At 44.4% G+C, this 288,358-nt stretch overlaps 2 protein-coding genes and 1 long non-coding RNA gene across 6 annotated transcripts; 2 read left to right on the forward strand and 1 right to left on the reverse strand.

The window, feature by feature from the left end:
• The first annotated feature begins 221 nt into the window (after positions 1-221).
• Positions 222-47,851, forward strand: LOC132392151 (uncharacterized). Of its 3 annotated transcripts, XR_009511445.1 has the most exons (5): positions 10,213-10,338; positions 12,325-12,401; positions 13,977-14,208; positions 43,202-43,447; positions 47,060-47,851. It is a non-coding gene; the product is annotated as an uncharacterized LOC132392151 (long non-coding RNA). The 3 variants fall into 3 exon arrangements; XR_009511453.1 differs by lacking the exons at positions 10,213-10,338; positions 12,325-12,401 and adding an exon at positions 222-520; XR_009511443.1 differs by lacking the exon at positions 10,213-10,338 and having other exon boundaries at positions 12,076-12,401.
• Positions 47,852-69,928: 22,077 nt separating this feature from the next.
• On the reverse strand, positions 69,929-212,618 carry LOC132377429 (matrix metalloproteinase-21-like). Its single transcript, XM_059943953.1, has 7 exons — positions 212,475-212,618; positions 210,894-211,566; positions 204,436-204,575; positions 199,897-200,038; positions 197,898-198,155; positions 195,800-195,972; positions 69,929-70,225 (listed from the first exon to the last, which is right to left on the reverse strand). Exons 1-7 carry the CDS (start codon positions 212,616-212,618, stop codon positions 69,929-69,931), a joined length of 1,827 nt encoding a protein of 608 aa, XP_059799936.1.
• Positions 212,619-233,310: 20,692 nt separating this feature from the next.
• Positions 233,311-279,190, forward strand: LOC132391969 (phospholipase DDHD2-like). 2 transcript variants are annotated; one of them, XM_059965808.1, is made up of 18 exons: positions 233,311-233,819; positions 234,182-234,362; positions 244,687-245,062; positions 246,641-246,851; positions 248,493-248,683; positions 252,681-252,770; positions 253,842-254,052; positions 256,449-256,590; positions 257,315-257,523; positions 259,126-259,232; positions 261,008-261,100; positions 265,236-265,331; positions 265,633-265,797; positions 269,213-269,368; positions 271,111-271,213; positions 275,656-275,820; positions 276,530-276,695; positions 278,168-279,190. In XM_059965808.1, exons 3-18 carry the CDS (start codon positions 244,715-244,717, stop codon positions 278,247-278,249), a joined length of 2,535 nt encoding a protein of 844 aa, XP_059821791.1. In that variant the 5' UTR covers positions 233,311-233,819; positions 234,182-234,362; positions 244,687-244,714; the 3' UTR covers positions 278,250-279,190. The 2 variants fall into 2 exon arrangements, with proteins under 2 accessions (XP_059821791.1, XP_059821802.1); XM_059965819.1 differs by lacking the exon at positions 234,182-234,362.
• Positions 279,191-288,358: the final 9,168 nt, after the last annotated feature.

Raw genomic sequence — 288,358 nt, forward strand, 5'->3', positions numbered from 1 at the left:
AGAACAAAATCTTATCCATGAAATTTAATGGTTAACTAACTGCGCTAAGCGAACACGGCCAGATTACGTGTGTTTCGTTGTAAAGTGCAGTCAGATGCCACATATAGTGTGGAAATTAAAGCAACTGATTAACTTCTCATAACACACAAAAAAATTGCAAATGTTTGGAATTCGAAATACAATCAGAAAATGTCGGAGGGGTTCAGTGGGTTGGGCGGCACCTATAGAGAGAGGTAATGCTCGAGGTCTACGAGCTTCAATGCCCAGCATTTTCTGTCTGTAGTTGTACCGGCCACACACTCAAGCAATCGAAAGGCCAGCACATTGAAATCGGAGCCATTCAGGAAGTCCGCTCGAAAACTAATCAGAAAATTGACTGAACACGTGGGGGTCTTTAAGCGTACTGTTATTAACTCTAGGGAGGGGATGTCCCGCCTGTTTATGCATGGCCCACAGAGGGAAACGAGAGATTTCTGGCTGCAGCGAGGATTATACACAAACTCCAGACAGAGGCCTCCAGGTAACCGTCTGGTTTATTTCTGTGTTTAGAAACGGAGCACGGACTTGGGCACTTCGGCCCATCGACCATCAAGCACCTATTTACAGGAATCCCTAACTAATTGCGTTTTATTCTCATGTCTGTCGTATGTGGGAAGGAACCGAGAGTACCAGGCGTAAGCCCCCACAATCGTAGAGAGAATGTGCAGACTCCATACATACAGCGTCCAAAGACAGGACCGAACCCTAACCTCTGAGGTGCCCGCTCTAATAACTGTGATGTTGAGCTATCCGAGAGATTGCACGGGATACAAGAGCGAACAGTGATCGACGAGCTACGTCCCATTAAAAATAATTTACGTCTCCTTTTAAAAAGTCAGTGGATTGTGGATCATTTGTCGCTCTTAGCACAGACCATATGACAATAAGGCATGGGGGCAGAATTAGGCCATTCAGCTCATCGAGTCTGCTGCGCCATTTCAATTTGGCTGATTTATTATCCCGCTCAACCCCATTCTGCGGCCTTCTCGTAACCTTTGACGTCCGTACCAATCCAGAACCTATCCGCGTTAAGTATATGCAGTGACTTGGCCTACACAGCTGTCTGTAGCAATGAATTCGACAGATTCACCACCCGCAGGCCAAAGAAATTCCCTCCTTATCTCTGTTCTAAAGGAACGTACAGTACTATTTTGAGGCTAGTTGTGATAGCTGGAAATTTAGACACTAAGGAAATTGAGCGATGTGGGGATCGAGAAGTGAAGCCGGTTGGAGACATGGGATTAACCGTGATCTTTCCCAGGGGGAAATGGACAGAATGACCTCTCCCTATTCCTTCCATTTGTTTTATTTGTGATGCAATTAAGATGTTGTAAATACGTACCAAAATCTGGAGCAAACTAACGCACTTGACGGAAAGCAAATTCAGGAGAGTTGTGAAAATCAAACTAAAATACTGCAGATGGTGCAAATCTGAAATAGATACGCAAAATCTAGTACACAAAGGGCGGGACATACGCGACGGGCCAAATAACCAGGTTCTGCTCCAATCTGTTATGGTCTTAAAATGCTAGAGACGCACACAGCAGGTCAGGCTGTACCCGTGGAGAAAGAAACGGAGTTAATGTTTCAGCGTGAGACACATGATCAGATCTGGGAAAGAGGGAGAATAAGTGAGAATTTAATGTGAGTTATGTGAGGGGGGAGTTTTCTGATAGGATGAGATTAAATGAATTAATGTGGCAGCTAGGACTGAACGGCGTTCACTGTGCACAGTGGAAATAACCGGTCACTTAAGGTGGTTACACCCAGCACACAAGAGGATGAGGCCACTGACAGGATGCTCTGAAGCAGAGATTAAAGGATGGAGAAGGCCGGTCTTTGTCCAGATCCATGTCCTGGCAATGTAAATGTCTCGCTCAGCAGATTGTGACGGGAGAGCTGATTGAATTTCACTTAATAGTAATGCTACCCTCTGGTACTTGCAGCTGGTTACTGACAGTGCAGCTGTATTGCCTGAATGGGAGAATAATCCGCCTACAATAAGGATTATAGCCCACAGCCTATACAGTTGCTAAGATCCCAGAAGAAAATTCCACAAGGGAAGGCAGTTACTGTTGCTTTGTCCATTCTTCTCTTATTGCAACTATGTTATCTCCTGACACTCCTTTCACTCCCCTCCCTGGACTCAGTCGAGGTTCAAGCCAGGTTTCTCTAGTCCATATTGCCATCCGGTGCTGCTGGCAAATCATCAACTCAGGCCAAGACGCTCTTTGGTCGGCCCAAAACTTGATGGTCTACCAGCACATGGAGATGTCCGTGGGGGAATGCTGCCGACTGGCACATTCTCGGCTACAGGAGTACGTGCTGAGGGACGCACCGAAACTTGGTGCTGCCACTGCAAGGGCCCGGTGGGGAAGGACCACAGTTTAGGGTTCTTCCCCCGTGGGAATTGAGGGGTAGGGGGCGGGGTGTATACCCCTCAACAAGAGTATGTAAATATGAAATAAGAGTGCCACCTGCGTGGCTAAAAGTGTGGAAATATAAAGACCGTAATGGAAACACTTGTAAAGGATTGAGAGTCATTGAATGTTTTATTTACATACTTTTACTTTTCATTAAAGTATATTTTGTTTACAAAATATTGCCAACCGTAATACCTTGCACATATACAGCACCTTCGATGTACAAATAATTGATTTTGACACCTTGCCTTTTAATTGAAACATTGTGAGTGGTGAACAACATGGAGAAAAGGAATTCCAGGGACTTCCAGGCACTTAAAACCCCACCTGTTAGTGACCTAAATGCTTATGAAGTGTGGGAGCGCCTCACAGGCACTTCCTGAAATATCTCAGTCCCAATTGGTATTGAAAGAAAGGGACAGCTTGCGTCAACAGGTACTCTTCCTTGACCTCAGGATCAGGTGCTTTTCAGCCAATCAAACTAGTTTTCAAGTGAATGCAAATTGTCTGGAAATCTTTCAGTGGTGAAGACATAGGAGACTGCAGTGGCTGGTATCTGAAGCAACACAAAGAAATATGCTGCAGGAATTCAGTAGGCCAGGCAGCACTTATATCGGCAAATGGGCATCCAATGCATTTTATAGTAATTCTCTCAACGGCATATTTACACAAAGAAAAAATGTCAGGAAATGCAGTACCCAGGTCTGGTAAACTGGATTTTACCTAGATTGGAGGACTTTAAATACAGGGAGAGAGTAGTTTTTTCCCCCCTGTAGTGAAGGAGGCTCAGATGAGGGGCAAATATTTCTCATACAGGTAGATGAAATCATGAGAGGAACAGATAGGATAGATTGGCAGGATCTTTTACCTGTGGTAAAGGTTTCAAAAAGAAGAGCAAACAGATTTAAGGTGAGAAAAGGAATTTAAATAGGAATCTGGGGGATTTTTTTTTCATAAGGAGACTGGTGGATATCTGAAATGTGCAGATAGATAAGTTGTGAATTTGCACTCAGCGGCCAGTACATTAGTACGCCTGTCCACCTGCTCGATACTGCAAATATCTAATCAACCAAATACGTGGCATCAACTCAATGCATAAAAGCATGCAGACATGGTCAAGAGATTCAGCTGTTGTTCAGACCAAATGTCAGCATGAGGAAGAAATGGGATCTAAGTGACTTTGACTGTGGATTGTTTACAGGATGGTGTGTGTATCTCAGAATCTGCTGACCTCTCGGTTTTTCACACACAACAGTCTCTAGAGTTTATAGAGAATGATGCAAAAAAATAAAAATAAAAAACATCCAATGAGCACCAGTTCTCTGGGCAAAAATACTTTGTTAATGAGAGAGGTCGGAGGAAAAGAGCTAGACTGGTTCAAGCTGATAGGAAGATGACAGTAACTCAGTTAACCATGTGTTACAACAGTGGTGTGCAGAAGAGCATCTCTGGTGGGCTACAGCAGCAGAAAATCATGAACATACTTAATAAATTGGCTGAATGAAGCACATAATAAAATGGTCACTTATTGTATATTCAAGAGACATTTCGACTTGCACCTAAATAGGTAAGGTTTAGAAGGTTTCAGACCTAATGTGGACAAATGGGATTAACATTTGGCAAAAAGGTCATTTTGGATATGGTGGATGGTCCCATGTCTGTTCAACTCTATTGCTCTATACCAGCCTTCAATACAAGTGCATGGAAGTAATTGAAAGTAAAGGCACAATTAGTTAGGAATGGTTCCATCTTCATCATTACAGAGAAAAAAGGGAATAAATTATGTCTCACAAGAATTGCCAAGGAGCTGTTTCGTTTTCAATCCATTTCAACAAGATATTTGCTCAGTTTATCGGTTCACAGTGATGAAGAATTAATGAATGACTGTCTTTAATTTTATCACTTTGGTCTTGCCTGGAGTGCTGATTATTTATTAATAACTTTCAATATGAATTCAGCCATCAATCAGTTATATTTAGACTTGGTTCAGAAGCTTGATCTTTAAAGTCAAGGTCATTTCCTACTATCTATGTACTTAAATTGTACTTTGAAAAGGAGAAGGAAACACATAAAGAGATCTTGTTCACCATGACAAGACTACCATACCACTAATGGAATCAGAATGCTGGTCCATAGTATAACTTCTGATCATTCAAGGCAACAGCTGATATGTATAATTAACTGACCTTGAAATGAAGCCAGTTTAAATCCAATCACTTTGGTTTGTTCACCATACCAGGTAAGGGATATGAGCTTTGATTTTTTTTTTGCATCAATATGGTTATCTCAGCATCATCACCAATAAGTTTGATCTATTTGAACTAAATACTAATGTATTTAGTTCAAATCCCTCAGCTACAATGTTAGGTGTGAAATTTTAAACCATTTGCTCACTCTGCTGGAGTTTTAGAACAGAAAAATGGAAAATACATTGTTTAGTCTCCAAAGTAAATATATATTATTATATGTACACATTTACAAAATGAGAGCTGTGGACAGAAGAGTGTTTTGGAAAGCTGGCCCTAATTCTGAGTGGTCCCAAGATACAATTTGTAGCAGGATTCTTTTTGAAGACAGCTTCCTACTAATTATCATGTCAGTTGAGGCTTAGTGGTAGCACTCTTGGCTGTGAGTCAGGAAGATGAGTACTGCCAAGGGAATGCTGTGTTGTTAGAGATGTTGACAGGCATTTTTGTATGGGGAGAAGGTACAAATTATGCTCAGAACTGAGCAAATGTTATGAAGAATATTTCCCCATTCACCCTGTTACATGTTTGCATATCATCTATAGAAAGACATGCGTGGAACATAGGGGAATTGGGATAACATCATGGTCCACATGGAGTGGTTGGGCCGAATGGCCCGCATCCATGCTGTACTGCTCTAAGGTTCTGTGATTCTATCATAAAATCTTCCACAAGACAGTACAATAGGTTTGGAGTTATAGAGTTGGAGTGGGGATCTGAGGCTTTGGCTCAAGAGGCTTCAGTGGGAAGAGGCTGAGGACTAGGTCCTGGAGGCCATTTTGGAGCAGCTATTATGAGTAGGCCAGTGTGGTAGTATGAGTTCTGAGACCTTGCCAAGGAAATACAGGACTGTACCAGATAATAACAGGCAAGGAAGGCTTCCTTTCAAGTGCTGATGAAGGGTCTCAGCCAAAAAACTTTAATTGTTTATTCACCTGCACAGATGCTGTCTGACTTGCTGAGTTCCTCCAGCATCTTGTGTGTGTTGCTCACAAATTCCAGTATCTGAAATATTTCTTGGCTTTAAGAACAGGTAAGACTTTTTTACACAATAATAATCTAAAAGGATTTCAAATTGCAACTAATTAAATAAAGTAGGAATGCAGGATCAGGGAATGTGGTGTAGCTACATGATGAGGGAGCTGGTGTTCCCTGTTTGCACAATTTTCCATGTGTTTTCTGTTGGTTAGCGAGGGTGTCAAAGGTTATGGGGAGTAGGCATTTGAATGGAGTTGAGAGGGATAATAAATCAGACATGATTAGTAGCAGACAGACCAAATACAAATGCAGAGTTAGGCTATTTTGACCAGTGAGTCTGTTCCCATGTCATTATAGTCTTCTAAAGGAGAGAAGAGGGGGCCTGTGAATGGTGAAGGGAGGGAGTAGTGGGGTGCCACTAGTGGGGGAACGAGAGGAAAAGGAGGGTGTAGGGTGGGAGGGGGTGTGGAGGAAGGGATGATAAAGGAGGAGATGAGAGTAAGTGGGGGAGGAGGGGAGGGGAGAAGGAGGAGTTTATTGAGTAAATATGGGCCTTTCCCCAGGGTACAAATTCACCTGAGTGTCTAAAGATTGATGTGAGAAGTGGGTTTGAGTTCTTAAAACATTGGCACAGTACTTGGGAACAAGGAAGTTGTTCTGCTGAGTCAGGCTGTACCTGAATCATGCTGGGATAACAATCCCAGTGAACTACATTACTAGGGATAAAGCTTTAAACTGAATAGTAGGGAGACGGGTTCAACAGCTTAGGAAAATATGGATAAAGTCAAAGGGAAAGCTAATATGTGAGAATTTACTGAAATCTGATTTTTTTAAAAAGGGACTAAATATTTAGAAAGAGGTAACAATTTAACTTCAAGCAACATGGAGACAAATTGGAAAGAAGGGTGGTGAATATAGGACTGAAGGTGATATATTTGAATGTACACTGCTACAAAAATAAGTAGAGGATCTCAGTGCAGTTAAAAATTGGCAGGTCTAAAGTTGTGAGCATCACGGAGTTGTGATTGAAAAAAGATCACAATTGGGAGCATAACATACAAGGATACATTTTTTTTCAAAAGCACAGGCAAGTGAACAGAGGGCTTAGGGTGGATTTGTTGGTAAAAAATGAAATCAAATCCTTAGAAAGAAGTGACATAGGATCAGAAGATGTAGAATCCTTGTAGATAGAGTTAAGAAACTGCAAGGGTAAAAAAGTCCCGATGGGTGTTATATACAGGCCTCTGAACAGTAGCCAGGATGTGGCATACAAATTAAAATAGGACTTAGAAAAGGCACGTAAAAAGGGCAATGTTACGATGCTCCTGGGGAATTCAATATGAAGGTAGATTGGGAAAATCTGGTCAGTGCTGAGTTCCACGAGAAGGAATATACATACCATAATGGATATAAAAGACTCTTTAAAGAAGCTTGTTGTGGAGCCCACTGGGGAATAGCAATTCTAGATTGACTTGTGAAATGTACAAGATTTGAGTATGAGGCTTCAGATAAAGGAACCCTCAGGATGCAGTGATCATAATATGAAAGAATTTGTCTTGCAGTTTGAGAAGGAGAAGCTAAGATCAGATGTTCAAGTGTTACATTTGAGTAAAGACAACTTCAGAGGCATGAGAGAAGAGCTGGCCAAAGTTGATTGGAAGGGACACGAGCAGGGATGATAGAACAGCAATGGCTGGTATCTCTGTGAGTAATTCAAAAGACATAGGATCAGTTCATCCCACAGTGTGGAGGCGAATATGATTAACAAGCTCAGTCAAGGACAGCAAAATTACAAAAAGGGAGGGCAATGTAAAAAGAAAAATTAGCAAGAAACTAGAAGATTGGGAAGCTTTTAAAAACAGAAAACAATTAAAGTAGCAATACAGAGACAAAAGATACATATGAAGGTAAGCCAGCCAATTGTATAAAGGAGGATACCAAAAGGATTTTCAGATATATAAGGAGTAAAAGAGCTGTGAAAGTGGATGTCAGACAACTGGAAAATCATAGACTGTAAAATCATAAAACTTTGGAGCAGCATTAGGCCATTTGGGCCATCAAGTCTTTCTTGCCATCCTATCATGGCTGCTTTATTATTCCCCTCAACCCATTGCCTTCGCCCATTAACCCTTAACGTGCTGACTAATTCATTCATTGCTTTATGGCTAAAGAAATTCCTCCTTATCTCTGTTCTAAATAGAGATCTTTGTATTTTGAGGCTGTGCCCTCTGGTCCGAGACTCCCCCACTATAGGAAATATTTTCCACAACTATTCTGTCTAGGCTTTTCAATATTTGATAGGTTTCAATGAGATCTCCCCTCATTTTTCTATACTCCAGCAATTACAGTCCCGGAGCCATCAAACACTCCTCATGCATTAATGCCTTCATTTCTGGAATTATTCTTGTGAACCCCCTCTGATCCTTCTCCAATGCTAGTACGTCCTTTCTTAGGGGCCAAATCTTCCCACAGTAATTCAAATGTGGTTTGACCAATGACTTATAAAGCCTCAGTATTGCATCCTTGTTTTTATATTCTAGTCCCTCTTGAAATTAATGCTACCGTTGCATTTGCCTTCCTTACCACTAATGTAACCTGCAACTTCACCTTTAGGGAATCCTGCATGAAGATTCCCAAGTTCCTTCGCACCTCTGGTTTCTGAATTTTCTCCCTGATTAGAAAATAGTCTATGACTTTATCCCTTCTTCTCCAACAGGACCACAGCCTTGTCATAGGGTTTGGAGGCTTTTGTGCCTCAGTGACCCAGAGAGCTATGTTAGCTGGACTCAAGGCCTTGTGCTTTGGCTCTTGGTAGGGTCACCAGTGCCGAACAGGTCAAAGGATAGAGGCCAGGTTTAGGGCTTCTGCTCAGGGTGAACAACCATGTTTGGTTAAAAAATAATTATTATGGAAACAACAATGAAGAATCCTACTGACAGTATTGACAGTCAGAGATGGAGAACCTTCACTGCTGCCCTCGACGCCAGATGTGTAATGAGCAGTAAGTTATTTCTTCTACCAAAGTGCAATACACTGTATTCCATCTGCCACTTCATTGCCCATTCCCGTAATCTAAAACCTTCTTGAGACACTCTGCTTCCTCAGCAATACCTGGCCCTCCACCTATCTTTATATCATCTGAAAACTTGGCCATAAAGCCATCAATTGGAGTAGTAGAAATGTGGAATAAAGAAATAATCGACTAACTTACTAAGTTAGCCAAAATAATTAAATAATTATTTGGGTGAACAGTACTGTGTTATGAGGAAAATGTAAATCCAATAAGGTGTCCACACAAGCCCTTGCACTTTATAAAAGAGAGCGAATGCATTTAAGTAGCTTTATTTTATATTAATAGCATGTTTAATGGGGAGTTTGCAGGCATGATCTGTATGAGCTGGTGAAGCCACGCCTAGTTTCGAGTTCTTTTTAACTCCCATAGGTTTGCGGAAGAAAGTTCCCTTGGCAACCTGGTTGTTCCCCCCCCCGCCCCCCATCGCCGGCCTTTCCCCAACTTCCTGGCCAATATGTATCCATTAGTGGGCAATATGCAACTGATTATCTGGCCACTGTTTGCGGAATTTTTCTTCGCAACAAAGCATTGTAAAGATTTCATGATTGTAAGGCACCATGGAGCATCGTGTAGAAAGGTTTTGTTTGATTATTTCTTTTTCAATTTATTTTGATTGGTTGTGAAGAATTCTGCCCTGACCAAGAAATCTAATTCATGAAAGAAGATTCGCAAGAACTAGTGAACACAATACTTGCGCCCACCGCCTCCTCTGCCGGCAAACAATTGCCGTATATTCTAAACGCGTTGATGAGAGTTGGGCATTTAGAGACGGTCTCTTAAATCACCGACGCTCTTCATTGGTACAAGCGGCAAGTGTCTTGGAGATGCAGATGCAGATGCTGATGCAGATTCTATCTATGTGTACCTGAAAGTGCATAAAAGAGAAATACACTGCATGCCAAGCAGAGCTTGTGGGAGTGCTGGCAGACCGTAGTTCCACAGTCTAAGTAAAGCTGGCTGAGGCCGCCCTGGGAATGCCTGATGGGCGTGTCAGTATGTTCCACTGCAGCACAGGACGGCAGTTATTGGAATGATTGAGCAGTTAAAGGCGGCGGCTATTCGGCCCGTTGAGGCAGTACTGGTAGTATTTAGAGGAACAATCCGATTGGCAATAGGTCTATTTATTGTCGCATGTACCAAGTCACTGAAAAAAAAGTTATGCATGTCATTCACATAGATTATGTATGTGGCGAACCCCCTTCACTTTATAAATCTATTTCTCATTTAAGAATTCAATTTATTTTTTAATGCAAAGCATCTCCCTCCACCCGCTGGAAAAAGTTACAAGCAATTGAGTGCATATCAAGATTTTATCCATTTCCCACCACAGATGCTGCACGACCCCGCTCCCTTTCTGCAACATCTTGCTCGTTGCTCCTCATTCCAGCCTCTGTTGTCTCCAAGCAATCTGCTTGTTCCTGCACTTTGATGTGTCAGTTGATACTGTGAGTCTCAGCTTCCGCGGTTGTGTTCAGTGTAATTGGAGGATGGCCCGTCTGCTCGTGAGTAAAACGTCAGAGTGGTGTGAGAGGGGATTGCGCTCCTCGCCCGTCCTTCAAGGCATCTTTACGCTCCGAAGGTATATTCAAAAAAAACTAGAAAATACTAGCGGAACTCAGCAGGCCAGGCAGCATCTATGGATCCATTTTGAATGTGCTGCTGTGGTTTTCCATCAACTGCGGATTTTCTTGTATTTTTGATCCATAGATGGCGCCTGGTCTGGTGAGTTCCTCCAGGTGTGTGTGTGTGTGTGTGTGTGTGTGTGTGTGTGTGTGTGTGTGTGTGTGTGTGTGTGTGTGTGTGTGTGTGTGTGTGTGTGTGTGTGTGTGTGTGTGTGTGTGTGTGTGTGTGTGTGTGTGTGTGTGTGTGTGTGTGTGTTCAAATTCAAGTACAAATATGTAGGTCGCTAATCCCTCTCCGGTTCTGGTTGTCTGCTGGTCGTCAAGCACGTGATCAGTAGCGCTTGCAATCGGGGAAGAAGCCATTCGTCCCACGTGCCCGTGATGGTCGAAGAAGGAACTACCCAGCCCATTCCAACTTTCCAGCTTTTGGTCCCCAGCTCTCCACTGCTCAGCGAAGTCCAAGCATTGTTTACAGGCGGCACATTGGCGTAGCTGGTAGAACCGCGGCCCCGCACCTCATGCTCTCAATTATGACCACCAGCGTGTAGTTTGCGGGTTCTCCCAGTGATCCGCAGGTTTCCTCCGGGCCATCCCGTTTCCTCCCACATCCCAAAGACATGCAGGTTAATGGGTTAATCGGCTGTAAATTGTCCCTAGTGCGCAGGAGAGTGGTGGGACCTGGGAGTTGATGAGAAGGTGTCTAATGTGAGATTATTGTAAATGGATGGGTGGCAGTCGGCATGGCTCTGGGCTTCTGCCTCTATCACGCTTTCGGACGGTGAGATCCAGACCCTTATCATCCTAATTTTCCCTCCAACCTCGACCGAGTACTTGAATTTTATGTCAGTTGGGTTTAACACTTTTGCCAAAGACAACTCCCATATTCACCTTACTTACTCCCCTTCCAATTCCATACACATAACCAAACCTCTCTGTTCCAAAGAGATATTAAGCCAAAGCTTCTTATTCTCCAAGGGGGTGTGATGGATCACACAAGGCTGATTGTAGTAAAGGGACTGACCATAGAACCATAGAACAGCACAGAAACAGGCCCTTCATGGCTGTGCTGAACCATTTTTCTGCCTAGTCCCACTGACCTGCACCTGGCCCATATCCCTCCATACACCTCTCATCCATGTACCTGTCCAAGTTTTTCTTAAAAGTGAGCCCGCATTTACCACTTCATCTGGCAGCTCATTCCACACTCCCACCACTCACGTTACCTTTAACCTTTTCCCCCTTCACCCTTAACCCATATAATCTGGGGTTTTTTCCTCCCCTAACCTCAGTGGAAAAAGCCTGCTTGCATTCACTCTATCTATACCCATCATAATTTTATTTACCTCTATCAAATCTCCCCTCATTCTTCTACGCTCCATGGAATAAAGTCCTAACCTATTTAACCTTGCTCTGTAACTCAGTTTCTCAAGACCCTGGTGTCATATTTACCAAAACATAGTTTCTTTTCTTAGTCTTAATTACAACAGTTTTGGCGGTCCACTTTTTACCCTGATTGGCCGTTGTATTTTTAACGTGATTATAATTCATATTGTATTTGACTCGAATGTACTTTGGAGTTTCTATTAGTTGGTCAAATGATTAACGTGACAGTTGGGCCAAAATATCGCCTGGTCGATGATCCGTATGTAGATCTGGTCAAGTGCGTCCTCTGCTACCAGTCATATGCGGAGGTTTGGGGGAGTGAAAAGATGGGGAGGGGGATGACAAACATCATTGGGTGCCACCGTGGTTCCGCCAGTAGAACTAACTGTCTCACGGCTCCACCGACGCGAGTTTGATCCTGATCTACGCTGCTGTCTAAGTGGAGTTTGTACTCACCATGTACTCGCTCCCACTCACCTGGTTTCACCTATCGCCTGCTAGTCTTCTCTCCTCCCCTTCCCACAACTTCTAATTCTGCTTTCTGCCCCCTTCCTTTCCAGGGTCTTGACTCGAAACGTGAACGGTTCATTTCCCTCCATTGATGCGTCTACAGTATCAGTGCGTACACATCCTAGAGGTTTGTACGTTGCCCCTAGTGAGTAGGTACATGATGGAACTTGGGGTGGGAGGAGTGGTATGTTAGAGAGGGAATAAAACATTGGATTAATGTCAGTGGCTGGCACGGACTCGATGGGCCGAGCGGCTTCTTGCAGCACGCGGAATATATAGCTGTGCAGTTCACATAAATGTGGGTGAATATGGGCTGAACTTGAAACGAGCAGCTTCAACCTAATTCACCGAGTGGGATCCCATGGGACTGAGCTAGGGTGAAATATTCTCTTTTACATATTCCCCAGATATCTCTCTAATGGCGAATAAAAAGCGACAGCCTGTAAACCAGCGCTGCTGCCAGTTCTTCGGAGACGTGTTAAGTAACACTATTTTCCCGGCCCGAAAACTCTTAATTGCCTCGCCGGGTCAGTGCGGATGGGAGGTCAGGGGTCATTTTCTCGGCAGGCCACACTCCCCCTAAGAGTTCTTATTCGAACAGCCTGCAAGGTAAGCGGCAGACTAGCTGTTTCGAATCGTGTCGTGGCACAAGTTACTTACTAATGAAGTGGTCAGAGAGCGAGTGGGGGGTGGGGGGTGGGAGAGATACTGTGCTGCTTCCTGGCCAGGCGCCTAGTAATATATTTGCAGAGTCTCTGCTTGAAGGGCATTCGGAGCATCTGCAGTGCGGTTTATTCTGCAGTCACCTTTGGAGCAGATCCGGCGGTAGAGTAGAATAAAGACAGATTGCAAACCCAGCCAGTGTCAAGTGTCAAACGCTATCATCCCATGAAATAATTAACACAGTTTTCTAACGCCTACTTCTCTTCCCCCATTCCAGCCAACCCTCCCCATAATATCTCTGCGGTGCTGAGGCCGTATTGCGGGGAGGGGGGGGGAGGAGTAGTATTATCCTGAGTAATTATGCAGACAAAGATTAGACAGATAATGAGTAATGAGATAATGACTAGATTTAGACAAACCCCTCGGGTTAAATTGCAAGATTTATCCTAACTCTAGTAATCTTGGGATTGAACTGGAACCTGGAAAGAGAGAAGGAAAAAAATTCACGAGAATGCTTGACTTCTAAAGAGAAACTGGATGGGCTGAGTAACACACTATAACAAAGGAACTCGGCAGGTCAGGCATTATCTATGGAAGGTCGATGTTTCAGGCCGAGAGCCTTCATCAGGGCTATGGCTGAATAGCTGGTGCTGAAAAAGCTGGGGTGTTTTTCGTGGAGATTGGGAGACTGAGGGTTAACCTTACAGAGGTTTATAAAGTCATAAGGGTCACAGTTTTTTTTTGCCTGGGTAGAGAGATTGAAAGTGAATTGGGAAAGGGGTCAACTTTGTCAGCCAGAGGCTGCTAAACATACCGAACCAGCTGTCAAATGAAGTGGTGGAGGCTGGGCCAATTACTACTTTTATAAGACGCATGGGCAGGAAAGACTTAGAGGGATACAGGCCAAACAAACAAATTGAACGAGCTCAGATCGCCATGGATGAGTTGGGCCGAGGGGTCTGTTCCTGTCCTGCATAACTTGATGACTATAACTGATACCACGTAGTATTAATGATGCGACATATCCCACTTTTGGCAGATTATACCTTGTGTATAGGAGGTGGTCGCAGTACAGGTGCCCAGAAGCAATCCACCTTGATTCCCGGTTGCCTCCCGTACTGTCATGGTGAGGCCAAACATAAACTGGAGGATCAATACCCGAGAGTCTACGGGCAGCATAGCGGGCAGAGCAACACTTTGCAGCGGCTACGATCGGTATTCAGCTCCCGGCGCTGTCCGTAAGGAGTTGGTATGTTCTTCCCCCGAGTCAGGTGAGTTTTCCTTGGGTGCTTCAGTTTCTTCCCGCATTCCAAAGACGTACCAGTTAGTAAGTTGTGGGCATGCTGTGTTGGTGCTGGAAGCATGGCAACACTTGTGAGCTGTCCTCAGCACATTCTCGGACTGTGGTGATCGTTGATGTATACAAAAACAGTTACGATTTCATGTAACCTGCTCCCCTTCTGATCTACCCAATTCCTCCTACACCCACCTGCCCAGCCGCCCGTTGCCCTGTTTCTTTCCCTTTCTCCAACAGCCAATCACCTACGCACTCCTCCCACCCTGTTCCCACCCACTATTGTTCCCACCTGCTCAACCACCTCCCTTACTTGGTTCCGTGCTCCACTTCCTGTCCTATCAGATTCCATCATTTGTAGCCTTTTGTTGTCTCCACTCAGCACCTCGCAGCCTCTGTCAATATTGTCGCTCTCCCCTCCTCCATCTGCCTATCGGTCCTCCTCACCTGGATCCACCAATCACTTGCCATCTCATTCTGAACACCTTCCCCTTACCGTTCAATACTGCTTCTCTCTGCTTTTCCTTTCATCTTACGGTGCAGATGAAGGTTCGCGATCTGAAGTGCGGACTGCCCAATTCCCTCCACACACACTGCTCAAGCTGCAGAGTTCCTCCAGCATTCTGTTTCTTGCCCCAGCTTCCAACAGCCTCCTCTGCCTCCCCCTCTCCTTGCTTGGACAGAGAGGGTCGTGGATGAAGTTCTCCCCTTCTGATTCCCTCCGTTCTGAGATGTCTGATGGGCCACATGGGGAGGTGCAGATTTTGTCACAGGTGGGGCTGGGGGTGCGTGAGGCAGTGAGTGAGGAAGGGGGAACGGTTTGTGAGGTGGTGAAATCTTTCCACTGGACTTCCCTGCACTCTTGACCTGTGGAGTGATATTGGAAAATGGTGAATTGTCTCATGTAGCAAAGCACAAAAACACCTTGCTTTCCATTCCTTCCATACAGATAATTTCATCACGCCAGGGCATTGAGGTAGCATAAGGGAAGAACAATAACAGAATGCAGAATGAAGTACCAGATCATGGCAAGGTAGATTGTGAGGTCAAGAATCCATCTCATCATACAAGGTTCAATAGTCTCATAACAGTAAGGTATTGATATTGGAATTGGTTCATTATTGTCACATGTACCAAGATAGAGTGAAAAGCTTGTCTTGCATACTGTTCATGCAGATCAACCTATTACACAGTGCATTGAGGCAGAACAAGGTAAAACAATAACAATCAAGAATAACTACAGGGAAAATGTAGTTCAGGTAAATAATAAAGTGGAAGATTATAACAAGGTAGTTTGTGAGGTCAAGCGCCTATCTTATTGTACAAAGTTGAGACCTATTCAAGGCCTTAAGTGGTCCTTCAAGATTAAAAAGGAGGGGACACTTCACCTGTGAGTCTGTCAGGGTCATCTACTGTGCCCAGTGCCTCTGCTGCACCTCCTCTATGTCGTTGTAACCTGATGTAGATTGGTGGACAGTTTCATCAAGCACATTTACTCCTTCCGCCACAAAAGGCAGGATTTCTTGGTGGCCACCCATTTCAATCCCGTTCCCATATGTCAGTCCATGGCCTCCACTATGCCACAATGAGGTCAAGCTCAGGCTGCAGGAGCAACCCCTCATACCCAGCCCCTGGGTAACCTCCAACCTGAATGCATGAACATCGATTGTTCTAGCTTACGGTCATTTTTAACCCCTTCCTTTCTCTCTTTTTCCATAGTCCATTCTTTTTCTTCTCCTCCCCTCTGCATCACCGCCTTCTGGTGCCCCTCTTCCTTCCCTTTCTCCCACGGTCCAATGTCCTCTCCTATGAGAGTCCTTCTTTCTCAGTCCTTTACCTTGTCTACCTTACACCTTCCAGCTTCTTAGTTCATCCCCATCCCTCACACACCCACCTTCCCCCCTCATCAGGTTTCATCTATTTCCTGCAGGCTTCTACTCCTTCCACCCCCACCCCCTCCCCCTCCCACCTTCTTGTTCTGACTTCTTCCCCCTTCCTTTCCAGTCCTGATGAAGGATTTTGATGCAAGGTATCAACTGTGAATTCTTCTCCATAGGTACTGACTGAAATGCTGCGTTTCTTCAGTATTTTGTATGTGTTGTTATACAAGACATCCATTCAAGAGTCTAATAATAGTGGGATGGAAGTTATCCTTGATCTTGGTGTTATGTGCTTTCAAGCTGTTGTGTCTTCTGCCCCATTGGAGGAGTCTTTGATGATGCGGACTGCTTTTGCTAAGGCAGCGAGAAGTTTAGACGGAGTCTATGTGAGGCAAGGCTGCTTTCCATGGAGTGCTGAGCTGTGTCCACAACCCTCTGTCATTTTTGAAGTCAAGTGCAGAGCAAGCCACAATGTAGCCAAATAGGGTGTGCCATGTCCACCAGTAAAAATTGGTGAGGGTCAAAGTGGACATGCCAAATTTCTTTAGCTTCCTGAGAAAGTAGACATGCCGGTGAGCTTTTTTTTTTACTGTGGCATCCAGGACACGCTATTGGTGATGTTCACTGTTAGGAACTTGAAGCATTCAACCATCTCAACAGCACCCGCTGCTGTAAACAGGAGCATGTGCATCACCCCCACTTCTTAATGTCAATTCAAGGTCTTTTGTTTTGCTGACAGTGAGGGTGAGATTATTATCAGTGCCATCCCCAATGCTCCTTCTCCATTTACAGCAGTCATGCGCCAGGAATTCCCAGGAATTAGTTCGGATGTTGCATTCTTTCCAAGCAGGCACTGATCACAATTTCCCTCTGTCAATATAGAACTCTTTCTACATCAGAGCTGGGAATACTAAACACCATAAGACCACAGGCACAGGAGCAGAATTAGGCCATTCAGCCCATCGTGTTTTCTCCATCATTCAAGCACCACTGATTTTTTAACCCCATTCTCTTCCCTTCTCTCCGAAACCTTAACCCCTTACCTATCAAGAACCTATTAATCACCATCTTCGATACACTCAATCCCAGTGACTTGACCTCCACTGCCTGCTGTTGCAAAGATTTACCACTCTCTGGCTGAACGATTTCCACTTAAAAGGGTGTTGTTTTAATTTGAGGTGGTGTCCTCAGATCCTAGACTCTCCTACAAATGTAAACATCCTCTCCATGTCCCCTCAAATCAAGGCCTCTCAATATCCAGTCAACTCCCCTGAGTAGATCCCCCTTCATCCTTCTGATCTCCTTCAAGTACTGACACAAAGGCATCAAATGTGCATGATATGTTCTTTTCTGGAAAACAGTCTGTAATGTCCTATTTTTCGTCAGTGACAGGGACTCTCTAAACCATTCTGGGCCTGTATGGCACCTGTCAAAATGCCAACCTACTGATCCTCTGAGTCAAAGGTCTGGCATCAGTTTCTGTGACCAGCACCTAATGGCAGTTCAGCCAAAATCAGAATCAAGCTTAGTATCACTGTCATATGTCATGGAATATGTTGTTTTGTGGCAGCAGTAAATTGCAATACATAATAATTTTAAAAATCCAACATTACAATATGAAATTGCGACAAAAAATTACCATGTATAAAAATTTAATCAACTAAGTAGGTCAAAAAGAGAGCAAAAGTGACCAGAAAGAGGAAAAAACCAGTGAGGCAGTGTATATGTGTTATTGTCCATTCAGAAATCTGTTGGCAGAGGGGGGAAATCTGTTGTTGAAACATCAAGTTTGTATCTTCAGGCTCCTGTAGCTCCTCCTGAATTGTAGCAAAGATAAAAGGCTTATACTGGGTGATGTTGGTCCTTAATGATGGATACATGTCTAACCGTCTGTAGTCTGACTACAACGTCTGTCTGTCTCCCAATGGCCTGATGATGATATCCGTCTGTTGTGATGGAAAATAACTGGTTCTTTGAGTCTCAACAATAGAGGCCTGGACACACACAGTTTTAATAATAAGGAATTTATTTACAAGGGGAAGTCGGGTCAACACAAGCAACTACAATATTCTAACAAAAAACATTGAAGGTTAACACATGGGGAAGGTCGGGTTGGCTGTACAATACACAGAAAGAGGTGTGGGGACATGGTACAGTTACACAAACAAAGAACATGGAAAAGCACTACAACAGCTATCCCCCTTGACCTTGGATAGCTGCTGCTCCCTTACCAGGACCAACGATAAACCTTCCCAAATTGCACTTACCTTCAATGAGGTGGTCTGTAAGAGAGACCGAGCCAGGCACATGTCTCACTTTTTATAGCATGGGGCTGGGCGAGATAATCCAATTAAGGTGACCAATAATTTAGGTGTGAATTGAATGGGAAATGTGACTCTAAGACACAGGAGCAGAATTAGGCCATTTGGTCCATTAAGTGTGGGCATGCGCAGTGCTGAGCCTACGGCATTAAAGCAGTTCTGATGGGCCATTTAGTCATTACCTGCAAGTTAGAGTTCCAGCATTCTAGTGCCTTGTGCTCTCTCTAATCCTCTCCAGAATTTAAACTCCCTTGCAAATAGGACCCACTATACATCCGTTTTCTTCGCCTGTTGCAGTGCATTCCTACGCGAGAGCGAAGACAATACTGACACCCCACCCCCCCCCCACCCCCCGCTGAGACATCCATGCCTCTGTTTTGCTGATGCCGTCTTCCCACAAACTGTTAGACAACCGGGAGCTATAAATCTGCCCGAAATCTACACAAGCACCTTTCACGTTAGCATTGTATTTCTCTTTAATGAATCCCAAGTTTCTGCAGAACCATGATTTATGTTGTTGAGTGTGAAGTAATTTGGGGAGGTGTGTGTGGGGGGGGGGGGGGGGGGGGGATGCCATTTTTTCTTTCACCTACATCTATTCCCAGAAAAATAACACGATTAGAAAAAAAAGAAAATGCTGGCTGGGCTCAGTATCATTTCTGGCCTGTCGTTTCTGTGCTCACTACAGATTACCCCTTTATTTTTCTCTTGTCTCCCTGTTAAAAGATTCTGTTTTATTTCAAAGGCCAATCCCTGCCTGCTGTTTTCACAATTAACTTCTAATCTTACACCTGCTCCCTCTGTCTATCTGCACCCTTTGCCACCTTATCGCCCCTTCTCCATCTCTGCACATACCACCTCGCAGCTGTTCTCGGAAGTGACTTCTGTTCCTGGGCAACAGCAGGTGTCCGGACTCGAAGCGACTAGGACTAGGCCCACCATCAGGTTTCGGAACGGACAACCGGTGTACACCGCCTCACTACTTGCACTCTTTTTGTGCTACTTATTTAATTTAATTCATACTTCTTATTACAAATTATAGTTTTAAAATTGTGTATTGCCGCTAAACTGCAAATTTCGCGACATATGCCAGTGATAATAAAACTATTTCTGATTCTGAAACGCAAAGGGCAAACAACGTCCGTGCTGTTAAATCCGACTCTCACTGGTCTATTTCACTTCACGATCTCGCAATATTCTCACTTGCATTTTTTTAATTTCCTCGTGGCCTCAACCCTCCTCTCTCCGTGACCACATCCCCGTGTGAACCTGGCCATGAAGCCCACGCCTCTTCGTTTCCCTCCCTTGTTCACCCCGAATTTGAATTGCAATGTTACAGGGGTTCAGAACTCCGAGATTCTCTCTAAGTCTGTCCACCCCTCTTTCCTCTGCAGACCGGATTTAGAGTCTAATTTTTACGGTGTTTTTCACTTGCCCCGATGCCCCAAGTGAGTTGCGATTCCATTTATTTAGTGTATGGTAGTGCTGTTTACGATGCGTCATTCTGTTCAATACGGCCACTCAGCAGATGGTGCTCGGGCAGAGACACTAGCATCACTAGCAGGGACGCGGGTTCGAACCCAACCTGGGGCGCTGTCAGTTGCCACTTTGATGGCGTGGGTTTCCCGCGGGGCTTTTATTGGTCACTACCCCCCACCCCACCACCACCACCACCACCGCCCAAAAACGTGCTGGTCCGTCATTGATTACCCTTGGTTTAGGTAGGAGGGTAATTAATGGGCGGTTCGCGAAAGAATGGGAAATGGGCTGGTGGGACTAACAGGATTGCTCTGAGAGCCGGCATGCATTCACAGGGCAGAGTGGAGTGGTTTCCTCCTGTGTCAAAGAATATTGAACAGCACCCACGATGTTGTGCCGAATAAATCAACGCATGACGAAACTAATCTCCTCCACTCTGCCTACATGATGTCCACGTCCCTCTGATTTCCTGCACATTCATGTCATGAGATAATAGTGAATGAGATTTGACCATTCATTTCAAAAACGTTCATTTTCATTGTCTGTGACGGTAGTAAATGCTTTGTTTTTGGTGGTACATTCACGCCTAGCTTGCTTAGGGAGGTAGAGACTGATTTGTCTTCAGGCAGAAGCACTCTTGATGGGCCGATTAGCTTTAATCCTGCTCGTATGTCTTATGATCTTACTTATCGATTGAGATACAGTGACCTTTCGGCACTTCGAGGCAGCCACCCAGAAACCCCCGATTTAATCCGCCAGTGAAACGGAGCACCCGGAGCCACATCGTCACGGGGAGCCCGTACAAACCTATTACAGGCAGCGTCGGGAACTGAACCCGGATCGATTGTACTGTGTTGTGCTAATCACTACCCTACCATACCGCAACAGCTTCTTTCCCCCAGGCTGACCCCAACATACCCTGCCGCCCCTACCCAACTCACTGACGCACTCTCGCCCTGCACTTATCTTCTGTTGCTGTTCTTTCACATATTTATACGGCTGCTTGCTTTATCGTGCTAGTGTCAGTACGTTATACTGCCTAGCGTAAACATGCTCCTCGCACTCTATGTCAGCCTGTCAATCTTCAGGCCACAAACACAAAGAGATTCTGTAGATGCTGGAAATCCAGAGCAACACACACAAAATGCTGGAGGAACTCAGCAGGTCGGGCAGCATCTATGGAAATGGATAAACAGTCGACGTTCTGGGCCGAGAACCTTTGTTAGGACGTGGCACTCAGGGGCTTGTGTTGGTGTTATGTTGTGACTTTGTAAGCTGGAACATAACTTTGTGCTGAGCGTGACTATATGTAGCGTGTTTTGCGCCTTGGCCCTCGAGCAACGGCGTTTCGTTTAGCTGTATACATCTGTATGTTTGAATGAAAATAAACCTGAACTTTAAGATCTGCAATGCAACTGGATTGTCAGACGTGCAAAGATACAGCAGGGTCTTGCGTTCTGTGGGAGACCGCTAGGTAATGCGAGCCCTCACGGGTTGTCACCGGCTCAGGCCGAGGTCTTTTATCTGATCGCACTTAGTTTCACAATGTCTAGCCAGTCTTGAGACGTCATCCACCGGGTGAAACCACTCGTGGCCACGGTTGCGAAATCTCTCGCAGCATATCTGAAATGAATAGTGACGTGGCTTTCAATTTGATTTATTTCTGGATCCGAACCGACTGAAGGGGATGCTTGTCCAATGGGTAAATTAGAAAAGAGCTGCAGTGTTTGACGAAGCGCGTTTCTACGATTCATCCTTCCCTGTTATAGACGGGGCCTTTTTTCTGCCGCTGTGAATTATGGGAGATGCAGCCCTCCATGGCCAGTTTAGCTACTTTGTGTGAGTGGAAATTAAAGTTCCTTCCGGCTGCCGAAACAATGCTGAGTTGTACTTTCGTCTGGATCTTCTTAAATCGGATCCAGCGGCTTAGCTCTCTAAATATTATCTCAAACAAATCCTGTCTCTGGATCATATTGGTGCAGTCTCGTGAGACTTCTCACTCAAGTACCTTTGGGCCTTTGCCAATATCTATACACCACCACCAGATTGTCTTCTCAGTGCCATATGAAGTTATTATCTCCGGCCTTTTGAACAGATATGAACACGCTTAAATAAAAAGTCCTAAGGAATAGCCCACTGGTAGTGCGTTTTCACCTCACTCCACGTTCTCCTTGTGACTGTGTGCTGCTCACTGCTCACTACCCCCTCCCCACCCATCCCTGAGACGTGTGGTTGGGTTGCTTAATTCGGCACTGTCTATTGCGCCGTGTGTGTGACGAGTGGTATTATCGGGGAGGGAGGGGGTTGGGAGTTGATGACGTTGTGATGAGCATAAAAAGAGGGATTGATTGGACTCTATGGGCCAAATAGCCTGCCGTATGCTGCAGAGTCTATGTATGCTCATCTCTGTTTGTTAGTAAAACCTAAATCTTACTGCGGAGTTTGACCCCCTCCCCCCTCCTTTCAGTTCATTTAACGGACGGGAGAATGATTTCCAAAAATGAGTGGATGGCCTCTCCGTTGGCTGGGGGAGGGGGGAACTGGACTGACGCCGCTGCCGCAGGGGTTCCTCTGAGAATTCAAAGTGCTTTCTGCGTAGCTTTTGATCATTTTTTAATATAAAAATCAGTCTTTGGATTGGTGGTGCTCGGCTCGGATCAGCCTTGTGTAGCCCCGCCTACTCCTCTGCAGCAAACAGTCGGGGGGGGGGGGGCGGTCATCTGAAAATTAAACTGATTAACTTTTGTAATAAAATATACTTTAATCTTTATCTTTATATTTCTACCTCCTCCCTCGTTCTAAGCGCGGCGTCCTGACAGTTCCAGTGACCCGAGTTGGATACTAACCTACGGCCGGCTCCGGTTTAGAACATTGAAGATAGATCTTTACAGCTCAGTACACACCCTTCAGCCCACCATGTCTTGCCGACCATTTAACCTACTCCAAGGTCAATCTAACCCTTCCCTCTTTCTGGCCCTCCCTTTTTCTGTCATCCATGCGCCTAAGGGTTTCTTAAATGCCCCAAATGTATTTTCATCTTCCACAACCATGGCAGGGCCCCCATTTTCTGTGTAAAAAAAAACATACCTCTGACATCCCTGCAGTACTTTCCTCCAATCACTTTAAAATGATGACCCCCCCCCCCCCCCATCCCACTAGCCACTTTCTCTCAACTCGCTGGAAGCTTGAGAAGAGTTTATTCGTCCAATACACAGGGAAAGCACTAGATCCTTTTTTAAGATTAATTGCTACTGCGCAGCTAGATGGTAGGTGAGTTGGAGGGAGTTCATGGGACCTCTGAGAGATGGTGCAGCATACAGGGAATAGGACCGATGGGATTGCCCATATAGATTCGATGGGCCGAATGGCCTCCTTTATAGCCTGAGAAATTAAGATGATAACTTGAAATAAAAGGATGAGAATTAAACTGTTCTGAATGTTCATACTTAAGCGAGAATGTATTTGTAACTGGGTTGACAGGCTAACATTCAGCTGCAAAGTATGTGTGCATGTGTGTGGAACAAGTGTCCTCTGGATTAGCTGCTTTAACCTCAGCTGTTGGTCCAACAGATCTGTCTCTCAATTCCAGTCCCTGTGGAGACACAACCCCCAAGGTGGTGTGGGTCACAGTGATGGAGGTGTTTTGGACCAGATGGTATTTTAAGGCAAGGTCACACCTACCCTCTCCGGCAGATTCCTATGGCACTAAGTCAGAGCAAAGCCCCAAGTTCTCTCCTCTGAGCTAACATTTGTTACCACAGTTGACAAAGAGCATCAGGCCTTTGTCTCATTGTTGTTCATGGGCACTTCCTGGATGCACGTTCACCTCTATGGTTCCTACTTAATAGCAGTGGGAACTAGAAAGCACTTCACTATCTGTACAGTATTTTAGATACTTTGAAGTATCTAGAAACCCAGGTCTTTCTCCTGCTACTTTGAGAATGTCCTTTGGTTCAGATACTTTAGAGATGGCATCATTATGGCTCCAATAAAATAGAGAAGTAGACTGGAAATGATTTGTAGATTTTCTCTCTAGCTTTTTTCCGGAAGTTTACGATGGTGATTGATCTATGTTCATTCTTGAGGAGATGTATGAATAATCCATCTCCACTTCCATTCAGTGCTGGCCCATCGTGGGAGGGTTGATCTATATCACTTGGAGTCACAGAGTCACAGATCAGGGAAGCAGACCTTTCATTCCCCCCAAGGGTGCACTGACAGTCAATCAGCCTCTCACTCACCTCCTATGAGGATAGGCTGAGTGAGCTAGGACTTTACTCCTTGGAACGAAGGAGGAGAGGTGACCTGAGAGAGTTCAATTCTAGTGCCATCTTGTACGTCCTGCCCGTGGAATGTGTGGATTTCCTCTGGGTCCTCCAGTTTCCTCCCACAGTCCAAAGACATACCAAGTAGGTTATTTGCCCGTTGTAAATTGTCCCATGTTTAGGCTAGGTTTAATTGTGTTTGTCGGGTGTTGCTAGGGTGACGTGGCTCAAAAGTCCGGAAGGGCTACTTCGCGCTGTATCGTGAAATAAAATAAAATGCAAAGATCGAGTGGACAGCCAGAGACTTTTCTCCCAGGGTGGATATGAGTGGGCATAATTTTATCAAGTCGGAAACTATAGGGGGTAGGTCAGAGGTCAGAGGAGAGACTAAAGATCAGCCAATTACGTTTGTTCTCCGCGATGGTCATCTCCAGGGCATTGGCGCTATGAAGGCTGCCCCAGCTGCTGTGCTCCATGCTCATCAATATGATAAACTGAGAAGTGAGTCTTTGGGCCTACTCCAGGCTGCCCGCCATTTGGATCTGAGGACTCCATTTTGGTTCGGAATTCTGTTGTTGTTTGCTTCAATCGTTTGCAGGATTTTTGTTACCTTTTTTTCCTTCCTCATGCGTGTTGAGTATTGGTCTTTTATTCTTTAATTGGGTTCTTTTGGGATTTTTGCTACTGGATTCCTGTAAGCAAACATCTCAAGGCTGTATAATTTATACATTCTTTGATAATAAATGAATCTTGAATCTCGAATCTTTAATTTTTTACTCAGAGAGTGGTGAGTGTGTGGAACACCCTGCCGGGGGTGGTGGTAGAGGCAGATACATTTGGAACATTTAAGAAAATTTTACATAGGCACATGGATGATAGGAAAAAATGGAGAGCTATGTAGGAGGGAAGGGTTATAGTGATCTCTGTTTGGTCCTTATGTGTCATGTTGTATGACCTAAGCGATCCTGGCTTTTCTGTGACCATGATTGCTCTTGGCAAATTTTTCTACAGAAGTTGTTTCCTATTGCCTTCTTCTGGACAGTGTCTTCACACAGCTGACCACAGCCATTGAAAAAATACTCTTCAGAGATTATCTACCTGGAGGCAGTGGTCACATAACAAGGACTTGTGATACGTGCCAGCTGTCCATATGACTATCCACCAACTCCCCTCATGGCTTCACGGGATCCGAGTCGGGTCTACACCCTGTCGAGGGTGACCGGCTGGCTAGCAAAGGGAAGGAGTGCCTTACACCCACTTTGGTAGAGGCATATCTCCACCCCGCCACCTTAAATTGATCTTAGAGAAGGATGAAAGATCACTGTGGCCAGAAAGGTCATTGCTATAACGTTCTGTGTTCACATTATTCTTGAACCAATCCCTCTTCATTCTCTCCTTATTTCCATTAAATTCCCTCAGAACCTGCCACTTCCTCTACTGTAGGAGCCACTTACTGAGGCCGGTGAACCCACCACAGCTCTGAGATGTGGGAGGAACCACGAGGGTTCACCAGGAGAACGTGCGAACTCCACACAGTCGACATCCTCAGCCCGGCCTTTCTGGCTGGCTGACCACACGAGGAGGCTGTGTCGCTTCGCCGCCCTCAACTGTTCACGGGGTGGGTGGGGGAGCATTTTGAAGAGCTTCTGGACAGCGGTGTGCTGGGCCACCTTAAAGAACAGTTAATCAGACCGAGTCTGAAGTCACGTGTAATCTGGATACTGGAGAACAGGTTCACACCCAGAGGGAAGTCAGCGGTTACATAATCACCATGACTGGAACTAGCTTCTTGTTGCAAGTTTGTTTAACTGACTGAAATTAGATTATCCAGATGCTGAGGGATTGGAACTCTTGTCTTTGGTCTTTTCTCCCCCTCTGTTTGTCACCCCCTCCCCCATTTCACTCCTGACCCTTCTTCTTTAATTTCCCTTTCCTATCTCTTCGACTAACTGAATCTCTCGCTCCTTTTGCAACATCGGACACACGTAGCTACCCCACCCCGGCGGTGGAATCTGTAGATCTCGGCCCGCCTCACCAGCACCGAGGCTTTGCTGCCCTCCCTGCCCTTGGCAATCGCAACATCTCTCTCCACTAGATATTTCAGCCTACGCCCACGCCATTTAATACAGGCAGGAGCTGTTTAATTACCTCGTCCACTAACGTTAAAACTAATTCCGCCCCCCCCCACCCCCCACCACTCCTTTTAATTGACAGGTTGTGTACCCAGGACCGGTTCCTTGTAGTTGTAATAGAATATCAGGGCCAATTATTTAACCTCGCAGAGTCCCATTCACATCCGGCAAGCTGGCAGGAGAGCGGGGCTTCCTGGCAGGTCTTCAAGAGAGAGATTGCCCTTCCATCCCGGGTATTAAAGGTGTCAACTGCGAAATGAGGGCACGGCCCTGAGTGATGCTGAGACACCGCAGCCCCAGCTGCAGCGGGGCAGCAGATGCACGTTGCGGCATTCCCAACGGGGTGGGGCGGAGGGCTGCAGAGTCCGCAGTACGCGGCTGTCTCCGGCAAAGCAGGCGATCTGATTTTTTTTTTTGTCGCCACCCCCCCCCCCCCCCCCCGACTGCCCCCGCACAGAGTTCAGTCGCGCAGCAGGGTCTGAGCTCAGACCAGCAAGAGGCTCAGCGGGACAGACTCAGGATCAGGAGCAGGATTGTTACCTCCGCCGTGAAATCAGTTGTTCTGTGGCAGACGAACAGAGCAAGACATAAAAATTACTTGGGTACAATTAAATATAAATAGATAGACTAATAAATAAATTGACAACACACACAAAATGCTGGTGCAACACAGGCAGCTTCTATAGGAAGTAGTGCAGTCGATGTCGGGTCGAGACCGTTCGTCAGGTAGATTGATAAACAGACATCTCAGGCAGCGCCGTCCAGACCCACAACCACTACCATCTAGGAGGGCGAGAACAGCAGATACCTGGGAGCACCACCACTGGGAACTCCCCCTCCAAGTCACTCACCATCCTGACTTGGAAACATATCGCCGTTCCTTCATTGCCGCTGGGTCAGAATCATGGAATTCCCTCCCTAACAGCACCGTGGGTGTCCCCACACCTCGGGGGCTGCAGCGGTTCAAGAAGGCAGCGCCTCACCACCTTCTCAAGGGCAACTAAGGATGGGCAATAAATGTTGGCTTCGCTGGCAACGCCTACATCCGGGAAATGTATAAATAATAAAAAAAGATAGAGAGATTATAGAAAGATAGACGAATGGTGCGAAAGATGAATAACAAAGTTGTGTTCGTGGATTCGTGGACTAATTAAAAATCTGCTGACAGATGGAAAGAAGCCATTCCTAAAACATTCAGTGTGGGTTCATCTTCTGGTACCTCCTTCCCGATGGTAGTAATAAGACGAGGGCATATATAACATAGCAAAGATGAGTGGGAAACCGGAGGACTGGGAAGCTTTTAAAGAGCAACAGAAGATAACAAAAAAGGCAATAAGCCAAAAAAAAATGAGGTACGAAGGTAAACTAGCCAAGAATATAAAGGAGGATAGTAAAAGCTTCTTTAGCTATGTGAATAGCAAAAAAAATAGTTAAGACCAAAATTGGACCATTGCAGACAGAAACTGGTGAATTTATTTTGGGGAACAAGGAAATGGCAAATGATTTGAACAGGTACTTTGGATCTGTCTTCACTAGGGAAGACACAAACAATCTCCCAGATGTAATAGTGGCCAAAGGAACTAGGGTAAAGGATGAACTGAAGGAAATTTATATTGGGCAAGAAACGGTGTTGGATAGACTGTTGAGTCTGAAGGCTGATGTCCCCGGGACCTGATGGTCTGCATCCCAGGGTACTTAAAGAGGTGGCTCTAGAAACCGTGGATGCATTGGTAATCATTTTCCAATGTTCTATAGATTCAGGAACAGTTCCTGCTGATTGTAGGGTGGCTAATGTTGTCCCACTTTTCAAGAAAGGAGGGAGAGAGAAAACAGGGAATTAGCCTGACGTCAGTGGTGGGAAAGATGCTGGAGTCGATTATAAAAGAGGAAATAACAACATATTTGGATAGCAATAGAATGATCAGTCCAAGTCAGCATGGATTTATGAAGGGAAAATCATGCTTGACTAACCTTCTGGAGTTTTTTGAGGATGTAACTATGAAAATGGACAAGGGAGATCCAGTGGATGCAATGTACCTGGACTTCCAGAAAGCTTTTGATAAAGTCCCACATAGGAGATTAGTGGGCAAAATTAGGGCACATGGTATTGGGGGCAGAGTACTGACATGGATTGAAAATTGGCTGGCTGACAGGAAACAAAGAGTAGTGATTAATGGGTCCCTTTCGGAATGGCAGGCTGTGACCAGTGGGGTACTGCAAGGATCAGTCTGGGACCGCAGCTGTTTACAATATATATTAATGATTTAGATGAAGGGACTAAAAGTAACATTAGCAAATTTGCTGATGACACAAAGCTGGGTGGCAGTGTGAAATGTCAGGAGGATATATGAGAATGCAGGGTGACTTGTACAGATTGGGTGAGTGGGCAAATGTATGGCAGATGCAGTTTAATGTGGATAAATGTGAGGTCATCCACTTTGGTGGCAAGAACAGGAAGGCAGATTAATCTAAATGGAGTCAAGTTAGGAAAAGGGGAAGTACAACAAGATCTAGGTGTTCTTGTACCTCAGTCAATGAAAGCAATAGACAATAGACAATAGGTGCAGAAGTAGACCATTCGGCCCCTCGAGTCTGCATGCAGGTACAGCAGGCAGTGAAAAAAGCTAATGGCATACTGGCTTTTATAAGAAGAGGAATTGAGTATAGGAATAAAGAGGTCCTTCTGCAGCTGTACAGGGCCCTGGTGAGACCCCACCTGGAGTATTGTGTGCAGTTTTGGTCTCCAAACTTGAGGAAGGACATTCTTGCTATTGAGGGAGTGCAGCGTAGGTTCACAAGGTTAATTCCCAGAATGGCGGGACTGTCATATGTTGACAGTCCTGCACCTACTGTCTATTGTCCAGTGTCCCGGATGGTGAGGGTGCTTGAAGATGCCTGCCTCCTTTCTGAGGTACCACATTTTAAAGATGTCCTCAATGGTCAGAAGCTTTGTGCCTGTGATGGAGCTAGGCAGCTCCAAAAGCGGGAAGTGGACTGTTGACATTTGGGGTCAAGGCCCTTCATCTGGAGGATCCAGCCCAAAAGTCCTTTGGTGGTTCTATAAAAGCACATGTCTCCCCCTGCATCTTTTCAATCAAAGCTATTAATGTCCACTGTGCCTGGGATTTGATTTAAGCCAGAAGGTTATACAACCAAGCCACACACTTAAAGAATAAGTTGTCATTTGGGCTGCTGTTGGTTTAAGAATCAAACACTGAGAGAGTACTGCACCGTGGGGAGGCAGTGATGAGTGAGAACTGAATAGTGAGTGGGGCAATAGTGATGGCACACTGCACCGGGGACAGGGAGTACCAAAGGAGCTCTACATTGTGGAAAAGGCAGTACTCTGGGAGCACTGCAGTCTGGGAGTGGCCATAGTGAGAGAGAACTGCAAGGTAAGAGGGACAATACTGAGGTGGGTGTGCAATCTAATACTGGCAGCACTAAGGGAGCACTTTAGGACGGGCAGTGCTGGAGGAGCTCTGCATTATGGGAAAGGCAGTGCTGAGGGAGCTCTGCATTATGGGAAAGGCAGTGCTGAGGGAGCTGCATTATGGGAAAGGCAGTGCTGAAGGAGCTCTGCATTATGGGAAAGGCAGTGCTGAGGGAGCTCTGCATTATGGGAAAGGCAGTGCTGAGGGAGCTCTGCATTATGGGAAGGGCAGTGCTGAGGGAGTTCTGCATTATGGGAAAGGCAGTGCTGAGGGAGCTCTGCATTATGGGAAGGGCAGTGCTGAGGGAGCTCTGCATTATGGGAAAGGCAGTGCTGAAGTAGCTCTGCATTATGGGAAAGGCAGTGCTGAGGGAGCTCTGCATTATGGGAAGGGCAGTGCTGAGGGAGTTCTGCATTATGGGAAGGGCAGTGCTGAGGGAGCTCTGCATTATGGGAAAGGCAGTGCTGAAGTAGCTCTGCATTATGGGAAAGGCAGTGCTGAGGGAGCTCTGCATTATGGGAAGGGCAGTGCTGAGGGAGTTCTGCATTATGGGAAGGGCAGTGCTGAGGGAGCTCTGCATTATGGGAAGGGCAGTGCTGAGGGAGTTCTGCACTGCTGGACAGGCAGTAATGTGGGAGCTTTACAGTGTATGAGAGGCAGTGAGAAAGGCAATAGTGAAGGTGCACTGTAGTCTCTGAGGGGCATTAGTGAGGGAGCACTGCATTGAGGGAGAGGCTGTAGTGGGGGAGCACTGCACTGTGTGACAGGCAGTCATGAGGGAGACTGCACTGTAGAAGGGGCTTTACTGAAGGAGAACTGCACTGAGGGAGGAGCAGTACTGAGGTCCGAGACGTCACATCTGTAGCCCCATTGCACAGTCAAATGTGAAACCCAAAGAAGCATCAGCATTATTAAAAGTACTACTAGCTGCAAATCAATCAGATTGTTAGACACCTCCAGAATCACTCTTCTACTCCATGAATAACACTCACTCCCTGTTTAAAAAAAAAGCTTATCCATATCGTCAATGGTTTCACCCCTCTCTCCATCTCTGTAAACTGTAATCCTGCAAGTTCTCCATTGAAATTCTGGTCAGTGGTTCATTCCCACATTTACTCCTCCACTCTTGGTGAGCATCCTTTTTAACTTCCTGGATGCTGAGCTCTGCAACTCTCTCTCTTTCTCTATCTATCTATTTCTCTATCTCTATCCCAATCCCTCTCTCTATCTCTATATCTATTTCTCTATTCTCTCTATCAATCCGAGTCTCTCTGCATTTTTCTTTCTTTCACCCCTCCCCCTCTCATTCGCTTTCCCTCTTTATCACCCTTTCTTTCGCTCCTACCCTCGCTCTTTCTTTCTCTCTATCTCTCTCTATGTCCTTCCCTCTCCCTCTCTCTTGAAATCTGCAACTGACCAAGTCCTTTGTCAAAGTTATTGGTCTGTTCGTGTCTAGACAAGATAGGATTTTAGGCATAAGTAGGCGTTTTTGAGTACAGTTGACAATCCCATCTTAATCACTACAATAAAATTTGTTGCTAGTCGCTATGCTCTGTACAGGGCTAGCAAGCACATACTTGGTAAAGAATGCTAAGGAATGTGGAATAAGGACTCCAAATCTCGTGTTCTCGATATGCATTGCTTATTTTTTCTCTTTCTTTAATATTTGCACAGTTTGTTGTCTTTTGCACACTGGTTGTTTGTCCGCCCTGTTGGGTGTGGTCTTTCATTGATTATGTTATGGTTTTTGGATTTATTAAGTATGCCCACCAGAAAATGAATCTCAGGGCTAGGTATGGCAACATATATACTCTATAATAAATTTACTTTGAACTTTGAACTTTCTGAACTTCCTGATTTAAATGAGTTATTTAGCTTGTCAAAACACGGGCTGAAGGTTGGCTGTTAAGATGGTTTTATAGAGAATTCTAACAAGGCCTTGCCAATAAAAAAAAACTCTTTTACCCAGAGAGCAAAGAAGACAGAGAACTCATGCCTATAAGGAAAGGGTAAGATGAATAGCTCAGATGCATTTAAGAGGAAATTGAATAAACAGAGGAAGATGCTAAAGGAACGTGGATCTAAGTTCAAGCTCAAAGTTCAAAGTACATTTATTTTTAAAGTGCATATGCAGTATACAACCTTGAGATTCAACTTCACCAAAGAGAGCCATGAAACAACGAAAACCATGGAACCAGTTCAAAGACAAACATCAACCCTCCCTCCCTCCAGTGCAAAAAAAAACAAATTGCATTAACAGCAACAAGAACATCAAACCCCCCCCATCTAGTGCAAAAAAAAGAATTGTGTAAACAGCAACAAGAACACCAACCCCTCACACAAAAAAATCAAATCATGTAAACAGCATCAAGAAAGATCGAGCAAAAATACAGAACATAAAAACACAAAATTGAAAGTGTCCAATCCACAATCTGCAGACCCAGAACTTCAATACCATCCTCCGACAGCTCAAAGTAAGTTCAAAGTAAATTTATTATCTAAGTATCTATACCAGGGGTGTCAAACTCATTTTAGGTCACAGGCCGGATTGAGCGAAATGCAGCTTCATGCGGGCCGGATCAGTTGGACACGTGCGAACGCAGCTTTCGCTGCCTCCGTTTTTTCAGCCTGTTCTCATGTGTCTCAGTCTCTGCTATAAGTACAAAGTGTTTCACTTTACAAATTCCGTTTCTTATGAAGAAGACTGCCGAATAAACACTAAAAACCCTGAAAACCTGGTACCTGAATAAACTCAGCATTAGCCATATCATACGCCATAGGCGCTTCGATTACTGGGGCCAGCTTTAATAGTAATTAGATATTATCTCACGGGCCAAAGGTAATTCCACCGCGGGCCGGATTTGGCCCGCGGGCCTTGAGTTTGACATATATGATCTATACCATATACAACCATGAGATTCTATTTCTTGCTGGTTCCCACTGGAAAATAAGGAAATCCAATAGAATCTATGAAATATCATACATAACAAACACTGACACATTCCCAATGTGCAAAGGAGAACAAATCATGCAAATAATTTTTTTAAGTCATACTGAGAACATGAGCTGCAGAGTTGCAGAAAGTGAGTTCAGAACCAAGGCGAGTGAAGTCATCCACTCTGGTCCAGGAGTCCAATGGTTGTAGGGCAACAACTTTTCCTGAACCTGGTGGTGTGGAACCCTAGGTTCCTGCACTTCCCACTCAACAGCAGTAGCAAGAAGAGATGGGACAGGCTCAGGTGCACGATCTTGGCTGGCGCAGAGTAATGAGGCTGAACTCCAGTTTGTTGTCTGCTCTCAGGCCTTGATGCTTTAATCTGGAATGAAGTCCACCCCAGTGCCCTTTCTTACGGCGTTGGCCAACTTTTCTCCACTTCAACATGCCGTACCTGCATTCCTGAGGGACAGGTTCACCAAATCTTTCTGGAGATCGTAACGTCACTACTTTGTTCAGATAGTTTGAAAGTTCATTTATCAAAGAGAGATTACAGGAATCATAGTTCGGACAAAGTATATCTGGAAGTTTTGTGAGCTGCCTGCATAACGTCACCCTATATCACCATCTTGAAATAGAATGGTGTACAGGCAGTCTTGTGGGGAGAATGAATACTAACATGGATCAGTAGGTCTGAATGGCCTTCTTCACAGTAGATTTCTGTTGCCTCTCAAGATTGCGGGGAGTTATTAAGTGAGCTTCCCCTTTCTTTACTGCATCCCGCTTAGTTCCGCTGGAATTCTCCCTGACTTGGGAGGTCTGCTATTTGTTCAGTTTTCTGAAGAGGAGAGGAATTGCTCATTTGAAGTTTTTGGTTTATTTAGATTATGCAAATCAAAGATTGGAATCAGATCCCTTTTCCTCTCCGATCGTGCTGCCCCACCTCTTCCCTGGTTCTGACCCAGATTTGGAATCTCCGCCTTCTCTCTCCCTCTGTCTTTGCTAATATTCGCAGGCACCATTTCCCATCCTCAAATGCTCTGAGGAATGGGCTCTTTCCCTTTAAATGGAGTAGCTAGTTGATCGGGGAGATGTCTGAACAGGCATCCATAACGTAAAGTAATTGATATTGTTTGCTTTCTTGTCAGCAGTTTATTGAGTGGATCGTTAGTAACAGGATTATGGGTTCTGAAAGATGGTCAGTACCTCCAAGCTCCTCAGTTTCTATCTGGATAATGACACTGCACATACATTTGGGTGAAAAAGCACCTCATTTTCTCTCCAGCCGCTTTTAAATCTTCAGGTCTTCGTATTTAATGTAATTATTTAAAGTTACCTCTCCATTTTCTACTTAGAGATGGCTGTATCCTTCAGCTGCATTTGCCCTTCCCTTCATTTCTGCCTGCAAATTGTCAAATTTTAAGGTAACTGTTATCTGGACCACTGCGTTCTATACCTATACAGGCATATCCTTTGTTTACTCAACCCCTCTTATTTTCCTTCCTTCGCAAAGTGGCCTTTGACTTGAACCCACTGGCGCTGCCTGACCCATAGAGCACTTCCAATGTTCTCTACCTCTTTCTTGGGTTTCCAGCATTTTTGTTCCAAATACGTGGAGAGAGGTGGATTCAAATGTGGCCCTGAAAGGAAACGCCCTTCAGGCTGATGTATTGGCACATGAACTGTGGTCATTTTCTTGCCTCTGAACCGAAAGCAGGTCACACTCCTGCGATGCAGTTGCAAAATCTTTCACTACCTGCTGTCATTTCAGAGAAGCGGATTTTCACCGCAACTTCCTTTATGACTCCAATGTGATAGGCGTGGTGGAGAGCGGAGAGTTGACCTCAAACGCCACCTGCTGGCCAGTAATCATACTGCACCACTGTCCCGCTGAAACGTTGACTGTCTATTCGTTTCCATAGATGCTGCCTGACCTGCTGAGTTCCTCCAGCATTTTGTGTGTGTTGCTCTGGATTTCCAGCATTGATAGTCTTTTCTTATGTTTATAAGAAAGAGTTGCATTTCTCTAACGTTGTTTCACGGCCTCAGTTTACAGCCCACAAAGTAATTTGAAGTGCAAGTCATAGAGAGATAGACAAAACAAAATCAGGCCATTCGGCCCACTGAGTCCATGCTGACCATTAAGCCCCCATTTAGACTCAGCAATTTTATTCTTCCCACATTCTAACTAAACCCTCCTCAGATTCTATTATTCACCTACATAATTTACAGTGGCCATTTAACCTGTCAACACACATGCAGGGAGAAGATTGAGGAACCCCTTGCAGTCACAGGAAAAATGTGAAAACTCGATACAGAAGTCAGGATTGAACCCAGGTCGCTTGGGCCATGAGGCAGAGGCTCTCCCAGCTGTGCCACCTTGATTATTCTTCAGGCTCCAGTCGGGAAAACAGCTGCCAATTTGCATGCAGCCAAAAAGATAAAGCAACGTGATAGAGAGCAGACAATTTGTTTTGGTGATGTCTACTGAGATAAACTTTAAGTCAAAGTCGTACTGAGATAAAATTTAAGTCAGAGTCGAGTTTACTGTCATATGCACGAGGGCATGTGTGCCCAGGCGGCAACGAAAAATTTACTTGCCGCAGCATCACAGGCGCACAGCATCAGGTAATCAACAGTCAACAGGATCGCGGGGAGAACACGCTGACTATTCTCTTCTCACTCCTGCCTTCTGGGAGGAGATACAGGAGCTTTAGGTCCCACACCACCAGGGTCAGTAAGAGGGGGATCTAAACCATTAAACTCCTGAACCACTATGAATAACCTCACTCACCTCAAATCTGAACTGATTCCACAACCTACGGACTCACTCTCAAGGACTCTACGCTCATGTTCTCAATGTTATTTATGTCCTTTTTCTTGTATTTGGATTCTGTTTGGGTAGCAAAGGTCCACAGGTTCATTTTATCATCGGAAGTGTGGATGCAGAATACAACTCTGAGATTCGCCTTCTCCGGATAGCCATGAAATAGAGAAAAACCGTGAGGGTCCCTGAGAGACATCAACACGCAATCCTCTGCGTGCAAAAGGGAAAGGGAAAAAAACTCACAAACCCAAAACTCCTCCAACCCCTCCCTCGCACAAAACCTAACGGAGCACCCACCCAGACACGGCAGCTTAAACATCAAACCCCCAACACCCAAGCCCATCCCATGCAAAATAAAACACAGCGACAAGAACATCAAACCCCTCCTTCATCAATACCATTGTCCAGTGTAGTGTGTAAATCTCTCCCAGAAACCAGAATACCAACTACATTTACCTGGGAATTCAATCTCACAGAGTTCCCTTGATGAGAAATGGTCGCTCCCGAGATAACCATGCCTAAATATTGTTGTATTTGTACATTTGGGTCTTTGACCTCCACTCTTAACCTATCCATCTTCCCTCTGACCCCCATCAATGAACCTCTGGTTGTCCCAACGCTATTCACCCCAAATCAAGTCTACAGCCACCGGTCCTTTGTGATTTCACCCCTTGCCCCCAACCGACCCAAATAACCTCCCCTGAAATCAGCCTTGATTGTGGATTAGCAGTCGAGATGCCAGTTCAGCTGCGGTTTGTGTTCTTGGGCCCTGGCCATCTCAGTCCATTGCTTAATCTAGTCGTAAATTCAATTACTGCAGCAGCAGGTTCACAGCAGCCAAGTAATGTAAATTCTGCAGCCCACAGCTCCAATGCCTCTATAATATGATCACATCTGCTGATCTAAAAATATTTCCTGACGAAAACTTACTGCAATGTTGTGCCAGAGGTGCAGGCATTGACTCTCATGACAGCCACGTCGAATCATGAAGAAGGAACACCAGCAGCTGTACCTCATCAAGAGTTTGAGGAGATCTGATACGTCACCCCTCCAAGAGGACCACGTCCTCGTCGTAGGGTTGGGAGGCTTGTGTGCCTCAGTGACCCAGAGAGCTATGTTGGCTGGAGTCAGGGCTGCACGCTTTGGCTCTTGGTGGGGTCACCCATGCCAAACAGGTCAGGGGATAGAGGACAGACAAAGAGTGGTCCACCGGTTGTCTGAGTTCGGGGGTTCAGCTCCGGGCTAACAACACTGACTGGTGAAACAAATGAAGAATCCTTCCACGTCCGAGTGTGACGGTATTCCTGAGCCTCCACCCGGGACTTGCATGACTGACAGGGGTGAATAATGAGGGGAAGCTACTGACATGATGAAGGAAGCCCTGAGCAGCAGCAAAGATGGAGGACCTTCATTGCTGCCCTAAATGCCAGCGGTGAAATGGACAATAAGCTGATACGTAGGACACCCAAGACCCAACCAGATTTCTACAGGTGGAGATCATTCTGTCGGTTTCATCAGTCATGGTACAGAGGCTCCAATGCCTCGGATTAAAAGAGCCTGTGGAGAGTTGCCAACTCAGCCAGCTCCATCACACGCACAACCTTTCCCGTCAAAAGGCAGCACCCATTGTTAAGGACCCTCACCACCCAGGACATGTCCTCCTCTCATTACTACCATCAGGGAGGAGATGCAAGAGCCTGAAGACCTTCAGTGAGTGTTTGAGGAGCACTTCTCCTCCTCCGCCATCAGACATATGAACAGTCCATGAACTCATGGTCATTTATCTCGTCATTAGCCTTTTGCACTACCTTGTATTTGCACTACCTTTTGCATTAGCCTTATGACTTGTAGTAATTTTTTTAATGGTTTTTAATGAACGCCACAGACCCACTGTCCAAAGACGTGTAGGTTAGTTGGTCATTGTAAGTTGTCCCATGATTAGGGTAGGATTAAATTGGGGGGGGGGGGGGGGGCGGCATTGCTGGGCGGTGTAGCATCGACGGGCCGGAAAGGCCTATTCGATACTAGTAGTAGGCCTCTGTTAGTCTCGATAGACCATGGATTTGCAACTTGGAAAGTTTCCAGGGCACAAGCCCGGGCAAGGTTTTTTTAATGGAAGACCGGCAGTTGCCCTAGCTGCAAGTCTCCCCTCTCCACGTCACTGATGTTGTCCAAGGGAAGGGCACTAGGACCCGTACAGCTTGGCACCGGTGTCATCGCAGAGCAATGTGTGGTTAAGTGCCTTGCTCAAGGACACACACGCAGCGTCAGCCAAGGCTCGAACTAGTGACCTTCAGATAACTAGACGAACGCCTTAACCACTTGGCCACATGCCAACACTTCCATACCATATGTCAATAAATCAATAAATAAATCAAAAACAACAAACTTCACGGCATATGTCAGTGACGATAAACCGGATTCTGATTCCAATCTTGGTTTTGTTTTGAGGGGGCAGGCATGGGGCATTTCCATTTTCATGTGGCCCTCTCCCACGGGATCGAAACCTAGGGAGCAGTGGAGGATTCGGGAGAATCTCTCAGTCCCGGGGAGCACCTGGAATGCGGGACTTGTTACCATGGAGAGCGGTGCAAACGGCAGATGCACTTACAGGGAGGCTGGGTGAGGGAGGGGAGAGGAAGGGGTCGAATAGAGAATGAACAGTGATGCTGAATGACCTGATTCATATGTCATGTGTTTCCTCGGCTTCTGTTCAGCACCACAGCCCCTTCAGCAAAGGTCCTGTCCCACTGCAGATCACCGCCGGCAGCCCCTGCCTCTCACCCACCCAACAATCTGCTGCCTCTTTCATTTATTGGATTGATTTCAGTCCCCGTACATTTTTCCATTTATCAGACAAATGCACTTGAGGGAGCATTAAAAGACAGCACAGGCATACTGCATTGCTAATGTAATTTGTGAAATGGCATTAGTCTGCTCTCAGTAATAAATGCTTGCCTCTTATTAATGAATGATGGTACTGGGTCACAGGCTGTCTCTTGGATTCTACAGTGTTTTACGATGCAGGTCTGCAGGGGGACGGTGACTCAACGGTTTATCCAGGCCGGCAAATGATGAAATCTTAAAGGCGCCGTGCCTCGCAAACTTCCAGCTAAGCGTGCAGCTCTCCCAGTCAGCAGCCTGCGGGCCCACGCCACTAATGGGCCCATCTCTGCTCCCTCTGGGGAGACTAACTTAATCTGATCGACTGCACTCCCCTTCCGCTGTAAGGGAGACAGCCGCCCATTAGCAGGGCGGACCGCAGCCACTGTTCAGATGCTGAGGGAGGGGCTTTGCTCACGATCGATGAAGATGGAGAAAGGAAATACCGTTCAGTCAAGGCTTTGATGACCCGACATGTCATTCACAGCACAATTTGGGAGGAAGCTTTTCTTTTATCGTCATCCCAAAGGATCCCTAAGCCTCCAACCCCCCACCACCACCAAACCTCGTGCAGTTTTATCTTGATTAACGAGGAGAGACAGAGACTTCAGCTTTGCCCATCTCCAACTTCCATTCTCCTGCAGTTGTGAAGTTGTGGGGGGGGGAGGCGGGGGCTAGGATGGGTTGCCATACAGTGACCAGAATTTGAATGAGTTAGCCATGGTGTCTTCAGTTCATCCTGTAGACACAAGACACCATGGATCCCGGAGTCCGGAGCAAAGAAATAAATTGCAGGAGGAACTCAGGAGGTCAGGCAGCATCTGTGGTGGGAGATGAACAGCCGACATTTCGGGTCAAGACCCTTCATTTGGACTTTACACTTTTCAGATCTATTGGAATTGGTTTATCGTTGTCACATATACCAAGACACAGTATAAAGCTAGTCTTGCATACTGATCAAATCATTACACAGTGCATTGAGATACAGTAGAACAAGATAAAACAATAACAATGCAAAATAAAGTGTAAAATCCAACAAGATAAGTGCAGTTCAGGTAAATATAAGCAAAAGTGCAAGAGGAAGATTGTGTGGTCAACTGTCCATCTTATCGTACAGGAAGTCCATTTAAGAGTCTATTAACAGTGGGACAGAAGCTGTCATTGACCTCGGTGGTACATTCTTACAGACTTTTGTACCTTCTGTCCAATGGGAGAGGAAAAAGGAGGGAATATCTGGGATGGTGGGGTCTTAGATTGTGCTGACTGCTTTACTGAGGCAGTGGAAGCTGTAGACAGAATCCACAAAGAGGAGGCTGGTCTCCATGAAGCATGGTTTCCAGGAGGCTGGTTTCGTGAGAGTAAGCGTTCGGCACGGACTAGGAGGGCCGAGATGGCCTGTTTCCGTGCTGTAATTGTTATATGGTTATATGGAAGTGTGTCCGAAACTCTCTGCAGTTTCTTGCGGTCACGTACAGAGTAGATGCCATACCTCGCCATCAAGCATCCAGACAAAAAGCTTCTATTTCAATAAAGGACTCCATTTTGTGTTTGAACACCAACCGTTCCTCCCAACTTGTAGGCGTTGCAAGTAATGGAGCCCAGATGATGGATCTCGATCTGAAGTGTCACTTGAACACTTCCCTCCACAGATGCTGCCCGACCTGCTGAGTTCCTCTGGCGGTCAGTTTATCCTGTCCGTGTTCTGTCCGTGCATATCTCCCTTGCCTCTCGGTGAAGCTCTTCACCCGATTGCAAGCTGCCACATTGCCAGTCCGACGTTTCTCATTTCAACACAATGCGGATCACCACGTTCACGGAGAAAACATTTTATAATCTGTGGCCTCCACATTCCCATCAACCGCAGTGGTGTAGCGGTTAGTGTGGCACTGTTAAAGCTCAGGACGTTTGGGCTCGGAGTTCAATTCCAGTGCCGTCCGTTAGGGATTCTCAAGTTTTCCCAATGGCTGCATGAGTTTCCCCTGGCTGCTCCGGTTTTCTCCCACGATGCAAAGGTGTATCGGTTAGTGGGTTATTGGTCATTATAAACTGCCTTGGGTTAAATAGGTGGGTTGTTAGGGTTGTGAAGGAAGGGCCTGTTGCACACTGTATCCCTAAATAAGTTAAAATAAAATAAATCCTCACCCCCCCCCCCTCGATTCCATACTCTTTTACTCTCAATAAACCTTTTGACTGTCTTGTCTTTGGAATATTGGGGGGAACCTGTGGTCACAGGGAGAACGTGCAGACTCCGCACAGACAGCTCCTGAGCTCAGGATTGAACCAAACCCTACTCAGCCGCTGTGCAGCCCTGTGTCAGGCCCGGCCTCGGGCCGTCACTCCCATGGAGCAGAAATCCCGTGTTCTGCGCCCACTGAGTAACCGAGAGGCTTCTGCCTCAGCTCTGATGGGCTGCTGTGGCTTCCGGCCACACCCAGAGCCTTTAGCACTGAGGTCTAGAAATCTCTCAGTGCAGTGCTGAGGGAGTGATGCGTTCTCAGCCGAGGTCGGTTCAAACAAATGCTCTCCTTCCTACGCACCTCCTCGACCTATCGCCCCTCAGCTTCTTCCATCACCCTCCCCTCCCCACCCACTCACTTTCCCCTCACCTGTCCCCTGCCAACCTGTGCTTCTCACCTTCTTATTCTGGACGTGGGGTCAGCGCAGGTAACTGGGGCTGAGGGGGGAAAGCTGCCATAATCTTAGCAGAGCAGACTTGGAGGCCTAAGCTTTAGGTTCCTCTTACAGATTTCCAGACTATAAGGATGTCCCTTTAGAACAGAGCTGAGGAGGAAATCCTTTCGCCAGAGGGTGGTGGGTAAGTCTATAGAACTTGTTGACTCGGATGGCTGTGGAGGCCAAGTCATTGAGTATATTCAGACATCCCACCTCTCCCGGAAGTTCCAGGTGTCTTCCGCATATTGATAGCGGCTCCCTGACGCCCGCAAATTATATACAATATCCCGGAAATCGATTTTTTTGAGAGGGAGAGCGAGAGCGAGAGGGAGCACCCTGATTGGTCTCTCTTCGTGCTAAGTAGACCTATCAGTTTTCTCTGTGGGCGGGCTTTACAGTTGACCTCAAAAATAATGACAGTGTTGCTCGCTGCACTGTTTGCAACGGTGACTTTTCTATTGCCCATGGTGGGTTAAATGACTGTAAAAGACATGTTGAGGTGAGTTTAACTGGTGCCATTCGTTCATTAGCACAGCTAACGTTATTTAAACTAACTGGCTAGCTGCTAAGAAGCTACTCTATTGATGCCCTACTTGATGAGGCCAAACTCCCTGTAGACTTGCTTAAAGACAGACAGACAGACATACTTTATTGATCCCGAGGGAAATTGGGTTTCGTTACAGCCGCGCCAACCAAGAATAGTGTAGAAATATAGCAATATAAAACCATAAATAATTAAATAATAATAAGTTAATCATGCCAAGTGGAAATAAGTCCAGGACCAGCCTATTGGCTCAGGGTGTCTGACACTCCGAGGGAGGAGTTATAAAGTTTGATGGCCACAGGCAGGAATGACTTCCTATGACACTCAGTGTTGCATCTCGGTGGAATCTCTGGCTCAATCTCTGTGCCTAACCAGTACATTATGGAGTGGATGGGAGTCATTGTCCAAGATGGCATGCAACTTGGACAGCATCCTCCTTTCAGACACCACCGTCAGAGAGTCCAGTTCCACCCCAACGTCATCACTGGCTTTACGAATGAGTTTGTTGATTCTATTGGTGTCTGCTACCCTCAGCCTGCTGCCCTAGCACACAACAGCAAACATGATAGCACTGGCCACCACAGACTCGTAGAACATCCTCAGCATCGTCCGGCAGATGTTAAAGGACCTCAATCTCCTCAGGAAGTAGAGACGGCTCTGACCCTTCTTGTAGACAGCCTCAGTGTTCTTTGACCAGTCCAGTTTAGTGTCAATTCGTATCCCCAGCTATTTGTAATCCTCCACTATGTCCACACTGACCCCTTGGATGGAAACAGGGGTCACCGGTGCCTTAGTCCTCCTCAGGTCCACCACCAGCTCCTTAATGTTTTTCACATTAAGCTGCAGATGATTCTGCTCGCACCATGTGACAAAGTTGTAATAGAATAAAAAATGACTCCATGATAATATAAGTACATATTTTAATGTCACATTTTCTGCATCTACCCAACCTGGTTTACAGATTAGACAAAATCACTAAACAAAGTATTACATACACCCTTAGAGGTCAACCGGTAGAGGGGGGTGGATATGGGATTGCGGGAGGCAGGGGTCCTCCCTCCCTGAAAGAGTTTTTGCAGGGTGGGATGTCTGTATTTTTAAAGTGGATGTTGATAGATTTGTCATCAGTAAGGGTGTCAAAGGTTACAGGAAGAAGACCGGAGAATGGGTTTGAGAGGGACAATAAATCAGCCATGATGGAATGGTGGAGCAGGCTCGATGAACCGAATGGCCAAATTCTGCTCCAATGTTTTATGGTATTATGATCTTATTTGTACTGTCTTCTCTGCCCCCAAGCACCTGCCTGCAGAAATGCACAAAGAACGTGTTGTGGCCTAGAGCAGGTCAGCCATGATGCTATCGTATCGCGAGGCAGGCCTGAAGGCTCAAGTGGGCCGCTCCTGCATCTGTTCTGATGTCCCCTTGTGACTCCAGTCTGCAAAGTCGTTCACCAAGAGCATCATCAGCCGAAATTGAACCGAAGCCCTGGAGAGAATGATGCTGCTGAGTGCAGGCTTGAAAGAGTTCTCCTTCTATAGGTGCGGAGTGTCAAAGTTCAAAGTAAATTCATTCCCACCATTTTCTGCTCCCGTTTCAGATTTCCGGCTTCTGGTGTTCTTTGAATTTCACTTACTGGAGGATTAAGATCTTGAAGGGAGACTGAGGCTGTGTCTTTTGTGATCGAGAAGGCTGAGGTGAGATTGGAATGAGGCACTGCACATGATGGGAGGCCAAGAGAAGCAGTAAAGCCAAAGTCAAATCACAAAAAAGATGCTGGACATCCAAGCAACACACAGAAAATGCCGGAAGAACTCAGTGGACCAGGCAGCTTCTATGGAAAAAGGTACAGAGGATATTGCAGCTATATATGACCCTGGTCACACCCTACTTGGAGTACTGTGCTCAGTTCTGGTCACCTCACTATAGGAAAGATGTGGAAACCATAGGAAGGGTGCAGAGATTTACAAGGATGATGCTTGGATTGGGGAGCATGCCTTAGGAGAATAGGTTGAGTGAACTCAGCCTTTTCTCCTTGGGGCGACGGAGGATGAGGGGTGACCTGATAGAGGTGTATGATGATGAGAGGCATTGATGGTGTGGACAGTTAGAGGCTTTTCCCCAGGGCTAAAATGGCTAACAGAAGATGACACAAGTTTAAGGTGCTTGGAAGTAGGTACAGAGGAGATGTCAGGGGTAAGTTTTTTACTCAGAGAGTGGTGAGTGTGTGAAATGGGCTGCCAGCGACGGTGGTGGAGGCGGATACGATAGGGTCTTTTAAGAGACTCCTGGATAGGTACATGGAGCTTAGTAAAATAGAGGGCTGTGGGTAACCCTAAGTAATTTCTAAAGTAAGTACATGTTCGGCATGGCATCATGGGCCAAAAGGCCTGTATTGTGCTGTAGGTTTTCTATGTTTTGGGCCAAGACCAGTCTGGGTAGTCTCCAAACTAATGGCAGGAACATTGATTTCTTGAACTACCAGTAATGCTCCCCCACCCTTCACCATTCTCCATCACCTTTTCCCTCTCTCACCTTATCTCCTTGCACCTCCCTCTGGAGTTCCTCCCCCCTTTTCTTTCTTCTATGGTCTTCTGTCTTCTCCTATTAGATTCCCCCTTCTCCAGCCCTGTATCTCTTTCACCAATTAACCTCCCAGCTCTTTACTTCACCCCTCCCCCTCCGGCTTCACCCACCACTTTGTGTTTCTCCCCCCCCCCACCCACCTTTTAATTCTACTCCTCATCCTCCAGTCCTGCCGAAGGAGTCCAGACCGAAACTCTTTTCCATAGATGCTGCCTGGCCTGCTGAGCGCCTCCAGCATTTTGTGTGTGAAGCCAAAGTCAAAGTTGAGCTTATTGTTACATGCACAAGTAAATGCGTGCTCGGGTGCGAGGAGGAACTTTCTTGTGCTCAGTGAATGGAGCCCTTTGGTTTAAGGTGGTTGGTCCAGTTTTCCAGATGGTGCCAGGAGATTGCAACTTTCCATCTGAAAGCATGCTGGTAGATAAACGGACAGGAACTGGCCTGTCAGAAAATGGGATCAGCCTTAATTTCTGTTTTTGGGCAGCATGGACAAATCTAAAGCCTGGTATCTGGAGCCACACATGCAGAATGCTGGAGGAACTCAACAAATCAGGCTGCATTTATGGAGAGGAACAATTCAAACACTATCTCTTGTGCCTTGAATCTGGAGCTTGCTTCTATCCGTCAAAGAACAGAGTTCAAGAGTCAGGAAGCTATGAGACTCCATTTAGGCTGCATTATTACGTTCAATTCTGGCCGTCCTTTGGGAAGGGCGTGGCAGCTTTAGAAATGGTGCAGAAGAGGCTTATCAGAAGTCCGGCCTGGATTGGAAGACAAGGAAAGTTTGGACAAACTTGGGTTGTTTTCTCTGGAGTGGCAGAGGCTGAGGGGAGAGCAGATAGAAGCTCATGAGTACCGTAGATAGGGTAGACAGCCAGCATCTTCCTCCCAGGGTTGAAATGATTAACACGAGACAGACTGCATTAAGGGGAGAAGGGAAAAGTTCAGAAGAGATACGTTGGGGTAGTTTTTTACACAAACAGCTGTGGGGGCCTGCAATGGTGCTGGAGGCAGATACAATATAGGGGCTTTTGGCCAGACACATGAGTTTAGAGATTGCGGAGAGATATGGACCATGTGCAGGCAGAATGAATTAATGCAATTAGGCATCATTAGCTTAATTATTTTGTCACAACATCTTAGACTGAAAGGCCTGTTCCTATTCTACATTCTACGTTGTTGTCATGGTCCTGACTGAACAGCAGCAGGCATCCAGGTTACGGCGCTCCAGTTCCCCGGAGTAAGATTAGCGGCCACTGTTCCTTTAAGACTCAGACTGCCGATTATTGCCCGCCACCTTGCTTCATGGAAAGTCTCTACTTAAAAAGGCCTCGTGCGGAGTAGTCGGTGCTCGAGCGTAGGAGTTTCATTTCTAGTACTACTATTGGAGATTTTGCCTTTGGAGTGTGCCTGTGTTGTCTTCTTGTGTCTGAGTCTACATTTGATTCACCAACATCCATAGCTCTCTTGTTGTAGTTCCATGTTCTGGAGTGAAGCCCAGGAATCATTTCATCCAGAAATTTGACACAGTGTCCCTTGCAAATCTTGAGTCTAAATTGGTCCATAATATTAACAGGTACCGTAGGTAGATGGAGCTGGCACGATTTCATTGAATGATAGAATTGGTACGAAGGGCCGAAAAGCCTCTTCTAATTTTAAAACGATTTTGTGGATTAATTTTTTCCATTTTTGTGTGGTGACAATTTGTTCTTGATATTAGAGAAAGCTAACAGTTTTATTTATATAGCTGTTTATTACAAAAGAGAAACACTTTGATTAAGGGTGTTTGTTCCTTCTGTGAGTAATTTGAATATAAATCTGTATAAAAATTACCTTTAAAGAAAAATGTATCTGTTCCATTGACTGGACTCACTGGGACACAGGATAAATGAATTAGTTGGACCACAGTATTGTATGTGCACTTACAAACTTCAAGGGCGGCAAGAAAAAAAAAGTTCACTAGCTTCATTGCTTTAATTTATAGTTTTTTTCCCAAATTAATACTTAAACTGACAACAAAAGTTGCTGGAAATTTAACTTTAGTGAAATAAAATGGGGCAATGCTGGAAACACACAGCAGGTCAGGCAGCATCTACAGAGACAGGAGCTGGTTCCGTGTTTTGAATTCATGACCTTTCATTAATGTCTTCAAAAAATGAACTGATCTTGTAATATTAGCTCCATTTCCCTCTCCATAGACGCTGACTGTCCATTTGTATTTCCATGGATACCATTTATTTCCTGTCACCAACCACTAGACCCCAGAGGAACAGAGATTATAATGGGAAAATTCTCCATATTTCATTACTTCATTGAAGGAGGCCATTGGGCCCATTGGGTTTATACAAGCACTTGGCAATTCACCAGAATTTTTTGTAGATGCTGGAAATCTTCTCTATCACACACGCACACACACACACACATGCACGCACACACACACGCACGCACACATGCACACACCACCACCACCACCACCCCACCCAGAGCACTGGAGGAACTCATCAAATCAGGCAGCATCTATGAAGTGAACTCAACAGTTGACATTGAGGGCTAAGACCCTTCGTTAGGACTGGGATGAAATCCAGAAGAAGTCTCTCAGTCTAAAATATCGATGTTCATTTGCCCCCACGAGTGCTGCCTGATCTGCCGTGTCCCTCCAGGATTTAGAGTGTGTTGCTCAACCACCCTCGAGTCAGCTATGCTCCTACAGACTGGGGCCAATTAACGCACGAACACATACGGATTGGGGAGGTGGCAGGGAACTGGAATGCCCAGGGGAAACTCACGCAGTCACGGGGAGAATGTTCAATCTCCACATAGTGCCCAAGGTCAAGATCAAACAAAAACCAAAAACTCTTTCAAATTTCTACAGGTTGTGCAGAGCAGAGCGTGCGGACCGATCACATCACCATTCGGTACGGAGGTACCAAAGCACAGGATCGGAAAAAATCTGCAGAGGGTTGTAGACTTAGCCAGCTCCTTCGTGGGAGCTAGCCTCACTGCCTTCAAGAACATCTTCAAAAAGAAATACCAAGGAAGGCAGGATCCATCATGAAGGACCCTCACTCATCCAGAACATGTCATCTTTTTATTACTGACAGCATCTTCCCCTCTACCATCAGATTTCTGAACGGTCTGTGAACACTGCCTCACTATTTTGCTCTCTTTTTACACAGTAAGTGGAGGCTGGTCCTGAAATCTCTACCATAATAAGTCCATGTTCTCCCACCCAGTTGAGCTGGCCCTCCATAGCCACACACTTTCTGGTACTTCCTGGGAGCATCCTGCCTTTGATCCAGAGTCCATATTGTTTTCTGTAAACTATCGGGGCTTCTGGGAGACACGCCACTCATCTCCTCTCCTCTATTTAAACAGGCACTTCCCTAGCCACCACTTACTGAGGACCCCGAATGCACAGAGTAACTTCTGAGTTCTTCTGTAAAGAAAGCGTTCGGTTTAAGAATTTTTGTTTAATGCTTCACGTATTTTCCTTATGCTTTACTTACAGTAATTATTCTTATGTAAAATATAATTCAGTCAAATCTTATTCCTAATGGATGAATCTAGCCTAATATTGTGAAACATTTGCAATGAAAAATGCATTGGAATTGATTTATGGAAGTGAATGGAAGCACAATGTAAAATTTTTGCATGTTTAGTTAAAAACCACAAGCATATTTAACAGTACCTCTTGTCTGTTGTAAATTCCTGCAATACGTGAAAGTGAGTGATAAAATCTCGGGAGGTTTAATGAGAATGTAAGGATAATTAGGTAGATTTTGTGTAAATAGATGGTTGACGATTAGCATATTCTAGATGGGCTGAAGGGCCTGGTTGTACACTGTATTCCCATTACAGCTCTCTCTTTTTAGAGTCATAGAGGACTACAGCACAGAAACAGGCCCTTCAGCCTATCTTGTCTGTGCTAGACTATTGTTACGACTAGTCCCACCGACCGGCATGGTCCTCCATATCCCTCCCATCTTGAAATCGGACCACATCCACTACTTCAAATTCCAGCTTGTTCCCTCTCACCACCCTCTGAGTGAAGAAACTGTCCCTCAGGTTCCACTTAGGTATTTCACCTTAACCTATGACCTCTATCTCTGGCTTCACTCTACCTCAGCGGGAAAAACCTGCTTGCATTTACCCTATCTTTATGATCTCTTTATTGATCGTTCCTCTCCTTTACCCCCAACTTCCTTCTTTCTCGTTTTCTTGACCGCTCTCCTCCTCTTCCTCTGCGGCTCCCTCCACTCTGTCTCTGCCCCACTCTCTGTTCGGAAATGCTCACCCCTCCCTGGGTTGCACACCAGCGCCCTCCCGTGGCCACTGGTTTAATCAATGCCGCTGGATTCCGCTGACATGGAGCCGTAAAAACCGGGACTGCCGGAAAGATTCTGCAGGTCCACAGAGAGTGGAAATGTGCTAATGCTTCAGCCTGATGATCTTTCATCAGACCTGGCTCCACGGACCAGAACTGACCTGGTTAGAAAGTCAGTTTCTTTCCGCCTCATTTTGACTCGTGGAGACGCTGGAGACTGCAGATACTGGAGGGACTCGGCAGGTCGATTGTCGGGTGTCGGTGGTGGCGGAGGAAGGAATTGTCAATATTTCAGGTTTAGACCTTGCCTCAGGACTGGATACAGAGTTTCGACCCAAACCTTCAGCAGTTCCTTTCCCCGGAAGGATGCACACGGAATCTGTGTCAGGAGCATACATTGTGAAATTTGTGCTTTTCTGGCAGCAGATCAGTGCAAGACGCGAAAAAAAGACTAAGTTACAAACATGCGAACAAACAGACAGATAAATGGACAAAATAAAAACACGAAACACTGGCAGAACTCAGCAGGCCAGACAGCATCTATGGGAGGAGGTAGTGACGACGTTTCGGGCCGAAACCCTTCATCAGGATAAATGGACAGATGAATGACCGAATAGACTAATAATTAATTAAATAGATAGATACATGGGTAATGAATAAATAAACCGACATATAAATGAATTGGGTGATGGGCTGGAGAAGCGTCTCTCCCAGAGGTGAAAAGGCAATCCTTCCCTCCACTAGCCTGCAGGTCACCCTTGGGCAAGGTGCAGCATCTGCTTAGTCCCCCCATCTGGGTCACGTGGACCCCTTGGGGGCAGGTGGGGGGTGGTCCTACGAGCAGCTGCTGCGTGTCCTGGTTATGCGACCTCTGACACCGGGCAGACGATCTCTGAAGAAGGTTGATAATTGCTGGGGAGGGGTCACCCGTCTCGTAACGACACCGTCCAGAAGGAGGCGACGGAAAAACCCCTTCTGTAGGAGTAGTTTGCCAAGAACAATCATGGTCAAAGACCGTGATCGCCCACATCATACGACACGACACACACTGAGGATGATAGGTCGATAAACAGATGAATAGACCGCGCGAGCGAGGAATAGCAAGGTGGTTTTCATGGACATTTTGGAAATCTGGTGACGGATGGGAAGAAGCTGAGTGTGGGTCTTCAGGCTCCTGTATCCCGTCCCCAGTCGTAGTAATGAGAGGCGGGCATACCGCATACGGTGATGTCGTCTTCTTGAGGCACTGCCTTCTAGAGACTTCCATTCTGGTGGGGAGGGTTACGTCTGCGATGGAGCTGGCTGAGTCTTCAAACCTCCACAGCATCTTGTGATCCAGTGGCTTTGGGTCCTCCATACCAGGCCGTGGTCAGCCAGTCAAGGTGCTCTCCATTGCCATAAATCTGCAGAAATGTGCTGGGATCTTTGTTAACACACCGAAGCTCCGTATTGTATACTATGACATCAACTCGACTTTTGACTTTGATCTTTGAGTTCCATTATACCCTCCTGTGGAACACAGCGCCCCAGCCAGTGGTTTATACCTGACCTCACTGTCTCACAGTTACTAACCACCCTTCCCTTCAGGGAACAGAGGTCGTGCGCCCTCCTTTCACCCCGTTCGACACTGATCAACGTTCTCCCATATCTATCCCACTGTCACATTTGACCTCCCCAGACACATCATAGAGTGAAGGGTGGCATCCTTCAATTATTAGGTGGCCTGTTATCTGTAATGAAACACAGACAACCTACAGCACAATACAGGCCCTTCGGCCCACAAAGTTGTGCCGAACATGTCCCTACCTTAGAAATTACTAGGCTTCCCCATAGTCCTCTATTTTCCTAAGCTCCAATGCACCTATCCAAAAGTTTCTTAAAAGACCCTCTCGTATCTGCCTCCACCACTGTTGCCGGCAGCCCATTCCACACACTCACCACTCTCTGAGTAAAAAACTTGCCCCTGACATCTCCTCTGTACCTGCTCCCCAACACCTGAAACCTGTGCCCTCTTATGGCAGCCATTTTGGCCATTAATGGGAAATACTCATCTCAAGTCTTGTGGAGGATGACAGTAACACTGGTGCTTATGGGATGGGTCCATTAATACAAGGACCAGAGACTCTGTTGAGATTTTCTTTTATGCTCCCACTCAGTTCAGCTCATCAGTCCGATGACATTCGTATTCCACCCCGCACTGAAATTCTGCCTTGGCCTGGTTGGTTAGTCTTTGAGTGTTTGTCAGCTGCAGCGAAGAGGGCCGAGCCCTCCCTCCTCTGTGGCAGGAGTTTGTGGTTCAGGGACTTGAAGATCCAGGCTGGTGCTACTGGCTCAGGACTGAAGAAGCACTGCCTTCAGAGCGCAGTATCTACAAGGGAGGTTTGGGGTTCAATTCCTGCCCGTGTCTGTAAGGAGTTTATGTGTCCTCCCCATGACTGCGTGGGTCTCCTCTGGGTGCTCCAGTTTCCTCCCACATTCCCAAGATGTACAGTCATGGTTAGAGTTAGTGAGTGGCCGCCAGACACTCGCGGGCTGCCCGGCACAACCCTTGCGGATTTGATTTTACACAAACTACGCTCTTCGCTGTATGTTTCCATGTACGTGTGACAGGTAAAGCTGATCTTTAACCAGAGGGGCTAACTTGCACACGAAACAAAACGGAACCTGCATCTCACTCACTGGAGTGTTCAAGATTCCACAGCATGGTTCAGGCAGGGTACCTCCCTGGTATTTTCACCAAAGCTGGACCCGCTCTCAATATCACTTTAAATAGGTGAGATGCTGGGCGGTTTCACGTCCATGATTGAATGGCGGAGCAGACTTGAAGGGCCGAATGGCCTCCATCTGCTCCTATATCTTGTAGTCTAAAGAAAAGAATCTTACAGTTCTTGAGATCTTGCTGTGTGCAAATTTGTCTGCTGTCTTCCCTTTCCACTTCAGAAGTGCCTTTCCGCCTGTAAATCTCGGACTCGTCATGAAACAGATGAGAGCGGTGCTTCAGGAATCCAATCATTCCTTATTCACAGGCAAAGCAAATCATTCAGCAATGATAACTGTTGGCAATGAAGTGCTTTAAATCATTCATAAACATTATTACTTCAGGTCGAAGAGTAAGCCTTTTTGCACACTGTTTTCTAAATCCGGCTGCATCATTTATTTAATTGTTGTGCATGTTTTGTTCCTATCTGAAGTTGGGAGACACGTTTCATGCATGAATTTAAAATAGGTACTTCTATTTGCAACTTCCCCTTCTCCCCGTGTATAATTTGCAAAAACAACCCAGCCTGGCTCTCAGTGTTAAAGGTCTGCCTGGCTAAAGGGCTGTTTTAAACCTTCATGCGAAATAATGCTTCCCGGGACTGAGTGATTTGGAAGATCAGACACAGGGAATTGTGAGATCACGCTTTCTTATTGCTCATTTTTGCGATCTTGACTCGCCGGCAAGGCAGCATTTATTGCAAATCCCTAATTAGACCATATCCAGTATATATAGGAGCAGAATCAGGCATTTAACACATCGAGTCTGCTCCACCAATCAATCACGATTGATTTTTTTCCTCTAACTTGTTCTCTCACCTCTCACAGTAAGCCTTAACCACTTTACCAACATAATTACTGTTTATTTAGTGATACCGCACGCAATCAGCCCTACGCCCAGCAGCTCACATATTCAGCACCAGCATAATCACAAGACCATTTACAAGGACCAATTAACCTACTAATTGGTACGTCTTCGGACTGTGGGGGGAAACTGGAGCTTCTGGAGGGGTTACACATGGTCACGGGGAGAAGGTACGAACTCCTCACAGTGGAACTGCAAACTCCGATACCCCGAGCTATAACAGTGTCACACTAAACACTACACTGCCATGACGCCCAATCTAGAGCCTCGCCTGGAACGTGCCCTCTGGGGCGGTGGTGGAGGCAAATACAGGAGGGGTGTTTAAGAGGCGCTTAGATTGGCACATTGATGTGCAGGTAATGGAAATGGAAAGATATGGACATTGTGTAGGCAGGAGGGATCAGTTTAGATCCCGAAGATTGTGGGGGGGGGGGGGGTTGCTGTAGTAGTCTGGAGGACTGGCCTCTACCTTGCTGAGGCCAGGTGACGACTCTCAGACACCTCCTCTTACTTACCCCTCAAACAGGACCCCACTAAGGAGTACCAGGCCATTGTCACCCACACCATCACAGGCCTTATCAACACTGGGTATCTCCCACCACTGACACCAACCTCATAGTTCCCTTACCCCACACCTCCCATTTCTACCTCCTATCCAAGATCCATAAACCTGCCTGTCCAGGTGGACCCATTTTTTCTGCTTGTTCCTGCCCCGCCAGGTGTATACCTGCATACCTAGACTCTGTTTTCTCCCACCCCCTCCCGGTTCCGTCCCTTCCTACCTACATCCGTGACACTTCACACACTTTGGATCTTTTCAATGTTCCCTGGCCCCACATGTCTCATTTTCACCATACATGTCCTGTCCCTATACATCTCCATCCCCCTGCTCCACTGCTCTCTAGACAACAGACCTAATCTGTTCCCTTCCACCACCACTCTCCTTCATATGGCAAACTTGTCCTCACTCTTAGTAATTTCTTTGGCTCCTCCACTCCCTTCAAACCAAAGGAGTAGCCATGGGCTCTTGTGTGGATCCCAGCGATGCCTGCCTTTTTGTTGGCTACATGAAACAGTCTATGTTCCAAGCCTACACCGATATCACATCCCAACTTTTCCTGCACTACATCGATAATTGCATTGGTGTTGTTTCCAGCACCCATGCTGAACTTGTCAACTTCATCAACTTTGCCTCCAACTTTCACCCTGCCTTCAAATTTACCTGGTCCATTTCTGACACCTCCCTCCCCTTTCTCGATCTCTCTGTCTCTATCTCTGGAGAAAGCTTATCTACTGATGTCTATTATAAACCCATGGACTCTCACAGCTACCTGGACAATACCTTTCCCCACCCTGTCACTTGTAAGATCACCTTTCCCTTCTCTCAGTTCCTCCGTCACTGCCGCATCAGCTCTCAGGATGAGGCTTTTCATTCTAGAACTGATGAGATGTCCCCCGTCTTCAAAGAAAGGGGTTTCCCTTCCTCCACTATCAACGCTGCCCTTACCTGCGTCTCTTCCATTTTGTGCATGTTTGCCCTCACCCCCAAGCTCCAACTACCCCAGCAGGGATAGGAGTTCCTCTCTCCTCACTAACCATCTTGTCTTGTCCATACTGCGCCAACTGCCGCCAGTGTCAGGAGCATTTAATTCTCCATAACTTCCGCCAACTCCAATGGGATCCCAGCACTAAGCACATCTTTTCCTACTACCCCACCCCCCTCCCCACCACCACTTTCCACTTTCAAGAGACAAAACGCAAAAGCCCGTACTCTTACCAACATAGCTCTCTGGGTCATTGAGACAGGCCTCCAAACCCAACAACAAGGTTGTGGTCCTCTTGGAGGGTTTTTGCATGTACTTCACCATTAACCTGCTGATTCACACGTCCTTGGAATGTGCGAGGAAACCGATGCTCCGGGAGAGAGTCACAGGGAGAATATTTAACCTTAACATAGTCTATGACAGTGGTCAGAATTGAAGGGTCCTACTGAAGGGCATCAGCCCAAAACGTTGCCTAGACTTTTTGCCATAAATGCTGCCCGGCCTGTGTGTGTTAGTCAGGATTGAACCCAAGTCTCTTGTGCTGCGAGGCAGTGGCTCTCCCCACTGCATAGGCTCCCATGTAAGTTCTCAGCTTAAAGTCCTTGTATCATCACCAAATCTGGGGGCAATATGCCTGGTCGCTTCTTTAATGCACCTGATAAGTAGCTAGTGTTTGTCCCTGTGGCACTGACCGGACCAGTTACAAATTGCAAAACCAAATCTGAACCGTGCCCTGTGTAGCTGTGGCAGGGGCCTGGTGTGCAGTCCTGGGACAGATAGTGACAATAGGACAAGCCCTATTATTCAGGATAGCTCGGTCATAGTTGTTCCAGAGGTACAGGCTGAGGTTTAGTACAAAGACAATGATCTTATCAACCTAGGACAGAAGTAGGAACACAGGCTTTAAGAAGTCAGCAACACACACAAAATGCTGGAGGAACTCAGCAGGCCAGGCAGCATCTATGGAGAAAAGTACAGTTGACATTTCATAAAGGTCTCGGCCCAAAATATCGACTGTGCTCTTTTCCATAGATGCTGCCTGACCTACTGAGTCCCTCCAGCATTTTGTGTGTGTTGTTTAGATTTCCAGCATCTGCAGATATTCTCTTGTTTGAGAAGTCAGTGTTAATTTTGTGTTTATTATTCTCCAACGAATGGAAATGAGAATGTTTCATTTTTCTGCTTCACTTAATTCCACCTTTCAGCTCAGTGAGGGGGCAGAGTGAGACAGATCGAATTACTTGAAAGGCGCATTCAGGAGCTGGATGAATCGACCCTTTCTTCAAAGCTAATGTCGCCAATTTGTAGGAGATCAATTAAGGGAGGCTGAATAAAAGAGAGAGGCTGCCTTACAAATGGCTCCAGTCACCTGAGGAAGCCCGGCTGGTTACAATCCATATAGTGCAGCAGCTGATAACTGGGAAAGAGGACACCATTTGAAGGAGCACTTCCCCACATGCCGAGCAACGAGGGCATTGGTGCACGTCCCGCCCAGGACCAAGGTCTGTTCAAAGCTTGGTTTGAGGTCTGTACAGAGTGAGGGGGCAAGAGGGCATTAATGTAATTAGGTTACACTGCACCAGCTGATTAAGTCAACCCAAGACAATCTGCTTTGTCAGAAGCAGCACAGTAGTTTAGTGGTTTAGGCAATGCTGGTGACCCGGGTTCAGTTCCTGCCCTGTCTGTAACGAGGTTGTACGTTTGTCATGTGACCATGTGGGTTTCTATGGGCGCTGTAGCTTTTTTCAACATTCCAAAGGCACATACGGGTTAGTAGGTTAATTAGTCACATGGGTTCGTCGGGCCAGAAAGACTGTTACCGTGCTGTGTCTCTAAAATAAAAACAGAAGCTAAAGAAATCCAAGTCCCTGAACCTGGCTTTCATCTTATTTTTTTTCTTTCTTTCTGTATCAATTTACTGCATCAGCATTGACCAGAACCATGGAAAGCAGAGAGTTGGAATTAGTAGGTCCTTCACGGATTGGAAGAATTACAATCGGGACAAGCCATCGATGTGCAGTGATTTACCGTTTATAGTCAGATCTGCGGGCAAAAGGCAAGGTGGCACAGGCAGAGGAGGAAGGGAAGGTGTGACGAAGAGATTGTGACTCCGCGGTGGTATCGGGACAGATCAAGTTAAAACTTGCCAGTTTAATGTGGGAAAGTGGTAGGCCAGGCATTTCGGTGGAAGAAACCAAAAAGCAAATTACTGTCAAAGTGGGAAAAAAAACTGCCAAGAAGGGGAGAGCAGAGGAACCTCTGGGTGTTCTCCGGCAGGAATTGCAAAACGTTAGCAGGCAAGTAAAGTAAGTAGAAAAGAGGGAAAATGGTATGTTGGCCTTTATTGTGAAGGAGTTCAGGAGTTTAGAAGCAGGAAATATAATTGTATAAGGCATTGCCAAGGCCACACCTCTGGCCCCTTTATCCCCTGGGGATACAATGGCATTTGAGACAGTCCTAAAGTGATTCATGGGTCTATTCCTTAGATGAGGGAACTAAGCAGTTTGGAGTTAGAATAAGCTGTGTTTTTTTGAAATTACTAAACGCAGGTTGGATGTCTGGGTACAGCACAAAGATTGACCCTTCAGCCCACAGTATTCACGCAGACCTACTTGCTCAACTAACTAATCCCATTTGCCTGCATTGCGTGCTGTCCTTCAGTGCCTTGCCTATTTAAATGCTGCAATCTATCTCTTAAACTTAGTGACTGTAATGGATCCTATAGCAGTGGGGTGCAGGTCCCTACCGCTCTCCCCGTTAAATACCTTCTCCTTGGATCACCTTTATAACCCCTTCCCCACCAAGCCGCACTGCTTCCTGTGTTTTCCAACCCCTGCCAGGTTAGTTTAAACCCTCTCCGGAAGAATATTGGGCCCCCTCCGTTTTAGGTGTGACCTGTCCATTTTGGTACAATCCTTCCCGTTCCAGAGGTGAGCCCGATGATTGTATCAAACAATGGGCCGGGTGGCCTACCCACGCTCCGATTCATTTGTATTCCCCCGCGCGGTAACGAACCCCACGGAGACACAGCACCCCTGGATCATTTCCCCGTGGGCTTCCTGGCCTCAGCTCAGCTACAGAGAAGAGTTCAGGGATGGGCAGGGTAGCAAAGGGCAACTCCAGTGTTCTGGGGGAGGGTGTAAAGTGAGAGGTGACGGGGACAGTAACCAATGTGGAGCTACGGGAAGTTGCAATAATGGAAGTGGTTGGCATGGTAACATTGTGCTTAGCTTTAGGCTATTGCAGCATTAGCTGTAAGCCCAGGGTGCAATTCCCTCCACTGTATGTAAGGAACTTGTACGTTCTCCCCGTGACCACGCGGGTTTCCTCTGGGCGCTCCAGATTCCAAAATCAAAGGTGTACGGCTAGGGTTAGTAAGTAGGGAGCGTGCTACATTGACACCCGAAGTGGGGTGACACTTGTGGGCTGCCCAGCACAATCCTCGCTGATTTGATCTGACACGAACAACACATTTCACTGTATGTTTCGATGCCCATGTGACAAATAAAGCTAATCTTTCATCCTTAATAAGCTACTTGATGTTTGCCCAACAAGAGGTGATCAACACGGCAGCTGAATGCACCAGTCTCACATTCCAGGCCGACTGGCGAAATGCAAATCTCTCCTGTCAGTTCACCATCTCAGTATTCCCGGGAGTGTCTAACTCTGTCCATCTTACCCTTTCTCTTCAGGGATTACAGGCTAAAGATGATTCTTCCTGGGCATTTGCATTTTAGAGGGAGTGATTGCCTGTGTCAGCTGTGGAGTATTGAAAAAAAATCTGAACCGGTGCTTCTGCGTTTAAAATTGACCTTTAAAAGCATGCTACTCAACACAGCTGCAAATCGACAGTAATCTAGGGTAGAATTTTAAGACCATAAGACATAGAAGCAGAATTAGGCCATTCAGCCCATCAAGGCTACACGCCCCCTCATAATTTTCAACCCCATTTTCTCACCTTCTTCACGTAACCCTTAAACACTTTTCTAATCCAGAACCTATCAATCACTGTCTTAAAAACATCCAAAAATTTAACTTTAACAGCCCAATGTGGCAGTGTACTCAACAGATTCTCCATCTTCTTCCTCAAGAAATTCCTCCTCATCTCTGGGATGTCCCTTTGTTCCGAAGATACTAGACTCTCCAACTAATGGAAGCATCCTCTCCACATCTATCCAGGCCTCAAGAGTCTGCTAAGTTTCAATGAGATGTCTCCGTATATCCATCTCCCATTCCTTGGGAGCAGGAGGATTGTCCTCTCCACTGAACCACATGCCCCGTCCAAACAGCCCAGCACATCAGCACGACCAGCCTAACCAGCATCCAGGACATGTACACAGAAAGGGGACAGTGACATCGTGAAGAAACCCACACACCCTGCTCATGAACTGTTTGTCCCAATCCTCTCGGGGAGGAGGCTATGTAGCATCCAAGCCAGGACCACCAGCCTCAAAAACTGTTTCTTCCCACGAGCAGTAAGGCCAATTGACTCCTCTACCACTAACCCATCTCTCCATAGACCCCCAACCACTATTTCCTGTCAGTCACCTTATGTACAGACACTCCTGTTCCTGGTGTCGTTTTATGGACTTACAGTCAATCTATCTATATAAGCTATCTTATGTATTTATATTTATTGTGTTTTATTAATGTGTTCTTTATCTTATTGCGTTTTTTGGTGCTGCATCGGATCGGGAGTAACAATTATTTCGTTCTCCTTTACACTTGTGTACTGAAAATGACATTAAACAACCTTGAATCTTGACCTTGCTATTGAACTCAACAGCAGATATAGCAAAACCATCCCAATCCAAACGTACAGGATTCCCATCCAGCGAATGGAGGAGGTCCAACACATGGTGGGCTGTGGACAAACCCTGGATAGCTGGTGTGTTTCCCCTTTTTGATGTGTCATTGAAGCTGGAAATAGCCCAGAGGACATTTACAAAGATGTTGCCAGGACTGAGTTAGGGAGAGGTTGAGCAGGCTAGGACTTCATTCCTTGGAGCACTGCAGAGTGACCAGTTATCTTTTAGAAGTGTATGAAATCATGAGGATAAGTGCACACAGTTCTTTGTCCAAGGTTGGGGGATCAAGAACTGGAGGGCATACATTTAAAGTGAGTGGGGAGAGATTTAGAGGAATCTTGGCGGGGCAACTTTTTCACTGAGCAGGCTGTCCCTATGCGGAATGGGCTGCGGAGGAAGTGGTTGAAGCAAGTACATGAAGACAGCCAATCAGGAGTCAGTGAGGTCCACTGGCGGTCGGGCTGGAGCTGGTGCTGCCCCCTAGTGCTCGCTCGGCAGAAGACAAGCTGTATTGCGTTTGACTGCAGACTCCTGCACCATTCATGGATTCGGGAGCTTGGACTATATTTTGTTTTGTGTGACAGTATTTTACTGATATCTTATCTGTGTTTGCTATCTTCTTATGTGCTGTGTGCGACTTCCAGGACCTGAACCAGTGACAGAGGTATTTACTTCCAGGTCTATTGGTATAAGTGTAGTGTACAGCCTGGTGGTATTGCCATGTGCTGGCTGTCCTGTGTAAGGGCGTAACTAAGATGCATTGTGTAGGCAATGTGCACTTCAGCCTTTGTGCAGTGATGCTGGAAAGAAGAAATGTTTAAGCTGCTACACATTGAGCTCGTTAGGCATTGTTGGAGTTCCACTCATCCTGGCAAGTGAGGGAACATAGACCTTAGACATAGCACCTAGAACATACAACATTACAGCACAGTACAGGCCCTCCAGCCCACAATGCTGTGCTGGCTTTTTAACCTACTCCAAGATCAATCTAACCCTTCCTTCCATTTTCTTTTTATCCAGATGCCTGTCTAAGAGTCTCTTAAATCTCCCTAATGTATCCGCCTTTATCATTGCCACTGGCAAAGCACCTACCACCCTCTGTGTAAAAAACATACCTCTGACATCCACTCCCCCGTCCTGTACTTTCCTCCAATCACCTTAAAATTATGCCCCCAGTGTTAGCCGTTTCCACCATGGCTATCCACTTGATCTAAGCCTCTTATCGTTAGTAGAGAGATTCCTTAATCCTCCTGACTTGTGCCGTATAAATGGTGGAAAGGCTTTGGGGAGTCAGGAAGTGAGTCACTCACCACGGGATCCATCGTATTCATGAGGTGGGCTGATAACGGTGGGGGTTCAGGTCAAATCCTCCAAAACCTCAACTCAGCAGCACAGCACGCCAAACATGACTCAGTTTGATGTACAATCTGATTCTCAGTCAGGGCAAATCTGAAACCTCCTGCAGTTATCCTAATATCTCGTTGTGTGGCTAGGTGCCAGATTTGATAGAAACTCCTGTCTGGAGCCTTGTTGAGTTTCGGTAGCTATATTATTGTTGTACTCTAATGATAATGACCCTAAAATATTTCTCTACAACACTTTCCAAAGACATGGTTGGGCAATGTGTTACCTGGTGTAATACTCAAGCAAAGGGACCAAGAATAAATGGGGGACTATGGCATTACCCAGTGGCAGAAATCGTCCCTCGAGGAGACACAAGAGGGAGGAAGATGAGATGAAGCACCAAATTAATTCTGGATGGATTTCTCATCTGGGAACAATAGATGACTGCCTAAGACATCTCTTCACTTCACTTCACTGAGCTGGCTGTTACGGAGAATCACTCAACTCTATCACTGCTAAAAAGCGTGGGGACATCAGGCACAGTATGTGGTAGACTCCATGCACTGTGTTTCCGTTCACTTTGAGAGTTAATGTTGCCGTGCCTCTAGCTTGTAGCTATGAGGAGAGAGCTGAAGGTGATACAGCACATAGAGGGATAGCCAGATGTGCTGCCTCTCCTCTTTCTCTCTCCCTCTCTCTCTTTCTCCACTTTCTCTCTTTCTCTCCATCTCTTTCTTCTCTCTCTCTCTCTCACACTCTCTCTCCTCTTTCTCTCGCTTCTCTTTCTATCTACTTTTCGCTGCCTCTCTTATTCTCTGTCCCTCTCTCACTGTCTCTCCTTTTCTCTTTATTCCTGATTCTCTCTCCTTCTCTTTTTGCATTTCTCTCTTATTCACTCTGTTCCTCTCTCCCTCTCCCTCTCCCTCTCTCCCTCTCCCTCTCCTTCCTCTCACCCTAATAGAGTGGTTCTGTCTTTTATTATGGGTGGTTGGATTTCATATCTCCGGCCTTATTTCAGAACGTTGGGATAGGGTTACATAGGCTTTCAGTTTCACTTGATGAATTTCATAATTAATAATCTTTCCTTGAAGAAAAAATCCATATTGCCTTAGCAAAGCTGCCTGACCTTGCCTGCCCTCACTATATCTACAGCCTTAAGCTAGGTTCCGCTCTTCAGAATGGGTATCAAACCTGACCTACTGACAGGAGTCTGAAACTATAAAAAAATGCGACTCAACTTACTCAAGGAATTGAAATAGCCAAGTGAAACCTTAATCCCTGGGTTCATAGATATATATCTGTGATTCCAGTAATTGCTGTTTCTCAGTTTTGCATTTCCTGTTGTGGTTGAGCAGAAGGAGAATTGATCTGGAAATTGAGGGGGTTCGATCTCTCAGAGTTCCAAGTGCAGGTCAAAGGAAGTGTCTGAGTTTGGGAAAAGTCAGAAAGATGCTATTCCGTTGTAAAGTATGCAATATTCCCCCAAGAAGCTGGCTGTAACTCAACAGACAGGATTATCTCAACAGTCGTAGATGTCAGCCTGACATCGGTTGTGGGGAAGATGCTAGAGTCCAATATTAAAGATGAAATAGTAGTATCTCTAGATAGCAGTATTAGAATTGGGCCGAGCCAGCATGGATTTACCAAGGGTAAATCACACTTGACTAATCTGTTGCAGTTTTTCGAGGATGTAACCAGGAAGTTAGATGGGGGAGATCCAATGGATGTAGTGTACCTCGATTTTCAGAAGGCATTTGATAAGGTCCCACATAGAAGATTGGTGGGTAAAATCAGAGCTCAGGGCATCGGGGGGAAGACATTGGCATGGATAGAAAACTGGTTGGCAGATAGAAAGCAAGGGGTAGCGGTGAATAGGTGTTTCTCGGAATGGCAGGCACCCTGGGGTGCCGCAGGGCTCAGTATTGGGACCACAGCTGTTTACGATTTACATCAACGATTTGGATGAAGGCATTGAGAATAACATCAGCAAATTTGCTGATGATACTAAGCTGGGTGGCAGGGTGACATGTGATGAGGATGTTAGGAGAATTCAGGGTGACTTGGATGTGAATAAGTGAATAAGTTTAATATGAATAAGTGTGAGGTTATCCACTTTGGGAGTAAGAACAGGAAGGCAGATTATTATCTGAACGGTGTAGAGTTAGGTAAGGGAGAAATACAAAGAGATTTAGGAGTCCTTGTTCATCAGTCACTGAAGGTGAATGAGCAAGTGCAGCAGGCAGTGAAGAAGGCTAATGCAATGTTGGCCTTTATTACAAAGGGAATTGAGTAAAAGAGAAAGGAAAACCTCTTGCATTTGTACAGAGCCCTGGTGAGACCACACCTGGAGTATTGTGTACAGTTTTGGTCTCCAGGGTTAAGGAAGGGCATCCTGGCTGTAGAGGAAGTGCAGCGTAGATTCACGAGGTTAATTCCTGGGATGTCTGGACTGTCTTACGCAGAGAGGTTAGAGGGACTGGGCTTGTACATGCTGGAATTAAGGAGATTGAGAGGGGATCTGATTGAAACATATAAGATTATTAAAGGATTGGACAAGATAGAGGCAGGAAATATGTTCCAGATGCTGGAAGAGTCCAGTACCAGAGGGCATGGTTTGAGAATAAGGGGTAGCTCATTTAGGACAGAGTTAAGGAAAAACTTCTTCTCCCAGAGAATTGTGGGGGTCTGGAATGAACTGCCTCGGGAGGCAGTGGAGGCAAATTCTCTGGATGCTTTCAAGAAGGAGCTAGATTGGTATCTTATGGATAGGGGAATCAAGGGATATGGAGGCAAGGCAGGAACCAGGTATTGATAGTAGTTGATCAGCCATGATCTCAAAATGGCGGTGCAGGCTCGAAGGGCCGAATGGTCTACTTCTGCACCTATTGTCTATTGTCTATACAACACCAAAACAGGCCACTCAGTCCATGCCAACCACTGCATCCTCTCTTGCTAATCCCACACTGATCCAGAACCCAGCGGAACCACACTCCTTCCATCAGTCTATGATGCTTTGCTGAAGGGAAAAGGGAAAGTGAGTCCCTCCTACAGCAACTGGGCAAACTGGCGTGGCAACCATGGGAAAGGAACGATGCGGGGAGGAGAGAATGAGAGAGAGAGGGAGAGACAGAGAGAGGGAGGGGGAGAGAGAGAGGGGTAGAGAGCTGGCATCCTCATCAGTGAAGTAAATGCTGAATGGGGTGGCGGTTGTATTAACTGGGGAAAGAGTGCAGGTCTGATTGGGACAAGAGGTGTGAAATTCAGAAGGGCCACCCACTATTAGTAGTTGTTTGAGTCAGAGAGTTATAGAGAAAACTATCATGGAAGGAGGCTATTCAGCCCATTAGCCCCATGCCGACAACTTAAACCAAGCCCGTTTTATCTATTTCTATTTAAGGGTAGAGCATGGTAGCAAGCCCTTTGGCCCAGTGAACCTGCAGTATCCAGTTACACCCATGTGGCCAATTAACCTAGCAACGGAAACATCTTGATTATCTGAGGAAACGGTCTAGTCACAGGGAGAGGCAGTGGTGATACAGAACCAGACTCACTGTCACCGCAGTGGCAATACGCTAACCACTTCCTTACCAAGCCATGCACTCACTATGCGTTCATGCCACTCACGTCCCCATCAGCTCCCATGGATTCCACCACTCACCTGCACACACGCTGCGTTTTTACCACAGCCCGTTACCCTACCGACCGGCACATCCTTAGGGTTTTCGAAGGAAACTGGATCCGTCATCGGGAGCCCAAGTGTTCAAGGGAGAATGTGCAAACTCCACACAGTCAGTCCCGAGGTCAGGACCGATCCTGGATCCGTGAGGCAGTGGCTCCACTGGTAGTGTTGCTGTTCTTCCCTCCTCTCTTCCCTCCTCCACGTGTGAGGTTTCCTCATCCACTTCCTCTCAGCATAAATAAATGTGACCTGCTCACAGTAGACGCGGGGAAAGATGGAAAGTGATTGTCGCGTCCAAAGTTCAAAGTAAGTTTATTGTCAGAGTACACATACGTCACCATACACTAGCTTGAGATTCATCTTTCTTGCAGGTGTTCACAGCAGAACAAAGAAATAGGATAGAACCAATGAAAAACTACACACAAAGACTGGCGACCAAATTGCAGAAGAAGGTCAACTGTCCGAGAACAAAAACAAGCAAACTATCCAATAACACCGAGAACATGAGCCGTGGAGCCCTTGAAAATGGAATCAGTTCGATGTTGAACGTTCAGAGTAACTCAGTGACATGCCTTCCTGTCGAGGGTGAAGAATCACTGGGATCCCCTCCTCTGCTGAGTTATTGAGTCTGGTGCATGGGGGGGACGGGGACATTGAACCAAGAAGTATGTTTAGAAACTCATTCAAGTTGATGTGGGCTTCACAGACTGGGCCAACGTTTAAATGACAGCCCCGATTTCCCTTGAGAAGGTGGTGGTGAACTGCTGCCTTCCTGAACCACTGCAGTCCTTTAAGTGCGGGCACATCCAGAATGCTGTTAGGGAGAGAGGATTCTGACCAAGGAGATAAACGGTTAAAGATCAGGCAACTGATGGCGTTGAGGAACTGGGTGAGAAAGACTGAAGCAGCCTTCATCTCTTCCGCAGCTTCCAGTCGGGTCTCTCATCATCAGACCAGAGTACCTCCAGCTAGTGAGAAAGCCCAGACCATTGAGACCACACCACAATGCTGTAGGTTGCAGTTTTGAGCCATGAGGGGAAGAATTGGAGGCTGAGTAAACAGTAGAACCCAGTAGAGGTCTGATACACTCCAGAGAGCCACACTTAGGTCTCCTGATCCAATTTCCCAGTGTGTACCATACCACTCGGAACTGTTCACTGGGTGAAGCAATTGGTGCCTAAAACACATTTTCAATCCATTCTCTCAGCAAATATCTCATCCAAAATACAGCAGCACCAACAGGGCAGCCTAGACCTCTGGAATTCAGTCAGGACCTGACAACAGTCTCAGCCCGAAATGTTGACTGTTTATCCTTCACCATAGATGCTGCCTGAAATTATGGAGTTCAATCCGGACAAGGGTGAGGTGGTGCATTTTGGAAGGACAAACCAGAAGACTGAGTACAGGATTAATGGTCAGTAACTTAAGAGTGTGGATGAACAAAGGGGCCTTGGGGTTCAAATCCATACATCCCTCAAGATCACTGCACAGGTTGATAGGGTAGTTAAGAAGGCCTATGGGATGCTAGGCTTCATTAACAGGGGGATTGAGTTCAAGAGTAGAGAGGTCATATTGCAACTCTACAAATCTCTGGTGAGACTGCACTTAGAGTATTGTGTTCAATTCTGGACACCTCATTATACTTTGTAGGAAGATGTGGAAGCTATGGAGACGGTGCAGAGGAGATTTACCAGGATGTTGTCTGGTTTGGAGAACAAGTCATATGAAGCAAGGTTAGCAGAGCTGGGACTTTTCTCTTTGGAGCGTAGAAGAATGAGAGGGGACTTGATAGAGGTCTACAAGATTATGAGAGGCATAGATAGGGTGGACAGTCAGTACCCTGTTTCCCAGGGCACCAACAGCAAACTCCAGAGGGCATATGTACAAAATTAAGGGAGGGAAGTTTAGGGGAGACATCAGGGGTAAGTTTTTTACACAGAGGGTTGTGAGTCCCTGGAATGACTTGCCAGGGATGGTGGTGGAGGCTAAAACGTTAGGGGTATTTAAGAGCCTCTTGGACAGGCACGTGGATGAAAGAAAAATGGAGGGTTATGGGGTAGTGTGGGTTTAGTACATTTTTTAAGGATTATATGGGTCAGCACAATATGGAGGGCTGAAGGGCCTGTACTGTGCTGTAGTGTTCTATGGTTCCATGTTTCTGACCTGCTGAGTTCCTCCAGCGTTTTGTGCCTGTTCCTCTACACATCCAGCATCTGCAGAACCTCTTGTGTCTCGAGCGTTCAACCTGCATCTTGTGTGGAATCTGGAGTATTGTGTTGCCTCAATAGGAGGGATGTGGAAACTTTAGAGAGGGTGCAGAGAATGTTTACCAGGATGAGGCCTGGATTAGAAAGCACATCTTATCTGGAGAAATTGAGCAAGATAGGGCTTTTCTCTTTAGAACGAAGGAGGACGAGTAGTGACTTGACAAAGGTGTGCAAGATGATAAGAGGCACAAATTGAATGGACGATCAGCATCTTTAACCCAGGGTAGAAATGGTTAATACAAGGGGGCATAATTTTATGGTGATTGGAGGAAAGAGTAGGGGGGATGTTAGAGGTAAGTTCTTTACAGAGACTGTGATAAGTTTGTGGAACACACTGGGGGGGGTAGAGGTAGAGCTGGATACATTAAGGAAGTTAGCCAGGCAATGATGATAGAAAAATGGAGGACTACGTAAGGGGGGGTTAAATTGATCTTGGAGTAGGTTGTCATAGCATTGTGGGCTGAATAGTCGGAACTGTGCTGTACTGTTCTATATTCAGGTGACAAGGAAGTGACCTTCTTAGGTCTTTGTAAGGAGTTTAGCTGAGGCACGTTTCTTGCAGTGTTGTGCATCACAGACCCAACTCATCTACGCCAACTGAAGTGTCTTCCTGGGCTAGCCCCATCTGGCCTGTATTCCCCCCAATAAGTGTTTCCTATCCACGTGACTCTTGTAAACACCAAGTCAAAATCAAGGAAGCAGTTAGTTGCTAACACTGACGGAGAACAAAATCATTTTACCCCCCCACCCAAAGCAAAGAGGGCCCCCCCAAATTGTCAAAGAGGGAGGTTAAAAGAATAACTCATTGATTCGATCAATCCTTAAGTGTACGACCCCGCTGAACACATCGCCACCCAGCGTGCTGTTCTAGCAAAAATGCAGCAGTCTCAAACACGCGGCAAGATGCAGATTGTGCTAATGGGGCATTTAAAATTAGCAGGCGTCAGCAGGCTGGGGAAACCTGTTGTCTTGACGCAGCAAGAGTACAAAATGTACAAAAAACATCAACAGTCGCACTCTTCTGACCGTGGTCGGGTACCGAGAGTATGAGCTGGAAGAGCTTCAAAGCAGCCTGCTCAGATTTCAGCTCTCGCCCCGTGGGATGCTTTATTTTCTGTTTGGGAACCAGATGAGAGAAACTGAGATTGCTCTGTTTCAAACAGGAAAGGTGAGGAGGAATTTTAATGCTGATGTTCTGAATTCCGTTGGACCAAGTGTATAAACGCTCTTCCCCCTTTACCAGTTGGCGGGGGGGTGAGGGGGACCAGTCAGAAGCAACAGATCTAACACACGCAGAGAGGACGTGCCCCACACAGTGGGTTAATGCAGCCTCGCTCAAGGGGGAGCAGAAAAGAAATTGAACGTCACTGCCCTCTGATTACAGACCCTCTTGTTACAACACATTTCCTTCACTGTTCCCACAGAAGCCCTTCCTACTTAGAGAATTTCCATAAATTTTTCCTTATCATTTTCTGCTTCAGCTAGAACAATCCTAGATTTTCGCATCTCCCCACTATCCAAACTCCCTCAATCCCAGTAATTTCCTGCTGAAACTGTCCCTCTGGGCTATGTTGTTCTGGACAGTAAAAGTCAAACAGACTCACTTACCCAGACACTGTACGTTATTCATGATGTATAAAGTGAGATTATACGTAACCACCTGTCTAAACTGGAGATTTGTACCAGTTCAAACATTGAATTCTACAAGTTTAGGTAAACGGCACCCGCTCTGACTCTCTTCTCTCTGTCCTTATCTTATCCGGTATCTCTGACTCCCACCCCAGCAGCCCATTGTTCAGTTTTGTTCCATTCCATCAGCCCATCACTCACACCTTCCACCAGACGTGCTTCCCCATTGTTTCTATCAGACCGCCCCATCTTCATAATTTGATTCCATGCCCTGCCTTCTTTTCCTGTCATTTTCCATCATCTTCTCCCCCTTGCCGTCTCCACCTATCACCTCCCAACCCGTCGTGATTCCCACTGTCCCCTCCTCCACTGCTTTTTGCCCCTTCACACCTGAATCTATCCGCCCGTTTCCTCCTAGCCCCTGTCCTGATTCCCACTCGTCCCTCCTCCATCTATCACCCCTTCTCACCTTGCCAGCTATCGCTCCACTCCTCCCTGTCCCCTTCACTACCACCCCTCCTTCTCTCAGTCCAGATGAAGGGTCTTGACCTGTAACATCATTTCCCTCCATAGACGCTGCCTGACCTGCTGAGCAACCCCCCCCCCCCAACATATTGTGTGTTGTCTTTCTTCAATGCATTCTGTGCACAACTGTAACAAAACAACACAATGTCACAATACAAACAGCCATCATGGGTTGAAAGTTCTACGATTAAGAAGGAATCACGAGCACTTTAGTTTCTTTTTCAAACCAGCATGGAGTTAGTGTGAGTCTCGGATGTAAGGTAGCACTTTCCCAACCAATGGGCTCACTTTCTTCGTCTCAGGTTCTCGGTATTTATTGCTGCCTTAATATTATTATTTTGTTTGTTTTTGTTTCCTTTTTGTATTGTTGTCTCTTGTATATTGGTCGTTTGTCTGCCTTGTTGTGTGGGGCCTTCTGTTGTGTTTCTTTGTATTTACTGTGAATGCCCGCAAGAAAATGGACCTCAGGGTTGTACTGTATGTGGTGGCATATATGTACTTTGATAATAGTTTGACCTTGACTGTACTTTTCTGAATGCATACTGTCTCTTCAAGCAAGCTGCAACCTTGGGATAGTATGCCATCAACATTGCTACCGGGAGTCACATTATTCTCTGTTCTCAATCCTCATTTGCAGCTTAATTTGGAAAGTGGTTGCCACAACAAGGAGTTGTGTTTTACTGAACGTTTTGGGTGTGAATGAATAAATGCGAGTGAGACCAGGAGACCAGTGCAGAGAAACCCGCAATACACAACAGATCTGATAAGTGTAAATGTTTACCAGGAAATTGCAATCAACAGGAAGCTGATTTGACAATCCTAGAGCATGATCTTCTGTTACTGAGCAAAATGCATCCCACTAGGTTTGTAAGATGTGTTGAGCTACACAAAACTGTAATAGTTTTACTAATACATATGTAGCATCTGTGCCACCAACTTACCCCCGTTCGCCTAGGGTGAACAGCCGTCGCCCCGCCAATAGTGCGATACTTCGGTGTAAATACGGTGGAATGCCCCCCCCCCCAGTACACGCTTGCAACACAAATATCAGACAACACACTAAAGGCGAGTAAATAATTGCAACTTTATAGTTATTTCTTAGTGATGGGTTAGTAGAAGCAGATAACCTAAAGGCGCCAAATCAGTAAGCTTATCAGTTTGTGCACATGATATTTTAATACGCTCACACCTCCGGTTCCATCCACAACGACCGTCCGAGTCTTCGGCCACCGTCCGAACCGCCGACGTCCAGTATCCGCTGCCCTGGAACCGCTGTCCGTTCCTCACACATCCGTCCTCCTCGCCCACCTCCCAATAAAGACCGCGAACTCCCGGTCAGCTCACACATACAAGATAGCATAACCATTCTCCATTGGTTAGTTCACCCCCCTTATCCGCAGTCATAACCCAAACATTCCAGACACAGAAACCCATTACAGCATGAAATAACATTACAGAGAAGCCATTTCATTATAACAATAGAGAGAAGCCATTTTGTTAGCCTGAACAGTTAATACCACAGCTACTGGTACTGAGAGCCCTACACGTAGAAGAAGAGTATATGACGATGTGTGAGGGTCACAAGGATTCCAGCAAGGTAGCCTGCCTACTAGTACAATAAAATGGCCCTTCTAACTCATAGCAAGGAAGAGTCAGTGAATTCCAGCACTGTGCAAACTCAAGTTACAATTGGGACATTAGTAGGGTAGTAAGAGTCATTCAATTGCGAGAAACTCAAAAATTATATATGAATTTTGTTGTAATATTCTACTAAAGGCATCTCCAAGAATAACAGACTTCAGACCAAAGCCTTGGAAGTTCAGTGCAGCAGAATGTTCCCTTCACTCCATGAAGTTCAAAAGTACAAAGAGCTTAGGGAGGTGTCCTCCTGGTGCCGTTTTTCAAGAGTGGAAATGTAAGAATTACAGTTCATCATTCCCTCTGTGTCTCTTTGCACCATCCTTCTCCAACACTGTCCTGGCGGAGTGGGTCTCCGGCTTCATGTCAGGGTAGACGTGTGCACGTTGCAGATATCCAGCCACTGCTCACTGACCTTGCGCTTGGGCCAGAGGCCGTTGTAGGGCAGGCTGGGGTTGGTCAGCCGGTCGCGCCTGTTTATCACCCTCCAGAAGTAAATGCCCTTGAGGAAGAAGATGGCCCGGTGGGTGTAGGAATAATACACAGCGTCCAGGTTGCCTAACGGATGATCTCCCGGGTCCACAGGTGGGAAGACATCAATGATCCTTTTAGGGAAGCCAGGGACCCTCAGGTTAGCGTTGACATTAAATGTGGTGACCTGTTGGAACCAGAGCATGGTGGAAATCTGAGAAGATTTCTATTGGCAAAGACAGAGAAAAAACACAGAAAATGCAGGAAATACACCCCAGGTCAGGTCACCTCTGTGGGAAGAGAAACACAGCTGATATTTCAGGTCAAAAACCCTTGGTCAGAATCACCCAGACAAAAGAAGATTTTTAGCTGCAGGGAGCTTGGGCGTAGGGGGATGTGTCTGATGGGGTAAAACCGGGGCAAGCAGGAGGATAGTGGTAAACAAAAATATCAGGATAGTAAGTGAATGGAAGCAGTTACAGGGTGAGAACATAACAAAAAAAAGACAATAGATTATAAAGTGTCTCAGCCCAAAATGCCAACTGTCCATTTCCCTCCACAGATGCTGCCTGACCCGCTGAGTTCCTCCAGCTTCCTGTATGTTGTTTCAGTTTCCAGTATCTGCAGACTCTTGTGTCTCCAATGAAAGGACAGTATGAGTTGTAACCTGCAGAGGAGGAGGACATACCCAGCAGGGAACAGGCAGGTATTAACCAGCCCTTTGCTGAGTTGTTGTTTAATTGTGTTTTGAATAAATTTGAAACTTCGTATTTTCCTTCAGAAGAAACATAATTCATCTCCGTGATTTCTGGCTTTGCGAACCAGCGATGCTGTTTAAGTTCCATCATTGACTTGAACTCATCAGGTACCAGCGACCATACTGAATGGTCACCAGCCAGGAGTCAATGGAAGCCCCACTGTAGAACAGTTCCTCTTGTGCTCATAAGGTACTTTGACCAAATTACTCTTTCCAGGAATTGTTTAGATTGCCATTGGATGTTGAAAGGAGAGTTGCATTTATGTGCATTGATCATATTTTCATTCCTATCAGAATGTCCCAAAGCATTTTGAACTGAAGTGTGGTTAGTTGTGAACAGGTTATCTAAGAAAAGATAGATAGATAGATAGATATAGAACTAGACAGATACTTTATTGATCTCAGAGGTGTGCTGGCATAGGAGAAGGTCCAGAGGAGGTTCTCGAGAATGATCCTGGGAATGAATGGGTTAACGTACGGGGAATGTTTAATGGCTCTGGACCTGCTGGAGTTTGCTGGAGTTTCGAAGAATGAGGGGAGGGCTTCATTGAAAGGCTGAGATAGAGTGGACATTGAGAGGATGTTTCCAGTAGTTGGGGAGTCTAGGACAGAGGGAATATCCTCAAAGTACAAGGAAGTCCCTTTAGAACAGAGATAAGGAGGAATTTCTTTAGCCAGAGAGTGGTGAATCTGTGGAATTCATTGCCACAGGCAGCTGTGGAGGCCGTCATTGTTTAAAGCAGAAGTTGATAGCTTTTGATAAGTAAGGGCATCGAAGGTTACATGGAGAAGTCAGGAGACTGAGGTTGTGAGGTCAAATAAATCAGCCATGATGGAAATGCAGCGCATACTCAATGGAATGAATAGCCTGATTCTGCCCCTATGTCTTATGGTCAGTGTTGTAGTATGGGAAACAAGGCAGCCACTTTGCCTACAACAATGTAATGCGGTAATGTCCAGGCAGTCTGTTCAGTGATCGAAAAACAGAAAAACAAATGCAGATGCTGGAAATCTGAAGTTAAAACAGAAAATGCTGGGAACACTCAACAGGTCAGGCAACATCTGTAGAAAAAGAACCAGTTAATGCTTTAGAACAGAGACCCTTCTTCAGGATTGAGAAAGAGGAAAAACAGTTAGTTTTGAGAAGTGGAGAAGGTTCAAGATTAATTGTAATTCTACCAGATAGGAATGCCCATGAATACAGTCAAATGAAACAACGTTACTCTGGGGCCAGGGTACAAAACAAGATACCAACAGTCATACAAGGCACAAGGGACATAATGTATAAGACAGCAGTAAAATACAGTCACACAAAAAAAATAGTCCAAGTCCCTGAATCCATGAATGGTGCAGCAGTCTGCAGTCAAACACAATTCACTTTCCCTTCTGCTGAGCAAGCACTGGGGCAGCTCCCACTCTACCATGGACATGCCACTCCACCTCTGGCTGTCCGGTAGAGCACCTGACACCGACACCTCTCCCTCGGTGGCTGCAAACACATGACATTGCAGCTTGAGACCCAGTTCTCACTATGACTGAGGTTATCCAGCTCCCTTGCCATCCACACCCAACCATTCGCCAACAGACCAATGGATTGCACTTGCAGTATTCCACATCGCTATCGTCCAACAGAGTTCTGCGATCGCAAGGAAAGTGACAAAGTGGATCAGTCCCCTTCGACTGCTTCATGCACTGAAGCCTCTCTGTCGCAGGCTGCATCACAGTCCGCAGCAAGTCCAGCTCTGTCAGTTTCCCCACTAACAAGCAATTCGCTGATGGAGTAGACCTGCAGTATTTCAAGTTCTTAACGTCCATCAGGGACTTGCATTCGTAAAACATTCACTTACAAAAAACACCAGCATCTCTGGTTGACCCTGTATCAAAGCACACAGCCATCTTACCAGAGATGGTAAGGTCAAACAGTGGGAATATCTCTGATAGTGAGGTCAAACAGTGGGAATATCTCTGATAGTGAGGTCAAACAGAGGAATATCTCTGATAGTAAGGTCAAACAGTGGGAATATCTCTGATAGTGAGGTCAAACAGCGGGAATATCTCTGATAGTGAGGTCAAACAGCGGGAATATCACTGATAGTGAGGTGAAACAGAGGGAATTTCACTGATAGTGAGGTGAGAGGGGATATCTCTAATAGTGAGGTCAAACAGAGAGAATATCTCTGATAGTGAGATCAGAGGGGATATCTCTGATAGTGAGGTAGAACAGAGGGAATATCTCTGATAGTGAGGTCAGAGGGAATATCTCTGATAGTGAGGTCAGAGGGAATATCTCTGATAGTGAGGTCAAACAGAGAGAATATCTCTGATAGTGAGGTCAAACAGAGGGAATATCTCTGATAGTGAGGTCAGAGGGAATATCTCTGATAGTGAGGTCAGAGGGAATATCTCTGATAGTGAGGTCAAACAGTGGGAATATCTCTGATAGTGAGGTCAAACAGAGGGAATATCTCTGATAGTGAGGTCAAACAGTGGGAATATCTCTGATACTGAGGTCAAACAGAGGGAATATCTCTGACAGTGAGGTCAAACAGTGGGAATGTCTCTGATAGTCAGGTCAGAGGGAATGTCTCTGATAGTGAGGTCAAACAGAGGGAATATCTCTGACAGTGAGGTCTAACAGCTGGAATATCTCTGATAGTGAGGTCAAACAGAGGGAATGTCTCTGATAGTGAGGTCAAACAGAGGGAATATCTCTGATAGTGATGTCAAACAGAGGAATATCTCTGACAGTGAGGTCAAACAGAGGGAATATCTCTGACAGTGAGGTCAAACAGTGGGAATGCCTCTGATAGTCAGGTCAGAGGGAATATCTCTGATAGTGAGGTCTAACAGCTGGAATATCTCTGATAGTGAGGTCAAACAGAGGGAATGTCTCTGATAGTGAGGTCAGAGGGAATATCTCTGAAAGTGAGGTCAAACAGAGGGAATGTCTCTGATAGTGAGGTCAGAGGGAATATCTCTGATAGTGAGGTCAAACAGAGGGAATGTCTCTGATAGTGAGGTCAGAGGGAATATCTCTGAAAGTGAGGTCAAACAGAGGGAATGTCTCTGATAGTGAGGTCGGAGGGAATATCTCTGATAGTGAGGTCAAACAGAGGGAATATCTCTGATAGTGACGTCAAACAGTGGGAATATCTCTGATAGTGAGGTCAAACAGTGGGAATATCTCTAATAGTGAGGTCAAACAGTACGAATATCTCTGATAGTGAGGTCAAAAACTGGGAATATCTCTGATAGTGAGGTCAAACAGAGGGAATATCTCTGATAGTCAGGTCAAACAGAGGGAATATCTCTGATAGTGAGGTCAAACAGTGGGAATACCTCTGATAGTGAGGTCAAACAGAGGGAATATCTCTGATAGTCAGGTCAAACAGTGGGAATGTCTCTGATAGTCAGGTCAGAGGGAATGTCTCTGATAGTGAGGTCTAACAGCTGGAATATCTCTGATAGTGAGGTCAAACAGAGGGAATGTCTCTGATAGTGAGGTCAGAGGGAATATCTCTGAAAGTGAGGTCAAACAGAGGGAATGTCTCTGATAGTGAGGTCAGAGGGAATATCTCTGATAGTGAGGTCAAACAGAGGGAATGTCTCTGATAGTGAGGTCAGAGGGAATATCTCTGAAAGTGAGGTCAAACAGAGGGAATGTCTCTGATAGTGAGGTCAGAGGGAATATCTCTGATAGTGAGGTCAAACAGAGGGAATATCTCTGATAGTGACGTCAAACAGTGGGAATATCTCTGATAGTGAGGTCAAACAGTACGAATATCTCTGATAGTGAGGTCAAACAGTGGGAATATCTCTGATAGTGAGGTCAAACAGAGGGAATATCTCTGATAGTCAGGTCAAACAGAGGGAATATCTCTGATAGTCAGGTCAAACAGAGGGAATATCTCTGATAGTGAGGTCAGAGGGAATATCTCAGATAGTGAGGTCAGAGGGAATATCTCTGATAGTGAGTTCAGAGGGAATATCTCTGATAGTGAGGTCAAACAGTGGGAATATCTCTGATAGTGAGGTCACAGGGAATATCTCTGATAGTGAGGTCACAGGGAATATCTCTGACAGTGAGGTCAAACAGCGGGAATATCTCTGATAGTGAGGTCAGAGGGAATATCACTGATAGTGAGGTCAAACAGTGGGAATATCTCTGATAGTGAGGTCAAACAGAGGAATATCTCTGATAGTGAGGTCAGAGGGAATATCTCTGATAGTGAGGTCAGAGGGAATATCTCTGATAGTGAGGTCAAACAGCAGGAATATCTCTGATAGTGAAGTCAGAAGGAATATCTCTGATAGTGAGGTCAGTGGGAATATCTCTGATAGTGAGGTCAAACAGTACGAATATCTCTGATAGTGAGGTCAAACAGTGGGAATATCTCTGATAGTGAGGTCAAACAGAGGGAATATCTCTGATAGTCAGGTCAAACAGAGGGAATATCTCTGATAGTCAGGTCAAACAGAGGGAATATCTCTGATAGTGAGGTCAGAGGGAATATCTCAGATAGTGAGGTCAGAGGGAATATCTCTGATAGTGAGTTCAGAGGGAATATCTCTGATAGTGAGGTCAAACAGTGGGAATATCTCTGATAGTGAGGTCACAGGGAATATCTCTGATAGTGAGGTCACAGGGAATATCTCTGACAGTGAGGTCAAACAGCGGGAATATCTCTGATAGTGAGGTCAGAGGGAATATCACTGATAGTGAGGTCAAACAGTGGGAATATCTCTGATAGTGAGGTCAAACAGAGGGAATATCTCTGATAGTGAGGTGAGAGGGAATATCTCTGATAGTGAGGTCAAACAGCGGGAATATCTCTGATAGCGAGGTCAGAGGGAATATCTCTGATAGCGAGGTCAGAGGGAATATCTCTGATAGTGAGGTCAAACAGAGGAATATCTCTGATAGTGAGGTCAAACAGAGGGAATATCTCTGATAGTGAAGTCAGAAGGAATATCTCTGATAGTGAGGTCAAACAGAGGGAATATCTCTGATAGTGAAGTCAGAAGGAATATCTCTGATAGTGAGGTCAAACAGAGGAATATCTCTGATAGTGAGGTCAAACAGAGGGAATATCTCTGATAGTGAAGTCAGAAGGAATATCTCTGATAGCGAGGTCAAACAGAGAGAATATCTCTGATAGTGAGGTCAAACAGTGGAAATATCTCTGATAGTGAGGTCAGTGGGAATATCTCTGATAGTGAGGTCAAACAGTGGGAATATCTCTGATAGTGAGGTCAGAGGGAATATCTCTGATAGTGAGGTCCAACAGTGGGAATAACTCTGATAGTGAGGTCAAACAGAGGGAATATCTCTGATAGTGAGGTCATACAGTGGGAATATCTCTGATAGTGAGGTCAAACAGAGGGAATATCTCTGATAGTGAGGTCAGAGGGAATATCTCATCAGTGAGGTCAAACAGTGGGAATATCTCTGATAGTGAGGTCAGAGGGAATATTTCTGATAGTGAGGTCAAACAGTGGGAATATCTCTGATAGTGAGGTCAAACAAAGGGAATATCTGATAGTGAGGTCAAACACTGGGAATATCTCTGATAGTGAGGTCAAACAGTGGGAAAATCTCTGATAGTGAGGTCAGAGGGAATATCTCTGATAGTGAGGTCAAAGAGTGGGAATGTCTCTGATAGTGAGGTCAAACAGTGGAAATATCTCTGATAGTGAGGTCAAACAGAGGGAATATCTCTGATATTGAGGTCAAACAGAGGGAATATCTCTGATAGTGAGGTCAGAGGGAATATCTCTGATAGTGAGGTCAGAGGGAATATCTCTGATAGTGAGGTCAAACAGCGGGAATATCTCTGACAGTGAGGTCAGAGGGAATATCTCTGACAGTGAGGTCAGAGGGAATATCTCTGATAGTGAGGTCAGAGGGAATATCTCTGATAGTGAGGTCAAACAGCGGGAATGTCTCTAATAGTGAGGTCAGAGGGAATATCTCTGATAGTGAGGTCAAACAGAGGAATATCTCTGATAGTGAGGTCAAACAGAGGGAATATCTCTGATAGTGAAGTCAGAAGGAATATCTCTGATAGTGAGGTCAGTGGGAATATCTCTGACAGTGAGGTCAAACAGTGGGAATGTCTCTGATAGTCAGGTCAGAGGGAATGTCTCTGACAGTGAGGTCAAACAGAGGGAATATCTCTGACAGTGAGGTCTAACAGCTGGAATATCTCTGATAGTGAGGTCAAACAGAGGGAATGTCTCTGATAGTGAGGTCAGTGGGAATATCTCTGATAGTGAGGTCAAACAGTGGGAATATCTCTGATAGTGAGGTCAGAGGGAATATCTCTGATAGTGAGGTCCAACAGTGGGAATAACTCTGATAGTGAGGTCAAACAGAGGGAATATCTCTGATAGTGAGGTCAGAGGGAATATCTCATCAGTGAGGTCAAACAGTGGGAATATCTCTGATAGTGAGGTCAGAGGGAATATTTCTGATAGTGAGGTCAAACAGTGGGAATATCTCTGATAGTGAGGTCAAACAAAGGGAATATCTGATAGTGAGGTCAAACACTGGGAATATCTCTGATAGTGAGGTCAAACAGTGGGAAAATCTCTGATAGTGAGGTCAGAGGGAATATCTCTGATAGTGAGGTCAAAGAGTGGGAATGTCTCTGATAGTGAGGTCAAACAGTGGAAATATCTCTGATAGTGAGGTCAAACAGAGGGAATATCTCTGATATTGAGGTCAAACAGAGGGAATATCTCTGATAGTGAGGTCAGAGGGAATATCTCTGATAGTGAGGTCAGAGGGAATATCTCTGATAGTGAGGTCAAACAGCGGGAATATCTCTGACAGTGAGGTCAGAGGGAATATCTCTGACAGTGAGGTCAGAGGGAATATCTCTGATAGTGAGGTCAGAGGGAATATCTCTGATAGTGAGGTCAAACAGCGGGAATGTCTCTAATAGTGAGGTCAGAGGGAATATCTCTGATAGTGAGGTCAAACAGAGGAATATCTCTGATAGTGAGGTCAAACAGAGGGAATATCTCTGATAGTGAAGTCAGAAGGAATATCTCTGATAGTGAGGTCAGTGGGAATATCTCTGACAGTGAGGTCAAACAGTGGGAATGTCTCTGATAGTCAGGTCAGAGGGAATGTCTCTGACAGTGAGGTCAAACAGAGGGAATATCTCTGACAGTGAGGTCTAACAGCTGGAATATCTCTGATAGTGAGGTCAAACAGAGGGAATGTCTCTGATAGTGATGTCAAACAGAGGGAATGTCTCTGATAGTGATGTCAAACAGAGGAATATCTCTGACAGTGAGGTCAAACAGAGGGAATATCTCTGACAGTGAGGTCAAACAGTGGGAATGCCTCTGATAGTCAGGTCAGAGGGAATATCTCTGAAAGTGAGGTCAAACAGAGGGAATGTCTCTGATAGTGAGGTCAGAGGGAATATCTCTGATAGTGAGGGCAAACAGAGGGAATGTCTCTGATAGTGAGGTCAGAGGGAATATCTCTGAAAGTGAGGTCAAACAGTGGGAATGTCTCTGATAGTGAGGTCGGAGGGAATATCTCTGATAGTGAGGTCAAACAGAGGGAATATCTCTGATAGTGACGTCAAACAGTGGGAATATCTCTGATAGTGAGGTCAAATGGTGGGAATATCTCTGATAGTGAGGTCAAACAGTACGAATATCTCTGATAGTGAGGTCAAACAGTGGGAATATCTCTGATAGTGAGGTCAAACAGAGGGAATATCTCTGATAGTCAGGTCAAACAGAGGGAATATCTCTGATAGTGAGGTCAAACAGTGGGAATATCTCTGATAGTGAGGTCAAACAGAGGTAATATCTCTGATAGTCAGGTCAAACAGTGGGAATGTCTCTGATAGTCAGGTCAGAGGGAATGTCTCTGATAGTGAGGTCTAACAGCTGGAATATCTCTGATAGTGAGGTCAAACAGAGGGAATGTCTCTGATAGTGAGGTCAGAGGGAATATCTCTGAAAGTGAGGTCAAACAGAGGGAATGTCTCTGATAGTGAGGTCAGAGGGAATATCTCTGATAGTGAGGTCAAACAGAGGGAATGTCTCTGATAGTGAGGTCAGAGGGAATATCTCTGATAGTGAGGTCAAACAGAGGGAATATCTCTGATAGTGAGGTCAAACAGTGGGAATATCTCTGATAGTGAGGTCAAACAGTGGGAATATCTCTGATAGTGAGGTCAAACAGAACGAATATCTCTGATAGTGAGGTCAAACAGTGGGAATATCTCTGATAGTGAGGTCAAACAGAGGGAATATCTCTGATAGTCAGGTCAAACAGAGGGAATATCTCTGATAGTCAGGTCAAACAGAGGGAATATCTCTGATAGTGAGGTCAAAAAGTGGGAATATCTCTGATAGTGAGGTCAAACAGTGGGAATATCTCTGATAGTGAGGTCAAACAGAGGGAATATCTCAGATAGTCAGGTCAAACAGAGGGAATATCTCGGATAGTCAGGTCAAACAGAGGGAATATCTCGGATAGTGAGGTCAGTGGGAATATCTCGGATAGTGAGGTCAGAGGGAATATCTCGGATAGTGAGGTCAGAGGGAATATCTCTGATAGTGAGGTCAGAGGGAATATCTCTGATAGTGAGGTCACAGGGAATATCTCTGATAGTGAGTTCACAGGGAATATCTCTGATAGTGAGGTCACAGGGAATATCTCTGATAGTGAGGTCAAACAGAGGGAATATCTCTGATAGTGAGGTCAAACAGAGGGAATATCTCTGATAGTCAGGTCAAACAGTGGGAATGTCTCTGATAGTCAGGTCAGAGGGAATGTCTCTGATAGTGAGGTCTAACAGCTGGAATATCTCTGATAGTGAGGTCAAACAGAGGGAATGTCTCTGATATTGAGGTCAGAGGGAATATCTCTGAAAGTGAGGTCAAACAGAGGGAATGTCTCTGATAGTGAGGTCAGAGGGAATATCTCTGATATTGAGGTCAAACAGAGGGAATGTCTCTGATAGTGAGGTCAGAGGGAATATCTCTGAAAGTGAGGTCAAACAGAGGGAATGTCTCTGATAGTGAGGTCAGAGGGAATATCTCTGATAGTGAGGTCAAACAGAGGGAATATCTCTGATAGTGAGGTCAAACAGTGGGAATATCTCTGATAGTGAGGTCAAACAGTGGGAATATCTCTGATAGTGAGGTCAAACAGTACGAATATCTCTGATAGTGAGGTCAAACAGTGGGAATATCTCTGATAGTGAGGTCAAACAGAGGGAATATCTCTGATAGTCAGGTCAAACAGAGGGAATATCTCTGATAGTGAGGTCAGAGGGAATATCTCTGATAGTGAGGTCAAACAGTGGGAATATCTCTGATAGTGAGGACAAACAGTGGGAATATCTCTGATAGTGAGGTCACAGGGAATATCTCTGATAGTGAGGTCACAGGGAATATCTCTGATAGTGAGGTCAAACAGCGGGAATATCTCTGATAGTGAGGTCAGAGGGAATATCACTGATAGTGAGGTCAAACAGTGGGAATATCTCTGATAGTGAGGTCAAACAGAGGAATATCTCTAATAGTGAGGTCAGAGGGAATATCTCTGATAGTGAAGTCAGAAGGAATATCTCTGATAGTGAGGTCAGTGGGAATATCTCTGATAGTGAGGTCAAAGAGTGGGAATATCTCTGGTAGTGAGGTCAAACAGAGGGAATATCTGTGATAGTGAGGTGAGAGGGAATATCTCTGATAGTGAGGTCAAACAGAGGAATATCTCTGATAGTGAGGTCAGAGGGAATATCTCTGATAGTGAAGTCAGAAGGAATATCTCTGATAGTGAAGTCAGAAGGAATATCTCTGATAGTGAGGTCAAACAGAGGAATATCTCTGGTAGTGAGGTCAAACAGAGGGAATATCTCTGATAGCGAGGTCAGAGGGAATATCTCTGATAGTGAGGTCAAACAGAGGAATATCTCTGATAGTGAGGTCAGAGGGAATATCTCTGATAGTGAAGTCAGAAGGAATATCTCTGATAGTGAGGTCAGTGGGAATATCTCTGATAGTGAGGTCAAAGAGTGGGAATATCTCTGGTAGTGAGGTCAAACAGAGGGAATATCTGTGATAGTGAGGTGAGAGGGAATATCTCTGATAGTGAGGTCAAACAGCGGGAATATCTCTGATAGTGAGGTCAGAGGGAATATCTCTGATAGCGAGGTCAGAGGGAATATCTCTGATAGTGAGGTCAAACAGAGGAATATCTCTGATAGTGAGGTCAAACAGAGGGAATATCTCTGATAGTGAAGTCAGAAGGAATATCTCTGATAGTGAGGTCAAACAGAGGGAATATCTCTGATAGTGAAGTCAGAAGGAATATTTCTGATAGTGAGGTCAAACAGAGGGAATATCTCTGATAGTGAAGTCAGAAGGAATATCTCTGATAGTGAGGTCAAACAGAGAGAATATCTCTGATAGTGAGGTCAAAGAGTGGAAATATCTCTGATAGTGAGGTCAGTGGGAATATCTCTGATAGTGAGGTCAAACAGTGGGAATATCTCTGATAGTGAGGTCAGAGGGAATATCTCTGATAGTGAGGTCCAACAGTGGGAATAACTCTGATAGTGAGGTCAAACAGAGGGAATATCTCTGATAGTGAGGTCATACAGTGGGAATATCTCTGATAGTGAGGTCAAACAGAGGGAATATCTCTGATAGTTAGGTCAGAGGGAATATCTCATCAGTGAGGTCAAACAGTGGGAATATCTCTGATAGTGAGGTCAGAGGGAATATCTCTGATAGTGAGGTCAAACAGTGGGAATATCTCTGATAGTGAGGTCAAACAGAGGAATATCTCTGATAGTGAGGTCAAACAGAGGGAATATCTCTGATAGTGAAGTCAGAAGGAATATCTCTGATAGTGAGGTCAGTGGGAATATCTCTGACAGTGAGGTCAAACAGTGGGAATGTCTCTGATAGTCAGGTCAGAGGGAATGTCTCTGACAGTGAGGTCAAACAGAGGGAATATCTCTGACAGTGAGGTCTAACAGCTGGAATATCTCTGATAGTGAGGTCAAACAGAGGGAATGTCTCTGATAGTGATGTCAAACAGAGGGAATGTCTCTGATAGTGATGTCAAACAGAGGAATATCTCTGACAGTGAGGTCAAACAGAGGGAATATCTCTGACAGTGAGGTCAAACAGTGGGAATGCCTCTGATAGTCAGGTCAGAGGGAATATCTCTGAAAGTGAGGTCAAACAGAGGGAATGTCTCTGATAGTGAGGTCAGAGGGAATATCTCTGATAGTGAGGGCAAACAGAGGGAATGTCTCTGATAGTGAGGTCAGAGGGAATATCTCTGAAAGTGAGGTCAAACAGTGGGAATGTCTCTGATAGTGAGGTCGGAGGGAATATCTCTGATAGTGAGGTCAAACAGAGGGAATATCTCTGATAGTGACGTCAAACAGTGGGAATATCTCTGATAGTGAGGTCAAATGGTGGGAATATCTCTGATAGTGAGGTCAAACAGTACGAATATCTCTGATAGTGAGGTCAAACAGTGGGAATATCTCTGATAGTGAGGTCAAACAGAGGGAATATCTCTGATAGTCAGGTCAAACAGTGGGAATGTCTCTGATAGTCAGGTCAGAGGGAATGTCTCTGATAGTGAGGTCTAACAGCTGGAATATCTCTGATAGTGAGGTCAAACAGAGGGAATGTCTCTGATAGTGAGGTCAGAGGGAATATCTCTGAAAGTGAGGTCAAACAGAGGGAATGTCTCTGATAGTGAGGTCAGAGGGAATATCTCTGATAGTGAGGTCAAACAGAGGGAATATCTCTGATAGTGAGGTCAGAGGGAATATCTCTGAAAGTGAGGTCAAACAGAGGGAATGTCTCTGATAGTGAGGTCAGAGGGAATATCTCTGATAGTGAGGTCAAACAGAGGGAATATCTCTGATAGTGAGGTCAAACAGTGGGAATATCTCTGATAGTGAGGTCAAACAGTGGGAATATCTCTGATAGTGAGGTCAAACAGTACGAATATCTCTGATAGTGAGGTCAAACAGTGGGAATATCTCTGATAGTGAGGTCAAACAGAGGGAATATCTCTGATAGTCAGGTCAAACAGAGGGAATATCTCTGATAGTCAGGTCAAACAGAGGGAATATCTCTGATAGTGAGGTCAAAAAGTGGGAATATCTCTGATAGTGAGGTCAAACAGTGGGAATATCTCTGATAGTGAGGTCAAACAGAGGGAATATCTCAGATAGTCAGGTCAAACAGAGGGAATATCTCGGATAGTCAGGTCAAACAGAGGGAATATCTCGGATAGTGAGGTCAGAGGGAATATCTCGGATAGTGAGGTCAGAGGGAATATCTCGGATAGTGAGGTCAGAGGGAATATCTCTGATAGTGAGGTCAGAGGGAATATCTCTGATAGTGAGGTCACAGGGAATATCTCTGATAGTGAGTTCACAGGGAATATCTCTGATAGTGAGGTCACAGGGAATATCTCTGATAGTGAGGTCAAACAGAGGGAATATCTCTGATAGTGAGGTCAAACAGAGGGAATATCTCTGATAGTCAGGTCAAACAGTGGGAATGTCTCTGATAGTCAGGTCAGAGGGAATGTCTCTGATAGTGAGGTCTAACAGCTGGAATATCTCTGATAGTGAGGTCAAACAGAGGGAATGTCTCTGATATTGAGGTCAGAGGGAATATCTCTGAAAGTGAGGTCAAACAGAGGGAATGTCTCTGATAGTGAGGTCAGAGGGAATATCTCTGATATTGAGGTCAAACAGAGGGAATGTCTCTGATAGTGAGGTCAGAGGGAATATCTCTGAAAGTGAGGTCAAACAGAGGGAATGTCTCTGATAGTGAGGTCAGAGGGAATATCTCTGATAGTGAGGTCAAACTGAGGGAATATCTCTGATAGTGAGGTCAAACAGTGGGAATATCTCTGATAGTGAGGTCAAACAGTGGGAATATCTCTGATAGTGAGGTCAAACAGTACGAATATCTCTGATAGTGAGGTCAAACAGTGGGAATATCTCTGATAGTGAGGTCAAACAGAGGGAATATCTCTGATAGTCAGGTCAAACAGAGGGAATATCTCTGATAGTGAGGTCAGAGGGAATATCTCTGATAGTGAGGTCAAACAGTGGGAATATCTCTGATAGTGAGGACAAACAGTGGGAATATCTCTGATAGTGAGGTCACAGGGAATATCTCTGATAGTGAGGTCACAGGGAATATCTCTGATAGTGAGGTCAAACAGCGGGAATATCTCTGATAGTGAGGTCAGAGGGAATATCACTGATAGTGAGGTCAAACAGTGGGAATATCTCTGATAGTGAGGTCAAACAGAGGAATATCTCTAATAGTGAGGTCAGAGGGAATATCTCTGATAGTGAGGTCAAACAGAGGAATATCTCTGATAGTGAGGTCAGAGGGAATATCTCTGATAGTGAAGTCAGAAGGAATATCTCTGATAGTGAGGTCAGTGGGAATATCTCTGATAGTGAGGTCAAAGAGTGGGAATATCTCTGGTAGTGAGGTCAAACAGAGGGAATATCTGTGATAGTGAGGTGAGAGGGAATATCTCTGATAGTGAGGTCAAACAGCGGGAATATCTCTGATAGTGAGGTCAGAGGGAATATCTCTGATAGCGAGGTCAGAGGGAATATCTCTGATAGTGAGGTCAAACAGAGGAATATCTCTGATAGTGAGGTCAAACAGAGGGAATATCTCTGATAGTGAAGTCAGAAGGAATATCTCTGATAGTGAGGTCAAACAGAGGGAATATCTCTGATAGTGAAGTCAGAAGGAATATTTCTGATAGTGAGGTCAAACAGAGGGAATATCTCTGATAGTGAAGTCAGAAGGAATATCTCTGATAGTGAGGTCAAACAGAGAGAATATCTCTGATAGTGAGGTCAAAAGTGGAAATATCTCTGATAGTGAGGTCAGTGGGAATATCTCTGACAGTGAGGTCAAACAGTGGGAATATCTCTGATAGTGAGGTCAGAGGGAATATCTCTGATAGTGAGGTCCAACAGTGGGAATAACTCTGATAGTGAGGTCAAACAGAGGGAATATCTCTGATAGTGAGGTCATACAGTGGGAATATCTCTGATAGTGAGGTCAAACAGAGGGAATATCTCTGATAGTTAGGTCAGAGGGAATATCTCATCAGTGAGGTCAAACAGTGGGAATATCTCTGATAGTGAGGTCAGAGGGAATATCTCTGATAGTGAGGTCAAACAGTGGGAATATCTCTGATAGTGAGGTCAAACAGAGGGAATATCTCTGATATTGAGGTCAAACAGAGGGAATATATCTCTGATAGTGAGGTCAGAGGGAATATCTCTGACAGTGAGGTCAGAGGGAATATCTCTGACAGTGAGGTCAAACAGCGGGAATATCTCTGACAGTGAGGTCAGAGGGAATATCTCTGACAGTGAGGTCAGTGGGAATATCTCTGATAGTGAGGTCAAACAGTGGGAATATCTCTGATAGTGAGGTCAAACAGTGGGAATATCTCTGATAGTGAGGTCAAACGGAGGGAATATCTCTGATAGTGAGGTCAAACGGAGGGAATATCTCTGATAGTGAGGTCAAACGGAGGGAATATCTCTGATAGTGAGGTCAAACGGTGGAAATATCTCTGATAGTGAGGTCAGTGGGAATATCTCTGATAGTGAGGTCAGAGGGAATATCTCTGATAGTGAAGTCAGAAGGAATATCTCTGATAGTGAGGTCAGTGGGAATATCTCTGATAGTGAGGTCAAAGAGTGGGAATATCTCTGGTAGTGAGGTCAAACAGAGGGAATATCTGTGATAGTGAGGTGAGAGGGAATATCTCTGATAGTGAGGTCAAACAGCGGGAATATCTCTGATAGTGAGGTCAGAGGGAATATCTCTGATAGCGAGGTCAGAGGGAATATCTCTGATAGTGAGGTCAAACAGAGGAATATCTCTGATAGTGAGGTCAAACAGAGGGAATATCTCTGATAGTGAAGTCAGAAGGAATATCTCTGATAGTGAGGTCAAACAGAGGGAATATCTCTGATAGTGAAGTCAGAAGGAATATTTCTGATAGTGAGGTCAAACAGAGGGAATATCTCTGATAGTGAAGTCAGAAGGAATATCTCTGATAGTGAGGTCAAACAGAGAGAATATCTCTGATAGTGAGGTCAAAAGTGGAAATATCTCTGATAGTGAGGTCAGTGGGAATATCTCTGATAGTGAGGTCAAACAGTGGGAATATCTCTGATAGTGAGGTCAGAGGGAATATCTCTGATAGTGAGGTCCAACAGTGGGAATAACTCTGATAGTGAGGTCAAACAGAGGGAATATCTCTGATAGTGAGGTCATACAGTGGGAATATCTCTGATAGTGAGGTCAAACAGAGGGAATATCTCTGATAGTTAGGTCAGAGGGAATATCTCATCAGTGAGGTCAAACAGTGGGAATATCTCTGATAGTGAGGTCAGAGGGAATATCTCTGATAGTGAGGTCAAACAGTGGGAATATCTCTGATAGTGAGGTCAAACAGAGGGAATATCTCTGATATTGAGGTCAAACAGAGGGAATATATCTCTGATAGTGAGGTCAGAGGGAATATCTCTGACAGTGAGGTCAGAGGGAATATCTCTGACAGTGAGGTCAAACAGCGGGAATATCTCTGACAGTGAGGTCAGAGGGAATATCTCTGACAGTGAGGTCAGTGGGAATATCTCTGATAGTGAGGTCAAACAGTGGGAATATCTCTGATAGTGAGGTCAAACAGTGGGAATATCTCTGATAGTGAGGTCAAACGGAGGGAATATCTCTGATAGTGAGGTCAAACGGAGGGAATATCTCTGATAGTGAGGTCAAACGGAGGGAATATCTCTGATAGTGAGGTCAAACGGTGGAAATATCTCTGATAGTGAGGTCAGTGGGAATATCTCTGATAGTGAGGTCAAACAGTGGGAATATCTCTGATAGTGAGGTCAGAGGGAATATCTCTGATAGTGAGGTCCAACAGTGGGAATAACTCTGATAGTGGGGTCAAACAGAGGGAATATCTCTGATAGTGAGGTCATACAGTGGGAATATCTCTGATAGTGAGGTCAAACAGAGGGAATATCTCTGATAGTGAGGTCAGAGGGAATATCTCATCAGTGAGGTCAAACAGTGGGAATATCTCTGATAGTGAGGTCAAACAGTGGGAATATCTCTGATAGTGAGGTCAAACAGTACGAATATCTCTGATAGTGAGGTCAAACAGTGGGAATATCTCTGATAGTGAGGTCAAACAGAGGGAATATCTCTGATAGTCAGGTCAAACAGTACGAATATCTCTGATAGTGAGGTCAGAGGGAATATCTCAGATAGTGAGGTCAGAGGGAATATGTCTGATAGTGAGGTCAGAGGGAATATCTCTGATAGTGAGGTCAAACAGTGGGAATATCTCTGATAGTGAGGTCAAACAGTGGGAATATCTCTGATAGTGAGGTCACAGGGAATATCTCTGATAGTGAGGTCACAGGGAATATCTCTGATAGTGAGGTCAAACAGCGGGAATATCTCTGATACTGAGGTCAGAGGGAATATCACTGATAGTGAGGTCAAACAGTGGGAATATCTCTGATAGTGAGGTCAAACAGAGGAATATCTCTGATAGTGAGGTCAGAGGGAATATCTCTGATAGTGAGGTCAAACAGAGGAATATCTCTGATAGTGAGGTCAGAGGGAATATCTCTGATAGTGAGGTCAAACAGCAGGAATATCTCTGATAGTGAAGTCAGAAGGAATATCTCTGATAGTGAGGTCAGTGGGAATATCTCTGATAGTGAGGTCAAACAGTGGGAATATCTCTGATAGTGAGGTCAAACAGAGGGAATATCTCTGATAGTGAGGTGAGAGGGAATATCTCTGATAGTGAGGTCAAACAGCGGGAATATCTCTGATAGTGAGGTCAGAGGGAATATCTCTGATAGCGAGGTCAGAGGGAATATCTCTGATAGTGAGGTCAAACAGAGGAATATCTCTGATAGTGAGGTCAAACAGAGGGAATATCTCTGATAGTGAAGTCAGAAGGAATATCTCTGATAGTGAGGTCAAACAGAGGGAATATCTCTGATAGTGAAGTCAGAAGGAATATCTCTGATAGTGAGGTCAAACAGAGGGAATATCTCTGATAGTGAAGTCAGAAGGAATATCTCTGATAGTGAGGTCAAACAGAGAGAATATCTCTGATAGTGAGGTCAAACAGTGGGAATATCTCTGATAGTGAGGTCAAACAGAGGGAATATCTCTGATAGTGAGGTCAGAGGGAATATCTCATCAGTGAGGTCAAACAGTGGGAATATCTCTGATAGTGAGGTCAAACAGTGGGAATATCTCTGATAGTGAGGTCAAACAGTACGAATATCTCTGATAGTGAGGTCAAACAGTGGGAATATCTCTGATAGTGAGGTCAAACAGAGGGAATATCTCTGATAGTCAGGTCAAACAGAGGGAATATCTCTGATAGTGAGGTCAGAGGGAATATCTCAGATAGTGAGGTCAGAGGGAATATCTCTGATAGTGAGGTCAGAGGGAATATCTCTGATAGTGAGGTCAAACAGTGGGAATATCTCTGATAGTGAGGTCAAACAGTGGGAATATCTCTGATATTGAGGTCAAACAGAGGAATATCTCTGATAGTGAGGTCAGAGGGAATATCTCATCAGTGAGGTCAAACAGTGGGAATATCTCTGATAGTGAGGTCAGAGGGAATATCTCTGATAGTGAGGTCAAACAGTGGGAATATCTCTGATAGTGAGGTCAAACAGAGGGAATATCTCTGATAGTGAGGTCAAACAGAGGGAATATCTCTGACAGTGAGGTCAGAGGGAATATCTCTGACAGTGAGTTCAGAGGGAATATCTCTGACAGTGTGGTCAAACAGCGGGAATATCTCTGACAGTGAGGTCAGAGGGAATATCTCTGACAGTGAGGTCAGTGGGAATATCTCTGATAGTGAGGTCAAACAGTGGGAATATCTCTGATAGTGAGGTCAAACGGAGGGAATATCTCTGATAGTGAGGTCAAACGGAGGGAATATCTCTGATAGTGAGGTCAAACGGAGGGAATATCTCTGATAGTGAGGTCAAACGGAGGGAATATCTCTGATAGTGAGGTCAAACAGTGGAAATATCTCTGATAGTGAGGTCAGTGGGAATATCTCTGATAGTGAGGTCAAACAGTGGGAATATCTCTGATAGTGAGGTCAGAGGGAATATCTCTGATAGTGTGTTCCAACAGTGGGAATAACTCTGATAGTGAGGTCAAACAGAGGGAATATCTCTGATAGTGAGGTCATACAGTGGGAATATCTCTGATAGTGAGGTCAAACAGAGGGAATATCTCTGATAGTGAGGTCAGAGGAAATATCTCATCAGTGAGGTCAAACAGTGGGAATATCTCTGATAGTGAGGTCAAAAAGTGGGAATATCTCTGATAGTGAGGTCAAACAGTACGAATATCTCTGATAGTGAGGTCAAACAGTGGGAATATCTCTGATAGTGAGGTCAAACAGAGGGAATATCTCTGATAGTCAGGTCAAACAGAGGGAATATCTCTGATATTCAGGTCAAACAGAGGGAATATCTCTGATAGTGAGGTCAGAGGGAATATCTCAGATAGTGAGGTCAGAGGGAATATCTCTGATAGTGAGGTCAGAGGGAATATCTCTGATAGTGAGGTCAAACAGTGGGAATATCTCTGATAGTGAGGTCAAACAGTGGGAATATCTCTGATAGTGAGGTCACAGGGAATATCTCTGATAGTGAGGTCACAGGGAATATCTCTGATAGTGAGGTCAAACAGCGGAAATATCTCTGATAGTGAGGTCAGAGGGAATATCACTGATAGTGAGGTCAAACAGTGGGAATATCTCTGATAGTGAGGACAAACAGAGGAATATCTCTGATAGTGAGGTCAGAGGGAATATCTCTGATAGTGAGGTCAAGCAGAGGAATATCTCTGATAGTGAGGTCAGAGGGAATATCTCTGATAGTGAGGTAAAACAGCAGGAATATCTCTGATAGTGAAGTCAGAAGGAATATCTCTGATAGTGAGGTCAGTGGGAATATCTCTGATAGTGAGGTCAAACAGTGGGAATATCTCTGATAGTGAGTTCAAACAGAGGGAATATCTCTGATAGTGAGGTGAGAGGGAATATCTCTGATAGTGAGGTCAAACAGCGGGAATATCTCTGATAGTGAGGTCAGAGGGAATATCTCTGATAGCGAGGTCAGAGGGAATATCTCTGATAGTGAGGTCAAACAGAGGAATATCTCTGATAGGTCAAACAGAGGGAATATCTCTGATAGTGAAGTCAGAAGGAATATCTCTGATAGTGAGGTCAAACAGAGGGAATATCTCTGATAGTGAAGTCAGAAGGAATATCTCTGATAGTGAGGTCAAACAGAGGGAATATCTCTGATAGTGAAGTCAGAAGGAATATCTCTGATAGCGAGGTCAAACAGAGAGAATATCTCTGATAGTGAGGTCAAACAGTGGAAATATCTCTGATAGTGAGGTCAGTGGGAATATCTCTGATAGTGAGGTCAAACAGTGGGAATATCTCTGATAGTGAGGTCAGAGGGAATATCTCTGATAGTGAGGTCCAACAGTGGGAATGTCTCTGATAGTGAGGTCCAACAGTGGGAATGTCTCTGATAGTGAGGTCAAACAGAGGGAATGTCTCCGATATTGAGGTCAGAGAGAATATCTCTGATAGTGAGGTCAGAGGGAATATCTCTGATAGTGAGGTCAGAGGGAATATCTCTGACAGTGAGGTCAGAGGGAATATCTCTGACAGTGAGGTCAGAGGGAATATCTCTGATAGTGAGGTCAGAGGGAATATCTCTGATAGTGAGGTCAAACAGCGGGAATATCTCTGACAGTGTGGTCAAACAGCGGGAATATCTCTGACAGTGAGGTCAGAGGGAATATCTCTGACAGTGAGGTCAGTGGGAATATCTCTGATATTGAGGTCAAACAGTGGGAATATCTCTGATAGTGAGGTCAAACAGTGGGAATATCTCTGATAGTGAGGTCAAACGGAGGGAATATCTCTGATAGTGAGGTCAAACGGAGGGAATATCTCTGATAGTGAGGTCAAACGGAGGGAATATCTCTGATAGTGAGGTCAAACGGAGGGAATATCTCTGATAGTGAGGTCAAACGGAGGGAATATCTCTGATAGTGAGGTCAGTGGGAATATCTCTGATAGTGAGGTCAAACAGTGGGAATATCTCTGATAGTGAGGTCAAACGGAGGGAATATCTCTGATAGTGTGGTCCAACAGTGGGAATAACTCTGATAGTGAGGTCAAACAGAGGGAATATCTCTGATAGTGAGGTCATACAGTGGGAATATCTCTGATAGTGAGGTCAAACAGAGGGAATATCTCTGATAGTGAGGTCAGAGGAAATATCTCATCAGTGAGGTCAAACAGTGGGAATATCTCTGATAGTGAGGTCAAAAAGTGGGAATATCTCTGATAGTGAGGTCAAACAGTACGAATATCTCTGATAGTGAGGTCAAACAGTGGGAATATCTCTGATAGTGAGGTCAAACAGAGGGAATATCTCTGATAGTCAGGTCAAACAGAGGGAATATCTCTGATAGTCAGGTCAAACAGAGGGAATATCTCTGATAGTGAGGTCAGAGGGAATATCTCAGATAGTGAGGTCAGAGGGAATATCTCTGATAGTGAGGTCAGAGGGAATATCTCTGATAGTGAGGTCAAACAGTGGGAATATCTCTGATAGTGAGGTCAAACAGTGGGAATATCTCTGATAGTGAGGTCACAGGGAATATCTCTGATAGTGAGGTCACAGGGAATATCTCTGATAGTGAGGTCAAACAGCGGGAATATCTCTGATAGTGAGGTCAGAGGGAATATCACTGATAGTGAGGTCAAACAGTGGGAATATCTCTGATAGTGAGGACAAACAGAGGAATATCTCTGACAGTGAGGTCAGAGGGAATATCTCTGATAGTGAGGTCAAACAGAGGAATATCTCTGATAGTGAGGTCAGAGGGAATATCTCTGATAGTGAGGTCAAACAGCAGGAATATCTCTGATAGTGAAGTCAGAAGGAATATCTCTGATAGTGAGGTCAGTGGGAATATCTCTGATAGTGAGGTCAAACAGTGGGAATATCTCTGATAGTGAGGTCAAACAGAGGGAATATCTCTGATAGTGAGGTGAGAGGGAATATCTCTGATAGTGAGGTCAAACAGCGGGAATATCTCTGATAGCGAGGTCAGAGGGAATATCTCTGATAGCGAGGTCAGAGGGAATATCTCTGATAGTGAGGTCAAACAGAGGAATATCTCTGATAGTGAGGTCAAACAGAGGGAATATCTCTGATAGTGAAGTCAGAAGGAATATCTCTGATAGTGAGGTCAAACAGAGGGAATATCTCTGATAGTGAAGTCAGAAGGAATATCTCTGATAGTGAGGTCAAACAGAGGGAATATCTCTGATAGTGAAGTCAGAAGGAATATCTGTGATAGTGAGGTCAAACAGTGGGAATATCTCTGATAGTGAGGTCATACAGTGGGAATATCTCTGATAGTGAGGTCAAACAGAGGGAATATCTCTGATAGTGAGGTCAAAAAGTGGGAATATCTCTGATAGTGAGGTCAAACAGTACGAATATCTCTGATAGTGAGGTCAAACAGTGGGAATATCTCTGATAGTGAGGTCAAACAGAGGGAATATCTCTGATAGTCAGGTCAAACAGAGGGAATATCTCTGATAGTCAGGTCAAACAGAGGGAATATCTCTGATAGTGAGGTCAGAGGGAATATCTCAGATAGTGAGGTCAGAGGGAATATCTCTGATAGTGAGGTCAGAGGGAATATCTCTGATAGTGAGGTCAAACAGTGGGAATATCTCTGATAGTGAGGTCAAACAGTGGGAATATCTCTGATAGTGAGGTCACAGGGAATATCTCTGATAGTGAGGTCACAGGGAATATCTCTGATAGTGAGGTCAAACAGCGGGAATATCTCTGATAGTGAGGTCAGAGGGAATATCACTGATAGTGAGGTCAAACAGTGGGAATATCTCTGATAGTGAGGACAAACAGAGGAATATCTCTGATAGTGAGGTCAGAGGGAATATCTCTGATAGTGAGGTCAAACAGAGGAATATCTCTGATAGTGAGGTCAGAGGGAATATCTCTGATAGTGAGGTCAAACAGCAGGAATATCTCTGATAGTGAAGTCAGAAGGAATATCTCTGATAGTGAGGTCAGTGGGAATATCTCTGATAGTGAGGTCAAACAGTGGGAATATCTCTGATAGTGAGGTCAAACAGAGGGAATATCTCTGATAGTGAGGTGAGAGGGAATATCTCTGATAGTGAGGTCAAACAGCGGGAATATCTCTGATAGTGAGGTCAGAGGGAATATCTCTGATAGCGAGGTCAGAGGGAATATCTCTGATAGTGAGGTCAAACAGAGGAATATCTCTGATAGTGAGGTCAAACAGAGGGAATATCTCTGATAGTGAAGTCAGAAGGAATATCTCTGATAGTGAGGTCAAACAGAGGGAATATCTCTGATAGTGAAGTCAGAAGGAATATCTCTGATAGTGAGGTCAAACAGAGGGAATATCTCTGATAGTGAAGTAAGAAGGAATATCTCTGATAGTGAGGTCAGTGGGAATATCTCTGATAGTGAGGTCAAACAGTGGGAATATCTCTGATAGTGAGGTCAGAGGGAATATCTCTGATAGTGAGGTCCAACAGTGGGAATGTCTCTGATAGTGAGGTCCAACAGTGGGAATGTCTCTCATAGTGAGGTCAAACAGAGGGAATGTCTCTGATATTGAGGTCAGAGAGAATATCTCTGATAGTGAGGTCAGAGGGAATATCTCTGATAGTGAGGTCAGAGGGAATATCTCTGATAGTGAGGTCAGAGGGAATATCTCTGACAGTGAGGTCAAACAGCGGGAATGTCTCCGATAGTGAGGTCAGAGGGAATATCTCCGATAGTGAGGTCAAACAGAGGAATATCTCCGATAGTGAGGTCAAACAGTGGGAATATCTCTGATAGTGAGGTCAAACAGTGGGAAAATCTCTGATAGTGAGGTCAAACAGAGGGAATATCTCTGATAGTGAGGTCAGAGGGAATATCTCTGATAGTGAGGTCAGAGGGAATATCTCTGATAGTGAGGTCAAACAGCGGGAATATCTCTGACAGTGAGGTCAGAGGGAATATCTCTGACAGTGAGGTCAGAGGGAATATCTCTGATAGTGAGGTCAAACAGTGGGAAAATCTCTGATAGTGAGGTCAGAGGGAATATCTCTGATAGTGAGGTCAAAGAGCGGGAATGTCTCTGATAGTGAGGTCAAACAGCGGGAATGTCTCTGATAGTGAGGTCAAACAGCGGGAATATCTCTGACAGTGAGGTCAGAGGGAATATCTCTGACAGTGAGGTCAGAGGGAATATCTCTGATAGTGAGGTCAAACAGCGGGAATGTCTCTGATAGTGAGGTCAGAGGGAATATCTCTGATAGTGATGTCAAACAGAGGAATATCTCTGATAGTGAGGTCAAACAGAGGGAATATCTCTGATAGTGAAGTCAGAAGGAATATCTCTGATAGTGAGGTCAGAGTGAATATCTCTGATAGTGAGGTCAAACAGTGGGAAAATCTCTGATATTGAGGTCAGAGGGAATATCTCTGATAGTGAGGTCAAAGAGTGGGAATGTCTCTGATAGTGAGGTCAAACAGTGGAAATATCTCTGATAGTGAGGTCAAACAGAGGGAATATCTCTGATAGTGAGGTCAAACAGAGGGAATATCTCTGATAGTGAGGTCAGAGGGAATATCTCTGATAGTGAGGTCAGAGGGAATATCTCTGATAGTGAAGTCAAACAGCGGGAATGTCTCTGATAGTGAGGTCAAACAGCGGGAATGTCTCTGATAGTGAGGTCAAACAGAGGAATGTCTCTGATAGTGAGGTCAAACAGAGAAATATCTCTGATTGTGAGGTCAAACAGAGGGAATATCTCTGAAAGTGATGTCAGAAGGAATATCTCTGATAGTGAGGTCAAACGCTGGGAATATCTCTGATAGTGAGGTCAAACGGTGGGAATATCTCTGATAGTGAGGTCAAACGGAGGGAATATCTCTGATAGTGAGGTCAAACGGAGGGAATATCTCTGATCGTGAGGTCAAAAGGAGGGAATATCTCTGATAGTGAGGTCAAACAGTGGGAATATCTCTGATAGTGAGGTCAAACAGAGGGAATGTCTCTGATAGTGAGGTCAAACAGTGGGAATGTCTCTGATAGTGAGGTCAAACAGAGGGAATGTCTCTGATAGTGAGGTCAAACAGTGGGAATATCTCTGATAGACAGGTCAAACAGAGGGAATATCTCTGATAGTGCGGACAAACAGTGGGAATTTCTCTGATAGTGAAGTCAGAAGGAATATCTCTGATAGTGAGGTCACACAGCGGGAATATCTCTGATAGTGAGGTCACACAGCGGGAATATCTCTGATAGTGAGGACAAACAGAGGGAATATCTCTGATAGTGAGGTCAAACAGAGGGAATATCTCTGATAGTGAGGTCAAACAGAGGGAATATCTCTGATAGTGAGGTCAGAGGGAATATCTCTGATAGTGAGGTCAGAGGGAATATCTCAGTGAGGTCAAACAGTGGGAATATCTCTGATAGTTAGATCAAACAGAGGGAATATCTCTGATAGTGAGGTCCAACAGTGGGAATGTCTCTGATAGTGAGGTCCAACAGTGGGAATGTCTCTGATAGTGAGGTCAAACAGAGGGAATATCTCTGATAGTGAAGTCAGAAGGAATATCTCTGATAGTGAGGTCAAACAGAGGGAATATCTCTGATAGCGAGGTCAGAGGGAATATCTCTGATAGTGAGGTCAAACAGAGGAATATCTCTGATAGTGAGGTCAAACAGAGGGAATATCTCTGATAGTGAAGTCAGAAGGAATATCTCTGATAGTGAGGTCAAACAGAGGGAATATCTCTGATAGTGAAGTCAGAAGGAATATCTCTGATAGTGAGGTCAAACAGAGGGAATATCTCTGATAGTGAAGTCAGAAGGAATATCTCTGATAGTGAGGTCAAACAGAGAGAATATCTCTGATAGTGAGGTCAAAGAGTGGAAATATCTCTGATAGTGAGGTCAGTGGGAATATCTCTGATAGTGAGGTCAAACAGTGGGAATATCTCTGATAGTGAGGTCAGAGGGAATATCTCTGATAGTGAGGTCCAACAGTGGGAATGTCTCTGATAGTGAGGTCCAACAGTGGGAATGTCTCTCATAGTGAGGTCAAACAGAGGGAATGTCTCTGATATTGAGGTCAGAGAGAATATCTCTGATAGTGAGGTCAGAGGGAATATCTCTGATAGTGAGGTCAGAGGGAATATCTCTGATAGTGAGGTCAGAGGGAGGGAATATCTCTGATCGTGAGGTCAAAAGGAGGGAATATCTCTGATAGTGAGGTCAAACAGTGGGAATATCTCTGATAGTGAGGTCAAACAGAGGGAATGTCTCTGATAGTGAGGTCAAACAGTGGGAATGTCTCTGATAGTGAGGTCAAACAGAGGGAATGTCTCTGATAGTGAGGTCAAACAGTGGGAATATCTCTGATAGACAGGTCAAACAGAGGGAATATCTCTGATAGTGCGGACAAACAGTGGGAATTTCTCTGATAGTGAAGTCAGAAGGAATATCTCTGATAGTGAGGTCACACAGCGGAAATATCTCTGATAGTGATGTCACACAGCGGGAATATCTCTGATAGTGAGGACAAACAGAGGGAATATCTCTGATAGTGAGGTCAAACAGAGGGAATATCTCTGATAGTGAGGTCAAACAGAGGGAATATCTCTGATAGTGAGGTCAGAGGGAATATCTCTGATAGTGAGGTCAGAGGGAATATCTCAGTGAGGTCCAACAGTGGGAATGTCTCTGATAGTGAGTTCCAACAGTGGGAATGTCTCTGATAGTGAGGTCAAACAGAGGGAATATCTCTGATAGTGAAGTCAGAAGGAATATCTCTGATAGTGAGGTCAAACAGAGGGAATATCTCTGATAGCGAGGTCAGAGGGAATATCTCTGATAGTGAGGTCAAACAGAGGAATATCTCTGATAGTGAGGTCAAACAGAGGGAATATCTCTGATAGTGAAGTCAGAAGGAATATCTCTGATAGTGAGGTCAAACAGAGGGAATATCTCTGATAGTGAAGTCAGAAGGAATATCTCTGATAGTGAGGTCAAACAGAGGGAATATCTCTGATAGTGAAGTCAGAAGGAATATCTCTGATAGTGAGGTCAAACAGAGAGAATATCTCTGATAGTGAGGTCAAACAGTGGAAATATCTCTGATAGTGAGGTCAGTGGGAATATCTCTGATAGTGAGGTCAAACAGTGGGAATATCTCTGATAGTGAGGTCAGAGGGAATATCTCTGATAGTGAGGTCCAACAGTGGGAATGTCTCTGATAGTGAGGTCCAACAGTGGGAATGTCTCTCATAGTGAGGTCAAACAGAGGGAATGTCTCTGATATTGAGGTCAGAGAGAATATCTCTGATAGTGAGGTCAGAGGGAATATCTCTGATAGTGAGGTCAGAGGGAATATCTCTGATAGTGAGGTCAGAGGGAATATCTCTGACAGTGAGGACAAACAGCGGGAATGTCTCTGATAGTGAGGTCAGAGGGAATATCTCTGATAGTGAGGTCAAACAGAGGAATATCTCCGATAGTGAGGTCAAACAGTGGGAATATCTCTGATAGTGAGGTCAAACAGTGGGAAAATCTCTGATAGTGAGGTCAAACAGAGGGAATATCTCTGATAGTGAGGTCAGAGGGAATATCTCTGATAGTGAGGTCAGAGGGAATATCTCTGATAGTGAGGTCAAACAGCGGGAATATCTCTGACAGTGAGGTCAGAGGGAATATCTCTGACAGTGAGGTCAGAGGGAATATCTCTGATAGTGAGGTCAAACAGTGGGAAAATCTCTGATAGTGAGGTCAGAGGGAATATCTCTGATAGTGAGGTCAAAGAGCGGGAATGTCTCTGATAGTGAGGTCAAACAGCGGGAATGTCTCTGACAGTGAGGTCAAACAGCGGGAATATCTCTGACAGTGAGGTCAGAGGGAATATCTCTGACAGTGAGGTCAGAGGGAATATCTCTGATAGTGAGGTCAAACAGCGGGAATGTCTCTGATAGTGAGGTCAGAGGGAATATCTCTGATAGTGATGTCAAACAGAGGAATATCTCTGATAGTGAGGTCAAACAGAGGGAATATCTCTGATAGTGAAGTCAGAAGGAATATCTCTGATAGTGAGGTCAGAGTGAATATCTCTGATAGTGAGGTCAAACAGTGGGAAAATCTCTGATAGTGAGGTCAGAGGGAATATCTCTGATAGTGAGGTCAAAGAGTGGGAATGTCTCTGATAGTGAGGTCAAACAGTGGAAATATCTCTGATAGTGAGGTCAAACAGAGGGAATATCTCTGATAGTGAGGTCAAACAGAGGGAATATCTCTGATAGTGAGGTCAGAGGGAATATCTCTGATAGTGAGGTCAGAGGGAATATCTCTGATAGTGAAGTCAAACAGCGGGAATGTCTCTGATAGTGAGGTCAAACAGCGGGAATGTCTCTGATAGTGAGGTCAAACAGAGGAATGTCTCTGATAGTGAGGTCAAACAGAGAAATATCTCTGATTGTGAGGTCAAACAGAGGGAATATCTCTGAAAGTGATGTCAGAAGGAATATCTCTGATAGTGAGGTCAAACGGTGGGAATATCTCTGATAGTGAGGTCAAACGGTGGGAATATCTCTGATAGTGAGGTCAAACGGAGGGAATATCTCTGATAGTGAGGTCAAACGGAGGGAATATCTCTGATCGTGAGGTCAAAAGGAGGGAATATCTCTGATAGTGAGGTCAAACAGTGGGAATATCTCTGATAGTGAGGTCAAACAGAGGGAATGTCTCTGATAGTGAGGTCAAACAGTGGGAATGTCTCTGATAGTGAGGTCAAACAGAGGGAATGTCTCTGATAGTGAGGTCAAACAGTGGGAATATCTCTGATAGACAGGTCAAACAGAGGGAATATCTCTGATAGTGCGGACAAACAGTGGGAATTTCTCTGATAGTGAAGTCCGAAGGAATATCTCTGATAGTGAGGTCACACAGCGGGAATATCTCTGATAGTGAGGTCACACAGCGGGAATATCTCTGATAGTGAGGACAAACAGAGGGAATATCTCTGATAGTGAGGTCAAACAGAGGGAATATCTCTGATAGTGAGGTCAAACAGAGGGAATAGCTCTGATAGTGAGGTCAGAGGGAATATCTCTGATAGTGAGGTCAGAGGGAATATCTCAGTGAGGTCAAACAGTGGGAATATCTCTGATAGTTAGATCAAACAGAGGGAATATCTCTGATAGTGAGGTCCAACAGTGGGAATGTCTCTGATAGTGAGGTCCAACAGTGGGAATGTCTCTGATAGTGAGGTCAAACAGAGGGAATGTCTCTGATATTGAGGTCAGAGAGAATATCTCTGATAGTGAGGTCAGAGGGAATATCTCTGATAGTGAGGTCAGAGGGAATATCTCTGATAGTGAGGTCAGAGGGAATATCTCTGACAGTGAGGTCAAACAGCGGGAATGTCTCCGATAGTGAGGTCAGAGGGAATATCTCCGATAGTGAGGTCAAGCAGAGGAATATCTCCGATAGTGAGGTCAAACAGTGGGAATATCTCTGATAGTGAGGTCAAGCAGTCGGAAAATCTCTGATAGTGAGGTCAAACAGAGGGAATATCTCTGATAGTGAGGTCAGAGGGAATATCTCTGATAGTGAGGTCAGAGGGAATATCTCTGATAGTGAGGTCAAACAGCGGGAATATCTCTGACAGTGAGGTCAGAGGGAATATCTCTGACAGTGAGGTCAGAGGGAATATCTCTGATAGTGAGGTCAAACAGTGGGAAAATCTCTGATAGTGAGGTCAGAGGGAATATCTCTGATAGTGAGGTCAAAGAGCGGGAATGTCTCTGATAGTGAGGTCAAACAGCGGGAATATCTCTGATAGTGAGGTCAAACAGCGGGAATATCTCTGACAGTGAGGTCAGAGGGAATATCTCTGACAGTGAGGTCAGAGGGAATATCTCTGATAGTGAGGTCAAACAGCGGGAATGTCTCTGATAGTGAGGTCAGAGGGAATATCTCTGATAGTGATGTCAAACAGAGGAATATCTCTGATAGTGAGGTCAAACAGAGGGAATATCTCTGATAGTGAAGTCAGAAGGAATATCTCTGATAGTGAGGTCAGAGTGAATATCTCTGATAGTGAGGTCAAACAGTGGGAAAATCTCTGATAGTGAGGTCAGAGGGAATATCTCTGATAGTGAGGTCAAAGAGTGGGAATGTCTCTGATAGTGAGGTCAAACAGTGGAAATATCTCTGATAGTGAGGTCAAACAGAGGGAATATCTCTGATAGTGAGGTCAAACAGAGGGAATATCTCTGATAGTGAGGTCAGAGGGAATATCTCTGATAGTGAGGTCAGAGGGAATATCTCTGATAGTGAAGTCAAACAGCGGGAATGTCTCTGATAGTGAGGTCAAACAGCGGGAATGTCTCTGATAGTGAGGTCAAACAGAGGAATATCTCTGATAGTGAGGTCAAACAGAGAAATATCTCTGATTGTGAGGTCAAACAGAGGGAATATCTCTGAAAGTGATGTCAGAAGGAATATCTCTGATAGTGAGGTCAAACAGTGGGAATATCTCTGATAGTGAGGTCAAACGGTGGGAATATCTCTGATAGTGAGGTCAAACGGAGGGAATATCTCTGATAGTGAGGTCAAACGGAGGGAATATCTCTGATCGTGAGGTCAAAAGGAGGGAATATCTCTGATAGTGAGGTCAAACAGTGGGAATATCTCTGATAGTGAGGTCAAACAGAGGGAATGTCTCTGATAGTGAGGTCAAACAGTGGGAATGTCTCTGATAGTGAGGTCAAACAGAGGGAATGTCTCTGATAGTGAGGTCAAACAGTGGGAATATCTCTGATAGACAGGTCAAACAGAGGGAATATCTCTGATAGTGCGGACAAACAGTGGGAATTTCTCTGATAGTGAAGTCAGAAGGAATATCTCTGATAGTGAGGTCAGAGGGAATATCTCTGATAGTGAGGTCAGAGGGAATATCTCAGTGAGGTCAAACAGTGGGAATATCTCTGATAGTTAGATCAAACAGAGGGAATATCTCTGATAGTGAGGTCAAACAGTGGGAAAGTCTCTGATAGTGAGGTCAAACAGTGGGAATGTCTCTGATAGTGAGGTCAAACAGTGGGAATGTCTCTGATAGTGAGGTCAAACAGTGGGAATGTCTCTGATAGTGAGGTCAAACAGTGGGAATATCTCGGATAGTGAGGTCAGAGGAAATATCTCTGATAGTGAGGTCAGAGGGAATATCTCTGATAGTGAGGTCAAACAGCGGGAATGTCTCTGATAGTGAGGTCAGAGGGAATGTCTCTGATAGTGATGTCAAACAGAGGAATATCTCTGATAGTGATGTCAAACAGAGGAATATCTCTGATAGTGAAGTCAAACAGAGGGAATATCTCTGATAGTGAAGTCAGAAGGAATATCTCTGATAGTGAGGTCAGAGGGAATATCTCTGATAGTGAGGTCAAACAGTGGGAAAATCTCTGATAGTGAGGTCAGAGGGAATATCTCTGATAGAGAGGTCAAAGTGTGGGAATGTCTCTGATAGTGAGGTCAAACAGTGGAAATATCTCTGATAGTGAGGTCAAACAGAGGGAATATCTCTGATAGTGAGGTCAAACAGAGGGAATATCTCTGATAGTGAGGTCAAACAGAGGGAATATCTCTGATAGTGAGGTCAGAGGGAATATCTCTGATAGTGAGGTCAGAGGGAATATCTCTGATAGTGAGGTCAAACAGCGGGAATGTCTCTGATAGTGAGGTCAAACAGCGGGAATGTCTCTGATAGTGAGGTCAAACAGAGAAATATCTCTGGTAGTGAGGTCAAACAGAGGGAATATCTGAAAGTGAAGTCAGAAGGAATATCTCTGATAGTGAGGTCAAACAGTGGGAATATCTCTGATAGTGAGGTCAAACGGAGGGAATATCTCTGATAGTGAGGTCAAACGGAGGGAATATCTCTGATAGTGAGGTCATAAGGAGGGAATATCTCTGATAGTGAGGTCAAACAGTGGGAATATCTCTGATAGTGAGGTCAAACAGAGGGAATGTCTCTGATAGTGAGGTCAAACAGTGGGAATGTCTCTGATAGTGAGGTCAAACAGAGGGAATGTCTCTGATAGTGAGGTCAAACAGTGGGAATATCTCTGATAGACAGGTCAAACAGAGGGAATATCTCTGATAGTGAGGTCAAACAGAGGGAATATCTCTGATAGTGAGGTCAGAGGGAATATCTGATAGTGAGGTCAGAGGGAATATCTCTGATAGTGAGGTCAAACAGTGGGAATATCTCTGATAGTGAGGTCAAACAGAGGGAATATCTCTGATAGTGAGGTCAAACAGAGGGAATATCTCTGATAGTGAGGTCAGAGGGAATATCTCTTATAGTGAGGTCAAACAGTGGGAATATCTCTGATAGTGAGGTCAAACAGAGGGAATATCTCTGATAGTGAGGTCAAACAGTGGGAAAGTCTCTGATAGTGTGGTCAAACAGTGGGAATGTCTCTGATAGTGAGGTCAAACAGTGGGAATGTCTCTGATAGTGAGGTCAAACAGTGGGAATGTCTCTGATAGTGAGGTCAGAGGAAATATCTCTGATAGTGAGGTCAAACAGTGGGAATATCTGATAGGGAGGTCAAACAGAGGGAATATCTCTGATAGCGAGGTCAGAGGGAATATCTCTCATAGTGAGGTCAAACAGCGGGAATATCTCTGATAGTGAGGTCAGAGGGAATATCTCTGATAGCGAGGTCAGAGGGAATATCTCTGATAGTGAGGTCAAACAGAGGAATATCTCTGATAGTGAGGTCAAACAGAGGGAATATCTCTGATAGTGAAGTCAGAAGGAATATCTCTGATAGTGAGGTCAAACAGAGGAATATCTCTGATAGTGAGGTCAAACAGAGGGAATATCTCTGATAGTGAAGTCAGAAGGAATATCTCTGATAGTGAGGTCAAACAGAGGAATATCTCTGATAGTGAGGTCAAACAGAGGGAATATCTCTGATAGTGAAGTCAGAAGGAATATCTCTGATAGTGAGGTCAAACAGAGGAATATCTCTGATAGTGAGGTCAAACAGAGGGAATATCTCTGATAGTGAAGTCAGAAGGAATATCTCTGATAGTGAAGTCAAACAGAGGGAATATCTCTGATATCGAGGTCAAACAGAGGGAATATCTCTGATAGTGAGGTCAGAGGGAATATCTCTGATAGCGAGGTCAGAGGGAATATCTCTGATAGTGAGGTCAAACAGAGGAATATCTCTGATAGTGAGGTCAAACAGAGGGAATATCTCTGATAGTGAAGTCAGAAGGAATATCTCTGATAGTGAGGTCAAACAGAGGAATATCTCTGATAGTGAGGTCAAACAGAGGGAATATCTCTGATAGTGAGGTCAAAATGAGGAATATCTCTGATAGTGAGGTCAAACAGAGGGAATATCTCTGATAGTGAAGTCAGAAGGAATATCTCTGATAGTGAGGTCAAACAGAGGAATATCTCTGATAGTGAGGTCAAACAGTGGGAATATCTCGGATAGTGAGGTCAGAGGAAATATCTCTGATAGTGAGGTCAAACAGTGGGAATATCTGATAGGGAGGTCAAACAGAGGGAATATCTCTGATAGCGAGGTCAGAGGGAATATCTCTCATAGTTAGGTCAAACAGCGGGAATATCTCTGATAGTAAGGTCAGAGGGAATATCTCTGATAGCGAGGTCAGAGGGAATATCTCTGATAGTGAGGTCAAACAGAGGAATATCTCTGATAGTGAGGTCAAACAGAGGGAATATCTCTGATAGTGAAGTCAGAAGGAATATCTCTGATACTGAGGTCAAACAGAGGAATATCTCTGATAGTGAGGTCAAACAGAGGGAATATCTCTGATAGTGAAGTCAGAAGGAATATCTCTAATAGTGAGGTCAAACAGAGGAATATCTCTGATAGTGAGGTCAAACAGAGGGAATATCTCTGATAGTGAAGTCAGAAGGAATATCTCTGATAGTGAGGTCAAACAGAGGAATATCTCTGATAGTGAGGTCAAACAGAGGGAATATCTCTGATAGTGAAGTCAGAAGGAATATCTCTGATCGTGAGGTCAAACACAGAGAATATCTCTGATAGTGAGGTCAAACAGTGGAAATATCTCTGATAGTGAGGTCAGTGGGAATATCTCTGATAGTGAGGTCAAACAGTGGGAATATCTCTGACAGTGAGGTCAGAGGGAATATCTCTGATAGTGAGGTCAAACAGACGGAATATCTCTGATAGTGAGGTCATACAGTGGGAATATCTCTGATAGTGAGGTCAAACAGAGGGAATATCTCTGATAGTGAGGTCAGAGGGAATATATCATCAGTGAGGTCAAACAGTGGGAATATCTCTGATAGTGAGGTCAAACATTGGGAATATCTCTGATAGTGAGGTCAAACAGTGGGAAAATCTCTGATAGTGAGGTCAGAGGGAATATGTCTGATAGTGAGGTCAAAGAGTGGGAATGTCTCTGATAGTGAGGTCAAACAGTGGGAATATCTCTGATAGTGAGGTCAAACAGAGGGAATATCTCTGATAGTGAGGTGAGAGGGAATATCTCAGTGAGGTCAAACAGCGGGAATATCTCTGATAGTGAGGTCAGAGGGAATATCTCTGATAGCGAGGTCAGAGGGAATATCTCTGATAGTGAGGTCAAACAGAGGAATATCTCTGATAGTGAGGTAAAACAGAGGGAATATCTCTGATAGTGAAGTCAGAAGGAATATCTCTGATAGTGAGGTCAAACAGAGGGAATATCGCTGATAGTGAGGACAAACAGACGGAATATCTCTGATAGTGAGGTCAGAGGGAATATCTCTGATAGTGAGGTCAGAGGGAATATCTCTGATACTGAGGTCAGAGGGAATATCTCTGATAGCGAGGTCAAACAGTGGGAATATCTCTGATAGCGAGGTCAAACAGTGGGAATGTCTCTGATAGCGAGGTCAAACAGTGGGAATGTCTCTGATAGCGAGGTCAGAGGAAATATCTCTGATAGTGAGGTCAAACAGTGGGAATATCTGATAGTGAGGTCAAACAGAGGGAATATCTCTGATAGCGAGGTCAGAGGGAATATCTCTGATAGTGAGGTCAAACAGTGGGAATATCTCTGATAGCGAGGTCAAACAGTGGGAATGTCTCTGATAGCGAGGTCAAACACTGGGAATGTCTCTGATAGCGAGGTCAAACAGTGGGAATCTCTCTGATGGCGAGGTCAGAGGAAATATATCTGATAGTGAGGTCAAACAGTGGGAATATCTGATAGTGAGGTCAAACAGAGGGAATATCTCTGATAGCGAGGTCAGAGGGAATATCTCTCATAGTGAGGTCAAACAGCGGGAATATCTCTGATAGTGAGGTCAGAGGGAATATCTCTGATTGCGAGGTCAGAGGGAATATCTCTGATAGTGAGGTCAAACAGAGGAATATCTCTGATAGTGAGGTCAAACAGAGGGAATATCTCTGATAGTGAAGTCAGAAGGAATATCTCTGATAGTGAGGTCAAAAAGAGGAATATCTCTGATAGTGAGGTCAAACAGAGGGAATATCTCTGATAGTGAAGTCAGAAGGAATATCTCTGATAGTGAGGTCAAACAGAGGAATATCTCTGATAGTGAGGTCAAACAGAGGGAATGTCTCTGATAGTGAGTTCAAACAGTGGGAATGTCTCTGATAGTGAGGTCAAACAGTGGGAATGTCTCTGATAGTGAGGTCAAACAGAGGGAATATCTCTGATATTGAGGTCAGAGAGAATATCTCTGATAGTGAGTTCAGAGGGAATATCTCTGACAGTGAGGTCAGAGGGAATATCTCTGATAGTGAGGTCAAACAGCGGGAATGTCTCTGATAGTGAGGTCAGAGGGAATATCTCTGATAGTGAGGTCAAACAGAGGAATATCTCTGATAGTGAGGTCAAACAGTGGGAATATCTCTGATAGTGAGGTCAAAAAGTGGGAAAATCTCTGATAGTGAGGTCAAACAGAGGGAATATCTCTGATAGTGAGGTCAGAGGGAATATCTCTGATAGTGAGGTCAGAGGGAATATCTCTGATAGTGAGGTCAAACAGCGGGAATATCTCTGACAGTGAGGTCAGAGGGAATATCTCTGATAGTGAGGTCAAACAGTGGGAAAATCTCTGCTGGGAGGTCAGAGGGAATATCTCTGATAGTGAGGTCAAAGAGCGGGAATGTCTCTGATAGTGAGGTCAAACAGCGGAAATATCTCTGATAGTGAGGTCAAACAGCGGGAATATCTCTGACAGTGAGGTCAAACAGCGGGAATATCTCTGACAGTGAGGTCAGAGGGAATATCTCTGACAGTGAGGTCAGAGGGAATATCTCTGATAGTGAGGTCAAACAGCGGGAATGTCTCTGATAGTGAGGTCAGAGGGAATATCTCTGATAGTGATGTCAAACAGAGGAATATCTCTGATAGTGATGTCAAACAGAGGAATATCTCTGATAGTGAAGTCAAACAGAGGGAATATCTCTGATAGTGAAGTCAGAAGGAATATCTCTGATAGTGAGGTCAGAGGGAATATCTCTGATAGTGAGGTCAAACAGTGGGAAAATCTCTGATAGTGAGGTCAGAGGGAATATCTCTGATAGAGAGGTCAAAGTGTGGGAATGTCTCTGATAGTGAGGTCAAACAGTGGAAATGTCTCTGATAGTGAGGTCAAACAGAGGGAATATCTCTGATAGTGAGGTCAAACAGAGGGAATATCTCTGATAGTGAGGTCAGAGGGAATATCTCTGATAGTGAGGTCAGAGGGAATATCTCTGATAGTGAGGTCAAACAGCGGGAATGTCTCTGATAGTGAGGTCAAACAGCGGGAATGTCTCTGATAGTGAGGTCAAACAGCGGGAATGTCTCTGATAGTGAGGTCAAACAGCGGGAATGTCTCTGATAGTGAGGTCAAACAGAGAAATGTCTCTGGTAGTGAGGTCAAACAGAGGGAATATCTCTGAAAGTGAAGTCAGAAGGAATATCTCTGATAGTGAGGTCAAACAGTGGGAATATCTCTGATAGTGAGGTCAAACGGAGGGAATATCTCTGATAGTGAGGTCAAACGGAGGGAATATCTCTGATAGTGAGGTCATAAGGAGGGAATATCTCTGATAGTGAGGTCAAACAGTGGGAATATCTCTGATAGTGAGGTCAAACAGAGGGAATGTCTCTGATAGTGAGGTCAAACAGTGGGAATGTCTCTGATAGTGAGGTCAAACAGAGGGAATGTCTCTGATAGTGAGGTCAAACAGTGGGAATATCTCTGATAGACAGGTCAAACAGAGGGAATATCTCTGATAGTGAGGTCAAACAGAGGGAATATCTCTGATAGTGAGGTCAGAGGGAATATCTCTGATAGTGAGGTCAAACAGTGGGAATATCTCTGATAGTGAGGTCAAACAGAGGGAATATCTCTGATAGTGAGGTCAAACAGAGGGAATATCTCTGATAGTGAGGTCAGAGGGAATATCTCTGATAGTGAGGTCAAACAGTGGGAATATCTCTGATAGTGAGGTCAAACAGAGGGAATATCTCTGATAGTGAGGTCAAACAGTGGGAAAGTCTCTGATAGTGAGGTCAAACAGTGGGAATGTCTCTGATAGTGAGGTCAAACAGTGGGAATGTCTCTGATAGTGAGGTCAAACAGTGGGAATGTCTCTGATAGTGAGGTCAGAGGAAATATCTCTGATAGTGAGGTCAAACAGTGGGAATATCTGATAGGGAGGTCAAACAGAGGGAATATCTCTGATAGCGAGGTCAGAGGGAATATCTCTCATAGTGAGGTCAAACAGCGGGAATATCTCTGATAGTGAGGTCAGAGGGAATATCTCTGATAGCGAGGTCAGAGGGAATATCTCTGATAGTGAGGTCAAACAGAGGAATATCTCTGATAGTGAGGTCAAACAGAGGGAATATCTCTGATAGTGAAGTCAGAAGGAATATCTCTGATAGTGAGGTCAAACAGAGGAATATCTCTGATAGTGAGGTCAAACAGAGGGAATATCTCTGATAGTGAAGTCAGAAGGAATATCTCTGATAGTGAGGTCAAACAGAGGAATATCTCTGATAGTGAGGTCAAACAGAGGGAATATCTCTGATAGTGAAGTCAGAAGGAATATCTCTGATAGTGAGGTCAAACAGAGGAATATCTCTGATAGTGAGGTCAAACAGAGGGAATATCTCTGATAGTGAAGTCAGAAGGAATATCTCTGATAGTGAAGTCAAACAGAGGGAATATCTCTGAGATCGAGGTCAAACAGAGGGAATATCTCTGATAGTGAGGTCAGAGGAAATATCTCTGATAGCGAGGTCAGAGGAAATATCTCTGATAGTGAGGTCAAACAGAGGAATATCTCTGATAGTGAGGTCAAACAGAGGAATATCTCTGAAAGTGAGGTCAAACAGAGGGAATATCTAAGATAGTGAAGTCAGAAGGAATATCTCTGATAGTGAGGTCAAACAGAGGAATATCTCTGATAGTGAGGTCAAACAGAGGGAATATCTCTGATAGTGAGGTCAAAAAGAGGGAATATCTCTGATAGTGAGGTCAAACAGAGGGAATATCTCTGATAGTGAAGTCAGAAGGAATATCTCTGATAGTGAGGTCAAACAGAGGAATATCTCTGATAGTGAGGTCAAACAGTGGGAATATCTCGGATAGTGATGTCAGAGGAAATATCTCTGATAGTGAGGTCAAACAGTGGGAATATCTGATAGGGAGGTCAAACAGAGGGAATATCTCTGATAGCGAGGTCAGAGGGAATATCTCTCATAGTGAGGTCAAACAGCGGGAATATCTCTGATAGTAAGGTCAGAGGGAATATCTCTGATAGCGAGGTCAGAGGGAATATCTCTGATAGTGAGGTCAAACAGAGGAATATCTCTGATAGTGAGGTCAAACAGAGGGAATATCTCTGATAGTGAAGTCAGAAGGAATATCTCTGATACTGAGGTCAAACAGAGGAATATCTCTGATAGTGAGGTCAAACAGAGGGAATATCTCTGATAGTGAAGTCAGAAGGAATATCTCTGATAGTGAGGTCAAACAGAGGAATATCTCTGATAGTGAGGTCAAACAGAGGGAATATCTCTGATAGCGAGGTCAGAGGGAATATCTCTGATAGTGAGGTCAAACAGTGGGAATATCTCTGATAGCGAGGTCAAACAGTGGGAATGTCTCTGATAGCGAGGTCAAACACTGGGAATGTCTCTGATAGCGAGGTCAAACAGTGGGAATCTCTCTGATGGCGAGGTCAGAGGAAATATATCTGATAGTGAGGTCAAATAGTGGGAATATCTGATAGTGAGGTCAAACAGAGGGAATATCTCTGATAGCGAGGTCAGAGGGAATATCTCTCATAGTGAGGTCAAACAGCGGGAATATCTCTGATAGTGAGGTCAGAGGGAATATCTCTGATTGCGAGGTCAGAGGGAATATCTCTGATAGTGAGGTCAAACAGAGGAATATCTCTGATAGTGAGGTCAAACAGAGGGAATATCTCTGATAGTGAAGTCAGAAGGAATATCTCTGATAGTGAGGTCAAAAAGAGGAATATCTCTGATAGTGAGGTCAAACAGAGGGAATATCTCTGATAGTGAAGTCAGAAGGAATATCTCTGATAGTGAGGTCAAACAGAGGAATATCTCTGATAGTGAGGTCAAACAGAGGGAATGTCTCTGATAGTGAGGTCAAACAGTGGGAATGTCTCTGATAGTGAGGTCAAACAGTGGGAATGTCTCTGATAGTGAGGTCAAACAGAGGGAATATCTCTGATATTGAGGTCAGAGAGAATATCTCTGATAGTGAGGTCAGAGGGAATATCTCTGACAGTGAGGTCAGAGGGAATATCTCTGATAGTGAGGTCAAACAGCGGGAATGTCTCTGATAGTGAGGTCAGAGGGAATATCTCTGATAGTGAGGTCAAACAGAGGAATATCTCTGATAGTGAGGTCAAACAGTGGGAATATCTCTGATAGTGAGGTCAAAAAGTGGGAAAATCTCTGATAGTGAGGTCAAACAGAGGGAATATCTCTGATAGTGAGGTCAGAGGGAATATCTCTGACAGTGAGGTCAGAGGGAATATCTCTGACAGTGAGGTCAAACAGCGGGAATATCTCTGACAGTGAGGTCAGAGGGAATATCTCTGATAGTGAGGTCAAACAGTGGGAAAATCTCTGCTGGGAGGTCAGAGGGAATATCTCTGATAGTGAGGTCAAAGAGCGGGAATGTCTCTGATAGTGAGGTCAAACAGCGGAAATATCTCTGATAGTGAGGTCAAACAGCGGGAATATCTCTGACAGTGAGGTCAAACAGCGGGAATATCTCTGACAGTGAGGTCAGAGGGAATATCTCTGATAGTGAGGTCAAACAGCGGGAATGTCTCTGATAGTGAGGTCAGAGGGAATATCTCTGATAGTGATGTCAAACAGAGGAATATCTCTGATAGTGATGTCAAACAGAGGAATATCTCTGATAGTGAAGTCAAACAGAGGGAATATCTCTGATAGTGAAGTCAGAAGGAATATCTCTGATAGTGAGGTCAGAGGGAATATCTCTGATAGTGAGGTCAAACAGTGGGAAAATCTCTGATAGTGAGGTCAGAGGGAATATCTCTGATAGAGAGGTCAAAGTGTGGGAATGTCTCTGATAGTGAGGTCAAACAGTGGAAATGTCTCTGATAGTGAGGTCAAACAGAGGGAATATCTCTGATAGTGAGGTCAAACAGAGGGAATATCTCTGATAGTGAGGTCAGAGGGAATATCTCTGATAGTGAGGTCAAACAGCGGGAATGTCTCTGATAGTGAGGTCAAACAGCGGGAATGTCTCTGATAGTGAGGTCAAACAGAGGGAATATCTCTGATAGTGAGGTCAAACAGAGGGAATATCTCTGATAGTGAGGTCAAACAGAGGGAATATCTCTGATAGTGAGGTCAGAGGGAATATCTCTGATAGTGAGGTCAGAGGGAATATCTCTGATAGTGAGGTCAAACAGCGGGAATGTCTCTGATAGTGAGGTCAAACAGCGGGAATGTCTCTGATAGTGAGGTCAAACAGCGGGAATGTCTCTGATAGTGAGGTCAAACAGCGGGAATGTCTCTGATAGTGAGGTCAAACAGAGAAATGTCTCTGGTAGTGAGGTCAAACAGAGGGAATATCTCTGAAAGTGAAGTCAGAAGGAATATCTCTGATAGTGAGGTCAAACAGTGGGAATATCTCTGATAGTGAGGTCAAACGGAGGGAATATCTCTGATAGTGAGGTCAAACGGAGGGAATATCTCTGATAGTGAGGTCATAAGGAGGGAATATCTCTGATAGTGAGGTCAAACAGTGGGAATATCTCTGATAGTGAGGTCAAACAGAGGGAATGTCTCTGATAGTGAGGTCAAACAGTGGGAATGTCTCTGATAGTGAGGTCAAACAGAGGGAATGTCTCTGATAGTGAGGTCAAACAGTGGGAATATCTCTGATAGACAGGTCAAACAGAGGGAATATCTCTGATAGTGAGGTCAAACAGAGGGAATATCTCTGATAGTGAGGTCAGAGGGAATATCTCTGATAGTGAGGTCAAACAGTGGGAATATCTCTGATAGTGAGGTCAAACAGAGGGAATATCTCTGATAGTGAGGTCAAACAGAGGGAATATCTCTGATAGTGAGGTCAGAGGGAATATCTCTGATAGTGAGGTCAGAGGGAATATCTCTGATAGTGAGGTCAAACAGTGGGAATATCTCTGATAGTGAGGTCAAACAGAGGGAATATCTCTGATAGTGAGGTCAAACAGTGGGAAAGTCTCTGATAGTGAGGTCAAACAGTGGGAATGTCTCTGATAGTGAGGTCAAACAGTGGGAATGTCTCTGATAGTGAGGTCAAACAGTGGGAATGTCTCTGATAGTGAGGTCAGAGGAAATATCTCTGATAGTGAGGTCAAACAGTGGGAATATCTGATAGGGAGGTCAAACAGAGGGAATATCTCTGATAGCGAGGTCAGAGGGAATATCTCTCATAGTGAGGTCAAACAGCGGGAATATCTCTGATAGTGAGGTCAGAGGGAATATCTCTGATAGCGAGGTCAGAGGGAATATCTCTGATAGTGAGGTCAAACAGAGGAATATCTCTGATAGTGAGGTCAAACAGAGGGAATATCTCTGATAGTGAAGTCAGAAGGAATATCTCTGATAGTGAGGTCAAACAGAGGAATATCTCTGATAGTGAGGTCAAACAGAGGGAATATCTCTGATAGTGAAGTCAGAAGGAATATCTCTGATAGTGAGGTCAAACAGAGGAATATCTCTGATAGTGAGGTCAAACAGAGGGAATATCTCTGATAGTGAAGTCAGAAGGAATATCTCTGATAGTGAGGTCATACAGAGGAATATCTCTGATAGTGAGGTCAAACAGAGGGAATATCTCTGATAGTGAAGTCAGAAGGAATATCTCTGATAGTGAAGTCAAACAGAGGGAATATCTCTGATATCGAGGTCAAACAGAGGGAATATCTCTGATAGTGAGGTCAGAGGGAATATCTCTGATAGCGAGGTCAGAGGAAATATCTCTGATAGTGAGGTCAAACAGAGGAATATCTCTGATAGTGAGGTCAAACAGAGGAATATCTCTGATAGTGAGGTCAAACAGAGGGAATATCTCTGATAGTGAAGTCAGAAGGAATATCTCTGATAGTGAGGTCAAACAGAGGAATATCTCTGATAATGAGGTCAAACAGAGGGAATATCTCTGATAGTGAGGTCAAAAAGAGGGAATATCTCTGATAGTGAGGTCAAACAGAGGGAATATCTCTGATAGTGAAGTCAGAAGGAATATCTCTGATAGTGAGGTCAAACAGTGGGAATATCTCTGATAGTGAGGTCAGAGGGAATATCTCTGATAGTGAGGTCAAACAGACGGAATATCTCTGATAGTGAGGTCATACAGTGGGAATATCTCTGATAGTGAGGTCAAACAGAGGGAATATCTCTGATAGTGAGGTCAGAGGGAATATATCATCAGTGAGGTCAAACAGTGGGAATATCTCTGATAGTGAGGTCAAACATTGGGAATATCTCTGATAGTGAGGTCAAACAGTGGGAAAATCTCTGATAGTGAGGTCAGAGGGAATATGTCTGATAGTGAGGTCAAAGAGTGGGAATGTCTCTGATAGTGAGGTCAAACAGTGGGAATATCTCTGATAGTGAGGTCAAACAGAGGGAATATCTCTGATAGTGAGGTGAGAGGGAATATCTCTGATAGTGAGGTCAAACAGCGGGAATATCTCTGATAGCGAGGTCAGAGGGAATATCTCTGATAGCGAGGTCAGAGGGAATATCTCTGATAGTGAGGTCAAACAGAGGAATATCTCTGATAGTGAGGTAAAACAGAGGGAATGTCTCTGATAGTGAAGTCAGAAGGAATATCTCTGATAGTGAGGTCAAACAGAGGGAATATCTCTGATAGTGAAGTCAGAAGGAATATCTCTGATAGTGAGGTCAAACAGAGGAATATCTCTGATAGTGAGGTCAAACAGAGGGAATATCTCTGATAGTGAAGTCAGAAGGAATATCTCTGATAGTGAGGTCAAACAGAGAGAATATCTCTGATAATGAGGTCAAACAGTGGAAATATCTCTGATAGTGAGGTCAGTGGGAATATCTCTGATAGTGAGGTCAAACAGTGGGAATATCTCTGATAGTGAGGTCAGAGGGAATATCTCTGATAGTGAGGTCCAACAGTGGGAATAACTCTGATAGTGAGGTCAAACAGAGGGAATATCTCTGATAGTGAGGTCATACAGTGGGAATATCTCTGATAGTGAGGTCAAACAGAGGGAATATCTCTGATAGTGAGGTCAGAGGGAATATCTCATCAGTGAGGTCAAACAGTGGGAATATCTCTGATAGTGAAGTCAGAGGGAATATCTCTGATAGTGAGGTCAAACAGTGGGAATATCTCTGATAGTGAGGTCAAACAGAGGGAATATCTGATAGTGAGGTCAAACACTGGGAATATCTCTGATAGTGAGGTCAAACAGTGGGAAAATCTCTGATAGTGAGGTCAGAGGGAATATCTCTGATAGTGAGGTCAAAGAGTGGGAATGTCTCTGATAGTGAGGTCAAACAGTGGAAATATCTCTGATAGTGAGGTCAAACAGAGGGAATATCTCTGATATTGAGGTCAAACAGAGGAAATATCTCTGATAGTGAGGTCAGAGGGAATATCTCTGATAGTGAGGTCAGAGGGAATATCTCTGATAGTGAGGTCAGAGGGAATATCTCTGATAGTGAGGTCAGAGGGAATATCTCTGACAGTGAGGTCAGAGGGAATATCTCTGACAGTGAGGTCAAACAGTGGGAATATCTCTGATAGTGAGGTCAAACAGTGGGAATATCTCTGATAGTGAGGTCAAACAGTGGGAATATCTCTGATAGTGAGGTCAAACGGAGGGAATATCTCTGATAGTGAGGTCAAACGGAGGGAATATCTCTGATAGTGAGGTCAAACGGAGGGAATATCTCTGATAGTGAGGTCAAACAGAGGGAATGTCTCTGATAGTGAGGTCAAACAGTGGGAATGTCTCTGATAGACAGGTCAAACAGAGGGAATGTCTCTGATAGTGAGGTCAAACAGTGGGAATTTCTCTGATAGTGAAGTCAGAAGGAATATCTCTGATAGTGAGGTCACACAGTGGGAATATCTCTGATAGTGAGGACAAACAGACGGAATATCTCTGATAGTGAGGTCAGAGGGAATATCTCTGATAGTGAGGTCAGAGGGAATATCTCTGATACTGAGGTCAGAGGGAATATCTCTGATAGCGAGGTCAAACAGTGGGAATATCTCTGATAGCGAGGTCAAACAGTGGGAATGTCTCTGATAGCGAGGTCAAACAGTGGGAATGTCTCTGATAGCGAGGTCAGAGGAAATATCTCTGATAGTGAGGTCAAACAGTGGGAATATCTGATAGTGAGGTCAAACAGAGGGAATATCTCTGATAGCGAGGTCAGAGGGAATATCTCTGATAGCGAGGTCAAACAGTGGGAATATCTCTGATAGCGAGGTCAAACAGTGGGAATGTCTCTGATAGCGAGGTCAAACACTGGGAATGTCTCTGATAGCGAGGTCAAACAGTGGGAATCTCTCTGATGGCGAGGTCAGAGGAAATATATCTGATAGTGAGGTCAAACAGTGGGAATATCTGATAGTGAGGTCAAACAGAGGGAATATCTCTGATAGCGAGGTCAGAGGGAATATCTCTCATAGTGAGGTCAAACAGCGGGAATATCTCTGATAGTGAGGTCAGAGGGAATATCTCTGATAGCGAGGTCAGAGGGAATATCTCTGATAGTGAGGTCAAACAGAGGAATATCTCTGATAGTGAGGTCAAACAGAGGGAATATCTCTGATAGTGAAGTCAGAAGGAATATCTCTGATAGTGAGGACAAAAAGAGGAATATCTCTGATAGTGAGCTCAAACAGGGGGAATATCTCTGATAGTGAAGTCAGAAGGAATATCTCTGATAGTGAGGTCAAACAGAGGAATATCTCTGATAGTGAGGTCAAACAGAGGGAATGTCTCTGATAGTGAGGTCAAACAGTGGGAATGTCTCTGATAGTGAGGTCAAACAGTGGGAATGTCTCTGATAGTGAGGTCAAACAGAGGGAATATCTCTGATATTGAGGTCAGAGAGAATATCTCTGATAGTGAGGTCAGAGGGAATATCTCTGACAGTGAGGTCAGAGGGAATATCTCTGATAGTGAGGTCAAACAGCGGGAATGTCTCTGATAGTGAGGTCAGAGGGAATATCTCTGATAGTGAGGTCAAACAGAGGAATATCTCTGATAGTGGGGTCAAACAGTGGGAATATCTCTGATAGTGAGGTCAAAAAGTGGGAAAATCTCTGATAGTGAGGTCAAACAGAGGGAATATCTCTGATAGTGAGGTCAGAGGGAATATCTCTGATAGTGAGGTCAGAGGGAATATCTCTGATAGTGAGGTCAAACAGCGGGAATATCTCTGACAGTGAGGTCAGAGGGAATATCTCTGATAGTGAGGTCAAACAGTGGGAAAATCTCTGCTGGGAGGTCAGAGGGAATATCTCTGATAGTGAGGTCAAAGAGCGGGAATGTCTCTGACAGTGAGGTCAAACAGCGGAAATATCTCTGACAGTGAGGTCAAACAGCGGGAATATCTCTGACAGTGAGGTCAAACAGCGGGAATATCTCTGACAGTGAGGTCAGAGGGAATATCTCTGACAGTGAGGTCAGAGGGAATAACTCTGATAGTGAGGTCAAACAGCGGGAATGTCTCTGATAGTGAGGTCAGAGGGAATATCTCTGATAGTGATGTCAAACAGAGGAATATCTCTGATAGTGATGTCAAACAGAGGAATATCTCTGATAGTGAAGTCAAACAGAGGGAATATCTCTGATAGTGAAGTCAGAAGGAATATCTCTGATAGTGAGGTCAGAGGGAATATCTCTGATAGTGAGGTCAAACAGTGGGAAAATCTCTGATAGTGAGGTCAGAGGGAATATCTCTGATAGAGAGGTCAAAGTGTGGGAATGTCTCTGATAGTGAGGTCAAACAGTGGAAATATCTCTGATAGTGAGGTCAAACAGAGGGAATATCTCTGATAGTGAGGTCAAACAGAGGGAATATCTCTGATAGTGAGGTCAAACAGAGGGAATATCTCTGATAGTGAGGTCAGAGGGAATATCTCTGATAGTGAGGTCAGAGGGAATATCTCTGTTAGTGAGGTCAAACAGCGGGAATGTCTCTGATAGTGAGGTCAAACAGCGGGAATGTCTCTGATAGTGAGGTCAAACAGCGGGAATGTCTCTGATAGTGAGGTCAAACAGAGTAATATCTCTGGTAGTGAGGTCAAACAGAGGGATTATCTCTGAAAGTGAAGTCAGAAGGAATATCTCTGATAGTGAGGTCAAACAGTGGGAATATCTCTGATAGTGAGGTCAAACGGAGGGAATATCTCTGATAGTGAGGTCAAACGGAGGGAATATCTCTGATAGTGAGGTCATAAGGAGGGAATATCTCTGATAGTGAGGTCAAACAGTGGGAATATCTCTGATAGTGAGTTCAAACAGAGGGAATGTCTCTGATAGTGAGGTCAAACAGTGGGAATGTCTCTGATAGTGAGGTCAAACAGAGGGAATGTCTCTGATAGTGAGGTCAAACAGTGGGAATATCTCTGATAGACAGGTCAAACAGAGGGAATATCTCTGATAGTGAGGTCAAACAGAGGGAATATCTCTGATAGTGAGGTCAGAGGGAATATCTCTGATAGTGAGGTCAGAGGGAATATCTCTGATAGTGAGGTCAAACAGTGGGAATATCTCTGATAGTGAGGTCAAACAGAGGGAATATCTCTGATAGTGAGGTCAGAGGGAATATCTCTGATAGTGAGGTCAGAGGGAATATCTCTGATAGTGAGGTCAAACAGAGGGAATATCTCTGATAGTGAGGTCAAACAGTGGGAAAGTCTCTGATAGTGAGGTCAAACAGTGGGAATGTCTCTGATAGTGAGGTCAAACAGTGGGAATGTCTCTGATAGTGAGGTCAAACAGTGGGAATGTCTCTGATAGTGAGGTCAGAGGAAATATCTCTGATAGTGAGGTCAAACAGTGGGAATATCTGATAGGGAGGTCAAACAGAGGGAATATCTCTGATAGCGAGGTCAGAGGGAATATCTCTCATAGTGAGGTCAAACAGCGGGAATATCTCTGATAGTGAGGTCAGAGGGAATATCTCTGATAGCGAGGTCAGAGGGAATATCTCTGATAGTGAGGTCAAACAGAGGAATATCTCTGATAGTGAGGTCAAACAGAGGGAATATCTCTGATAGTGAAGTCAGAAGGAATATCTCTGATAGTGAGGTCAAACAGAGGAATATCTCTGATAGTGAGGTCAAACAGAGGGAATATCTCTGATAGTGAAGTCAGAAGGAATATCTCTGATAGTGAGGTCAAACAGAGGAATATCTCTGATAGTGAGGTCAAACAGAGGGAATATCTCTGATAGTGAAGTCAGAAGGAATATCTCTGATAGTGAGGTCAAACAGAGGAATATCTCTGATAGTGAGGTCAAACAGAGGGAATATCTCTGATAGTGAAGTCAGAAGGAATATCTCTGATAGTGAAGTCAAACAGAGGGAATATCTCTGATAGTGAAGTCAGAAGGAATATCTCTGATAGTGAGGTCAGAGGGAATATCTCTGATAGTGAGGTCAAACAGTGGGAAAATCTCTGATAGTGAGGTCAGAGGGAATATCTCTGATAGAGAGGTCAAAGAGTGGGAATGTCTCTGATAGTGAGGTCAAACAGTGGAAATATCTCTGATAGTGAGGTCAAACAGAGGGAATATCTCTGATAGTGAGGTCAAACAGAGGGAATATCTCTGATAGTGAGGTCAAACAGAGGGAATATCTCTGATAGTGAGGTCAAACAGAGGGAATATCTCTGATAGTGAGGTCAGAGGGAATATCTCTGATAGTGAGGTCAAACAGCGGGAATGTCTCTGATAGTGAGGTCAAACAGCGGGAATGTCTCTGATAGTGAGGTCAAACAGCGGGAATGTCTCTGATAGTGAGGTCAAACAGAGAAATATCTCTGATAGTGAGGTCAAACAGAGGGAATATCTCTGAAAGTGAAGTCAGAAGGAATATCTCTGATAGTGAGGTCAAACAGTGGGAATATCTCTGATAGTGAGGTCAAACAGTGGGAATATCTCTGATAGTGAAGTCAAACGGAGGGAATATCTCTGATAGTGAGGTCAAACGGAGGGAATATCTCTGATAGTGAGGTCAAAAGGAGGGAATATCTCTGATAGTGAGGTCAAACAGTGGGAATATCTCTGATAGTGAGGTCAAACAGAGGGAATGTCTCTGATAGAGAGGTCAAACAGTGGGAATGTCTCTGATAGTGAGGTCAAACAGAGGGAATGTCTCTGATAGTGAGGTCAAACAGTGCGAATGTCTCTGATAGACAGGTCAAACAGAGGGAATGTCTCTGATAGTGAGGTCAAACAGAGGGAATATCTCTGATAGTGAGGTCAAACAGAGGGAATATCTCTGATAGTGAGGTCAGAGGGAATATCTCTGATAGTGAGGTCAGAGGGAATATCTCTGATAGTGAGGTCAAACAGTGGGATTATCTCTGATAGTGAGGTCAAACAGAGGGAATATCTCTGATAGTGAGGTCAAACAGAGGGAATATCTCTGATAGTGAGGTCAGAGGGAATATCTCTGATAGTGAGGTCAGAGGGAATATCTCTGATAGTGAGGTCAAACAGTGGGAATATCTCTGATCGTGAGGTCAAACAGAGGGAATATCTCTGATAGTGAGGTCAAACAGTGGGAAAGTCTCTGATAGTGAGGTCAAACAGTGGGAATGTCTCTGATAGTGAGGTCAAACAGTGGGAATGTCTCTGATAGTGAGGTCAAACAGTGGGAATGTCTCTGATAGTGAGGTCAAACAGTGGGAATATCTCTGATAGTGAGGTCAGAGGAAATATCTCTGATAGTGAGGTCAAACAGTGGTAATATCTGATAGGGAGGTCAAACAGAGGGAATATCTCTGATAGCGAGGTCAGAGGGAATAACTCTCATAGTGAGGTCAAACAGCGGGAATATCTCTGATAGTGAGGTCAGAGGGAATATCTCTGATAAAGAGGTCAGAGGGAATATCTCTGATAGTGAGGTCAAACAGAGGAATATCTCTGATAGTGAGGTCAAACAGAGGGAATATCTCTGATAGTGAAGTCAGAAGGAATATCTCTGATAGTGAGGTCAAACAGAGGAATATCTCTGATAGTGAGGTCAAACAGAGGGAATATCTCTGATAGTGAAGTCAGAAGGAATATCTCTGATAGTGAGGTCAAACAGAGGAATATCTCTGATAGTGAGGTCAAACAGAGGGAATATCTCTGATAGTGAAGCCTGAAGGAATATCTCTGATAGTGAGGTCAAACAGAGGAATATCTCTGATAGTGAGGTCAAACAGAGGGAATATCTCTGATAGTGAAGTCAGAAAGAATATCTCTGATAGTGAGGTCAAACAGAGAGAATATCTCTGATAGTGAGGTCAAACAGTGGAAATATCTCTGATAGTGAGGTCAGTGGGAATATCTCTGATAGTAAGGTCAAACAGTGGGAATATCTCTGATAGTGAGGTCCAACAGACGGAATATCTCTGATAGTGAGGTCCAACAGACGGAATATCTCTGATAGTGAGGTCAAACAGAGGGAATATCTCTGATAGTGAGGTCATACAGTGGGAATATCTCTGATACTGAGGTCAAACAGAGGGAATATCTCTGATAGTGAGATCAGAGGGAATATATATTATCAGTGAGGTCAAACAGTGGGAATATCTCTGATAGTGAGGTCAAACAGTGGGAATATCTCTGATAGTGAGGTCAAACAGTGGGAAAATCTCTGATAGTGAGGTCAGAGGGAATATGTCTGATAGTGAGGTCAAAGAGTGGGAATGTCTCTGATAGTGAGGTCAAACAGTGGGAATGTCTCTGATAGTGAGGTCAAACAGTGGGAAAGTCTCTGATAGTGAGGTCAAACAGTGGGAAAATCTCTGATAGTGAGGTCAGAGGGAATATCTCTGATAGTGAGGTCAAAGAGTGGGAATGTCTCTGATAGTGAGGTCAAAGAGTGGGAATGTCTCTGATAGTGAGGTCAAAGAGTGGGAATATCTCTGATAGTGAGGTCAAACAGTGGGAATATCTCTGATATTGAGGTCAAACAGAGGGAATATCTCTGATAGTGAGGTCAGAGGGAATATCTCTGATAGCGAGGTCAGAGGGAATATCTCTGATAGTGAGGTCAAACAGAGGAATATCTCTGATAGTGAGGTCAAACAGAGGAATATCTCTGATAGTGAGGTCAAACAGAGGGAATATCTCTGATAGAGAAGTCAGAAGGAATATCTCTGATAGTGAGGTCAAACAGAGGAATATCTCTGATAGTGAGGTCAAACAGAGGGAATATCTCTGATAGTGAAGTCAGAAGGAATATCTCTGATAGTGAGGTCAAACAGAGGAATATCTCTGATAGTGAGGTCAAACAGAGGGAATGTCTCTGATAGTGAGGTCAAACAGAGGGAATGTCTCTGATAGTGAGGTCAAACAGAGGGAATGTCTCTGATAGTGAGGTCAGAGGGAATATCTCTGATAGTGAGGTCAAACAGTGGGAATATCTCTGATAGTGAGGTCAAACAGTGGGAATATCTCTGATAGTGAGGTCAAACAGAGGGAATATCTCTGATAGTGAGGTCAAACAGAGGGAATATCTCTGATAATGAGGTCAGAGGGAATATCTCTGATTGTGAGGTCAGAGGGAATATCTCTGATAGTGAGGTCAAACAGTGGGAATATCTCTGATAGTGAGGTCAAACAAAGGGAATATCTCTGATACTGAGGTCAAACAGTGGGAAAGTCTCTGATAGTGAGGTCAAACAGTGGGAATGTCTCTGATAGTGAGGTCAAACAGTGGGAATGTCTCTGATAGTGAGGTCAAACAGTGGGAATGTCTCTGATAGTGAGGTCAAACAGTGGGAATATCTCTGATAGTGAGGTCAGAGGAAATATCTCTGAAGTGAGGTCAAACAGTGGGAATATCTGATAGGGAGGTCAAACAGAGGGAATATCTCTGATAGCGAGGTCAGAGGGAATATCTCTCATAGTGAGGTCAAACAGCGGGAATATCTCTGATAGTGAGGTCAGAGGGAATATCTCTGATAGCGAGGTCAGAGGGAATATCTCTGATAGTGAGGTCAAACAGAGGAAATCTCTGATAGTGAGGTCAAACAGAGGGAATATCTCTGATAGTGAAGTCAGAAGGAATATCTCTGATAGTGAGGTCAAACAGAGGAATATCTCTGATAGTGAGGTCAAACAGAGGGAATATCTCTGATAGTGAAGTCAGAAGGAATATCTCTGATAGTGAGGTCAAACAGAGGAATATCTCTGATAGTGAGGTCAAACAGAGGGAATATCTCTGATAGTGAAGTCAGAAGGAATATCTCTGATAATGAGGTCAAACAGAGGAATATCTCTGATAGTGAGGTCAAACAGAGGGAATATCTCTGATAGTGAAGTCAGAAGGAATATCTCTGATAGTGAGGTCAAACAGAGAGAATATCTCTGATAGTGAGGTCAAACAGTGGAAATATCTCTGATAGTGAGGTCAGTGGGAATATCTCTGATAGTAAGGTCAAACAGTGGGAATAACACTGATAGTGAGGTCAGAGGGAATATCTCTGATAGTGAGGTCCAACAGAGGGAATATCTCTGATAGTGAGGTCAAACAGAGGGAATATCTCTGATAGTGAGGTCATACAGTGGGAATATCTCTGATAGTGAGGTCAAACAGAGGGAATATCTCTGATAGTGAGATCAGAGGGAATATATATTATCAGTGAGGTCAAACAGTGGGAATATCTCTGATAGTGAGGTCAAACAGTGGGAATATCTCTGATAGTGAGGTCAAACAGTGGGAAAATCTCTGATAGTGAGGTCAGAGGGAATATGTCTGATAGTGAGGTCAAAGAGTGGGAATGTCTCTGATAGTGAGGTCAAACAGTGGGAATGTCTCTGATAGTGAGGTCAAACAGTGGGAAAATCTCTGATAGTGAGGTCAAACAGTGGGAAAATCTCTGATAGTGAGGTCAGAGGGAATATCTCTGATAGTGAGGTCAAAGAGTGGGAATGTCTCTGATAGTGAGGTCAAAGAGTGGGAATGTCTCTGATAGTGAGGTCAAACACTGTGAATATCTCTGATAGTGAGGTCAAACAGTGGGAATATCTCTGATATCGAGGTCAAACAGAGGGAATATCTCTGATAGTGAGGTCAGAGGGAATATCTCTGATAGCGAGGTCAGAGGGAATATCTCTGATAGTGAGGTCAAACAGAGGAATATCTCTGATAGTGAGGTCAAACAGAGGGAATATCTCTGATAGTGAAGTCAGAAGGAATATCTCTGATAGTGAGGTCAAACAGAGGAATACCTCTGATAGTGAGGTCAAACAGAGGGAATATCTCTGATAGTGAAGTCAGAAGGAATATCTCTGATAGTGAGGTCAAACAGAGGAATATCTCTGATAGTGAGGTCAAACAGAGGGAATGTCTCTGATAGTGAGGTCAAACAGTGGGAATGTCTCTGATAGTGAGGTCAAACAGTGGGAATGTCTCTGATAGCGAGGTCAGAGGAAATATCTCTGATAGCGAGGTCAGAGGGAATATCTCTGATAGTGAGGTCAAACAGAGGAATATCTCTGATAGTGAGGTCAAACAGTGGGAATATCTCTGAGAGTGAAGTCAGAAGGAATATCTCTGATAGTGAGGTCAAACAGAGGAATATCTCTGATAGTGAGGTCAGAGGGAATATCTCTGATAGTGAGGTCAAAGAGTGGGAATGTCTCTGATAGTGAGGTCAAAGAGTGGGAATGTCTCTGATAGTGAGGTCAAACACTGTGAATATCTCTGATAGTGAGGTCAAACAGTGGGAATATCTCTGATATCGAGGTCAAACAGAGGGAATATCTCTGATAGCGAGGTCAGAGGGAATATCTCTGATAGCGAGGTCAGAGGGAATATCTCTGATAGTGAGGTCAAACAGAGGAATATCTCTGATAGTGAGGTCAAACAGAGGGAATATCTCTGATAGTGAAGTCAGAAGGAATATCTCTGATAGTGAGGTCAAACATAGGAATATCTCTGATAGTGAGGTCAAACAGAGGGAATATCTCTGATAGTGAAGTCAGAAGGAATATCTCTGATAGTGAGGTCAAACAGAGGAATATCTCTGATAGTGAGGTCAAACAGAGGGAATGTCTCTGATAGTGAGGTCAAACAGTGGGAATGTCTCTGATAGTGAGGTCAAACAGTGGGAATGTCTCTGATAGTGAGGTCAGAGGAAATATCTCTGATAGTGAGGTCAAACAGTGGGAATATCTGATAGGGAGGTCAAACAGAGGGAATATCTCTGATAGCGAGGTCAGAGGGAATATCTCTCATAGTGAGGTCAAACAGCGGGAATATCTCTGATAGTGAGGTCAGAGGGAATATCTCTGATAGCGAGGTCAGAGGGAATATCTCTGATAGTGAGGTCAAACAGAGGAATATCTCTGATAGTGAGGTCAAACAGAGGGAATATCTCTGATAGTGAAGTCAGAAGGAATATCTCTGATAGTGAGGTCAAACAGAGGAATATCTCTGATAGTGAGGTCAAACAGAGGGAATATCTCTGATAGTGAAGTCAGAAGGAATATCTCTGATAGTGAGGTCAAACAAAGGAATATCTCTGATAGTGAGGTCAAACAGAGGGAATATCTCTGATAGTGAAGTCAGAAGGAATATCTCTGATAGTGAGGTCAAACAGAGGAATATCTCTGATAGTGAAGTCAGAAGGAATATCTCTGATACTGAGGTCAAACAGAGAGAATATCTCTGATAGTGAGGTCAAACAGTGGAAATATCTCTGATAGTGAGGTCAGTGGGAATATCTCTGATAGTAAGGTCAAACAGTGGGAATAACACTGATAGTGAGGTCAGAGGGAATATCTCTGATAGTGAGGTCCAACAGAGGGAATATCTCTGATAGTGAGGTCAAACAGAGGGAATATCTCTGATAGTGAGGTCATACAGTGGGAATATCTCTGATAGTGAGGTCAAACAGAGGGAATATCTCTGATAGTGAGATCAGAGGGAATATATATTATCAGTGAGGTCAAACAGTGGGAATATCTCTGATAGTGAGGTCAAACAGTGGGAATATCTCTGATAGTGAGGTCAAACAGTGGGAAAATCTCTGATAGTGAGGTCAGAGGGAATATGTCTGATAGTGAGGTCAAAGAGTGGGAATGTCTCTGATAGTGAGGTCAAACAGTGGGAATGTCTCTGATAGTGAGGTCAAACGGTGGGAAAGTCTCTGATAGTGAGGTCAGAGGGAATATCTCTGATAGTGAGGTCCAACAGAGGGAATATCTCTGATAGTGAGGTCAAACAGAGGGAATATCTCTGATAGTGAGGTCATACAGTGGGAATATCTCTGATAGTGAGGTCAAACAGAGGGAATATCTCTGATAGTGAGATCAGAGGGAATATATATTATCAGTGAGGTCAAACAGTGGGAATATCTCTGATAGTGAGGTCAAACAGTGGGAATATCTCTGATAGTGAGGTCAAACAGTGGGAAAATCTCTGATAGTGAGGTCAGAGGGAATATGTCTGATAGTGAGGTCAAAGAGTGGGAATGTCTCTGATAGTGAGGTCAAACAGTGGGAATGTCTCTGATAGTGAGGTCAAACAGTGGGAAAATCTCTGATAGTGAGGTCAAACAGTGGGAAAATCTCTGATAGTGAGGTCAGAGGGAATATCTCTGATAGTGAGGTCAAAGAGTGGGAATGTCTCTGATAGTGAGGTCAAAGAGTGGGAATATCTCTGATAGTGAGGTCATACAGTGGGAATATCTCTGATAGTGAGGTCAAACAGAGGGAATATCTCTGATAGTGAGATCAGAGGGAATATATATTATCAGTGAGGTCAAACAGTGGGAATATCTCTGATAGTGAGGTCAAACAGTGGGAATATCTCTGATAGTGAGGTCAAACAGTGGGAAAATCTCTGATAGTGAGGTCAGAGGGAATATGTCTGATAGTGAGGTCAAAGAGTGGGAATGTCTCTGATAGTGAGGTCAAACAGTGGGAATGTCTCTGATAGTGAGGTCAAACAGTGGGAAAGTCTCTGATAGTGAGGTCAGAGGGAATATCTCTGATAGTGAGGTCAAAGAGTGGGAATGTCTCTGATAGTGAGGTCAAACAGTGGGAATGTCTCTGATAGTGAGGTTAAACAGTGGGAAAATCTCTGATAGTGAGGTCAAACAGTGGGAAAATCTCTGATAGTGAGGTCAGAGGGAATATCTCTGATAGTGAGGTCAAAGAGTGGGAATGTCTCTGATAGTGAGGTCAAAGAGTGGGAATGTCTCTGATAGTGAGGTCAAACACTGTGAATATCTCTGATAGTGAGGTCAAACAGTGGGAATATCTCTGATATCGAGGTCAAACAGAGGGAATATCTCTGATAGTGAGGTCAGAGGGAATATCTCTGATAGCGAGGTCAGAGGGAATATCTCTGATAGCGAGGTCAAACAGAGGAATATCTCTGATAGTGAGGTCAAACAGAGGGAATATCTCTGATAGTGAAGTCAGAAGGAATATCTCTGATAGTGAGGTCAAACAGAGGAATATCTCTGATAGTGAGGTCAAACAGAGGGAATATCTCTGATAGTGAAGTCAGAAGGAATATCTCTGATAGTGAGGTCAAACAGAGGAATATCTCTGATAGTGAGGTCAAACAGAGGGAATGTCTCTGATAGTGAGGTCAAACAGTGGGAATGTCTCTGATAGTGAGGTCAAACAGTGGGAATGTCTCTGATAGTGAGGTCAGAGGAAATATCTCTGATAGCGAGGTCAGAGGGAATATCTCTGATAGTGAGGTCAAACAGAGGAATATCTCTGATAGTGAGGTCAAACAGAGGGAATATCTCTGATAGTGAAGTCAGAAGGAATATCTCTGATAGTGAGGTCAAACAGAGGAATATCTCTGATAGTGAGGTCAGAGGGAATATCTCTGATAGTGAGGTCAAAGAGTGGGAATGTCTCTGATAGTGAGGTCAAAGAGTGGGAATGTCTCTGATAGTGAGGTCAAACACTGTGAATATCTCTGATAGTGAGGTCAAACAGTGGGAATATCTCTGATATCGAGGTCAAACAGAGGGAATATCTCTGATAGCGAGGTCAGAGGGAATATCTCTGATAGCGAGGTCAGAGGGAATATCTCTGATAGTGAGGTCAAACAGAGGAATATCTCTGATAGTGAGGTCAAACAGAGGGAATATCTCTGATAGTGAAGTCAGAAGGAATATCTCTGATAGTGAGGTCAAACAGAGGAATATCTCTGATAGTGAGGTCAAACAGAGGGAATATCTCTGATAGTGAAGTCAGAAGGAATATCTCTGATAGTGAGGTCAAACAGAGGAATATCTCTGATAGTGAGGTCAAACAGAGGGAATGTCTCTGATAGTGAGGTCAAACAGTGGGAATGTCTCTGATAGTGAGGTCAAACAGTGGGAATGTCTCTGATAGTGAGGTCAGAGGAAATATCTCTGATAGTGAGGTCAAACAGTGGGAATATCTGATAGGGAGGTCAAACAGAGGGAATATCTCTGATAGCGAGGTCAGAGGGAATATCTCTCATAGTGAGGTCAAACAGCGGGAATATCTCTGATAGCGAGGTCAGAGGGAATATCTCTGATAGCGAGGTCAGAGGGAATATCTCTGATAGTGAGGTCAAACAGAGGGAATATCTCTGATAGTGAAGTCAGAAGGAATATCTCTGATAGTGAGGTCAAACAGAGGAATATCTCTGATAGTGAGGTCAAACAGAGGGAATATCTCTGATAGTGAAGTCAGAAGGAATATCTCTGATAGTGAGGTCAAACAAAGGAATATCTCTGATAGTGAGGTCAAACAGAGGGAATATCTCTGATAGTGAAGTCAGAAGGAATATCTCTGATAGTGAGGTCAAACAGAGGAATATCTCTGATAGTGAAGTCAGAAGGAATATCTCTGATACTGAGGTCAAACAGAGAGAATATCTCTGATAGTGAGGTCAAACAGTGGAAATATCTCTGATAGTGAGGTCAGTGGGAATATCTCTGATAGTAAGGTCAAACAGTGGGAATAACACTGATAGTGAGGTCAGAGGGAATATCTCTGATAGTGAGGTCCAACAGAGGGAATATCTCTGATAGTGAGGTCAAACAGAGGGAATATCTCTGATAGTGAGGTCATACAGTGGGAATATCTCTGATAGTGAGGTCAAACAGAGGGAATATCTCTGATAGTGAGATCAGAGGGAATATATATTATCAGTGAGGTCAAACAGTGGGAATATCTCTGATAGTGAGGTCAAACAGTGGGAATATCTCTGATAGTGAGGTCAAACAGTGGGAAAATCTCTGATAGTGAGGTCAGAGGGAATATGTCTGATAGTGAGGTCAAAGAGTGGGAATGTCTCTGATAGTGAGGTCAAACAGTGGGAATGTCTCTGATAGTGAGGTCAAACAGTGGGAAAGTCTCTGATAGTGAGGTCAGAGGGAATATCTCTGATAGTGAGGTCAAAGAGTGGGAATGTCTCTGATAGTGAGGTCAAAGAGTGGGAATGTCTCTGATAGTGAGGTCAAACAGTGGGAATGTCTCTGATAGTGAGGTCAAACAGTGGGAATATCTCTGATAGTGAGGTCAGAGGGAATATCTCTGATAGTGAGGTCAAACAGTGGGAATATCTGATAGGGAGGTCAAACAGAGGGAATATCTCTGATAGCGAGGTCAGAGGGAATATCTCTCATAGTGAGGTCAAACAGCGGGAATATCTCTGATAGTGTGGTCAGAGGGAATATCTCTGATAGCGAGGTCAGAGGGAATATCTCTGATAGTGAGGTCAAACAGAGGAATATCTCTGATAGTGAGGTCAAACAGAGGGAATATCTCTGATAGTGAAGTCAGAAGGAATATCTCTGATAGTGAGGTCAAACAGAGGAATATCTCTGATAGTGAGGTCAAACAGAGGGAATATCTCTGATAGTGAAGTCAGAAGGAATATCTCTGATAGTGAGGTCAAACAGAGGAATATCTCTGATAGTGAGGTCAAACAGAAGGAATATCTCTGATAGTGAAGTCAGAAGGAATATCTCTGATAGTGAGGTCAAACAGAGGAATATCTCTGATAGTGAGGTCAAACAGAGGGAATATCTCTGATAGTGAAGTCAGAAGGAATATCTCTGATAGTGAGGTCAAACAGAGAGAATATCTCTGATAGTGAGGTCAAACAGTGGAAATATCTCTGATAGTGAGGTCAGTGGGAATATCTCTGATAGTAAGGTCAAACAGTGGGAATAACACTGATAGTGAGGTCAGAGGGAATATCTCTGATAGTGAGGTCCAACAGAGGGAATATCTCTGATAGTGAGGTCAAACAGAGGGAATATCTCTGATAGTGAGGTCATACAGTGGGAATATCTCTGATAGTGAGGTCAAACAGAGGGAATATCTCTGATAGTGAGATCAGAGGGAATATATATTATCAGTGAGGGCAAACAGTGGGAATATCTCTGATAGTGAGGTCAAACAGTGGGAATATCTCTGATAGTGAGGTCAAACAGTGGGAAAATCTCTGATAGTGAGGTCAGAGGGAATATGTCTGATAGTGAGGTCAAAGAGTGGGAATGTCTCTGATAGTGAGGTCAAACAGTGGGAATGTCTCTGATAGTGAGGTCAAACAGTGGGAAAATCTCTGATAGTGAGGTCAGAGGGAATATCTCTGATAGTGAGGTCAAAGAGTGGGAATGTCTCTGATAGTGAGGTCAAAGAGTGGGAATGTCTCTGATAGTGAGGTCAAACAGTGTGAATATCTCTGATAGTGAGGTCAAACAGAGGGAATATCTCTGATATCGAGGTCAAACAGAGGGAATATCTCTGATAGTGAGGTCAGAGGGAATATCTCTGATAGCGAGGTCAGAGGGAATATCTCTGATAGTGAGGTCAAACAGAGGAATATCTCTGATAGTGAGGTCAAACAGAGGAATATCTCTGATAGTGAGGTCAAACAGAGGGAATATCTCTGATAGTGAAATCAGAAGGAATATCTCTGATAGTGAGGTCAAACAGAGGAATATCTCTGATAGTGAGGTCAAACAGAGGGAATATCTCTGATAGTGAAGTCAGAAGGAATATCTCTGATAGTGAGGTCAAACAGAGGAATATCTCTGATAGTGAGGTCAAACAGAGGGAATGTCTCTGATAGTGAGGTCAAACAGTGGGAATGTCTCTGATAGTGAGGTCAAACAGTGGGAATATCTCTGATAGTGAGGTCAGAGGAAATATCTCTGATAGTGAGGTCAAACAGTGGGAATATCTGATAGGGAGGTCAAACAGAGGGAATATCTCTGATAGCGAGGTCCGAGGGAATATCTCTCATAGTGAGGTCAAACAGCGGGAATATCTCTGATAGTGAGGTCAGAGGGAATATCTCTGATAGCGAGGTCAGAGGGAATATCTCTGATAGAGAGCTCAAACAGAGGAATATCTCTGATAGTGAGGTCAAACAGAGGGAATATCTCTGATAGTGAAGTCAGAAGGAATATCTCTGATAGTGAGGTCAAACAGAGGAATATCTCTGATAGTGAGGTCAAACAGAGGGAATATCTCTGATAGTGAAGTCAGAAGGAATATCTCTGATAGTGAGGTCAAACAGAGGAATATCTCTGATAGTGAGGTCAAACAGAGGGAATATCTCTGATAGTGAAGTCAGAAGGAATATCTCTGATAGTGAGGTCAAACAGAGAGAATATCTCTGATAGTGAGGTCAAACAGTGGAAATATCTCTGATAGTGAGGTCAGTGGGAATATCTCTGATAGTGAGGTCAAACAGTGGGAATATCTCTGATAGTGAGGTCAGAGGGAATATCTCTGATAGTGAGGTCCAACAGAGGGAATATCTCTGATAGTGAGGTCAAACAGAGGGAATATCTCTGATAGTGAGGTCATACAGTGGGAATATCTCTGATAGTGAGGTCAAACAGAGGGAATATCTCTGATAGTGAGATCAGAGGGAATATATATTATCAGTGAGGGCAAACAGTGGGAATATCTCTGATAGTGAGGTCAAACAGTGGGAATATCTCTGATAGTGAGGTCAAACAGTGGGAAAATCTCTGATAGTGAGGTCAGAGGGAATATGTCTGATAGTGAGGTCAAAGAGTGGGAATGTCTCTGATAGTGAGGTCAAACAGTGGGAATGTCTCTGATAGTGAGGTCAAACAGTGGGAAAATCTCTGATGGTGAGGTCAGAGGGAATATCTCTGATAGTGAGGTCAAAGAGTGGGAATGTCTCTGATAGTGAGGTCAAAGAGTGGGAATGTCTCTGATAGTGAGGTCAAACAGTGTGAATATCTCTGATAGTGAGGTCAAACAGTGGGAATATCTCTGATATCGAGGTCAAACAGAGGGAATATCTCTGATAGTGAGGTCAGAGGGAATATCTCTGATAGCGAGGTCAGAGGGAATATCTCTGATAGTGAGGTCAAACAGAGGAATATCTCTGATAGTGAGGTCAAACAGAGGAATATCTCTGATAGTGAGGTCAAACAGAGGGAATATCTCTGATAGTGAAGTCAGAAGGAATATCTCTGATAGTGAGGTCAAACAGAGGAATATCTCTGATAGTGAGGTCAAACAGAGGGAATATCTCTGATAGTGAAGTCAGAAGGAATATCTCTGATAGTGAGGTCAAACAGAGGAATATCTCTCATAGTGAGGTCAAACAGAGGGAATGTCTCTGATAGTGAGGTCAAACAGTGGGAATGTCTCTGATAGTGAGGTCAAACAGTGGGAATATCTCTGATAGTGAGGTCAGAGGAAATATCTCTGATAGTGAGGTCAAACAGTGGGAATATCTGATAGGGAGGTCAAACAGAGGGAATATCTCTGATAGCGAGGTCCGAGGGAATATCTCTCATAGTGAGGTCAAACAGCGGGAATATCTCTGATAGTGAGGTCAGAGGGAATATCTCTGATAGCGAGGTCAGAGGGAATATCTCTGATAGAGAGCTCAAACAGAGGAATATCTCTGATAGTGAGGTCAAACAGAGGGAATATCTCTGATAGTGAAGTCAGAAGGAATATCTCTGATAGTGAGGTCAAACAGAGGAATATCTCTGATAGTGAGGTCAAACAGAGGGAATATCTCTGATAGTGAAGTCAGAAGGAATATCTCTGATAGTGAGGTCAAACAGAGGAATATCTCTGATAGTGAGGTCAAACAGAGGGAATATCTCTGATAGTGAAGTCAGAAGGAATATCTCTGATAGTGAGGTCAAACATAGGAATATCTCTGATAGTGAGGTCAAACATTGGGAATATCTCTGATAGTGAAGTCAGAAGGAATATCTCTGATAGTGAGGTCAAACAGAGAGAATATCTCTGATAGTGAGGTCAAACAGTGGAAATATCTCTGATAGTGAGGTCAGTGGGAATATCTCTGATAGTGAGGTCAAACAGTGGGAATATCTCTGATAGTGAGGTCAGAGGGAATATCTCTGATAGTGAGGTCCAACAGAGGGAATATCTCTGATAGTGAGGTCAAACAGAGGGAATATCTCTGATAGTGAGGTCATACAGTGGGAATATCTCTGATAGTGAGGTCAAACAGAGGGAATATCTCTGATAGTGAGGTCAGAGGGAATATATCATCAGTGAGGTCAAACAGTGGGAATATCTCTGATAGTGAGGTCAAACAGTGGGAATATCTCTGATAGTGAGGTCAAACAGTGGGAAAATCTCTGATAGTGAGGTCAGAGGGAATATGTCTGATAGTGAGGTCAAAGAGTGGGAATGTCTCTGATAGTGAGGTCAAACAGTGGGAATGTCTCTGATAGTGAGGTCAAACAGTGGGAAAATCTCTGATAGTGAGGTCAGAGGGAATATCTCTGATAGTGAGGTCAAAGAGTGGGAACGTCTCTGATAGTGAGGTCAAAGAGTGCGAACGTCTCTGATAGTGAGGTCAAACAGTGGGAACGTCTCTGATAGAGAGGTCAAACTGAGGGAATATCTCTGATATTGAGGTCAGAGGGAATATCTCTGATAGCGAGGTCAGAGGGAATATCTCTGATAGCGAGGTCAGAGGGAATATCTCTGATAGTGAGGTCAAACAGTGGGAATATCTCTGATAGTGAGGTCAGAGGGAATATCTCTGATAGTGAGGTCAAACAGTGGGAATATCTGATAGGGAGGTCAAACAGAGGGAATATCTCTGATAGCGAGGTCAGAGGGAATATCTCTCATAGTGAGGTCAAACAGCGGGAATATCTCTGATAGTGAGGTCAGAGGGAATATCTCTGATAGCGAGGTCAGAGGGAATATCTCTGATAGTGAGGTCAAACAGAGGAATATCTCTGATAGTGAGGTCAAACAGAGGGAATATCTCTGATAGTGAAGTCAGAAGGAATATCTCTGATAGTGAGGTCAAACAGAGGAATATCTCTGATAGTGAGGTCAAACAGAGGGAATATCTCTGATAGTGAAGTCAGAAGGAATATCTCTGATAGTGAGGTCAAACAGAGGAATATCTCTGATAGTGAGGTCAAACAGAGGGAATATCTCTGATAGTGAAGTCAGAAGGAATATCTCTGATAGTGAGGTCAAACAGAGGAATATCTCTGATAGTGAGGTCAAACAGAGGGAATATCTCTGATAGTGAAGTCAGAAGGAATATCTCTGATAGTGAGGTCAAACAGAGAGAATATCTCTGATAGTGAGGTCAAATAGTGGAAATATCTCTGATAGTGAGGTCAGTGGGAATATCTCTGATAGTGAGGTCAAACAGTGGGAATAACACTGATAGTGAGGTCAGAGGGAATATCTCTGATAGTGAGGTCCAACAGTGGGAATATCTCTGATAGTGAGGTCAAACAGAGGGAATATCTCTGATAGTGAGATCAGAGGGAATATATATTATCAGTGAGGTCAAACAGTGGGAATATCTCTGATAGTGAGGTCAAACAGTGGGAATATCTCTGATAGTGAGGTCAAACAGTGGGAAAATCTCTGATAGTGAGGTCAGAGGGAATATGTCTGATAGTGAGGTCAAAGAGTGGGAATGTCTCTGATAGTGAGGTCAAACAGTGGGAATGTCTCTGATAGTGAGGTCAAACAGTGGGAAAATCTCTGATAGTGAGGTCAGAGGGAATATCTCTGATAGTGAGGTCAAAGAGTGGGAATGTCTCTGATAGTGAGGTCAAAGAGTGGGAATGTCTCTGATAGTGAGGTCAAACAGTGTGAATATCTCTGATAGTGAGGTCAAACAGTGGGTATATCTCTGATATCGAGGTCAAACAGAGGGAATATCTCTGATAGTGAGGTCAGAGGGAATATCTCTGATAGCGAGGTCAGAGGGAATATCTCTGATAGTGAGGTCAAACAGAGGAATATCTCTGATAGTGAGGTCAAACAGAGGAATATCTCTGATAGTGAGGTCAAACAGAGGGAATATCTCTGATAGTGAAGTCAGAAGGAATATCTCTGATAGTGAGGTCAAACAGAGGAATATCTCTGATAGTGAGGTCAAACAGAGGGAATATCTCTGATAGTGAAGTCAGAAGGAATATCTCTGATAGTGAGGTCAAACAGAGGAATATCTCTGATAGTGAGGTCAAACAGAGGGAATGTCTCTGATAGTGAGGTCAAACAGTGGGAATGTCTCTGATAGTGAGGTCAAACAGTGGGAATATCTCTGATAGTGAGGTCAGAGGAAATATCTCTGATAGTGAGGTCAAACAGTGGGAATATCTGATAGGGAGGTCAAACAGAGGGAATATCTCTGATAGCGAGGTCAGAGGGAATATCTCTCATAGTGAGGTCAAACAGCGGGAATATCTCTGATAGTGAGGTCAGAGGGAATATCTCTGATAGCGAGATCAGAGGGAATATCTCTGATAGAGAGCTCAAACAGAGGAATATCTCTGATAGTGAGGTCAGAGCAAATATCTCTGATAGTGAGGTCAAACAGTGGGAATACCTGATAGCGAGGTCAAACAGAGGGAATATCTCTGATAGCGAGGTCAGAGGGAATATCTCTGATAGTGAGGTCAAACAGAGGAATATCTCTGATAGTGAGGTCAAACAGAGGGAATATCTCTGATAGTGAAGTCAGAAGGAATATCTCTGATAGTGAGGTCAAACAGAGGAATATCTCTGATAGTGAGGTCAAACAGAGGGAATATCTCTGATAGTGAGGTCAAACAGAGGAATATCTCTGATAGTGAGGTCAAACAGAGGGAATATCTCTGATAGTGAAGTCAGAAGGAATATCTCTGATAGTGAGGTCAAACAGAGGAATATCTCTGATAGTGAGGTCAAACAGAGGGAATATCTCTGATAGTGAAGTCAGAAGGAATATCTCTGATAGTGAGGTCAAACAGAGGAATATCTCTGATAGTGAGGTCAAACATAGGGAATATCTCTGATAGTGAAGTCAGAAGGAATATCTCTGATAGTGAGGTCAAACAGAGAGAATATCTCTGATAGTGAGGTCAAACAGTGGAAATATCTCTGATAGTGAGGTCAGTGGGAATATCTCTGATAGTGAGGTCAAACAGTGGGAATATCTCTGATAGTGAGGTCAGAGGGAATATCTCTGATAGTGAGGTCCAACAGAGGGAATATCTCTGACAGTGAGGTCAAACAGAGGGAATATCTCTGATAGTGAGGTCATACAGTGGGAATATCTCTGATAGTGAGGTCAAACAGAGGGAATATCTCTGATAGTGAGGTCAGAGGGAATATATCATCAGTGAGGTCAAACAGTGGGAATATCTCTGATAGTGAGGTCAAACAGTGGGAATATCTCTGATAGTGAGGTCAAACAGTGGGAAAATCTCTGATAGTGAGGTCAGAGGGAATATGTCTGATAGTGAGGTCAAAGAGTGGGAATGTCTCTGATAGTGAGGTCAAACAGTGGGAATGTCTCTGATAGTGAGGTCAAACAGTGGGAAAATCTCTGATAGTGAGGTCAGAGGGAATATCTCTGATAGTGAGGTCAAAGAGTGGGAACGTCTCTGATAGTGAGGTCAAAGAGTGCGAACGTCTCTGATAGTGAGGTCAAACAGTGGGAACGTCTCTGATAGAGAGGTCAAACTGAGGGAATATCTCTGATATTGAGGTCAGAGGGAATATCTCTGATAGCGAGGTCAGAGGGAATATCTCTGATACCGAGGTCAGAGGGAATATCTCTGATAGTGAGGTCAAACAGTGGGAATATCTCTGATAGTGAGGTCAGAGGGAATATCTCTGATAGTGAGGTCAAACAGTGGGAATATCTGATAGGGAGGTCAAACAGAGGGAATATCTCTGATAGCGAGGTCAGAGGGAATATCTCTCATAGTGAGGTCAAACAGCGGGAATATCTCTGATAGTGAGGTCAGAGGGAATATCTCTGATAGCGAGGTCAGAGGGAATATCTCTGATAGTGAGGTCAAACAGAGGAATATCTCTGATAGTGAGGTCAAACAGAGGAATATCTCTGATAGTGAGGTCAAACAGAGGGAATATCTCTGATAGTGAAGTCAGAAGGAATATCTCTGATAGTGAGGTCAAACAGTGGGAACGTCTCTGATAGAGAGGTCAAACTGAGGGAATATCTCTGATATTGAGGTCAGAGGGAATATCTCTGATAGCGAGGTCAGAGGGAATATCTCTGATACCGAGGTCAGAGGGAATATCTCTGATAGTGAGGTCAAACAGTGGGAATATCTCTGATAGTGAGGTCAGAGGGAATATCTCTGATAGTGAGGTCATACAGTGGGAATATCTGATAGGGAGGTCAAACAGAGGGAATATCTCTGATAGCGAGGTCAGAGGGAATATCTCTCATAGTGAGGTCAAACAGCGGGAATATCTCTGATAGTGAGGTCAGAGGGAATATCTCTGATAGCGAGGTCAGAGGGAATATCTCTGATAGTGAGGTCAAACAGAGGAATATCTCTGATAGTGAAGTCAGAAGGAATATCTCTGATAGTGAGGTCAAACAGAGGAATATCTCTGATAGTGAGGTCAAACAGAGGGAATATCTCTGATAGTGAAGTCAGAAGGAATATCTCTGATAGTGAGGTCAAACAGAGGAATATCTCTGATAGTGAGGTCAAACAGAGGGAATATCTCTGATAGTGAAGTCAGAAGGAATATCTCTGATAGTGAGGTCAAACAGAGGAATATCTCTGATAGTGAGGTCAAACAGAGGGAATATCTCTGATAGTGAAGTCAGAAGGAATATCTCTGATAGTGAGGTCAAACAGAGAGAATATCTCTGATAGTGAGGTCAAACAGTGGAAATATCTCTGATAGTGAGGTCAGTGGGAATATCTCTGATAGTAAGGTCAAACAGTGGGAATAACACTGATAGTGAGGTCAGAGGGAATATCTCAGATAGTGAGGTCCAACAGAGGGAATATCTCTGATAGTGAGGTCAAACAGAGGGAATATCTCTGATAGTGAGGTCATACAGTGGGAATATCTCTGATAGTGAGGTCAAACAGAGGGAATATCTCTGATAGTGAGATCAGAGGGAATATATATTATCAGTGAGGTCAAACAGTGGGAATATCTCTGATAGTGAGGTCAAACAGTGGGAATATCTCTGATAGTGAGGTCAAACAGTGGGAAAATCTCTGATAGTGAGGTCAGAGGGAATATGTCTGATAGTGAGGTCAAAGAGTGGGAATGTCTCTGATAGTGAGGTCAAACAGTGGGAATGTCTCTGATAGTGAGGTCAAACAGTGGGAAAATCTCTGATAGTGAGGTCAGAGGGAATATCTCTGATAGTGAGGTCAAAGAGTGGGAATGTCTCTGATAGTGAGGTCAAAGAGTGGGAATGTCTCTGATAGTGAGGTCAAACAGTGTGAATATCTCTGATAGTGAGGTCAAACAGTGGGAATATCTCTGATATCGAGGTCAAACAGAGGGAATATCTCTGATAGTGAGGTCAGAGGGAATATCTCTGATAGCGAGGTCAGAGGGAATATCTCTGATAGTGAGGTCAAACAGAGGAATATCTCTGATAGTGAGGTCAAACAGAGGAATATCTCTGATAGTGAGGTCAAACAGAGGGAATATCTCTGATAGTGAAGTCAGAAGGAATATCTCTGATAGTGAGGTCAAACAGAGGAATATCTCTGATAGTGAGGTCAAACAGAGGGAATATCTCTGATAGTGAAGTCAGAAGGAATATCTCTGATAGTGAGGTCAAACAGAGGAATATCTCTGATAGTGAGGTCAAACAGAGGGAATGTCTCTGATAGTGAGGTCAAACAGTGGGAATGTCACTGATAGTGAGGTCAAACAGTGGGAATATCTCTGATAGTGAGGTCAGAGGAAATATCTCTGATAGTGAGGTCAAACAGTGGGAATATCTGATAGGGAGGTCAAACAGAGGGAATATCTCTGATAGCGAGGTCAGAGGGAATATCTCTCATAGTGAGGTCAAACAGCGGGAATATCTCTGATAGTGAGGTCAGAGGGAATATCTCTGATAGCGAGGTCAGAGGGAATATCTCTGATAGAGAGCTCAAACAGAGGAATATCTCTGATAGTGAGGTCAAACAGAGGGAATATCTCTGATAGTGAAGTCAGAAGGAATATCTCTGATAGTGAGGTCAAACAGAGGAATATCTCTGATAGTGAGGTCAAACAGAGGGAATATCTCTGATAGTGAAGTCAGAAGGAATATCTCTGATAGTGAGGTCAAACAGAGGAATATCTCTGATAGTGAGGTCAGAGGGAATATCTCTGATAGTGAGGTCAAACAGAGGAATATCTCTGATAGTGTCAAACAGAGGGAATATCTCTGATAGTGAAGTCAGAAGGAATATCTCTGATAGTGAGGTCAAACAGAGGGAATATCTCTGATAGTGAGGTCAAACAGAGGGAATATCTCTGATAGTGAAGTCAGAAGCAATATCTCTGATAGTGAGGTCAAACAGAGGAATATCTCTGATAGTGAGGTCAAACAGAGGGAATATCTCTGATAGTGAAGTCAGAAGGAATATCTCTGATAGTGAGGTCAAACAGAGGAATATCTCTGATAGTGAGGTCAAACAGAGGGAATATCTCTGATAGTGAAGTCAGAAGGAATATCTCTGATAGTGAGGTCAAACAGAGAGAATATCTCTGATAGTGAGGTCAAACAGTGGAAATATCTCTGATAGTGAGGTCAGTGGGAATATCTCTGATAGTAAGGTCAAACAGTGGGAATAACACTGATAGTGAGGTCAGAGGGAATATCTCTGATACTGAGGTCCAACAGAGGGAATATCTCTGATAGTGAGGTCAAACAGAGGGAATATCTCTGATAGTGAGGTCATACAGTGGGAATATCTCTGATAGTGAGGTCAAACAGAGGGAATATCTCTGATAGTGAGATCAGAGGGAATATATATTATCAGTGAGGTCAAACAGTGGGAATATCTCTGATAGTGAGGTCAAACAGTGGGAATATCTCTGATAGTGAGGTCAAACAGTGGGAAAATCTCTGATAGTGAGGTCAGAGGGAATATGTCTGATAGTGAGGTCAAAGAGTGGGAATGTCTCTGATAGTGAGGTCAAACAGTGGGAATGTCTCTGATAGTGAGGTCAAACAGTGGGAAAATCTCTGATAGTGAGGTCAGAGGGAATATCTCTGATAGTGAGGTCAAAGAGTGGGAATGTCTCTGATAGTGAGGTCAAAGAGTGGGAATGTCTCTGATAGTGAGGTCAAACAGTGTGAATATCTCTGATAGTGAGGTCAAACAGTGGGTATATCTCTGATATCGAGGTCAAACAGAGGGAATATCTCTGATAGTGAGGTCAGAGGGAATATCTCTGATAGCGAGGTCAGAGGGAATATCTCTCATAGTGAGGTCAAACAGCGGGAATATCTCTGATAGTGAGGTCAAACAGCGGGAATATCTCTGATAGCGAGGTCAGAGGGAATATCTCTGATAGCGAGGTCAGAGGGAATGTCTCTGATAGTGAGGTCAAACAGAGGAATATCTCTGATAGTGAGGTCAAACAGAGGGAATATCTCTGATAGTGGTCAGAAGGAATATCTCTGATAGTGAGGTCAAACAGAGGAATATCTCTGATAGTGAGGTCAAACAGAGGGAATATCTCTGATAGTGAAGTCAGAAGGAATATCTCTGATAGTGAGGTCAAACAGAGGAATATCTCTGATAGTGAGGTCAAACAGAGGGAATATCTCTGATAGTGAAGTCAGAAGGAATATCTCTGATAGTAAGGTCAAACAGAGGAATATCTCTGATAGTGAGGTCAAACAGAGGGAATATCTCTGATAGTGAAGTCAGAAGGAATATCTCTGATAGTGAGGTCAAACAGAGAGAATATCTCTGATAGTGAGGTCAGAGGGAATATCTCTGATAGTGAAGTCAGAAGGAATATCTCTGATAGTGAGGTCAAACAGAGGGAATATCTCTGATAGTGAGGTCATACAGTGGGAATATCTCTGATAGTGAGGTCAAACAGAGGAATATCTCTGATAGTGAGGTCAAACAGAGGGAATATCTCTGATAGTGAAGTCAGAAGGAATATCTCTGATAGTGAGGTCAAACAGAGGAATATCTCTGATAGTGAGGTCAAACAGAGGGAATATCTCTGATAGTGAAGTCAGAAGGAATATCTCTGATAGTGAGGTCAAACAGTGGGAATATCTGATAGGGAGGTCAAACAGAGGGAATATCTCTGATAGCGAGGTCAGAGGGAATATCTCTCATAGTGAGGTCAAACAGCGGGAATATCTCTGATAGTGAGGTCAAACAGCGGGAATATCTCTGATAGTGAGGTCAGAGGGAATATCTCTGATAGCGAGGTCAGAGGGAATGTCTCTGATAGTGAGGTCAAACAGAGGAATATCTCTGATAGTGAGGTCAAACAGAGGGAATATCTCTGATAGTGAAGTCAGAAGGAATATCTCTGATAGTGAGGTCAAACAGAGGAATATCTCTGATAGTGAGGTCAAACAGAGGGAATATCTCTGATAGTGAAGTCAGAAGGAATATCTCTGATAGTGAGGTCAAACAGAGGAATATCTCTGATAGTGAGGTCAAACAGAGGGAATATCTCTGATAGTGAAGTCAGAAGGAATATCTCTGATAGTAAGGTCAAACAGAGGAATATCTCTGATAGTGAGGTCAAACAGAGGGAATATCTCTGATAGTGAAGTCAGAAGGAATATCTCTGATAGTGAGGTCAAACAGAGAGAATATCTCTGATAGTGAGGTCAGAGGGAATATCTCTGATAGTGAAGTCAGAAGGAATATCTCTGATAGTGAGGTCAAACAGAGAGAATATCTCTGATAGTGAGGTCAGAGGGAATATCTCTGATAGTGAAGTCAGAAGGAATATCTCTGATAGTGAGGTCAAACAGAGGGAATATCTCTGATAGTGAGGTCATACAGTGGGAATATCTCTGATAGTGAGGTCAAACAGAGGAATATCTCTGATAGTGAGGTCAAACAGAGGGAATATCTCTGATAGTGAAGTCAGAAGGAATATCTCTGATAGTTAGGTCAAACAGAGGAATATCTCTGATAGTGAGGTCAAACAGAGGGAATATCTCTGATAGTGAAGTCAGAAGGAATATCTCTGATAGTGAGGTCAAACAGTGGGAATATCTGATAGGGAGGTCAAACAGAGGGAATATCTCTGATAGCGAGGTCAGAGGGAATATCTCTCATAGTGAGGTCAAACAGCGGGAATATCTCTGATAGTGAGGTCAAACAGCGGGAATATCTCTGATAGTGAGGTCAGAGGGAATATCTCTGATAGCGAGGTCAGAGGGAATGTCTCTGATAGTGAGGTCAAACAGAGGAATATCTCTGATAGTGAGGTCAAACAGAGGGAATATCTCTGATAGTGAAGTCAGAAGGAATATCTCTGATAGTGAGGTCAAACAGAGGAATATCTCTGATAGTGAGGTCAAACAGAGGGAATATCTCTGATAGTGAAGTCAGAAGGAATATCTCTGATAGTGAGGTCAAACAGAGGAATATCTCTGATAGTGAGGTCAAACAGAGGGAATATCTCTGATAGTGAAGTCAGAAGGAATATCTCTGATAGTAAGGTCAAACAGAGGAATATCTCTGATAGTGAGGTCAAACAGAGGGAATATCTCTGATAGTGAAGTCAGAAGGAATATCTCTGATAGTGAGGTCAAACAGAGAGAATATCTGTGATAGTGAGGTCAGAGGGAATATCTCTGATAGTGAAGTCAGAAGGAATATCTCTGATAGTGAGGTCAAACAGAGGGAATAACTCTGATAGTGAGGTCATACAGTGGGAATATCTCTGATAGTGAGGTCAAACAGAGGAATATCTCTGATAGTGAGGTCAAACAGAGGGAATATCTCTGATAGTGAAGTCAGAAGGAATATCTCTGATAGTGAGGTCAAACAGAGGAATATCTCTGATAGTGAGGTCAAACAGAGGGAATATCTCTGATAGTGAAGTCAGAAGGAATATCTCTGATAGTGAGGTCAAACAGAGAGAATATCTCTGATAGTGAGGTCAAACAGTGGAAATATCTCTGATAGTGAGGTCAGTGGGAATATCTCTGATAGTAAGGTCAAACAGTGGGAATAACACTGATAGTGAGGTCAGAGGGAATATCTCTGATAGTGAGGTCCAACAGAGGGAATATCTCTGATAGTGAGGTCAAACAGAGGGAATATCTCTGATAGTGAGGTCATACAGTGGGAATATCTCTGATAGTGAGGTCAAACAGAGGGAATATCTCTGATAGTGAGATCAGAGGGAATATATATTATCAGTGAGGTCAAACAGCGGGAATATCTCTGATAGTGAGGTCAAACAGTGGGAATATCTCTGATAGTGAGGTCAAACAGTGGGAAAATCTCTGATAGTGAGGTCAGAGGGAATATGTCTGATAGTGAGGTCAAAGAGTGGGAATGTCTCTGATAGTGAGGTCAAACAGTGGGAATGTCTCTGATAGTGAGGTCAAACAGTGGGAAAATCTCTGATAGTGAGGTCAGAGGGAATATCTCTGATAGTGAGGTCAAAGAGTGGGAATGTCTCTGATAGTGAGGTCAAAGAGTGGGAATGTCTCTGATAGTGAGGTCAAACAGTGTGAATATCTCTGATAGTGAGGTCAAACAGTGGGAATATCTCTGATATCGAGGTCAAACAGAGGGAATATCTCTGATAGCGAGGTCAGAGGGAATATCTCTGATAGCGAGGTCAGAGGGAATATCTCTGATAGTGAGGTCAAACAGAGGAATATCTCTGATAGTGAGTTCAAACAGAGGAATATCTCTGATAGTGAGGTCAAACAGAGGGAATATCTCTGATAGTGAAGTCAGAAGGAATATCTCTGATAGTGAGGTCAAACAGAGGAATATCTCTGATAGTGAGGTCAAACAGAGGGAATATCTCTGATAGTGAAGTCAGAAGGAATATCTCTGATAGTGAGGTCAAACAGAGGAATATCTCTGATAGTGAGGTCAAACAGAGGGAATATCTCTGATAGTGAAGTCAGAAGGAATATCTCTGATAGTGAGGTCAAACAGAGGAATATCTCTGATAGTGAGGTCAAACAGATGGAATGTCTCTGATAGTGAGGTCAAACAGTGGGAATGTCTCTGATAGTGAGGTCAAACAGTGGGAATATCTCTGATAGTGAGGTCAGAGGAAATATCTCTGATAGTGAGGTCAAACAGTGGGAATATCTGATAGGGAGGTCAAACAGAGGGAATATCTCTGATAGTGAGATCAGAGGGAATATATATTATCAGTGAGGTCAAACAGTGGGAATATCACTGATAGTGAGGTCAAACAGTGGAAATATCTCTGATAGTGAGGTCAGTGGGAATATCTCTGATAGTAAGGTCAAACAGTGGGAATAACACTGATAGTGAGGTCAGAGGGAATATCTCTGATAGTGAGGTCCAACAGAGGGAATATCTCTGATAGTGAGGTCAAACAGAGGGAATATCTCTGATAGTGAGGTCATACAGTGGGAATATCTCTGATAGTGAGGTCAAACAAAGGGAATATCTCTGATAGTGAGATCAGAGGGAATATATATTATCAGTGAGGTCAAACAGTGGGAATATCTCTGATAGTGAGGTCAAACAGTGGGAATATCTCTGATAGTGAGGTCAAACAGTGGGAAAATCTCTGATAGTGAGGTCAGAGGGAATATGTCTGATAGTGAGGTCAAAGAGTGGGAATGTCTCTGATAGTGAGGTCAAACAGTGGGAATGTCTCTGATAGTGAGGTCAAACAGTGGGAAAATCTCTGATACTGAGGTCAGAGGGAATATCTCTGATAGTGAGGTCAAAGAGTGGGAATGTCTCTGATAGTGAGGTCAAAGAGTGGGAATGTCTCTGATAGTGAGGTCAAAGAGTGTGAATATCTCTGATAGTGAGGTCAAACAGTGGGAATATCTCTGATATCGAGGTCAAACAGAGGGAATATCTCTGATAGCGAGGTCAGAGGGAATATCTCTGATAGCGAGGTCAGAGGGAATATCTCTGATAGTGAGGTCAAACAGAGGAATATCTCTGATAGTGAGGTCAAACAGAGGAATATCTCTGATAGTGAGGTCAAACAGAGGGAATATCTCTGATAGTGAAGTCAGAAGGAATATCTCTGATAGTGAGGTCAAACAGAGGAATATCTCTGATAGTGAGGTCAAACAGAGGGAATATCTCTGATAGTGAAGTCAGAAGGAATATCTCTGATAGTGAGGTCAAACAGAGGAATATCTCTGATAGTGAGGTCAAACAGATGGAATGTCTCTGATAGTGAGGTCAAACAGTGGGAATGTCTCTGATAGTGAGGTCAAACAGTGGGAATATCTCTGATAGTGAGGTCAGAGGAAATATCTCTGATAGTGAGGTCAAACAGTGGGAATATCTGATAGGGAGGTCAAACAGAGGGAATATCTCTGATAGCGAGGTCAGAGGGAATATCTCTCATAGTGAGGTCAAACAGCGGGAATATCTCTGATAGTGAGGTCAGAGGGAATATCTCTGATAGCGAGGTCAGAGGGAATATCTCTGATAGAGAGCTCAAACAGAGGAATATCTCTGATAGTGAGGTCAAACAGAGGGAATATCTCTGATAGTGAAGTCAGAAGGAAAATCTCTGATAGTGAGGTCAAACAGAGGAATATCTCTGATAGTGAGGTCAAACAGAGGGAATATCTCTGTGAAGTCAGAAGGAATATCTCTGATAGTGAGGTCGAACAGAGGAATATCTGATAGTGAGGTCAAACAGAGGGAATATCTCTGATAGTGAAGTCAGAAGGAATATCTCTGATAGTGAGGTAAAACAGAGGAATATCTCTGATAGTGAGGTCAAACAGAGGGAATATCTCTGATAGTGAAGTCAGAAGGAATATCTCTGATAGTGAGGTCAAACAGAGGAATATCTCTGATAGTGAGGTCAAACAGAGGGAATATCTCTGATAGTGAAGTCAGAAGGAATATCTCTGATAGTGAGGTCAAACAGAGGAATATCTCTGATAGTGAGGTCAAACAGAGGGAATATCTCTGATAGTGAAGTCAGAAGGAATATCTCTGATAGTGAGGTCAAACAGAGGAATATCTCTGATAGTGAGGTCAAACAGATGGAATGTCTCTGATAGTGAGGTCAAACAGTGGGAATGTCTCTGATAGTGAGGTCAAACAGTGGGAATATCTCTGATAGTGAGGTCAGAGGAAATATCTCTGATAGTGAGGTCAAACAGTGGGAATATCTGATAGGGAGGTCAAACAGAGGGAATATCTCTGATAGCGAGGTCAGAGGGAATATCTCTCATAGTGAGGTCAAACAGCGGGAATATCTCTGATAGTGAGGTCAGAGGGAATATCTCTGATAGCGAGGTCAGAGGGAATATCTCTGATAGAGAGCTCAAACAGAGGAATATCTCTGATAGTGAGGTCAAACAGAGGGAATATCTCTGATAGTGAAGTCAGAAGGAAAATCTCTGATAGTGAGGTCAAACAGAGGAATATCTCTGATAGTGAGGTCAAACAGAGGGAATATCTCTGTGAAGTCAGAAGGAATATCTCTGATAGTGAGGTCGAACAGAGGAATATCTGATAGTGAGGTCAAACAGAGGGAATATCTCTGATAGTGAAGTCAGAAGGAATATCTCTGATAGTGAGGTAAAACAGAGGAATATCTCTGATAGTGAGGTCAAACAGAGGGAATATCTCTGATAGTGAAGTCAGAAGGAATATCTCTGATAGTGAGGTCAAACAGAGAGAATATCTCTGATAGTGAGGTCAAACAGTGGAAATATCTCTGATAGTGAGGTCAGTGGGAATATCTCTGATAGTGAGGTCAAACAGTGGGAATATCTCTGATAGTGAGGTCAGAGGGAATATCTCTGATAGTGAGGTCCAACAGAGGGAATATCTCTGATAGTGAGGTCAAACAGAGGGAATATCTCTGATAGTGAGGTCATACGGTGGGAATATCTCTGATAGTGAGGTCAAACAGAGGGAATATCTCTGATAGTGAGGTCAGAGGGAATATATCATCAGTGAGGTCAAACAGTGGGAATATCTCTGATAGTGAGGTCAAACAGTGGGAATATCTCTGATAGTGAGGTCAAACAGTGGGAAAATCTCTGATAGTGAGGTCAGAGGGAATATGTCTGATAGTGAGGTCAAAGAGTGGGAATGTCTCTGATAGTGAGGTCAAACAGTGGGAATGTCTCTGATAGTGAGGTCAAACAGTGGGAAAATCTCTGATAGTGAGGTCAGAGGGAATATCTCTGATAGTGAGGTCAAAGAGTGGGAACGTCTCTGAAAGTGAGGTCAAAGAGTGCGAACGTCTCTGATAGTGAGGTCAAACAATGGGAACGTCTCTGATAGAGAGGTCAAACTGAGGGAATATCTCTGATATTGAGGTCAGAGGGAATATCTCTGATAGCGAGGTCAGAGGGAATATCTCTGATAGCGAGGTCAGAGGGAATATCTCTGATAGTGAGGTCAAACAGAGGAATATCTCTGATAGTGAGGTCAAACAGAGGGAATATCTCTGATAGTGAAGTCAGAAGGAATATCTCTGATAGTGAGGTCAAACAGAGGAATATCTCTGATAGTGAGGTCAAACAGAGGGAATGTCTCTGATAGTGAGGTCAAACAGTGGGAATGTCTCTGATAGTGAGGTCAAACAGTGGGAAAATCTCTGATAGTGAGGTCAGAGGAAATATCTCTGATAGTGAGGTCAAACAGTGGGAATATCTGATAGGGAGGTCAAACAGAGGGAATATCTCTGATAGCGAGGTCAGAGGGAATATCTCTCATAGTGAGGTCAAACAGCGGGAATATCTCTGATAGTGAGGTCAAACAGCGGGAATATCTCTGATAGTGAGGTCAGAGGGAATATCTCTGATAGCGAGGTCAGAGGGAATGTCTCTGATAGTGAGGTCAAACAGAGGAATATCTCTGATAGTGAGGTCAAACAGAGGGAATATCTCTGATAGTGAAGTCAGAAGGAATATCTCTGATAGTGAGGTCAAACAGAGGAATAGCTCTGATAGTGAGGTCAAACAGAGGGAATATCTCTGATAGTGAAGTCAGAAGGAATATCTCTGATAGTGAGGTCAAACAGAGGAATATCTCTGATAGTGAGGTCAAACAGAGGGAATATCTCTGATAGTGAAGTCAGAAGGAATATCTCTGATAGTAAGGTCAAACAGAGGAATATCTCTGATAGTGAGGTCAAACAGAGGGAATATCTCTGATAGTGAAGTCAGAAGGAATATCTCTGATAGTGAGGTCAAACAGAGAGAATATCTGTGATAGTGAGGTCAGAGGGAATATCTCTGATAGTGAAGTCAGAAGGAATATCTCTGATAGTGAGGTCAAACAGAGGGAATATCTCTGATAGTGAGGTCAAACAGAGGGAATATCTCTGATAGTGAAGTCAGAAGGAATATCTCTGTTAGTGAGGTCAAACAGAGGGAATATCTCTGATAATGAAGTCAGAAGGAATATCTCTGATAGTGAGGTCAAACAGAGGAATATCTCTGATAGTGAGGTCAAACAGAGGGAATATCTCTGATAGTGAAGTCAGAAGGAATATCTCTGATAGTAAGGTCAAACAGAGGAATATCTCTGATAGTGAGGTCAAACAGAGGAATATCTCTGTTAGTGAGGTCAAACAGAGGGAATATCTCTGATAGTGAAGTCAGAAGGAATATCTCTGATAGTGAGGTCAAACAGAGGGAATATCTCTGATAGTGAAGTCAGAAGGAATATCTCTGTTAGTGAGGTCAAACAGAGGGAATATCTCTGATAGTGAAGTCAGAAGGAATATCTCTGATAGTGAGGTCAAACAGAGGAATATCTCTGATAGTGAGGTCAAACAGAGGGAATATCTCTGATAGTGAAGTCAGAAGGAATATCTCTGATAGTGAGGTCAAACAGAGGAATATCTCTGATAGTGAGGTCAAACAGAGGGAATATCTCTGATAGTGAAGTCAGAAGGAATATCTCTGATAGTAAGGTCAAACAGAGGAATATCTCTGATAGTGAGGTCAAACAGAGGGAATATCTCTGATAGTGAAGTCAGAAGGAATATCTCTGATAGTGAGGTCAAACAGAGAGAATATCTCTGATAGTGAGGTCAGAGGGAATATCTCTGATAGTGAGGTCCAACAGAGGGAATATCTCTGATAGTCAGGTCAAACAGAGGGAATATCTCTGATAGTGAGGTCATACAGTGGGAATATCTCTGATAGTGAGGTCAAACAGAGGGAATATCTCTGATAGTGAGGTCAGAGGGAATATATCATCAGTGAGGTCAAACAGTGGGAATATCTCTGATAGTGAGGTCAAACAGTGGGAATATCTCTGATAGTGAGGTCAAACAGAGGAATATCTCTGATAGTGAGGTCAAACAGAGGGAATATCTCTGATAGTGAAGTCAGAAGGAATATCTCTGATAGTGAGGTCAAACAGAGGAATATCTCTGATAGTGAGGTCAAACAGAGGGAATATCTCTGATAGTGAAGTCAGAAGGAATATCTCTGTTAGTGAGGTCAAACAGAGAAATATCTCTGATAGTGAGGTCAAACAGAGGGAATATCTCTGATAGTGAAGTCAGAAGGAATATCTCTGATAGTGAGGTCAAACAGAGGAATATCTCTGATAGTGAGGTCAAACAGAGGGAATATCTCTGATAGTGAAGTCAGAAGGAATATCTCTGATAGTGAGGTCAAACAGCGGGAATATCTCTGATAGTGAGGTCAGAGGGAATATCTCTGATTGTGAGGTCCAACAGAGGGAATATCTCTGATAGTGAGGTCAAACAGAGGGAATATATCATCAGTGAGGTCAAACAGTGGGAATATCTCTGATAGTGAGGTCAAACAGTGGGAATATCTCTGATAGTGAGGTCAAACAGTGGGAAAATCTCTGATAGTGAGGTCAGAGGGAATATGTCTGATAGTGAGGTCAAAGAGTGGGAATGTCTCTGATAGTGAGGTCAAACAGTGGGAATGTCTCTGATAGTGAGGTCAAACAGTGGGAAAATCTCTGATAGTGAGGTCAGAGGGAATATCTCTGATAGTGAGGTCAAAGAGTGGGAACGTCTCTGATACTGAGGTCAAAGAGTGGGAATATCTCTGATAGTGAGGTCAAACAGAGGGAATATCTCTGATAGTGAAGTCAGAAGGAATATCTCTGATAGTGAGGTCAAACAGAGGAATATCTCTGATAGTGAGGTCAAACAGAGGGAATATCTCTGATAGTGAAGTCAGAAGGAATATCTCTGATAGTGAGGTCAAACAGAGGAATATCTCTGATAGTGAGGTCAAACAGAGGGAATATCTCTGATAGTGAAGTCAGAAGGAATATCTCTGATAGTGAGGTCAAACAGCGGGAATATCTCTGATAGTGAGGTCAGAGGGAATATCTCTGATAGTGAGGTCCAACAGAGGGAATATCTCTGATAGTGAGGTCAAACAGAGGGAATATATCATCAGTGAGGTCAAACAGTGGGAATATCTCTGATAGTGAGGTCAAACAGTGGGAATATCTCTGATAGTGAGGTCAAACAGTGGGAAAATCTCTGATAGTGAGGTCAGATGGAATATGTCTGATAGTGAGGTCAAAGAGTGGGAATGTCTCTGATAGAGAGGTCAAACAGAGGGAATATCTCTGATATTGAGGTCAGAGGGAATATCTCTGATAGTGAGGTCAGAGGGAATATCTCTGATAGCGAGGTCAGAGGGAATATCTCTGATAGCGAGGTCAGAGGGAATATCTCTGATAGTGAGCTCAAACAGAGGAATATCTCTGATAGTGAGGTCAAACAGAGGGAATATCTCTGATAGTGAAGTCAGAAGGAATATCTCTGATAGTGAGGTCAAACAGAGGAATATCTCTGATAGTGAGGTCAAACAGAGGGAATATCTCTGATAGTGAAGTCAGAAGGAATATCTCTGATAGTGAGGTCAAACAGAGGAATATCTCTGATAGTGAGGTCAAACAGAGGGAATATCTCTGATAGTGAAGTCAGAAGGAATATCTCTGATAGTGAGGTCAAACAGAGGAATATCTCTGATAGTGAGGTCAAACAGAGGGAATATCTCTGATAGTGAAGTCAGAAGGAATATCTCTGATAGTGAGGTCAAACAGAGAGAATATCTCTGATAGTGAGGTCAAACAGTGGAAATATCTCTGATAGTGAGGTCAGTGGGAATATCTCTGATAGTGAGGTCAAACAGTGGGAATATCTCTGATAGTGAGGTCAGAGGGAATATCTCTGATAGTGAGGTCCAACAGAGGGAATATCTCTGATAGTGAGGTCAAACAGAGGGAATATCTCTGATAGTGAGGTCATACAGTGGGAATATCTCTGATAGTGAGGTCAAACAGAGGGAATATCTCTGATAGTGAGGTCAGAGGGAATATATCATCAGTGAGGTCAAACAGTGGGAATATCTCTGATAGTGAGGTCAAACAGTGGGAATATCTCTGATAGTGAGGTCAAACAGTAGGAAAATCTCTGATAGTGAGGTCAGAGGGAATATGTCTGATAGTGAGGTCAAAGAGTGGGAATGTCTCTGATAGTGAGGTCAAACAGTGGGAAAGTCTCTGATAGTGAGGTCAAACAGTAGGAAAATCTCTGACAGTGAGGTCAGAGGGAATATCTCTGATAGTGAGGTCAAAGAGTGGGAATGTCTCTGATAGTGAGGTCAAACAGTGGAAATGTCTCTGATAGTGAGGTCAAACCGTGGGAATATCTCTGATAGTGAGGTCAATCAGTGGGAAAATCTCTGATAGTGACGTCAGAGGGAATATCTCTGATAGTGAGGTCACAGAGTGGGAATGTCTCTGATAGTGAGGTCAAACAGTGGAAATGTCTCTGATAGTGAGGTCAAACAGTGGGAATGTCTCTGATAGTGAGGTCAAACAGAGGGAATATCTCTGATATTGTGGTCAGAGTGAATATCTCTGATAGTGAGGTCAGAGGGAATATCTCTGATAGTGAGGTCAAACAGAGGAATATCTCTGATAGTGAGGTCAAACAGAGGGAATATCTCTGATAGTGAAGTCAGAAGGAATATCTCTGATAGTGAGGTCAAACAGAGGAATATCTCTGATAGTGAGGTCAAACAGAGGGAATATCTCTGATAGTGAAGTCAGAAGGAATATCTCTGATAGTGAGGTCCAACAGAGGAATATCTCTGATAGTGAGGTCAAACAGAGGGAATATCTCTGATAGTGAAGTCAGAAGGAATATCTCTGATAGTGAGGTCAAACAGAGAGAATATCTCTGATACTGAGGTCAAACAGTGGAAATATCTCTGATAGTGAGGTCAGTGGGAATATCTCTGATAGTGAGGTCAAACAGTGGGAATATCTATGATAGTGAGGTCAGAGGGAATATCTCTGATAGTGAGGTCCAACAGAGGGAATATCTCTGATAGTGATGTCAAACAGAGGGAATATCTCTGATAGTGAGGTCATACAGTGGGAATATCTCTGATAGTGAGGTCAGAGGGAATATCTCTGATAGTGAGGTCCAACAGAGGGAATATCTCTGATAGTGAGGTCAAACAGAGGGAATATCTCTGATAGTGAGGTCATACAGTGGGAATATCTCTGATAGTGAGGTCAAACAGAGGGAATATCTCTGATAGTGAAGTCAGAAGGAATATCTCTGATAGTGAGGTCAAACAGAGGAATATCTCTGATAGTGAGGTCAAACAGAGGGAATATCTCTGATAGTGAAGTCAGAAGGAATATCTCTGATAGTGAGGTCAAACAGAGGAATATCTCTGATAGTGAGGTCAAACAGAGGGAATATCTCTGATAGTGAAGTCAGAAGGAATATCTCTGATAGTGAGGTCAAACAGAGAGAATATCTCTGATACTGAGGTCAAACAGTGGAAATATCTCTGATAGTGAGGTCAGTGGGAATATCTCTGATAGTGAGGACAAACAGTGGGAATATCTATGATAGTGAGGTCAGAGGGAATATCTCTGATAGTGAGGTCATACAGTGGGAATATCTCTGATAGTGAGGTCAAACAGAGGGAATATCTCTGATAGTGAGGTCAGAGGGAATATATCATCAGTGAGGTCAAACAGTGGGAATATCTCTGATAGTGAGGTCAAACAGAGGGAATATCTCTGATATTGAGGTCAGAGAGAATATCTCTGATAGTGAGGTCAGAGGGAATATCTCTGATAGTGAGGTCAGTGGGAATATCTCTGATAGTGAGGTCAAACAGCGGCAATATCTTTGACAGTGAGGTCAGAGGGAATATCTCTGACAGTGAGGTCAGAGGGAATATCTCTGATAGTGATGTCAAAGAGTGGGAATGTCTCTGATAGTGAGGTCAAACAGTGGGAATGTCTCTGATAGTGAGGTCAAACCGTGGGAATATCTCTGATAGTGAGGTCAATCAGTGGGAAAATCTCTGATAGTGAGGTCAAACAGTGGGAAAATCTCTGATAGTGACGTCAGAGGGAATATCTCTGATAGTGAGGTCAAAGAGTGGGAATGTCTCTGATAGTGAGGTCAAAGAGTGGAAATGTCTCTGATAGTGAGGTCAAACAGTGGGAATATCTCTGATAGTGAGGTCAAACAGAGGGAATATCTCTGATATTGAGGTCAGAGTGAATATCTCTGATAGTGAGGTCAGAGGGAATATCTCTGATAGTGAGGTCAAACAGAGGAATATCTCTGATAGTGAGGTCAAACAGAGGGAATATCTCTGATAGAGAGGTCAAACAGAGGGAATATCTCTGATATTGAGGTCAGATGGAATATCTCTGATAGTGAGGTCAGAGGGAATATCTCTGATAGCGAGGTCAGAGGGAATATCTCTGATAGCGAGGTCAGAGGGAATATCTCTGATAGTGAGCTCAAACAGAGGAATATCTCTGATAGTGAGGTCAAACAGAGGGAATATCTCTGATAGTGAAGTCAGAAGGAATATCTCTGATAGTGAGGTCAAACAGAGGAATATCTCTGATAGTGAGGTCAAACAGAGGGAATATCTCTGATAGTGAAGTCAGAAGGAATATCTCTGATAGTGAGGTCAAACAGAGGAATATCTCTGATAGTGAGGTCAAACAGAGGGAATATCTCTGATAGTGAAGTCAGAAGGAATATCTCTGATAGTGAGGTCAAACAGAGGAATATCTCTGATAGTGAGGTCAAACAGAGGGAATATCTCTGATAGTGAAGTCAGAAGGAATATCTCTGATAGTGAGGTCAAACAGAGAGAATATCTCTGATACTGAGGTCAAACAGTGGAAATATCTCTGATAGTGAGGTCAGTGGGAATATCTCTGATAGTGAGGTCAAACAGTGGGAATATCTCTGATAGTGAGGTCAGAGGGAATATCTCTGATAGTGAGGTCCAACAGAGGGAATATCTCTGATAGTGAGGTCAAACAGAGGGAATATCTCTGATAGTGAGGTCATACAGTGGGAATATCTCTGATAGTGAGGTCAAACAGAGGGAATATCTCTGATAGTGAGGTCAGAGGGAATATATCATCAGTGAGGTCAAACAGTGGGAATATCTCTGATAGTGAGGTCAAACAGTGGGAATATCTCTGATAGTGAGGTCAAACAGTAGGAAAATCTCTGATAGTGAGGTCAGAGGGAATATGTCTGATAGTGAGGTCAAAGAGTGGGAATGTCTCTGATAGTGAGGTCAAACAGTGGGAAAGTCTCTGATAGTGAGGTCAAACAGTAGGAAAATCTCTGACAGTGAGGTCAGAGGGAATATCTCTGATAGTGAGGTCAAAGAGTGGGAATGTCTCTGATAGTGAGGTCAAACAGTGGAAATATCTCTGATAGTGAGGTCAATCAGTGGGAAAATCTCTGATAGTGACGTCAGAGGGAATATCTCTGATAGTGAGGTCACAGAGTGGGAATGTCTCTGATAGTGAGGTCAAACAGTGGAAATGTCTCTGATAGTGAGGTCAAACAGTGGGAATGTCTCTGATAGTGAGGTCAAACAGAGGGAATATCTCTGATATTGTGGTCAGAGTGAATATCTCTGATAGTGAGGTCAGAGGGAATATCTCTGATAGTGAGGTCAAACAGAGGAATATCTCTGATAGTGAGGTCAAACAGAGGGAATATCTCTGATAGTGAAGTCAGAAGGAATATCTCTGATAGTGAGGTCAAACAGAGGAATATCTCTGATAGTGAGGTCAAACAGAGGGAATATCTCTGATAGTGAAGTCAGAAGGAATATCTCTGATAGTGAGGTCAAACAGAGAGAATATCTCTGATACTGAGGTCAAACAGTGGAAATATCTCTGATAGTGAGGTCAGTGGGAATATCTCTGATAGTGAGGTCAAACAGTGGGAATATCTATGATAGTGAGGTCAGAGGGAATATCTCTGATAGTGAGGTCCAACAGAGGGAATATCTCTGATAGTGAGGTCAAACAGAGGGAATATCTCTGATAGTGAGGTCATACAGTGGGAATATCTCTGATAGTGAGGTCAAACAGAGGGAATATCTCTGATAGTGAGGTCAGAGGGAATATATCATCAGTGAGGTCAAACAGTGGGAATATCTCTGATAGTGAGGTCAAACAGAGGGAATATCTCTGATATTGAGGTCAGAGAGAATATCTCTGATAGTGAGGTCAGAGGGAATATCTCTGATAGTGAGGTCAGAGGGAATATCTCTGATAGTGAGGTCAAACAGCGGCAATATCTTTGACAGTGAGGTCAGAGGGAATATCTCTGACAGTGAGGTCAGAGGGAATATCTCTGATAGTGAGGTCAAAAGTGGGAATGTCTCTGATAGTGAGGTCAAACAGTGGGAATGTCTCTGATAGTGAGGTCAAACCGTGGGAATATCTCTGATAGTGAGGTCAATCAGTGGGAAAATCTCTGATAGTGAGGTCAAACAGTGGGAAAATCTCTGATAGTGACGTCAGAGGGAATATCTCTGATAGTGAGGTCAAAGAGTGGGAATGTCTCTGATAGTGAGGTCAAAGAGTGGGAATGTCTCTGATAGTGAGGTCAAACAGTGGGAATATCTCTGATAGTGAGGTCAAACAGAGGGAATATCTCTGATATTGAGGTCAGAGTGAATATCTCTGATAGTGAGGTCAGAGGGAATATCTCTGATAGTGAGGTCAAACAGAGGAATATCTCTGATAGTGAGGTCAAACAGAGGGAATATCTCTGATAGTGAAGTCAGAAGGAATATCTCTGATAGTGAGGTCAAACAGAGGAATATCTCTGACAGTGAGGTCAAACAGAGGGAATATCTCTGATAGTGAAGTCAGAAGGAATATCTCTGATAGTGAGGTCAAACAGAGGAATATCTCTGATAGTGAGGTCAAACAGAGGGAATATCTCTGATAGTGAAGTCAGAAGGAATATCTCTGATAGTGAGGTCAAACAGAGAGAATATCTCTGATAGTGAGGTCAAACAGTGGAAATATCTCTGATAGTGAGGTCAGTGGGAATATCTCTGATAGTGAGGTCAAACAGTGGGAATATCTCTGATAGTGAGGTCAGAGGGAATATCTCTGATAGTGAGGTCCAACAGAGGGAATATCTCTGATAGTGAGGTCAGAGGGAATATATCATCAGTGAGGTCAAACAGTGGGAATATCTCTGATAGTGAGGTCAAACAGTGGGAATATCTCTGATAGTGAGGTCAAACAGTAGGAAAATCTCTGATAGTGAGGTCAGAGGGAATATGTCTGATAGTGAGGTCAAAGAGTGGGAATGTCTCTGATAGTGAGGTCAAACAGTGGGAATGTCTCTGATAGTGTTGTCAAACAGTGGGAAAGTCTCTGATAGTGAGGTCAAACAGTGGGAAAATCTCTGATAGTGAGGTCAGAGGGAATATCTCTGATAGTGAGGTCAAAGAGTGGGAATGTCTCTGATAGTGAGGTCAAACCGTGCAAACGTCTCTGATAGTGAGGTCAAACAGTGGGAACATCTCTGATAGAGAGGTCAAACAGAGGGAATATCTCTGATATTGAGGTCAGAGAGAATATCTCTGATAGTGAGGTCAGAGGGAATATCTCTGACAGTGAGGTCAAACAGCGGGAATATCTCTGACAGTGAGGTCAAACAGCGGGAATATCTCTGACAGTGAGGTCAGAGGGAATATCTCTGACAGTGAGGTCAGAGGGAATATCTCTGATAGTGAGGTCAAAGAGTGGGAATGTCTCTGATAGTGAGGTCAAACAGTGGAAATGTCTCTGATAGTGAGGTCAAACCGTGGGAATATCTCTGATAGTGAGGTCAATCAGTGGGAAAATCTCTGATAGTGAGGTCAAACAGAGGGAATATCTCTGATAGTGAAGTCAGAAGGAATATCTCTGATAGTGAGGTCAAACAGAGGAATATCTCTGATAGTGAGGTCAGAGAGAATATCTCTGATAGTGAGGTCAGAGGGAATATCTCTGATAGTGACGTCAGAGGGAATATCTCTGATAGTGAGGTCACAGAGTGGGAATGTCTCTGATAGTGAGGTCAAACAGTGGAAATGTCTCTGATAGTGAGGTCAAACAGTGGGAATGTCTCTGATATTGAGGTCAAACAGAGGGAATATCTCTGATATTGTGGTCAGAGTGAATATCTCTGATAGTGAGGTCAGAGGGAATATCTCTGATAGTGAGGTCAAACAGAGGAATATCTCTGATAGTGAGGTCAAACAGAGGGAATATCTCTGATAGTGAAGTCAGAAGGAATATCTCTGATAGTGAGGTCAAACAGAGGAATATCTCTGATAGTGAGGTCAAACAGATGGAATATCTCTGATAGTGAAGTCAGAAGGAATATCTCTGATAGTGAGGTCAAACAGAGGAATATCTCTGATAGTGAGGTCAAACAGAGGGAATATCTCTGATAGTGAAGTCAGAAGGAATATCTCTGATAGTGAGGTCAAACAGAGAGAATATCTCTGATACTGAGGTCAAACAGTGGAAATATCTCTGATAGTGAGGTCAGTGGGAATATCTCTGATAGTGAGGTCAAACAGTGGGAATATCTATGATAGTGAGGTCAGAGGGAATATCTCTGATAGTGAGGTCCAACAGAGGGAATATCTCTGATAGTGAGGTCAAACAGAGGGAATATCTCTGATAGTGAGGTCATACAGTGGGAATATCTCTGATAGTGAGGTCAAACAGAGGGAATATCTCTGATAGTGAGGTCAGAGGGAATATATCATCAGTGAGGTCAAACAGTGGGAATATCTCTGATAGTGAGGTCAAACAGAGGGAATATCTCTGATATTGAGGTCAGAGAGAATATCTCTGATAGTGAGGTCAGAGGGAATATCTCTGATACTGAGGTCAGAGGGAATATCTCTGATAGTGAGGTCAAACAGCGGCAATATCTTTGACAGTGAGGTCAGAGGGAATATCTCTGACAGTGAGGTCAGAGGGAATATCTCTGATAGTGAGGTCAAACAGCGGGAATGTCTCTGATAGTGAGGTCAGAGGGAATATCTCTGATAGTGAGGTCAAACAGAGGAATATCTCTGATAGTGAGGTCAAACAGTGGGAATATCTCTGATAGTGAGGTCAAACAGTGGGAAAATCTCTGATAGTGAGGTCAGAGGGAATATCTCTGATAGTGAGGTCAAAGAGTGGGAATGTCTCTGATAGTGAGGTCAAACAGAGGAATATCTCTGATAGTGAGGTCAAACAGAGGGAATATCTCTGATAGTGAAGTCAGAAGGAATATTTCTGATAGTGAGGTCAAACAGAGGAATATCTCTGATAGTGAGGTCAAACAGAGGGAATATCTCTGATAGTGAAGTCAGAAGGAATATCTCTGATAGTGAGGTCAAACAGAGGAATATCTCTGATAGTGAGGTCAAACAGAGGGAATATCTCTGATAGTGAAGTCAGAAGGAATATCTCTGATAGTGAGGTCAAACAGAGAGAATATCTCTGATAGTGAGGTCAAACAGTGGAAATATCTCTGATAGTGAGGTCAGTGGGAACATCTCTGATAGTGAGGTCAAACAGTGGGAATATCTCTGATAGTGAGGTCAGAGGGAATATCTCTGATAGTGAGGTCCAACAGAGGGAATATCTCTGATAGTGAGGTCAAACAGAGGGAATATCTCTGATAGTGAGGTCATACAGTGGGAATATCTCTGATAGTGAGGTCAAACAGAGGGAATATCTCTGATAGTGAGGTCAGAGGGAATATCTCATCAGTGAGGTCAAACAGTGGGAATATCTCTGATAGTGAGGTCAAACAGAGGGAATATCTCTGATAGTGAGGTCATACAGTGGGAATATCTCTGATAGTGAGGTCAAACAGTAGGAAAATCTCTGATAGTGAGGTCAGAGGGAATATGTCTGATAGTGAGGTCAAAGAGTGGGAATGTCTTTGATAGTGAGGTCAAACAGTGGGAATGTCTCTGATAGTGAGGTCAAACAGTGGGAATATCTCTGATAGTGAGGTCAAACAGTGGGAAAATCTCTGATAATGAGGTCAGAGGGAATGTCTCTGATAGTGAGGTCAAACAGTGCAAACGTCTCTGATCGTGAGGTCAAACAGTGGGAACATCTCTGATAGAGAGGTCAAACAGAGGGAATATCTCTGATATTGAGGTCAGAGAGAATATCTCTGATAGTGAGGTCAGAGGGAATATCTCTGATAGTGAGGTCAGAGGGAATATCTCTGACAGTGAGGTCAAACAGCGGGAATATCTCTGACAGTGAGGTCAGAGGGAATATCTCTGACAGTGAGGTCAGAGGGAATATGCCTGATAGTGAGGTCAAAGAGTGGGAATGTCTCTGATAGTGAGGTCAAACAGTGGAAATGTCTCTGATAGTGAGGTCAAACCGTGGGAATATATCTGATAGTGAGGTCAATCAGTGGGAAAATCTCTGATAGTGAGGTCAAACAGTGTGAAAATCTCTGATAGTGACGTCAGAGGGAATATCTCTGATAGTGAAGTCAAAGAGTGGGAATGTCTCTGATAGTGAGGTCAAACATTGGAAATGTCTCTGATAGTGAGGTCAAACAGTGGGAATGTCTCTGATTGTGAGGTCAAACAGAGGGAATATCTCTGATATTGAGGTCAGAGTGAATATCTCTGATAGTGAGTTCAGAGGGAATATCTCTGATAGTGAGGTCAAACAGAGGAATATCTCTGATAGTGAGGTCAAACAGAGGGAATATCTCTGATAGTGAAGTCAGAAGGAATATCTCTGATAGTGAGGTCAAACAGAGGAATATCTCTGATAGTGAGGTCAAACAGAGGGAATATCTCTGATAGTGAAGTCAGAAGGAATATCTCTGATAGTGAGGTCAAACAGAGGAATATCTCTGATAGTGAGGTCAAACAGAGGGAATATCTCTGATAGTGAAGTCAGAAGGAATATCTCTGATAGTGAGGTCAAACAGAGAGAATATCTCTGATAGTGACGTCAAACAGTGGAAATATCTCTGATAGTGAGGTCAGTGGGAATATCTCTGATAGTGAGGTCAAACAGTGGGAATATCTCTGATAGTGAGGTCAGAGGGAATATCTCTGATAGTGAGGTCCAACAGAGGGAATATCTCTGATAGTGAGGTCAAACAGAGGGAATATCTCTGATAGTGAGGTCATACAGTGGGAATATCTCTGATAGTGAGGTCAAACAGAGGGAATATCTCTGATAGTGAAGTCAGAAGGAATATCTCTGATAGTGAGGTCAAACAGAGGAATATCTCTGATAGTGAGGTCAAACAGAGGGAATATCTCTGATAGTGAAGTCAGAAGGAATATCTCTGATAGTGAGGTCAAACAGAGGAATATCTCTGATAGTGAGGTCAAACAGAGGGAATATCTCTGATAGTGAAGTCAGAAGGAATATCTCTGATAGTGAGGTCAATCAGAGAGAATATCTCTGATAGTGAGGTCAAACAGTGGAAATATCTCTGATAGTGAGGTCAGTGGCAATATCTCTGATAGTGAGGTCAAACAGTGGGAATATCTCTGATAGTGAGGTCAGAGGGAATATCTCTGATAGTGAGGTCAAACAGAGGGAATATCTCTGATAGTGAGGTCAAACAGTGGAAATGTCTCTGATAGTGAGGTCAAACCGTGGGAATATCTCTGATAGTGAGGTCAAACAGAGGGAATATCTCTGATAGTGAGGTCAGAGGGAATATATCATCAGTGAGGTCAAACAGTGGGAATATCTCTGATAGTGAGGTCAAACAGTGGGAAAATCTCTGATAGTGAGGTCAGAGGGAATATCTCTGATAGTGAGGTCAAAGAGTGGGAATGTCTCTGATAGTGAGGTCAAACAGTGCAAACGTCTCTGATAGTGAGGTCAAACAGTGGGAACATCTCTGATAGAGAGGTCAAACAGAGGGAATATCTCTGATATTGAGGTCAGAGAGAATATCTCTGATAGTGAGGTCAGAGGGAATATCTCTGATAGTGAGGTCAGAGGGAATATCTCTGATAGTGAGGTCAGAGGGAATATCTCTGATAGTGAGGTCAAACAGAGGGAATATCTCTGATAGTGAGGTCAGTGGGAATATCTCTGACAGTGAGGTCAAACAGCGGGAATATCTCTGACAGTGAGGTCAGAGGGAATATCTCTGACAGTGAGGTCAGAGGGAATATGCCTGATAGTGAGGTCAAAGAGTGGGAATGTCTCTGATAGTGAGGTCAAAAAGTGGAAATGTCTCTGATAGTGAGGTCAAACCGTGGGAATATCTCTGATAGTGAGGTCAAACAGAGGGAATATCTCTGATAGTGAGGTCAGAGGGAATATATCATCAGTGAGGTCAAACAGTGGGAATATCTCTGATAGTGAGGTCAGAGGGAATATCTCTGATAGTGAGGTCCAACAGAGGGAATATCTCTGATAGTGAAGTCAGAAGGAATATCTCTGATAGTGAGGTCAAACAGAGGGAATATCTCTGATAGTGAAGTCAGAAGGAATATCTCTGATAGTGAGGTCAAACAGAGAGAATATCTCTGATACTGAGGTCAAACAGTGGAAATATCTCTGATAGTGAGGTCAGTGGGAATATCTCTGATAGTGAGGTCAAACAGTGGGAATATCTCTGATAGTGAGGTCAGAGGGAATATCTCTGATAGTGAGGTCCAACAGAGGGAATATCTCTGATAGTGAGTTCAAACAGAGGGAATATCTCTGATAGTGAGGTCATACAGTGGGAATATCTCTGATAGTGAGGTCAGAGGGAATATCTCTGATAGTGAGGTCCAACAGAGGGAATATCTCTGATAGTGAGGTCAAACAGAGGGAATATCTCTGATAGTGAGGTCATACAGTGGGAATATCTCTGATAGTGAGGTCAAACAGAGGGAATATCTCTGATAGTGAAGTCAGAAGGAATATCTCTGATAGTGAGGTCAAAGAGGAATATCTCTGATAGTGAGGTCAAACAGAGGGAATATCTCTGATAGTGAAGTCAGAAGGAATATCTCTGATAGTGAGGTCAAACAGAGGAATATCTCTGATAGTCAGGTCAAACAGAGGGAATATCTCTGATAGTGAGGTCAGAGGGAATATCTCTGATAGTGAGGTCAAAGAGTGGGAATGTCTCTGATAGAGAGGTCAAACAGTGGGAATGTCTCTGATAGTGAGGTCAATCAGTGGGAATATCTCTGATAGTGAGGTCAAACAGGGAATATCTCTGATAGTGAGGTCAGAGTGAATATCTCTGATAGTGAGGTCAGAGGGAATATCTCTGATAGTGAGGTCAAACAGAGGAATATCTCTGATAGTGAGGTCAAACAGAGGGAATATCTCTGATAGTGAAGTCAGAAGGAATATCTCTGATAGTGAGGTCAAACAGAGGAATATCTCTGATAGTGAGGTCAAACAGAGGGAATATCTCTGATAGTGAAGTCAGAAGGAATATCTCTGATAGTGAGGTCAAACAGAGAGAATATCTCTGATACTGAGGTCAAACAGAGGAAATATCTCTGATAGTGAGGACAGTGGGAATATCTCTGATAGTGAGGTCAAACAGTGGGAATATCTCTGATAGTGAGGTCAGAGGGAATATCTCTGATAGTGAGGTCCAACAGAGGGAATATCTCTGATAGTGAGGTAAAACAGAGGAAATATCTCTGATAGTGAGGTCATACAGTGGGAATATCTCTGATAGTGAGGTCAGAGGGAATATCTCTGATAGTGAGGTCCAACAGAGGGAATATCTCTGATAGTGAGGTCAAACAGAGGGAATATCTCTGATAGTGAGGTCATACAGTGGGAATATCTCTGATAGTGAGGTCAAACAGAGGGAATATCTCTGATAGTGAAGGCAGAAGGAATATCTCTGATAGTGAGGTCAAACAGAGGAATATCTCTGATAGTGAGGTCAAACAGAGGGAATATCTCTGATAGTGAAGTCAGAAGGAATATCTCTGATAGTGAGGTCAAACAGAGGAATATCTCTGATAGTGAGGTCAAACAGAGGGAATATCTCTGATAGTGAAGTCAGAAGGAATATCTCTGATAGTGAGGTCAAACAGAGAGTATATCTCTGATAGTGAGGTCAAACAGTGGAAATATCTCTGATAGTGAGGTCAGTGGGAATATCACTGATAGTGAGGTCAGAGGGAATATCTCTGATAGAGAGGTCCAACAGAGGGAATATCTCTGATAGTGAGGTCAAACAGAGGGAATATCACTGATAGTGAGGTCATACAGTGGGAATATCTCTGATAGTGAGGTCAAACAGAGGGAATAACTCTGATAGTGAGGTCAGAGGGAATATATCATCAGTGAGGTCAAACAGTGGGAATATCTCTCATAGTGAGGTCAAACAGTGGGAATATCTCTGATAGTGAGGTCAAACAGTAGGAAAATCTCTGATAGTGAGGTCAGAGGGAATATGTCTGATAGTGAGGTCAAAGAGTGGGAATGTCGCTGATAGTGAGGTCAAACAGTGGGAATGTCTCTGATAGTGAGGTCAAACAGTGGGAATGTCTCTGATACTGAGGTCAAACAGTGGGAAAATCTCTGATAGTGAGGTCAGAGGGAATATCTCTGATAGTGAGGTCAAAGAGTGGGAATGTCTCTGATAGTGAGGTCAAACAGTGGGAACGTCTCTGATAGAGAGGTCAAACAGAGGGAATATCTCTGATATTGAGGTCAGGGAGAACATCTCTGATAGTGAGGTCAGAGGGAATATCTCTGATAGTGAGGTCAGAGGGAATATCTCTGATAGTGAGGTCAGAGGGAATATCTCTGACAGTGAGGTCAAACAGCGGGAATATCTCTGACAGTGAGGTCAGAGGGAATATCTCTGACAGTGAGGTCAGAGGGAATATCTCTGATAGTGAGGTCAAAGAGTGGGAATGTCTCTGATAGTGAGGTCAAACAGTGGAAATGTCTCTGATAGTGAGGTCAAACCGTGGGAATATCTCTGATAGTGAGGTCAATCAGTGGGAAAATCTCTGATAGTGATGTCAAACAGTGGGAAAATCTCTGATAGTGACGTCAGAGGGAATATCTCTGATAGTGAGGTCAAAGAGTGGGAATGTCTCTGATAGTGAGGTCAAACAGTGGAAATGTCTCTGATAGTGAGGTCAAACAGTGGGAATATCTCTGATAGTGAGGTCAAACAGAGGGAATATCTCTGATATTGAGGTCAGAGTGAATATCTCTGATAGTGAGGTCAGAGGGAATATCTCTGATAGTGAGGTCAAACAGAGGAATATCTCTGATAGTGAGGTCAAACAGAGGGAATATCTCTGATAGTGAAGTCAGAAGGAATATCTCTGACAGTGAGGTCAAACCGAGGAATATCTCTGATAGTGAGGTCAAACAGAGGGAATATCTCTGATAGTGAAGTCAGAAGGAATATCTCTGATAGTGAGGTCAAACAGAGGAATATCTCTGATAGTGAGGTCAGAGTGAATATCTCTGATAGTGAGGTCAGAGGGAATATCTCTGATAGTGAGGTCAAACAGAGGAATATCTCTGATAGTGAGGTCAAACAGAGGGAATATCTCTGATAGTGAAGTCAGAAGGAATATCTCTGATAGTGAGGTCAAACAGAGGAATATCTCTGATAGTGAGGTCAAACAGAGGGAATATCTCTGATAGTGAAGTCAGAAGGAATATCTCTGATAGTGAGGTCAAACAGAGAGAATATCTCTGATACTGAGGTCAAACAGTGGAAATATCTCTGATAGTGAGGTCAGTGGGAATATCTCTGATAGTGAGGTAAAACAGTGGGAATATCTCTGATAGTGAGGTCAGAGGGAATATCTCTGATAGTGAGGTCCAACAGAGGGAATATCTCTGATAGTGAGGTCAAACAGAGGGAATATCTCTGATAGTGAGGTCATACAGTGGGAATATCTCTGATAGTGAGGTCAGAGGGAATATCTCTGATAGTGAGGTCAGAGGGAATATCTCTGATAGTGAGGTCCAACAGAGGGAATATCTCTGATAGTGAGGTCAAACAGAGGGAATATCTCTGATAGTGAGGTCATACAGTGGGAATATCTCTGATAGTGAGGTCAAACAGAGGGAATATCTCTGATAGTGAAGTCAGAAGGAATATCTCTGATAGTGAGGTCAAACAGAGGAATATCTCTGATAGTGAGGTCAAACAGAGGGAATATCTCTGATAGTGAAGTCAGAAGGAATATCTCTGATAGTGAGGTCAAACAGAGGAATATCTCTGATAGTGAGGTCAAACAGAGGGAATATCTCTGATAGTGAGGTCAGAGGGAATATCTCTGATAGTGAGGTCAAAGAGTGGGAATGTCTCTGATAGAGAGGTCAAACAGTGGAAATGTCTCTGATAGTGAGGTCAAACAGTGGGAATGTCTCTGATAGTGAGGTCAATCAGTGGGAATATCTCTGATAGTGAGGTCAAACAGTGGGAATATCTCTGATAGTGAGGTCAAACAGTGGGAATATCTCTGATAGTGAGGTCAAAAAGAGGGAATATCTCTGATAGTGAAGTCAGAAGGAATATCTCTGATAGTGAGGTCAAACAGAGGAATATCTCTGATAGTGAGGTCAAACAGAGGGAATATCTCTGATAGTGAAGTCAGAAGGAATATCTCTGATAGTGAGGTCAAACAGAGGAATATCTCTGATAGTGAGGTCAAACAGAGGGAATATCTCTGATAGTGAGGTCAGAGGGAATATCTCTGATAGTGAGGTCAAAGAGTGGGAATGTCTCTGATAGAGAGGTCAAACAGTGGAAATGTCTCTGATAGTGAGGTCAAACAGTGGGAATGTCTCTGATAGTGAGGTCAATCAGTGGGAATATCTCTGACAGTGAGGTCAAACAGAGGGAATATCTCTGATAGTGAGGTCAGAGTGAATATCTCTGATAGTGAGGTCAGAGGGAATATCTCTGATAGTGAGGTCAAACAGAGGAATATCTCTGATAGTGAGGTCAAACAGAGGGAATATCTCTGATAGTGAAGTCAGAAGGAATATCTCTGATAGTGAGGTCAAACAGAGGAATATCTCTGATAGTGAGGTCAAACAGAGGGAATATCTCTGATAGTGAAGTCAGAAGGAATATCTCTGATAGTGAGGTCAAACAGAGAGAATATCTCTGATACTGAGGTCAAACAGTGGAAATATCTCTGATAGTGAGGTCAGTGGGAATATCTCTGATAGTGAGGTCAAACAGTGGGAATATCTCTGATAGTGAGGTCAGAGGGAATATCTCTGATAGTGAGGTCCAACAGAGGGAATATCTCTGATAGTGAGGTCAAACAGAGGGAATATCTCTGATAGTGAGGTCATACAGTGGGAATATCTCTGATAGTGAGGTCAAACAGAGGGAATATCTCTGATAGTGAAGTCAGAAGGAATATCTCTGATAGTGAGGTCAAACAGAGGAATATCTCTGATAGTGAGGTCAAACAGAGGGAATATCTCTGATAGTGAAGTCAGAAGGAATATCTCTGATAGTGAGGTCAAACAGAGGAATATCTCTGATAGTGTGGTCAAACAGAGGGAATATCTCTGATAGTGAAGTCAGAAGGAATATCTCTGATAGTGAGGTCAAACAGAGAAAATATCTCTGATAGTGAGGTCAAACAGTGGAAATATCTCTGATAGTGAGGTCAGTGGGAATATCTCTGATAGTGAGGTCAAACAGTGGGAATATCTCTGATAGTGAGGTCAGAGGGAATATCTCTGATAGTGAGGTCCAACAGAGGGAATATCTCTGATAGTGAGGTCAAACAGAGGGAATATCTCTGATAGTGAGGTCATACAGTGGGAATATCTCTGATAGTGAAGTCAAACAGAGGGAATATCTCTGATAGTGAGGTCAGAGGGAATATATCATCAGTGAGGTCAAACAGTGGGAATATCTCTCATAGTGAGGTCAAACAGTGGGAATATCTCTGATAGTGAGGTCAAACAGTAGGAAAATCTCTGATAGTGAGGTCAGAGGGAATATGTCTGATAGTGAGGTCAAAGAGTGGGAATGTCGCTGATAGTGAGGTCAAACAGTGGGAATGTCTCTGATAGTGAGGTCAAACAGTGGGAATATCTCTGATAGTGAGGTCAAACAGTGGGAAAATCTCTGATAGTGAGGTCAGAGGGAATATCTCTGATAGTGAGGTCAAAGAGTGGGAATGTCTCTGATAGTGAGGTCAAACAGTGGGAACGTCTCTGATAGAGAGGTCAAACAGAGGGAATGTCTCTAATATTGAGGTCAAAGAGAACATCTCTGATAGTGAGGTCAGAGGGAATATCTCTGATAGTGAGGTCAGAGGGAATATCTCTGACAGTGAGGTCAGAGGGAATATCTCTGACAGTGAGGTCAAACAGCGGGAATATCTCTGACAGTGAGGTCAGAGGGAATATCTCTGACAGTGAGGTCAGAGGGAATATCTCTGATAGTGAGGTCAAAGAGTGGGAATGTCTCAGATAGTGAGGTCAAACAGTGGAAATGTCTCTGATAGTGAGGTCAAACAGAGGGAATATCTCTGATAGTGAGGTCAGAGGGAATATCTCTGATAGTGAGGTCAAAGAGTGGGAATGTCTCTGATAGTGAGCTCAAACAGTGGGAATGTCTCTGATAGTGAGGTCAATCAGTGGGAATGTCTCTGATAGTGAGGTCAAACAGAGGGAATATCTCTGATAGTGAGGTCAGAGTGAATATCTCTGATAGTGAGGTCAGAGGGAATATCTCTGATAGTGAGGTCAAACAGAGGAATATCTCAGATAGTGAGGTCAAACAGAGGGAATATCTCTGATAGTGAAGTCAGAAGGAATATCTCTGATAGTGAGGTCAAACAGAGGAATATCTCTGATAGTGAGGTCAAACAGAGGGAATATCTCTGATAGTGAAGTCAGAAGGAATATCTCTGATAGTGAGGTCAAACAGAGAGAATATCTCTGATACTGAGGTCAAACAGTGGAAATATCTCTGATAGTGAGGTCAGTGGGAATATCTCTGATAGTGAGGTCAAACAGTGGAAATATCTCTGATAGTGAGGTCCAACTGAGGGAATATCTCTGATAGTGAGGTCAAACAGAGGGAATATCTCTGATAGTGAGGTCATACAGTGGGAATATCTCTGATAGTGAGGTCAGAGGGAATATCTCTGATAGTGAGGTCCAACAGAGGGAATATCTCTGATAGTGAGGTCAAACAGAGGGAATATCTCTGATAGTGAGGTCATACAGTGGGAATATCTCTGATAGTGAGGTCAAACAGAGGGAATATCTCTGATAGTGAAGTCAGAAGGAATATCTCTGATAGTGAGGTCAAACAGAGGAATATCTCTGATAGTGAGGTCAAACAGAGGGAATATCTCTGATAGTGAAGTCAGAAGGAATATCTCTGATAGTGAGGTCAAACAGAGGAATATCTCTGATAGTGAGGTCAAACAGAGGGAATATCTCTGATAGTGAAGTCAGAAGGAATATCTCTGATAGTGAGGTCAAACAGAGAGAATATCTCTGATACTGAGGTCAAACAGTGGAAATATCTCTGATATTGAGGTCAGTGGGAATATCTCTGATAGTGAGGTCAAACAGTGGGAATATCTCTGATAGTGAGGTCAGAGGGAATATCTCTGATAGTGAGGTCCAACAGAGGGAATATCTCTGATAGTGAGGTCAAACAGAGGGAATATCTCTGATAGTGAAGTCATACAGTGGGAATATCTCTGATAGTGAGGTCAAACAGAGGGAATATCTCTGATAGTGAGGTCAGAGGGAATATATCATCAGTGAGGTCAAACAGTGGGAATATCTCTCATAGTGAGGTCAAACAGTGGGAATATCTCTGATAGTGAGGTCAAACAGTAGGAAAATCTCTGATAGTGAGGTCAGAGGGAATATGTCTGATAGTGAGGTCAAAGAGTGGGAATGTCGCTGATAGTGAAGTCAGAAGGAATATCTCTGATAGTGAGGTCAAACAGAGGAATATCTCTGATAGTGAGGTCAAACAGAGGGAATATCTCTGATAGTGAAGTCAGAAGGAATATCTCTGATAGTGAGGTCAAACAGTGGAAATATCTCTGATAGTGAGGTCAGTGGGAATATCTCTGATAGTGAGGTCATACAGTGGGAATATCTCTGATAGTGAGGTCAGAGGGAATATCTCTGATAGTGAGGTCCAACAGAGGGAATATCTCTGATAGTGAGGTCAAACAGAGGGAATATCTCTGATAGTGAGGTCATACAGTGGGAATATCTCTGATAGTGAGGTCAAACAGAGGGAATATCTCTGATAGTGAAGTCAGAAGGAATATCTCTGATAGTGAGGTCAAACAGAGGAATATCTCTGATAGTGAGGTCAAACAGAGGGAATATCTCTGATAGTGAAGTCAAACAGTGGGAATATCTCTGATAGTGAGGTCAAACAGAGGGAATATCTCTGATAGTGAAGTCAGAAGGAATATCTCTGATAGTGAGGTCAAACAGAGAGAATATCTCTGATAGTGAGGTCAAACAGTGGAAATATCTCTGATATTGAGGTCAGTGGGAATATCTCTGATAGTGAGGTCAAACAGTGGGAATATCTCTGATAGTGAGGTCAGAGGGAATATCTCTGATAGTGAGGTCCAACAGAGGGAATATCTCTGATAGTGAGGTCAAACAGAGGGAATATCTCTGATAGTGAGGTCATACAGTGGGAATATCTCTGATAGTGAGGTCAAACAGAGGGAATATCTCTGATAGTGAGGTCAGAGGGAATATATCATCAGTGAGGTCAAACAGTGGGAATATCTCTCATAGTGAGGTCAAACAGTGGGAATATCTCTGATAGTGAGGTCAAACAGTAGGAAAATCTCTGATAGTGAGGTCAGAGGGAATATGTCTGATAGTGAGGTCAAAGAGTGGGAATGTCGCTGATAGTGAAGTCAGAAGGAATATCTCTGATAGTGAGGTCAAACAGAGGAATATCTCTGATAGTGAGGTCAAACAGAGGGAATATCTCTGATAGTGAAGTCAGAAGGAATATCTCTGATAGTGAGGTCAAACAGTGGAAATATCTCTGATAGTGAGGTCAGTGGGAATATCTCTGATAGTGAGGTCATACAGTGGGAATATCTCTGATAGTGAGGTCAGAGGGAATATCTCTGATAGTGAGGTCCAACAGAGGGAATATCTCTGATAGTGAGGTCAAACAGAGGGAATATCTCTGATAGTGAGGTCATACAGTGGGAATATCTCTGATAGTGAGGTCAAACAGAGGGAATATCTCTGATAGTGAAGTCAGAAGGAATATCTCTGATAGTGAGGTCAAACAGAGGAATATCTCTGATAGTGAGGTCAAACAGAGGGAATATCTCTGATAGTGAAGTCAGAAGGAATATCTCTGATAGTGAGGTCAAACAGAGGAATATCTCTGATAGTGAGGTCAAACAGAGGGAATATCTCTGATAGTGAAGTCAGAAGGAATATCTCTGATAGTGAGGTCAAACAGAGAGAATATCTCTGATAGTGAGGTCAAACAGTGGAAATATCTCTGATATTGAGGTCAGTGGGAATATCTCTGATAGTGAGGTCAAACAGTGGGAATATCTCTGATAGTGAGGTCAGAGGGAATATCTCTGATAGTGAGGTCCAACAGAGGGAATATCTCTGATAGTGAGGTCAAACAGAGGGAATATCTCTGATAGTGAGGTCATACAGTGGGAATATCTCTGATAGTGAGGTCAAACAGAGGGAATATCTCTGATAGTGAGGTCAGAGGGAATATATCATCAGTGAGGTCAAACAGTGGGAATATCTCTCATAGTGAGGTCAAACAGTGGGAATATCTCTGATAGTGAGGTCAAACAGTAGGAAAATCTCTGATAGTGAGGTCAGAGGGAATATCTCTGATAGTGAGGTCAAACAGAGGGAATATCTCTGATAGTGAAGTCAGAAGGAATATCTCTGATAGTGAGGTCAAACAGAGGAATATCTCTGATAGTGAGGTCAAACAGAGGGAATATCTCTGATAGAGAAGTCAGAAGGAATATCTCTGATAGTGAGGTCAAACAGAGAGAATATCTCTGATACTGAGGTCAAACAGTGGAAATATCTCTGATAGTGAGGTCAGTGGGAATATCTCTGATAGTGAGGTCAAACAGTGGGAATATCTCTGATAGTGAGGTCAGAGGGAATATCTCTGATAGTGAGGTCCAACAGAGGGAATATCTCTGATAGTGAGGTCAAACAGAGGGAATATCTCTGATAGTGAGGTCATACAGTGGGAATATCTCTGATAGTGAGGTCAAACAGAGGGAATATCTCTGATAGTGAAGTCAGAAGGAATATCTCTGATAGTGAGGTCAAACAGAGGAATATCTCTGATAGTGAGGTCAAACAGAGGGAATATCTCTGATAGTGAAGTCAGAAGGAATATCTCTGATAGTGAGGTCAAACAGAGGAATATCTCTGATAGTGTGGTCAAACAGAGGGAATATCTCTGATAGTGAAGTCAGAAGGAATATCTCTGATAGTGAGGTCAAACAGAGAAAATATCTCTGATAGTGAGGTCAAACAGTGGAAATATCTCTGATAGTGAGGTCAGTGGGAATATCTCTGATAGTGAGGTCAAACAGTGGGAATATCTCTGATAGTGAGGTCAGAGGGAATATCTCTGATAGTGAGGTCCAACAGAGGGAATATCTCTGATAGTGAGGTCAAACAGAGGGAATATCTCTGATAGTGAGGTCATACAGTGGGAATATCTCTGATAGTGAAGTCAAACAGAGGGAATATCTCTGATAGTGAGGTCAGAGGGAATATATCATCAGTGAGGTCAAACAGTGGGAATATCTCTCATAGTGAGGTCAAACAGTGGGAATATCTCTGATAGTGAGGTCAAACAGTAGGAAAATCTCTGATAGTGAGGTCAGAGGGAATATGTCTGATAGTGAGGTCAAAGAGTGGGAATGTCGCTGATAGTGAGGTCAAACAGTGGGAATGTCTCTGATAGTGAGGTCAAACAGTGGGAATATCTCTGATAGTGAGGTCAAACAGTGGGAAAATCTCTGATAGTGAGGTCAGAGGGAATATCTCTGATAGTGAGGTCAAAGAGTGGGAATGTCTCTGATAGTGAGGTCAAACAGTGGGAACGTCTCTGATAGAGAGGTCAAACAGAGGGAATATCTCTAATATTGAGGTCAAAGAGAACATCTCTGATAGTGAGGTCAGAGGGAATATCTCTGATAGTGAGGTCAGAGGGAATATCTCTGACAGTGAGGTCAGAGGGAATATCTCTGACAGTGAGGTCAAACAGCGGGAATATCTCTGACAGTGAGGTCAGAGGGAATATCTCTGACAGTGAGGTCAGAGGGAATATCTCTGATAGTGAGGTCAAAGAGTGGGAATGTCTCAGATAGTGAGGTCAAACAGTGGAAATGTCTCTGATAGTGAGGTCAAACAGAGGGAATATCTCTGATAGTGAGGTCAGAGGGAATATCTCTGATAGTGAGGTCAAAGAGTGGGAATGTCTCTGATAGTGAGCTCAAACAGTGGGAATGTCTCTGATAGTGAGGTCAATCAGTGGGAATGTCTCTGATAGTGAGGTCAAACAGAGGGAATATCTCTGATAGTGAGGTCAGAGTGAATATCTCTGATAGTGAGGTCAGAGGGAATATCTCTGATAGTGAGGTCAAACAGAGGAATATCTCAGATAGTGAGGTCAAACAGAGGGAATATCTCTGATAGTGAAGTCAGAAGGAATATCTCTGATAGTGAGGTCAAACAGAGGAATATCTCTGATAGTGAGGTCAAACAGAGGGAATATCTCTGATAGTGAAGTCAGAAGGAATATCTCTGATAGTGAGGTCAAACAGAGAGAATATCTCTGATACTGAGGTCAAACAGTGGAAATATCTCTGATAGTGAGGTCAGTGGGAATATCTCTGATAGTGAGGTCAAACAGTGGGAATATCTCTGATAGTGAGGTCCAACTGAGGGAATATCTCTGATAGTGAGGTCAAACAGAGGGAATATCTCTGATAGTGAGGTCATACAGTGGGAATATCTCTGATAGTGAGGTCAGAGGGAATATCTCTGATAGTGAGGTCCAACAGAGGGAATATCTCTGATAGTGAGGTCAAACAGAGGGAATATCTCTGATAGTGAGGTCATACAGTGGGAATATCTCTGATAGTGAGGTCAAACAGAGGGAATATCTCTGATAGTGAAGTCAGAAGGAATATCTCTGATAGTGAGGTCAAACAGAGGAATATCTCTGATAGTGAGGTCAAACAGAGGGAATATCTCTGATAGTGAAGTCAGAAGGAATATCTCTGATAGTGAGGTCAAACAGAGGAATATCTCTGATAGTGAGGTCAAACAGAGGGAATATCTCTGATAGTGAAGTCAGAAGGAATATCTCTGATAGTGAGGTCAAACAGAGAGAATATCTCTGATAGTGAGGTCAAACAGTGGAAATATCTCTGATATTGAGGTCAGTGGGAATATCTCTGATAGTGAGGTCAAACAGTGGGAATATCTCTGATAGTGAGGTCAGAGGGAATATCTCTGATAGTGAGGTCCAACAGAGGGAATATCTCTGATAGTGAGGTCAAACAGAGGGAATATCTCTGATAGTGAGGTCAAACAGTGGGAAAATCTCTGATAGTGAGGTCAGAGGGAATATCTCTGATAGTGAGGTCAAAGAGTGGGAATGTCTCTGATAGTGAGGTCAAACAGTGGGAACGTCTCTGATAGAGAGGTCAAACAGAGGGAATATCTCTAATATTGAGGTCAAAGAGAACATCTCTGATAGTGAGGTCAGAGGGAATATCTCTGATAGTGAGGTCAGAGGGAATATCTCTGACAGTGAGGTCAGAGGGAATATCTCTGACAGTGAGGTCAAACAGCGGGAATATCTCTGACAGTGAGGTCAGAGGGAATATCTCTGACAGTGAGGTCAGAGGGAATATCTCTGATAGTGAGGTCAAAGAGTGGGAATGTCTCAGATAGTGAGGTCAAACAGTGGAAATGTCTCTGATAGTGAGGTCAAACAGAGGGAATATCTCTGATAGTGAGGTCAGAGGGAATATCTCTGATAGTGAGGTCAAAGAGTGGGAATGTCTCTGATAGTGAGCTCAAACAGTGGGAATGTCTCTGATAGTGAGGTCAATCAGTGGGAATGTCTCTGATAGTGAGGTCAAACAGAGGGAATATCTCTGATAGTGAGGTCAGAGTGAATATCTCTGATAGTGAGGTCAGAGGGAATATCTCTGATAGTGAGGTCAAACAGAGGAATATCTCAGATAGTGAGGTCAAACAGAGGGAATATCTCTGATAGTGAAGTCAGAAGGAATATCTCTGATAGTGAGGTCAAACAGAGGAATATCTCTGATAGTGAGGTCAAACAGAGGGAATATCTCTGATAGTGAAGTCAGAAGGAATATCTCTGATAGTGAGGTCAAACAGAGAGAATATCTCTGATACTGAGGTCAAACAGTGGAAATATCTCTGATAGTGAGGTCAGTGGGAATATCTCTGATAGTGAGGTCAAACAGTGGGAATATCTCTGATAGTGAGGTCCAACTGAGGGAATATCTCTGATAGTGAGGTCAAACAGAGGGAATATCTCTGATAGTGAGGTCATACAGTGGGAATATCTCTGATAGTGAGGTCAGAGGGAATATCTCTGATAGTGAGGTCCAACAGAGGGAATATCTCTGATAGTGAGGTCAAACAGAGGGAATATCTCTGATAGTGAGGTCATACAGTGGGAATATCTCTGATAGTGAGGTCAAACAGAGGGAATATCTCTGATAGTGAAGTCAGAAGGAATATCTCTGATAGTGAGGTCAAACAGAGGAATATCTCTGATAGTGAGGTCAAACAGAGGGAATATCTCTGATAGTGAAGTCAGAAGGAATATCTCTGATAGTGAGGTCAAACAGAGGAATATCTCTGATAGTGAGGTCAAACAGAGGGAATATCTCTGATAGTGAAGTCAGAAGGAATATCTCTGATAGTGAGGTCAAACAGAGAGAATATCTCTGATAGTGAGGTCAAACAGTGGAAATATCTCTGATATTGAGGTCAGTGGGAATATCTCTGATAGTGAGGTCAAACAGTGGGAATATCTCTGATAGTGAGGTCAGAGGGAATATCTCTGATAGTGAGGTCCAACAGAGGGAATATCTCTGATAGTGAGGTCAAACAGAGGGAATATCTCTGATAGTGAGGTCATACAGTGGGAATATCTCTGATAGTGAGGTCAAACAGAGGGAATATCTCTGATAGTGAGGTCAGAGGGAATATATCATCAGTGAGGTCAAACAGTGGGAATATCTCTCATAGTGAGGTCAAACAGTGGGAATATCTCTGATAGTGAGGTCAAACAGTAGGAAAATCTCTGATAGTGAGGTCAGAGGGAATATGTCTGATAGTGAGGTCAAAGAGTGGGAATGTCGCTGATAGTGAGGTCAAACAGTGGGAATGTCACTGATAGTGAGGTCAAACAGTGGGAATATCTCTGATAGTGAGGTCAAACAGTGGGAAAATCTCTGATATTGAGGTCAGAGGGAATATCTCTGATAGTGAGGTCAAAGAGTGGGAATGTCTCTGATAGTGAGGTCAAACAGTGGGAACGTCTCTGATAGAGAGGTCAAACAGAGGGAATATCTCTGATATTGAGGTCAGAGAGAACATCTCTGATAGTGAGGTCAGAGGGAATATCTCTGATAGTGTGGTCAGAGGGAATATCTCTGATAGTGAGGTCAGAGGGAATATCTCTGACAGTGAGGTCAAACAGCGGGAATATCTCTGACAGTGAGGTCAGAGGGAATATCTCTGACAGTGAGGTCAGAGGGAATATCTCTGATAGTGAGGTCAAAGAGTGGGAATGTCTCAGATAGTGAGGTCAAACAGTGGAAATGTCTCTGATAGTGAGTTCAAACCGTGGGAATATCTCTGATAGTGAGGTCAATCAGTGGGAAAATCTCTGATAGTGAGGTCAAACAGTGGGAAAATCTCTGATAGTGACGTCAGAGGGAATATCTCTGATAGTGAGGTCAAAGAGTGGGAATGTCTCTGATAGTGAGGTCAAACAGTGGAAATGTCTCTGATAGTGAGGTCAAACAGTGGGAATATCTCTGATAGTGAGGTCAAACAAAGGGAATATCTCTGATATTGAGGTCAGAGTGAATATCTCTGATAGTGAGGTCAGAGGGAATATCTCTGATAGTGAGGTCAAACAGAGGAATATCTCTGATAGTGAGGTCAAACAGAGGGAATATCTCTGATAGTGAAGTCAGAAGGAATATCTCTGATAGTGAGGTCAAACCGAGAAATATCTCTGATAGTGAGGTCAAACAGAGGGAATATCTCTGATAGTGAAGTCAGAAGGAATATCTCTGATAGTGAGGTCAAACAGAGGAATATCTCTGATAGTGAGGTCAAACAGAGGGAATATCTCTGATAGTGAAGTCAGAAGGAATATCTCTGATAGTGAGGTCAAACAGAGAGAATATCTCTGATACTGAAGTCAAACAGTGGAAATATCTATGATAGTGAGGTCAGTGGGAATATCTCTGATAGTGAGGTCAAACAGTGGGAATATCTCTGATAGTGAGGTCAGAGGGAATATCTCTGATAGTGAGGTCCAACAGAGGGAATATCTCTGATAGTGAGGTCAAACAGAGGGAATATCTCTGATAGTGAGGTCATACGGTGGGAATATCTCTGATAGTGAGGTCAAACAGAGGGAATATCTCAGATAGTGAGGTCAGAGGGAATATATCATCAGTGAGGTCAAACAGTGGGAATATCTCTGATAGTGAGGTCAAACAGAGGGAATATCTCTGATATTGAGGTCAGAGAGAATATCTCTGATAGTGAGGTCAGAGGGAATATCTCTGATAGTGAGGTCAGAGGGAATATCTGTGATAGTGAGGTCAAACAGCGGCAATATCTTTGACAGTGAGGTCAGAGGGAATATCTCTGACAGTGAGGTCAGAGGGAATATCTCTGACAGTGAGGTCAGAGGGAATATCTCTGACAGTGAGGTCAGAGGGAATATCTCTGATAGTGAGGTCAAACAGCGGGAATGTCTCTGATAGTGAGGTCAGAGGGAATATCTCTGATAGTGAGGTCAAACAGAGGAATATCTCTGATAGTGAGGTCAAACAGTGGGAATATCTCTGATAGTGAGGTCAAAGAGTGGGAAAATCTCTGATAGTGAGGTCAAAGAGTGGGAAAATCTCTGATAGTGAGGTCAAAGAGTGGGAATGTCTCTGATAGTGAGGTCAAACAGTGGAAATGTCTCTGATAGTGAGGTCAAACAGTGGAAATGTCTCTGATAGTGAGGTCAATCAGTGGGAGTGTCTCTGATAGTGAGGTCAATCAGTGGGAAAATCTCTGATAGTGAGGTCAGAGGGAATATCTCTGATAGTGAGGTTAAACAGTGGGAATGTCTCTGATAGTGAGGTCAAACAGTGGGAATATCTCTGATAGTGAGGTCAAACAGAGGGAATATCTCTGATAGTGAGGTCAGAGTGAATATCTCTGATAGTGAGGTCAGAGGGAATATCTCTGATAGTGAGGTCAAACAGAGGAATATCTCTGATAGTGACGTCAAACAGAGGGTATACCTCTGATAGAGAAGTCAGAAGGAATAGCTCTGATAGTGAGGTCAAACAGAGGGAATATCTCTGATAGTGAAGTCAGAAGGAATATCTCTGATAGTGAGGTCAAACAGAGGAATATCTCTGATAGTGAGGTCAAACAGAGGGAATATCTCTGATAGTGAAGTCAGAAGGAATATCTCTGATAGTGAGGTCAGACAGAGGAATATCTCTGATAGTGAGGTCAAACAGAGGGAATATCTCTGATAGTGAAGTCAGAAGGAAAATCTCTGATAGTGAGGTCAAACAGAGAGAATATCTCTGATACTGAGGTCAAACAGTGGAAATATCTCTGATAGTGAGGTCAGTGGGAATATCTCTGATAGTGAGGTCAAACAGTGGGAATATCTCTGATAGTGAGGTCAGAGGGAATATCTCTGATAGTGAGGTCCAACAGAGGGAATATCTCTGATAGTGAGGTCAAACAGAGGGAATATCTCTGATAGTGAGGTCATACAGTGGGAATATCTCTGATAGTGAGGTCAAACAGAGGGAATATCTCTGATAGTGAGGTCAGAGGGAATATATCATCAGTGAGGTCAAACAGTGGGAATGTCGCTGATAGTGAGGTCAAACAGTGGGAATGTCTCTGATAGTGAGGTCAAACAGTGGGAATGTCTCTGATAGTGAGGTCAAACAGTGGGAAAATCTCTGATAGTGAGGTCAGAGGGAAGATCTCTGATAGTGAGGTCAAAGAGTGGGAACGTCTCTGATAGTGAGGTCAAACAGTGGGAACGTCTCTGATAGAGAGGTCAAACAGAGGGAATATCTCTGATATTGAGGTCAGAGAGAATATCTCCGATAGTGAGGTCAGAGGGAATATCTCTGATAGTGAGGTCAGAGGGAATATCTCTGACAGTGAGGTCAAACAGCGGGAATATCTCTGACAGTGAGGTCAGAGGGAATATCTCTGACAGTGAGGTCAGAGGGAATATCTCTGATAGTGAGGTCAAAGAGTGGGAATGTCTCTGATAGTGAGGTCAAACCGTGGGAATGTCTCTGATAGTGAGGTCAATCAGTGGGAATATCTCTGACAGTGAGGTCAATCAGTGGGAAAATCTCTGACAGTGAGGTCAAACAGTGGGAAAATCACTGATAGTGACGTCAGAGGGAATATCTCTGATAGTGAGGTCAAAGAGTGGGAATGTCTCTGATAGTGAGGTCAAACAGTGGAAATGTCTCTGATAGTGAGGTCAAACAGTGGGAATATCTCTGATAGTGAGGTCAAACAGAGGGAATATCTCTGATATTGAGGTCAGAGTGAATATCTCTGATAGTGAGGTCAGAGGGAATATCTCTGATAGTGAGGTCAAACAGAGGAATATCTGTGATAGTGAGGTCAAACAGAGGGAATATCTCTGATAGTGAAGTCAGAAGGAATATCTCTGATAGTGAGGTCAAACAGAGGAATATCTCTGATAGTGAAGTCAGAAGGAATATCTCTGATAGTGAGGTCAGAGGGAATATCTCTGATAGTGAGGTCAAACAGCGGCAATATCTTTGACAGTGAGGTCAGAGGGAATATCTCTGACAGTGAGGTCAGAGGGAATATCTCTGACAGTGAGGTCAGAGGGAATATCTCTGACAGTGAGGTCAGAGGGAATATCTCTGATAGTGAGGTCAAACAGCGGGAATGTCTCTGATAGTGAGGTCAAACAGAGAGAATATCTCTGATAGTGACGTCAGAGGGAATATATCATCAGTGAGGTCAAACAGTGGGAATATCTCTGATAGTGAGGTCAAACAGAGGGAATATCTCTGATATTGAGGTCAGAGAGAATATCTCTGATAGTGAGGTCAGAGGGAATATCTCTGATAGTGAGGTCAGAGGGAATATCTCTGATAGTGAGGACAAACAGCGGCAATATCTTTGACAGTGAGGTCAGAGGGAATATCTCTGACAGTGAGGTCAGAGGGAATATCTCTGACAGTGAGGTCAGAGGGAATATCTCTGATAGTGAGGTCAAACAGCGGGAATGTCTCTGATAGTGAGGTCAGAGTGAATATCTCTGATAGTGAGGTCAAACTGAGGAATATCTCTGATAGTGAGGTCAAACAGTGGGAATATCTCTGATAGTGAGGTCAAACAGTGGGAAAATCTCTGATAGTGAGGTCAGAGGGAATATCTCTGATAGTGAGGTCAAAGAGTGGGAATGTCTCTGATAGAGAGGTCAAACAGTGGAAATGTCTCTGATAGTGAGGTCAAACAGTGGGAATGTCTCTGATAGTGAGGTCAATCAGTGGGAGTGTCTCTGATAGTGTCAAACAGTGGGAAAATCTCTGATAGTGAGGTCAGAGGGAATATCTCTGATAGTGAGGTCAAAGAGTGGGAATGTCTCTGATAGTGAGGTTAAACAGTGGAAATGTCTCTGATAGTGAGGTCAAACAGTGGGAATATCTCTGAAAGTGAGGTCAAACAGAGGGAATATCTCTGATATTGAGGTCAGAGTGAATATCTCTGATAGTGAGGTCAGAGGGAATATCTCTGATAGTGAGGTCAAACAGAGGAATATCTCTGATAGTGAGGTCAAACAGAGGGAATATCTCTGATAGTGAAGTCAGAAGGAATATCTCTGATAGTGAAGTCAGAAGGAATATCTCTGATAGTGAGGTCAAACAGAGGAATATCTCTGATAGTGACGTCAAACAGAGGGAATATCTCTGATAGTGAAGTCAGAAGGAATATCTCTGATAGTGAGGTCAAACAGAGGAATATCTCTGATAGTGAGGTCAAACAGAGGGAATATCTCTGATAGTGAAGTCAGAAGGAATATCTCTGATAGTGAGGTCAAACAGAGGAATATCTCTGATAGTGAGGTCAAACAGAGGGAATATCTCTGATAGTGAGGTCAGTGGGAATATCTCTGATAGTGAGGTCGAACAGTGGGAATATCTCTGATAGTGAGGTCAGAGGGAATATCTCTGATAGTGAGGTCCAACAGAGGGAATATCTCTGATAGTGAGGTCAAACAGAGGGAATATCTCTGATAGTGAGGTCATACAGTGGGAATATCTCTGATAGTGAGGTCAAACAGAGGGAATATCTCTGATAGTGAGGTCAGAGGGAATATATCATCAGTGAGGTCAAACAGTGGGAATATCTCTGATAGTGAGGTCAAACAGCGGGAATATCTCTGATAGTGAGGTCAAACAGCGGGAATATCTCTGACAGTGAGGTCAGAGGGAATATCTCTGACAGTGAGGTCAGAGGGAATATCTCTGACAGTGAGGTCAGAGGGAATATCTCTGATAGTGAGGTCAAACAGCGGGAATGTCTCTGATAGTGAGGTCAGAGGGAATATCTCTGATAGTGAGGTCAAACAGAGGAATATCCCTGATAGTGAGGTCAAAGAGTGGGAATGTCTCTGATAGTGAGGTCAAACAGAGGGAATATCTCTGATAGTGAGGTCATACAGTGGGAATATCTCTGATAGTGAGGTCAAACAGAGGGAATATCTCTGATATTGAGGTCAGAGAGAATATCTCTGATAGTGAGGTCAGAGGGAATATCTCTGATAGTGAAGTCAGAAGGAATATCTCTGATAGTGAGGTCAAACAGAGGAATCTCTGATAGTGAGGTCAAACAGAGGGAATATCTCTGATAGTGAAGTCAGAAGGAATATCTCTGATAGTGAGGTCAAACAGAGGAATATCTCTGATAGTGAGGTCAAACAGAGGGAATATCTCTGATAGTGAAGTCAGAAGGAATAACTCTGATAGTGAAGTCAGAAGGAATATCTCTGATAGTGAGGTCAAACAGTGGAATATCTCTGATAGTGAGGTCAAACAGAGGGAATATCTCTGATAGTGAAGTCAGAAGGAATATCTCTGATAGTGAGGTCAAACAGAGGAATATCTCTGATAGTGAGGTCAAACAGAGGGAATATCTCTGATAGTGAAGTCAGAAGAAATATCTCTGATAGTGAGGTCAAACAGAGGAATATCTCTGATAGTGAGGTCAAACAGAGGGAATATCTCTGATAGTGAAGTCAGAAGGAATATCTCTGATAGTGAGGTCAAACAGAGAGAATATCTCTGATACTGAGGTCAAACAGTGGAAATATCTCTGATAGTGAGGTCAGTGGGAATATCTCTGATAGTGAGGTCAAACAGTGGGAATATCTCTGATAGTGAGGTCAGAGGGAATATCTCTGATAGTGAGGTCCAACAGAGGGAATATCTCTGATAGTGAGGTCAAACAGAGGGAATATCTCTGATAGTGAGGTCATACAGTGGGAATATCTCTGATAGTGAGGTCAAAGAGTGGGAATGTCTCTGATAGTGAGGTCAAACAGTGGGAATATCTCTGATAGTGAGGTCATACAGTGGGAATATCTCTGATAGTGAGGTCAAACAGAGGGAATATCTCTGATATTGAGGTCAGAGGGAATATCTCTGATAGTGAGGTCAGAGGGAATATCTCTGATAGTGAGGTCAGAGGGAATATCTCTGATAGTGAGGTCAGAGGGAATATCTTTGATAGTGAGGTCAAACAGCGGGAATATCTCTGATAGTGAGGTCAGAGGGAATATCTCTGACAGTGAGGTCAAACAGAGGGAATATCTCTGATAGTGAGGTCAAACAGAGGGAATATCTCTGATAGTGAGGTCAAACAGAGGGAATATGTCTGATAGTGAGGTCAAAGAGTGGGAATGTCGCTGATAGTGAGGTCAAACGGTGGGAATGTCTCTGATAGTGAGGTCAAACAGTGGGAATATCTCTGATAGTGAGGTCAAACAGTGGGAAAATCTCTGATAGTGAGGTCAGAGGGAATATCTCTGATAGTGACGTCAAACAGACGGAATATCTCTGATAGTGAAGTCAGAAGGAATATCTCTGATAGTGAGGTCAAACAGAGGAATATCTCTGATAGTGAGGTCAAACAGAGGGAATATCTCTGATAGTGAAGTCAGAAGGAATATCTCTGATAGTGAGGTCAAACAGAGAGAATATCTCTGATACTGAGGTCAAACAGTGGAAATATCTCTGATAGTGAGGTCAGAGGGAATATCTCTGATAGTGAGGTCCAACAGAAGGAATATCTCTGATAGTGAGGTCATACAGTGGGAATATCTCTGATAGTGAGGTCAAAGAGTGGGAATGTCTCTGATAGTGAGTTCAAACAGTGGAAATATCTCTGATAGTGAGGTCATACAGTGGGAATATCTCTGATAGTGAGGTCAAACAGAGGGAATATCTCTGATACTGAGGTCAGAGAGAATATCTCTGATAGTGAGGTCAGAGGGAATATCTCTGATAGTGAGGTCAGAGGGAATATCTCTGATAGTGAGGTCAAACAGCGGGAATATCTTTGATAGTGAGGTCAGAGGGAATATCTCTGACAGTGAGGTCAAACAGAGGGAATATCTCTGATAGTGAGGTCATACAGTGGGAATATCTCTGATAGTGAGGTCAAAGAGTGGGAATGTCTCTGATAGTGAGGTCAAACAGGGGAAATATCTCTGATAGTGAGGTCATACAGTGGGAATATCTCTGATAGTGAGGTCAAACAGAGGGAATATCTCTGATATTGAGATCAGAGAGAATATCTCTGATAGTGAGGTCAGAGGGAATATCTCTGATAGTGAGGTCAGAGGGAATATCTCTGATAGTGAGGTCAGAGGGAATATCTCTGATAGTGAGATCAAACAGCGGGAATATCTTTGATAGTGAGGTCAGAGGGAATATCTCTGACAGTGAGGTCAAACAGAGGGAATATCTCTGATAGTGAGGTCAAACAGAGGGAATATCTCTGATAGTGAGGTCAGAGGGAATATCTCTGATAGTGAGGTCAAACAGTGGGAATATCTCTGATAGTGAGGTCAAACAGAGGGAATATCTCTCATAGTGAGGTCAACCAGTGGGAAAGTCTCTGATAGTGAGGTCAACCAGTGGGAATGTCTCTGATAGTGAGGTCAAACAGTGGGAATATCTCTGATAGTGAGGTCAGAGGAAATATCTCTGATAGTGAGGTCAAACAGTGGGAATATCTCTCATAGTGAGGTCAAACAGAGGGAAAGTCTCTGATAGTGAGGTCAAACAGTGGGAATGTCTCTGATAGTGAGGTCAAACAGTGGGAATATCTCTGATAGTGAGGTCAGAGCAAATATCTCTGATAGTGAGGTCAAACAGTGGGAATACCTGATAGCGAGGACAAACAGAGGGAATATCTCTGATAGCGAGGTCAGAGGGAATATCTCTCATAGTGAGGTCAAAGAGCGGGAATATCTCTGATAGTGAGGTCAAACAGAGGAATATCTCTGATAGTGAGGTCAAACAGAGGGAATATCTCTGATAGTGAAGTCAGAAGGAATATCTCTGATAGTGAGGTCAAACAGAGGAATATCTCTGATAGTGAGGTCAAACAGAGGGAATATCTCTGATAGTGAAGTCAGAAGGAATATCTCTGATAGTGAGGTCAAACAGTGGGAATATCTCTGATAGTGAGGTCAGAGGGAATATCTCTGATAGTGAGGTCAAACAGCGGGAATATCTCTGATAGTGAGGTCAGAGGGAATATCTCTGATAGTGAGGTCAGAGGGAATATCTCTGATAGTGAGGTCAAACAGAGGAATATCTCTGATAGTGAGGTCAAACAGAGGGAATATCTCTGTTAGTGAAGTCAGAAGGAATATCTCTGATAGTAGGGTCAGTGGGAATATCTCTGATAGTGAGGTCAAACAGTGGGAATATCTCTGATAGTGAGGTCAGAGGGAATATCTCTGATAGTGAGGTCAAACAGTGGAAATATCTCTGATAGTGACGTCAAACAGAGGGAATATCTCTGATAGTGAAGTCAGAAGGAATATCTCTGATAGTGAGGTCAAACAGAGGGAATATCTCTGATAGTGAAGTCAGAAGGAATATCTCTGATAGTGAGGTCAAACAGAGGAATCTCTCTGATAGTGAGGTCAAACAGAGGGAATATCTCTGATAGTGAAGTCAGAAGGAATATCTCTGATAGTGAGGTCAAACAGAGAGAATATCTCTGATAGTGAGGTCAAACAGTGGAAATATCTCTGATAGTGAGGTCAGTGGGAATATCTTTGATAGTGAGGTCAAACAGTGGGAATATCTCTGATAGTGAGGTCAGAGGGAATATCTCTGATAGTGAGGTCCAACAGAGGCAATATCTCTGATAGTGAGGTCAAACAGAGGGAATATCTCTGATAGTGAGGTCATACTGTGGGAATATCTCTGATAGTGAGGTCAAACAGAGGGAATATCTCTGATAGTGAGGTCAGAGGGAATATATCATCAGTGAGGTCAAACAGTGGGAATATCTCTGATAGTGAGGTCAAACAGTGGGAATATCTCTGATAGTGAGGTCAAACAGTAGGAAAATCTCTGATAGTGAGGTCAGAGGGAATATGTCTGATAGTGAGGTCAAAGATTGGGAATGTCGCTGATAGTGAGGTCAAACAGTGGGAATGTCTCTGATAGTGAGGTCAAACAGTGGGAATATCTCTGATAGTGAGGTCAAACAGTGGGAAAATCTCTGATAGTGAGGTCAGAGGGAATATCTCTGATAGTGAGGTCAAAGAGTGGGAATGTCTCTGATAGTGAGGTCAAACAGTGGGAACGTCTCTGATAGAGAGGTCAAACAGAGGGAATATCTCTGATATTGAGGTCAGAGAGAATATCTCTGATAGTGAGGTCAGAGGGAATATCTCTGATAGTGAGGTCAGAGGGAATATCTCTGATAGTGAGGTCAGAGGGAATATCTCTGACAGTGAGGTCAAACAGCGGGAATATCTCTGACAGTGAGGTCAGAGGGAATATCTCTGACAGTGAGGTCAGAGGGAATATCTCTGATAGTGAGGTCAAAGAGTGGGAATGTCTCTGATAGTGAGGTCAAACAGTGGAAATGTCTCTGATAGTGAGGTCAAACCGTGGGAATATCTCTGATAGTGAGGTCAATCAGTGGGAAAATCTCTGATAGTGAGGTCAAACAGAGGGAATATCTCTGATAGTGAAGTCAGAAGGAATATCTCTGATAGTGAGGTCAAACAGAGGAATATCTCTGATAGTGAGGTCAAACAGAGGGAATATCTCTGATAGTGAGGTCAGTGGGAATATCTCTGATAGTGAGGTCGAACAGTGGGAATATCTCTGATAGTGAGGTCAGAGGGAATATCTCTGATAGTGAGGTCCAACAGAGGAAATATCTCTGATAGTGAGGTCAAACAGAGGGAATATCTCTGATAGTGAGGTCATACAGTGGGAATATCTCTGATAGTGAGGTCAAACAGAGGGAATATCTCTGATAGTGATGTCAGAGGGAATATATCATCAGTGAGGTCAAACAGTGGGAATATCTCTGATAGTGAGGTCAAACAGTGGGAATATCTCTGATAGTGCGGTCAAACAGCGGGAATATCTCTGACAGTGAGGTCAGAAGGAATATCTCTGATAGTGAGGTCAAACAGAGGAATATCTCTGATAGTGAGGTCAAACAGACGGAATATCTCTGATAGTGAAGTCAGAAGGAATATCTCTGATAGTGAGGTCAAACAGAGGAATATCTCTGATAGTGAGGTCAAACAGAGGGAATATCTCTGATAGTGACGTCAGAAGGAATATCTCTGATAGTGAGGTCAAACAGAGAGAATATCTCTGAAACTGAGGTCAAACAGTGGAAATATCTCTGATAGTGAGGTCAGAGGGAATATCTCTGATAGTGAGGTCCAACAGAAGGAATATCTCTGATAGTGAGGTCATACAGTGGGAATATCTCTGATAGTGAGGTCAAAGAGTGGGAATGTCTCTGATAGTGAGGTCAAACAGTGGAAATATCTCTGATAGTGAGGTCATACAGTGGGAATATCTCTGATAGTGAGGTCATACAGTGGGAATATCTCTGATAGTGAGGTCATACAGTGGGAATATCTCTGATAGTGAGGTCAAAGAGTGGGAATGTCTCTGATAGTGAGGTCAAACAGGGGAAATATCTCTGATAGTGAGGTCATACAGTGGGAATATCTCTGATAGTGAGGTCAAACAGAGGGAATATCTCTGATATTGAGGTCAGAGAGAATATCTCTGATAGTGAGGTCAGAGGGAATATCTCTGATAGTGAGGTCAGAGGGAATATCTCTGATAGTGAGGTCAGAGGGAATATCTCTGATAGTGAGGTCAAACAGCGGGAATATCTTTGATAGTGAGGTCAGAGGGAATATCTCTGACAGTGAGGTCAAACAGAGGGAATATCTCTGATAGTGAGGTCAAACAGAGGGAATATCTCTGATAGTGAGGTCAGAGGGAATATCTCTGATAGTGAGGTCAGAGGGAATATCTCTGATAGTGAGGTCAAACAGTAGGAATATCACTGATAGTGAGGTCAAACAGAGGGAATATCTCTCATAGTGAGGTCAACCAGTGGGAAAGTCTCTGATAGTGAGGTCAAACAGTGGGAATGTCTCTGATAGTGAGGTCAAACAGTGGGAATATCTCTGATAGTGAGGTCAGAGGAAATATCTCTGATAGTGAGGTCAAACAGTGGGAATATCTCTCATAGTGAGGTCAAACAGAGGGAAAGTCTCTGATAGTGAGGTCAAACAGTGGGAATGTCTCTGATAGTGAGGTCAAACAGTGGGAATATCTCTGATAGTGAGGTCAGAGGAAATATCTCTGATAGTGAGGTCAAACAGTGGGAATATCTGATAGTGAGGTCAAACAGAGGGAATATCTCTGATAGTGAAGTCAGAAGGAATATCTCTGATAGTGAGGTCAGAGGGAGTATCTCTCATAGTGAGGTCAAAGAGCGGGAATATCTCTGATAGTGAGGTCAAACAGAGGAATATCTCTGATAGTGAGGTCAGAGGGAATATCTCTCATAGTGAGGTCAAAGAGCGGGAATATCTCTGATAGTGAGGTCAAACAGAGGAATATCTCTGATAGTGAGGTCAAACAGAGGGAATATCTCTGATAGTGAAGTCAGAAGGAATATCTCTGATAGTGAGGTCAAACAGAGGAATATCTCTGATAGTGAGGTCAAACAGAGAGAATATCTCTGATAGTGAAGTCAGAAGGAATATCTCTGATAGTGAGGTCAAACAGAGGGAATATCTCTGATATTGAGGTCAGAGAGAATATCTCTGATAGTGAGGTCAGAGGGATTATCTCTGATAGTGAGGTCAGAGGGAATATCTCTGATAGTGAGGTCAGAGGGAATATCTCTGATAGTGAGGTCAAACAGCGGGAATATCTCTGATAGTGAGGTCAAACAGAGGGAATATCTCTGATAGTGAGGTCAAACAGTGGGAATATCTCTGATAGTCAGGTCAAACAGAGGGAATATCTCTGATAGTGAGGTCGGAGGGAATATCTCTGATAGTGAGGTCAAACAGTGGGAATATCTCTGATAGTGAGGTCAAACAGTGGGAATATCTCTGATAGTGAGGTCAAACAGAGGGAATATCTCTGATAGTGAGGTCAGAGGGAATATCTCTGATAGGTCAAACAGTGGGAATATCACTGATAGTGAGGTCAGAGGGAATATCTCTGATAGTGAGGTCAAACAGCGGGAATATCTCTGATAGTGAAGTCAGAAGGAATATCTCTGATAGTGAGGTCAGTGGGAATATCTCTGATAGTGAGGTCAACCAGTGGGAATATCTCTGATAGCGAGATCAAACAGAGGGAATATCTCTGATAGCGAGGTCAGAGGGAATATCTCTGATAGTGAGGTCAGAGGGAATATCTCTGATAGTGAGTTCAAACAGCGGGAATATCTCTGATAGTGAGGTCAGAGGGAATATCTCTGATAGTGAGGTCAGAGGGAATATCTCTGATAGTGAGGTCAAACAGCAGGAATATCTCTGATAGTGAGGTCAGAGGGAATATCTCTGATAGTGAGGTCAGAGGGAATATCTCTGATAGTGAGGTCAAACAGAGGAATATCTCTGATAGTGAGGTCAAACAGAGGGAATATCTCTGTTAGTGAAGTCAGAAGGAATATCTCTGATAGTAGGGTCAGTGGGAATATCTCTGATAGTGAGGTCAAACAGTGGGAATATCTCTGATAGTGAGGTCAGAGGGAATATCTCTGATAGTGAGGTCAAACAGTGGAAATATCTCTGATAGTGACGTCAAACAGAGGGAATATCTCTGATAGTGAAGTCAGAAGGAATATCTCTGATAGTGAGGTCAAACAGAGGGAATATCTCTGATAGTGAAGTCAGAAGGAATATCTCTGATAGTGAGGTCAAACAGAGGAATCTCTCTGATAGTGAGGTCAAACAGAGGGAATATCTCTGATAGTGAAGTCAGAAGGAATATCTCTGATAGTGAGGTCAAACAGAGAGAATATCTCTGATAGTGAGGTCAAACAGTGGAAATATCTCTGATAGTGAGGTCAGTGGGAATATCTTTGATAGTGAGGTCAAACAGTGGGAATATCTCTGATAGTGAGGTCAGAGGGAATATCTCTGATAGTGAGGTCCAACAGAGGCAATATCTCTGATAGTGAGGTCAAACAGAGGGAATATCTCTGATAGTGAGGTCATACTGTGGGAATATCTCTGATAGTGAGGTCAAACAGAGGGAATATCTCTGATAGTGAGGTCAGAGGGAATATATCATCAGTGAGGTCAAACAGTGGGAATATCTCTGATAGTGAGGTCAAACAGTGGGAATATCTCTGATAGTGAGGTCAAACAGTAGGAAAATCTCTGATAGTGAGGTCAGAGGGAATATGTCTGATAGTGAGGTCAAAGATTGGGAATGTCGCTGATAGTGAGGTCAAACAGTGGGAATGTCTCTGATAGTGAGGTCAAACAGTGGGAATATCTCTGATAGTGAGGTCAAACAGTGGGAAAATCTCTGATAGTGAGGTCAGAGGGAATATCTCTGATAGTGAGGTCAAAGAGTGGGAATGTCTCTGATAGTGAGGTCAAACATTGGGAACGTCTCTGATAGAGAGGTCAAACAGAGGGAATATCTCTGATATTGAGGTCAGAGAGAATATCTCTGATAGTGAGGTCAGAGGGAATATCTCTGATAGTGAGGTCAGAGGGAATATCTCTGATAGTGAGGTCAGAGGGAATATCTCTGACAGTGAGGTCAAACAGCGGGAATATCTCTGACAGTGAGGTCAGAGGGAATATCTCTGACAGTGAGGTCAGAGGGAATATCTCTGATAGTGAGGTCAAAGAGTGGGAATGTCTCTGATAGTGAGGTCAAACAGTGGAAATGTCTCTGATAGTGAGGTCAAACCGTGGGAATATCTCTGATAGTGAGGTCAATCAGTGGGAAAATCTCTGATAGTGAGGTCAAACAGAGGGAATATCTCTGATAGTGAAGTCAGAAGGAATATCTCTGATAGTGAGGTCAAACAGAGGAATATCTCTGATAGTGAGGTCAAACAGAGGGAATATCTCTGATAGTGAGGTCAGTGGGAATATCTCTGATAGTGAGGTCGAACAGTGGGAATATCTCTGATAGTGAGGTCAGAGGGAATATCTCTGATAGTGAGGTCCAACAGAGGAAATATCTCTGATAGTGAGGTCAAACAGAGGGAATATCTCTGATAGTGAGGTCATACAGTGGGAATATCTCTGATAGTGAGGTCAAACAGAGGGAATATCTCTGATAGTAATGTCAGAGGGAATATATCATCAGTGAGGTCAAACAGTGGGAATATCTCTGATAGTGAGGTCAAACAGTGGGAATATCTCTGATAGTGCGGTCAAACAGCGGGAATATCTCTGACAGTGAGGTCAGAAGGAATATCTCTGATAGTGAGGTCAAACAGAGGAATATCTCTGATAGTGAGGTCAAACAGACGGAATATCTCTGATAGTGAAGTCAGAAGGAATATCTCTGATAGTGAGGTCAAACAGAGGAATATCTCTGATAGTGAGGTCAAACAGAGGGAATATCTCTGATAGTGACGTCAGAAGGAATATCTCTGATAGTGAGGTCAAACAGAGAGAATATCTCTGAAACTGAGGTCAAACAGTGGAAATATCTCTGATAGTGAGGTCAGAGGGAATATCTCTGATAGTGAGGTCCAACAGAAGGAATATCTCTGATAGTGAGGTCATACAGTGGGAATATCTCTGATAGTGAGGTCAAAGAGTGGGAATGTCTCTGATAGTGAGGTCAAACAGTGGAAATATCTCTGATAGTGAGGTCATACAGTGGGAATATCTCTGATAGTGAGGTCATACAGTGGGAATATCTCTGATAGTGAGGTCATACAGTGGGAATATCTCTGATAGTGAGGTCAAAGAGTGGGAATGTCTCTGATAGTGAGGTCAAACAGGGGAAATATCTCTGATAGTGAGGTCATACAGTGGGAATATCTCTGATAGTGAGGTCAAACAGAGGGAATATCTCTGATATTGAGGTCAGAGAGAATATCTCTGATAGTGAGGTCAGAGGGAATATCTCTGATAGTGAGGTCAGAGGGAATATCTCTGATAGTGAGGTCAGAGGGAATATCTCTGATAGTGAGGTCAAACAGCGGGAATATCTTTGATAGTGAGGTCAGAGGGAATATCTCTGACAGTGAGGTCAAACAGAGGGAATATCTCTGATAGTGAGGTCAAACAGAGGGAATATCTCTGATAGTGAGGTCAGAGGGAATATCTCTGATAGTGAGGTCAGAGGGAATATCTCTGATAGTGAGGTCAAACAGTAGGAATATCACTGATAGTGAGGTCAAACAGAGGGAATATCTCTCATAGTGAGGTCAACCAGTGGGAAAGTCTCTGATAGTGAGGTCAAACAGTGGGAATGTCTCTGATAGTGAGGTCAAACAGTGGGAATATCTCTGATAGTGAGGTCAGAGGAAATATCTCTGATAGTGAGGTCAAACAGTGGGAATATCTCTCATAGTGAGGTCAAACAGAGGGAAAGTCTCTGATAGTGAGGTCAAACAGTGGGAATGTCTCTGATAGTGAGGTCAAACAGTGGGAATATCTCTGATAGTGAGGTCAGAGGAAATATCTCTGATAGTGAGGTCAAACAGTGGGAATATCTGATAGTGAGGTCAAACAGAGGGAATATCTCTGATAGTGAAGTCAGAAGGAATATCTCTGATAGTGAGGTCAGAGGGAGTATCTCTCATAGTGAGGTCAAAGAGCGGGAATATCTCTGATAGTGAGGTCAAACAGAGGAATATCTCTGATAGTGAGGTCAGAGGGAATATCTCTCATAGTGAGGTCAAAGAGCGGGAATATCTCTGATAGTGAGGTCAAACAGAGGAATATCTCTGATAGTGAGGTCAAACAGAGGGAATATCTCTGATAGTGAAGTCAGAAGGAATATCTCTGATAGTGAGGTCAAACAGAGGAATATCTCTGATAGTGAGGTCAAACAGAGAGAATATCTCTGATAGTGAAGTCAGAAGGAATATCTCTGATAGTGAGGTCAAACAGAGGGAATATCTCTGATATTGAGGTCAGAGAGAATATCTCTGATAGTGAGGTCAGAGGGATTATCTCTGATAGTGAGGTCAGAGGGAATATCTCTGATAGTGAGGTCAGAGGGAATATCTCTGATAGTGAGGTCAAACAGCGGGAATATCTCTGATAGTGAGGTCAAACAGAGGGAATATCTCTGATAGTGAGGTCAAACAGTGGGAATATCTCTGATAGTCAGGTCAAACAGAGGGAATATCTCTGATAGTGAGGTCGGAGGGAATATCTCTGATAGTGAGGTCAAACAGTGGGAATATCTCTGATAGTGAGGTCAAACAGTGGGAATATCTCTGATAGTGAGGTCAAACAGAGGGAATATCTCTGATAGTGAGGTCAGAGGGAATATCTCTGATAGGTCAAACAGTGGGAATATCACTGATAGTGAGGTCAGAGGGAATATCTCTGATAGTGAGGTCAAACAGCGGGAATATCTCTGATAGTGAAGTCAGAAGGAATATCTCTGATAGTGAGGTCAGTGGGAATATCTCTGATAGTGAGGTCAACCAGTGGGAATATCTCTGATAGCGAGATCAAACAGAGGGAATATCTCTGATAGCGAGGTCAGAGGGAATATCTCTGATAGTGAGGTCAGAGGGAATATCTCTGATAGTGAGTTCAAACAGCGGGAATATCTCTGATAGTGAGGTCAGAGGGAATATCTCTGATAGTGAGGTCAGAGGGAATATCTCTGATAGTGAGGTCAAACAGCAGGAATATCTCTGATAGTGAGGTCAGAGGGAATATCTCTGATAGTGAGGTCAGAGGGAATATCTCTGATAGTGAGGTCAAACAGAGGAATATCTCTGATAGTGAGGTCAAACAGAGGGAATATCTCTGTTAGTGAAGTCAGAAGGAATATCTCTGATAGTAGGGTCAGTGGGAATATCTCTGATAGTGAGGTCAAACAGTGGGAATATCTCTGATAGTGAGGTCAGAGGGAATATCTCTGATAGTGAGGTCAAACAGAGGGAATATCTCCGATAGTGTGGTCAGAGGGAATATCTCTGAAAGTGATGTCAAACAGAGGGAATGTCTCTGATAGTGAGGTCAGAGGGAATATCTCTGATAGTGAGGTCAAACAGAGGGAATATCTCTGATAGTGACGTCAAACAGTGGGAATATCTCTGATAGTGAGGTCAAACAGTGGGAGTATCTCTGATAGTGAGGTCAAACAGAGGGAATATCTCTGATAGTGAAGTCAGAGGAAATATCTCTGATAGTGAGGTCAAACAGTGGGAATATCTCTGATAGTGAGGTCAAAACAGAGGGAATATCTCTGATAGTGAGGTCAGAGGGAATATCTCTGATAGTGAGGTCAAACAGTGGGAATATCTCTGATAGTGAAGTCAGAAGGAATATCTCTGATAGTGAGGTCAAACAGTGGGAATATCTCTGATAGTGAGGTCAAAGAGGGAATATCTCTGATAGTGAGGTCAAACAGTGGGAATATCTCTGATAGTGAGATCAAACAGAGGGAATATCTCTGATAGTGAGGTCAGAGGGAATATCTCTGATAGTGAGGTCAAACAGTGGGAATATCTCTGATAGTGAGGTCAAACAGTGGGAATATCTCTGATAGTGAGGTCAAACAGAGGGAATATCTCTGATAGTGAGGTCAGAGGGAATATCTCTGATAGTGAGGTCAAACAGAGGGAATATCTCTGATAGTGAGGTCAAAACAGAGGGAATATCTCTGATAGTGAGGTCAGAGGGAATATCTCTGATAGTGAGGTCAAACAGTGGGAATATCTCTGATAGTGAAGTCAGAAGGAATATCTCTGATAGTGAGGTCAAACAGTGGGGATATCTCTGATAGTGAGGTCAGAGGGAATATCTCTGATAGGTCAAACAGTGGGAATATCACTGATAGTGAGGTCAGAGGGAATATCTCTGATAGTGAGGTCAAACAGCGGGAATATCTCTGATAGTGAAGTCAGAAGGAATATCTCTGATAGTGAGGTCAGTGGGAATATCTCTGATAGTGAGGTCAACCAGTGGGAATATCTCTGATAGCGAGGTCAAACAGAGGGAATATCTCTGATAGCGAGGTCAGAGGGAATGTCTCTGATAGTGAGGTCAAACAGCGGGAATATCTCTGATAGTGAAGTCAGAAGGAATATCTCTGATAGTGAGGTCAAACAGAGGGAATATCTCTGATAGTGAGGTCAAACAGGGGGAATATCTCTGATAGTGAGGTCAAACAGTGGAAATATCTCTGATAGTGAGGTCAGTGGGAATATCTCTGATAGTGAGGTCAAACAGTGGGAATATCTCTGATAGTGAGGTCAGAGGGAATATCTCTGATAGTGAGGTCAAACAGCTTGAATATCTCTTATAGTGAGGTCAAACTGTGGGAATATCTCTGATAGTGAGGTCAAACAGAGGGAATATCTCTGATAGTGAGGTCAAACAGCTGGAATATCTCTGATTGGGTAAGTCCAACTGAATTTTGAACCAGGTTCTGCTTTCTCGTCTGTTCGCCGTTGGTAACAGCAGAGCTGAAGCAGATGCCTATCTAGTTGGACTATATTACCAGAAGGACCAAAAGTGGTCCTAAATCAGAGAGAGACGACACTTATCCAGAGATGGATTGTGGTCAGAAATGGCCAGTTCTGATAGAAACAGAAAGTGGCAACCTGAAGTTGGCGAATTCAATACTGAGGCCTGAAGGCTGTTGTGTGCCCAGACTGAAGTTGAGGTGTTGTTTATTAAGCTTGCATTGGACTTCATTGCAACAGTGAAGAAAGAGAGGGAGGGGGTGGGAAACTCAAGTGACAGGTAACCAGAGGCTCAGAGTCACCCTTGCGGACTGAGTGCAGGTGCACCGCAAAGCGAGCTCCTTTCTTGAAGGGACTACACTGAGCACACAATGTGCAGTCCACTAGACCAGTAGAAGTTCAGGTGAATCGCTGCTTCACCTGGGGCCCTGGATGGTGAAAGGAAAGGACCAGCTGGAAAAATGGGCTGAAAAATGGCAGATGGAGTTTAATACAGAGAAGTGTGAGGTATTGCACTTTGGAAGGAAAACCCAGGGTGGGACATACAAGGTAAATGGTAGGACACTGAGGAGTGCAGTAGAACAGAGGGATCGAGGAATACAGATACAAAATTCCCTAAAAGTGGCGTCACAGGTAGATAGGATAGTAAAGAGAGCTTTTGGTACATTGGCCTTTATAAATCAAAGTATTGAGGTTAGGGTAGAAAAAAACCAGAGGACATGGGTTAAGGCTGAAGGGGGAAAAGTTTAAAGGGAACATTGGCAGGGGCTTCTTCACACAGAGAGTGGTGGGAGTGTGGAATGAGCTGCCAGATAAAGTGGTAAATGTGAGATCACTTTTAACATTTAAGAAAGACTTGGACAGGTACATGGATGAGAGGTGTACGGAGGGATATGGGCCAGGAGCAGGTCAGTGGGACTTGGCAGAAAAATGGTTCAGCACAGCCAAGAAGGGCCAAAAGGCCTGTTTCTGTGCTGTAATGTTCTACGGTTCTATGGATGGAAGGACATGTATCGTATCTCCTTTTTCTTGCAAAATAAACATTGCACAGGATTTCTTCACAATAATACCATGGGATCATAAGCCCATCTGACTGAGAAATATAAGCATGAGACTAATGTCTTATTTAAAAGATTTCACTTTTGAAAGCACACCATTCCCTGTACAAGAGTATCAGCCTGGACTATTCCAGTCAAATCTACGTATTTTTATTATTTGGGCCATTAACAGAATGGTTGTTTGCTTTGTAATTGATGGATTAATTCTCTGCTAGCCAGAAGTGCAAAAACAATTTTACAAATCAGAACATGCAGTTGTTTACTATGGATGTCAGTGTTAATGCTTGAAGTGTAACAAAGAAATGAATCATTGTTAATATACCTCCAAGAATTAGGAGCACTAGTAGGCTCAGAATTAAATCAGCTGCAGAGTATTACAGGAATTTACAGGAAACCCTTGCAGACCGTGGTATCAGCCTAATTAGTTTTAACAGGTTTTAGCAATCTGGTAAACACTCATCCGTGTCGCAGCCAGTTTCCATTGACAGAGAGTGGAGAGAGAAAGGGTAACTTCAGCAAGATAGTGAAGTAATGCTCACCATGTTGTCCTTGAAGAAGTAAATACCCTGGTCACGTCTGTCGAAGAAGGCTGCGTTAATTGGACCGGTGATGCCAGGGAATCCACTGGAGATGAGCCTGGGATAACTCACACCATGCAAGTCCTGTGTGTAGGCCCGATCATTTACATTGTCGTACCTCCAGTACTGAGTTCCTGTCAAACACGTGAAGGAAGATTTAGGGTGTGTGTGTGTGTGTGTGTGTGTGTGTGTGTGTGTGTGTGTGTGTGTGTGTGTGTGTGTGTGTGTGTGTGTGTGTGTGTGTGTGTGTGTGTGTGTGTGTGTGTGTGTGTGTGTGTGTGTGTGTGTGTGTGTGTGTGTGTGTGTGTGTGTGTGTGTGTGTGATGACTGCTCCCCAATATAACTAAAAACTAGTTCTGCATCAACACAAGGGATTCTGCAGGTATTGGAAATCCAGAGCCACACATTCAGAGGAAGGGTCTCAGCCCAGAATATAAGCTGATAATTCCCGTCCATAGATCCTGCCTGAACTGCTGAGTTCCTCTGACATTTTGTAAATAGTTCTGCATCTTATTCACTTTAAATAATTTAAAACTGAGTTACACCTGAGTGATTAAAAACTCTAATTTGAAGTACAATAATTGGTCAGGGACAAGATCAGACACATCAAAGAACACTGAAAATTTTTTTAAAAAATAACCAACACAGATGCTGAGTTGGTTCTCAGCACTGCTTTGCTTTAGCCTGACTTAAACCACTGAACATGAGAGGAAGTTTTTCCGAACTTTTCTGCACTGATAGTGCCCAAATAAACTGACATAGCCACCATGTTGTACTTCTGGTTAAAGAGGAGACAGAAGCACAAGGTGCTGGAAATCCAGAGCAACACACACAAAATGCTGGAGGAACTCAGCAGGTCAGGCGGCATCTGTGGAAAGGAATGAACAGTCGCCGTTTCAGGCAAAGACACTTCATCAGGACTGGTAAGGAACGGGGAAGGTGCCAGAATATAAAAGTGGGGGGGAGGTTAGGTGGACAAGCTAGAAGGTGATGGGTGAAGCCAGGTGGGTGGGGAAGGTAAAGGGCTGGAGAAGAAGGAATCTGATAGGAGAGGAGAGTGGACCATAGGAGACAGGGAAGCAAGAGGGGCAACAGGGGAGGTGATAGGCAGGTGAAGAGAAGAGGTAAGAGGCGAAAACGAGAATGAATTAAGAAGGAAAGGGGAGGGGAGAAGAAAAAAGAGGTGGAAAAATAACCTTGCTGTCCCCTTATGCTATACAAACTCTCTTTATGCAGCTTCCCCAAGGTCACCGACTACTCCTGCTATTGGTTAAGCATCACGCTGATTCAAAATATTCATTGTTTTCAAACTCTTGTCTGGCATTGATCCCTTGTGTTCTCATTTCACAGGCCCCTGGCCTCTCTGCCCTCTTCTAGTTCTGGTCTCTAAACCCCTGAATTTAGTCCCTCCACAGCTGGAGGCAGTGCCTCGGCCACCTGGGCCCCGAGCTGATCTTCCTCCGGAGCATACAGAGTCATAGAGCAATTCAGCACAGAAACAGTCCATTTGGCCCAACTCATCCATGCTGCCCAAGCTTCTTAACTAGCTAGTCCCATTCCATGAGCAGAAGATATAGGAGCAGAATTAGGCCATTCAACCCATCAAGTCTGCTCTGTCATTCCATCATGCCTTTTCCCCATAACCTTTGATGTCCTTACTGAGCAAGAATCATTCACCTGGTGTATAGGTTGTCAGCACTGTATCAGTGAGCTGAAAGGGCTGTTTTCCTAATAAAGGTCTTGAGGAATGGTCTTGGCTCAAAATGCCACCTGGTCTTTTCTCTCCCTAGATGCGGCCTGACCTGTTGAATTCCTCCAACACTCTGTGTGTGTTGCTCAAGATTTCCAGTATCTGCAGAAGCTCGTGTCTGTTTCCCTGGTGTATGTTTCTGTCAGTCCATCTCAATGTTTCTTTATTGCATTTTCCTCCTTCAAACCTACCTCTCCAAACTAAATTATTGTCTCCACGTGAGGCGCATCGTTGCATTTCACACAGACGAAGCGGCTTGGAAAGCTTTCCTACACAAAAGAATGTTACACAAACTGTTGCGCCCACTACCTTTGAAAAAGTAGGCGGCATCCTTGGACCTCGTGCAGACGTGCACGAAGGCGTCAATGCCCGCCCCGGGGATGCCATGCCAGCCGGTGTAGATGGGCAGCGGGTCCCCGTACCGGGTCCGGTTGTTACGGTTCTCGTACATCCAGTACCAACTGTCTCGGAAGAAGTACGTGTTAAAAGCAACGACCAGTATGCCGTCCGGGCCCCTCTCTCTTCGGACCCAGTCGAAGACGGTGTCGAATGGCCCCTCACATACACCTGGTCACAGAGGGGAGAAGGTAAGTGGTGAGGAGGCCTCAGGAAAGGAGAGTGAATGTCAGCAGGAGAAATGAGATGTTCAGAGACAGGTGGAGTACGTTCAGTGACGTCCTGATCTCCTCCCCTTTTCCCTGCTTGGACAACATCATGACACTTTTTCCTCATAACAGCAAAGAAGACCATTCAGCCCATCGAGTCAGCACAGCTAGCAGTGACCCTGGTTCAATATGGCCTCTGGTGCAGTGGAAGAGGAGTCCGGACGTTGTCCCGGCTGCACTGGTTTCCTCCCAAATCTCGAAGAGGCGGGGTTGGTAGGGTAATCTGCCACTGTAAATTGATGCTGGGGTGTAGAGAGGCAGAAACAGGAGGAGATGGGAATGCGGGGAGCAGAGATTACTGGAAAAATTAGTGGAGGAACTGGATCGTCTGTAAGCCAATGAGGAGCCAATGGGACAAAGTAGGCTCCTTTATATCCTAAGGAAATAGTCAGATGGAGTCAATAGCTCACACTCAGGTACTTCCCCGAAACACAGGGGTTCCACAGACCCCTTGGTTAATGGTCAAGGTCCATAGCATAAAGACTGGGTACTCCTGCCATAATCCATTCTCTGACACACCCATTCATACCCTCCCGGATTCTTTTGTCACCCCAGTGTCCGTGGAGTAATTTACAACGGTCCGATTAACCTACCAACCCGTACGTCCTTGTAATGTGGGAGGGAACCGCGCACCCAAGTTAGCCCATACAGTCACTGGGAGAACGTGCAAACTCCACACAGACACCTCCGGGGGTCAGGGTCGAGCCTGGCTCTCTGGGGCTGTGAAGCAGGCACACTGCTCGCCCTGTCGGAAGCACCTTCAACACAAGGCTGCAGTCCCCCTCCTCCATCACAAGGACACTCTGTGCTTGAACAACTACCTAGAAGACTGCAAGGCCTAGAGAGGGTGGATGTCGAGAGGGTCCTTCCATCAGTGGGGAAGCCTGGGATTAGAGGACCCATTGGGACAGACTACTTACTGCCTGTTATACAATTGGTGTTTAGGACAGCAGCAAAGGTCCTCCATCTCTAGTGGTGTTCAGTGTCAGTAGCTCCGTTGTCACTACTGTCAGTCATGCAAGTCCCGGGTGCACGGTCAGGAATACCCTCACACACAGCTGTAGAAGGATTCGTCATTGCTGTTACCACAACAGTTTTGTTTTGCCAGTCAGGGTTGTTAGTTCTGAGTTAAACCCCTGAACCTGGAGGACCGGTGGACCACTCTTAGTCTGGCCCCTACCCTTTGACCTGTTTGGCATGGGTGACCCTATTAGGGGCCAAAGCAAAAAGCCCTGGCTCCAGCCAACATAGCTCTCCGCGTCGCTGAGGCACGCGAGCCTCCAAACCACAACAGGGTCGTGGTCCTCTTGGAGTTTTAGAACAGAGATGAGGAGGATTTTTTTTTTTTAGCCAGAGAATGGTGAACCTGTTGAATTCATTGCCACTGACAGCTGCGGAGACCAAGTAATTGGGTGTATATAAAGCAGAGGCTGATCGGTTCTTGTTTAATTAAGGGGGTCAAAGGTTACTGGGAGAAGGCAGGAGAATGAGGTTGAGGGGGAAAATGAATCGGCCATGATGGAATGGTGGAGCCGATTCAATGGGCTGAACGGCCTAATTCTGTTCCTCTGTCTTGTGGTCTAAAATAACTCAGAAGCAAGTTTCCAGTGCATGAGTTCCCGCCAATGAGTGAGGTTGCTTACCGTACAGCTGCTGGATGGCTTTCCTGTCAGTCCCAGCCAGCTCCACGTCTCTGCCCTCTGCACTGTAGTTGGGTTGCATCACTGACCCCCTGATGAGTGTGTGAGGCAAGCCCAGGACGTGACCAACCTCATGCACTGCCACCTGAAACAACAAATGGCAGCAGAATTCCACCTCATGCTGGGAGTTAGGCCAAGAACCAGGGAACTGTTCAGCCGACAAGGGAGTGATTCAAAGCCAGAGGTCCTGCTCCATGCTCAGAAACATGACCACTCAGTCACACTCATTGGTGCCATGTCCCTTCCCTTCAGACATTATCTTTCACCAGTTACTGTTGCGACTTTCTCCCTTGTTTTGCTGATGGTAACCACTTCATCTGTCAAAAATCTTCCTCCAAGTCACAGATCATGGAACCAGGCCTGTCAGCTCAACTTGTCCACATGGACCAAAGTGTCCCCCTAAGCCTACACTTGGCAGAGTGGAGGATCAGAGGGATCTTGGGGTCCGAGTCCATAGGACACTCAAAGCAGCTGCGCAGTTTGAGTCTGTGGTACGGTGTATTGGCCTTCATCAATCATGGGATTCAATTTAGGAGCCGAGAGGTAATGTTGCAGCTATATAGGACCCTGGTCAGACCCCACAAGGAGTACTGTGCTCAGTTATGGTTGCCTCACTACAGGAAGGATGTGGAAACCATAGAAAGGGTGCAGAGGAGATTTACTAGGATGTTGCCTGGATTGGGGGAGCATGCCTTATGAAAACAAGTTGAGTGAACTCAGCCTTTTCTCCTTGAAGCAACAGAGGATGAGATGTGACCTGATAGAGGTGTACAAGATGATGAGAGGCATTGATCCTGTGGATAGTCAGACGCTTTTTCCCGGGGCTGAAATGGCTAGTGCGAGAGGGCACAGTTTTAAGCTGCTTGGAAGTAGGTGCAGAGGAGATGTCAGAGATAAGTTTTTTTACTCAGAGAGTGGTGAGTGTATGGAATGGGCTGCCAGCAACAGTGGTGGAGGCGGATACAATAGGGTCTTTTAAGAAACTCCTGGATAGGTGCATGGAGCTTAGAAAAATAGAGGACTATGGGTAAGCCTAGGTAATTTCTAAGCTAAGGACATATTTGGCACAGCTTTGTGGGCCGAAGGGCTTGTATGATGCTGTAGGTTTTCTATCTTTCTGTGTTTGACCTATATCCTTCTAAACGTTTCTAATGGACCCCCGATTAATGGCATTCGTAATGACATAAAATGTTGGGAATCACTGTTATAAACTTTTCCTATCCATGGTACTTATTCAAATGCCTTTTAACTTGGAATTGGACTCAGTTTATTATTGTACCAAGCTACAGTGAAAAACTTGTCTTGCATACTGTCCATATAGATCTATTCATTACACAGTGCATTGAGGTAGAGCCAGGGAAATCAATAACAGACTGCAGAATAAAGTGTTTCAGCTACAGAGAAAGTGCAGTACCGGTAACCAGTAAGATGAAAGATTATAATGAGGTGGACTTTGAGGTGACAGGTCCTGTAACAGCAGGGTAGAAGCTGTCCTTGAACCTAGTAGTATGTGCTTTCAGGCTTTTGTATCTTCTGCCTGATGGGATAGGAAAGAAGAGAGAATGTCCGGAGTGGGTGGGGTCTTTGATTACGTTGGCTGCTTTGCTGAGGCAGTGAGAAGTGTAGACAGGATCCACGGAGGGGAGGCTGGTATCCATGATGTGATAAACTGTGTCCATAACTCTCTCCTATTTGTTTCAGTCCCAGGCAGAGCCGATGCCATACCAAGTCTTGATTCATTCAGAAAGAATGATTTCTGTGGTGTGCTGATAAAAACTGGTAAGGATCAAGAAGGAAGTGCCAAATTTCTTTAACCTCATGAGGAAGTAGAAGCACTTAAATCTTTAATTCTTTAAATCTCCATTAAATCTATCCCCCCCTCACCTCACTTGCCCTGGGAAAAAGATTAGGTACATTTACCCCATCTATGGCCCTCGTGACTTATACACCTCTGTAAGATCACCCTTCAGTCCCCTAAGCTCCACAGACCCGAGGTTGCGGATGACTGCGTTAAAGAGAGTCTGGAAAGTACAGCCACAGCTGCTTGAAGGGAATGCGGGAAGTCCGCTGTGTCAGGATTCCTGAAGAACCAGAAGGCAGGTTATTAGAGTTTCACTCTAATTCTCCGTCAGTTACCTCTGATCTTTGAGGATTGGGTCAATATCTCCAGGCAGTGTTAAAACTCATCTTCTCTTCCTAAAGCAGAAACCAAGCCTTCTCCAGCTCTCCACTTAACGTTTAAAGGTTTTTAAACAGCATTTTTCATGTCCCTTTTATGACGCACATTGGTATATTACAAAGTATTTATGTGTAGGTATGAGGTGATGAGAGGCATTGATCATGTGGATAGCCAAAGGCTTTTTCTCAGGGCTGAAGCTAACGTGAGGGGCATAGCTTTAAGGTGTTTGGAAGTAGGTACAGAAGGAATTTCAGAGGTAAGTTTTTCACACAAAGAATGGTGGGTGTATGGAATGCACTGCCAGCGAAGGGGGTGGAAGTAGATACAATAGGGACTCTTAGATAGGTACATGGAGCTTATAAAATACAGGGCTTTGCAGTAGGGAAACTCCAGGCAGTTTCTAGAGTAGGTTATATGGTCGGCACAACATTGTGGGCCGAAGGGCCTGTAATGTGTTGTAGGTTTCTAAGCTTCTATGTTCTAAGTACACTCAGTGTCTACTTTATGAGATAACAGCTGTACACCCGCTCATTAATGCAAATATCTAATCAACCAATCATGTAACAGCAATTCAAAAGCATGCAGACATGGTCAAGAGGTTCAGTTGTTGTTCAGATCAAACATCAGAATGGGGAAGAAATGTGGCATTGACAATTCAAAGATTGTTGGTGCCAGGCGGGGCGATTTGAGGAGCTCAGCAACTGCTGACCTCCTGGGATTTCCATGCACAACGGTCTCTAGGGTTTACAGAGAATGGTGCGAGAAGCAAAAAACATCCAGTGAGCAGCCGTTCTGTGGGTGAAAACGCCTTGTTAATGAGAGAGGTCAGAGGGCAGTTGTCAGACTGGTTCAAGCTGGCAAGAGGTGACAGGAATGCAAATCACAAGAACACCTCTCACTGCACAACACATCGAACCTTCAAGTGGATGGGCCACAGCAGCAGAAGATCACACCAGGTTCTACTATACCTAATAACGTGACCATTGAGTGTATTAGGAAGATGCAGAAGGACTCAGACAGATTAGATGAATGGGCAAAGGAGTGGCAGATGGAATACAGTGTCTGTAAGTGTATGGTCACACACTTTGGTAGAATGAATAGAAGTATGTTCCATTTTCGAAACGGGGAGAAATTTCAAAATTCTGAGGTGCAAAGGGGCTTGGGAGTCTTTGTGCATGATTCCCTAAAGGTTAGTTTGCAGGTTGAATTGCTGGTGAGGAAGGCCAATGCGATGTCAGCCTTCATTTTGAGAGGACTAGGATATAAAAACAAGGATGTAATGAGGCTTTGTAAGGCACCGGTGACGCCTCACTTGGAGTATTGTGAGCTATTTTGGGACCCTTATCTAAAAAAGGATGTGCTGACATTGGAGACGGTTCAAAGGATGGTCATGAAACTGATCCCGGGATTGAAATGCTTATGGTATGAGGAGCACTTTATGGCTGTGGGCCTGTATTCGCTGGAAATTAGAAGAATGAGGGGGAGCTCATTGAAACATTTCAATGATGGAGTGGATGTGGAGAGGATGTTTCCTGTAGTGGGGGAGTCTAGGACCAGAGGGCACAGATAGAGTGGATGTGGAGAGGATGTTTCCGATAGTGGCGGAGTCTAGGACCAGAGGGCACAGATAGAGTGGATGTGGAGAGGATGTTTCCTGTAGTGGGGGAGTCTAGGACCTAGAGGCACAACCTTAGAATAGAGGGATGTCCATTTGGAATGGAGATGAGGAATTTCTTGAACCAGAAGTCAGAGAATTTGTGGCTGTGGAGGCCAGGTCATTTAATATATTTAAGGCTGAGGTTGATGGATTCTTGGTAAGTCAGGGTGTTGAAGGTTACGGCAGGAGAATGGGGTTGAGAGGGAAATGATCAACCATGATCAAAAGGCGCAGCAGACTTGATGGGCCAAATGGCCTAATTCTGCTCCAATACCTTACAACAGGCAATTTGCACACAGCACACTTCAAATAGCTTGTTTTAAAGAGATTGGTTGTGGATTAAATGTCAGACTGGGCGCTGTGACTGTAATCAGTTGTAATCCACGACCTTCTCTCTGTGGGGCTGCAGAATGATTGCACCTCACCCTTAACCTTTTCTCATCTGTCACCCATTCCAGGCGCTCTGCTCAGATGGTCATCACAGACTGAGTGCAACCACGACTGTTGATTACTGTGGATAGGGATGACACTGTCACACGGCTGGCTCACTCTTGCTTTCGGTTTTGCTTCTAACCCTTCTCTGCCCAACCCTCATCTTTCCCCTTCCACGTACTCCAGCCCGGAGAGTCATCCTCCAGCAGCTCACCCTCAGCAGGTTGATGCCCTGGTTGCTGTTGGCAGCGGTGAAATGCTCATCGTCGTCAAAGTGGATGGCTCCATTCTGCCACGAGTGCGCCACCTCCTGGCCAGCCCCATCAAATGCCTGGGAGCAGCCGAAGTGGCGTCCTGAGGAAAAAAGGACAGTTTAAAATATTTCTTCCTTTCTCTCTCTCTCTCTCTCTCTCCCCCTCTCCTCTCTCTCTCTCTCCACTCTCTTTCTTTCCATCTTTCTCCCTCCCTCCCCTCTCTTTCTTTCCATCTTTCTCTCTCCCCTCTCTCTCACACCGCCATCTCCTCCCTCTCTATTATTTCTTTCTCTCTCTTAATCTTTCTCTCAACCTTTTTCTCACTCTCTCTCATCGTTCTGTCATGTTTCAAACAGCTTTTTTGAAATTTGCTGTTTAATCTCACTTGGAGGAAAGTTTCAAACTTGGAAATAATGGCTGAAGTATCCTGATAAATGTGTTTTTTCTTTGCAGTAATGTGGAAGTTCATTCACAGGACATCTTCTGGCAGTGGGGATATGTGTACTGGAGCAGATCAGCCATGGCGATATTGAAATGGATAAATCCTGTTCCAATTGCCCTGTGTATCTCTCCAACCCCTTCTGAAACATCTGGTTGACAAGTTGAGATATCATTGCTGTTTTTTTGTCATTTTTCCTCTAAGTCCCGAAACGAAATTATTTATTTTGAGAGACAGCGCGGTAACAGGCCCCACCAGCCCAACAAGCCCACGCGGCCCAATTACACCCATGTGACCAACTAACCTACTGACCTGTATGTCTTTGAAATGTGGGAGCAAGTACAGGGAGAATGTACAAACTACTTACAGGCAGTGGTGGAATTGAATCCGGGTCACTGGTGCCATATGAGCTTACACTAATGTGCCACCCCAAAGATTTGCTTCATTTGTCACATGTCCATCAAAACATATAGCGAAATGCTTCTGGCACCATCAATGAATTGACTTAATTTCTCACATCCTTCACATAATATGAGGAGCAAAAATCTTTATGTTGCATCTCTGTCTAAATGGGCAATGTGCAATCATAGTAATTCATAATAAATAGAACAGTCAATGTAATATAGAGTACACTCAAATCAGCATGAGGTAATCAGTCTGATGGCCTGGTGGAAGAAGCTGTCCCGGAGCCTGTTGGTCCTGTCTTTTATGCTGCAGTACCGCTTCCCAGATGGTAGCAGCTGGAATAGATTGTGGCTGGGATGGCTTGTGTCCCCAATGATCCTACGGGCTCTTTTTACACACCTGTCTATGGAAATGTCCTGAGTCATGGGAAGTTCACATCTACAGATGCTGGGCTGTCCACACCACTCTCTGCAGAGCCCTGCGATTGAGGGAGGTACAGTTCCCTTACCAGGCAGTGATGCAGCCAGTCAGGATGCTCTCAGTTTTACCCCTGTAGAAAGTTGTTGGGATTTGGGGGTCCATGCCAAACTTCCTCAACCGTCTGAGGTGAAAGAGGCGCTGTTGTGCCTTTTTCACCACACAGCTGGTGTGTACAGACCACGTGAGGTCCTCAGTGATGTGGATGCCAAGGAACTTAAAGCTGTTTATCATGTATAGCATGCACACAACTCACTAACCTTAACCGTACATCTTTGGATTGTGGAAAGAAATAAGACAACCCACACGCTCACGGGTAAAACACACAAACACCTTACAGGCTGTGGTGGGAATCAGACCCCAATCTTAGAGCTGGTGCTGGTGCTGGTGCATTGAGCTAACCACTGCACTACCGTAGCCCCTATTTACAAGGAACTTTTATTTTCTTTTAGAGATGCAGTATGGAACAGGATTTTCCGGCCCAACAAGCTGCACTGCCCAGCGACCCATCTATTTAACCCTAGCCTAATCGCAGGGAAGATACAATGACCAATTAACCCTTACAAGTGCAGTCAGAATTGAACTCGGAACACCGATGTCCGGAGCTGCAATAGTGTTGCGCTAGCTACCATGCTACTGTGGTGCCTGCGATTCATTCACAAAATTATCTCTCTTGAGCCAAGTAATTTGCTGATCTCTTATCGTGGTCCAGAGGGCCAGCCAGTGGTGTAGTGGCATCAGTACTGGACTCTGAGGTAGATGGTCCTGAGTTCAAATCCGGCCGAGTCCCGAGCCTCAGAAGAAAGGCCTGGCAATCTAATTCTGTATCTTACCCCGAAAGCCCTATGAATGGTGTAATTACGATTCATTCGTGACATGATGGTATTGAACAACAGTGAAGCATAAGTAATCACTTGATCTTCATGGGGGGGGGGGGGGGCGGTGATTGTTAAGTTCGTGGCCTAAGGTAGAAGGGGATGAGTTATACAGCTCTCATTACATGCACATGCAGTTCAACTCTTTGGGTGATTATGCAGAAAGTCTGAAGTTAATAACTCATCAGGGGTGATTGATAAGTTCGTAGCCTAAGGTAGAAGGAGATGAGTTATTAACTTAAAACTTTCTGCATAATCACTCAAAGAGTTGAACTGCATGTGCTCCACGACCGCTGGACTAAGTGTGTACATGTAGGAGGGAACTATGTTGAAAAATAAATGTGCTAGATTTTCTAAAATTGTATCATTCTACCTTAGGCCACAAACTTATCAATCACCCCTTGTATAACTTGAGTAAGATTTTCATAAGTAACCTGGGTTGGCATTGGTCTTGCTGGAGGGGTCTACAAGTATCTGCAGGATTCCTCTGCATCATGAGATAATAATTAGGCCGCTGATGTTGACCTTAAGGTAAAAATCAAGGAGGTATTCATAGTTTTACCATCATTACAGCTGAAAATCTGGGACAATATTTCCAAATGAAAGGGCTAAGACAGTCCCCTCGAGCCCAGTGAAGACAGACAGACCCCTGAGAAAAGGATATCAATCAGATGAAGAATAGATTGTTGAAATTTTTACCGCTGCAGAGATCACTAGGCTCTTCAGGGCTGCCGTATTTTAGATGAGTGGTGAGCACCAGAACTCAGCTTCAGATTTAATTTATTTATCATACATACACCGAAACAGACAGCGAAAATCTTGACCCTGAGATGGGTATTGCGTACGCACAAGACCAAGACAACCTGCTTCTGCTTCTTGGCTACTGAATACTTTACACTTCTGTTACCTCCATCCACCAGAGCCCAAGCACCTGCATTCTGTTCACTTTAAGTTCAAATTTGGTGCCTGTACCACCAAGTCCTGCTCAGTCTCCATGAATCTGAACTGTTCCCCATGCTGTGACCTTTGACCTATTCAACCCCGTGACCCCTGACCCAGTCACCGCCGTCCCCATACCGCATCATCCCTGCCTCACTTCTGGTTAAGCAACATGTCAGGCTCAGCCCTCAAATTCTTAGACATTGAGGAATAAAGGTCCTGGTAGGGAAAGGTGTGCCTTTCTGTTTTCTAAAAGATGTCTAGCAAATGAGTTTACACACTGCAGCAGAACCAAATAGCTTGCATTTATATAGATATCAGGTCAACTGTGTACAGCAAAGTACTAGGAATTAATGGAAAATGATCAAGATATATACTTAGTAGCCACTTTATGAGTTACACCTGCTCGTTAATGCAAATATCTAATCAGCCAATCACGTGGTGGCAACTCAATGCATAAAAGCATACAGACCTGGTAAGAGGTTCTGTTGTTGTCAGACCAAACATCAGGATGGGGAAGAAATCTGATCAAAGTGACGTTGACCATGGAATAATTGTAGATGCTGGACGGCATCAGTATCTCAGACACTGCTGATGCCCTGGGATTTTCACAACAGTTTACAGAGGATGGAGAATCATTCAGTGATGAGCAGGGGTCAGAGGAGTATCACATCTGCACAGAGCGCTGTCACAGGAAAACAGCATCCATAATCAAGGACCCCCATCATCCAGGACATATTCTCTTCTCGCTGCTGCCATCAAGTAGAAGGTGCAGGAGCCTCAGGACTCACACCACCGGGTTCAGGAACAGTTACTGCCCCTCTGAAACAACTGGGGATAATTTCACTCACCCCATCACAGTACATTTCCCACAACCTGTGGACTCACTTTCAATGACTCTTCATCTCATGTTCTTGATATTTATTGCTTGCTTATTTATTTATTTATCTATCTATCTATCTATTTATTTATTATTTCTTTTCTATTAGGGCAGTTTGCATGTCCTGCTGTATGTCTGTCCTGTTGGCTGCAGTCTTTCATTGAGTCTTGGATGTACCATGCGTGCCCTTAAGAAAACGAATCCCATGGTTGTATATAGTGACATACATGCACTTTGATAATAAAGTTACCTAGAACTTTGAGAATGGCCAGACAGCTTAAGCTGACAGGAAGGCGACAGTAAATCAAATAACCACTGATAACAACAGAGGTGTGCAGAAGGTCATGTCTGAATGCACAACATGTTGAAACTTGCTACAGCTGCAGAAGACATTGAACATGGTCACTTTATTAGGTGCAGGAGGTATTTATTAAGGTGGCCACATGAGTGTAAACAATCACAAGCTGCACAAATCCTGGATCGGTGTTAGGGCTTACTAACACCTTTCATGGCCACTATTTTGTGTCTAGCAACTAGCTTCCAATTATGTAGCACTGCCAACACTACAGAACAACCTTTCAGGCCGTGACCCTTCCCGATGAAGGGTCTCGGCCCAAAACATCAACAGTGCTTCTCCCTATAGATGCTGCCTGGCCTGCTGTGTTCCACCAGCACTTTGTGTGTGTTGTTTGAATTTCCAGCATCTGCAGATTTCCTCGTGTTTGCACGACAGAACAATTCACAGGAATGAAAGCAAACAACAGGCTGAAGGAGGGATTCCTTGAGCAGAAAACCCAAAGCTTAGTCAGAGAGGGAGCTTTGGGTGAGTGCTTTATGGGAGGAAAGCGAGGCCAAGAAGCAGAGAGGTTTGAGGGGAGTCCAGAACTTCGATTCTGGGCAGATGCAGGCACAACATGCACCGGTGAGAGATGAAAATCGGGAATGATCCGAAGACCAGAAATAGAGGAGCTCAGAGTGGCTCAGGGTTGGAAGGTGTGAGTGAAAGAGGGAGAGGTGTGGCCACGGAGGGATCAGGAGGCAAAGCTGAGAGTATTCACACTGACGTGACTCGTAAGCAGAGGTGCAACAGGAAACCGGAGAGGGAAGAGAAATGAGAGGGTCAGGGGTCACAGGTCAGGAAGAAGTTCAGACGTCATGAGGACTGGGTAAGATTTAGTGGAGTTATTGGGTTTGAATGTAATGTGAATAGAATGCTCTGGAACATGTTTCAAGTATGAAGGCAACAAAGGCATTATGTGTTCAACAGCAGAGGAGCGGAAGCGGGTGACGTGGCAGAGATAGACCATAACTTACATAGTACTTACACCACATGGTCTTCTTCTTGGCCTGAATACATGCAACAACGTTCATCTCAGGGTCAAGAAACCATTTCTTGGAATGGTCTGCTTTTGTTTGATACAGATGCCAATGAGCAAGATGGAGTTGGTAGCTAGTGATGGAAGTTCACAATGGGACTGAAAACGGTAACTTTATTCTTCTGATATTTCATTGGTGCAAGGTTCTCCTTGGCCAGAACAACTCCTGCCACAGTAAAGCAAAGACCTCCAGAGTAATACTAGTCTCTGTTCAGACTTCAAAGTCAAAGTCAAGTTATTATCTTAGTACATATATGTCACCATATACAAACATGATATTTATTTTCTTGCAGGATTTCACAGTAGAACAAGGAAATACAATAGAATCAATGAAAAAATACACACAAAGACTGACAAACAACCAATGAACGAAAGAAAAGAAACTATGCAAACTCGGAAAATAATAACAGTAAACAAATGCTGTAAATAATACTGAGAACGTGTGTTGTAGAGTCCTTGAAAGTGAGTCGATAAGTACTGGAATTAGTTCAGTGTTGAGGTGGGGAAAGTTATACATGCTGGTCAGGAGCCTGATGGCTCATAATTATATTTGCCAAATAAAGTCAATGAGTCAAAATTTGAGTCTGAATCAGAATCGGGTTAGACTATCACAATATATTTCATGGAATGTGTTGTTCTGTGGCAGACAAAAGAATTACCATAAAGTTACAAAAGATAAATAGATAATGCAAATAGGGGTACAGTGCGGTAATATTCATGGACTCATGAACTGATCAGAAATCTGATCGTGGAGGGGAAGAAGCTATTCCTAACGTGTTTAGTGTGGGTCTTCAGGCTTCTGTATCAACTCTTCGATGGAAGTAATGAGACACGTCTGGGATGTTGAGGGTCCTTCATTATAGATGACACCTTCTTGAGTCTGGTCTTTGAAAATGTTCTCAGTGGTTGGGAAGGTCGTGCTCTTTAGCTCAGCAAATCCACCCCAAACCTTCAATTCCCTAATCCTAAATAATCCCATCCTTTTGGTTCCAATAAGAGATCAGAGGAGACCTACTGACTCCATTACCTGTTCCAAATCCCAGCGTGATGTCCACAGCACCGACCGAGGACCTCAGGTCCTCCTCGAAGTCTATGGGTGTGACCTCGCTCCAGAGCCTGAAGGCCAGCCGGATGGCCGCTCGCTGCTCGGCCACTGACATTTGAGAGCTGTAACCCTCGCTCAGCAGCCGCCACTTCAGCCTGCGCTTGCCAAAGCCCAGGCCAGAAACGTTGCCATCGGCAACCTCCGTACGCCTCCCTCTGGACCTCTGGCCGTGAAAGAAGCGGCGCAGAAACCGCTTCTTGCGGACGAGTTCGCTTCCGGTCATGTTGGCCCTGCTCTCAGCTGCCTGGCTGATCCTGTCTGTGGCATGAGGGGACGCTGGGACATGAGGTGGGGTCTGCTGGTCTGGTACTCCACATCTTGGTACATTCATTGCCTCCCTTGTGGGTGCATCCACAACACCAGTAACTGACAGCCCATTGCTTTCCTGAAACTCTTTCAGTGCCTCAATAAAAGCCGGGCTCGCAGCGCCTTGGTTTGGCGATGGCTCCATCTGATGCAGGACCTCAGTGTCTTCTCCAACGGTGCTCTTCAGGTCCGGCGGAGCCGGATCTTCATCTGCGGCTGCAGCCGCAACTTGTCGTGCAGCACCCTCCCAATTAACAGGCTGCATCCATCCATACCTGGAGAGGAACTTCTAATTGGGGCAGAGAGGAGGACATTCGTTAACACTTGAAGATCAAAAGAGAAAACACTGGAAGCACTCAGCAGTCCAAGTCGCAAGCGTGGAAAGAGAGAAACAATTAGTATTTCAGTTCAAAGGCCATTCCTGAGAACTGAGAAGGAGAGAATAAATGAAACACTAACTGTTTTTCCATCTACGGATGCTGTCTGACCTGCTGAATTAGAACTTAGAACATAAAACATAGAACAGTCCAGCACAGGAACAGGCCCTTCAACCCACAGTGTCTGCACTGCCGAATTAAACTAAATCCCTGCTGCCCAACGTGATTCACATCCCTCCATTCCCTGTATGTACCTGCGACTGTCTGACCGGCTCTCAAATGCCTCTGTTGTGTCCACTTCCATTACTTCCCCTTAGCAGCAAGTTCTAAGCATCAACCACTCTCTCCGTGAAAAGCTCGCTCCCCGTTCCCACCCACACCCACATCGCCTTTAAACTTCCCCTTTCTCAATTTACAGTAAATGTATGTCCCCAACCTCTTGACGTTTCTAAGCCGTGGAGAAGATCCCGAGTATTCCTCTCTCAATTTTATGAACTTCGTTCAGTTCTCCCTTTCAGCTTCGAATGCTCCAGAGAAAACAATGCAACTTTATCTGACCTCATACCTTCTCATGTAGGCTGCATCCTGGTAACGTTTTCCAGCATTTTGTTTCGGAATTCCAGCTGGTTTTGGTGGATTCCTTTTATTATTTATTGCAATCCATTGAAACAACCAAAAATCAGTCAACAAAGCTCCAACAAAAAAATCATACTCTAACATATATTAACTCCAGCTGCAGCATGCATTCAGTGCTTAAGAGGCTACAGACCTTGATTATCACAGATTTTGTCTCTGTTCTGTGTCAGCCTGTGCGACTTACCTGTGCTGAACTCTCCCCGGCAATGGGGATTGCCCGGTGGGCCACTCTGATATCGGAACGGTCTCGGGAATGAAAGATTCTCTCCGAGCTGGCTGAGCTGCAGAGCATCCAAGCAGTGGCCAGGGAGACCACAAGGCGGTTCATGTCACCCTTGAGAGATGGGAGGAATGCAGTGAGGTGCCCCTGTTCGAGACTCCTTATGTTGCAGCCTTCATGCTTGGCTCCACCCCTTCAATATTCAGGCGAACAGACCATCTTTCAGTCAGGTCATCTGTGCAAGGAAAGAACAGAGAGAATCATTATACTTGGAAGGTGCATTTGAGTCATTAATTTTCTTAGATAGTTCTTTCCAGTTGCATTGTGATAAGATACTTGAATTATGCAAGCAAATTGCCTGCCTCATTCCCTGCACTTCAATATTAACAGTCCATTTTGTACTTTGGGACATCCTGAAAGCGAAGTGCTGGTGTGGCTGATCTGTTAAAGAGAATAAAAGGTGTCATAATGCGGCAAAGGCTTGACCAGAATGCACAGCAGCTGAAATGGTCTAGTGGTGGGTGATAATAATAATAATAAACTGCAAAACAACAAGCCACGAGGGGCCGTGAAACATGAGGGAACAGACACTTAGCATGACAAGGCAGCGAGGTAACTGAAGGAGCAGTCCAGCGGGTTCGTATGAGTGAACAAGGATTGTGGTTTAAATAGGCTGCAGGTGACTCATGTTAGCTGGGTGGAGACTGGGAGTAGCCTGCACGTGCAGACCTGACACCATGGAAATGCAGTCCGCACCAGCATATAATTGCACTTTTCACCACCCTTTCAGGGTGTCACAAAGCTCTAAATGAAGTATTAGTATTAAAATGCAGGAAATATAGCAGCCAATTTGCTCACAGAATATTGTAACCACCAAGTGATCTTACTTACTTACTGCCCGTTATGCCACTGGCTTTAGGGGAGCATTGAAGCCTCCATCTCTAACTGCCCATACCTTCGCACACAGATAGAGAAGCATTGCTGTTTCCGTAACAATGTTTTTTTTTGACCAGTCAGGGTTGTTAGCCCTGGGTTGAACCTCCAACCCTGGAGGACTTGTGGATCACTCTTAGTCTGGCCCCTACGCTTTGACTTCTTTGACATGGGTGTCACTACCCAGAGCCAAAGCGCAAAGCCCTTACTCCGGCCAGCACTCGTAGCTCTCCGTGTCTCCAAACTCTACAATGAGGCTCTGGACCCCTTGGAGGCACCAGGTAATCTCTACATGTTTAATTGATGTTGTAATAAATAAATATTGTTTAAGAACTCCAGGGAAAACTACCCTATCTTTTACCTAAAACTCCTTTAGTATCTATCTGAAAGGACATACCAAGAACTCAGTTTACTATTCTACCCGAAAGGTGCCATCCTGATGAAGCAGACAGCTTGGACTTCTGTTATAGAGTCACAGAGAGGTACAGCACAAAAACAGACCCTTCAGCCCACTAAGTCCATACTATCCATTGATCACCCATTTACACTAATTCCATTTTTCATTCTCCTACATTCTCATTCATGCCCCCCCCCCCACAGAAGCCACCACGAGGGGGAACTTACAGTGGCCAATTCACCTCCTGACCTGCAGGTCTTTGAGATGTGGGAGGAAACCAGAGCACCTAGAGGAAACCCACATGGTCACAGAAGGAGAACGTGCAAACTCCGCATAGATAGAATCAGGGATCAGGACTGAACTGGGGTCACTGGTTATATAAGTTTATATAATTTCTCTTCACATCTGTGATGGGACTTGAACCCACTGCTGTTCGAAAAGGACTCGGAGGCAAGAAAGTTGCAGCTGGCCCAAGTCAAGTTATTAAACAGTGAATCAGTGGAAATGTTGTTTGATCCTGATACTTTTACAATCCAAGGTTTCTTTGGAAGTTGAGAATGAGTTATTGATACTTCCTAATTTTGATCATTTTATGAAGTGTACAAAAATAAAGAGGATGATCGGAGAAAATCATGGAGAAAGTGAGAGAGAAAAAAAGAGAAAAAGCAAAGGAAGAGACTCGGGAAAGGGAAGACCTGGAAAGAACAGGGGGGAGAGGAGAAGAGAGCGCTTTCAAACTATCGCGGTCTTCTTATAGAAGGCCACTAATAACAGAAAATTACATTGAAATGCCAACAGATTGCAGTTAACCAATCAAATCAGCAGATTCAAGTACCGTGATACCTGCCACTGAAACGAAGAAATTTCCAGAAAAATAAAGGCATCAGTAACCGCTATAAAACTCACTGAACAATGCCTGTCTACGTGTGATTATATAAAAATACAATCAATCATAGGAAAGTTAAACTACAAGACAAGTAACAATTCTACAGCCCAATCCAACAGCTGAAAGACTCTTCAGTTCTCCCTATGCGGTAAAATAATTCTCCGCCTTTTCAAGTGACTAACAGAAGCCAGATAGCCACAAAAGCATAGAGGTTAGTGCAATGTTATTACAGCACGTGGGGGGTGGGTTGGAGAGCAGAGTTCAGTTCTGGTGTCCTCTGTAAGGAGTCTCTATACATCCTGCGGGTGGAATGTGTGGGCTTTCCCCTCGCTCTCTGGATTTCTCCCACAGTCCAATGACGTACCGGGTCAGTTTATTGGCCATTGTAAATTGTCCCAAGGTTCAGTTAGGGTTAAATCCGGGTTGTCGGGGATTGCTGGGGTATCTTTAATCGAAGGCTGGAAGGACCTACTCTGTGCTCTAAATAAATTAAATAAAATAAAAATTTTCAAGTCACTTCTCTTTGCAAAGGGTCCCAAGGTGTTCCCAAGGTGTTCCACAGGGGTAATCAAAATGTGATTGAAGCACAGAACATACGAAGTAAACTCAGTCAAACTAAAGGACCGTTGGGAGGTGTAAGAAAGGAATTCCAGGACCACAGGTTGTATCATTTGACAATGCTTCAGCCAACATTGCAATGATGTGAATCAGGAAATGAAAATGGTCTTAACACCGGGCCCACGGAGATCTCAGAAGAGTGGGATCTGGCTGCGAGGGATTCGAAAAAAAGGAAGCATTCCTTTCTGGATCTCAACCAGAAACATAGTCAGCTAAGCAATGGTGAGGGAGTGTGTCTGTCCATTGGTAACACACTGTTATGACTTGCACAAAGTTCCAGCCACAGAGTCAATGAATTTTCAGATTGATGACTGGTTGTCCATCGTAAACAATAGGATACAATAGGTTCTTTTAAGAGCCTCTTAGGTGCATGGAGCTTAGAAAAATAGAGGGCTATGTGCTAGGGAAATTCTAGGCAGTTTCTAGAGTAGGTTACATGGTCGGCACAATATTGTGGCCTGTAAGGCCTGTAATGTGCTGTAGATATCTAGGTATCTGGTGATGACAGTTTGAAACCTGCACAAGAAACTTTCAAAACTCTAGAAGCCATTGCACCAGGAAAGTTCCATTCCCTCGAACTTGGAAATCCGGGTCCAGTTTTATGAATAGTCGTCTCAACTTGGGTCTTCTTTGATTGCAATGGAAGATCGTCTCTATTTCCTGAGGAGACTGAGGTCTGCCGGATTATGCTGAGGATGTTCTACGAGGCTGTGGTGGCCAGTGCTATCATGTTTGCTGATGTGTGCTGGGGCAGCAGGCTGAGGGTAGCAGACACCAACAGAATCAACAAACTCATTTGTAAGGCCAATGATGTTGTGGGGGTGGAACTGGACTCTCTGACGGTGGTTTCTGAAAAGAGGATGCTGTCCAAGTTGCATGCCATCTTGGACAATGACTCCCATCCACTCCATAATGTACTGGTTAGGCACAGGAGTACATTCAGCCAGAGACTCATTCCACTGAGATGTAACACTGAGTGTCATAGGAAGTCATTCCTGCCTGTGTCCATCAAACTTTACAACTCCTCCCTCGGAGTGTCAGACTCCCTGAGCCAATAGGCTGACCCTGGACTTAATTCCACTTGGCGTAATTTACCTATTATTATTTAATTATTTATGGTTTTATATTGCTATATTTCTTCACTATTCTTGGTTGAGTTCCTCCAGCATTTTGTTTGTGTAAAAGGAGGATCACAGCTTATCTTTTCCCTAATTTTCCAATACCAATCCAAACCCTATTGCTGTCCATTCTAAACATACCCAGTGACTCACACAAAGTCTGGTGGAACTCAACAAATCTGGCAGCATCAATGGAGAGGAATTAACAGTCGACGTTTTGGGCCGAGACCCTTCATAAAAAATGGTGACTGTTTACTCCTTTCCATAGATGCTGTCCGACTTGTTGAGTTCCTCTGGCATTTTGAGCATTTTGTTGCTCAAGATTTTCAGCATCTGCAGAATCTCTTATGTTGTAGACGGCAACTGAGACTCCACAGCACTTTTGAGGAGAGAATTCCAAAGATTCATACTCACTGGCTGAAGAAATGTATTCGCATCTCAGTCCTAAACATCCAGGTCTATATCTCGAGCCTTTGAGCCCCCAACGTAGTCATCCAGACCAGAGGAAAACTGTGCCTCTATTTACAGATTCAAGCCCCATAAGAATTTAATATACTTCAATGAGATTGCTTCTTGCTCTTCCAAAATCTTAGTAGGCTCAATCTGCTCACAATCTCTCCCCATAGAACAAAACTCCCAACTCAAGAATCAAATTTTATTGCCCTTTGCCTATTAGGCCATAAGACATAGGAGCAGAATTAGGCCATTCAGCCCATCAGGTATGCTCTGCCTTGGCATCATGGCTGATCCTGGATCCCACTCCACCCCAAACACCTGCCTTTGCATCATAATCTTTGATGCGCTGACCAATCAGGAAGTTGTCAATTTTTACTTTAAATATACCCACTGTCTTATCTATTGCAAGTATTTCATTGCATAGGTCGGGATCCATAGAGTAATTGAGCACAGAAAGAGCTTTTTAACTACCCTACTTATCCTATTGCTCTCTACCAGGGGTTCCCAGCCTGGGGTCCATGGAACCCTCGGTTAACAGTAAGGCTCCATGGCATAAAAAAGGTTGGGAATCCCAACCTACACTAATGCAATTTACCAGTAGTCTTCTATGCCTTGGATGAAGCCCCAACAGGGCTGATATAATTGGAGAAATACAGCTTTATTCTTCATCTCAAATCCTCTAGTGTTAAAGGCCAATGTACCGTCAACCTTCCCAACTGCTTGTTCAGCCTATGCATGAACAGTCAGCAATTTGTATACAAGAAATTCTGACCACTGTTGTCCTCAGTCTCTCACCAGTCAAGATACAGTCTCCTTTTCCATATTTTTCTGCCAAAGTGGATGACTTGCCCATTTTCTACACTATATTTCATCTGCCATCTCCCCCGTTTTTCAACCACTGTACCCTCTACCTCAGCAACCACTTCCTCTAAGACCCTCATATTCACTTTTTCAGATCTCGACGGTCTATAACATTATTTATTTATTTTGTAATTGTTATCTAGCAATAACAATTACTGTAAGTTAATTCGGCCCTTTTGACCTCAGATCTCTGAATAAAATTGAGGTTTTTTTCGCGTGTTTCCAAATCTCTGTCATTTTTCTTACTTCCCATTATTAAATCTCAAGTTTTGTCCTCCAGGGACCAATGCTTCTGTCAGTTCCTCTTTTCTATGTCTATTTTTTATCAGGTCTAACTGTCTACATTTATATTTCTTCTCAGCTGGCCTTCATAGTCTGTCTTATCCCTCTTTATTTTTTAACTAATCTTGTATAGGTTTCCAATACTCTGGCCTTCCACTGAACTGAAGTGACTTTAAATGCCCGGCTCCTGTGATGGTACCTGCTTTTACTTCAATAGGTCATTAATCCAGGCTTTTCAATTCTGATCAATTCTGCAACTATACAGCTCCCTGTGTGATACAGAAGTTACTTGTCTCCTTCAAGTCCTTAGGGGTAAATATTGCCAACAGTTTGGCCTGGGCCCGCCATGTGACTGCAATGGTCAAGAAAGCACAACAGCACCTCTATTTCCTCGGATGGCTAAGGAAATTCAGCATATCCTCATTAACGCTCACCAATTTTTGCAGGTGAACCACAGGAACCATCCTTCCTGGAATAATCACTGCATTGTATGGCTACTGCTCTGCCCAAGACCGCTAAAAGTTGCAGAGAACTGTGAACACAACCCAGACCATCATACAAAACAGCCTCACCTCCAGTGACCGCATCCGCGCCTCTCACCAACTCAGGAAAACAACCAGCATAATCAAGGACCCCTCCCATTCTGGTCATTCCATTTTCTCCCCTCTTCCATCGGGCAAAATACACAAAAACTTGAGAACATGTACTAACAGGGTCAAGGACAGCTTCTAAAACACTGTTATCAGACGTTATAGCAGATATCCTATTGACAAAGATGAAGCCGACACCACTTGCACTCCATTTGTCTCCCTGCACTGCATTTTCTCGGTAAGCAGAACACTATAGTCTGCATTGTACTTTCCCTTTGTACTAGCATGAGGTGCTAATGTTTTGGAATGAGCTGTCTGGGTGGCATACACTCACTGTTTCACTGTGTCTCAGTATTTCAGCCAGAGGGTGATGATTTTGTGGAATTTGTTACCACAGGCAGCTGTGGAGGCCTGGTCGTTGGGTGTAATCAAGAGTAGGTTCTTGATTGGACCTGGCATCAAAGGTTAAAGGGAGCAGCCAGGGAGTGGGGCTGAGGAGGGAGAAAAAGGATCAGCCATGATTGAATAGCGGAGCAGATTCAGTGGGCCAAATGGCCTAATTCTGCTCCTATGTCTTACAGTCTTACGAGGAACCAATAAGCGGTTGCTGTTGTTCGCCAAGGTCACAAGGGTCCAACCTACCTTTCCTTACTGGCATCAGCTTGCTCAAACTACACAATGTACAAAGGGTGACTTGATAGAGAAGTATGAGCAGATGAGAGACATAGATATTGTGGACTTCCTCCTCTTGTGCCCTTAACTCCAGTGGAGCATAGGCCTTTAATGACCGTCCAACTCCATCATCCAAAGTCGATGGCATGGTTGGAGTTCGTCAATGTTTCCGTCGTCTATTGCACAGGGGACTGGCCTCTGCAGCTTCACCAGAGCCCTGTTGGACAGCCTTACCTGCTTCCACCTGTCATGGCGGGGACATAGGGTTGGACTTTGGGAGGCAGATGCAGTGGACAGCCATAGAATTTGTTCCCAGGGCAGAAGGGGTCATCATGTTTGAGGAAGTTAGAGGAGGGAATGTCAGAGGAAGGTTTTTTTACACAGAACGTAGTAAAAGAGGCAGATACATTCAAGGGAAACTTAGATAGGAACATGGATGAAAGAAAAAGAGAGAGTTATGAGCTATGTAGGAGGGGAGGACGATCATGGAGTGAGTTATACATCAGTTCAACACTGTAACCGAAAGGTCCATATTGTGCTGTATTTTTCTATATTCTATACCCTTTAAACTTTCCCTTCCATGTACTGGTCCAAGTGTCTTTTAAACACTGTAATTTCACCAAGCTCGACAGCTTTTTTGGCAGCTCACTCCACATAACCATTATCATTTCAGCGAAAAGCTCGCCCCTTGGGTCCCTTTGAAATATTTCTGCTTTCACCTTAAGCGTATGCCCTCAGCCCTGGGCAATAAACTGTGGCCATCTACCTCCTAAACATGAGAAATTCTGCTGGTGCTGGAAATCCGAGGCAACGCACACGAAACGCTGGAGGAACTCAGCAGGTCAGACAGCATTTATGAAAGTGAATGAACAGTTGCTTCAAGCCGAGACCCTTCTTCGGGACTGGAAAGGAAGGGCGAAGATGCCAGAGTAAAAAGGTGGAGAGAGGGGAAGGAGGGTAGCCAGAAGGTGTTAGATGAAGCCAAGTGGGTGGGAAAGGTCAAGGGCTGGAGAGGAAGGAATCTGATAGGAGAGGAGGGTGGACCACAGGAGAAAGGGAAGGGGGAGGGAACCCAGTGAGAGGCGATAGGCAGGTGAGAAAAGGTAAAAGGCCAAAGTGGGGAATACAAAAAGAGGCGGGTGGGAAGGAAAATCCCAGAATATCCAGTCTCTCCCTATAACTTGATCCCTCTGGTCTAAGTAATATCCTTAGCAATCTTTTCTCACCTTTTCCAATCCTCATTTACAAATTGGAAGAACAATCTTCAAGATTTTCCCAGACAGAAAGATCTGATGGCTGAACAAAACTAATTTTCTTTTGAGAAATAACACTCAATTTCATGCAACAAACCTCTGTTGCTGGTGTGTTGGTTCAGTAGGCAACGCCCGGGCAATCGGAAGACTATGCTGGAGGGAGGGGTTAGATTGAGTCATTTATAAGGTGAGTACAACATCATGGGCTGAAGGGTCTGTACTAAGATGTTCTGTCCAATAGAGCAGGCCATAAGATGCATTTCCTCCTAATATAGCAAAGCCAAAGTTCTGTAACTATAAAAAAATATGTTTCTATGAAACAAGAACAACTGTCCTCTCAAAAGCAAGTCAAGTTTTCTGGAGCTATGAATGTTCACAGCTCACCAGTTACAATGAATTATGTTTGTGTGTTTTGGTAAATTGCGGGCTCCTGTTTCTCCTTGCGAACACTGTTCGAGGTCACTGGACCATCACTGAATGAGTCCCTTATTTCACATTGAATTACTGACTATCGAGCCTCCATCAGCACTGCTTGGGTTAGAAAGCAGGTCACCCAGCAGCTGTGGGAAGCACTGATGTCTAAATGCAGGGACGTTTATCTTACATTACCCAGCTGGTTAATAGCTATCCTTTCAATTAACTTTCTCAGAAAGAAATCCCTCATTGCCACTGTAGGTCGTTCTTTGCTTATTTTCGCCTCTTCGCAATTGTTTAATGCCATTTCTACCACACAAGTGTAAAGGAGAATGAGAAAAGTTGTTACTCCGCATCCAATAAGGCACCAAAAAAAAACACAATAAGATAAAGAACACGATTTTCTGGAAAAAGAACTTTCTTTGATGGGGAATCATCAAGAAATAGGGAAGTCACTCTGTCCTTGAATAAAAAAATTGCTTCATGGTTCTTGTCTAGAATTAACTTTCTGATCAGAATCAGATTGAATAGCACTGACATATGCCATCAAATTTGTTGTTTTGTGGCAGCAGTACATTGCAAATCATAAAAAATTCTAAATTACACTGAGAAATGTAGTATGTATTTTTAAAAATCAAATGAAGTAGTACAAAAGAGAGCAAAAATAGTGAGGTAGTGTGCTTGGGTTGGTTCACTGTCTGTTCATAAATCTGATGGCAGAGAGGAAGAAGCTGTTGCTAAGTGCGTGAATTGAGTGTGTCTTCAATCTGTGCCTCTCTGATGGTAGTAATGAGAAGAGGGCGTGTTCTGGGTAATGGGCGTCCTTAATGATGGATGCTACCTTTTTAAGGTGTCGCCTTTTGAATATGTCCTCAATGCTGGTGAGACTAGTACCCATGATGGAGCTGGCCAAGATTGTAACCCTCTGCAGCTTTTTCTGACTCTGTGTAGTGGCCCCTCCATACCAGATCATGATGCAACCAGTTAGAACGCTCCCATGGCACATCTGTAGAAATTTGCTAGAGTCTTTGGTGTCATACCAAATCTCCTCAAATTCCTAATGAAACACAGCTGCCGGCAAGCTTCTTCGTAATTGCATCAATATGTTGGGCCCAGGATGGATCTTCAGAGATGTTCACACCCAGAAACTTGAAATCACAAAATGACATTCTCAAATCAGCTGTTCTGATAGAACTACAGGGAGAGATGATCACAAACCCAAAAAGGCAACTGGTTCTCTTTCCATAGATGCTGCTTGACCAGCTGGGCTTTTACAGCATTTTCCAGTAAATGATTTCTATATTTTAACTATTCCATATTTGGTCTCGTTGCTACTGGTGAAATTAACTGAGAGGAAAATTGGTGGCTGAATTTCCTGTATTATCATAATGGATTCACTTCAAAAGCACTTTATTTTTGGCTGCGAACACCCTGAAGACCTGTAAGGTGCAAAAGAAATGCAAGTCAGTGAGGAAGCAATGGCTGGGTAATGAGGTCAGGCCGAGTTGGGGCGGTGGGGGCGTGGTCATGCTATGGACCAAGGTGTCGGACTGTGGAGACAATCCTATCTACTGCTGTGCCGGAGAAAAGTTAATCACACCACCCCCCAGAAAAGAGATGACTAGACTAGTCACCTCTGACCAGAATATGAAAGCAAATATGCGACGTTGAGGCTGTACAAGGCCCCACTTCAATAGTTCAATGGTTCCATTTAATATCAGAGAATGTATACAATGTACAACCTGAAATTCTTATTCCTCACAGACATCCATAAAAACAGAAGAGTGCCCCAAAGAATGAGTGACAGTGAAAACATTAAAATCTCAAAGCCCCCCCTACTTCACCCACACACAAGACCAACAAAGCAACAACCCTCCCCTCCCCCTCTTCAGCACGCTACACTCACCAAGCAGTAGCAAAGCCCCCGAGAAAGACCATGATCTGCAGTACAACAAAAACTAATCATTTCACCTGACAATTCAATGTACCACAGACTCTCTCTCTCTCTCTCTCTCTCTCTCTCTCTCTCTCTCACCAGTAAAGGGATAGGGAGGTGTCCCCTTTCACAGCGAGAGGGGAGACATAACAAAACAACTCGCTGATTTGCGATGATAAGATCTGTCACAACGCTTTTCTCCCCAAGTTCTCCGACTTGAGAATCGACAACCAACTCTCCCCCACCAATGAGAGCGCACGTGCTTCACCAAGGATGGAGCTGTTGTCAGCCAATCCGGTGTTCCCAATGTTCCACATTCTCCCGCAACACTTTAGCCAGTGGCTACTGCTTAGAATCCGCTTGTCGTCAGAGCCGCGAAGCCTCAGACCCCGAAGGTGCACTCGTGTACTAGGCCACATCGTTGGGATTTCCAACGGTGACCGGTTGTGAGCGTAACTCCTGGTGAGGGTTTCTGACAGAACTCCATCCACTCTGAAAAAGAAAAAGAGAGACCCCCAAAGGTAGAAATTAAGCTGTTTCTGCAGATGAGCTCGAAAAGGAACAGTTTTGGGCCCCTTATCTAAGAAAAGATATGATAACATTGAAGAAGGCTCAAAGGAGGTTCACGAAAATGATTCCAGGATTGGAAGGCTTATATAGAAACATAAAAACATAGAAACATAGAAAATAGGTGCAGGAGTAGGCCATTCGGCCCTTCGAGCCTGCACTGCCATTCAATATGATCATGTCTGATCATCCAACTCAGAACCCTGTACCTGCTTTCTCTCCATACCCCCTGATCCCTTTAGCCACAAGGGCCATATCTAACTTCCTCTTAAATATAGCCAATGAAATGGCCTCAACTGTTTCCTGTAGCAGAGAATTCCACAGATTCACCACTCTCTGTGTGAAGAAGCTTTTCCTCATCTCGGTCCTAAAAGGCTTCCCCTTTATCCTTAAACTGTGACCCCTCATTCTGGACCTCCCCAAAATTGGAAACAATCTTCCTGCATCTAGCCTGTCCAATCCCTTTAGAATTTTATACGTTTCAATAAGATCCCCCCTCAATCTTCTAAATTCCAGTGAGTATAAGCCTAGTCAATCCAGTCTTCCTTCATATGAAAGTCCTGCCATCCCAGGAATCAATCTGGTGAACCTTCTCTGTACTCCCTCTATGGCAAGAATGTCTTTCCTCAGATTAGGGGACCAAAACTGCACACAATACTCTAGGTGCGGTCTCACCAAGGCCTTGTACAATTGCAGTAGAACCTCCCTGCTCCTGTACTCAAATCCTTTTGCTATGAATGCCAACATACCATTTCCCTTTTTCACCGCCTGCTGTACCTGCATGCCCACCTTCAATGACTGGTGTACAATGACACCCTGGTCTCGTTGCATCTCCCCTTTTCCTAATCGGCCTCCGTTCAGATAATAATCTGTTTTCCTGTTCTTGCAACCAAAGTGGATAACCTCACATTTATCCACACTAAATTGCATCTGCCATGAACTTGCCCACTCACCTAACCTATCCAAGTCACCCTGCATCCTCTTCACAGCTAACACCGCCACCCAGCGTCATGTCATCTGCAAACTTAGAGATGCTGCATTTAATTCCCTCATCAAAATCATTAATATATATGAGGAGCATTTGATGGCTCTGGGCTTGTACTCACTGAAATTCAGAATGAGGGGGGACATCTCATTGTTTGGATTGCTCTTTGTCTGGAACCTCCCCCTTGACCTTACCACCATGGGTGACCCTACCAGGAGTGAAGCACCAGATGGTTAAACTCCAGACTGCATTACTCTGGGGATGTCAGGAAATCACAAGCCTTTCCACCACAAGGTGACAATCCTCAGCCAAGTCCATGGTAAACTGTGATGGAACTTAAACTAACTGGTGATGAAAGATGACTGATATACTTGCATTTTAGGGCAATATGTGTGTGTTATGGAGAAGATTTTTCCAGTGTTCTGGCAGTCCTCAACTTTCTACAGTAGGCAGAAGGCAGAAAAGACCTGGGATATGCTGCCAAACAAGGAGCCACAGTGTGCTTTGTAGATGTTCCATGCTCCATCCGCTTGCCCCATTGGTGAAGGAGGTGGATGCTAAGGATGTTTGGTGGGTGCCAATTAGCAGAATATTCTTAGCAATATTACATCTATGACAATTGGACTATTTCATGTAACTCACTGTAGACACACAACAAGAGATGCTGAGAAAACATAACAGAGACACAGGAGATTGCAGATGCTGGAATCTGGAGCAACAATCAAAATGCTAAAGGAACTCAATGGGTCAGGCAGCAATGGTGGAGGGAAATGAACAGTTAACGTTTCAGGTCGAGGCCCTTCATTGAGATTGAGCATATTTCAACCTATTGGTCCATGGCCTCCTTTGGTCTGGTGCAGGGAGGAGGGTTTCAGATCTCTAAAACATTGAGATCTCCTCTGGGGAAGGTAGGCCTGTACAAAAAGGAGGGTTATACCTGAACCGGGGGTGGGGGGGGACCAATATCCTTGCAGGCAGGTTCACTAGAGCTGTTGGGGGGGGGGGGGTTCAACTAATTTGGTAGGGGATGGGAACAGAAATGAAAGGGATGAGGATGGAGTAGTTGGTATACAAGTAGATGCAGTGTGTAGTGAGACTGTCAAGAAGAACAGGCAGATAATAAGACAAAATTTCAGTCAGTGGGATGAGTTGAAGTTTAACAGGAGGACAAAATCGAAAGCGGTGATGAATATAGGACTGAAGGTGTTATATTGAATGCACAGAGTATAGGAAATAAGGTAAATGATCTTGTAGCACAGTTTGAGATCGGTAGGTATGGCATTGTGAGCATCACTGTGTCACGGCTGAAAGAAAACCATAATTAGGAGTTTAATATCCAAGGATACACATTGTATTGTTAAGACAGGCAGGTAGACAGAAGGAGTGGGTGGCTCTGATGATTAAAAAAAAAAGAAATCAAATACTTAGAAAGACATGATATAGGATTAGAAGATGAAGAATCCTTGGGGGTAGAGTTAAGAAACTGCAAGAGCAAGAAGACCCTGATGGGAGTTATACACAGGCCTCCAAACAGTAGCAAGGATGTGGGGTACAAATTACAAGGGGAAATAGAAAAGGCATGTAAAAAGGACGATGTTATGATGGTCATGTGGGATTTCAATATGCAGGTAGATTGGGAAAATCAGGTTGGTGCTGGATCCCAAGAGAGGGAATTTGCAGAATGGCTATGAAATGGATTTTTTAAGCAGCTTGTGGTTGAGCCCTCTAGGGGACTATACAAGAATGTTAGGTACAACTTACAGAGAGCAAAAGAACAATTCTAATTGAGGTTAGAGGCGGAATTGGACCCACGTCATCTCTGACAGGGTTTATAGGACATTGCCTCCCACAAAGTGTAACCCAGTATCATGAATGGCAGTGATTCATCACTGCCAGATGAACTCAACGCCCTTTGAGAATAAAACTGCAGCTGTGCGGATACCTGCAGCATCCGGTGACACTGCGATGTCTGTCTTGGAGGCCAGCGACAGAACATTTTTCAAGAGGGTGAACTTCGCAAGGCAACGGTGCACCTGGTAGAGTTCTGAAAACTTGTGCCAACCAACAGGCAGGTGTGCTCAAAGACTCCCACCTGCTTCAAAAGGGCAACAATTATACCAGTGCCCAAAAAAGAGCAGGGGGAGCTGCCTTAACAACTTTTATCCAGTTGGATTCATACCTACGGTGATGAAGTGCTTTGAGAGGTTGGTTATGGCTAGAATCAACTCCTGCCTCACAATAGGTCTACGGTGGATGCGATCCATTGGCTCGTTGCATGGCCTTAGTTCCCCTGAACAATACTAATATTTATATCAGGCTGCTGTTTATTGTCTACAGCTCAGCATTTAATGCAATCATTCTGACGGTTGTGATAAAAGAAGTTCCAGCACCTGGGCCTCTGTACCTCCCTCTGCAACTGGATCCTCAACTTCCTCACCGGAAGATCACAGTCGGTGCCGATTGGAAGGAACATCTGCACCTCGCCAATAATCAACACTGGCGAACCCCAAGGATGTGAGCTTAGCTCACTGCTCCACTCTTTCTACACACGACTGTGTGGCTCAGCACAGCTCAAGTACTACTGCTGATGACAGACCATTGTTGGCGAGTTTCAGATGCTGACGGAAAGGCGTACAGGAGCGAGATAGATCAGCTGGTGGAGTGGTGTTGCAGCAACATCATTGCACTCAACGTCAGTGAGACCAAAGAATTGATTGTGGACTTCGGAGAGGGTAAGACGAAGGAACACACACCAGTACTCATCGAGGGGACAGAAGTGGAAGGGGTGAGCAATTTCAAGCTCCTGGGTGTCAGCAGCTCTGAGGATCTATCCTGGGCCCGACATATACAACAATGCAGTGACAAAGAAGGCATGACAGTGGCTATATTTCATTAGGAGTCTGAAACATGTGCAAATTTCTACAGATGTACCGTGGAGAACATTCTAACTGGCTGCATCACGGTCCGGTATGGGTGGGGAAGGGCACTGAACACGATAAAAATAAGCTGCAGCAAGTCATGGGCACTAGCCTCTCCAGCATCCAGGACATCTCCAAGGAGCGATGTTTCAAAAAGGTGGCATCTGTAATTAAGGAATCCATCACCCAGATCACGATCTCTTCTCATTGCTACCATCAGGGAGAGGTACAGGAGCCTGAAGGCTCACAGTCAATGATTCAGGAAAACTTCTTCCGCTCTGCTGTCAGATTTCTGAATGAATATCGAACCCATGAACGCTACCTTACCACTTTTTTTCTCTCTGCACTGTTTATTTAACTTATATATACACACACAAATACAGTGCTGATAAAAAGATAAAAAGTATTCCACCCCCCCAGAAGTTTTCATGTTTTACAACATTTAGTTACAGTGGATTTAATTTGGCTGTTTTTGACACTGATCAACAGAAAAGACTCATTCATGTCAAAGTGAAAACAGATCTCTACAAATTGATCAAAATTAATTACAAATACAAAACACAAAATAATTGATTGCATAAGTATACAACTCCTTTAATATGACTCAACAAATCATCACTGGTGCAGCCAATTGGTTTTAGAGGTCATGAGATTAGTTAAATGGAGATCACCGGCCTGCGGTCACGGTGTTTCAATTGATTGTAGTAAAAATACACCTGTAGCTGAAAGGTTCAACTGCTAGAGTCAGTATTCTGGCAAAAACTACACCATGAAGACAAAAGAGCACTCCAAACAACTCAGTGAAAAATTAATTGAAAAGCATAAGTCAGGAGATGGATACAAGAACATTTCTAAGTTACTGAATATACCTTGGAGTACAGTTCAGTGAATCATCAAAAATTGGAAAGATTATGACTCAGCTGTAAACCTGCCCAGAGCAGGCCATCCTCAAAAACGAAGTGACTGTGCAAGACTAGTGAGGGAGGCACCAAGAGAATGATGACAACTCTGGACGAGTTACGAGATGGGAGAGACTATACATTCAACAACTGGTGCTTCACCAGTTGCAGCTTTTTGGGAGAGTGGCAAATAGAAAGCCACTGTTGAGGAAAAAAACTCTCATGAAATCTCAGCTGGAGTGTGCTAGATGGCATGTGGGAGACTCTGAAGTCAGCTGGAAGAAGGTTCGATGGTCTGATGAAACCAAACCTGAGCTTTCTGGCCATCAGACTAAATGCTGTGTTTGACGTAAGCCAAACGCCACACAACATCAAAAACACACCATCCCTGCCATGAAGCATGGTGGTGACTGCATCATACTGTGGGGATGTTTCACTACAGCAGGCCCTGGAAGGCTTGTGAAGGTAGAGGGTAAAATGAAGGCAGCAAAATACAGGGAAATCCTGGAGGAAAACCTGATAGTCTGCAAGAGAACTGCGACTTGGGAGAAGGTTTGTTTTCCAGCAAGACAGTGACCCCAAGCATAAAGCCAAAGCTACACAGAAATGGCTTAAAAAGAAAAAGTTAATGTCCTGGAGTGGCTAAGCCAGAGTCCAGACTGCAAACCAATTGAGAATTTGTGGCAGGAGTTGAAAAGAGCTGTTCACTTGTGATCCCCATGCAGTATGACAACGCTTGAGCAGTTTTTTAAAGAAGAATGGAGAAAAATTGCAGTGTCCAGATGTGCAAAGCTGACAGAGACCTATCCACACAAACTCAAAGCTGTAATCGCTGCCAAAGGTACATCCGCTAAATACTGACTTGAAGGAGGTGAGTAATTATGCAATCAATTATTTTGTGTTCAATAATTGTTATAAATTTAGACCAATTTGTAAAAAAATTATTCTCACTTTGACGTGGAAGGGTCTTTTCTGGTGATCAGTGTCAAAAAAGCCAAATTAAATCCACTATGATTCAATGTTGTAAAACAATAAAACATGAAAATTTCCAAGGGAGTGAATACTTTTTTAGGCACTGTACATGCCGTAATTTGTAGTATTTATTATTATGTATTGCATTGTACTGCGGCCGCATAACAACAAATTTCGTGACATTATCCTTGATGGAGATTGGGGAAGAGATGTTGCCAATCCAAACTGTCTGGGTCTGCAAGTGAGAGAGTTGAGGATCTCCAGTTGTGCAAGGAGTTACCTGTAATGAGGCCAAGGTCTTGGAGCTTATTGATTTGTTTTGAGGAGATGATACGATTGAGTGCAGGGGATGATCTGGATTATGGATTTACATTTCTGTGTATATAAGTCGCAGGACATTCATAACCTTTTAAACTAGCACAGATTTGAGTTAGGAGGCTGGGGTGATTTGGTATGTCACCAAAGACCCTTGCAAATTTTTGTTGGGTATGGAGGCTCCAATGCAGAGGATTGCAAGAGGCTGCAGAGGGTTCCATCACAGACACAACTCTCCACACCACTGAGGACATCTTCAAGAAGTGGTGCCTCAAGGAGGTATTCATCATTAAGGACATCCTTAGTGCCATCTAGAACATTCCCCTTCTCGCTATTACCATCAGAAAGGAGGTACAGGAGCCTGAAGAATCTCACTCAATGATTTAGCCACAGCTTCTTCCCCTTTCTCTCTCCCCCTTCTTCCCCCCGTCATCAGCTTTCTGAATTCATCACGATTTATCAGCAAGTGTGTTGAGGACTGTGTAATAAACAGGATGACAACCAGATGCTTTCCTTTTCCTTTTTCAATATTTTTATTAGTTTCTGCATAGAGGAATACAGAGAACAAGAAGATATATAAGTCAAAAGAAAAAAAATAAAAAGTACCAAATACATTATATTAAAAATAGTTACAATCACAAAACCCTGTATTCATAAAAATTAAATCATAATCTTGAAATATAATAATTTTGTTATACAGAAAAAAATCTAAACCCACTACCAAAGTCAGAGCTGTTAGGAAAAGCAAGGAAAAGGGAAAAAACCCTTATCAAATAATAAAATATTATTAGCTACCATCTGTACATTTACAACAAATCAAAGGTTTTGAACATAACTCAAAAATGGTTCCCACAATGTATAAAAGTCTTGGCTAGATTCAAAAACTGAACAACAGATCTTCTCTAAATTTAAGCATTACATAACATCCCGTAAACATTGAGCATGAGTAGGCAGAACAGCGTCCTTCTATTTAAGCAAGAGCACCCTACTAGCTATAGGAGAAATAAAAGCCAAAATATACAAATCGGGTGTCTCTAAAATAAAGTCTTTTCCTCCAACAATACCAAATAATGTGGTCAAAGGGTTGGGCTTAAAATTTACCTTGAAAAGTACCGAGAAAATTTGGAATACTTCCTTCCAGTATTTTTCAAGGCTCGGACATGTCCAAAACATAAAATGAAGCTTCTCCATTATTACATCGATCGCAGAAAGGAGATATATCTGAATAAAAACAAGATAGCTTATTTTTAGACAAATTGTGGGAAACTATCACTGCAAACAGCGAAGAGGCGAGTGAAGGGGAAGCAAATGCGAGAGACAAACCGTGCTGGTGTGCTGCAAAATGGACTGAGCGATGAGGAGAGGAGAAGTCGAGGTAGAGGAGTTCCGTTGCCCACCTAACTAACCCAGGTATAAGGTTGGATCGCTCCAAGCACCAAGCCGATCTGGAGAGGTTGACGACGGCTTCGTCAGCAGCAAAATCTTGGCCTGAAGCGATGTAGACCCAGAGCGATTCACCGCAGTGGGGCCCGGGTTCAAATGCAAGGTGCTGTCTGGACAATTTAACCGCTGGCCCAGATAGACTGAAAAGGCAGGGTGTTGAGAGTTGGGCTGATCGTTTTTTTGCCACGGTGTTCACTCCTCCCTCTGTGCGACTGCCCCTGGCTGCTGTGCTTCACAAAACTTGTGGCGATTTGCCCCGCTGATGTGATGAACTGATACCGAGGCTTTGGGTCTACTCTGAGCTGCTTGGGGACTCGGATTGGTTTGGAATGCTCTTGTTGGTGCTCGCTTGTGTTGTCCGCATGGTCTTTGTTTTTTTTTCTTTCTCTGCAATTTGGGAGTTGGTCTATTTTCTTTCAAATGGTGTTCTTTCAGGTTTCTTGCTTTGTGAGCAGAAAAATGACAAGGTTGTATAATTTATAGATACTTTAGTAACTCTCGCATCCGCTAGCAGCTTAATATAGGGGATGATAACCCCCCAGTCCAGCCAAGCTTAAGAAATCTCAAAAGTACCCCAAAATGATGAACAGTACACAAAATGCAATTAAACGGTTAAGCTTTATAATTCTTACTTCCACTATATGGTTAGTAAAGAATCGAGAGGGGATGAAAGGGCCCAATCTGTTGCGCGGTGCTGGAGCTCACTGATAAGTCAATTGTTCACCATCGACCTCCTCCGATCGTCTTCGGACCCTCGCTCTGAGTCCACCCTGTCCAGCGGTCTACCAACTCTCTCCATTAGGGTCTGCTCTCCTCATCTCTCCTCGGTAAAAGAAGGCGAAAGTCTCTTTTCCAGCTCCCAAGAAAGAACAACAGCACTCTTCACCCCGTTATCTCTAGTCATAACCCAAACATTGCTGCTACAGAGAAACTATTACATCAGCGAAACCTTACCGCATGTTACACTTTGAATATACTTTGAACTATACTTTGAATCACCAAACTCTAAATCCTGGGAGTCGATGCATCCCTCTGCAACTGGATCCTTGACTTCCTGACCAACAGTCCTGCTGTCAGTAAGGATAGGCAGAAATGCCTCCCCCACAATTATTCTAGACCTTGATGCTCCTCAAGGATTGTCCTCAGCCCCCTACTCTATGCCCTGTACGTTCATGACTGCATGGCCAGGTTCTGCTCCACCTCCATTTCCAAGTTTGCAGATGGTTCCACCAAAGTGGGCCATATCTCAAATTATGATGAATTGGAGGAGATGAGTGAGCTTGGTGCCATGGTATCATGACGTCAACCTTTCCCTCAATGCTGACAAAAGGGTGGTTATTCTTTAGTAAGGGGAGTAGTGAATGTGTTCCTGTCTACAGGGTTGAGAACTTTTTAGAAGCTAACATCACCATTAACCTATCCTAACTCAAACCATAAGAGAAGAGAGCTCATTAACACCTGCAGGAGAGTAAAGACATTAGCAATGTCTAGTCCACCAGCCTATTTCTATCGATGCTCCACAGCTAGCATTCTACCCAGACGTTTGGTTATGGCAACTGTTCTGGACGTGACCACAAGAGACGGCAAAGAGTTGCGGAAACAATGGAAACCGGCTTCCCCTCAATGGACCCTCGCTGCCCCAGTAAAGCAGCCAGCATAATCAAAGACCTCACCCAACATGGACATTCTCTCTTCTCCCACCAGGCATCGCGTACCACCGGGCTCGGGGTGAGCTTCTATCCCGCTGTTTTTCGGACTCTCGAACAGACCTTTTGTACTTTAAGAGGGACTCTCGACCTCACGATTTTCCTCATTGTTTTTTTGCACTGCTCTTTCTCTGTAGGTTTTGCACTTTATTCTGCATTGTTTTTGCTTTACTTTGCTCAACTTCAATGCACTGTGTATTGATTTGATCTGCATGAACAGTATGCAAGACAGTGTCTTGGTCCATGTAACAACAATAAACCAATACCCTCCTTATTCTTCATTTGTACTGTTTATTTATTTTTTAATTTGTAGTAATTTTATGCTTTTGTACTGTACTGTTGCCGCCAAACATATTTTACGTCTTGTAAAACGGCGGTAATAAATCAGGATCTGACCACGAATTGATCATGCATTCCCTTCTACCGTCAGTCACCAAAGACAACGGGGGTATTTTCGCCTTTATCCTCAATTCAGCCTCTTCCAGTAGGGGGCGGTCTTGGACAAAGAGTGCCACTCCCGGTCACCGCTTCCTCGTTAATAATATAAACCCAGCAGGGAACAAATATTTGCATCGGCGCAATCTGCCTGATTGGGGAGATAATACAGAGTTACATTTGACAAATCCCATCCACGAGCTGACGCCGCTTGACCTTTGCTCTCGTTGACGTTTTTTTTTAATTAAGGACTTTGGCGTGGAACGAATGCGGTTAGAGATCTTCAAGGGAAACAAAAGCGATGCGAAAGAGAATCGTCGGAGAAGGCGCTGGTGGAAGAGCGGCGAAGAAGAGGAGGAGGAGGAGGGACGAATGAGACCGCTGAGTGCGCGTCTCCCGGAGCCGGGCAGTGCCTAACTCGGCTGCAGGCCTCTGCTGCCGGTTAATTCCGCTCGGTACGCGTTTGGAACCTTGACCTGCGAGTTTGTATTAACGTTCCATTTCGGAAGTAACATTTCGAATTTGCAACATTTTGTTGCAGCCCGGGAAAGACTTTTTAAAAAAAAACCCACACCGGGACTTCAGTCGTCATTGTACTCAGTCGGCACTGGAACCAAGGCTCGCAGTTAATTATTCTTCGGCCGCCGTTTCATGTGAGTAACTCTGATACTCACATAATAGTTCTTTACGGATTCGATTGTAGATAGTTGAAGAAACCCCCACTCCCCAAAGACTCTCCGGTACGGGAGGGGCGTGCTCGTTGTTTGAAGTGCTAAGTTGAGGCCCTGTGTTTGTTTTCCCAGTTAGACTTATTTTGGAGGATGTCGGGGACGTTTTCCTTGTTTACTCCCTTTAATTAGCATCAACCAAAAAAAAAATGATTATCTGATTACAGTTGGTATCGGAGCTTGTTGAGTCGGAAGCAACCCTGAAGTACAAGTGCCTCATTATTTGCAAATGTGTATTAGTAACACTGCCTTCCTAGTTATGAATACTGTACCACTTTCCTACGCAGGGCTTCCTCGCATTTGCTAGTGTACAAATGGCAAGGTGGGACGTTTACAGCGAGGAATTCACTTTGACTCATAGTGCGCCTGACAGTTCCCCCGCCCTTGACCCACCTTCTAGCACCTGCACTATACTCCTGCAGCTTTCGACGGGGTGAAGGAATTTTTGCCTCCAGTATCATTTCAGAGGTGAGTTCTATTGCCCCCCCACCCCCACTGAGAGTGACTTTTCCTCCTCTTCCCTTTCAATCCTTCTGCCAATTCAATCAGATCTGCGCCGATCGGTTTTCTGGGGGCGATGCGCATGGAAGAAATGTTGTTTGTCGTGTATTGTGATGGTTTGGGTGTGAATGTAGGTGGCCTGGTTAGAAACTTTCTGGGTGGTGCATAATTGTTAGTATAGTAGACTCTGACGAGGGTTGTTTAAGATTACAGCAGGATATATCTCAACTGAGGAAAATAGGCTAAGTACTTGCCATGGAAGTCAAGGTCCTGTATTTTGGGATGTTGAACCAGGACAGCACCTGTGTAGTAAATAGCAGAGACCTGGAAGGTTTGGTAGAACAGAGGGGCCTTGGGGTACATGAATGTAATTCCCTAAAAGCTGTGACAGAGAGAAAAGCATGTTTGGAACACTTGCCTACAACATTAGGATATTACAATGGGTTCCAGTTAATTGGGGCACATTGGGACCTGTATACTTTTGCTCAAATTAAGTGACTGCTCCAATTAGTTGATTTTTCATGGAAAAAGTAAAAAGGTATTTAAGAAAAAAAGAGCCTACCATTTAACTGAGTAACAAATTATGTATTTAAATGAACACAGAACTAATTTAAAAAGTACCAATGTTACAGTTCTATAAACTGTTTTAGTTCCTACTGGTTATTGACGGAAGAATTCATCCAGCCTACACTGCTGTTTTTTGATTGACTATAAATGAACAAATTCAGTACAGACACCTCCTGCAGATGATAATGGTCTGCCTTCATGCAATCCTGTCAACGATTACATCCTCCAAATCTCCATTTTTCATTTCAACGTTCAAGATGATTGTCAAAATTCTTTGTAGTTCCTAGCTTGTCGAAGTGGTGAAATAGTTTCATTTTCACTCCTGCCCGTTTATGGCACCCTCCAAGCCTGGTTGCTTGAAACCGCAGTTGAGTAAAACAGTTCTGAATTGTCATAATCAAATGCTGCTTTCTTGGCAGCTGTCTGTCAAAAAATCACTGGTTTTTGAACAAAAATGCATGCAACTGACACTTTTTTTAAAAACTGTTCATTCTAAGCACAGTGTAGCGTCTAATGGCTATACAAATACACATGACTGACTCAAACTGGCAGCATTCTCCTGTCCCAATTGAGATGCGTGTGTCCCAAATAAATGAAGAGAATCATGGCTATTTTCTGGATTCGTTTTTGTGTTTTAAGAGTTGTCCCAAATAATGTGGCTGCCCCAATTAACCGGAAACCAATGTACTAGACACTGGTGAGGCCATATTTGTGTACAGTTTTGTTCACCTTGTCATTAAACTGCAAAGAGTACAGGAGTGATTTGTTAGACCACGTCTCTACACTCTCTCAAATGTTTCTCTGTTACCACAATACCAGCAAAACCCCTTTCCTCCAATTTTGGAAAGTGCATGTTTTGTAACTTCTAGTTTGACAGAACGATGACCAACTCAAGATATTGGCTGTTTGAATCTTCACACTTTCACAGGTGTTCTGATATCTTTTGTTATAATTGCAGATGAATGTTCAGACATATCTACTTAAACAGTTTAAAACCTCCCCTGGTCCTCAAATAAGACCAGTTGCAATATGAAATAACTTTTCTTTTCACAAGCCACACTCCGCGTTCTCAGCGTGCACAAGTAATTTGAATTGATGTCCATTTGAGCCTGTACCCTTCTTGGGTTGTTACGTACCCCGTAACTGGGTCACTTACCCGCAAAGATAGAGAGGTCTGTTTAAGTCGGATGGTACTATTTTTAACAGTATTTATTGATAAAAATACACAAAAATAATATCAATTCAAACATACAGATAATATGCGTCGTCAATACTAAATCTAAAAGCGTGGGTATAATAATAATCAATAAGGAATAGCTCTATCGTTGTCGAGGGGATAATGACGGAAATATAAAAGTCACTGTAGTTCATTCAAGCTGCAGCTTTTGGTTGGAGAGAAAGACGGGTTAAAACTTGCCCATTCCTTTTATGATGTCAATCCTTCGAGAGTCGTTGGGAGTTGATTTCCCCATTGTTAGCTAAAAACCGTTCTTCCATGGTAAGGGCCCACCGATTCCGGGGCAAATGGAAAAGGACGCACGTGGCCCTCTCACCGGCTTTCACTATTACGGGATCGCTAGCGTTTCTTCTGGTGTGTCTGAGGGGCTGTTCCCACAGATCCTCTTTTATCCTGACTCACAGGGTCTCAGATGTCAATCAGGTTGGGATGATGCAATCCCTCCACCAACCCCCCACCCCCTCGGTTCATTGCCTGGGGGCTTCGATGCATCGTACAGGATTCAATACACAATTCCGTCTCCAAGAGACAATAGCCGTTATCAATGGTTCCGCCTTTCGGAGGCCAGGACACATTCCAAACTCTTTGTGGATTCTGCATGTCTTTCTCTCATTTCCTGGGTCTCCTGAACTGACTCAATAGTGATCTTGCGATTCTCAAAAAGGAGGGGGCTACCCCACACCCTTCGGCTCCTCAGAGCTGTGGCACATTCGTAACAGGGTGCAAAGAAGGTGAAAAGAGGTGGGGGTGGGGAAGCTACACGCACACAATGCTGGAGGATTTCAGTAGGGTTGGGCAACATCTATGGAAATGAATAGACAGTTGATGTTTCAGGCCGAGACCCACTTCGGGGCTGGAAAGGAAGGCGGAAGATACCAGAATCGATAGGTGGAGGGGAAGGGGAATTCCTAAAGGTGAGTAGGAAAGGCAAAGGGCTGGAAAGGAAGGAATCTGATAGGAGAAGAGAATGGACCATAGGAGAATGGGAAGGAGGAGGGGACCCAGGAGGAGGTGGTAGGAGATGAGAAGAGGCAAGAGGTCAAAATGAGGAATAGAAGAAGGGGAGGGAATTTATTTTACTGGAAGGAGAAATTGATATTCGTGCCATCAGTAGGTACCCAGATGGAGTACGAGGTGTTGCTTCTCCACCCTCATCGTGGAACGAGAGGGGGCCATGGGCTGACATGTCGGAATGTGGATGAGGATTGCAATTAAAATGTTTGGCCACCGGGAAGTTGCTCTTGGTTGGGGGAGCAGAGTTGCTGATTGGACAGAACATTCGGGGCTCGACAGCAACCTGATGGGACGCAGGGAAAGCTGTGTGAGAGTAAACCCTGCTCAGTGTGCGGCATTGTACTCAATTGTGCAGACAAAGCGTATTGTTCTGAACGACGCGGCCTGTGAAGAACAGCCTGATGAAGCGGGTTTTGTAAATGTAATTTTTTTTCTCGTCTTAGCGTGGTAATCAGGACTGCTGTTTCTGAAGTGGCAGCCTTTGCTGTAAGCAGGGGATTTGTGCTGAGAAATCTCCCAGCATTGTGATGAGGGTAAAAGTCTACAGGAAGTGGAGGACAGGCCAGTCCATCACAGGAAAGCCCCACCCACCGCTGAGCATATTTACATGGAGCATTGCCACAAGAAAGCAGGATTCATCACGTAGGCCCGTGACCATCTGGGCCATGCTCGCTTCTCGCTGTTGCCATCTCGCAAAGCATCAAGCTCCATACCACAAAGTTCAGGAACAGTTATTGCCCTTCAGCCACTAAGCTCCTAAAGCAGTGTGGTTAACTTCACTCACCAGAGCTCTGAAATTATTCTACATCAGGAAGGAGGTACAGAAACCTGAAGGCACACACTCAGTGATTCAAGAACAGCTTCTTCCCCTTTTCTGTCCGATTTCTGAATTGACATTGAACCCGTGATCATGACCACAATTTTTCAATATTTTTTCAGTTTTATACTGTTCTTAATCTAACTATTTAATACACATCTAAATTTGGTTTTTTTTTCTGTCTATATTATCATGTATTGCATTGAACTGCTGCTGCTAAGTTAACAAATTTCATGGCACGTGCCGGTGATATTAAACCTGAATCTGAACTTGCAAACTCACTTTCAGGGGCTGTACAACCAATGTTCAGAATCAGGTTTAATATCACTGGCATATGCCATGAAATTTGTTGTTTTTATGGTAGCAGCACAATGGAATACATAATTGGAAAAAAATGTAAATTACAATAAACATATTAAATAGGTAGTGCAAGAATAGATTTTTTTTTAAATGAGGTAGTGTTTGTGGGTTCAGTGCCCGTTTAAAAATCTGATGGCAGAGGGGAAGAAGCTGTTTCGAATCACTGAGTGTGTGCCTTCAGGCTTCTGTCACTCCCTGATGGTAGCAATGAGAACGAGCCATGACCTGGGTGCTGGGGGTCCTTAATGATGGATGCTGCCTTTTTGAGGGATCTCTCCTTGAAGATGTTCTGGAGGCGAGTGTCCAAGATCTCAGTATTCAATACTCACGAGTTCTCAGTATTATTATTTTTATTTTATTTGCTCAGTTCTTTTGCCCGTTGGTTGGTTGTCAGTCTTTAGTGTTTTTCATAAATTCTATTGTATTTCCTGTAAATGCCTGCAGGAATCTCAAAGTAGATTGTATTTCGATAATAAGTTTACTTGGGCTTTGAAGGAGCTGCAAGATTACTTTCAGTGATGTTGAGTCAGAAAAGCCACTTAATAGCTTGCTGACCTTCTGTGGGATCTTTTGCGTCCCCCTGTGGGACAAGAAGTGCCCGAGTTTGCATCTCCAGCTATGCAGTTCTCCCTTGGGGATCCTAGACACGTGTGCCCGAGTCTAGAGAGTGAGGCTTGAGCCAGGAGGTACTGGTTAAAGGGGAGAAGTCTACTCACTGATCTTAATATCAAGTTGGAGGAGCAACTTGATATTAATTCATATCTCGTATCCCTCATATCCTGCTTGGGTAGCCTCCCATCTGATGGCATGAACAGTGATTTCTCGTAATTGCTACCCATCTCCATTCCTCATTCTGGTTACCCTCTTGCCCCTTCTCTCCCATCTACCACCTCCCTCTGATTACCCTCCTCACCTTTGTTCCATGGTCACCTAACTAGATTCTGTCCTCTTCAGCCCTTTACCCCTTTCGCCCCACCTTTCTTTGCAGTTCTGATGAAGGGTGTCAGCTCAAAATGTTTATTCCATTCCATAGATTGCTGATTTGCTGAGTTCCTCCAGCATTGTGTGTTGTTAATATCAGTTGAAGGATAAATTGCTGCCTGATACATTGCACTGAAGCTTGAAGTCCCCAAATTCTGTTTGCTACATAACCGTACCAGCTACAGCTTGCTGGCTGGAAGGTGCTTTGTGAAGTCCTAAAAATAGTGGGAAAGCAATTCCTCACCTTCTCTGGGCTGGACTTGCGGAAGAAATAGCGATGCCTCCTTGAGCTGGCACATGGTGATCTCAACACGCATCGCCAACAAAAAGTAGGGGCAGACTCCTTTTGTCTAAAGGTGCAGCCAAACACAGAACAATGGTTTGCTGCTTCAGGCTCTAAGAGAAAGGCAGTTGCTTGAGAGGGGACTGGGGGGGGTACTATGTTCAGTGGCCACTTCATTAGGTACTCCTGAACCTCTAATCGTGTGGCAGCGACTCAGCACATAGAAGCATGCAGATATGGTCAAGAGGTGCAGTTGTTCTGACCAAACATCAGAATGGGGGAAGAAATATGATCTAAGTGATCTTGACTGGAAAGATTGCTGAAGGCAGATGGGCTGGTTTTAAAGTATCTCGGAAACTGCTGATCTCCTGGGACTTTTGAGCACGACAGCCTCCGGAGTTCACAGCGAATCGCTGCGGAAGCATCCAGTCAGCATCCCAGCGTGAGTGAAAGTGCCTTGTTGATGAGAGAGGTCAGAGGAGAATGGCCAGAGTGGTTCAAGCTGAGGGGAAGGTGACAGTACCTCAAATAACCACGTGTTACAACAGTGGTGTGTGGAAGAGCACCTCTGGATGGACAACATGTCGAACCCTGAAGTGGATGGGCTACAGCAGCAGAAGACCACGCCCGGTTCCACTCCCATACCTGATGAAGTGGCTAGTGAGTGTAGAGCCCAGCCTTTTGGAATCGGCGTGTTAGAATTTAGACGACACAGCTCAGAGGTGGCAAAATAGCAAACTAAATCCCAGCAGTTCAAGAAAGATTGCTATTATACAACATCTTTGATAGATCCAGCCATTGAAATACATCAGTGAGGGTAAATTCACGCCTCATGTTTACATCTGCTGGGGAACATGGAAACTGGCTGCTAACCTTTACACGGGACGTTTTGGCAACTAGCAGTGTGAGGAAGTTTGACGTTGATCAGATGATAAATATGGGCCAAGAGTTGACCTAATTCATACAGTAGAGCAGGTAATCAAAAACAAAACTAATCTTGATGGCACTGGAACCAGTTTACATATCTGTACTGAGGTCTTTGGACTCTCTGTTAATTAGGAGCGTTGTCAACAGCATTGCAGCTGATACTCTGACAGAACAGTGTTGTGTTGAGTTGGATGCCTTGAACAATTTTCTCCTGGAAGGTCTGCCAGACGTCTTTGATTTGCCTAACCTGTTAGACGAACAGATAATCGGTTTCCCTGTAATCATTCTGGCAGCTACTTTGCAATCTATATTCTCTAGTATCAGCCTCCTCTGGTAATGGAAATTAACCTGCAATGTTGTACACTCAATTAAGTCTTTCCAGTTGGTTTGTTACAAACAATTCCACCTTTCTTGATCTGCCAAGCAGAAACTATGATATCCTTGTATATCTCTTCTGCGCTCTCCTTAGTACTGCCTCGTGTTTCCCGTGATGTCGTGATCTCAGTGTCGTACAAGACTTCAGAAGCAACCCAACTAATGTTGTAATCCCGCTGTCGTGTATAACGTCCCTCAGCTGATTGGGCAAATATTTGATGTGCCATGTCAACTTGAGGACTTGGTCATGCGGTAAGATCTGGACTTGGGTCCCTGGCTTAAAACATTGATCGATCTTGGGCCAGTGATTCTGCCTCAGTACAGTGTAACAAATGCCAGAGGTTTACCTCCCTTTGGAGGGGAGGGAGAAACTTCTCCTCATTCTGGTCACTATAGGAAGGATGTTGAGGCTTTGGAGAGGGTGCAGAAGAGGTTCACCAGGATGCTGCCTGGTTCAGAGTGCTGTCATGAGAGGCTGGGTTGGGCTGTTTTCTCTGGAGCATCGGAGGTGGAGGGGAGATCTGATAGAGCTTTACAAGATTAGGAGAGGCATGGATATAGAGAGGGCAGAGTATCTAGAGGACATGCATTGAAAGTGAGAGGGGGCAGGTTCAAGGGGGATGTGAGGGGTAAGATTTATACTCAGAGTGGTGGATGCCTGGAATGCACTGCCTGGCATGGTGGTGGAGGCAAATATTATTACAGGCTTTTAGGAGATGTTTGGATAGGCTCATGGATGTAAGGAAAATGGAGGGATGTGGACATGGTGTGATTAGAGTTTGGGTGTTGTTGATTTGCTTGTCAGCTGGTTCGGCCTAACTGTTGGCTGACTGGCCTGTTCCTGTGCTGTACTCTTCTATTTCTATCCTGAAACTCTCAGTTGCTTCACTTTCACCCCCTCAAAGGGCTCATTCTTGCCAGTGTCTGCCCTGCTAGGTAGATGTGTATCGGTATCTCTAGTCTTGGTACAAAATTCTAATCCACCTTCCCATTCCAAAATGTCAGTCCACGGTTTCGTCTGCTGGCGTGATGAGGCCACCCTTGGGTTGGGGGAGCATCACCTCATATTCTTTCTGGGTAGCCTTCAGCCTGACAGCATGAACATTGATCTCTCTAACTTCTGGTAACTTTTTTCCCCTGTCCATTTTCTCTTTATTTTTCATTCCCCATTCTGATTCCTCTCTTACCCATTTTCTCCTCACCTGCCTTCATTTCCTTCTGGTGCCCCTCCTCCTTTCCCTATGATATTCCTCTGCCCTTCAGCCTTTACCTTTTCTGCCTATTGCCTCCCAGTTTCTCACCATCCCTCCTCCCCCACCCACCTCTTTTCACTTGTACCCTGCCAGGCTGTCCACTTTCCCTTCATCTGGCCTCTTGTGGCTATTCTGAATGACTTGCTGCAAATCACAGTGATGCTTCCTTGGGAAGAACATATCAACAGGTAATTGATATTGTCCATTCCAATATGTTTTGGAGGGGACTTGATGAGTTGGGCAGAGAGGAACAATTTCCCCCGGCAGCCGTGTATTGGATGAAGTGAAGGGGTGGGGGGTGGAATGTTATTTAGTCTTAATAGAGGGAAAAAAATTAGAGCTAGAAATTTCAGGTGTGAAATGAGGAAAAAGAGGCACACGAGAGTACAGATGCTGGGATTTGGAGCAACAAACGATCTGCTGGGGGACTCGGGGGTAGGGGATGGTGGAGAGGAGGAATTGCCAATGTTCCAGGTTTAAACATAGAAAACCTACAGCACAATACAGGCCCTTTGGCCCACAAAGTTGTGCCGAACATGTCCGTACCTTAGAAATTACTAGACTTCCCCATAGTCTTCTATTTTTCTAAGCTCCACATACCTGTCCAGGAGTCTCTTAGAATACCCTATTGTATCCGCCTCCACCACCATTGCCAGCAGCCCATTCCACACACTCACCACTCTCCGAGTTAAAAATAAAGTTACCCCTGACATTTCCTCTGTACCTACTCCCCAGCACCTTAAACCTGTGTCCTCTTGTGGCAACCATTTCAGCTCTGGGGGGAAAAAGCCTCTGACTATCCACACGATCAATGCCTCTCATCATCTTGTACATCTCTTGTCAGGTCACCTCTCATCCTCTGTAGTTCCAAGGAGAAAAGGTAGAGTTCACTCAACCTATTCTCATAAGACATGCTCCCCAAACCAGGCAACATCCTTGTAAATCTCCTCTGCACTCTTTCTACATCTTCCGCAGTTTTCCTATAGTGAGGCGACCAGAACTGAGCACAGTACTCCAAGCGGGGTCTGACCAAGGTCCTATATAGCTGCAACATTACCACTCAGCTCCTAAACTCAATCCCATGATTGATGAAGGTCAATACACCACATGCCTCCTGAACCACAGAGTCAACCTCTGCAGGAGCTTTGAGTATCCTATGGGCTTGGAACCCAAGATCCCTCTGATCCTCCACTCTGCAAAGAGCCTTACCATTCTGTAATCATACTTGACCTACCAAAAAGCCCTACATCAGTAAGTATGTGAGGGAACCTTCCACCCATGGAGACAACAGAAATTTGAAATTTGTAATTTGCTTCTGGAGTGGCCATTAATGCTGGGTTGGTGGTTTTAAGTTGCAGTTTGGTGGATTTCTGTGAACCTGGCGTACACTTGGGTACCTCCTGGGCCTAATAAAATAGACACTGAGAGTATGCTCGTGATCTTCTGCTGCCATAGCCCATCCACTTCACAGCTCAACGTGCTGTGTGTTCAGAGGAGCTCTACTGCACACCACTGTTGTGACACATGGTTATTTGAATCACTGCCGTCTTGAACTCGTCTGGCTTCCCTCATTGACAAGACATTTCCCCCCCACGAAACTGCTGCTTGCTGGATGTTTTCACACCATTGTCTATAAACGCTAGAGACTGTTGTGCACTTTTTTTTTAAAACCCAGAAGATCCACATTTCTGAGATACCCAGACCACCCCATCTGGCACCAACGTTCATTAAAAGGTCAAAGTCAATTAGATCACAACTCTTCTCCATGGAATTTAGAAAGATGAAAGAGGATCTGATTGAAACATATCAGATTATTAAGGGATTAGACACACTAGAGGCAGGAAACATGTTCCCGATGTTGGGGGAGTCCAGAACCAGAGGCCACAGTCAAAGAATAAGGGGTAGGCCATTTAGAACAGAGTTGAGGAAAAACTCTTTCACCTAGAGAGTTGTGGATCTGTGGAATGCTCTGCCTCAGAAGGCAGTGGAGGCCAATTCTCTGGATGCTTTCGAGAGAGAGATAGAGCTCTTAAAGATAGTGGAGTCGAGGGATATGGGGAGAAGGCAGGAACGGGGTACTGATTGTGGACGATCAGCCATGATCACAATGAATGGCGGTGCTGGCTCGGAGGGCCGAATGGCCTACTCCACCTATAGTCTATTCAAATGTTTGGTCTGAAGAACAACTGAAGCTCTCGACAGTGTCTGCATGCTTTTATGCATTGAGTTGCTGCCGTGTGATTGGCTGATCAGAGATTTGCCTTGACGAGCTGGTGTACCTAATAAAGTGTATCTAGGGAGGGAATGGGTAATGCATTGGGTCAGGTCCCAACTTGATTACAATGAAGACTGAGTTGGACTTGAGGACTTTTTGCTCCCATGTCAGATAGATCCTTTATTGATCCCAAAGGAATGTAGCATTGGAGTGTCATAGTAGGTGGGGTATTGAACAGCCACTGACCTTTTGTTTCTTCCAGGGCTGTGTAAGCTCCTCTGCCTCGAGAAATGGCTGGGATGCCTGCTCCTGTTGTTCCTGCTGATGTTGAGCAACCAAGTACAGGCAGCGTTCTGGCCAATGGTGTGTGTACAGAGCCAATGGGATCGTTGCCACCGAGAACTGATGACCAGGCACCATCCTCGGCTCCAACGCTTTCACTGCCGGAGCCCGTGGGACACGGCCGCCACCCGTCTGCCCTCGGCCAGGGGCCTGCAGGTCAGGAAGCCGGTCGGGCTATCGGCTCCACGACTTGGGGAGATCAGGAGGTCAGCTGTGGCGAGCAGCGGGGTCACGGTGCGGGCGGTCCTCGTTCTGACCGCCAGCACCACACTCCCGACACCGCTCCGTTACACCAGGTGAGTCTTGCCTCGTCCCAGAGCTGGTGTTTGGTTCAGTAGGACAGCCAAATTTTATTTGAAAAAGTCCAAAACGCAAGGTGCCGATGTTGGAAATCAGAAACAAAAACCAGAAGTGCTAGAAAGACTCAGCGGGTTGGGCAGCGTTTGCGGGGAGAGAAGCGGAGTGGAGGATCCAGGGTCAGAACTGGATGAAGAGTTAAACACTGAAAAACTGACTGTCTCTTTCTCCACTGATGCTATCTGTCCAGCTGAGTTGCCAGTGATCAAAATTGCAAGGCAGAATATGCTCTGCACAAAGCCATGTTATCCCAAACAAGTCTATGCTTTTCCAAGTGTAGCACGTCCAATCCTCAAGACTCTTCTCCAATAAATGCCCCTACCACTGCTGACCTATAATTTGCTGGTTTGACCCTATTGCCCTTAAACAGAGGAACATCACTGACCCTTGGGATCTTGCCTATGGCTAAAGGGGATACAAAGCAGTCAGTGGCCAAACATTTTAATTCCCATTCCCATTCCAAGATGCGGCAGTCCTCAGAGTGGAGGAGCAGCATCTTGTATTTTGTCTGGGACCCCTCCAACCTGATGGTATGAATACCAATTTCTCCTTCCAGTAAAAATAATCCCCCCTCCCCCATTCCCTACTCTTACCTCTTCTCCCCTGCCTGTTACCTCCCCCTATGTCCCCTCTTCCTTGCTTTTCTCCTCTGGTCCACTCTCCTCTCCTATCAGATTCCCTCCTCACCAGCCCTTTCCCTTTCCCACCCACCTGGCTTCACCTGTAATTTTCCAGCTAGCCCCTTTCCCCTCCCTTGACCTTTTTAGTCAGGCATCTTCCCCCTTCCTTCTCAGTCCTGAGAATGGGCCTCACCACGAGATGTCGACTGTTCTCTCTTTTCCTGAGCTGCTGCCTAACCTGCTGAGTTCCTCTAGCATTTTGTATGCGTGTGTGTGTCTTTTCAAAGTCACATCCAGCTCGATGACATGAGCTTTGAATTATCAAACTTGCGGTAATTTCTAACCCAACCCCCACCCCCCATGACTTCTTTCTTTTTCTATTCCCCCATTCTGGTTTCCTTCTCACCCCTTCTCACCTACCCATTGCCTCCCTCTGATGCTCCTCCTCCCTGTATCCCACGGTCCAGTGTGCTCTCCTATCAGATTTCTCCTCCTTTATCTCATCCACCTATCTCCTTCCAGCTTCTTACTTCATCGACCCTTACCTGGTCTCAGCCTATCACCTGCCAGCTTACACTCTCTCTCTCTCCCCCCCCCCACCTTCTTATTTTGGTTTCTGCCCCATTCCTCATGTAGGGTATCAGCCCAAAATGTCCCTCCATGGATGCTGAGTTCCCCCAGCATTTTGTGCTTGTGCATGTTGCTAGGAATACTGAAGAAACCTAATGATGCTTGGTGACTGACAGTTCAGACCAGGATCGGAGTTACAGGGACTGAAATGTGTCACACGATGGTATGGCCTGGGCCCCGAGGAAACGGTCAGAGATTTTCGTTACTGTGGACTCTACTGAGGCGGATTATGAAAATAGCTCTGTTTACTTTTCTGGAATGTTTCAGGATGCGCCAGGAACAATGGATCAGGGAGAGGGGCTGCCTGATTGCCCAGTACCTACAAGTCAAGGAGAGACAGCCAAGGAGGACCTGCTGTTGAGCTCTTACGAACTGGTGCAGCCTCATTGGTTCCACTGCAAATTGGAAGACTCCAGGGCCGTGTGGATCCCCTTCAGTAAACTAGACTCCCTCGTTCTGGAGGAGAAGTATCGCTCCGGTGGGTACCTGGCGAGTAAAGCCGGAAACATACAGCTTGGGCCAGGCCCTTCTGCCCATTAACTCTATGCTGACCATTGGGCATCCATTCAACCTAATCCTACGTAATTCACCCCCTCCATGCCAACTACATTCTCATCGATTCCCTTCAGATTCGCCCACCATGAGGGGCAAATTTACAGTGGCTGTTGAATCCACCTTGGGATGTGGGAGGAAACCAGGGTCACCTGGGGTGAAAGCCATGCGGTCACAAGGAGAGCGTGCAGGCTCCACTTGGTCAGCAGCTGAGGTCAGGGTTGAGCCTGGGTTTCTGTCACCGTAAGGCAGCGACTGTGCCACTTGCAGACCCAGCTCATGAAGGTTAACCTCGATGGAAGTTTGTTGTCTGACTTGGGAGATGCAGAGATCTGTTCGGGGAGGAATTGTGAGACCATGCATTTGCTTCTGATTTTCAGTTTGGGCTGCAACAATTGCATTTGTATGACACCATGTAAGAAGCTGTTGGATCAAGCGACCAAAAGCTTGGTCAGAGATAGAAGTTGAAAGAGTAAAATGGTGGGGAGAATTCCAGAGTTTGGAGCCTTGTTAATCGCTGGAACAGCTCCCTGTGGGGAGGGGGCGGGGGGGTGGAATTCAATCAGAGTAAGAGCAGAAGTCCCAATGAAGCGGCTGGGTGCTAAAATCCAACAGTTTATTTCTCTGCATAGATGCTGCCTGACTTGCTGAGTATCTCCAGCATTTTGTGTGTGCTGAGTGAGACCAGAGTGTTCCAATTAGAATCAGGTTTATTGTCACTTACAGTATATCATGAAGTTTTTGCTGAAGCAGTACAGTGTAATATAAAATATACTATAAATTATAATAGGAAATGGATATTAAACAATCCAATGAGAGAGCAAAAATAGTGAGGTTACGTTCGTGGGTTCATTGTCCATTCAGAAATCTGATGACGGAAGGGAAGGAAACGTTGAGTGTCTTCAGGCTCCTGACCTCCTCTCCGATGGCAGTAATGAGAAAACGGTTATGTCATGGGTAGTGGGAGTCCTTCGTGATGGATGCAGCCTTTTTCAAGAGTCACCTTTTGAAGGAATCCTCTGATGGGAAGGCTAGCGCCCGTGATGAAACTGGCTGAGTTTATGCCCCTCTGCAGCTTTTTCTGACCCTGTGCAGTGACTCAGTCGGTCAGAATGCTCTCGGTGGGACACCTGCTGAAACTTCTTAGCGTCTTTGGTGATATACCGAATCTGCTCGAACTCCAATGAAGTATAACTGCTGGCGGGCCTTCACACATTTGTCAATTAAGCTGTCGGCCCGCTCAGCTTTGGGATGCGGGAGGCAACAGAAACTTCTGGCAAATTCCATGGGGATCACAGGGTGAACAGGAAGTCTCCACGCGGCCAGTGCCAGGGGTCACGGTTGAACCTGGTTCTCTGGTACTGAGAGGCAGCAGCTCTACCCACTATACCACTGTGCCCCAGGGTGGCGTGGGGATGAAATGGGCACGTGGTTATCCCGTGCTCCTTGGTTTGAAAGGGCAGATCTGAACGTGAATGGCATTGAAAATGAATATATGGGGGAGCAGTTCCTCTCGAATGGCTTCTCTCTCTCTCTCTCTCTCTCTCTCTCTCTCTCTCCCTTGCAGCATCGGACTCACGCGACGTGGTTGTGGCAACGGATGGTGGGCGTTACGACGTGTTCCTGTCCCGGCGCTCCAGGCACGCGGTGTACTGGCAGGAGACTCCCAGCAAAGTGCGGAGGTGCACCTGGTTCTATAAGGGAGAGAAGGACAGCAGGTTTAACCCCTACACCGAGGAGTTCAGCGAGCAGATCGAGGTACAGTGCTGTAAACTGGGATCTGTCCTTAACCACTCCCTTCCTCCTTCTCAGCAGTCAGGGGAGGTACCAGTGTTGGATGGTCTATCACTGGCTGGTTGTTGGCATTCCTGTCCTGCTGTCCTTTCCTCTTCCACTGGCAGGAACAGCTTGTCTGAACTCATCCGGGACCCTGCCACCACTTGCCACCATTGGAGGGCTTTACTTGCTGAGGAGAGAGTGGAGTGGCTGCGTTAGTTCCCAGAGGAACTTGAGGTCACCCCTCACTCCTTATTGAGACTTCGAATGATGAGGGGCATGGGCAGAGTGGACGGTCAGAGCCTTTTTCCTAGGGCAGGAGGGTCTTGAAGTAAAAGACACCGGTTTAAGTGAGATCCGAGGGGTAGGTTTTTCCACACGGAGGGTGGTGAATCACCTTCCAAGGAGTGGTGGAGGCAGATAAAATGACCATGCTTGGAAAGGTATTTTCATAGGAAAGGCTCTGGGCCTAATGTTTGAAAAGGTATTTGGAGAGAGATTTATAGAGGAAGGGTGCGGGGGAAATGGGCCTATTGGAGGCAAATGGGATTTGTGTAATAGGCATCATTGTCAGATAGGAGGTGGCCACCGAGGGTGCAGAAACAGGAGCTAAGGCAGGCTGAAGGAATTGCCCCACCAGGTGAGCCCATAGGTGTTTCCAAATAGTTGGACAGCAGATTGTTGGAGGCTTGCTGTATAATCCAGACACGTCCTCCCCACTCATGTTCTCTGACCCAGCCAATAGAGCAGAGTCACTGAAATACATTCTGACAACCTGGGCCCTGGAGGGATGTAGGCCTAGCAGCACGACTGTTCCTCTGCGCTCCTCCCAAATGCTTGAACTCTGACCTCCAACATCAATTGTGGGGCCAAGGTAGCGTGGCGGTTAGCATGATGCTGTTACAGCTCGGCGCGCCGGAGTTCAGTTCTGACACCGTGTGTAAGAAGTTTGGATGTCCTCGTGAGCATGTGGGCTCCCTCCTGGTGCTCCTGTTCCCTCCCACTTTCCAAGGACTTTACAGTTAGTAGGTTAATTGCAGACTGCCCTGTGATGGAGGCCCTGTGGTTGGGGTCGACCGTAGATGTTGCACGCGGAAGTCTACGCGATGCACGAGCCTGGGCAGAGTGTTGTGGAGAGCGAGTTGTTCCCTGTGTGACGGCTGCCCCTCTCCACACAGCTGATGAAGCCAAAGGAACGGCAAGTTGCGATGAAGTTCGGCACCAGCGGAGTTGCCCGTCGGTGTTGAATTCAGCGTGGGACTGCCTTGGGTACTCCGGAGCTTCCCCTTCCCCTAGATGAGCTGTCAGTCACGGCTTTCGAGCCTCATCTGCCCAGACTGACTACTTTTGCTCCTCCTGTCAGTAGAAGCGACTCTGCCAGGCTGAGTAGCTAAGCCCCACGTGGATAGACAAGATAGAGGCAGGAAAGTTGTTTCCACTGGTAGGTGAGACTAGAACTAGAGGACACAGCCTCAAGATTCAGGGGAGTAGATTTAGGACAGAGATGAGGAAATGCGTTTTCCAGAGGGTGGTAAATCTGTGGAATTCTCTGCCCAGTGAAACAGTGGAGGCTATCTCAGTTAATATATTTAATACAAGGTTGTATCTATTTTTGCATAGTAGGGGTTTTGAGGGTTGAAGGGAAAGGGCAGGTAGGTGGCGATGAGTCCATGGCCAGATCCGTCATGATCTTTTGAATGGCAGAACAGGCTCGAAATGGCCTACTCCTCCTCCTCCTATTTCTTATGTTCTTATAAAGGCCAGGACCTGGACTTGGTAGTCAGAGGCTATTTGAGGCACGTGCCACTGGGGCACTCAATAGGTACAGGGAATTTATCCTCACTACCATCCCCAGGCTGTAACAAACTTAAGGAACCCTGATGAGGCCAGGGTTAAATAGGTGGGTGGCTGGGCAGCACAGCTTGTTAGGTTGGAAGGGCCTGTATCATTGCCTTGTTTCACAAGTCGGTCCTTGTTTTGTGACTCATGAATATTCCAATTAGTTTTGCCCTTTCTGTCGCAATGAAAGTAGATGGTGTTAAAAGAGTTAAATCTGTGTTAAACAAATGGCCGAGAGCTGTGTTGAGAATCGCTTCAGCGGAACAAGGTGAGGCTGTTGACTAAATAGATGTTTTCTGGTATGGGATCGCCAATACCCATGAATGGAAAAGCCTACGAAAAGTAATGGATGAAACCCAGTCCGTCACAAAAACATCTTCCACGTCGTTGGGCATATCTCCAAGGAGCACTGCCAGTGTCCTTCACCGAAACCTCCCACCATCCAGGCCCTGCTCTCACCTTGCTGTTGCTGTTTCCTCCACCCACTGGGAAGGAGATACAGGAACCTTGGGTCCCTCCACCATCAGGTTCAGGAACAGTTATTACCCTTCAGCCATCCGGCTGCTGAACCAGTGTGGATAACTTCACTCACCTCAACTCTGAACTGATTGCACAGCCTGTGGTCTCGACAGTGATGTTCTCAGTATTATTTATTTCTGTATTTGCACAGTTTTCCTTTTGCACATTAGATGTTGGTCTCTCTTTGTGTGTGGATTTCCATTGTATTTCTGTGTATCTATTGTGAATGCCCACAAGAAAATGAATTTCTGGTTAGTACATGGTGCCATTTATGTACAGGTGGCCCCCGCTTTTTGAACGTTCGCTTTACGTCAGCTCGCTGTTGTGAACGACCTACTTTAGTACCTGTTCTCAGTAACCAAAGAGGATTTTCGCTTTTACGAAAGAAACAAGACACCTGCTTTATACATGTGTTTACCCCAAGAAAGACTACAATGACCGTGAAGCCTTGTGCAGGCAGTTGTTCGCGTATGCGTGTACGTGCACATGAATGTACGTGCCGATTTTCTTTCTCTCGCTCGCTCTCTCTCTCTTCTCACCACCCCCCCATATCATATTTCGACTTTACATAGGCTGTGCATTAATCATATCATTACTGCTTTTACTATATGTTACTGTTATTTCAGGTTGTATATGTTATTTGGTAGGTTCTTTTTTAGGTCTGAGAACGCTCAAAAATTTTCCCGTATAAATTAATGGTAATTCTTTACTTTACAACATTTTGGTTTTCAAACGGTTTCATAGGAACGCTCTCCCTTCGGATTGTGGGGGAAATCTGTACTGTGATATGATATTTATTTTGAACATCTTACCCTGAAGAAATTTCTCTAGGTGCCAGCATCGACTCGATGGGCTGAATAGGCACCCCACACTGAAATTATTTCAATAAACGGTTTGTTCTTTATTAAGGTTTGGAATTGGGTAGAGCTGGGATAGAAATTGGCTCTGTTTCTGTGTTAATAAACATTAGGCTCCACACTTGGGATCAATGACCTTTGCTGTTTCTTTCTTTCCGTTCATGAAGCACTGCCCATTAATTGCCCATGACTGGGTGGTTTGTACAGCCAGGCATGGACCAGGTCAGGTCCAGATCGATTACATTAGTTTCAAGCTGATACAACAGTTGAGCGGCTTCAAGATTGATACGAGCATCTTAACACAAGACCTTTAATTAACTGCAGTTCATTCTTTAGTTGCCTTGGAGGGATTTGCACGTCCCTCTCCACAGATCTGAGAACTGTAGCTCGACAGCCAGAGTCCTCGGGTCTAAATCTGGATTTTGAAATAATAATCCCAGTAAAATAACTGGTAATCTCTGCTTTACATAAATATGGAACTTAAAGGCTAATGGTGCCAAACTAGCAGATTGTTAGAAACACCCAGCTGGCTCACTGATTTAATTTGGGAAAGCAATCTCCTGTTCTGTGGTGTGGACTCCAGATCTGGGCCAACACTCTGTGAAATGGCTCAGCAAGGCTTTCTGTCCTGGAACAAATTGGAGATGGGCGATAAATACTGGTCAAGCCAGTAACATCCATATTCTGTAAGCAGTTCACTTTATTGCTGTTTGAGAACAAGATTCCTCTGTCCCTGCTTGATGGAAATTCTTGACTCTCCACAGAAAACGTACGAATTGTGTGTGGTAACTAACGAATGGAGCCGGAAGGTGGAATTTCCCACAGGAGAAGTCATTATCCTGCACAATCCAAAGGTGACTGCGTGGGGGCGACATGTGCTCTGATTTCACAGAATATTCACGAGACTTTTGAGTGCTTTGTGGGTGAGGCAGGTTTTGGGGACTTGTGAAACCCATTGCTCTTGGCTGACTCTAGTAAGTGCAGAAAACACCTGTATTTATATAGCAAGTTCAATGCAGTGAGGCTGTCCAAGTGAAGTTCATTGTTTTATGTACAAATGCGATGTAAAACTTGCAGCTTCACAGACTTATAGATTTGGGCATTTCACGAGGGCTCTGAAGCACAGTTTAATGAGCTTGATAAGATTTTAAGGCATATGGTCATAAATTTGGTCAAGGATGTCGGGACTTCTTGAAGGGAAGGGCAGAGGGAGAGAAAGAGGATAAAAAAAAATGGGAGAGGTTTCAGGAGGGAATTCGGAACTTCAGATTTGGTCAGTTGAAGCAATGGCCCTGGAGTGGGGTGAAATTAAAATCAGGGATGTTCTGATGAGTCTTGGCCCAAAACATCAACTGTACTCTTTTGCATAGATGCTGTCTGGCCTCCTGAGTTCCTCCAGCATTTTGTGTCTCTGTGTGTTGCTTTGATTTCCAACATCTGCAGATTTTTCTCTGGTTTGGGATGTTCTAAACTCCAGGATTGTAGAACTAGCGATGTTTTTAAGCATAGGGGAGATTGGAAATGGAAAGGGCAATCTATGTCAAGTATGGATGCTGTATTCCAATCTGTCTCAATTATGGACACTATCTTGGCATTGAAATATGAGTCGGGACCATTGTATCCACATTCTTCAAAGCTGCCTATGTTTAACAACATTGGAACAGGACTCCAGAGATAACTCTTTGAGGTAAAGCGTTCTTATTTCATTCACAACCGGGGGGGGTCTGTCTTAGTTAATGCTCAATCCAGAAGCTATAACCTTCAGCAATGTAGCACTCCCATTAAGCCCCAAGCTCCTGAGCTTTGACCAGCTCCTGCCTTGGGTGTTGTAATAGGAGTGTGTTAACTATGTCTTGATGAACTGTCTCATGTCTACTACCCAACTGTGTATTTTCTCTCTCTCTCCTCTGCTGGCCTTTCCTCAGCTGATGATACATTTCCAACCGTCGGGGTCATTGGACGAGTGGGGAACTCCCTCTGCCGAGCAGAGTAAGCCGTGGGTCGTGAAAAGAGGCACAGAGCAGACCTACACGGACATCTTTGCCGGGGAACCCGTGAAGGTGGATCACTTGGTCTTCATGGTGCATGGAATCGGACCGGCCTGTGACATTCGATTCCGCAGCATCATTCAGTGCGGTGAGCCTTCTCCTATTGCCCTGGATCTGCCAGCCTTCGCCGTCCGCCTTTTCACGCTGGCTGTCTTCCCCTCTGTCCTGACGAAGGGTCTCAACCCAACACACCGATCTGTTTGTCCATAGAAGCTGCCGGAGTTCCTGCAGATTTCAGCATCTACATTCTCTTGTGTCTCAAGCTTTTTTCTGTGTTGTGTAGTTAAAGCTTGTTGGATGCAGCTCCTTTCTTCTGAAAAGGCAGCTAGTATTTTAACCTGCCACATGGTTATACTGATCGTCCCAGGATGAGACATTCTGGGATGAGCAGGAATTCCTTCTGGCTAAAACTTAGGGAAGATCAAAGTCATTGTCTTCATTCCCATAGCCAGCTCAGTTCAGTGACCCCTGGCCCCTGGTTTGTGTCTGAAGCTGAAGACATTCTCCTTGATTGTCCCTTCAATATTTGAACTGCAACATAATTCTACAACGTTCAGTCACGGCTCTTCAAAAAGATTGTAATAGACAGTTGCCTGAAGAATAGAAGACTACATGATCTAGAAATTGAACTAGAAAGCACTGAAAATGCTTAGCAGGTCAGGCAACGTGTCATGCATGTCAGAGTCGTAGAGCACTACAGCAGAGAAACCGGCCCTTCAGTCCATCTAGTATGTGCTAGTACCATCAACCCACACCTAGACCATATCCTTCCCATCCAAACTTCTCTCGTGTGTTGCAATCGATCCCGCATCCGCCACTTCCACTGCAGCTCATTCCACCTTGCACCCTCTGAGTGAAAATGTTCTCCCTTGGGGTCCCCTTAAATATTTCACCCTTCACCTATTATCTCTCATTCTAGTCTCAATGGAAAAAGCCTGCTTGCAGTTATCCTATCTACACCCCTCATAATCTCCAACACTGCACAAAATAAAGTCAAACCTGTACAGCCTTTCCCTATAACTCAAGTTCTGGCAGTATCCCTGCAAATTTTCTCTATACTCTTTCAATATTATTAATATCTTTCCTGTAGGTAGGTGACCAAAACTGCACTCATTGCTCCCAATTTTGCCTCACCAGTGTCTTACAACTTCAACATAACTTCCCAACTCCTGTACTCAGTACTTCGGTTTATGAAGGGCAATTTGCCAAGAGCTTTCTTCACTATCCTATCTACCTATGAGACCACTTTCATGACTGTGGATCTTTATTCCCAGATCCCTCTGTTCTACCACACTCCTCAGTGGCTGTCCACTGTAAGCCCCTCCCTGGTTTGTCCTCCAAATGCAACACCTCACACTTCTCTGCATTAAGTACCATCTGCCATTTTCAGCCCACTTTTCCAGGTGGTCGAGATTTTGCTGTAAGCTTTGACAGCCTTCTTCGCTCTCTACTAATCCCCCAATCTTGGTGTCATGACAAATTTGCTGATTCCAATTTGCCACGCTAAATCATTGATAAAGATGACGGTCAACAACGTACCGGGTACCGATCTCTGCAGCACACTTGTCGTAGGCCTCCAGTCAAAGAGGCAGCCATCTGTTACCATCCTCTGGCTTCTACAAAGCCAACGCCTAATGCAAGTTACTGCTTCCTGATTTCCAAGTGAGTAAGCATTCTTGGCCAGCCTCCCGTGCAGGACTCTATTGCACAACACGCTGGAGGAACTCAACAGGCCGGGCAGCGTCCGTGGAACCTAACAGTCAATGTTTCGGGCTGAGACCCTTCGTCAGGACTGAAGAGTGAGGGGGCAGGTGCCCTATAAAGAAGGTGCCAGGTGGAAAACCAATCAGAGGAAAGATCAAGGGGCGGGGGAGGGGAAGCAGGGAGGGGAAAGGCAGGTGAAGTGAAGAAGGAATGTAAGGGGAAAGCACTATGTGTACCGTAGTAGAAGAAAGCAGAATTGAGAGAGAGGCGATAGGCAGATAGGTGAGATATGCTGAGCCACATCTCCATGAAACTGAGAGCGCAGCAATCCCTCATTTCCCTCTGATACAGCAATCTTGCTCATGGGTCCTCCATCTTGTTCTCCAAAGACCATACACTTGCTAACATGATGCTGTCTAGGGGAAGATTTACGCCCTGCTGTTTTGGTCTGGCTCAGACCTTCCCTTCATCCGGCCGTGGCGATGTACCTTCGTCTGCTTAGTGGCGGCATTCCTGCGAATCCTCCAGGATATTGTAAAATGGCTAGTTCATTAAGATGGTTTAAAAGTACATTACCTAAAGGGAAAATACAGACTGCATTTTGCAGCAATAGTAGTTCTGAAGAGGTATATCTAGAAGTTTTGCGAACAGCCCACGAAACGTCATCTCTTGTCGTCATCGCCAGTAGTTAAGCAAAGCTAGGCTGGCTGCCCTTGTGGTATATTGGGCAACGGTGTCTGGAGCTCTTCTTCTGACTAGCCCACTCTGTCCCTTTTGCAGTGAACGATTTTCGGAGCACTTCCCTCAGCCTGCTGCAAACACACTTCAGGAAGGCCCAGGACGAGCAGAAGGTTGGTCGAGTGGAGTTTCTGCCCGTCAATTGGTACTGCACTTTGCATGGAGACGCAACAGGGGTGGATGAGTGAGTGTCTCTTCCTGCTATATTGAACAGTTTGTGCAAGTTAATTTCAGAGTAGTTTGTCATATACACTGTGGTGCAATAAAATCAATTGTTAGTGTGAAACTCAGTAAACTGCATACATGTTAACAGAAAGTAGTGTTTGCAAATCAATGGAAATACCTCCCCAGAACAGAGGCAATCTGCACATGAATTTGCTCTTGCAGCAGCGCAGTGATGTGTGTGTGCGCATCTGTTTTTGTATTCTTGCATCTTGTGTGCCTGTGTTAATGAATCGATTTATTGTTTGTGCACGTGGTATATACGTGCATGTCATCATGTTTATTGCATGCTTCTGTGTCTAATACACTTTGTGTACGTTGTTGTTGGCCTTGTCTCAAGAACTTGGTCTCAAAACAAAATATTCAGTATATTGTGAGAAGAAATCTTTTAACCCATAGGGGAGTAAATGTTTGTAATTCTGATGGTGTGGAGTCTCCGTCCCCAGGTACATTTTAGCTTGGGGGATGTTGGGTCAATGCAAACTAGAGGATTGGCCTTGTGTCAGTGAATGACGGAGCAGGCTTTGGCTGCTTGCTGCTTGTCCCCGCGTAAACCAAGCTCTCTGCATTCCCACCGTCTGCCTCTTCCAACGTTCTCCCTCACGGGCAAATTTCATGCCATCGGTGAATTGTTAGTGTTCCCACTTGCCCTGACTCCCTGTCTCCTTCTCCCCGGCTCCTGGCAGGGACATCCGGAGGATCACGCTGCCAAGCATCAGCCGTCTGCGGCACTTCACCAACGAGACCCTGCTCGACCTCTTCTTCTACAACAGCCCCACCTACTGCCAGACCATCGTGGACACGGTTGCCAGCGAGATGAACCATCTCTTGTCCATCTTCCAGCAACGCAACCCGGACTTCAGCGGTGGCATTTCGGTGACTGGGCACAGTCTCGGTAAAGTAGTGATAACCGTCGGGAACCCTCGTGTCCCCCAGCCCCTCCACCTACCCCAGGTCTGTGAGATACCTGACCACCTTCAATATAGTCTCCACGCTTAATCGCTCCATCCAAGATGTACTGACCTGGTTTCGCTGAGAGAATCTATGAGTATACAGTGAAACACACAAGTCCATATACAGTATACATACACAACGCTGGAAGAACTCAGCAGGTCCGGCAGCATCCGTGAGAAATGAGTAGCCAACGTTTCAGGCCGAGACCCTTCATCAGGAATGGGGGGGAAGAGATGGCCGAAGCCCAGTAACAGAGATGGGGAGGGGGTAGGGCCTAGAGGTGCCAGGTGGAAAACCAATCAGAGGAGAGATAAAGGGGGAGGGGGAGGGGATAAGCATGAAAGAACTGTAGAGATAAAGAAGCAGAAAGTTGAAAGGGGAGAGAGGCAGAGAGGGTCCTGGGATAGGAGGAGGGGGAGGGAATTACCAGAAATTGGAGAATTCAATGGTCATACCACCAGGCTGGAGGCTACCCAGACGGTAGATGAGGTGTTGCTCCTCCAACCTGAGTTTGGCCTCATCATGGCAGTAGAGAAGGCCATGTATGGACATATCTAGATGGGAATAAGAGGCAGAGTTGAAGTGGGTGGCAACTGGGAGAACCCTGTCTTGGCATCTGTTATAATGCCTTGCTTGTAGTAACATGGGAGAGTGCACGCCAGTCTTTTGACCCGCTGACAGTGCAGCGTGTTGCTGGTGTAACCTGGGCAGGTTCCAGGAAGCGACTCGCTGTCCCGCGCAGGGCCGAGAAGCCTGCCGTTCTCCAGCCTCGTGAGTCTGGCGTACACACCCTCCAGTCCCGCCAAATCTGTGGGATTGGGATGTCTCTCCCATCCGGGCTCTGGTTTGTGTAGATGCTGTGTGATTGATGCCCTGTCACAGGAAGTAACAGATCGCACACTGCGTACAGTTAATGGAAGTATATTTGTGCATAGTAACAACAATGTGGTTAGTAAGAAAGTGGAAGAAGAACAAACGAAAAGGGCCCATTATACTACACAGTTGTTTGCACAGTTCTTCCGAAAGTCATATCCACTGCTCCTCAGACTTCTGCACCTTGCTCCATCGGATCACAGTTCACACCAGTTCGAATCCTTCCAGCACCTTCTCTCTCTCCATCTGCCACCGATCGAGGACCCAAAGCTCACACAAAACAAAACCCTGACTGGACTGCTCGCATTCCAAAGCACCGGTTATCTCTAACCTTGACCCAAACACTGTTTCTGAAATGCCCTACAACATTAACAGTGAAACCTGTGCCAGGACGTTACACTGGCCAGACACAAACGAGAAAGTCTGCAGAGGCTGCAAATCCAAGCCACACACAAAATACTGGAGGAACTCGGGAGGCCAGGCAGCATCTGTGGAAAAGAGTAAGCAGACGCCGTTTTGGGCCGAGACCCTTCATCAGGACTGGTGAAGGGTCTCAACTGGAAGCATCAACTGTTTATTCTTTTCCATAGATGCTGCTAGAAAGCTTGCTGGTAACACAATGTCTAAACAAGGAAGCCTTTCCGTCCTAAGTGTATCCTCTGCTCCGCAGGTTCCCTGATCCTCTTTGATATACTGACAAACCAGCTAGATGCTGAATCTAGAGCACCTACGCCAAGACAACCACTTCTGAGGAGGAATTGCCATTCCTGCACCAAGGTACTTCCTGGTATTCCTGGGTTGGAGTTCAACACAACCTCACTTCAGGTCCCTGTGGAGCACAGTAAAAGAGCAATGAGCAGATTGTACATGGGCTGGTTACTTGATGGGCAATTCTTAGATAAAACGAGCAGTGATCCAGGAGAGAGAAGTCATTACACCTTTCTTAGTGGTAATTGGCCACCAGCTGCACCACTTCTCCAAACTTGGACCTTGACCAAGGAGAAGGTTGGAAACTCCAAAGCAGATCTGTATCAGACTGGGACTGTGTGGTTATTGGGGTTAATTTGTAATGTGGATGGGTTAGTGCCTTTGGGACTCGGAACAGCTTTGAACATCATAGCAATGGAACTGGTCTGAGGGCCTCCTCTTACTGTAGGTTTGAATTTTATAAAATTTACAAGGATGTTTCCAGGACTGGAGGACCTGAATTATAAGATTGAATACATTAGGACTTTATTCCTAAGAACGTAGAAGATTGAGAGGAGATTTGATAGACATATACAAAATTTTGGGGGTATAGCTAGGGTAAATGTAAGCAGGTTCCTTCCCCTGAGGTTGGGTGAGAATTCAACTCAAGGTCATGGGTTAAGGATGAAAGGTGACATGTTTAAGGAAAATATGAGGGGAATATTCTTCAGAGGGCGGTGAGAGTGTGGAAGCTATCAGTACAAATGGTGCATGCAAACTTGATTCCAAACTTCTCTTAAATGTTGAATAGGTACATAAATGGTAGAAGTATGGAGGGCTATGGTCCCAGTGCAAGTCAGTGGGAGTAGGCAGTGTAAATGGTTCGGCATGGGCTAGATGGGCCAAATAGCCTGGTTTTTTGTGCTGTGGTTTACTGTCACTCTAAAATTGGAATTTCTCCTGACACACTGACTATTTGGCCCATTGAGTCTGCCATCTTCCTCTGCCTACTGATGTATACTCATGTGTCCTGATACACTCTGCTGTTTAATGAAGCAATCCTCCTTTTGGTGTCCCGTTGAAATGCTGAAGTCAACGGCTTCAGGGATGCACCAACAATTTGTTTGCCAATATTTGAACAACTGGTCCAAGCCAGAGTCTTAATTTTTCTCTTTTGTTCGAGTTTCCGCTGTCACCCCATGCATCGCTGACTGTTGGTTTTAAGACAGATCGACAGTGGGGAAACAAAGGCAGGCTTGCATTTTTCTAATGCCTGTTGTCTCTTCTGAGATAATTCCAGGTGCCTTTCGACCACCGAAGCACCCATTATGGTGTATTTGTCATTGTAAAGTATGAATTGCCAGAGGCAGTTCACACAGCTGGCAAGCTCACTCTCGCAATTAGTGTGCTGAACATCAGGCTATTGGATTTGGCAGTGTGAAGTAAGAGGTAAATATTGGCCAGGACATGGGGTAGAGAGCCCCTTCTACCCAAAATACAGCCTGGCATCCACTGGCTCTTCCTGTGCATTGAAAGAAGTCTTTTGCAACTCTTTTGTAAGGCAGCTCCCAGGAGAGTGTACCTGGTCCTTTGCCCAGGTCTCTGTGGAGTGGAATTTTAACCCACTGTTTTTTTGACCCAGAGGTGAGAGGAATGCCCCTTGTGCCAGGACCACACCTGATGTCACCCTCTCCATGCAGCCACAGGTAAACCTTGTGGGGTTGAGCTAGCGCTGTGGAGAATCGCATGATCGCATTCATCACCAAGTCCCAGTGCCCCGATATCATTGGACGATGTTTGCATCAAGCAGCTTCACCAAGAGCTCGCACAGAAATAACGTTTTCTCTTTTCGTTGGGCGCAACAGGACCCGCGGAGCTTGGAGGAAGCCCTGAAAATGCACGGGTTGTCTGAATTCCAGAGTGTCTTGGAGAAGGAAAGATTGGACTTTGACTCCTTGGTAAGAACTGTGTTCAAGTCCCACCTCCTAATTTTCCTCATTTGATAGATATAACACTTCTGGTCACGCCTTCCCCTTTGTGAAATGTTTGACAGGTAAAGTCCGTCCTTTGTCATAGTGGAGACTGTCGGACATTTCGGAGCATTCACTAATTGAACCCCCGGATCAGTGAAGGTTTCAAAGTTCAGAGTACATAAATGAGCGTAGGTATCCCTTTTTGTTCAAGAGCCTGCTGGTCTAGGGGTAGTAACTGTTCTTGAACCTAGAGGTGTGAGTCCTGAGGCACTTGTTCCTTCGACCTGGTGGCAGCAGTGAGGAAAGAGCCTGGCCCGGGGTGGTGAGGATCTTTAATGGATGCTCCTTGCAACAAGAGTGTTGTAAAATGCTCCTCTTGGAAACTCATTGGAAGTGCTCTCAGACGTTAACGTCAGTCCCTAAACCACTTAATCCCTGGACCCAGTTCACTGGAAACCCTGTAACCATCTCACCGTAGGTTCGTAATGACTTAGCTGTTGCTCTGAATTCAACCTAATGGCAACAGAACCCAACAATGCATGGGAATAACGTTGAAAGAGGTAGTTTCCATTAAATAAACAACGTCTAGGGTAAATATCATTTCGGGTATATGCAACCATAAAAGTTTGAGTGTTTCTGCTAAAGAAAACTCGTCTGAATACTGACACACTCATGCAAATTTACCATTCAGCAGGAAACAATTTAACTCGCACCAGTATAAATTTAGATCGAAAATGTATGGGCAAAACATTTTTAAACTATAACAAAAAACAATAGTACTTTATATACAAAGTTAAAGTAAAAGCCTGTCAAATGTATAAATAATTGTCTATATCATGCACATAATCATTGGAGCTCATTGTTGCGTATCAATCCAGTTTAATTCACTTTGTTTACTCACAGAACTGAAACTTTTGTGCAGAAGAACCTGTCCCAGGAAACAAATATTCATTCAACATCCAAAGGGAAGCTTGTTCAATGTCCTGTGCTAACTAATTAACTATAAGTTACCTGCACACTCTCCCTGAGAACATTGTCTGCATGAGGGTTTCCCAGCATCAGTATCTGTCCTTCCAAATGGGTTCTGTCAACATTTCACCATGTTCTTCTCCAATGTTTGTTGACTGTTTCCATTTCTCCTTTGATCCCATGCTGTCCCTTTGAAAAATGTCTCCCCGTTTTTCCTGTGCTTTCTCAAAAAAAAATGTTAACAAGACAAATCCTATTGGCCAATTCAACAAGCCTGACTTAATCACTGATTTTATTTTATTTTAAATGCCAAAAATGAAATACTCGATATTATAATGTAAGGAACACTTGCTGCATTTTGAGAAAATCTGCAGAAAATAAAATGCCCAACGGCATAACTGTATTAATAAAATAGAGCATGGTCTTAAACCAGGGTAATAGATAGGCAATTCAGAATCTGATTAGGATCGTGTTTATTATTGTGAACTTTGTTTTGGGGCAGCAGTTCAGTGCAAGTCATAAAACAATTTACTGTAAATGACAATATAAAATAAATAGTGCAAGAGAGGAACAGGGAGGTTGCGTTCATGGGCTGTTCAGAAATCTGATGACGGAGGGGAAAAAGCTGTTCCTAAAACATGGGGTGTACGTCTTCAGGCTGTTCTACCTCTCTGATGGTAGTAATGAGAAGAGATTGTGAAGGTCCTTAATTCTTGAGTCACTATTGACGGTGGGGAATAATTCCATCAGCTGGTCTCAGCCTTGTTGACAAAGCGCTATTGAGACACAATTCACCACGTGCTATCTCAATCCTGTAGGATCCAGAACAACCCAGCTAGATTGTGTTCCTTTCTTGCAAGGACAAACATTATGATCCTGATCTCATGGACTTCTTTGTGTGGGCCTCTTCCATTACCAGATACACTCTCTAGCTGGCCTGATGTTTGCCTTTTCCATACCTTGTTTCCAGAAGCTCTGGGAAATGTTGTCCAGTCCCGTCCTTCAGTGGGTTAAGGGTTTTCTCATACAGCCATGACATTTTCTTCCACCTGCTAACTCCTTTATCAATGGCACCGCACCAAAGCCAACAGCCTGAGGAGGGCCGTGACTAGGCTTGAGCTCTGGTGTTGGGAGGGTTGTATGTCGGCTGCTCTGCAACTTTGCTGGAGTATCTTCAAACCCAGCGAGAGGCGGATGTGCGTGGATCTTCCCTGCAGAAAGACGGAGATGCCTCTTTGACAGAAAGGAAGTGATGGAACTCCTTCAGGCCAAGTACAATGAGTTTTGGTTCGCGCTGTTTCTTTTTGGAGACCGTCTCTGTGAGTGTTAGAGCAGTACAGGAATCGGCTCCTCACCCAAAAAAACTTCACTTGCCCCCATCATTGTAATGTTCCTACAACCTACTGGCTCACTTTCTAGGACTCCTTGTCTCATGATATTGATATTTAATGCTAATTTATTTATTATTAATTTATTTTTGTATTTGCACAGTTTGTTGTCCTTACACTAGTAGAATGCCCAAGTTGTTGCAGTCTTTCATTGGTTCTATATGGTTATTTTCCTATGTATCTATTGAATCTCAGGGTTGTATATAGTGACATAAATGTACTTTGATAATAAATTTACTTCGAACTTTGACACCCAGTTGGAAATGTCCTCATCTCTTCCCCCGGAAGTTTGACTAAACTCTGGTGTAAGTTGCTTAGACTTGGTGGAAGTGCAAAGTGATTTGAAACTTGTTGGGATCAAAAAAACTCATTGGACTTGAGAGGAATGAGAAGCTTTCTTTTAGAAACATTAAAAAGTTATGAAAAGGGGTAGATAAGATGGGCAGGAAAGTTGTTTCCATTGATAAGTGAGATTAGAATTAGGGAACGTGGTCTCAAAACTTGGTGGATGGAGACGAGAAACTGTTTCTCCCAGAGATCAGTGAATCTGTGGAATTCTCTGTCCAGGGAAGCAGTAGATATGATCTCATTAAAAGTATTTAAGGTACAGTGGATAAATTTTTGCACAGCAGGGGAATTGGGGACTATAGGGAAAAGGCAGGTGGGTGGAGCTGAGTCCTCGTGCAGATCAGCTGTGGCCTTATTTAATGGCGGAGTAGGCTCGATGGCCAACTCCTGTTCCTATTTCTTATGTAAATCCATAGTATCAATAGAGAGGAGTTTTGTTTGTGGAGCCGTTCCCTGTAAAGCACAAGTCAGGAGCAAGAACAAAGTGTCCCTCCACCACCCTGCGAATCCAGCCCTTACCCCTCTGGCCCACATGCCTGCTGTGTACACCATCGGCAGAGATACCTTGTGGTCACTCCCTCAGTTGACTTGGACCTCGCCTTTGCTATCCGAGGAGGACGGGTCCTGGCACTCGCATTCACCTGCTGCTTCCCCTCCAAGTCGCACTCCAAGTCCTGGCTTGGAAATGTATCAGTTGCGGCTAAGGCTTTATCTGGCGTTTGTCCAATGGCACTTGGAATATTCTGAGCAGCTTTGGGGGCCCTCGTTCGAGAAAAGATCTGCTGACATTGGAGAGGGTCCAGGAGAGGTTTGTGAGAACGATCCTGGGAATGAAAGAGTTAACGTGAGGATTATTTGATGGCTCTGGACCTGTACTTGCAGGAGTTCCGAAGAATGAGGGAGTCCTCATTGAAACCTATCGAATATTGAAAGGCCTAGATAGTGGATGGGAAGAGGATGTCCCCTGTCATGGGGGGTGGGGGGGGTGTTGGATGCATCTGGGTTTAGAGTGTGCAGCCTCAAAGTAGTAGGACGTCTGTTTAGAACTGAGGGGAAGAGGAATTTCTTTAGTCAGAATCAGTGGAATTCATTGCCACACAAGTGCATGTGGAGGCAAGGTTATTGGATATATTTGTAGCAGAGGCTTACATGTTTATGGATAGTAAAGGTATCAAAGGTTACGAGGAATCCATACAGGAGAAGTGAATCGGCCATGGTGGAAAAGTGGAGCAGACTCGATGGGCTGAATGGCCTAATTCTGCTCCTATGTCTTGTGCTGGAATCCTCCTCCCCAACAGCAGTTTGGGAGCAACATCACCAGCGGGCTACTGTGAGCAAGAAGGCAGCTCGCCTCTGCCTTGAGCACAGTGAGGTAGAGGTCATATACAAATGCTTCACTTTTCTTCCCACACCAGGCTCTGTGTTCGGATGATGAACTGAAGGACTTGGGGATACCTCTGGGACCAAGGAAGAAGATCCTCAGTTTGGCAAAGAAGTTGGCCCACGCCCAGGTAGGTCGTGCTCACTGGCAGTGTGTTGTACTGAATCTCTGGGACAGCAGTGGTTGGGAGGAATGAATTTTGTGCTCTGGAGGTGCTCAGTAGTCCACGAGACAAAACACAAACTGCTAAACCATCCAGAGGGGAATGGCATGGGTCTCAAGTGTAGAATATTCTGAATCTGTGGTTTACAAAGTACAGGGGAAGAGGGGATTTGGGTTCACGTGAGAGGCCCAGACTCTGTTTTTCTTTCGTCAAGTGGTTCTGTTTCCTCAGTGGTCTTGTTGTTAGTGTGTCGCTCTCTCCTTGGCAGGAGCACAGGGAAGAGCCGAACGTTGAGCCGGAGGTGAGAGGCATCCCGGGGAAAGTCAGCCTGCCCTCAGAGGAGGAGGGGGCCGGCGAGCAGTCGCAGAGACCCCTGTCCACCAGCAGCCTCACCTCTGTGAACTACGAGCAGTTTGACGTTGGCATCGGTCAGGTGAGTCATGAGGCAGGCACCCTGTGCAAATGCCAGCAAACACCAGTCCTGGCTTGGTTGAGTTTATAGGCTGTAGCGGAAGTATATATATGTGGGTGGGTCTGCTGCAGAGTAAATCCAAATAAAGGATTTTGTCTGCGCAAAGGTGGATGCAGTGTTTTTTTTAAACAAAAGACCCTGTAGCTGGTGATCTTGTTTCAGTTCTTTAGAAGCTCTGTGAGCACTGATACCAAACATTGGCAAGTGCTGCGTTGGTTGGTACAGAGGTGGTGTTCTGGTGGATTCTGATGTTTTCGACCCAGGGTTCTTTCTGGAGTCAAGAACGAGGCATCACATTTGTTGCTTCATGACTGTTTTATAAAGCACTAATAAAACAGAGAATTAGCAACAGAGGCAGGGATCTAAGAATGAAGGGAAAAAAATAGAATAAAGATGGCAAGCCCGTGTGCTCTGCCCTTAAACTCCATTGATCAGAGACGTTCCATTCAGATCTGTAGATAATTTAACCAACCGCATAGCCCCCATTCCAACAACGTGACATCAGAGAAGCTGCCAGAATTATAACCACTAGGGGACACTGAACTGCATATACATTCTGTGACCACTAGGTAAAGTATTAAACAGTTGCATACATATAGGAAGTTGTATAAAATACAAGCAGGCATAAATTGTTTAACTGCAAAGATAATAAGTATACAGTCGGCCCTCCTTATCCGCAGATTCCACATGCGCGGATTCAACCAACGGCGGATCGGGAAAACCCGGAAGTTCTCTCTCCAGCACTCGTTGCTTGAGCATGTACAGACTTTTTTCTTGTCATTATTCCCTAAACAATACAGTATAACAACTATTTACATAGCATTTACATTGTATTAGGTATTATACGTAATCTAGAAATGACTTAGAAGTACAGGCAGTTCCCGGGTTATGAATGAGTTCCATTCCTGAGTCTGTCTTTAAGTCGGATTTGAAGTCGGAACAGGTACATCCAGTATTATTTAGCGTCAGTATAGGTATATAGTACATAATACATATTACATATTTTACCTTTCTATGCATATAAAACACTTAAGAAACATATGTATTTCAATAACTAAACACTGCGTTGCTTAGTAATAATTGTAGCTTTCATCAGGGCAGGGCCTTTCACATGCTCCATTAAAATTGTTCCGATCGTTGACCAACTGTAGCCTAACGCTCTTCCAATGACCGATGGCATTTCACCTCTTTCCGATTGTTTTGTTACTGTGGCTTCTGCAAATAATGGCGCATGGGACTCATCAATAAGAGAGATTGCTATCTGCTTTGGACTGATCCCGACAACCACGCTTGCTGCGATAACAACTCCTTGAATTTTGTCCCATTTCAAGCACAGTTATTTGGATTTGATAGATGTTTGGTGAATATAGCTCTGTCCATATCTGTGATGGCCATGGCAACCTCCAGCCAAATGAACTGCCAATCCACGTGGTGCATTTCTTGTCACCTTCGAACTGGATTATGCATTTTAATTGGCCAGTGTAATTCATTCTCTGCTCAGTGTGGAGCTATTCATAAGCAATATTTATCTTGAAAATAATAATAATAAATTCTAGAATCTGGAAAACTGAAACAGAAGATGCTGGAAACACGCTGGGTTGAGTAGCGACTGTGGAGAGAATAGTTCCCACTTTAGGTCAAAGTTGCTGAATGTTTCCAGTCAGTAACTTTTTTTTAATCCCTTGCTCTATGCTGTTAAGGTAATTAATTGCTAATAACAAGCTTTCAATCAGCAGGAATTCCATGGGCCTCATGTCTCCATTGTGTGTCTTAAATATTCATTGATTTGGGCTGTATTGTTATTCTGCATTGACCTCTGGAGTGATGGACTGAGAAGTTTCTAGTGCTGAATCTGGTGGGGAGACTCTTGCCACCCCCGCCAGACCAAGTGCCGTAACCTCCACTCCCCCAGACGTCAGTGTCTTGTACCAGTTGACACATTGTCCCCATTGTATCACTGAACACTTCTCACTAAAAGTTAAAGCTAAATATCGCTGGAACTCTGAAATGGAAAAACTGAACATGATTAGTCACTCAGGCAGAATCAGGTTTATTATCACTGACGTGTCATGAAATTTGTGGCTTTGTGGCAGTAGTACAGTGATACAGGATAATTCTATAAGTTACAATAAGAAATAAATAAAATTAGTAACGCAAGAAGCAAGATGGTGTTTGTGATCCACACAGAAATCTGATAGCGGAGGGGAAGAAGTTGTTGCTAAAACATTGTGTTTCTCTTCGGGCTCCTGCATCATCATCTTAATGATATCTCTTAATGAGAGAGCGTGTCCTGGATGATGAGGGTCCTTGATAATGGAAGCCGTTGCCCTGAGGCTGTGCCCATTGAAGATATCTGTGATGGAGCTGGCCGAGTTTATAGCCTCTGCAGTGAAAACTTTGGAAAGAGAAAAATCATTGCTCAGACATTGCCCCTCTTGCATCTGCTGGCAATGATCCTGATGTTCAAATCTACTTTTCCTTTGAAGAAGTTAAAGTGTTTGGTCACTTTCAGAGGGTGGGATTGGGAGGCTACTGAATAATGAAGGGGGTGTACAATAGGGTGATGCCAGAGAAAATGAAATGACAGGTGAGGGATGCAAACCGAAGCTGAAAGGAAATGGGCAGTGAAATGTGGAGCAAGAGGAAAGGTGCATCTGAGCTGCTGAGTAACTGCCCGTAGCTGCTGACCAGTGTGGTGAGGTAGGAAGTTGCTTGTTATTTATTGAAGCCCAGAATTCAACTCCCTGTTGGTTTGCATTGAGGAGGCATGAGTGAGAAGCAGGTACAGACCGTCTACTGTGGAATAGCTGATTGAAAGGTACTAGTGTCTGGAGAATTGTGAACACTCTGAAGTTAATGTAGCAATAGAACAAACAAGTAACCAGACAAAAGAAATGTTAGTCTTTCATTTCTAGACAGTTTGGATCCAAAAGTGAAGATGTATTACTGAAATTACATAGAGCTCTGGTCAGACTGAATCTGGAATTTTGTGACCAGGTTTGATCCCCCTACCTAGGGAAGACAAGAATACACGTGACAGAGGGAGTGCACCAGTTTTACCAGATTGATTTCTCCTTCAGTCTATTTCATTGCTTGAAAATTTACAAATTTCATTGTGCAAGGACTAACTCCCCATCTCGGCCTCCAGTTTTTCAAGTCTGGTGTTTAACTCTCCAATCAATAGTGTCACAACATCTTCCCTGCCAACTCTTGGAGCTGTGCCCGTTCTCTTTTGCCCCCCTCGCTCTTGGTTCAGCCCATCATATCTGCACTAGATCTCTACCCGAGCAAGTCGCTTGTTCCACCCCAGCTATTTCCCTGTAGCCTTGAAAATGGTAATTTTATTAAAAATTTCTTTCTTTAATTCCCACTCAAGGTCCTGGTAAATTATCCACGTCTGAATTTTGAGCCGGAGGTCTTCTTTGCATTTGGCTCACCCATCGGCATGTTTCTCACTGTCCGAGGACTGAAGAGAATTGATCCCAACTACAAGTTCCCCACGTGCAAGAGGTTCTTCAACATCTACCACCCAGTAGGTACCATCTTGGCAAAAGTAACAGTAGAAAGTTGTGCAAAAACCCTTGATATTCCTGGTGTGCTCGTTTAATAGAGACTTTGACTTTGAGTGGTATGAATAATGTTTTCACATAAGCTGAGTATAAAGTAATCCGGCATTGATTTTTTATTTCGAAAGTTGTCTCTTTAATAGTTAAACTACTATCATAACTTGTTCCAAACAAGAGAAAACCTGCAGATGCTGGAAATCCAAGCATAACTTTTTGAAGCTTCTTATTTAAAAACAAAAGAAATTGGAAACCAAAACTGAAAATGGCGGAAGCACTCCTCCAATTGGGCAGCATCAGAGGATCGAGAGAAACGGTTATTTCATGTGGAAGGGTCTTCTGTTGGCGGAAGCACTCCTCCAATTGGACAGCATCAGAGGATCGAGAGAAACGGTTATTTCATGTGGAAGGGTCTTCTGTTGGCGGAAGCACTCCTCCAATTGGGCAGCATCAGAGGATCGAGAGAAACGGTTATTTCATGTGGAAGGGTCTTCTGTTGGCGGAAGCACTCCTCCAATTGGACAGCATCAGAGGATCGAGAGAAACGGTTATTTCACATGGAAGGGTCTTCTGTAAATCTGAGAAGAAGAGGAAGTAGTTGAGTTCTGAGTTGGAGGGTGCAATGGACAGGACAAAGGGATTATCTCTGGTAAGATGAGACCAGGGTTGCCATGGTGAATTGCTGCTGATGAAGCCATATTGATGAGAGGTGTGCGTGAAACCGACAGAGGAGCTGTGGGATTGGTTGATGATTTGCCCTACTAGACATTGGCACAACTAGCAAAGTGGCTTTCTCACAGCACCCGAGACCAGTGTCCAATCCTGACCTCAGGTCCTGTCTGTGTAGAGTTTACACGTTCCCCCGATGACTGCATGGGTTTCTTCCCACATCCAATCATGCCACATACAGATTGGTAGCCGTAAGTTGCCCCTCTTGTGGATGGGTGATAGAATCTGGGAGAGGCTAGTTAGCTAGAGAGCGGGATGAATGTTGGTGAGCTCTTGAAGGCTGGTGCAGAGGGTGGACCACCACCCTGTTTCTGTGGTGTGCGAATTGCACTGTGTAACCAGCCAGGCTCACCAGAGATGTCTCTTCTGATTCGTTCCTTCTTCCTTAATGTGTTGGGTTTGGAAAGGGAATTGGTCTACGAGTCTGTGGTGATCAGTGCTATCATGTTTGCTGATGTGTGCTGGGGCAGCAGGCTGAGGGTAGCAGACACCAACAGAATCAACAAACTCATTCGTAAGGCCAGTGATGATGTGGGGGTGGAACTGGACTCTCTGACGGTGGTGTCTGAAAAGAAGATGCTGTCCAAGTTGCATGCCATCTTGGACAATGACTCCCATCCACTCCACAATGTACTGGTTAGGCACAGGAGTACATTCAGCCAGAGACTCATTCCACCGAGATGTAACACTGAGCGTCATAGGAAGTCATTCCTGCCTGTGGCCATCAAACTTTACAACTCCTCCCTCGGAGTGTCAGACTCCCTGAGCCAATAAGCCGACCCTGGACTTATTTCCACTTGGAATAATTTACTTATTATTTAATATTTATGGTTTTATATTGCTATATTTCTACACTATCCTTGGTTGGTGCGACTGTAATGAAACCCAATTTCCCTTGGGATCAATAAAGTATGTCTGTCTGTCTGAGGAAAGTCTGAGTTTCTCCAGTGATGGTAAATGTTTTTCTTTTTGCCCTCTGTAGTTTGACCCCGTTGCATACAGGCTCGAGCCCATGATCGTCCCGGATGTGGACCTGGAGCCCATGCTGATCCCCCATCACAAGGGCAGGAAGAGGATGCACCTGGGTAAGGCACCCGTAGTGTGATCAGGTCCCAGCAACACTCCCGTTGGTGAACACACGTTTGCCCACGTTTTCCCCAGTGACTACTTACTGGCCACGTTTAGCTGGAGAACGCTGTGCTTCCGCTCAACATTGAGGTGGAGCCCGGTTTCCCTTGCTGCAGAAACCCCATCGTACAGGTGTATTGTAGCGGGACCGGGTACAGGCTGGAGTTCTGTCCCATGCTTAAGGTCCTGTGGGTGAGAGGGAGGAATGGGCCTTGTTTTGATGTTATGCCAAGCATTGTGGGCATGCAGTGTTGGTGCCAGGATGTGTGGCAGCTCTTGTAGGCTGCCTTGGGTGAGTTGGTTGTTAACACAAGTGACCCATGTCACTGTATATTTCAATATTCTTGTGATAAATAAATTTGAAACCTGAATGTGACCTATCGTACTTGAGTCTTCCCATCCAGTCTCAATTTCCAACTGGTGACTACCATCAGACATTAGGGCAGAATTAGGCCATTCAGCCCATCAAGTCTACTGTACTATTCCATCATGGCTGATTTATTATCCCTCTCGATCCCATTCTACTGCCTTCTCCCCGTAACCTTTGATACGTTGATTAATAAAGAAACTTTCAACTTCCGTTTTAAATATACTCCACAGCCATCTGTGGCAATGAATTCCAGATTCACTACCCTCTAGCTAAAGAAATTCCTCCTCACCTCTGTTCTAAAAGCACATCCTATTCTGAATCTGTGCCTTCTGGTCCGAGACTCCCCCACGATTGGAAACATCCTCTCCACGTCCTACATACCAGGGTTACTTTCATGTCTGGGAAGTCCTAGAGCATTCTGCCAATGACATTGTGAAAGGCTCTGTAAAAAAAAAAAATAAATAAAATAAATTAAAATAAATCTTGCATTAAATAAGGATCGTCCCAACCCAGTGGTACTGTCAATCTGCCAGTCACTGGCCACGTGGCTTGCCGGGGCAGCATTGGCCACTGAAGCAACAAACCAGGGAGAAAGGGTTGTTGCATGAAATTGACTGTAATTTTTCAAAAGAAAATGACTGCTTGTCAGTCAACAGGTATTTCTGTGCGGGCAAAAGTGAAGATTTGCCTTCCAGATTCTTGAGATAGATTAGGAGGAGTGCAGAAAAGATTCATAAAGATGGAACTGGGGGTCTTGAGGTCCTCCTTGTGGGCTTCAGGAAGGGGAAATCGAGGGAACGCGCGTCAGTCCTCTCGAGGGATTAGCAGTGGAAAGGGTGAGCAGTTTGGGTGTCAATGTTTCTGAGGATCTATCCTGTGCTCAACATATTGATACAATTACAAAGGTGGCTATTTCATTCGGAGTTTGAGGAGAATTGGCATGTCGTCATAGACTCTCAGATTTTGAAAAACGTGCCATGGAGAGCATTCCAAACTATAGTTGGATCATCGCCTGGTACTGAGGGGCCACTGCACAGGATCAGAAAGAGTTGCAGAAGGTGGTAAGCTCAGGCCGCTCCATCATGGGCACTAACCGCAGGAGACGTCGCCTTTTGAAGATGTCCATCATTACGGACCCCCATCACACAGGACGTGCCCTCTCCTCATTGCTACCGTTACAGAGGGAGCGCTGGTGCCTGAAGGCAAACAATAAACGTTTTAGGAACAGCTTCCCCTCTGCCATCAGATTCCTGAATGGATAATGAACACTATCTCGCTATTTTTCACCCTTTTGCACTTTTTTATATGTATGCTACTTAATGTAATTTATGGTTTTTCTACAATTATTGTGTATTACAAAGTACTGCTGTGAAACAACAAATTTATGACCGATGCCAGTGATACTAAATCTGGTTCTGAGTTGCAAGGAGAGAATGACCATAGCTGGGTTTGTCTTCCAGTCTGAGGCTGAGGAATCTTTCTGACCCTTTCAGAACTCTATAAAATCATGAGGGCCATGGATGAGGTGGATGGCTGCAGTCTTTTTCCCAGGGCAGAGGAGTCTAAACGAGAGGGCATACACCTAAGGTGAAAGCAGAAATATTTAAAAAGTGAGCTGAGGGGCGAGCTTTTCACTCAAAACGGTAATGGTTATGTGGACAACACACACACAAATGCTGGTGGAACGCAGCAGGTCAGGTAGCATCTATAGGGAGAAGTGCTGTCGACGTTTTGGGCCGAGACGTCAACAGTGCTTCTCCCTATAGATGCTGCCTGGCCTGCTGCGTTCCACCAGCGTTTTGTGTGTGTTGCTTGAATTTCCAGCATCTGCAGAATTCCTCGTGTTTGCATGGTTCTGTGGAGGGAGCTTCCGGAAAAGCCATAGAGGTGCATGTAATTGCAGTGTTTACAAGACAATTGGGCTGGTACATGGATAGGAAAGGTTTAAAGCAGGGGTTCACAACCTTTTTTATGACGTGGGCCCCTACCATTAACCAAGGGGTGATGGACCCCAGGATGGGAAGCCCTGGTTTAAAGGGATGTTGAACATAGAACATTACAGTACACTACAGATCCTTCAGTACAATGTACTGATCTGTATAAACCTACTCCATGATTAGTCTCCTCCTCCTCTCCTACACAGTCCAGAACCCTCTTTTTTTCTTGTGTCTTTGTGCCTTTCTGTAGGTCTTTTATGTCCCTATTATACCACCACACTCTGCAGTGCACACCAGGCATCCACTACTCTGCGCCCTTTTTTAAAAAATAAATAAAACAGCCTAACTCTGACATCCCCACTAAACTTCCCAGCATTCACCTTAAATAGATGTCCTCTGCCATTGCTTCCCTGGGCAGGAAAAAGTGCTGGCCTGCCGCTCTACCAATCATCTTGTACACCTTTATCAAGTTGCCCCTCATCCTCCATCACTGCAAAGTGAAAAGCCGTATCCTTACAGGATGTGTTCTCTAACCTAAGCAACAGCCTGGTAAATCTCTGCACCCTCTCTGAATTTTCCACATCCTTCCCTTAACGAGGCGACCAGAATTGAACATAGAACTGCATGTGTAGTCTAACCATTACTTTGCAGCTTTTGAGCTCAATCTCCCAACTAATGAAGGCTCTGTATGTCCCCTTGGCCACCCTATCAACCTGTGTAGAAATTCTGAAGGATTTGTTGTCTTGCACCCCAAGATCCCCTATTCCTCCACACCATTAAGAAACCCACTGTTAACCTTGTACTCCACCTTCAGATTTGATCTTCCAGAGTGTACCACTTCACTCTTTTCTAGACTAAACTCCATCTGCCGCTTCTTGGCCCAAGTTTGCAACCTATCTATAACCCGTTGTACCTACCACAACCTTCTACACTATCCACACCACCTCCAACGTCGTGGCATCTGCTAGCCTACCCCTCCAGTTCATCATCCAAGTTACTTTATAAGAATCACAAAGAGCAGGGCCCCAGAAGCGCCAGATATGAGCCAACCCCAGGCAAATTGGACCAGCTTGGATAGACGTTCTGGCTTGCATGGGTGACTTGGGCCGAACAGCCTGAGTTCATGCTCTGACTCGACAGAACTACTTTCTAATTCACTTCACTCCCTCGGACAGTGCCCAGGGTCTGCTCTGTCAGGGGTTTGTGATCCTTTATTGTGAAGGAGTCCCAGTAGAAAAGGAAGGAAGTCCCACTCCAGTTGTACGGAGTCTTGGTGAGATCCCACTGGCATGCAGTGTCAGCTGCTGTGGTCTGGTGTTTAGCTTGCATGGATTAATTGGATTGAGGGTTTTATCCTGAGGAGGGATCGAGTGAGGTGATTAGAGTTTGGGACGATGAGGAATGAACCCTTTATGATGTAGAGGATTTGGAGGAAGGTTAAATGGATTGCTTCCTCTGCACTGAGAGTCACGGACGAGTGACAAAATCTTGGAACAACAGGAAAAGCTTAAGTTTCCTCACCTTCCTGCTCTCTGCGTATCTTCACTGAGTATGTTTGTGTCAGGAAAAGAGAATTGAGAGGTGTGGTCACTGGGCAAGTATGGGCAATCAGAATCAGATTTCTTATCATTGACATACGTCGTGAAACGTGTTTAGTGGCATGTGTGGTGCAAGACTTTTTTTAAATTCACTGCATTGCACTTGTGCGAAACAAGGAATAGCAGGGTAATGTACATAGATCGTTCAGAAATCTGATGGCCGAGGGGAAGGTGGTGTTCGGAAAACATTGAGTGTGCATCTTCAGGCTCCTGTACCTCCACCCCATTTGTGACAATGAGAAGAGAGCATGTCCTGGGTTGTGAGGGTCCTTAATGGTGCCAGAGACTCCACATTTTTGAAGATGCCCTCCTCTTAAGGGACTGTTGTGCCCATGGTGGAGCTGGCTACTGCAACCTGTAATGATTCTGTGCATTGGAACCTCCATACCCAGTGATGGGAAAGTAGATCTGAAGGGCTGAAAGGCAGCCTCCCAATCCCAGAACTGGTGCGTTGCTGAATGTTGTTCTGCTGTGCTTCCTCTGTGTGCCAACAGAACTGAAGGACAGCCTGACGCGGATGGGCTCAGACCTGAAGCACGGCCTCTTCTGCTCCCTACGGAACGCCTGGCAGTCATTCACCCGGCTCCAGTCGCCCCTGCCCCAGCTGCTGCCCGACACAACCGCCGCGGCCATCGAGTCGCCCGTCGCCGAGAGTGAAGGTGGGACCTTCCCCCGCGGCTCCCCCCTCTGTGTGTCACGGTTCCAAACCCTGCCTCTGTTCCCAGAGGGGTTATCCATCGGGAAACATTAGCCCCAGCCGGAGGTAGGAGGGAGAAGCAGGAAGGCATTTAGACCGAGCAAGGTTGCCTCCGGTGAAATCCTGTTAAAATCACAGCCATTCCTGAGAGAATGGAGTCACCAAGCAAATAATAATAACCCCCTGCCCAGCGGGACAAGTCCCACTGTTCTTGATCTGGGTTTGTGCCCGGTGCTCAGAAAGGGCTTCGGGGTGAGAGGCCCCTGCTCTGAATGTCACAGGCAGGAGTTGGGAGAGTGCTCCCTACCCTCTGTGCCCTGCTCGATTGGCTGCACTTTGCCAGGCAATGCCCGTGTCGCCTGACAGCCTCAGCAAGCAATAGTACTGTGTGCCCCCCCCCCCTCCACAGAGCATCTGCAACCCTCCGTAATGCCACCTTTCCTCAGCCGCCTCCCCACCCCCTCACTCTGCGTGTTTCTGCGCCCTCCTGGCCTTTGTCCTATGCTGCTCCAGAGGATACTAGGGCCACACAGTTACCCACAGCCCGTGACTGAGCCGGGCACTGCTGCTCCTTTCCCTTGGCATCTTCTGCCCCCTCCCTCCCAACCGTGCCCTCTGTGTGCCCTGTTGCCCCTCGCCATTCTAATCTGCGCCTGTGGTTACTTCCTAAGCCGGGTCTGAAGCGGACGGGAGCGGCTCCCTGCAGGAGGAGGAGGAGAAGGAAGTCAGGATCGGGATGTTGAATGGCGGACGGCGTATTGATTATGTGCTTCAGGAGAAGCCCATCGAAAGCTTCAACGAGTACCTCTTCGCTCTCCAGAGCCACCTCTGTTACTGGTAAGGGGACGAAGGGAGTGCTGGTGCTGTGGGTAAGGGAGGGCAGAAAGACGCCACCAACAGCCCCGTTTCAATGACTGCTGGTTTGGTGCTTTCGTGAAGTTGCATGTTGCTTGTAGTGTGGAGGTGATTGGTGGAATCTGGAGTTAATTGGCTGGTGTAGAATTATGGCTAATGGGCACACGATTGTCAGCACGTTGGTGAGCTAAGGGGCTGTCATATCCATGACCTCAAAGGATTTTGGACGGGTGACATTTCAGTGCCTTGTGATGTTTAGGATGTCACACCACTGCTGTTTAGGGCAGCAATAAAGGTCCTCCTTCCCCAGCGGAGTTCAGGGCTTCCTTCATCATGTCAGTAGCTTCCTCTCGTTTTTCACTACTGTCAGTCATGCAAGTCCCGGGTGGGGGCCCAGGAATACCGTCCCACTCAGATGTAGAAGGATTCTTCATTTGCTGTTTCCGTCACAGTTTTTGTTTGACCAGTCAGGGTTATCAGCCCTGAATCTGGAGGACCGGTGGACCTCTCTAAGTCTGGCCTCCACCCTTTGACCTGTTTGGCATGGGTGACCCTACCAAGAGCCAAAGCGCAAGGCCCTGACTCCAGCCAGCGTAGCTCTCCAGGTCGCTGAGGCACGCAAGCCCCCAAACCACGACATGGGTGTGATACTCTTGGAGGTGTCGCACGGTGAGTAGTAGGTTCATTTGAGACTTATCCGGGCACATTGTGGGCAGCATGGCAGCACAGCAGTAACACTGTACAGTGCTGGCTATCGGGGTTCAATTCCCCCTGCCCCACTGTTTCTAAAGAGTTTGCATGTTCTCCACGTGACTGAGTTCCTCCGAGCGGTCCATATTCCTCCTACGTTCCAAAGACGTACGGGTTAGGGTTAGTGAGCTTCGGGCATGTGTTGTTGGCTCTGGGAAACATGGCGACACTGGGGGAGGTGCTCCCAGCCCATCTTCAGTGTGTGATGGCGGTGGACTCGAGCGACACACTGTGCTTCAGTGTATGTGCGACAAGGCTGATCAATCAGTCATTGATATCTGGAAAACCATTGGGACAGGATTCGGCAGAAAGGCCCCTTGAATCCAGAACATCTGGGCAGCTTGGATCTGAATCGTCCCTTCTCTCCTCACCTTTGTGGCGCTTTGGCTGGCAACTTTGCAGTTTCTTTAGAATTTTTGTCTTTTATTTCAATGAGGCCGAGTTCTAGCTTGTCCGAGGAGCCGGCCGGATTGGAACCACTCGCCTCAAAGTCCAGTACTGATGCCACAACTCTACCAGCTGGCTTTGGACTTGAATTACAAAATGCTGAAAGTACAAAGCTGGACAGATGAGGCAGGAAATTGGAGTTCGCGTTTTGCACGTTGATGCTCAGTATTTCATTTTGAGTTTGTGTTTTGAATGTTTGCCCGACAATTATATTGTTTTACTACCTGTGTTTGCCAACTCTGTTTCTCGTCCCCTAGGGAATCTGAGGACACAGTGCTGCTAATTCTGAAGGAAATTTATCAAACACTCGGCTTCAGCATCGAGCAAGCGCAGCACTAACGAAGACCTACACCGGCAGGGATGAGAACTTCCAACACACCCCAATGCTGACAGGGTTGGAATCTCCGGCCCACCAACCATGACTCCGTTCCCTTCTTTCAAAGCCAAGCTGCTAATCGTGAAGGTGTTGAGGATAATACAGACTTTCACTACCTTCTGAGGTAGCAAACAAGGTCGGTTGCCAAATGCATTGGAAAGCTTGTCCGCCAGACGTTTGGATTTTGAGCGCTGCAAGGAAATGGCGAGTGGCCTACATCCAGCAGGCAAGGGAGCCTCTCCAAAGGTTGCATTGTCTGTAACTCCCTGGCAGGCATTAACAGTAGTGGCATCCAATTAAGAGGATTAACTTTAATCAGTGATGTGGTCTACATCACCAGCAAGAGTGTGTTCTGTGATGGGCGCTGCGTACGGGAGCTTGACTACAGACCAGCAGTACAGACTTATTTAACCATTTTTATTCTGGGTTTGAAATGCGGATGTACTTTTTAATCTGAGTGTGGATTTAAGACAGGAAATATCCTCATTTATTCGCAATACCACTTTGCAACCGAGCATCCCCGTGGCGTTCGTGACAGAACATTATCTTTGAATTCCCATGCACACTTCTGGATTGTCCTTGTCACACAGTGGCGTGACGCAGTAGTGTTGGAGTAATTGTAACTTGGTCAGAAGTGTATTTGTCAATGCAAAACCATAAACTAGCACATCTGTAACAGAAGCAGAGGGTGTTCTGTGAATGTTAGAGATTGTTCCACAATGTTTCTTTTGCTGGAGGCTCCCAACGTAATGGCTTTAGAACCAACCAATAGCCATGTAGATGACGCAGTGAAGCAGCAGCCACTGCCTTCCAACTCCAGTAACGCAGGTTCAATCCTGACCTCTGGTGCTGTCTGTATGATGTTCAAAGTTAATGTATTATCAATAGAATTCCAGCCGCCCCAGTCTTTGCTCTGTTTCTGTAAAGTCAAACTGAGTCGTTGTCAAGTACTTCTTTCCACTGTCCCGGCTGCTTTGAGTAACATCACCAGAGCGAGTTAACGGACCTGTGTGGCAGCTTGTTGTCTAACTAACTGTATTTCCAAAATATTTCAGATCTGCCATGTTAGTTTTGTTTTTAAAACAGTAATATTTAGAATGTAGAGTACTGCACAGGAACAGGAACTGCCCTTCGGCCTACTATGTTGTGCCAAACCACCTAAAAAAAAAAAGGGTAAATCAAAAACACCCAAAAAACTAATCCCTCCTACCTACACAATGTCCATCTTCCTCCATCTTCCGCACATTCATCTGCCTATGTAAATATCTCCTAATTCTCTAATGTATTTTCCTATACCACCATATCTGGCAGTGCATTCCGGGCATCCATCACTCTGAGTAAAACACTTGCCCCTCACATCCCCCTTGAACCTGCCCCCTCTCACTTTCAATGTGTGCCCTCTGGTATTAGACAGTTCTACCCTGGGAAACAGATTCTCCCTGTCCACTCTATCTGTGCCTCTCATAGCCTGATAAACCTTATGTACAACATGGTGTCTCGTTATAGATTCCTAATGGCCTCTTTTTTTTTTCCCCCTCAAATCTTTGGTGGGGTTCCTGTTTCTCTGTAATGGAGGACCATGCGACTGATCCTGAGACCTTTTCCTTCTCCTCTACACTCAGATGTCACCAATCTCCTCATACCCCAAAGTACCACGTCTCCTGGGGTTAAGTGCATTGAAGGCAGCTTGTAGTCAGACCAGGCCCCAAAGGTGACTTGAGACCTTGTTCCTGGCGGTGTGGGTTGTTGATGGCTGTGGCACTGAGCTCCCGTCCTTTCGTCAGATGTCTACTCCAGTGGCATCTCATGTGGTAACAGAAGTGGTTCTATTCTCACCTCTGCAGGGGGATGCAAGTCAAAACTAACAGCTGCAGTCTGGTGGGCACGTTAGACATGGGCGCAGAATTAGGCCATTCAGCCCATCTAGTCTGCTCCACCATTCCAAAGGATGGCCACTGCATCCCGTAGTATCAGCACCACAGCCCATCTCCGAGCACAGGACTGCAGGAGCATCCCCATTCACAAGCAGTTGGATCTGCTCCCTGAACACTGGCGTCCGCAGAAACCACTCTCCACCCAGTGCTGGGACACCTGTTTGCTCGTGTGGGAGCCCTTGGACCCTTTCACCTCCAGACCTGCAGGTCGATGTAGGTGGGAGTAGGCAGGTATGGGCTAGATTGGCCAAAGAGCTTGTTTCTTTGCGGGAGTACTCCACAAGTCTATGAAAAAAATCTTTGGCCCTTTTTCTCTGTGTCTACTCTGAAGTTGGGTTGAGCAAGTTCAACATAGGAGTGTGAGTGTTAGACACTGCAGTAATAATTACATCTGCCTCATCTTTTGTCTGAATGACTGCATTAGCTTTCTTGATTATTTTTGTACCAATCTATGACATTTTAACAACTTGTGTACAAAAATCGAGACACTGTGGACTCCTGCTGGGCCTTGGTTTAATACTAGGTCATTATAGATAATGTGTATGCTAGTTATGTAGGTTAGATGAGATAGGTCAGGACTTCATTCCCTGGCATGAGGAGAGATCACAGAGCTGAGGGTTATAAATAGGGTGAATGCATGCAGACTTTCCCCCTTAAGGTCAAGTTAGATCAGAACTAGAGTTCATAGGTTTAAGGTGAAGGGAATCTGAGGGGCAACTACTTCACACAGGAGGATGCGTGTGTGAAATGAGCGGCCAGCATAAGTGGTAAATGCAGGTTCAAAAAGTGGCATTTAACAGGAGAAAGGTATGGAGGACTATGGTGCTGGGCCAAAAAAGGACAGCATGGACTAGATGGGCTGAAAGGCCTGTTCTGTGCTGTACAAATTTTCTGAAAAACCTTGGGAGATCTGGCTTCATGTCTGCTCTAGATTGGGTCGAGCAAGTTCAACGTAGGAATAGGAGTGTGTTCGACACTACCTTAAAAGTTGCATTTACCATGATGGAAGGGAGGAGACAAATTGCTCCTATGACTTGTAGTCTTGTGTCTGACTGGTCTGAGTGTAGAAGACTATCCCTTCAGATCGTGGCTCCTTAGCTATCTCAAAGGCACTCTCGCCTTGTCTGTGGTCCTGAAGTTTTCTGGGAAAGGCAATACAGAAGAGGTGAAATTGTAGATGACAGTGAAGCAGCAGCCACTGCCTTCCAACTCCAGTAACGCAGGTTCAATCCTGACCTCTGGTGCTGTCTGTATGATGTTCAAAGTAAATGTATTATCAAAGAGCATGTACAGTGCCTATAAAAAAGTGTCCCCTCTCCCCTTAGAAGTTTCCTCCCTTTTATTGTTTCACAACATTGAATCACAGTGGATTTAATTTGGCTTTCTTTGTCACTATCAACAAAAAAAGACTCGTGTCAAAGTGAAAATGGATCTCTCTAATTACAGATATAAACACAAAGAATGATTGCATAAGTATTCTCCCCCTTCATGTCAGTGCTTAGTAGAAACGCCTTGAGCAACACACACAAAATGCTGGAGGAACTCAGCAGGCCAGGCAGCATCTATGGGGGGAAAAAAGTACAGTTGACGGTTTGGGCCAAAACCCTTCGGCAGGAGAGGAGGCTGAGGAGTGGATTTAGAAGGTGGGGGTGGAGAGAGGGAACCACCAGGTGATAGGTGAAACCAGGAGGGGGCGGGATGAAGTAAAGAGCTGGGAAGTTGATTGGTGAAAGAGACAGAACACCATGGAAGAAAGGAAAAGAGGGAAGGAACACGAGGGAGGCGATCGGGGCAAGGAGATAAGGTGACAGAGGGAAAGGGGACGGAAAATGGAGAAGGGCAGAGGGCATTGCTAGAAGTTTGAGAAATCGACATTCATGCCGTAAGGTTGGAGGATACTCAAACAGAATGTCTCCAACCTAAGTGTGGCTTCATCACGACAGTGGAGGAGACCGTGAATGAACATAATGGAATGGGAAGTGGAATTAGAATGAGTGGCCATTGGGCGAGCACGCTTGTTCTGACAGGTGGAGTGTAAATGCTCGGCAAAGTGGTCTCCCAATCTACATTGAGTCTCGCCGATATGGATCATCTCGGCCACACTGGGAGCACTGGATACAGAAGGTAACCCCAACAGACTCACAGATGAAGTGTTGCCTCCCCTGAAGGACTGTTTTGGGCCCCAAATGGTAGTGAGGGAGGAAGTGTAGCACTTGTTCTGCTTGCAAGGGTAGGTGCTGGGAGGGAGGTCAGTGAGGAGGGAGAAATCTCTGTGGAAAGCAGCAAGTTGGGGCGGGGAGGGAAAGACGTGCTTGGTGGTGGGATCCCGTTGGAGGTGGAGGAAGTTTGAGAATTGTGTGCTGGACATGAAGGCTGGTGGGGTGGTAGACAAGGACAAGAGGAACCCAATCCCTGGTAGGGTGGTGGGAGAATGGGGTAAGAGCAGATGTGGGTGAAATGGAAGCGATGCAGTTGAGGACAGTGTTGATGGTGAAGCCTTGAGTTTGTGTGGATAGGTCTCCATCAGCTTTGCACATCTGGACACTGTCATTTTTCCCCATTCTTCTTTATAAAACTGCTTAAGCTCTGTCAGATTGCAAGGGGATCATGAGTGAACAGTCCTTCTCAACTTCAGCCACAAATTCTCAATGGGACTGAGGTCTGGACCCTGGCTTGTCCACTCCAGGACATTAATTTTGTTCTTTTTAACATACATCCCTGTGTAGCTTTGACTTTATGCTTGAGGTCATCATCTTGCTGGAAAACAAGTCTTCTCTCAAGTCACAGTACTCTTGCAGACTGCATCAGGTTATCCTCCAGGATTTCCCTGTATTTTGCTGCATTCATTTTACCCTCTACCTTCACAAGCCTTCCAGCGCCTGCTGCAGTGAAGAATCCCCACAGTATGATGCAGACACCACCATGCGTCATGGTAGGGATGGTGTGTTTTTGATGATGTGTGGTATTTGGCTTACAACAAACAAAGTTTAATTTTGGTTTCATCAGACCATTGAACCTTCTTCCAGCTGACTTCAGAGTCTCCCACATGCCTCTGGCAAACTCCAGCTGAGATTCCCAACAGTGGCTTTCTCTTTGCCACTCTCTCATAAAGCTGCGACTGGTGAAGCACCCGAGCAACAGTTGTTGTATGCACAGTCTCTCTTATCTTAACCACTGAAGCTTGTAACTCCTCCAGAGTTGTCATAGGCCTCTTGATGGCCTCTCTCCCTAATTCCCTTCATGTACAGTTACTCAGTTTTTGAGGACATCCTGCTCAAGGCAGATTTACAGCTGAACCATATCTTCCATTTCTCGATGATTGACTTAACTATATTCCAAGGGATATTCAGTGACCTGGACATTCATTTTTTTGCATCCATTTCCAGACTTGTGCTTTTCAAAACCCTTTTTGTAGTTGCTTGGAGTGTTCTGTTGTCTTCATGGTGTAATTTTTGCTGGGATACCGACTCACCAGCATTGGACCTGTCAGATACAGTTGTATTTTTACTACAATCAATTGAAACACCTTGACTGCACAGATCTCCAGTTAACTAATTTTATGACTTCTAAAACCAATTGGCTGCACCAGTGATGATTTGGTGTGTCACGTCAAAGGGGGTGAATATTTATGCAATCAATTATTTTGTGTTTTATATTTGTAATTAATTTAGATCACTTTGTAGAGATATATTTTTGCTTTGACACGAACGTGTCTTTTTCAGTGTTCAAAAAAGCCAAATTAAATCCATTGTGATTCAATGTTGTAAAACAATAAAACAGACAGACACACTTTATTGATCCCGAGGGAAATTGGGTTTTGTTACAGTCGCACCAACCAAGAATAGAATAGAAATATAGCAAAATAAAACCAGAAATAATTAAATGATAATAAATAAATAATGCCAAGTGGAAATAAGTCCAGGACCAGCCTATTGGCTGAAAACATGGAAACTGCTGAAAGGTGGGGGTTGAATACTTATTTTTAGCCACTTTATGTCACCATATATAACCCTGAGATTCATTTTCTTGTGGGCATACACAGTAAATCCATGAACAACATACAACAGAATCAATGAAAGCCAGCACCCAGCAGGATAGACGAGCAAGCAAATTGCAAAAGACAAACTGCAAATGCAAAAGAACAAAAGTTATTAATAATAAATATCAAGAACATGAAATGAGTTCCTGTAAGTGTGGTCATAGATAGTGAGAACAGTTCAGTGATGGGGTGGGTGAAATTATCTCCTCTAGTGCAAAAGCCTGTAGGTTGAGGGGTAATAACTGTTTCTGAACCTGGTGATGTGGGGCCTGAGGCTCCTGTAAAACCTTCCTGATGGCAGCAGCAAGAAGAGAGCATAGCCTTGGGTGATGGGGGTCCCTGATGATAGATGTTGCTTTCAACAGCACTTTACCTCTGATAGATTGAGGTATATCCACTTCATTTTGTAGGATTTTCTGTTCAAGGGCATTGGTGTTTCCAATCCAGGCTGTGAAACAACCAGTTGGTATACTCTCCACTACACAAAGTTTTGGATGTCATGCCAAACCTTTGCAGTTTTTTTTATGGCAGCAGAGGCACTGCTTTCTTCATAATGGCCCTGGACCGATCCTCTGAAAGGATAACACCATTGCTGACACTCTCCACCGATGATCCCCCGATGAGGACTGGCTCATGAACCTCAGGTTTCCTCCTCCTGAAGTCAATAGCAGCTCCTTGAGAGGTTGCTGTTGTGGCACCACAACCAGATTTTCCTCCTCCCTCCCTCTATGCTGATTTGTCACCACCTTTAATTCAGCCAACGACATTGCCGTCGTCAGCAAACATATATGTGGAATTGGAACTGTATAAAGCAAGTAGAGCAGGGGCTAAGAACGCAGCCTTGTGGTGCACCTGTGCTTGTGGTGATTGTGAAGATGGTTTTTTTCCCATCTGAACTCACTGGGAACAGCAAGTGAGGAAATCAAAGATCCAGTTGCACAAGGTGGTATTCAGGCCGAGGTTTTGAAGCTTATTACTTAGTTTTGAGAGAAATATATTTAATGCCAAGCTGTAACGCTAAGGAGCATCCTGATATTCCAATGTTCAGTGACGAGCTAATGAAATGGAATCTGTTGTGCCAGTAGGCAAATTGGAGCGGATCCAGGTCACTTCTGAGGCGGGAGTTGATGTGTTTCAAAGCACTTCATCACAGAGCATCTTATTCTGCTGACTGTTGGGAGACCAGTGCTACAATCCCAGACAAGTGATTACCCTTTTTTTTTTAAATTTTAAATTTCTAACCTTTACCCATGTAGCCTCCTCTGAAGAGCCTTCTAGAACATCCTCCCTCATTGCTGATGTTGTGGTTTCATTCATCAATACTGCTGTTTCCTCTCATCTTTTATTTCTTCCCTGTTTCTATGCGTTAAAATGTTGTTGCATATCCTTCCCCTTTTTTAAATCACGTCTCAGTAATGACTTTCCCGATAACCATTTTCTCATAACCATTTTCTCCTCATAACCATTACCCCCTTTACCAATCAAATACCTTACAGTCTGCCTTAAATACGTCCGATGACTCAGCCTCCATAGCACCACCCTCTGGCTGAAGAAACTTTTCGTCTCCCTTTATTCTGAGCCAGCTCCCAAAGATTTCTTCTCTCTGTCCACCCTGTCCAAGCACTTCAATATTCAATTAATTGTTCAAATATTCCCTTGTCCTGATTAATGCGCTAAGGTTTGGCATGACATCTAAAACTTTGATAAACTTCTATAGATGTCTAGTGGTCAAAATATTGACTGGTTGTATCACGGCCTAGTATAGAAACATCAATGCCTTTGAATGGAAAATCCCACAAATCATAGTGGATACAGCCAAGTCCATCATGGGTGAAGTCCTCCCTACCGTTGAGCACACCTACATGGAGTGCTGTCGTAGGAAAGCAACATTCACCATCAAGGAGCTCCATCAGGACAGGCTCTCCTCACTGCTGCCATCAGGCAGAAGGTGCAGGAGCCTCAGGACTCGAGCCAGCAGGTTCAGTAACAGTTATTACCCCTCAACCGTAAGGCTCATGAACCAGTGGAGGTAACTGCACTTGCCCCATCACTAAACTGTTCGCACAACCTATGGATGCAATCTCCAGGACCCTTCAACTTGTTCTCGATGTTTATTGATTTTGTATTTATTATGTTTTATTTTCCTTTTTGTATTTGCAGTTTATCTTTTGCACACTGGTTGTTTGTCCGGCCTGTTGCGTGCAGTCTTTCATTGTTTTATAATGGTTCTTGGATTTACTAAGTATGCCTGCAAGAAAGCAAATCTCATATATATGTTGACATATGTACTTTGATAATAAATTTATTTTGAACTTTGAAAGGTTATCTACCTTACCAATCAGGTTCCTTGTATTAAAAAAGATGTAGTTTAGCCTTCCATTCCTCCCAGATGTCTTATCACCACCATATCTGCTTTGCCCACAAGATCTACTGTTTACTTCTGTGTTGGAGTGAACTTCCCCAGTTCCCTTCCGCCACACTGTCTCAATGTAAATCACAGCTTTCCTTTCCTGCCAACATAGGTTAACCCTTCCCAGTAATAAGCAGGTGATGTCAATAATAGGGCAATTGTAAATAACTGAGGATCAGGAGAACAATCACTTGGAAAGGCTGGTACTGATCGGAGATGGCTAGCATGTTTTGATAGGACAGATCCTTACTGACCTGTTTGATTAAATATTTTAAGTAGATAACAAAATGTATTCGACAAGGGTTTTGCAATCAGTGTGGTTCACATAGACGTGAGTAAGGGCTTCAGCAAGTCAAACATGGAAAAATGGTCCAAGAGGTTAGGGGCCATGGCAAGATGGCAAATTGGATCCAAAATTGCATTGGCAATGAAACAGATGGTAGAGGGATGTTTTTGTGATTTGCATGCCTTGCTGTTCTCCAGGTATCAGTGCTGGGACCATTGCTGTTAATGTAAATGACTTGGTCATAATCAGTAAGTTTGCAAACACAAAGTTGCTGAGGGTGTGATTAGTCCAAGGCTATAGATCACAGTCCAGTGTAAAATTTATTTTCTCAGTACATTCATGTCACCATTGAGATTGTTTTCTGCGGGCATACGGAGCAAATCTATAGAACAGTAACTGTAAAACTGGATCAATGAACAACAAACTGAGCAAGTACAGGTAATGAGAACATGAAATAACAAGATAGAGTCCTTAAAGTGAGACCATCACTTTCCATCACGTAGGTGTTGGTGAAATGTCAGATGGACTTTATTCCTGATGGGAGGTGATGCATTTTAAACCTGCTTATCAGGTTAGAACATACAGGATCAATGATAAAATCTGAGCAAAAACAGAGCAGCTGAGGGACCTTGATGTGCAATCCAAAGATCCTTGAGGGTGGCAGAATCAGAATCAGGTTTATTATCACTGGAATGTGTCATGAAATTTGTTAACTTATCATCAAGAATGTGATACATAATACAGAAGGAAAAATATAAATAAACAATTTGCAGTATATGTGTTGAATAGATTAAAAATCATGCAAAAACAAAATTATATATATTTAAAAAGTGAGGTAATGTTCAAGGGTTCAATGTCCATTTAGGAATCAGATGCCCGAGGGGAAGAAGCTGTTCCTGAATCGCTGAGTGTGAGCCTTCAGGGTTCTGTACCTCTTACCTGATGTTAACAATAAGGGCATTCCCTGGGTGCTGGGGGTCCTTAATGATGGACGCTGCCTTTCTGAGACGCCGCTCCCTGAAGATGTCCTGGGTACTTTGTAGGCTGGTACCCGAGATGGAACCGACTAAATTTACGACCCTCTGAAGCTTCTTCCAGTCCTGTGCGGTAGCCCACACCACCCCCCCCCCCCAATACCAGTCAGTGACAGCCTGTCAGAATGCTCTCCTAGGTACATCTATAGAAGTTTTTGAGTGTTTTTGTTGACTTACCAAATCTCTTCAAACTCCTAATGAAGTATTGTCTCTCTTGTCTTCTCTATAGCTGTATTGATTTCTTGAGAGGTCCTCAGAGATCTTGACACCCAGGAACTTGAAACTGCTCACTTTCTCCACTTCTGATCCCTCTGGTCTGTGTTTCTTCTTCATAGCCTTACTAAAGTTCAGTTAGCTCTTTTGCCTTAC

This window comes from Hypanus sabinus, chromosome 1 (genome assembly GCF_030144855.1).
Source record: "Hypanus sabinus isolate sHypSab1 chromosome 1, sHypSab1.hap1, whole genome shotgun sequence".
In the NCBI taxonomy this organism is placed as follows: domain Eukaryota; kingdom Metazoa; phylum Chordata; class Chondrichthyes; order Myliobatiformes; family Dasyatidae; genus Hypanus; species Hypanus sabinus.

Coding starts and splice junctions, on each gene's coding strand:
- LOC132377429 (XM_059943953.1), bottom strand. CDS start 212,618: ATGAACCGCCTTGTGGTCTCCCTGGCCACTGCTTGGATGCTCTGCAGC. Junction 200,039..204,435: donor AGGGCATCAACCTGCTGAGG/GTGAGCTGCTGG, acceptor TTGTTGTTTCAG/GTGGCAGTGCATGAGGTTGG. Junction 198,156..199,896: donor AGCCATCCAGCAGCTGTACG/GTAAGCAACCTC, acceptor CTCTGTGACCAG/GTGTATGTGAGGGGCCATTC.
- LOC132391969 (XM_059965808.1), top strand. CDS start 244,715: ATGGCTGGGATGCCTGCTCCTGTTGTTCCTGCTGATGTTGAGCAACCA. Junction 265,332..265,632: donor AGAAGTTGGCCCACGCCCAG/GTAGGTCGTGCT, acceptor TCTCCTTGGCAG/GAGCACAGGGAAGAGCCGAA. Junction 276,696..278,167: donor CAGAGCCACCTCTGTTACTG/GTAAGGGGACGA, acceptor CTCGTCCCCTAG/GGAATCTGAGGACACAGTGC.